Source organism: Athene noctua, chromosome 15 (genome assembly GCF_965140245.1).
Source record: "Athene noctua chromosome 15, bAthNoc1.hap1.1, whole genome shotgun sequence".
NCBI classification, from domain to species: Eukaryota; Metazoa; Chordata; class Aves; order Strigiformes; family Strigidae; genus Athene; species Athene noctua.
The window spans coordinates 2,387,867-2,621,606 of NC_134051.1; the positions used below are offsets into that span (position 1 = coordinate 2,387,867).

The following is a 233,740-nucleotide window of genomic DNA, read 5'->3' on the forward strand; positions in this document are numbered from 1 at the left end:
CTCTGAAAACCCACAAAGGAGCAGAGTGACACAGTGAGCAACGATGCATATGAGCTTGGAACACCAATCATGCCATTAACGCATGAATAGCAGGTGGCTTTTCCAAGACTCATTTATCAAGAAATGAAAGTTGTTGGTACAAGGAGTCTCATGCATATCTTTTCCTTTGCATGCAATTTGACTATGAGGTGACCACTTTATTCCATAAGTATGACAGCCTAAGTGAGCCTTCCTTGAGCCCTCCCTGCTATGCTAGTGACCTCCCGTGAGCTGGGACGCCTCTCAAGGTTGTTCCTCAAAGCAGAGAGACCTTTTACCAACAACAGATCTTTGGTAAGTGACCGATATCGTGCATAACCTTGTAGCATGGTGACTCTGATTTGTGCCTTGGTAGTTCTGAATCATTGTTCAAATGATTGTGCCATTCAGCAATAAAGTGACCCTTGCCACCAAATTTTGTTAAGTCACACTTTGACAACATCATACTAAAACCACTTTCACTAATAGCTTTGATGGTGATTCTTTAAGCAATCTAAATCACCCATTTGTGACACCCCTTCCTGGCACCTCGGCCATTAGGGTGCTGAGGATCTGTGTAAACTATCTTGAAAACACGGGGTGGGGGGTTAAATAAAAAGATATACATTGAATGTCTCCTATCAGCAAGATATGAGAGAGGAGATGTATGTATATGAGAGATATCCAGAGGAGAAAGTCGAGTCGCTGTAAGACGCTTCGGCTCTGTGCTACCACAGACAGTGCTTGTCTGGCAGCTAAAGCACTGCTTTCTTTGCCTGTGTTGTGCAACTGTTTTTCCCACTGGCCCACTCCAGGTACCTCCCTCCTTCATAAGTGTGTTTTCTTAAGAAGTGATATTTTTCAAGTGTTTAAAATGCAAGAGTTTAAAGGGAAAGAGCTATTGTTTGGAAGAGGCTGGTGAAGTTCCTTGTTTTCTGCCGAGCAGGTGATTAAGTTTCCACTTGAATGGTGTGGGAGTAAAAGATGCCCCCCTGAGAGCCCCTGAAGCGAGGCCCTGCAATCACTCAGAGGATGGGAAAGGCAGAGGCTGACAGACAGCCTGTCCCCTGGAACCTCTGGAGATGCTACACTGCTCCACGGCCTTTCCCGGGGCTGCCTGCGCTGGGTCTGACCTGATATCACAGGAGGGGGTGGTTACTGGACCTTGGCTGAGCCCGTGCACTTGTTTCACACACAGCACCTCAGGACACAAAGCTGTCAGGTCCCATGAGACACGAGCATCACTCCTCATGCTCCCTTTCCCGTGGGTTTGCTGCAGCATGACTGTGCCTTTCCACCCCGAGTGCCCCCCCACGCTCATCGCTGCCCAGAGTCTCTGACTGTGCAGAGTGTGGCCCCTGGCCCCTGCAGCACTGTCAGGAGCCCACCCAGGTCACCCACCGCTTCCTACGCGCGGCGGTGGGCTTCAGCCCGTCACGCAACCTGTCCTCTCAGAACCAGGACCTCGCACGATCCAGCACACGTCTGACAGCTGATGCACTGCGTCAGCTGCTCGTTTCAGCTTGTGCACTGGGACTTCAGAGGTAGAAGGCAGACAGCACCGCCAGAATCGACAGCCCCCTTTTCAGGAAAATGACACTCACTACAGGCCTCTTCTGCCAAGTCATTTGCTGCTAAAAGCTGTGTTGACTCTTCCTCTGCCTTGGTGGAGGTGGATCAGGGGTTTGGAAAGCATTGCATTAACCTACTTCGTGCAGATAGCCTGATTCATGTTCATTTACTCTCATGGAGCAGTACTACTCGTGGAAGGCATGTTCGCAGTATAAAGGTGATGTGTAAAATGTAGAGCTCTGCTTCTAAAATATCAGAGCACTTCTGCACTGAGATGTCCTCAGAATTAGAAAAAAAAAAAAAAAAAAACAAAACCAAAAACCCAACAGCTGAAGGTTTGATGCCCCATCACACGGGTTTGATGCCACCTCGTGGTAGTTTCATGTCCTGATTTGTAAGGGAAGGTTTTCACTCCTGGGATGTTTCCCAAGCGTGTTCCTTATGCAAGAGAAACACAGTTTGGAGAAAGGATGAAGACATTACAGATGTCCCGCTCAGCCTTTGCCCTTCACTGCTAATTTGCAGCACTGCCTCCAAACAGCAGTGTTAATAAATGTTAGTATGAACTTAAAACGCAGGGATTACAATTTATACTCAGTAACATCATGCGGAAATACCTACAGGATAGGGATGTGGCCATTGGAGAATATGATGAGATATCCTGACATAAAATTTTAGCCACAGTTGCCTCATCATTTAAGCACCTCAGGCAAATATTCCACCCAATTTGCAGTTAGATTTGCTGCTTTGGAGAAGCTCTTTACTCCCCGGGAGAGCAACTTCCTTCTCCAGCCCAGTAGTTATTAAATTGCGCTGAGAGTGTAATAAAGAGCAGAGTTACATCACCCTTTTGAAAAAGGGACAGAAGTTACAAAGACTGGTACCACTATTTCAAATGAGGATTGGATCTTTCAAGAGAAAATTGTCTCTCCTACCCTCTCAGTAATTTAGCCTTATGACAGCAGAGAATTATTTGACAGGAAAATTCAGAGCATTTCAGCCTTTCATCCAGTAAATGGCCTATATTGCTTTTGTTTGCCCTTTGAACTGTGGAAAAGATACCATTTTACAACTGACTGAACACATTCTTCAGACATTATAATATAAAACTAGCATGTTTATTGATTGAATAATCATGGACTATGTAAAAATTGTACCAAAATTACTCCCTGTTGCACGTTTTTTTCCTAGCCTCAAGGCATCCTTGTATTCAAAATGGTATCACATCAGACCCTGTAGAAATGTTAGATCCTGAAAGCAGTATAGCTGGGATGTTGCTGCAACTGAGCTAATTACTTTTGGGTTTCAGCTTGGCTAATTAACTTCCATGTAGCCCTATAATATCACAGTAATTTTGTTTTCAATTCTGGAACTATCTTGGACAGTGCTAGTCTGGGAAGAAAGAACTTCTGCAAATCACACAGCTCCATCATGCAGTGTAGACATATGGTTGTTTTACTGTAATCTAAATGAAATTGCTTTTGCAATGGCATGTAATGCAGCCTTTAGTGCTTGTCTGCAACTTGTTCACCAGACTGAACACATTCTGAATGTCTAAATTAAGCTGTTTGTTAACCTGTTCACTAGCTGAAGACCTTAGACTGGACGCTATATTCATATTTGTTTATATCGCTTTCTGTTAAGTCCTCTTTGACTGAAATTCTTCATCTTTGCTCTTTCCTTAAAATCTTCACTTTTGAATCTGATCACCATCCATCTACAAATTAGGGTGAAAAATAGGCTAGCTCTAAAAACACTGTCACAAGTCCCCATCTGAAAAGCTGTTGAGACAGTGAGTGATAATCTGTGCAGCAATTAATCCTTTTTCTCTCACAATTGGACCTGAAAAAGTACAAGCTGATATTCACCTGATTAAAATGTATTTTCAGCAAATTTTCAGTTTTGCCAAGAGAATGTTGCTGTTGACTGTGTACATACTGTTTATATTCCATAGCCTCAGGCCCTTGAATCCCTTGACTGAAACTTGAGCTAGTGTAGCAGTATCTCTTGCCGCCAGAAGAATCACAGGTTTGGCAGTATGATGAGTAAGCATTACACCTTTGCTAAATTTTGTTTAAATCACAGCAATTGAGGTGAACAAATGACCTTTGTTGTATTTACCCTCACTTCTACAGCCAACAGATGTGAAGGGAGCAAAGAGGTGTTCTGATTAGGAGAAACACAACCCTCTGCCTGTTCTTCAGTGGAGAAAGAGTCGCAATAAATAAGGGAAATCCAACTCCGGAGCTGGCAACAGCGATTAAAACATGCACAATCATCCTTGTCCTCTGTAGGGACCGAGCCTTAACTGTGTAATGCCTTTCTGAGGAGGTGTGGAAGTGTTTAGGATGGTGTATCAGACCTGGCTGCCCGTTGGAGAGGGTGCAGGTCCCATTCCTGTCCCATCTGCCCACTCTGGGCAAGGGCTGCAGACACCACAGGCTTTTGAAGATCTTGCCAGAGGGCCATGTTTAGGCAACACAAATCCCACCACACACTGGCCAGCCTCTGATCTGGTTCTATGATCTAACTGGATGTTCTGCCATCTGATTCCAGGGAGGACAAAACAGGCCAAAGTTTACTGCTTCTGGAAATCTCAGCTCCCACCTCCCTGCACCCACCCAGGTTTTGGCTATGGTTTGTCCTTCAAACATAACCTTTCCTATGCCCAGCCTTCCTCTGCTGCTGCAGCGTCTGGGAAGAATGGGATCTACCTGAGGGGACTCTGCACCGCAGATCACCTATGACTCAAGGAGCATCTCCTGTTGGTAATTCAGCTCTCTGTGAGGAGCTGATTATTCATGTTCTGTTTGCTGGTTCAACTTATTTTTGGTTAACAGAAACAGCTGTGACAGGGAGAAGAAATAAGGAACAAAAGCCAACAGCATGATTAACTTTTTAACTCGAAACGCTTCTCGGTTAAAAGAAGCTAAATATTCCCTGCGTTCCTGGTACTGTTTTTCCACATCAGCAGCTGCCGTACTCCCCAGGAACACTACGCAGTTTTATGGATGGAGCTAGAGGTAGATCTGGATGGGAGAAAGCCTGTCCAGAGCAGCTCATCCCCCATGGTCACTGCACAGGACTGTGGGTCAACGCGAGGGGCTGCCAGTCCCAGCACGGCCAGCGCTGTGGTGTGAGATGCTGAGAAGCCATCTAGCCACCCAAGCTCAGCCTCCCCGACCATAAAATGAGATCAGTGGTGAGATTTCAAAGCTATCCCAACCCCCCGCAGGGGTGGATGCGCAGAGAAGTATCCAGAAGTTCACATTCTACCAATGAAAAGTGCTTGTGCAATCTAGGGTTGTCCTTAAACAAAATTCATACGCACGCTACCAGGAAAAAACCTCGACTGCGCTGGGATTGTCAATGTTTATTCAAGGCACGCAAAGTTGGGATAGTTTCCAGCCACCACAAACTGTGACACAGTCATTTTATGTCCCACAAAACGACAGCTCCTCTTGCTGCTCTTTTCTAAAAGACTCGCAAAAGTCTTCAGGTGAGCTGAAGCAATAACTGATTCCTGATGTTGCTTTGTTTGCCTGCTAGCCTTTTGGATGCATCTCTTTATCACTCTCTGCTCTTTGCCTTCTGAGGATCAGAGCTTTCTTCTGAATCCTCGACTCGGGTTTGAACTTTGACTCCTAATTGTCTTTCTAATTCCCCCTCACCCTCACGCAAGGCCACGAAGGGGCAGGAGCAGGGCTCTGCGCTGTGGAGGTAGAGAGCGATGCTGCAGCTCAGGACATCGGAAATGGACTCCGGGCAGCGCTGCAACTTCCTCCAGCAGGCGCGTCCTCCCTGCTGCTCTCGCTCCAGCACTTGACGCCCTTCGGCACCGGATACTCAGGGTGGAAATAAGTTCCCTCGGCGGGTGTCTGGTGCGGCTCCCTTGGCAGGGCAAGCCTCGGTGCCAGAGCGGGTGGCAGCGGGTAGGCAGGGGAGGCTGCGGCCGGCTGGGGCCTAGCGCGCAGAAGGGAATCACAGCCCGCGGGGGAGCCCGGGCCGCCGCTGTGCCCTGGCCGCACGCCCCCACGGGCCCCGGGGTGACCGGGCGGCGGGAACATGGCCCCGGGCCCGAGGGGAATGGCCCCGCATCGGCGCCGGTTGTCAAGGCAACGCCCCCCACCGGGGGTGGTCCTTGGCGCGTACGCATGCGCCGCTGCCGCCGTGTCCGCGAGCTGCTCGAACCGCCAACTGCCCCAATTCGAATTCGCATCCTCGGCGTCCAATCAGAGCCTGCGAGGCGGGGCAGGAACCGCCTCTCGTTGGCCTTCCGGCCAATCAGGAAGCCTGCTGTGTTTAAAAAAAAAGTGCGCGCGGCGGGTAGGCGTCGCTGGGCAGCGGCGGGCCTATGACGGGCGGGAGGAGCGCCGGCCGCCCCGGGGGCGTGGCCTGGGCGGGGCTCGCCGCCTGGGCCTTCCCTGACCCTCGCTGAGCGGGAGGGGGCGTGGTCAGGGTGGGGGCGTGTCCTCCGGCTGCAAGCCCCGCCTCCCAGCCGGGCGGTTCGGTCCCACCTCCTCGCGCTGCCCCTCACTCGGAGCCGGTCTGGGCGCGGCGGCCGGCGGTGGCCTCTCGGTCCCCGGGGACGCGCCGCGATGAAGGCGGGCGGTGAGTGCGGGCCTGGCTGCGGGCTCGGCTGCGGCGGTGCCGCGTCCTCCCTCCCCATCAGCTCTGAGGGGCGCCGGCGGCTGCGCGGCGGCTGCGCGGCGGCCTCTCCCCCCCCCCCCCCCCCCCCCGCGCCGGGCGCCTCCTGAGGGGGCTGCGGAGGAGGCGGGGGAGGGATGCGCCCTGCCCCAGCGGCCCTGCCCGGGCTCCGCCGCGGCTCTCGCCGGTGCCCGAGGGGCCGCCGGTGCTAGAGAGGGCTGCGGGGGCCGCCGGCGGCCGCGCGCGCCGGAATTCTAACGGCAGCGGCGGCGGCGGGGGGCGGTGCGGGCCGCGGCCCGGCCGGGGACTCGGGGGCTCCGCCTGGGGGGGGCACGGTCAGTCCCCGCTGCGGCCCCCCGGGGCTTCCCTCTTCGGAAACGGCTCTGCCGGCAGGAGCGGCCCGCGGAGCGCTGCCTGCCCCCCCGCCGGCCTGTCGGTGCCTCGGCGCCGCACCTGAGGCCGCTCTCCGCCCGCTCTTTCGCTGGAGGAGCCGTGGCCATAGCTGGCGGATGTCTGGGCACTCCTGTGCTTCCCACTGCGAAGTCGTTAACGCCTAAGAAGGCGTTGAGAAATGTCGGTTGTGCGCAGAATAACGTACGATGTCTTTGAATTTGTTGGGTGCAAATTGATAAGTGGAAAACCCCGTTCAAACATAAGAAAAAGCAGGTTTTGCTCTGAGGGTGACTGAGCGGTGGCCCGGCTTGCCCAGAGCGGTTGTGGAGTCTCTCTGTCCTCGGAGACTTTCAAACCCAGCTGGACGTGGTCCTTCACAGCCTGCTGTAGCTGACCCTGCTTGGGCAGGGCAGTTGGACTGGTCCAGAGGTCTCTTCCAGCCTAAACCACTCTGATTTTGTGAAGCAACAAGTCCAAGATTTCCCTTTGCAACTTCCTGGCTTTTGAAATCAAATTTTCCTCTTCCCTGAGCTGCTCAAGTACCCCATGTTCCCCAGGCATCCAGATGTTCATACAGGTTTAATTGGCACACCAGTACAGAAGTCCATTTCTTTTTCATGGCAAAAATACTGGCGAAGTTTTCTTCAGAGAGGGGGGAAGAGGATGAGAAGGATACCGTTATTCTACCCAATGCACGTTAAAAAGTTTTTATAACAGCGTTTTAATCAAAGCTAGGTAACAGGTAAGGTGTGTGCTACGGGTGAAACCCTGGATGCTATTTTGTATCAGGCTGGTGGTTCACTTCATTAAACCTGAAGTGCAGAGGATGTTAATAGCATATATGAACAGAAGAAGATTGTTAGCCATGACTTATGGACCCCTTAGGAATCTGCAGGCTCCTCTTAAGGGTCCTGCTGAAAACCCAGATAACCTTCCCTTTGCAAACTGGAAAACCTGTATTAAGTAACTTGAGTTCGATGCAGCAGCTTTGCAGTGAACAAATTGTCCGTAATCGTCGCATTGGCTGTGCAGTCTGTAAGTCTGGACACGTCCCGGTTCTGTGGGCTGGCATGCTCAGAGGGAGATGAGGGTGTAACTGCCCAGTGCATAAATTTTTTCCATTCACTGCAGCTGGTAAGAGCTGTTGCTCTTATCTTCTCGAAGAGAAATGCAATGTGTTGCTTCTCCAGTGTCTCGCTGAAGTTCTGTGTGAAGGAGTGGAGGTCAGTATGAGATCAGGAGGCTTCTGGTGTGTTACATGGTAACCAGGAGGTGTTAAATACCCAAAGTAGAAGAGCAGACCAAAGGGGAAAAAGTATTAATGGAGAAGAATATTTGTCTCATTAAAATTCTCTATCTTCACCTTGACTTTTCAGCCAACTTCTACTTTCATCATAAAAATAGAGCTTGAGAGTCACATCATTCTCTCAATTTATGTCTTTGACCCTATAATCTAGTGAGACTACACAGTTCTAACCTGGTTTACTTCATAGATAATATGGGGTGGTTTGGTACACGTGTTGTACTACTACTATTACTCTACTGTTTTCATTTACATCAAAAAATATTCAAGCTAATAATGAACTTGTGCAAATAGGGTAAGCAGTGCTAGCATGTGCATGTTGCACAGCACTGAGGTCTCTAGTAGAGTCTGTGTCTTTTATTAAGATTTTTTAGGAAAAAAATAAATAAATTTACAAAGAGATTATACTTGGGAAGAGACTTAAACCAGATTTGAAGAATACAACCAAGAAATCCTCTGCAATAAAGACAAAGGCCCTTACATTGCCTTTTAATTTGTGGGACTCAAGCTTTAACTTCAGAATTTCTTTTTTTTGAGCCTTCACGCCTGCAAAGAAAATGTTCAGCCTTTTTTTTTTCTCAAAAATGGGCCTCTGTTGCTTGTATGGACTACTCCTGAGAGCTATGAGAGCTGACGTGGAAAGAAGCAGTGTTGGCATCTCCACTGCTGCACAGCAGGGCCCTGAAAGGTGCAGCGTGAACCAGGATTGATTGGGGTCCTCCTCCCCAAGTGCTGCTCCTTGAGGGTGGTCCTTCACTGCCACTTCCCTTCCTAGCACTGTTCACTGATCTGAATTTCTGCCGTTTGCTGTGGGTGGTGGGGCTCGGGAGTGCAGCGTGTGCCTGCAGCACAGTGCTACCCTCAGGAGATGGACAAGGGATTGGGCTTTCTACCGTGGGGTAGGAGTCCCCACCAGCAAGCGGTACTCTTGTGCTCTTCTTGGGTTTGCTTTGTCTGTTACATCATTTTCTCCTCTTGATGAATGCAGTGAAGGCAAAATCTATCTTAACGAGGAACGGAGAATGTAGGCGATGCCTTAGTCGGTGAATGCTACAAGGTGCTGAAACTTCAGAAAAGTTGGTTCTTGGGGATCCTCCATGAGCACCCATGGCAGCAAGTGGCTTTTTAGAGAGATGGGCTTCTGGCTTGAGCTGGTTTGGTGGGTCTTAACTTCCTAATCTCTCTGGTCACATTCCAAGGACTGCTATCAATTGAGAAGAAAAAGTTGGGGTGTGGGGGGAGGTAATAAAGTTGCAGCAGTGACAATTTAACTAAGCATAGTGGAATGATAGAGTTATTGCACGGAGGGGTTCTCCTCGATGAAGAGGACTTGTGCGTGAGCCATCTCTTCTGAGCCACTTACCTTACTTGACTAAATTGAACAAGTCACTTCCTACTTTGTGGCTTAGTCTGACAGCGTTACGTGACACATGCTAAGTTTCTCTGATTAATATGTTTGAAGAAGTGTCCTGTGCCACAGTAAATAAGTACTCGAGTAAATACGTTTATGTATGTGTATGATATGCCTTTTTTCCTTGTACCGTTCCATTGCTAACTGAGGTGTCCTATGTTTTTGTTTTCCAGTGGTTCACTGCAGATGTTCCAGGTGTTTTTCTTTCCCTTCAAAGCGAAGGATAAGAAAAAGGCCTCGAGTCCTGACGTTGTTAAGTCTGCCTGAAGATGTTCTGTTCCATGTTCTGAAAGGCCTTCCTGCTGAGGATATCCTCTCAGTCAGAGCTGTGAGTCTGCCACTGCTTCCCCTCTGTCACACACCACGACTTATCTCTGCCTTTAGGAGCCAGAACCGCACATGGAAAAGGCTGGCTTCTGGTGTCAGGCTAAACCTGAAGAAAACTAAAGAATACATGCAGTAATTAGATTTTTGCTATCCCAGCAGCAGTTTTATTTCTCAGTACTCAAGCTTAAGAAGATTAGTATTTGAGTGCTCTGTGTAAATTTTCTGTGAGAGTTGTCCTGCTAGATCACTGTGGCTGAACAAATTAGTTTTCTGTGGCATCTCTTGCCTTAATGGTGATTAGGCAGGTAATGACTTATGATTTACTTGTGATTAATTAGTTACCTATCTAAAATTAGATTGCAAAGAACTATTTTTCTGTTGGTCCCTTTATTTTAGTAATTAACATTTTACACTTCCCCCGTGCAGGTGCACTCTCATCTTAAATACCTTGTGGATAACCATGCTAGTGTTTGGGCATGTGCAAATTTCCAAGAAATATGGCCTTCTCCAAACAATCTGAAGATGTTTGAAAGGTAAGCTTAAGAATCAAATTTGTCTGACATTATAGAAGAGGATATATTGAAGGTAGATACACAATTTTAATCTGTCCTTAGTGTAAATATAGGATCTGACTTTCCCTTTTTGTAGAAGTCTTTGCTTAGTGTGATGACAAATTGTTGATTTCATGTCTAAGCTGCAGCTTATAACTGCTGTCTCTAACTGGAGCAGCACCTGTTGCATATACCAAAGTTATTTCTCTTTAAGGGCATTAATAATCCGTATTAGAACATAGCATATTAACTGAAATCTGTTACTGGTGTTTTCATATGAGTGTGCAAGTTAGATCAGAGGCTCAAGAGCATAACCATATTTATAAGCCTGAGTTGGCTTGGTCACTTCTTGTGCAAGTCAGTGTATTGAAAAATAAGTAAAGCTCAGTATTAAAAAGAATGAAGTTTGAGAGGGTAATGATAAATTTGCTTAAAAAGGTCAGAGAACATCTTTTTATCCATCTTATTTGAAGGGAATCCATCAGTTTAAATGTCATGAAATTTGTTTCTGACTGTTTGTTATTTGATTAATGTATTATGTTCTTTCTGAAGATTACTTTGGGCACATCAGTTTGGAAGGGAGGAGCACAAGGGCTTGGTGCCTGTCCTTGAGGGTACAGGTACCAAAATGTGTTATTGAATTCTGGTGTTGGGAACAAGAAAGAGTTCCTATGAATTGTCAAATTTTCCCAGGCATCAGCATACAAAAGGATTGCAGCAAGAAAAGCCTCAGCATAACTTATGTTTGTAACTTCTGTACTAAAAGCATGTGTGCTTATGGTTGGTGATCACCAAACTCACAGCCTGGCCTCCACTGAAGTAACTTGTTTGAGGATGTGGGCCTGGAAGCACCTACTGATTTCAACCACAAGTATCTTCTGTTTCCCATTCAGGGCTGCTGAAAGGGGTAACTTTGAAGCTGCTGTGAAGCTGGGGATAGCGTACCTGTACAATGAAGGCTGTAAGTGTGGAAGCTTGTACTCGGGTCTTTGGGAAAGATGGCATGACAGAAGGAAATGTAGATGAGTTAAAAGCTTATTTAAAGATACAGATCAGACTAACTGTTCATCATAAAGTTGGCACTTTTACTGGCTGGTTACAAAGCTATTTTTCCTGTATCTCAAGCACTGATGCTTTTGTACCCAGGTTCTAGAGCAGGGTAGTGCAGAGCCAGTTTGCTGGCTTTGGTGAGTGGTTTGGTCTCATTTACTATGATGCCTCTTCAGTTTTACCTTTCAGTGCAGCTTAAGCACTGGGCACTAAACTGCTAGGTGTTAAATGATGGCATAGTGCACAGCTCTGTTCTAAAAGAAGTCAATGTATCGCTTATGAATTCATGTTTAGAAATTATCCTTTGTAAACTTCTGATCAAGCTTAGTTGCTTACCTAGTGTGATAAATGCAGTGAAAGAGACTGTACTGGCAAGGCAGGTGACTTGCATACCAATTTGTCTGTACACTGAGAGGAATTAACATTGCTTTGAGTGGTGGTATTTGCAGAATGCCCCCCCCTACCCAACTTAGGGTTCTATGTGTCTAAAGACTGACTGTAGTAAGATTTTTCTTCTTTTGCTATCTCCATGATTTTTAAGGCTCTAAAGGGAAGATACTGTTCAATCTTTTCCTGATTGTATCTTATTGTCTGTCTTGGTCTGACTAAATGCTAAGCACGTGCCTTGAAGAAACTAAATGATTTCTGGCTTTTTTTTTTTTTTTTTTGTTCAGTGTCTATCTCCGACGAGGGTCGTGCAGAAGTGAATGGATTAAAGGCATCTCATTTCTTCAGTCTGGCGGAGCGTTTGAATGTGTGTGCAGCCCCATTTATCTGGCTTTTTATCCGCCCACCCTGGTCCTTGAGTGGAAGCTGTTGTAAAGCTGTGGTCTATGAGAGTCTCAAAGCAGAGTGTCAGCTGGAGAAAGTAAGATTTCTTTCTGCCCTTGTCTTTAACACAGGCTAGTAGATGCATGTAGTTATTTTTGAAGAAATATTTTTGTTTCCACAAGGAGCTCATATGCTTTTGTTGCTTAAATGACTGTGGATCAATCATTTTAATGAATTTATTGTCAAACTACGCTTGGTATTTCATGAGTGCCAGAGGCCTGTACTGTCTCAAAAATAACAAAACCCTGAGAAAAACAGGGGTGAGGAATGATTGAAAGGCAAACAAAATTGTAGTCTGGAATTACTAGCAAAAATTGCTATTGTTCTTTGTTTATCTTTAACAATGCTTTATCTTAATGCTTTCTTCAGGCTCAGAAAGGATCTATTCTCCACTGCTTGGCTAAGGTCTTGAGTCTCTTTGAGGTGAGTGGTGTTTCTGGTTTGTTTGGGTACTTTTTTTGATGATGCTGATGCTGTTACCTTGATTTAAAAAAAAAAAAAAGCCAGCCAAATGCTCACATATTCCTCAAGTGTCCTAGGAATTTCTGCTCTCATGAGTTTAATTTATTGGTTGTTTAAAGGAACATTATCAACTTCGTTTATTGAATTTTACAAATGGTGAAATTAATTTTGGCTTGATCATGGGCTTGCAGTGTGTTCAGGTCTCAAAGGAAGCTTTCCAGTCATAATGCATATTAAAAAAAAATCCTTCAGTGGCAAGCAAGCCAAAAAGCTTTTGTCTAGCTGAGGAAAACCACTAACTGCTTCCTGAGCCTGAATCTCCATGTGGCAGCACTGAGTGGATGTGGGAGCACCCTTCATAGCCTGAAGGGGACTCACAACTGGTTGATTCTGCTCTGTAGCTCTCAGTACAGAGCTCTTCTGTACTGAAGCTTCTGAAGTGAGATCTGGCATCCACTTGGCTGGACAGCAAAAATATCATTATGCCTTTTGTTCTTAGGATGAAGAAAAAAGGAAAGAATCCCTTGAAATGTTTGAAGAATCTTCAAAGCAGGGTTGTTTAAAGAGCTCCTACCTCCTTTGGGAAAGTAATAGAAAGGCAGCTGTAAGTAGGGGGTTTTTTGTCTCAAAACAACTTTTTCATTGTAACTTCTGGAGCTCTGTTATGTGCAATGAACATACACAGAAAGAAATTGCTGTTTCTCAGAGCTTACCTTCTTCATGAAGAGGGAGAGCACTAAGAGCTCTCAAATGAGCTTTGGTGTCTGCCTTGGTGTTTAAAGTGAGTCAGTCTACGAGCAGTTGTAGCCAAGGTGCAAGCAGAAGTTCCTCTGCATAGGCGCTGCTGGCTAGTGATCATATGGCTCGCTCCTGAACGGGAGGGGGGAGGCTGCCTGCATTGTCACTAATAAATCTGCCACAGCTCTCATGTCAGAATCCTGAGTGACCTTTCTCATTTCCTGTGAGACCTTGGGCAAGAATTGAAGAAAGTTTCTTAAAAACAATGTTGTCATGATGAGAAACAGACTGGTTGCTGAAGTAATAGACGTGCCCACAGGCAGTGTTATTTCTCTGGATATTAGTACTACAGTCCTTCTGTTCACTGTGTAAAGGTAATGGGGTTTGAAATCTGTTTATGTTCCCTGCTGTAGATGTCAGATCCTGGCAGATACCTCCAAAGTCTCAGGAAGCTACGAGACTATGCAGCAAAGGGCTGCTGGGAAGCACAGGTAAGACTGACTTTTCCCAGGAAAACAGTCTATTTGGTCTTTTCTATGCTGTATTGTAGGTTCAGACTCCTCCCTTTAGAAGCAGAGTCAAAACTGCTGAATAATATCTGTATATGCATGTGTGTATTTACTCTGTAGGTTCCCCTCTTTTGGAAATACTGCATGGTTGTGGTACGATCTGAGTAAAGATGCCTATTTTGATGGCCTGAAAAGCCTGCCCCCAAATAATTTGTGCAGTTTAAGCCAAACTAAGAACTACTGATTCAATTAGTTTGTCACGTTCACTCTCTTTTTTCAGGAGGAAAATTACCGAACCATGTTGTGCTGCTTTATCTTGCATTTGGTAAAAAAAATACTTTCTTTTGTGTTTTCTGTACTACAGATAGCTTTAGCCAAAGCTTGTGGGAATGGAAACCAACTAGGATTAGAAGCAAAATCTTCCAGTGAAATGGTGTCTCAAATCTTTCAAGCTTCCCTTCCTATCAGCAAGCAAAGTATCTTCACTGTGCAGAAAGGAATGAATGAAACAATGAGGTAAAAACTCAGATCCAGGAGTCAGGACACACAGCAGAAACCGTTGCCTATTTCCCTCTACATCTGTAGAGGGAAACAAATATAGAATGAGGTCTGTTCGAAGACGGAATCTTTTGCTTTACGCTTCTGTGATGCATTATGTTCAATCAGAGAAACACATGACATTTCGCAGAGGAAGTATCAGAGCCCTTATTTCAAGCCCCAATGAAGAACTGCAATGAGGTGTGTGAGGGTTTTTCTGAACTGTAAGGTCTTGGGTTTGTCAAGACAAGCTCTTCAAGGACCAGAGGCACTGTTTGACCTCTTGAAGCTATAGTTACTCTGGTTATCTTAGGTGGCCTTTAGCCTCCTAATTGATATGCCCTACACTTTCCTTGTGCAAGTGCATATTATAGGATAGTTTCTAATTCCATTTCACAGACAACTTGAAACTGTTGACCCTTCAGAAAATAACAGACCTCTGGTTGCAAATCCTTATCTCGGTGCAACATGTCATTTTTCTGAAAATTCTTTTAGTGAAATTTTTTGGCTTGAAACTTTTGAGTGGAGAAGGGACTCTAACTAGGTGTGGGGAGGGTGTTCAGCATGGGTTTAAATGGCTTCTAACTGCACAGGTTATGTCTCTGTCCTTCTTGTCTAGGTACATCCTGGTTGACTGGCTGGTAGAAGTGGCTACCATGAAAGACTTTTCTAGCCTGTGCCTTCACATGACAGTGGGATGTGTGGATCGCTATTTGAAGCTGAGACCTGTACCTCGGGCTCAGCTCCAGCTTTTGGGAATAGCCTGCATGGTCATTTGCACACGGTAGGGGTTCTGACTAGTGAACAGAAGTGGTTATTGTGATCATTCAAATTCATTTCTGCAGCTCAAGTTGGTTTTTTCTTTTCCTCTCCTTGCTAATAATAATACTGGAAAAAATCTTTGGCTACCCTCTGCATTGACTGCTGCTTGAACTGTGTTCACATACAAACACAGTCTCTGCAAATGAGACACAAAATGGTAAATCCTTGAACATGTTTTTAAATACAAAAAAACTCCATAGTGGTGGATTGGTCTAAATGCATTCCATCAGCAACTAAGTATGTCATGCCCTATCAGCATGAGTAACCCTCTGAGGAACAACTGCAGCAGTGTTGTTACATAGTTTAGTTTGTTATCCTCAGGTGAACCACTGGCACAATGGAAAACTGCTCTCTGTGTTTCCTTAATATCTTGCACCTTAACCTAGGAGAGGTTTCATAAATAAGGAATTAGGAATGTTCTAGTAGGTGGTTCCAGCTTAAAGGTGAAATAAACTTCTTTCCTGGTCTGTACCTGAGAAAGTAACTTATAAAGTTGTTTAACTCTCTGGTCATCTTGGGTGCATTTATCTGCCACAAAACCATTAGGGCATAGGTGCACAAATTCCCTTTCTTCTGGGGCTGACTGTTAATATTTAATATTGCAGTTTCATCAGCAAAGAGATCTTGACAATACGGGAAGCTGTGTGGCTAACAGACAACACATACAAATATGAAGACCTGGTCAGAATGATGGGTGAGATCATTTCTGCCCTAGAAGGAAAGATAAGGGTGAGTTTGGAAAGTGGATGGAATATTTCACCCCTTGGGCTGCTGTTGAAGTCAGGCTGTTGCAATCAGCACTTCTTGTTATCTAAGATGTTGTGTTTTTATGTGAGTGTTCTCAATCAGCTGTGCAGATCATGCATATTTCACAGCATGCAAATACAAAAGCCTCTGCCTTTCTGTAGAGATTAAAACTTGAGTTTTAAAACAGCATCTCCTGGAAACAACTGTTCTAAATATTTGGTGCTCATCTTGTATTGCCAACCTCTGTTCTCCTTTCTGCACTAGATACCTACCATTGTGGACTACAAAGAAGTATTGTCAAACATAGTCTCACTGGAGAGAAGAACTCTTCACCTTTACAGCTTCATCTGTGAACTGTCACTCTTAAACACAAGCCTTTGCGTGTATTCCCCAGCTCGGCTGGCTGCTGCAGCACTGCTGCTGGCTAAGATACTCCACAGGCAAGGTAAGGAACGTTACCTTAAGTGGAGCTCCAGCATGGTATGTCAGCCTGCCTTTGCCTTTTTAGGGACCCTTTGGGGCTTTTTTGGTGTAACTTTGTCTTTAAGCAAGATGTCCCAGTCGCTTGGCTGGGGGAGGTGGGGGAAGAGGGGGACAAGATATAAGACTGCAAAATGAAGAGTTGGGTTCTATTTTGCCTCTTAACAGCTATGACAAACAAGAGAATTAGCATCAGACTATGCAAGCTTTGTGTTTAAATGAGATTTCGATACTTAGGTTTACCTGCCAAACTGAAGTTATATCTATCCTCGAAGCTAATTGTGAACTGAATGAACTATGTACAGACATAAGCTTGTAAAGACTGTGATCTTTATTCTGTAAAAATAAAATCTGTCTGATTACAGAACTGCCAAGCTTCATGAAATGGTAACATGTATTTTCTTTTCCAGCACGCCCCTGGACCAGCCAGCTGTCTGAGTGCACCGGTTTTTCTCTTGAAGACCTGTTGCCCTGTGTGCTAAGCCTCTACCAAAAGTGGTAATAGTTTTGGAACTCTTCTGGGAGGGCACATGAGTACTTGGATTCCAGTTGTTGCAGCCATGCTGCATCGATAGAGTCAGCCTAGTGAAGGAGGTGGCTGTGGGAAACTGCCTTGCTCTCCCCACCACAAGGCCCTGAGGCCTGGGGGCCAGCTCAGGGACAGCTATTCTATTGCTCTCAACTGGTAGGGGTAGGGGGCCACAGAAAATGTGATGTTCCGTAAGGCTTAACAGGTTTCAGCTTGACAAATTCAGAAGATGGCAAATGGCTTATTGGTGAGCTTCAGAAGGAGTTCCAGTAGCAATGTAGCTCACTTCTGAAAGAGTGCAAGGCAAATATCTTGTTTACCTCAAAGAACAGGAAAGGAGTTAGATGCACCAATTGCCCTGGCTGGCTGCTTAGCAGTTCTGCTGACACACCAACTTCCCTAGCACAGAGCTGAGATGGACAGAGGGAAAGTATTTAAACTGGCATGTTTTGTTAACACTGTTTCATGTAATCCATTCTAAGATTAGGGCTTTAATCGTTCTTTCCAGTTTCCATGATGATGTCCCAAAGGATTATAGGCAGGTGTCCTTAACTGCAGTGAAACAACGATTTGAAGATGAGCGTTATGAAGAAATAGGCAAAGAAAAGGTGGGTGAGCTCTTTGTCTTCAATTGCTGCTGTCTGACACCCAGAGCAAAACTAGCATATGGCGGGATGTGTAAGCTTCAAATATGGGAAGTGGGTTCTAACCTTAGACTTTTAGAGGAGAAAATATGTAAATAAAGTGGTAGTTTTAAATTTGATAGGCAGGGAGTATAACTGCTCTGTTTGAGTACATGTGGGAAGAACTCACTGGGATAGATTTCTCCTAGAAAATAAAGACAAATAGCCTCCTTCTGACTGTTTATTCCTTCTGGGAAATTCATGGTCTCATTCTTACTGGCTCTTTGATTTTTATTTTTATTTTTTTTTTTTAGATGATGAGTTACAGCCAGCTCTGTTCATTGTTGGGTGTGAAACAGGGGGACCCAGAGCCCAGTCTCTTGCACACGAACATGGTGGAAATTCAGACTTTCCTTAACTCTCCTGCTGGAAAAAGAACTAAAAGGCTAGTATAACTCATCACTGTAAATGTCTCTGAAGATTAGCGTGAGCCTTTCTTCCTCTCTGGTATCCTGAGGTTTCATTTTTAATCTTAAATATGATCAGTTTTTCTGTAATTACCTTGACATACCTATTAAAAGAGCAGGAAAAGAAGACTTGGCTTTTAATGTGCAACTTGTGGATTTTCTTGCTACAGGAGGAGGGAAGACAGCATTCAGGATGACAGAGGCAGCTTTGTGACTACACCCACAGCAGAGCTATCCACCCAGGAAGAAAGTCTTCTAGATAACTTCCTAGACTGGAGTTTAGATTCCTGCTCTGGTTATGAAGGTGATCAGGAAAGTGAAGGCGAGAGAGATGGAGATGGTGAGGGTTTTATTCTCCTTATAAAAAGACAAGATAATTACACCTGTCTCTTTCATCTTTGTTTAAAACTGTTCCTCAGGCACCAGAAGCCTGAACTTTTCAGCTGAAGACCAGTTGGAAAAACTCTCTCCCTTCCCCAGTGGTTATAATTGTTACACTATTTTAGAGGTATATATCTGTTCTCTTTGTATATACTGCTTCAGAATACGATGAAGGGTTTTGTAGCTGCTTAGCATTTCAAAGTGAGACTGCTTTCAGGTACCGCTGGTAGTGGACCAAATGCGATGAATGCCTCCCTGTGTTAGAAACAGTTTTATCTGTTTGTTTCACTAACTCTGGGACTGGCTGTTCAGTTTCTAAACAGCTCTTAGTATCCATCCTAACAGTCTAAGGGGGGAAAAGTTATTGTTTTAAATGAGGGTTAACTTAGTGCTCTACCCTCCCCTCCATAAGTAGACACGAGGTTTACGCTCTTGTTTTTTTCTGCTTGATTCCATGCTGAACTTGGTTGCTGAAATCAAAACTGACCTTTTCTGTTATTGTTCCTCAGTGACAGGTCCCAGTGGGATCCTGGACATGACGGTGGTTTACATGGACCCTGCGGAGCACTGCTGCCAGGACTCCAGCGATGAAGACACCCTGACTGTGGCGTGGGTTGGGCACGCGCTACCACTGAGGGACCCAGATGATGCTCGCAGGCTGTCGGCGTATCTCAGCCCAAGAAATTCTAACCTGGAAGGGAGCTCAGGCTACTCTTCTGTCAACAGTGCCAGTCCTACATCTTCTGTCGAAGGCAGCCTTGGAGCATCCCTCAAACCTACCTCAGCACTGTCCCCCGGCAGTGCCATGAACAACGAGCTGTGCCTGCCTCACTACCTGGAGTCATGTTTCCAAGCAGTCTGTGCTAGGCCTAGTGATGGCAAGTGTGACAGAAGGCAAGTCAAGCGAAAAAATGTGGCAGAACACAGTGAAGAAAGGGTCAGCTTGGGCTTCTTCAGCCTCTGATTTCTTCATGCTCTTTCCCTTTCCTGGAAACAGTATTTCTGTTGTAGTCACGCAGGGATAATAGTGAATAATTGTCAATACCTCCAGAAAGAGCCCTTCCCCTCAACTTTGCCTATGTCTGTCTTGTAGTTCTGTAGCTCACTTCTGGACCATTTCTTTCCTTGATAGCTGCCTTTTTAAAGTATCCCCTATTGTCTGATTCTCTGCAAATTAAGATTCTTTTCCACATTAAATTTTATAGCTTGTTATTTGTTATACCTCACCAGTTATCCCTTGGTGATAAAAAAAACTTGTCATGTTCCTTGCTTTGCTGTGAGGCTTGGCATTATAAAAGAAAGGAATTTACTTTGGTTCTTAAGTTACTGGATGTAACACTATGCTTGAATTCTTCCACTTGAAAGACCTTTTTTGAGGTTGTGCTGCCTCTTCCTTCTGGCCAGGTACTGCCTCACTCAGCTGGTGTTTCCCACTTCTATGTATATACCATTTGCTGCACTGATACAGGGTTTTTATGGATATAATCTAGAGGTAAATGAAGGCTCACTGCAGGTCTGAGCTGCTTTTCTACCTACCTCTCAGATGGTTTTCATCCCCATTTACCTCTGGCTGTCTTTGCCACATTTTCCTCATCTGAAAAATCCTTCTGTGCCTTAATGCCTCACTGCCCAGTACTACAGTAATGTGATCTCTGCAAGCTGTCTCTGCTGAACACTGTGGCTGAACTGCCACCTCCAGCCCGGGGCTTAATTTCATTTCCTGTCTCGCAGTCTTCCTTGCTATTTCCATTAATGTGTCCTCAAGGAAAGCACACATCACTTGAACACTAGAAACAGGCAGTAGGGACAGTTAGTTTTGTCTTTCTGGCCCCTAATTTGCAAGGGCAGCATATCCTTACCAAAAATGAAATCTGTGCTGCTTTGGTAACAGTTTGAAGAAACCACCTGCACTGACCTCAGCCTAGCAAGCCTAGGTTAAAGCTGCTTCAGCCTGTGAAGAGTAGAACAGCCTTCTCCTTACAGACTGGCAGTGAGCATTGAAATACCAAGGTCCAAGACTTCCAGGAGATGTCACCAAATTGAACACTGGAACTGAACTCCATGACTCTCTGGTTAGAAGTTACTGTGGCAGATGGCAACAATTCATATACATACAGTGTAGTGACTCTTTATAAAATGTTTTTTTTAATATAGATGTCTCACTGTTTTTTTCAATGACCTGTTTTATTGACCTGGGGCTTGGAGAACTGATGGGATGTTTGGGGATGAAGTCACTAGCTCTGAGCCAAGTTCTTGTGATGAAGTTGCAGCTGAGCCTGAGTGTAGGCTACTGACAGCATGAGCAGCTGGGAGAACACCCTGCCCCCAGAGCACAGGGCTCAAACCACCCTCACAACCCCTCAGCAGCCCCAGAAAGGCCTTAAACATGACAAATAACCAACAGAGAGCAGCTTTGGGTGCTTGTCCACAAAGTTTATTACAAAACTATGTAATACCAGTGTAGTTAAAAACAAAAAGTCCCTGATTTAGTTTTCCTGTTCCAGCCTTCACCCCTCTCCTGCTGGCTACAGTGCAGGTCTTCAGCTACTGCATATAATGACTTGCCATGCAGGAGTGTCTTCACATTCACTTGTTACAGCAGCAGCTTAAAAGTTGGCATTAGGTCACATTAAAATGGGAAGAAAAGATTTATAAAAACCTCTCTCAGTTCTAAAACAAGTAGGTAACAGTTAAATATCTGCAGGAAAGGCCTCACGCTGCAGAAAGATTTGAACTCCTTTCCTGTACAAGTTCTCTTGATCTGAAAGAAAAGGCACAAAACAATTCAATTCCTTCCCAGGAAGAGTAAATTAGGTGATGAGGAGCTAGCTCTGTGTTCCAAGGACTTGCTGCTTAATCCAGGGGCCCAGGCTGATGCAGCACTGGACTAAAATTAGATCTTTGTCTGTATCAAGCCTCAATTTTTGAGGTGCCTCAGGAATAAACTAGAGCACCTGGGCCTAGAGAGCCACTACTTACTGCTGGAAGCAACACCCCCAGAACTACAAGCTACTTTCTGAAAAGGCAAAGCAAGAGATACAGCCCAGAGCCTCAGAGTTTTTTAAAAATTGAAAAAAGGAGCAGATTGCATCAGTCTGCATTTTGTTAACACCTCCACCCCACTGCAGACTATTCACCCTTTGCTTTATTAACCCTTGTATTCCTCCAAGGATAAGTATTTCCAGAAAAAGAGTTACATGCTGTAACTCAGGCTAAGCCTGGCTTGGCACTGGCCTGGTCTCAACAGGGACTGCTGAAGGGCCAGTGCTCCCTCTGCACATCAGGAGCAGCCAGGGCTCGCCTGGAGAGGTTTTGGAGACCAGTCCACCCTGTCCTCAGCTCCTGGAGTGCTGCACGTCAGTGGCACTGCGCTGCTCCTGTGCTCACAGGGGGACAAGTGCTCTCTGCTGCTGCAATCCAGACTACTGGCACTTACTCAGGGCACCATTTTGATATCCACAGAGTCATAAGCTGAAGCTTTCATCTTTTCCAGTGCCTTCTTGAAGAGCTGCCGCAGGGCCTCATAGTCAGGCTTCTCCTCGTACTCTAGTGCCAGTACTTGCCGCAGGTAGCTCTGCAGGGCATCTGCAAAGCAAGGAACATCACTGCGTGGAGCAGCACAGCAGTCCCAGTTGTCTTTACAAAGCTGCCAACCTCAGACCTACCCTGGCCAGCTGCAGAGAGGGGAAACAAAACCAAAAGCTAATACTAAGCTCAAAGACAGGATGGGAAAATGACCTCTAGCCCCAAATATTCCATTTTTAAAGCCACCAGAACACCTGCATCTCCAGCAAGGCTCATGAATACAGGTAATGGGTAGCAGCCCTCCTTGTTTTGCTGTAAAGAAAACAAGGGATTTGCTCACAGGAGGAGCCTGTCAACCAGTCCATGCAATGCCTGCTCACCCTCGCCAGGGGAAGCCACCCCGGACTAGCACCCCAGCACAGAGAAGGTGCTACCTTCAAGTGCAGTAAGTCCTCCCTCCTCAAATCCCACTGTCACGGATAGCAAGCCCATACCTGGAATGGATCTCTGCCTGAAGCACAGTTGGAGAAGGCATTTCACATCCCCTTTGTACCTGGAATAATCAGTGCAGAGCACCGTCACATGAGAAGCAACAGAGCAGACACACTGTCTGTGGCAATAGGGACAAAAAATAAAAAAGGCTGAATTCAGACAGCCACGTTCTGAATGGAGCAGAAATCAGGGTTCGCCAAACACCCTATGGCTAGGCTCAGCCTTTACAGTGGGATTTACCCACATCCCAGCAGCGTACTATGACTGAGTGATTTCAGTCACAAAACCTCCCTCACTGCTTCTGCTGAGCATTTCCCAAGAGAGTAGATGATTTCTCCTACTTTTCCTTCTTCTCCACCACTGTTTCTACTTTGTCCAGTTCATCAGACCAAGGCAAGAAGCCAGAGAGCCATTTCAGAAGACAGTAGCCCAACGATTCCAGGTCACTCCGTCGAGATGGTCCTGATGGGAAGAGAGATTCACATGTGAAAAAACAGTTTGGGAACCATCCCAGATGAGGCCCTGGCTAGCACCTCTCTTCCAAAGGTAAGGACTCCAGCACTCACTGCACAACCTTGGAAGTCTCTATTTGAGGTGCCCCTTCTGTAAAACAGGCAGCTTCATGAAGGGACAAAAGTCTAAAGAGCAGAAGTAACGGAATGCAAGAGCTTCATTAAGATGTGCTCTACAATACCAATACTCCTGGGAGCCTAATTCACACAGTTGAAGAATCACCACACAGCCTCTGGAGGAAGATTGCCCAATCTGAACACTGGGAGAGAACATTCACATCCCAACCAGGACAGGAACTGGCTAATTTAAATGCCTTTCCAGCTCTCACTGCTTCAAGGTCAGAGCAGAGCCTGCTGCAAATCTGTTTTGGGCAGGGATCCAGTGTGGCTTGAAACAGATCCCTGCTAAGCCAGCACCAAGCAGCTGTTTTCTATTCCTCACAAGCCTGCAGTAGCCAAGGCTCCAGATGGAGGAGGAAGATCCCTGCACCTCTTGCTGCAGTCACTGAGAGACCTGGCAAGTCTCAAAAAAGCAGCCCAGAGAGAGGCAAGAGAAAACAACCCAGAGGAACTTGGGTGCGGGCAAACGCCTGGAAAGCAGCAGTAACAGAAATGCCAGCAAGGAGCCCTAGCTCCAGAGAGCACTGCCGCAGTAACAGCTCTAGCTGAGCTTTGCTGGCGTGTTGTCAGAAACCAAGACTCACCTGCTCCCTTGTGGCTGTCCAGGCTGATAAACTCTACTGTGCCTTCATGAGGGGTCCTGCTGCCCACACGCTGAGCCACGTGCTTCCCTCCTGGGCAGTAACGGAATGCATAGCAATAGCCTGCTAGGGTCACCTAGAAGACATCAAGAAGTACACACCTGAGTGTGTGTGTGGTGTGAATTCTGCTTACAGCATTGCCCACAATCCTCCCCCAGAGCAGCTGCTTGGACTGCCCTGCTCCCTGCCCAGCAGCAGGGACTGGCCGGCACTCCATCCCTCACCACGAGCCCGCCCTCACTGCCGCTCCCTACCTGTGTGAGGTCTGCGGGGTTCAAATAGATGTTCTCAGCTGTGATGTCCCCATGCACATACTCGTTTTCATGAATGTACTCCAGGCAGTCTAGCTAGGAGTAAACAGAAGAGGCAAGCACATCAGAACCACCCAGACTCCTTGGGCTGCTGACACTCCCCACAGCCGCGTGAAATAGCGCAAAAAGTACCACATCTCACAGCCTCTAATCTTCAAATGTCAGGTGTCTCTCATTCTCCTTACCCCAAACTCCCTCAAGATGACACACTGCTCAAAAGATGCTACCCAAGTTTACAACAGGCTTGAGAGATACAACTTAGACCCCAGCCAACCCCCTGGATCAGCTTGAAAACACCTCTGAAAGATCTGGAAGAAAGTTATAGGCCTTTTCTGAAGAAGTGTTTTAGACAGCATTGGTTCTCTACATACCAGCCGGACTACAATCTGAAAAGCTGCCTTCTCTCTCAGTAGGTGTAAGCCATCATTCAGGACAGACTGAAGAGTTCGCCCTAGGTCAGAGAACACCAGAAACCTACAAGAGACAAGGGCTTAGCACATAGCAGTACCTACCTGACTTGGAAACCTCACAAGAGACACTCATCAAGTGATCCACCTGGATTAGATCCGCCCCCATTCAACTCCAGGTTGACCTGGGCAAACGTTTCCTCAACTTTTCATAACAGAAAAGTTCTTGAAAAGGATAGACATGCAGATATACAGCCTGAGCCTCCCCTTCATGTTAAGCTTAAAAGGTAGGAATAAGGTGTCCCCTGGCCTGAGGGACAGAAAGAGCAAAAGCAGTGACCACCATCAACACAATGACTGAAGGAAGCAGGGTAATGAGAGGGGCAAACCATCTGTTATAATAAATGAGGTAGGAGCAGTGCATAAGGTTAGGAGCCCAGGGGACAATGAGAGAAGGAACAGCAGACAGCAAGGAGGGAAGAAGGAAAGCCCAAGATGGCAGCTGTGGACAGAAGAGCTCAGCTGTGCCCTTTGCAGAGTCACCTCACCTGTAGCTATCCGCATGCAGTCCAAAGCCAACGCAATGGGGGATTCCCAGCAACGGCACGGAGTGGCACTTCTTCCACTTCTGCACTAGAAGGGGAGAGAAGAGGACAGAGTGCAGCAGATGCTGCTAAGGAGCTCCAGAAGGAGGGAGCTCAGTCAGGGATGCCCTTTTTCCAAAGGCCTGCTCTGCCCTGGGCAGCACACAGCTGAAAGCCTCTCTCACACCGATTCTGTCCCAGAAACACCAGCCTAACGTGCTGCCAACACACACAGCACTGCAGAGCAAGAGTAAGACAGAAAATATGCTGGGAATACCAGAGCAGGCTAAGGCATGGGGCTGCTATAGGGCGAGGTAAAACAAGAAGGAGGGGGAGAGAGATGGAGATTTTTACAGTCCTCCCAAATGCACAGGTTTGACATGAATTCCTCCATCGCCCCTGCCCATGTTCTCTGGTCAGCTTTACTCTCGCTCATGTTTTTGGATCAATAGAGTAAATATCAGACAGCAGCTGACAGAAACACCCGTGGAAGGGGCACAGAAGAGAGAGGGAGACAAAGCAGGTCAGGCTGCAGGGCTGAACAGCTACCAGTGAGATCAAGACAAAGCAGAACAAGAAAGCTTCAAAATGCCAGTACTGTGGTGTCCTAAGGTACACAGAGGCTCCTGGGAGAGCAGGCTCCTGACAAAACTTCTCAGCACTCTGGCACTATCCAAGCAGTGAATTATTCTACCCTGGCCTGCCAAGAGACTCACATAACTGAGGAGAGAGCAATGCCAGTTTTCCTAGTCCTTGCCCTTCCAGTAAGCACCAACCTGTGCTTGCCTTTGCAGCTCGCTGGAAGAAATTCTGTTCATTGTAGATCTTGCCATCTTTGACATCCTAAAGGGAACAGGAAGGAGGAGTGTTTCTTCAGCCTGGGCAAGATTGTTACAAAGCCTTCACTACTCATTTTAAATAAAGCCACACTACCCCCAACCCCCCCAAAAATATCAAATACTAGATCAGGAACACAGCTCTGGTCTTTTGGTTTGCTATTTAATGCTGCGCCTAACAACCATATGAACTGTGAGCACCAATACAGAACGAGGGAGTGGCTGTCTCAAGCTAGACATTTCAAACACTACCATTTACAACTGTCTGAGGCTTTAAAACCGCTGGACAATGCAGACCACCCCGTAACCCAGAGCGAGCTCTGGCCCCGAAGCTGCTGTTAAAAGGAGACAGAGATGACCTCCTTATCCACAGTACAGATGAGGTTATTTCTGCAAACAGGCAAGTCTCAACAAAGAGCTGTAACATTTTATTCTAGCCATCAGAAAGTGACACAAGTACGAAAGCCTGTCTTTGTGATATTTAAGTGTCTGGGTAGTGTGCTGACATATTACAATCCATATTTTTAAATCAGCACTTTTACTACTGCTGTTATCGAGAGACCTGGAATGCACATAGTTTACAGTCAATACGTGTTTGTCTACGCATGTACATATTCAACATACTGCAGCCTAACTTGGGACAGATGCTCATGTGCATGGGAGGAAGCAGCAGTTTTATATTCTATCTGCTTTGATACCAAAGGCTCTGCCCACAACTGGCCAAGTCAGCTAGAGGATCAGCAGGCTGCAGACAACACAAATGACCACATTCCAGATCTTTCATTCTGCACCTTGCCTGGTGAGCCAATCTGAGCCACCAAACCCAGGAGCCAAAATGCTCTCATGTGCCATATCATACTCCACAGCCCTCTGCAAAGGCATGGGCTGGGCTGTCAGATGATTAACAACCAAAACACCAGAAGATGTCAAAGGTGCAAAACAGAGGAGCTGGGAGTGTTGTGTACAGAGTGATTACAGTTTCCCACCTACTGGTTATAGTTTTGTGGCACTTAGCTGTCTTTTCTTATTAACACTGTTTCTCCATCCTCTTAAATGTCTCTTCTGACAAAAAGGAGAGATTTTTCAAGTGCCCACGAGAGTGGGCACCACCAGGTCCCCCCCAGAGCCATGAGTCAGCACTGGTCTTCCCACAGACAAGCAACCTCCAAGAGCAACAGCAGACAGGAAAAAAAATCTTTTTGCTCTGATTTGTGAGTCACTGGAAACCAATCAACCAAATTTCCATTGCAGAACAGCTATTATTGGAACTAGTTTGTTTCTGGAGAACTCAAGTTACTGGCAAGTGCCTAGAAAGCTGGCTTGGAACTCCAACGATAATTGTGTTTGATCTTAAAATGTGTTCTAGCCTTACAGAGCCTCTCAGTGCTGGTTCATCACACTACCTCAGCACAGCCACCAAGTTCTAACCTCTCCAGTTTCCCCAGACTTCAGCATGGTATGCACATACTTGCCATCCAAGAAAAACAACAAAACACAAGTCTAACATTAATGAATCTAAATCTCTATCTTACACCACCAGATTCAGTTTTGGAGATTACTGATCTTGGTGGATTGAAGAGCTGGGATGAAGGCTTTTTCCTGTTTTCAATCCTCATACCTATTTTCTTCACACTTTCAGTGGAAAAGCCAACTTCTACTGGGACCCAAACATGACTCTCAGGAAATCTAAGCTGGAAGAGGCCTCTGGGACCACTTTCTCTGAATTCCTCTGACACTTTTAGTCATACAGGCCAAATGGGTCAGGCCCTGGACACAGTACACCATGCACTATTCCTTACCCAAACAGATCAAAACTCACAAGTTTGAGGGAGTATCTTTGCTTTTGAGGGCAGGTTCCAGATGCTGACTGTGCTGTGGAAGGATGAAACAGATGTGGTTACAGGAGCAAAGAGGTACGTGCAGCGTCAGCTGCATCACTAAACACAGCCTGTGCAACTGGCTTTTACTTAACCTCTCCTTTCACTTGATCTTTGCAAAAGTATCCTCTGTGCCAGCATCTTCCTAGATTGCTACAAAATAATTCTTACCTTGCTCCAGAAGCACAGCACCCCTGACATGCTTTGAGTGCAGTTCTGCTTAAGTCACAGAAGCATCTAGGCATGGCTACAGTAGTGGGGTGCTTTGAAGGTGGCATGTAAAGAACAAATCATTAGTAGAATCTCAAAGGCACCCCCAAATTCATGGGCTGAGCATTCCCTCCAGCTCACTTCATAGTTTGTCAAGTGTGTAAGAGATGCCAGAGTCCCTTCTGCTCTGCATGGATGTAAGAATTGTATGTGGCCTTCCCTCTCCAAAAAGATTTGCACCGTTACTTGGCCTTAGGGTAGCTCCTCTTCTACTCTTAGACCAAGTGCTGTACACAGGTCATCTGCTGCTCATCACCCAAAGGGTGTTTCTAGAAAAGCACTCTGCACTATAATAACAACATTGATTTTCTCTTTTTCCAACATCACATCTTTTTAATGACATAGGTGGATGCTCAGACCTTTTTATGCAACAGCATAAGTAATTAAAGAGAAACTAAAGTCAAATAACAGGAAAATCTTACTAATAGAGAAAATTCCTCCTCAGCAGTGTTTCCAAGTTAGTAATGGAGAATAAGATTAAAACCTTTTCTTTGAAGTTTACATCCAAACTGGAAAAAAAGATCAGCAGTCACTAAACAGCTGAGAAGCAGCCTAGATGATTTAGCTGTTTTCTTTTGGCCCCCAAACCACGTTGAGAATCCCAAATTGACACATAGTCAATACTGTCACCACCTACAACACTGGAACTCGGGTACGGTGCTGGCAGCATTTAGGTTTTGAACTTAACCAGAAAGAGCAAGCGTGGCCCCTAACGATTTGCGTTTCAAGTAACAGAGGTCCAGCCTCCTCTCGATCTTACGCCAGTGCTGAGCTCCGCACTGGCAGGGCCGCTACAGGGCCGAAGACCACCGTGGGAACGCCAGACCCCGCAGCCCAGCCGGCCGCTGCCGTCCCGGAGAGCACCGCAGCCTGCCATCCCCTCCGCACCGCGCCGCCTGCTCACGGCGGGTTCTGGCCGTTCAGGGACGCCCGACAGCCCCCGCCTAACACCGACAGCGGCTGCGGGCCCCTGCGAGGCGCCCAGCCGGGGCCAGGCAGTGCCCGCAGCGGGGCCTGCGCCCGCCCGCCCCTCTCCCCCGCCGCCTCCCGGGAAGGCCGGGCCCGCCCCCGGGACCCCCGCCCGCCCCAGGCCCCACAGCACCTTCGTACATCAGCCCGCAGCCGCCCTCCTCCAGGAGCCGGACCAGCCTCCACCGCCCGCTGCCCTGGTCCGTGAGGACCGTCTCCGCCGGGAGCGGCACCGCCGGGCCAGGCCGCGCCTTGCGGGGCGAGCGGGAGCTGGGCCGAGCTGGGCCCGAGGGCCGGGCCGGGGAAGGCGGCGGGGAGGCCGCAGGGGTCCGGGCCTGCTGCGGCGGCGGGGCCGGCGGTGTCTGCGGCGGGCGCTCCTCCTGCGGCGGCGCGGGCAGCCTCTGGCCGCAGGCCGGGCAGAAGCGGTAGGCGGGCTCCACGCCGCGCCCGCACTGCGGGCAGAACCGGCTCACCCTGCGGGCACAGCGAGAACAGCCGTCAGCGGCCCGCCCCGGCCCGCTCCCCGCTCCCCCCTCCGCCGCCACCACCACCTCGGCGAGGCACCGGCCGCCTCCGACTCCGACTCCGGCTGCTCCGGCGCCACTCCCGCCGCCCGCCGCCGCCGCCCGCGGCCCGACATGGCCCCGGCGGCTCCGCTCACACCGCGCATGCGCCGGGGCCGCCCGCCACCGCCTCCACCGGGGCGGCGCCGTCTGCGCATGCGCGCGAGCCACCCTGCGCGGCCGTGGCGGGAAGCGGCGCCTGAGGGGCGGGGGCGCCGCCGCGGGTTCCCCTCAGGCAGCGGCGGGCGGTGACCCCAGCGCTGCCCTCTGGGGTCCCGCTCTTCGTTTGTTACTTAAGAAACGCCATCAGCAAGCTGCTGGAAAACGTCTTCGGGCCTGCGGAGCAGGTTCTGGGAAGTTACTGAGTACTTCTCGGTCCCGCAAGGCCGGAGGAGGAGCTGCCACTCAGCGTATGTGGGTACATGTGCCACCCTTTGTGTACGCCGCACAGCCCGACAGTTCCCCCTTTTTGTATTTGTGCTGAAAATACTGCATGAACGCTTTTCTGCAGGGCTCTTTTGCAGGGCCCATCAATAACACAACCACAACTGTCAAGATAATTAGTCCTGATATAGAAATATTGAGAAATTAAGCACATGATTAGTAAGATGACTAGCAATATTAGGTTTAAGAATTGTCTGTTCAAGGAATGTTAAGCTCTGGGAACAAAGACGCAGGCCCACAAAGACAGAGGCCCAAGGCCAGAGGAGGTGAAACCATGGCAACAGAAGATAACAGGTGTTTTTTTGACCCAACTGACTGAGCCGAGGCTGAAGGACCTTCAACATTTCCTAGATATGGGGGCCAACAAGCAGGACAGCCAGAAGAAACTGGTTGTGAGTCTTGGCACTGTCGAAACTGGGGAAAAGGTGACGAGGAAGACTACCGGCCTTCCTTCTGAAGACCCCTGAAGATGACCACCAGGAGGCAATAGGCAGACACAACGATGACATAAACATTCCAGAACTGCTGGCACAGGCCTTTTGAGCTAAACCCCACCCCAGTTATGTATATGGATGTTTGTACTGTGCAATGCTATGAATATGTATAAGGTACCTGCATTTAAGATGTAACCTAAGGGGCTTGGGTGTGCACATTAGGTGGAAAAATCCCCCGTGCACACAATGCTGCGATAAAGAATCCCTGCTTTCTAATACTCTGATTCTGAGTCTTAGAGAGTTCTTCCTCAGCCAGCTTTTTTGGTATCAGTCCCACAGTCTTGACCAAAGATGTTAACCACCCGGATAGTCCCCAACCTTTGAACATTTTTGTGAACCAATCTAGATTATCATCCACATGTAAATGTTCTACTCCTTCTTTTAGCTGCTATATGCTTTTATGGATCAACTCGGAATGATCTGATAAATTCATACCACATATTCCTTCAAAATCTTCGCACCAATGTCCTTGTGCTAAAACCAAAAAAGATCTGTGGCAGCTCTATTCTGCAAAGTAGCATGCCTAACGCTATCTACATCAGTTAGTAACCCACCAAGTGCCAGTGATGTAGCCCTGCCCTGCCTACTCAGCCAACACCCCAAATTACTCCATTTCTTTAGTGCAGCTGCAGCAGCGACTCCTGGTGCAAAAAAGGAGGATGCGATAATTTGACCTGGATTCCAAAAATGTTACTTTGTCATCACAGTTCTCAGCAAATTGATGTGTATCCCTTTTATGTTGCATTTTTTTTGTGTATCACTGTAATACTAGATGTTAGCAAAGTAAGATGACCAAGGCTACATGGGCCACCATTAAGTTCTGAGGGCAGTCCTCCCCATGCTCTATCCCCACATGTCAAGAATATTCCAGAGGGTAGAGCAATGGGAGCACCAAATGACTGAGATACCTCCGGAGTGGTACGGGCACACCAAGCCGTTGCATTGCGATAAATCATAAAGTGGCATTTACATTCTGTCCTTTACATTTTGTACTACTTGTATAATTAAAAAACAGGCAGGCGTCCATGATTGCTGATCCTAGTAGTTCCAGTTCTTATGGTTCCTGTATCAACTTGAGGTAAGGGAGCATACACCAAATCCCAGCTGTCTGTACAGCTCTTTGGAAAGTTGCAGAGATCCACGTTGTGCAGTGGGTTTGGCCATGTGTCTACTGGCAATCTCACCAAGCACATGGAGAATGGATTTTCAGGGCTTGCAGTAGAGTTTCCTGATGTGTCATGTTTGCCAGAGTTGCCCAGACATTCTGCTGGGGTTGTGGAACTACCCATCTTCACACAGATGTAGGTTCCAGCACAGGCCAAACACACCGAGCAGGAGCCCAGCGAGGGCTGGCATCTGCAGAGAGTACTGAGATATAATAGTTATGTCAGCTCCTGTGTCCAGAAGTCCCGTAAGTTTTACTGCTGTGGGCACGTGCCCTCTGCTGGATAGTATACAGGCCATCTATGGTCTTTGTGATGGGACAGTCTGTGACCAGAAGACCTGTGGGGGTCCTGTTGTGTTTAGGGTAAGAGATAAATTTGGTAAGAGATAAATCCCCTCACGTTCTAGACGGTCCTCAGAGATCAGAGGGGCAAAGGGTGGCTGGACTTATCCCTTAACAGGTTTGCCAATTGACACCGTGACTATAAGTCTGACCCAGTCCCAACAGCCCGGACACTGTAAGTCTGGTTGCATTCAAGAGAAGCCGTCAGATTCACAAATAGTATGGTTTATTTTTCATGCAACATTTACAGATTCTTTACAATTGCCTATGATAAATGCACAAATTGCAGGTTGGCTCTATAGCACTACACCAAAAAAAGGGATTGCAATCACACACACACAGTTCCCGGGGTACACTTGGTGTATCCGAGGAAGTCTTACCAAAAGGCATCCTGCTGGGGGGGGGTGAGAGCACAAACCCGTCTAACTGTCCCTCCCTTTTGGTGTCGGATTATCGTCCCTCCAAGTTAGGTACAAACTTGGGGTACTATTTATTGTAGTAGGTATGATGAGCGGGTGGGACTGTAGTCAAATCATTATTCTATCATTAATACACAATGAGTTTCATGGTGCCAAGGGGTACAGCTGGTTTTTTGGGGAAAAAAGATGGAGGATGGGAAGCAAGGTTGACATAGTATAAGTGCAGCTGGATTGTGTAGGAAGGAAAGGAGGATGAGGCACAGAGTTGGCAGGTTCCTGCAAAAAATCATATTTCAAGGGAAGCAAGCAGAACAGGAGATAAGTCTGTTCTTGAAGGGAAAGAATGGGACCGTGCAGCCTGCACCCCACCTCGCATTCTTCCTTGGAGTCACATCAAACCCAAATCACTGGACCTCTGTCTGGTGCTGTGTTTATTCTGGGCACTCGGTGTCAAGGAAAATGTATGCTTCACAGATTTCTCACTGGTTTGCTCTTTTGCCTTCCTCACACCTCTGACACCCAATTTTACAATAGCTAACTTCCAATACCTAACAGGTCCTGTGGACCCAAATCCTCCGTCATGTCACTCCTGACGTTCTGTTTTGGGAACACAGCTCAAAAATGGTGCAAGCTGAGCAATTCGAGTTCCTTTGGGAATGGTTACAGGCGGATAAGGAGTAGAAATCATAGCACCAATTTGCCCAGTATAACCAGCATCGATAATTCCCACGTACACAACCCATTTAAAGTATGGCTAGACCTTCCGATCAATGGGGCACTCAACCCTCACCCTATAGGTCCTTTTGCCTCTTGACGGTACTTTAACGATGTCTTTGGCCGAAATGGTTACTGTGTCGGCAGTAGACACATCCAGTCCTGCTGATCCATGGTTTTCCCTAAGAGACGGTTGCATAAGGGCACCTCACCTGGGTGGCTCTCAGGAAGGGGTTGCTGGAGGGAAGTGGTGATCCTGGGTGCCCTATCGCACTCTTCTTGTTGTTTCCCTGAAGAGATTGTCCGCTGACATGAAATCTGGACCAACATTGTTTGGCAAAGTGCCCTATTTTTCCACAGCAGCTGCAGGTTAGTCCTGCGGAATTGCTGGCAGATTTTCTTGGATTTTTTTGTTTAGCAGGGCAATTTGCTTTAACGTGTCCCTCCTGCCCACATCCAAAGCACTCGAGAGCTGATTTAGCCTTCATGGCCGTAGCTAGTGCAGTGTCCTGGGTTGCCGTGTATTTTATTACCATCCTCATGAGCTGTTGAAATCAGGTGGGGCAGTGTTTCCTTGCCTCCTCCCCCCGCCAGACTATCTTTCTGCTCTTGGCCCATCAATGCAGTGCAGCATGACTCCTTATCCCGTTGTGAGATGCTCCACCCAGAGGGAGAAAACCAGCATTCCATCCTGGATATAACCTGAGATTCTGAATACCAGAGACGCTCTCTTTTCCACCGGACTTCCAGAGGACAGGAGCTACTTAGCCACCACTGGACTTTTCTGAGGAAGAGCAGATCTTCTTTCTACAGGATCACCGCTTCGGGGGGACTGCAGCCACCATTCTACCAGACTGCTACCACCGCCCTGATTAACAGGGTGTCAGGTTGTATCCTGACTCTGTTAGTTTAACGCAGTGTTATCTGCCTTTATATTTTTTTTTTTTAATTTTTATTTTCCTTTTTTGTTTATTTCCCTATAAAATTGTTATTCTGACTTGGTGTCTCCCACTAGTTTGTTTTCAAACTAGCACATGCAGCCACTTTATGCTCCACAGTGTAATAAACTATTGTAACTAATTTGCTAAGTTAAGCAAGGCGGGTACGATAGGTTTGAATGATCTGTAAATGTTAAACCCTACTGTCTAAAGTATTGTAAAAATAGAATATGGTGCCCTGTGTGGGTTTTGAAACGATTTGCAATTACTATAACCTATATTACAATGGATGTTTGAATATATATGGATAAAATATAAAGTATGCCATTCGGTTGGAAAAATGTAACTACTTCTCGGAAACCTCATCACCTAGAGCTGATAGGTAAACCGCTTCTCGGAAACCTCATCACCTAGAGATAACATGTAACTGCTGCTTGAAGAAAAGCCTGCCAAAAGATGTGATCATGAGGCTTTTAAAAGATCCAGTAGGAGAAAAACGCACCAAGAGACCAAGACTTCGAGACTATTCAAAGGATCCAATGGAGAAAGAGCAGGACAATCGTCTGACAAGAGAGGATTGGTTAAGACAGTGGTACAGGAGTATAAAAGATGCTGCTTTTTAGAACTTGGTGTGTGTCTTGGTGGAGCGGAGACTCCCGGCACACCCAGCGCTGCTTTGTCTATTGTTTCTCACCCTAAATCAATTGAACTCTATTAAAAATATATTTATATTTAAAACTGTCTCATTTGATTATAACAACAGTGCCAACTTTAGGGCAGGCAGCAACCATATCAGGTACAGAGGGATCTCCAGGCAGAGCTTCAATAATTTTTTGCCAGTCCTCATTAGCATTATCTTTTGCCAGTTGCTTACACAATATCTGCCACAGTCTGTCATCGTCTACTTGTTTTTCTAAAGCAGCAGAAATTTTTTCCACTAATTGTAAGGATGGCTCCTTCGGCCCCTGTCTAATGGTAACATTTGTGGTTTGGTGCTCCTAATTCTATTGTCTTTATTAATGCTGACATTCCAAGTCACTGGGACTGCTCCAGCAACATTGGGTGCCACTGTGCTTGTACTTGTGGATTTGAGAAAACACCGCCTGTGCCTGTAAGAATATCTACCCCAGTCCCTTGCCTTGGGTCTCCTTGTGGTAACTGCATATTCTCTATAGCGGACTTCCAGCTAATTGTCTCTAAGTTGACTGAAACACCATGAATTGTATTGGTTGAAATAAAATCTGGGCGAGATGAGTAATATCGTAGGGGCACAACATATCTGTATTTATTTATCTGTATCAATTGCATGACTTCGGGGGAGTTAATGCCAAATTTTTGCAGACTCCATTTGTAAATCTTGCAAAACCTTCCAGGAAAATGGGTTATGATCATCCCTTTGCCCCGGACCAGGTATAGCTTTGAACACGGGATACGCTATTGATTCACACAGCCCCAAGTTGGAGCCACTCTCATGGAGGAGATCAAATTTTTCAACTAGATCCCAATTCCTACTTCAGCTGCCTTTTTCCTGACCTGTGCCCAGAACTGAGTTGGATGTTGTGGTGTAACAGTCACAGTGGCGGGGGGCAAAGTCCAGGGTAGTGCCATCTTTTTCTGAGGGTTTGGGCAGCAATCAGGACCTCCTGATTGCCTCATTATTTGGGAGGTTACTATCTCCTCTTCCTCATCACTGTCCTCAACGTTTGGCAAAGGAGCACGCGTAGGAGTGAGGTAACTGGAACTCCTCTTCTCCCACAGGGGGGGCACTGGGTACAGTAGGTTTGCCTTTATTAGCAAATTCTTCTAGCTGCTGAGCAGTTTTACAGTTGAATCAATTGGAATAGTCTTTTGGTGAGTTCCAGGTGTTCACAACTTTCATCTGATCAGCAGATGATAGGTAACTGGGGGATTTGTTTTGTTTCTTATTTAGATCTTTAGTTGAAGAATTAGACAAATTAGGCTCCACAGGGAGCTGTAACGCTCCCATTTTCTCTGTTACAGCTTCTATGTCGTGGTCTTTATCAGAGCATTTTTTCTTTCTCTCAACAGCTGCTGCCTCAAGTTCCCTTTCCTTACCGTCCCGCTCTGCTTTCTATTCTTTTAGAGGCTCACTCAGCAGCTGCCAAGCAGTAGCCAATTCTGATGCATTGACCCATTAGAGATTGCATCCCATAATTTTTGCCATACTTCTCACCACGCTGATACACTAAATGCTGTGGCAGCTGTGGCTTCAAATCCGTGCATTTTACTCCAAATGAGCCTTCGCCTTAGCCCGTATTTACTAGCCTTAACACCTTTACGGCTATGTAATGCTTTCCACGTGGACAGGATTGTTTCCTCTTTCATTAAGTGCTGGCCCGTGGCTCTAGTCCTGTTCCCGGTGGCTCATCTTATCAGGTGTCAAAGTTCAGGTCCGGAGCAGGCAGATTCCCACCGCTCTCAGCTTCACCGGGCTCCGGCTCTGCTGCACATCATCCTGCAGCCCAGCTCACCTTTGCTAAGTCCCGAATCCCAAATCTGGTCCTTGCCAAACCGTGATCTCGGCCTTGTTGCACCGTTGTGGCACGTCGGGGTCACCAGATGTCGCCGTAGAGATGGACAAAGTGACACACACACACATTCACATGGGTGAACAAACGGCTGATTTTTATTACTAAAACCATGCATTTTTATATATTTCAGGTGCCAGAGTGTTACAGTATAATTGGCCAAAAAGTTGTTTTTAACATTCTCATTGGATAACCTTTATCAGTTTCCTTCCTGCTTGCTTCATCCTGCTGTGTAGTCTGCAGCTCCTTGAAAGTTATTTGCTTTAAGCAAAGCTTCCCTATCTCAAGGGTACACCTGAATCTTGTCAGGTCAAACTCTTCTTCAATCGATTTGTCAGCAGGGCAGCTGCCTTCCCCAACAATAAACCTCAGCCATGCACCAATACATGATCCTAAAGAAGCATAGCGGGGCTTGGACCTTTCCCTTCCGGAGGACTGAGACCGAGGTTTGCCTGGGGAGGTGCCCAGCACACGAGGCCCTGCGGCTCAGGGGTTGAAGGGGTAGGCTAGGCATGTGCCTGGGGACATGGAGTTCCTTGTCCCAGAGAATGTCTCATGGGTAATGATGGAGTTTTTTAAGTCCCAGTGAGCCACCCAAACACCACAGAATCCCAGAATCATCAGCTGGAAAAGACCTTGAAGCTCCTCCAGTCCAACCATGAACCTCACCCTAACCACTCCCAACTCCACCAGATCCCTCAGCGCTGGATCAACTGACTCTTCAACCCCTCCAGGGATGGGGACTCCCCCCCTGCCCTGGGCAGCCCATTCCAACGCCCAACAGCCCCTTCTGCACAGAAATCCTTCCTCAGAGCCAGCCTGACCCTGCCCTGGGCAGCTTGAGGCCATTCCCTCTTGTCCTGGCACTTGTTCCTTGGCTCCAGAGACTCATCCCCCCTCTCTGCACCCTCCTGTCAGGGAGTTGCAGAGGGCCAGGAGGTCTCCCCTCAGCCTCCTCTTCTCCAGACTAAACCCCCCCAGTTCCCCCAGCCACTCCCCAGCAGACCTGTGCTCCAGACCCTGCCCCAGCTCCGTTGCCCTTCTCTGGACACGCTCGAGTCATTCAATGGCCTTTTTGGGGTGAGGGGCCCAGAACTGAACCCACTCACCGAGGGGCGGCCTCATCAGTGCCAAGTACAGGGGTAAGATCCCTTCCCTGTCCCTGCTGGCCACGCTATTGCTGATACAAGCCAGGATGCCATTGGCCTTCTTGGCCCCCTGGGCACACTGCTGGCTTATTATCAATCCCCCCCAGGTCCCTCTCTGACTGGCAGCTCTCCAGCCACTCCTCCCCAAGCCTGTAGCGCTGCTGGGGGTTGCTGTGGCCCAAGTGCAGAACTCAGCATTTGATTCTGGGAACACCACAACTGTGGGGTGTGAACAGGAGCAAAGGGGAACTGGAAAGTGACAGTTCATGCGATGAAGAACCAAGTGGCAGGAGCTGCTCTCACAAAAGCCTAGTGGGGAATGAGCTTGGTGTACGGCTGGTGAGGAGAGCAGGGGTGAAAGGTAGAATAAAATAATACACGGGATATCAGCCTCGTGTGTGAGCCCAGCATAGAGCTCTGGGGCTTGGAAGAGGTGCCTCCAGACAAGGGATTCTGTACAGACCTCATCCTGCCGTGGGCTGGTCGCTCCTTCCCAATCTCTCCAAATGCAAAATGTTAGATCAGAGCCTGTTTCTAACATTCACTAAGCACATGGAAGAGTCCCGGCAAAGCCAAAACTGCAGAATGACAATGGGAGGCTTGACACATGTTCAGTTTGGTTTCTGCAGCCTGTTGCTGGGATTTTTCTTTGAAGCATGTGATGCTGTCAGAAGAGACAGGGCAGGTTGGCCAGGTTCTCACATTCCTCCCTGCCACATTCATCAGGACACCACACTCTACGATCACTTTTTCATTTTTCCCTGGCAGTGTAGGCAGTGGCAGGGATGTGCTGAACTAAGCTTACCTTAACTCACTCCTCACTGCACAACCACCTTTTCAGGTCTACCAGCACCCCATACAGGTGTAGATGGCAGTTTCTTTGTTAACAAAAGCATCCCCTCAGATTTTGACAGAAAAGAAGCCATCCTTCTTCATGAAATTGGTTTGAATTTACCTTTACAGACTGATGTGTGGTATTTTTTCTTCCCCTAGATATTGAGTCAAGATCAATGATCATTTTACTAAAGCCCTCCATGGTGACAGCACCACTGTGAATGCCTTGTTTCAGCAATGATTTATTAAGCTTTGCAGTTACCATTTTCGGGTGGTTTTTTAAACTTTTTGAAACAGTGTTAATTCATGATCATAGCTCTATAATTTCGTTGGTGGTTGCCAAGGGAACAATGATCATGACCTGATTACATTCAATTTGGGCAGAGACTAATCCATTCAGTAAACAAAAATGCGCTTTAAAGAGTCAAACCCCATAAAGACAAGAAAAACTCTGAGAAAAAATGGGAAAAGGCAGACAGAAAATTGTGGAAAAAGACAATTTTTAAAGATTTATTTCTAAGAGCCACCGAGCTAGCATCACAGAAGAGAAACTCCCACCCTGCTTCAGTGGTGTATTGAAAGTAATAATTAGCAATAAAAAGGAAAGCCATAATAAATGGATGAAAGGGGAAAGAGATAGCAATTTTCTCCACCTCATAACTGGTAATTTGCAGCAGAAGTGCATCAGGGCGAGCTGGGTGCCTGCAGTTACACTGTAGAAGATTGTGTCTGTGGGCATCACACCTTCCGCCTAGTCCCACTTCAGCAGGAATTTGCTCCCTCTTTCCTGCCTCAAACCTTGAAAACCAGTCTGGATTTGGGGCTACAGAGGGGGAACAGCTCCTGGAGAACCCCTAGAGAACAGGACAGAGCAAGTCCTGAGGTCAGGCTTTGCTGCTTTGAACTTTTAGGCTCTCAGGTTCCACAAGTGAGCATGGAAGCTCTTGACCCAGAGCTGCTCAGGCACTGCTGGTGTCCCAAAGGGCTGCCAGGGCACACAGGAGGGGAGTGAGGAATTGGGGAGCACCTGTGACTGGTCCTGGGGCAGGTACCAGGCTCTGGACACTGGGAAGTGCCACCAGGCTGGGGTGCCCAGCTCAGATGCAGTGGGGTAAGGCCGGGGTGGGAAGATGTGAGACTGTTCAGAGGCTGAGAGAGCAAGCAACAGGGATCTTGTCCTTGTCCTCATCACCCAGGAGTGGCCTGGGAGCATCTTGGACTTGCTGCAGTCCCAGCAAACCAATCCTCTGAGCACTCTCCTGTTCCCTTTTGAATCCATTTGCACTCTTGCTCTCCGCAGCAGAGGCAGCCTCCCACAACGCAGCAATGCAGGGTTTGAAAGGTGCTTCCCGTTGTTTTAAACGAGATCCATCCCTGTGCTGTTCCTTGAAGCTCTGCTCTAGGAAATGAAAATATTCTCTCTTTTTTCCCCTCTTAGTGACCACTTACCAGGTCCCTTCCCCGTGGCCCTGCCAGGCTGCAGCGTGCACTGAGGCTCTTCCCCCGTGGGAGCTGCTCCGCGGCCCTGCCCAGCTGCTTCCCTGCCTCACTGCCCTGGCTCTGCCCGCCGCCCTAGCCGTGCTTGCACATCACCGCAACCCCAGCAATTCCTTCCTAACCCCTTTTCCCTTGGTTACCAAAGCAGAGCGTGCAGGCCAAGCACCCACAAGTATTCTGGTGTCTCTTTCCTGAACAACAAAGCGCATTTAGAGCCCATCACTGCATACACACGCTTATAAAGTATGTAAGAGGTTACTTTTACTTTTGAGTAAAAGGTTACTTTTACATTGCCTTGAATTTGATTATACTGAATTGCATTTGATGTCTGTCTGCTCAGCCACTTGACATCATGCAATCCCTTTCCAGCTCTTTACTGTACAGCATCAGCAAGATCTGCTCTCTTTTATGCGTGTATTGACTAGCACGGGTCTGGCACAGATCCTCTCCATTTATTCCTACTCTTGTCTCCTAACTTTTAAGCAGTTCATCTACAAGCAAAACCTCACTGTTAATCCACCTGAACATCCTGAGGAGCTTTTGCAGACATATTTTTGTAAAAGTTTTGCAAAAATTGTTGTTTATATATCATCTGATTCACCATTATTTACACCTTCCATGCAATTCTAGCAAGACTTCCCTTCTCAAACCCATGCCAGACACACATAGCGTGTTTATCCACACTTTCTAATGCCATTTTTTCTTCCGTCTTTCAGAAAATTTTCCTGGTACCAAAGCCAGGTTTAAAGTCACAGAGTTTTCTAGATCCCTGTGGGCCCTTTTCTAAAAATTAGCTTGGCTTTGCCACCTCCTCCCCAGTGCTGAGGAGGTTGGGAACCTTCTGCCTCCATCCTGCTGCGGGTGCAGGCTCTGCCCGAGCATGTGCCAGCCCTGTTCCCCGCCAGCTGCAGTGGGTTTCCAGCAGGCTTCAAGCTTCTGATGGCCTTGCAAAAATACACTGGTGAGAATTTTTACGTGGTAAGCAAATAATGCTCAAAATATATTTTCATCTGTGTGAATGTGTTTTTTAACTTGTGGGGGTTTTTGCTTCTTGCTGTTTTCTTGCTTTGAAAATGGAAATGCTAGGTTTTGAACAATTTTTATTTTCTGTCATTTTATTAATTTTAATTTTACTACTCATTTGTATTTTGGCTAGCTCGCTTTGCTGTTAAACCATCCTCCCGCGGGTTCACCGTGGTATTGCATTACAACCTCTTTAGCTAGGAGCCACACGCCCACACCAGCTAGACGGTGTTGCCCTATTGTTTGCAAGTACTTTCCTCTGTATTTGATTTTCACTTCTTCCACTCAATTTCTTTATTTTATGTAGTACCTTCTGGCAAGGATAGACAAGCCTGCAGTGTTTTTTCACCCATTTTATGGCACGGCAGCCCCTGAGGGGGACGCTGAGTTTGCCTAAGTGATGGTCGCTGGCAGACTGGTGCTCCCTCAGACTGTGAGCGTGGGTCTGCTTGTTGCTGAGATCTAAATCAAGAGTTGTTCAAGCACAAGCCCGGCCATACCAGGTCACACTAAGGCTCCATCTAGCCCAGGATCCTGCCGTCAGCCAATGCCTGGGAAAGAGTGTAGAGGCTGGGGGAGAGCACTCAGTGACACTTCACGGAGTATTTTCCCAGTTTATGGCCCTGGGGTTTCACTGATGCCTTATCTTTATCTAAACCAGGCTGCTCTCCCATCCCCACCAGGACCACAGCCATCTCAGAGCATTTGATCTGGTCCTAGCAGCCTGCTTTTTTAATGTCCCTTTTTTCTGGCTTTGTCATGCCTTTACTGAAGGGACAGAGTTATGAATTTAACTCTGGATGGTTCCCTGCCCCACTGCCACTCATCTCACCCACTGTCCTCGATTTAAAGCCCCTCCTATGATGGTTTTCATTTTAAGTGCTAGCACCCCAACTCTGTTTTCTTTTAGCCAGAGCTCATCTTTCCTGGAGATGCTCCCTCTATCCCAAAAGGTTCTCTAGGTTTTTTTCCAAGTCAAAATCCAACTCATGTAGCCAGCAACCTGCCCACCCTCGCTAAGCCAGCAGCACTGCCAGCCCTGGATCCAGCTTCCTCTAAAGCAGTGTTTTAGGTGAATTTTTAATTGTCCATTGGTCTTGGAAGAGGAAAATGTCTAACTTTTAGAGCAAGACCCATCTCCTTCTGGCCTTTGTGTGCTGAGGATGGTCCATGCTGCTGTGCCCACTGGGAACGTGCAAGCAGCAGGGGTGGCAACAGAAATATTGCTATCTCCTCTGGGGGTTCCCTTGGTGTCAGCTCATCTGTTTCTCCCTTCTCTCACCCCTGGCTTCCCAACATGGCCACCAGCAGCCCAAGCCTGTGACTTACTGTATTTATCTGCTGGCAGAGATCTACAAGCTTGACAGAGTGCCCAAAGCTGCCAGTTCTTAAGTTGCTTTTAATGAAAGGAGGCTATTCCTTTGCATTTACACACCTCTTTGATCCTGAAGTGAAGTGATGCTGCTTGCACAGTGGTGTTAACAGTCCCAGGAGGGCCCTTGGGAGCTTTCAGCTCCAAACCACTAGTTCCAATCCAGCAAGACCCTGGAGGGCTGCCTGCACACCCGCGAGAAGTGGCCATGGGGACACTGGCTGCCTCTCTGGGGTGAAGGGACAACTGGCCTGCCCTCGGGCAGCAGCTGGGCAGTGCAGACAGAGCCTGTCTGTGCGGGTCCTGGGCTGTGCTGCCTCCCGAGCTCTGTCTGTCACCTCTCTGATCTCAGCGGGATGCTTACCCAGGCACGGAGGAGCAGTGGTAGCAGATGCTTCCAGCCATGTCTCCTCCCTGCTGGTGGTGACTGGGGCCTATCAAGGGCGTTGTAACCCCCAGCGGGGACACGGGGACAGAGCAGGGACACTGCAGGAGGCTGGTGTGGTCAGAGACTGCACCAACTCCCTGCAGAGCCCTGCCAGGGGAATCGCACTTCGAGGAGGGCAGGGATTGGGAAGAGCAGCAGGGGATCCTGGAAAGCTTCCTGCTGTGCCAAACTTCCCAACCCATGGAAATCTTCCTGTGTCTGAGCACTGCAAGAGGAATCCGTCTTCCCTGCACATCTCCCCAGAACTTCCAGAGCAGAGGGACACACCGGGAGACTCCAGTCTGGCAGCCAAGGCTGTGGGGCTTCGAGCCGGCGTGCCCTGGGGGGCAAGGGAAGAGGGAATCCACCCCCAGAGAAAAGGAGCCCGAGGGATCTAGTCCTTGCCCCAACAAGCATCTGCACCCGGGGCAAGGCAGCAAGGTGGCTTCATTGTCGCCGGGCATGGGGGAACAGCCTCTCCTCCCCAAGCCCCGCGGTGGTCTCGCAGGCAGGACAAGCCGCACCTCTTCACCACCGCGCTGGTGCTGCAGGTGCCCGGGAGGACGAGCTGCGGCAGCCCTCTGGGTCTTGCCTGGGAAGCAACAAGCACACATCTTTCCCTAGAATAAGACCAGCTGGGAACCTCATCCCTTCTGCTTTTATGCAGCCGGCGTTCTCAAGAAAAATGGTTGTTCCGAGCCCGTCTGGCTGATCCCTCTGCACATGGCCGGTGAGGGCTGGAGCATTTGTGTGCACACACACACTCCCAGTCTGCAGCAATGAACCCTTGGCATTGCACTGCTGATAACGCCCAGGAGGAGGGCAGGGGGTTGTGTGGCTGTGTGTGCTACTGGCGCTGGGAGTAGGCAGGAGCAGGGCTCTTCTGGTGAGTCTGGGGGAGCAGAAGGTGCTGGATCTGCTCCCCCACTTTCATGGGAACCATCATCCTGGTGTTTGTTTCACTCCTGGGTGGTGGCTCTTGAGGGTAAAAAATGCCAGTCCCAGGATTGCACCACCCAGCACTGCAGTGAGTGGGAAGAAACTAGGGCAAGACAGGGAATGCTCTCAGCACAAGGTGGTGTGTTTGTCCCTGGCCCAGTGGCTCATGGGGTGGGGTGTCCAGGGGAGCCCTCACTGCATGTCCCCAAGCCACCGGCTGCCCCAGAGGAAGGTGCTGCTGGGCATTACGGGGTGTCTGCACTGCTCACGCTCCCTCCTGCGCTGGCAGGGAGCAGCAGGGCAGCAGGGGCGTGGGATGGAGAGCAGGGAGCCACGCAGAGGTGGTGGCACAAAGGCAGTGGTGGTGGTGAACACCGGCCAAAGTCCTTGCCCAGATACTCCTCCCACACTGGGGCAGGAGGGCTGTTGGGAAAGCAGAGGAACTGAAGGAGAAATTATTAGCAATGTTCCTCCTCCCAACATCTGCATTCTGCTGCTGGCTACAGGAGGTGAGGTGAGGAGTCCAGGCCCTGTGTCTGAGCTGGCATGGCAGCCCTGGGGACTCACTGGCATGTCCCCCCTGCAGCACCTCTGCCAACCTGGCCTGCATTTTGGATGTTGTTTGAATGGTGAAGGGGAGTCGTTGCCTCAGTGGGTAGATAAGTTGGTTTCCTGATGCCAGCAGCATCTTTAAAACAGGTTTAACCCTGAAAACAGGTGTGGGGCGGGCAGGGCTGGGGTTTCTGAACCAGGTAGATGGTCTGAAACCGTGTGATGGGCATCCCTGCTGCTGGTGATGGGTGGCCCCAGCACCCTGGGAATAACTCCCTGGGACACGGAGGTAACAACAGCCAGCAAGGGAAGGTGGTGGGGTACGGCTACAGCCAGTCATCTCGGGGACACCCAAACCACCAGCAGGTAGCAGGAATGGGGCTGGCAGGCTCGGCCCGCCAGCACAGGGGCTGATTGCTCCTTTCAGATGCTGATAAGAGAGTGATGGGAGATCTCAAGAGAGGGCCATCCCCCAGGCAAGCACTCCTGAGCTGCCTGATACCGGCTGCCCTTTTCTGGCAGCGTCCTGTGGGTTTCTCCTGTGTCCCTGCTCAGTCCCCCCCACCCCTCCTCCATGGTGCCTGTCCCAGGTGCAAGCTGAGTCACCGAGATGCCACTGTGACTCGTTGCAACATCCCCCATCTTCTGTTCTAGGAGCCACGAGAAGCCTGTAAATACTTTCTTTGGCAAGACTTTTGTTTTGATCTGATCGCTTAGCTTCCTTCAAAGGCAGACACGGAGAGGAACTGCATGAGGCAACAGGGAAGGTCACAGGGAGAACAGAGGCGGCTGTAATTGCGGAGGATCAAACCGGGGCTCAGGCAGGGGTGTGGATGGGTGGCTCAGCCCGGGGCTGACATGAGGCTCTGGCGAGTCACCGCAGGCACCGACTGTCCCAGATCCTCCCCAGGACCATGGCCACCTATGACTGTGCTGCTGGCTGCAGGCATCGTCCGAGACGGGCCCCGGGCCCCCACGCTGTGGCCAGCGCCGGGGCGCAGAGCCAGGGCGAGGCTTCCGTCACACCATTCCCACCGCGGAGGCAGCAGGACGCTGTGCAACATGGTGACAAGCAGTGGGACAAGGCAAACGTAGCGATGACGAGCCGTCCGCCAGACTACTCTGGGTGGGAAGGCACGTGCCATCCCCACGCCCCGCCAACCTGCATTATTCACATTTCAAAGCGCACGTGTGGCTCTGCTGAGGGGTGGCAACGCACTGAGCTGGTCTGGCTCCTTCCTGCCCCTTAGCCCTGGAACGCGAGGGGGAAAGCTTTGCTGTGGTCTGGCGGCAGCTTGGCTGCCCCTGGCAGATGGGCTTCAGCTCTGCTGGTGTCTGTGGAACGAGCGGAGGCCGGACGGGGACACAGCTCCGGGCTATGGCTCTGCAGGTGACGGCCGGGTCTGTGCATCTCCCAGTGCAGCCCAGTGGGAGGGGGGACCCGCGCACAGGCCAAACAGTGGGGACGCTCCTTCTGTGGCCACCCCGTCCAGCGCAGCACCAGCACGCTCCAGGCAGAGTGCGGCCAGCGGGGAGAAACCCGATGGGCGACTGTTACGGGGCCAGACCCATGGTTGTGACTTGCTCTGGGTGCCCCAGGGAAGCCAAACCTCAGCTTTTGCTGGTGACAGGAGCGAAGTCACCGAGGCGGTGATGGCTCCTGGCAGTGCAATCATGGGGTGTCACTCTCTGTTTGTAGGGGGCTATTTTTAAAGCTGATCCAGCTGCTTCCCTCCCTCCTTTGCTGAGACAGCTTCACCCTTGCCCCGGTTCTGTTTCTTAGCTTATTTTCTCCTTCCCCAGGGGCCAGCCAGGGCACGGTGGGTGACTATGAAAGCCCACGCCAACAAAGATGAAAAGATGGTAGGAGAAGATGGTCTCCAAAGCGGTCAGACTCAAAGCCATCACTGCAGCATTCATCTAAATGGAGACCCCCCCAAAAATTGCTTTGCTTTCTTATGTAGAGAAAGGCAACGGCTCGAGCCTCCCCTGTTCCCCTGCCTGCCAAGGCCTCGAGGGGGTGAGGGTCACCATGGCACCCCAAAGGCCCCCAGACACTTCATAGCACCAGGCAGCTGCCCAAGGGGGACCCCACGCCCCTTGTTGTGTCTTTGTCCCCGTCCCCTCTCCCCACCCTTCTCTTCCTCCTCCCTCTCCCGTAACATGCCCACAGCAAACTTCCCCCCCTTTGGTGTTCCCGGCATCCGCAGCCGGGCTTGTTCCTCCAGCCCCTTCACCTGCCAGCTTGGCAGCCAGCCGCGGGCGCGGGCAGGGCTGGCGGGGCCAGGCGGGGCTGCCAGCCTCCGGCCAACGAGCCCCCTCACTGCCGGCACTTTCATCCTTATCTGGAAGGTGCCACTCGGCAGCCAAGTGGCCCCAGAGCGCGGCGTTCCCACGCACGCTGCCCAGCCGCCCGGGGCCGCAGCTGGCCCGTGTTCCCAAACACCGGGGCAGGGCACGGTGTGGAGTGCTGCCGGCCGGGATCGGGACGGACGGAGGGACACAGCGGCACAGACCGTGCGTCGGGAACCAGAGAGGGCCCAGAGACCCGTGCACGGCCCCGACAGAGCGCGTGAGCCTGTGTCACGGACACGCGCAGCCCCTTGCACACGCACAGTCCCCTGCACACGCACACGCGTGGGCCCCTGGCACACCCACACCCCCTGGCACACTCTACAGGCAGCGGGGTTCCCGCAGGCACTCCTGGGCAGCTCTGCCCTGGGACACGTGCTCACATGCATGTGTGTGCACATGCGAACATGTGTGTGCGCACACGCTCCCCCAGCCATGCACACACACACAGTGCCTCGTGCATGCACACACAGCTCTGCCGTGCCCTGCACTCATGCACCACCCCCGTGCACATGCACGGTCACACCCGTGTGTACGTGCCCTGTGCACACACACCCCTCAGTGCACACATACACACACTGCTGTGCATCAGAGTATATGTGTATGTGCAGAGTAACACACAGGCAGTGATGCACACACAGTGGCATGCACACGCATACATGCACACATGGGCACACACAGTGGCATACATACATGGAATCACATGTGCACACACACAGTGGCACACATAGTGATACACAAGCACACAGGGTGACACGCACACAGAGTGACACCACACACAGAGTCACACACACACAGGGTGATGCACACACACACACGTGTGAGCACAGACACAGACACACTGACACACAGAGTCACACACACACACAGGGTGATGCACACACACTGTAAAACACACATGTGTGCGAGTACACAGACACACCGACACACACAGAGTGACACACACACAGGGTGATGCACACACAGAGGGTCACACACACACACGGTGAAACACACACACGTCCACACACAGACACACCGACACACACACACAGGGTGATGCACACACACAGTGAAACACACACATGTGCGGGTACAGACACACCCCCCCACACACACGGAGTCACACACACACGGTGAAACACACACACGTGTGCACAGACACACCGACACACACACACACACAGGGTCTGTCTGTCTGTCTCACTCACTCACTCACTCACTCACTCACTCACTCACTCACTCACTCACTCACTCACTCACTCACTCACTCACACTCACACTCACACTCGATGACGCACACCCCCCTCCCGCCCTGGCCCCGCCCGCCGGTGCGGCGCGTGCGCGGGGCGGGGCGGGGCGGGGCCGGTCCCGGCGGTCGGGGCGGGCGGGGCCGCGGGCCGGAGCCGCAGCCGGAGCCGGAGCCGCCCGGGCCGGTGAGTGAATGCGGGCGTGCCGGCGGGGGGACGCCGCGGCCGGGGGGAGGCCGGCGGGCGCCGGCCCGGCGGGGCGGGTGCGCGGGGGCAGCGCGGCCTTTCCGCGGCCGGTCGGCGGGGCGGCCCCGCCCGCGGCTGCGGCAGCCTCCGAGGGCCCTCGGCCCGGCTCCGCCCGCCGCAGCCGCCGGGGCAGCGCCGGGGAGCGGCTCCGCGCTCCAGCCCGGTCCCGGTGGGTGCCGCCCCGCGGCGTGGGGCCGGGGCCCGCCTGGTCCCGGGGCGAAGCCGGCCCGGCGCGGGCAGCCCCCGGTGGTCAGAGCTGGCCGTGCCCAATGCGGATCGCGGCGTGTCCCCCCCCCACCCCGCGAACAGCCCGGGGAGCGGCGGGGATGCTGGGCCGGGGGCGGGATGGAGGAGGCGGCGGCCATGTGCCCGGCTCCCTCGCAGGCAGTGCCCGCCCCTGCCAGACTCCGCCGGGGGGGCGCGGACGGGCCCGCGTCGCTGCCGCCGCCCGGGAGAAAGGCTGCGCCCTGCCGGTGACCTGGGCGGCAACTTGCAGCCGTGGCTGGCGCAGGGGGGTGCCCTGGGTCACCCCTCCCCGCTGCACCCTGGGGTGGGCCACCGGCTCCTGCAGGGTGTCAGTGCCCGAGCGAGCCCCCGCTGGCACCCGGCTGCGCCCCGGCGCCTCTGGCCAGGCAGGGGCCGCCGGTAGCCGCGGCTTCCTGAGAGGGCAAACAGGCCGCGGCTCGGGTCTCCAGGGTTCGGGTGTGTGGTAGCACCGCTTCGCCGGCTATTTCTGTGTCTGCTCTTAGCCCACGGCAAGCACAGCCCAAGCCCAGGTAGCCCCCGAGGGGAGGGAGCTCACCTGGGCGTTGTTTGACGTGGGCTTGCAGCGTGCCCGGGTGGCAACTGAGAGGCAGAGGATGGTTTGTACGAGGGCTCACAAGAAAACCCCCATCGAGCTCCAGACCTTGTTCCTTTACCAAATCCATGAGGCTGCTGTATCTGCAGAGAGTTTGGCTGTTTACGTGTAACTGTGCAAGGATATTTTTAAAGCAAAGGGTATGACCAGCTCTGATGCAGCAGCTTCTTCCCTCCTCCTGCTGCCGCCTGAGCACAGGGGCTTGTGGACATGATTCAGTCACCCAGGAGCCTGCCAGGGTCCCCGGGCCCACCGGCCTCTTCCTTGCCTCGCACTGGGCCACTGGCCAGGCCCAAAACTGAGGCCACGGTTCTGCCAGTGGGTCCTGGCACTGGTGCTGTTTGTGTTTACTTCTATATTTTAAAGTCTGAAGTTCCCATCTGGGGAAAAAACAGCTCTGCAGGGGACTCAGTGGAGGGCTGGTTTTGCAGAGGGCTGCGAGACTCCTGGGTCCTGTGCACTTGGTGGTGGCACTGGGTCAGTGGCCCCTTGCACCCCGCCAGGTTTGCAACCTCCTAGAAAGTTTTATTGCTCTGTTTGCAGAACCTCTCATGCTGCGGTAGGTGGGGTTTTTATGGTCTGGCTATGTTGTGACTCTTGCATCTCTGTGAACGGTGAGAGGGAGAAGCAGTGAGAGCTGTGTGCTGCTGAGCTCCTGTGGCCAGGCTTGTGGCCACCAGCCCTGGTTGCTTTTTTGCAAGACCCCGCTGTAGGAGACGGGACTTTCTGGACATGCAGGCGTCAGAAATCACACACTCTTCCTGAAAACATTGGCTAAAAAAAAAAAAATCCTTCTCCTCGCCATGGGTACTCGTGCTTTTAATTTCCAGTATGGGTGCTACGCGGAACAGAGGCATTTCCTGCTCCAGCAGCAGCGTGAGAAGCCCCTGGTTACCGACAGCACTTGCTGGGTATATAATGCCACCACCCCGGTCACTGTGCAGTCCCTGGCACAGCCACGGGGATGGAGATGCCCGACAGGATCTGCAGCTCATCTTCTAGGGATGACATGGTGCTTCTGCAAGTCAGTGGGGAGAAACGTTGATTTTATAAAAAAAAAAAAAGGCAACGTCTGCCATTTCCAGGCCTCGTTTCTATGGGAACAGGACATCAGAAGAGCAGAAATGCGGCGAGTGCTCTAAAATAACTGCCAGCTCCCAGGAGCACGTGGCCTTTGCTCGGTTCGCCCAGCCCTTTCCGCTGAGACGGTGGCTGGGGATGTCCGGCTCTTGGCGACGAGGAGTGTGGAAGTGGGTCAGGAGGTGGGATGCTGTGGCCTTGATCCCTGCCGATCCTCAGCCTGTCCTCATCTAAATCCACCAGCAGGAGAGCGCTGGGCTGGCAGCTGGCACTGCTGCCACATTACCCGGCATGGCTCCGTCCTGTGCTCGGTGGGATGGTGGTGCTGGCCCGGCAGCGAGGACCTGCCTGGCTTCCACCCGTCTGGGCTGCGGGTAGGCAGGCAGGCAGGAGGGTCTCCTTCCTCGCTGACCTCCCTGAGGATGGCCAGGTGAATCTGTGCTCACTTATTTAGGAGGTTCTTTCTCCCACCGCAGCCAGCGGTGGAGAGCAGGGTATTTCCAGCGAGGTGAAGAGGAACTGGGTTGTTCTCCCAGTAGCTGGTGGTGATCTGTCTCCCTCTTCGCCCAGATCTTTGTAACTCTTACTGGGAAAGTCATTCCTCCCATGCAGCACGCAGTGCAGACAGGAGAGCATCTCCGGAGGGGAGAACCTGGCCTGTCGCCACACAAGTAGGCAAGTGCATCGTGGGGTGTCCTGAAAGGTACAAGCAGTGTCTCTGAGCTCATCTTGAACCAGCTGTGCGCAGCCCTCCTTTCCTACATGTCCCGACATGGACAGAGGGTGCCGGGGACGCTGCCTGAACTGCCTGTGGTCACGGGCATCTCGGGGCTGATCCAGGCAGCACCTTCCAAAAAAGGGTTTTCCCTTTTGGGTTGTAAAAAATCATTTCTGTGGATGCCCAAAGCCTGGAAAACCATTTTTATTCTCGAATCGGAATAGCCCTGTTGTAGCTGAGCTTCTTCCTTCTCTCACCTTCCAACAAGTGAAAGGTCCAGTACAGGTTTTCTTGGAACACTCAAAAGCTTGGAAAAAGTTTATTGACAATAATGAGGTTTTCTGACTTTGTGTAGTGTTTGTGTTGCCCAAGAGCTGCTTGACATTTTCTTAGGGACGTACCAGCCCCATGGCAACTGTAAGATCCGGGGAAGGGGGCGGGGGTCAGGTTGTGTTTGAGGGTGCGGTGGGGCGAGCGTCCAGGAGGGATGCAGGAGCAGGAGGTGGGATCTCTGCAAGGGCAGCAGCCTTCTCCAGTCTGACCTTTCGTGTTTGTCGTCTTTAAAACAAGTGAGAAGTTTGATTCCCTTGATTTGCTCTGGATTCCTTTCAAGTGAGTGTGTGAGGAAGGTTTCTGCTCCTAGGGGGGCTCATTTGGAGATGTGTCAGATCCTGCCATGGTATGTGGGTCTGTGGGGCTGGGGGACCTGCTGTGGGGTCATGTGGCAGCCTGGTGGCACTTCTGCCACGGCATGTGTGGACCAGAGGCCAGCTGGAGACATGCCACTTTGTGATGAGCTTGGAGGTGTTTAAGCTGAAATCTAGCAGCAGCCACCGTTGGAAAGTCACCTTTGCTGTTCCTTCCCTGCTTGCTGCCCAGGGGGGTGTCCGACAGGCTTTTCTGGGCTGCAGGGGTGGACCACCCCTGGGTTTTTTTCTGCCCAGAGAAGGGTCCTTGAGCACAGATGTCCCTTGCTGTGGCAGGAATCTGATTTCTGTGCATGAAGTGACAAAGAGGGGTTTTTTTTTTACTCTGAGAATAAACCTGGGATTTGGTTTGGGGATGGGAAGGTGCGTGTCAAGACAGGAGGATGCTTCTGGAGGGCTCAAGGTAGTTGCGTAGGGCAGATCATGGATGGATAGTTGTTGCTTTCTCTGCAGACAGATGTGGATTTCTGCTTGCTCTTGCTGCAGCTCAGTTGCTCCCAGATGTCAGTGCTCTGCTCACAATGTGCATTTACCAGTCACCCATCCAGGAGTGAGGGTTGGGCAGGCTGGGTTGCCAACCTTCTCTCGTTGTGGCACCCTAAACTCCGGGCTGAGGTTGGTGGGTGCTGGCTGGATCCAAGGAGCTGATACCATCCTGACTGGGGCTGGAAAATGTGCTGCTGAGCATCTCCTGGAGCGTTGCTGGTCGGCAGCATGTCTGTCCTGGTCTCTGCGGAGGCTTTCGGTGCTGCCAGGCTTTGGAGTACAGGCTCTCGGAGATGAACCTGGCAGCTGCCTGCTCATGGAGGGTGCAGTGGGTCTGGTGGGTGCTGCTGTGATGCAGGTCGGCCCCATCGCTGTGGGAAGAGGGGGTTTGCCGTGATCAAGGGCTGAGGGGCTGCTCAGCTGGGGGCTGCCCCGTGTCCGGCAGCGTGGGCAGGCAGCTCTGCTTGTGCCAGGGCTGCCCCTTCTCTCTGCCATGCTGCTGGGTGACTCGCGGCAAGCATGTAATCACAGCCTGTGTCCTGGTGGGACAGCAGTGCTTGGTCAGGAAACACCACTGCAAATGAAGACGAAAACAGCTTGGAGGGATGGCAGATGCTTCCCAGGATGGAGAGGACGTGGGTGTATGATCCTCAAGCATCGACTTTCCCTTCTGCTTCCCTGCCTTTTTCTTATCCTTCCCTCTTCCAGGAGAGTTTCTGATGGGAGGGCACTGTTAGTGATACAAAATGTTGTGGGAAGTGGAGGCACAACTTGAAATCTTCACCAGTCCTAAAATAATGGGCTGCAAGGAGTTTGGTGGCCTTAGGCTAGTGTTTGCAGTTCTGTGACCCTGTGCTCCCACTGCTTAAGGAAAGCTGCTCCCTGCCTGCGCAAAGGACCCCTGATGCTGGCAGCCTGGGTTTCTGAACAGCAACCTCCCTCTCTTGCAGCTTGGTTCATGCCAACAACCGGGAACAGATTGTGCCAGAAACAAGCTCTGGCTTTTATGGGTCAGTAATGACCCTTGGAGAGGGAGCACGACAGTTACTTTCCCCTGTTTGGGGCCAAGCCAGCTGTTGCGACATCAGGCTGGAAACAGAGAGCTGCCCTTGTGTTTCTGGCTGGGTGGGATGCGGGATGCTGCCCTCCTGCTGCCTGGGTCCACAAGCGCTTGGCCTTCACAGCTCTCTCCTCTCTTTCAGGGTCCTGCGGAGCGGCGACAGCAGTCCCCTTCTGATGGAAGGATGGTTGTTCTCAGGCAGTTTGGACTGCTGCTCTGGAAGAATTATATCCTGCAGGTAGGCTGATGCCGTGCTCTCAGGGAGCTGCCTCTGTGACCACTAAGTGTGGGGACATCAGAGCCTGCCCATGGGTCTTGCTTCTCCAGCAAACCTTCACCACGGGCCCAGAGCATCTCCTGGAGGAAAACTAGGGGGGGTGTTTGTGGGTGTGGTGTTGTCCTGCTTTTGTGCTGGTGAGTTGCAGGCAGGGCTGCGTGCTCAGTTGTCCCTGTCCCCTCAAGTGCACGCTGTGCCATTCCCCTCCTGCAGTTCGGCCGGGAGTTCAGCTCCCCCTTCTCGCGGGGCCAGCTAACTCGCACACACAGTGGGTTTCTTGAGCTATCTTGTTACACAGCCACCTCTGGAGGTGCTGATTGCTCCACAGTGCCTCTAAACCTCCTGGGACCCAGGCTTCTTTTCCTCCGTTACTTTCTACAGCCCTCAGAAGCAGCTTCTGAGGGTCTTAAAAATATTAAACAACCATGCTCCTGGCATCTGCTCCCAGCCCAGGTCTCTGTGTGGCAGCTGGCTAATGTTGAGAGATTTCGGGACTCGGGGCCTCTCTGCCCTGCTGACTGGCAGCGTCTCGCCCGCCACTGGACGAGGCTGCAGCGCCTTTAAGCAGCGTGCGGATGCTGCGGCTCCGCTGGGACCCGGAGCCAGGCCTGGCAGAGGGCGGCGGAAGAGGAGGGAGCAGAGATCGCCGCAGCCTGGCTTTACACTTTCAGTTACCCTTCTGTGGATCAGCACGATGTTGCTTTAAAAATAAACAAAAGGGAGAGGGAAGGGCTGGCTGGGCGGCCTGCGCCTGGCCTTCCGGCAGGGCAGGGAGCAGGCAGCAGGGCTAGGGTGTGACCAAAGGGACCGGCAGCAGGTCTGATTTGCAGGCAGGAGCATGCTCTGTGGGTGTGCAAGCTGGCCAGTCCTGTGAATCCCCCTTGTACACCCCAGGACAATCCCCCGGATCCCCTCTGTGGGGAAATTGCATCATTTTCTGGGTGTGCTCTGGGGCAGGGGCACCTCTTGTTGTTTTACAAGGCCACGGGCTGACATAGATCTGCTATGCCAGAATACAACCTGGAGTGTTTGCTCCTCTCAAGTCTCCACCAAAAAGTCTGCTCCTGATGACAATGCCAAGCACCCAAGCCATCATCACCCCAGTGTGAATATGGATGCTGGGACATGTGGCTCGCTCAAAGCCGGGGCAGCCCTGGCCAGGAGGAGGTGGTGATTGTGGATGAATGTCCCCGTCACCTCAAATACAGCAGCTTAAATGACTTGTGCAGCAGTGAAAGCCTGCCCTGGTAAATGAATGTCAGCCTGCGAGTGTGGGGAGCCAGGCAACTGCTCTGGAGACAACCCAGGAGACTGAGAGGGGGTTAATACGGTAGTAAATCAGTGGGAGGCAGCTGGTCTGCTAGAGCTGCATTATAAGACCATCAGACATTTGCTTTTATGAGCATGGCCTTTGCAAAGGCTCCTTTTTCCCCTGGGGCTGGCTGCAGCAGCGACTGGTCCCTGCCTGTGGTCCGGCAGCTCTTCCCAGGGGAAGCCCAACGAGGGGTTTTTGGCTTTGGCAGTGGGTGCTGAGCGCCGGGGCGATGCTGCATGGCCCCTCCTGACAAACTGGCCAGAGCCAATTCACCCCAGCTGCTGCCCTTCCTGGGGATCTGGGCTGGTCTGTGCTCAGGGCTCTGTTCCTGCCCCACCAGAGACCGTGCCCACCTTAACCTGCCCTACTTGTTGCTGCTTTCCACCCTCATTTGAAAAATAAACCCTTTTTTTGTTCTGCAGAGGGTTGGGAGGTATAACTCCACTGAGCACAGCTCAATGCTTGGTGTTTGCAGAGCTGAAGGAGCTTTTGTGGCAGTGGGGGTGCTGCCTCCAGCACGCGGTCAGTGCAGGCAGGAGAGGAGCCCTGACAGCTGTGCCCTGCCTGCAGCATGCTCGCCCCGTACGCTTGGTCACGAGTGGTGTTCCGCAGGGCTGGGTTTTGGGGCCACTCCTGTTTAACATCTTTATTGATGATCTAGATGAGGGGATCGAGGGCACCCTCAGTCAGTTTGCAGACGACACCCAGTTGGGTGGGAGTGTTGATCTGCTCGAGGGTAGGGAGGCTTTGCAGAGAGACCTGGACAGGCTGGAGCCATGGGCTGAGCCCAACTGGGGGAGTTTCACTGAGGGCAAATGCCGGGGGCTGCCCTTGGGCCACAACAACCCCCAGCAGCGCTACAGGCTTGGGGAGGAGTGGCTGGAGAGCTGCCGGTCAGAGAGGGACCTGGGGGGGATTGATAATAAGCCAGCAGTGTGCCCAGGTGGCCAAGAAGGCCAATGGCATCCTGGCTTGTGTCAGCAATAGCGTGGCCAGCAGGGACAGGGAAGGGATCTGACCCCTGTACTCGGCCCTGGTGAGGCCGCCCCTCAATGAATGGGTTCAGTTTTGGGCCCCTCACCCCAAAAAGGCCATTGAATGACTCGAGCGTGGCCAGAGAAGGGCAACGGAGCTGGGGCAGGGTCTGGAGCACAGGTCTGCTGGGGAGTGGCTGGGGGAACTGGGGGGGTTCAGTCTGGAGAAGAGGAGGCTGAGGGGAGACCTCCTGGCCCTCTGCAACTCCCTGACAGGAGGGTGCAGAGAGGGGGGATGAGTCTTTTGAACCAAGGAACAAGAGCCAGGCCCAGAGGGAATGGCCTCAAGCTGCCCAGGGCAGGGTCAGGCTGGCTCTGAGGAAGGATTTCTGTGCAGAAGGGGCTGTTGGGTGTTGGAATGGGCTGCCCAGGGCAGGGGGGGAGTCCCCATCCCTGGAGGGGTTGAAGAGTCGGGTTGACCCAGTGCTGAGGGATCTGGTGGAGTTGGGAGCAGTCAGGGTGAAGGTTCATGGTTGGACTGGAGGAGCTTCAAGGTCTTTTCCAACTGAAATGATTCTGGGATTCTGGGTACCTGGCGTGTTTGTGGTGGCACGGCAAAGCCCTGCTGCAGCCCAGGCTGGGGCACGGCTGTGCAGGCAGCCGTGGTGCCAGACAGGAGGTGAGTTAACAAGGCAGGGAGAGGCTGCGCTGCCAGAGAAAAAACAATTGCTGAGGCAGCAAAGTTGTGAGAATAAACCTCTTGGTGCTCTTCTTGCCTGTTGTGGCTCCTCTTTTCAACCTGCCTGAGTGGGAGGGTGGAAAACCCCCTGTGTCTTGTAAAGCCCATCTTAGCCAGAGCCTGCAGGGGAGGTTAATGCTGCTGCTTCTGCTGTGAGTGCATGCCCCAAGTGAGCAGCCCTGAGTCCCTGCTCCCAGAGCCGCTCCCTGCTGCTGCCGGGACGTCTCGTGAGCTGTCGCTGCGGTGAGGTTTGGCATGTGCTGTGCTGCTCTTGTGCCTGGGCTGGGCTTGGGTGAAGGCAGCTCAGTTTGCAGGAGGAAGTAAGGCATCTAGGTCCAGATTTCACCTCTCCTACCCAAACCTGCCTGACTGCTGCCCCTGCAGCAGGCACGGGGCTGAGCCCTGCCCTCCGACCCGCGGTGGGATGTGGTGTGCCCAGCCAAGCTCCGGGCCCTTCTTCCCTCTCCCATCCCCACCCCAGCTGGGTGATGCAGCAGTGGGAGCAGCCTGGTGCTCACTGCTCCCTTCCTTGGAGGCAAGTGCCGCCTTTGCAGGGATCTTACAAAGCATAAATCCATCGGTCAGCAGCATGTGCTGGCACCTGCAGGAAAACAGCCCAGGTGGGTTGGACTGCAGGCACGTGGGTGTGCATGGGGCTGGTCAGGACTGCTGCTCCCCCTGCCCCTGCGGTTAGGGATGACCCCAGTTCCCCTGGCATGAGCAGTTTTAACTGCTAATTAACTTGGCTTGGGTGTTAATTAGCCTGGGTTTGTGGCGGGTCTTAGCTGGTGGGAAGTTTGCAGCAGAGGCAGCCCTGGGGGAAACCACTGGAGGGTCGTGCTCTGACTTGGTTGCCTGAGTGCGTTCACTGGACTCGAGTTCATTGTCTGGTTGCTCGAACCTCAGTTAAAAAAATAAATAAGCCACAGTGTTTAGTGCAGGCAGGCCTTGGGGTGGAGGCTGAGCTCGTGGGTATGTTCTTGGTGCTGTGCAGGGACACCGATGCCTTTAGCCAGAGGCTCTGTGAGGTCCCACCCTGGGCTGGGATGTGTCCTGTCCTAAGCTTCAGCAGCAAAGACATTACTGGCTGCAGTAGCTTTGCTGCTCTCTGCTTTACCTCCCCACTGCTTACTCGTCACAGCCTTTCATTTAATTACAGTAGTTTCAGCTCCCAACTTAAAGTGTTGGGTAAGGTGGTTCTGCTCTGGCAGAAGTTGTTCCCTTTGTTCTCCCAGCAGCGACTGGTCCCCGTGGCACGGACCCTCCTTGCAGGAGGTACATTGCTGCGATTGCCTGCAGGAGTAGTTTAGGCAAGCACGGAGTGCTGCCTGCTCCTGGGCAGAGCCCCATTGCCCAGGGAAAGTGCAAACGACCAGCTCAGCTCATTCAAACCCAGCAGCATGGTGGGGAAGGCTCTAAAGGGAGGGTAGTTTGAGACAGAGCGGTGTTTAGGGTAGGGAACACCTTGGCTGTAAAGTCTTGAAGGATGTGGGAACCAGCACAGTGTTGTTCCTGGGCTCTGGAAAAACCCAGGTTGTAAAACCTTGTGAAATGCAGGAATGCTTCTGCCACGTGGCATTTGCATGCCCTGAACCCTGTTGCTGTGTTTGATCTACCTTCAGTGTTTACATCTTATTTTTTTTATATCTTTTTTCCTGCAGAAACGGCAGATCTTGGTGACAGTCATAGAAATCTGCTTGCCACTGCTCTTCGCCGCCATCCTGATAGCCCTGCGGCACCGGGTACACTCCATCAGCCACCCCAATGCCACCATCTACCCCCCTGAGTCTGTGGATGACCTGCCAGGCTTCTTCTACCGCCGGCACCCCAGCAACCCCTGGGAGCTGGCTTACGTCCCCTCCAACAGCAGCGCCGTCAGGAGCATTGCCGAGGCGGTGGAGAGAGCTTTACCCATCAGCATCAGAGGTGAGCAGGGGCCGGGGGCTGCAGTTTCCACACCAGAAATTGGTACCAATTTCTGCTCTGATACATCCTGATGCTCTGTTCCTGAGATGCATCTTTTTTTTCAGAACTTCAAGGCAATGGTTTTATTTTTGTTTCACTAAAACTACAGGATTTTGGTTTTGATTTTTGGTTGCATTTTGTTGCAGTTTCCATCTAGAAAAATATTGCCCTAAAATAGTTAAAGAAAGTGACTGTCACTTCCCTGAGAAAAAGTATTTTTGGAAATGTTACTGCACAGAAAATTTTAGCGCTTCATGTTCCAAGCTGAAGATAACGCTAGGATTTTCTCTGAAAGGAGAGCTGTCTCCTCTCGAGGAGGAGGAATCATCTGCATGTGTGATGGGTACAGCAGTGTCCCATATAAACACCCCGTGTCTGACAGCTGCGGTGTTTCCCAGCTCTGGCTGAAGCGCATCCCTCCTGTCCTGGACCAAAATCATCTTTTTGGTGGTGGTTGAGCTGATGCCCACGAGGAGTTGCGGTGCTCTGTGTCTGCATCTCTTTTTTTCCTCCCTCTGCAGCTCAGGGCTTTGCCTCAGAGCGGGACTTTGAGGAGTATGTCAAGTCAGACAACCGCTCGGGCAGCGTGCTGGCCGCCGTCGTGTTCAAGCACCGCTTCCAGCAGAGCTCGGCCCCGCTGCCCCTCCAGGTGAGCGGAGCCGGGGCTCCTCCTGCCCTCTGTGTTCCCGGCTTGGCTTCTTCACGTCCTGCCTGCAACCCCCTCTGTGTGCTCCTTCCAGGTCAGCTATGAGCTGCGCTTCAAGTACAGCCCGAGGAACGCGCCACGGAGCGAACAGACGGGGCTGAACCCCAACCTGGACCGGGACTGGCACACCAGCTACCTCTTCCCACTCTTCCAGCTGCCCGGGCCCCGGGAGGCCAAGTTTGCTGATGGGGGGACACCAGGTGAGGGCCACTTCTCCTCTGCCACGGGCTATTTCACGAGCAAAGAGATAGGTGTCGTTTTCTGTACAGCAGCTCAGCTCGTTAGAGAGATTCAATGAGGATCTGAGATGGAGTTATATTTTAAAAATAAATTAATTTTGAATTATTAATCAATTATGATTATAATTGGAATTATTTATTAAATTATTTATAGTATTTATTTACATTTTATGCTGTGACTTCTTGAGCACTGCTGGCCTCTGTGTACCTCTGCCGAGCAGAGTTGGATAAGAATAAATTTTACTTATGTGAATTATTTTTTTTCTTTTTATACTTTTAATGGAAAATTTTTTTCAGGGCCCCAGCTGCTCAGTGTTTATCATGCTGCTTAAATACTTTAAAAGTAAATAGAGCAATTCTGTGGTTTGAGCATAGGTATTTAAGGAAAGCCAAACCACTGCCCGAGCAGGAGGCAGTGGGGACATTGCCAGAGCTGGCGTTGGCTTAGCACTTGCTTTTTTGGGAACTTCCTCTGCGGCTGCAAAGGGAATATTTCCCTCAGTTGGCTTCCTCCTTCCATCATTCAATAGCAATATCAAGGAAAAGATTGAGAGGCTGAGAAAGCGGGTGAACAGGTTTTGCTCACACCGTGTAAATAAACCCGAGCCCGAGAGCACCGTGTCTGCTGGTTCAAATGTTCTGCAGGACGGGGTGACCAGGAGCTTGGATCAATTCCCTCGCTACAGTGTTTCTTTAGTAAATTAGTTAATATAAAACATTGTTCACGATCTCTTATTCTTACTCTTTTCCTTCTCTGTCTAGGTCATTTTAAGCAGCTAACTTTCAAAATGCTCATTTGGGGCTTTGTCAGCAGAATTTGAGTTTCCATTCAAGTAACATGTGGCAGAGATCCCACCTAAAAATAAACTAGTTGAAAATTAAAAATCTTTCACTGTTTTCTAATGCACAAAAATTTAAGCCAAGTGTGTGAGTTATGGGATATATTCTTCCTCAACAAAACCTGCAGAGTATCACACATTCTCTTGGTTTACAAAAAAAGGGACCACATACAAACTCGGTGACATTGGTGGTGGTTAATGATGATGGAGAATCTCCTCTCTTACAAAAATAAAGCTGTGCCTGCAGAAAGGCGACTGCAGTTTAAATTGAGTTTTCCTACCAGCTGCTCTTAAATGATGATTATGAAAGGTTTAAATTGCTGTGATTTAAGTCCTTCTTGAGCCCCTCCGCAGGAGTGTGTCAACAGTGATGTTTATTTTGCTTTTCCTACAAGCTCTTTTTTTGTTCCTTGTTGTTCTTCCCAAGCAATCCCTCCTGCAAAGGCAGTTTCTCTCCTCCTGTCAATGCCTCTGTCAAAACCTGCACGCGTCTCTATTCCTCCATGTTGTTTTTGCCATGCAGGCTACATCCGAGAAGGTTTCCTGGCAGTGCAGCATGCGGTGGACAGAGCCATCATGCAGTACCACGCCAACGCCAGCTCCACCAGCCTGCTGGAGAACATCACGGTGGTGGTGCAGCGCTTCCCCTACCCGGCATACGTCAACGACCTCTTCCTCCTCGCCATCCAGAACCAGCTGCCCTTGCTGCTCATGCTCAGCTTCACCTACACCTCACTCAACATAGTCCGGGCTGTCGTGCACGAGAAGGAGAAGAAGCTAAAGGTAACGTGAGCAGTGGGACATCTGGGTGCTCCCCTCCCTCTGTAGCGTTTGCCAGCCGGTGCTGCCTTTAAATGAGGAACAAAATCCCTGTTGGGTGTGGAGCCAGCCAGCAGGAGCTGGGGATGGCAGCAGATTAGCAAACCCCAAGGAGGAATGTCGCTAATCCTGCCACCGAGATGAGGCTCGGCTCTCCTTGCTGTGCAGCCAAGGCTGCTGGACTGAAGGGCTGGTGTTTCTCTTGGGCTAGAAGGTGGCTTGCAGAGAGGGCAACACTTGTGGATTCAAGAGTTCAGTGTGTGGGAAGCAAGATTTTTGTCTTTTGAATGTAGAAACCCACGTGTCTGAGTTGTGTTGTGGGGGCGGTTGGAGCTCAGCTGATGCCGAGGTTGCGACAGCAGGACTAAGTGTGCAGGGCTTGGCTTCCCCCGGGCATGGGGCTGTCCTGCCCGCTGCCAGGTGGCCATGCTGGCCCTGCTGGACTCAGTTACTGTGGTTTGGGGCTCAGGTCAGCTCTCTGGAGAGATGTTCTCCTGTGGCAGTGGCAGCCCCTGTCCAGGGAGGTGGGGGACACCATGCGATGCTGAAGACTGCTCAGGACCACTTTGGTGGGACCTGGGGCTGCCACCTCCCTCGCCAGTGCTGCAGGGCAAAGCCACCACCACCCTGAGCAGGGCTTCCCCCTGGCTGTGCCCGGGAAGTGTGGGTGCAGCCCTGGGTGATGGCCTGACCTCCCTGCAGGAGTACATGCACATGATGGGGCTCAGCAACTGGTTGCACTGGAGCGCCTGGTTCCTCATGTTCTTCCTCTTCCTCCTGGTGTCCGTGTTTTTCGTCACTGTGCTCTTCTGTGTCAAGGTGAGTGTCTTTCCCCAGGCCAGAAGCTCTGTGCTGGCCAGGCACAGGGATGACAGAGCTCCTCTGGGCTGGACTGTTTTGGTGTCTCAGGACTCCATGTGTGTAACGGGAGGCTGGAGTTGAGTTGGCCTTTTCCAGAGCTGGGTGGACAGTGCTGCCCCCCACAGCTGTTTTTCATGGTAGGGGTGACCTCTCTGGGAGGGAGCTGGGGGTTGAGAACCCCATGGGCACCGGAGAGGCCCAGGCACTCCATGCAGAGCAGGACCATCCTGCTCCGACAGCCCTGTGCACCCTTGGAGGGACTCGAACTCTCCTCTGCCTGTACCCACACCATGAGAAGCAGGAGGTGGCTGCCTGGATGCTGAGCAAGGCTTCCCCTGCCTCTTAGACCCCACATCATGCCCCACATGAGGGCAGCTTGTATTTCCTCCCTCTGGTGTGGTCTAGGAGGGCCTGGGCATTCTCACCCATCTCTCAGTTTGTCTTTAACCCATGGAGAACGTCAGGTCTCAGCTGCCCACACATGCCTGCAGCCATGGCTGGCTCCAGCAGCTCTGGCGTGACCAGATTCTCTCGGCAGGTGAGCGAACAGGGAGCAGTGCTCACCAACAGCGATCCCACGCTGGTGTTCACCTTCCTTGCCGTCTTCTCCATCTCCTCTATCTCCTTCAACTTCATGGTGAGCACCTTCTTCTCGAGAGGTGAGTCCCTCCCCAGCTGCCTCCTTGCATTGTTGATCTGTGGGGCTGGAGAGGCATTATGGGCCTTGTGCTGTAAAATCTGTGGTTAATTTTGGTTGGGAGGCAGCTCTGGAGGTTATCGGTCCATCCTGCTCAGAGCAGGCCCAGCTCCAGAGTTACATGAGGTTGCACAGGGCTCTATTTTGGATAACTTGCTTTGACATGTGGAGGGGGGGCCTTTTTTCCCTTTTTGGCTTCATTTTCCCCCCGGGAAAGGGATGTGTGTACTGTCGCTTCCCGAACCAGACAAGCTCATGCATCAGGGCTTCATCTGACTGGCTTGACCCCAGGATGGGATGGCCCCAGGATGGGTTGTCAGGGTGCTTCTGCAGTTGCCCACCACAGGGTTGGGGTCCGGTGCTGCTCCTGCCTTGCCACGGGACATGGGCACATTCTCTTCCTGCCCCCCTGTAACCATGCTTTGTGCGAAAGGCTTGACTCTCCTTGGATGGAAAGCTGGTGAGAAATAGTCAATGGCATCACCATATTATTGACATCTTGTCTTTTGCTTTTCTCTGTGCTGGCAGCAAATGTTGCAGCTGCCGCTGGCGGCTTCCTCTACTTTTTCTCCTACATCCCTTACTTCTTTATCTCGCCCCGCTACGACCTGATGTCCCACAGCCAGAAGCTGGCGTCCTGCCTCATCTCCAATGTGGCCATGGCCATGGGGGCACAGCTTATAGGCATGTTTGAAGGAAAAGGTGAGCAAGTGCCTCCTGTTCCTCGGGAGAGGGGCTGCCCTTTTCTTGTGGTGTTTTTTTTGGTTGGGACTGGCTTGCCTGTGGTATGAAGGGTGGAAAAGTGTCAGGGAGAAGCACTTCCCTTCTCCTAACGAGAGCAGAAGGGCTAATTGCTGGTTGCTCCCGGAGGTTGTATCAGCACTAGGGCTCTGCCCCTCCAAACCTGTGCCCCTGGCAGTCTGGGCTGTGCACAATGCCATCATCACTTTACCAAACGAATTCTGGTTTAACAGATGGGAATCCACTGCCTGTCCTCCTGCCCAATCTGTGTCTTTAATTTCTAAGTTAATAAGAATTTGCTGTTGATTCCAGCAGAGGCCATGCTTTTGTGAAGTGATGGTGGTAAAATGTGGCTGCAGTGACAAGAGGGGCAATGGCTGGAGCAGAGATTGCTTCTTCCCCGAGCAGTTGTGGAGAACGTGATGGAAGAAACATGACGGGGTGGGCAGCCTGGAGGTGTCAGTGTGGTTTCTGCTGCCTGTCTGTGGAAGGGATTGTAGAGCCATGCATGTGCTCCTTGTTCCCAAGCGGTGAACGAGGACAGGGGATGCTGACTGACAGTCTTGGAGAACGCTTTGTCCTGGGGATGCAGAGGTAGGTAGTGCCCCGTGTGCATTGCAGGGACTGGCATTCAGTGGAGGGACCTGATGAAGCCCGTCAGTGTAGATGACAACTTCACCTTAGCCCAAGTGCTGGGGATGCTGCTCCTGGACTCGGCGCTGTACGGCGTGGTGGCCTGGTACGTGGAGGCCGTCTTTCCAGGGGAGTACGGCGTGCCTCAGCCGTGGTACTTCTTCTTGACGGTGAGCACTGCTTACACACCCCTTCCAGCAGCCTTGATGGGCCTCGCTCGGGGATGGTCCCCGCTTCTGTGCTATGCAGTGGGCTAGGCTAATAGACATCTGGCCTCCAAAATCAAGGGGTCTGCAACATGTCCTCAGTAAAGGCTGATGCAACTGTATTTTTTTACTGAATATGAAGGTCTTGGTTTTAGATCTTTGTCCCGACACTTCTTGGCATGCAGACTGTTGTTAAATATCTCCATGCCTGGGTGAAGGCATCGGAGAGAAGCCCCAGGTGTGAGCAACCAGATCCAGTCATTTGAAACTCCCCGAGCGCTGCCATCTGGGACCTGGGTGATCTGTGTCCTGCTGCCAGCCCCCACGTGCTGGTGTCAGGGGACGAGTGGTGACTGTCACCCTGTCAGCTGAGCTGCCCTCGCTCTGCCAAGTCAAATGCTTGGCATCATTTTCAGTGGCTGTAGCTGAGGTGGTTACTGCAGCTCAGCTGGCTCATTAAGCCACAATGACACAATCAATTTTGATCCTGTGGATGTATTCCTTGTTATTTGATCGGAAGGTTTTTCCACCTCCCCTCTAAATTCCTTATTGCAGCATGGTTTCACTCCAGCATCTCGCTCCTTCTCGCAGCTAGACTAGTGTAGTGGAGATACTGTCAGCCAAAAGCCACAGCAGGCTGCTGATTTTGCATCCAGGAGTTGTTGAATTGTTATTTCCACAGGCATTTAAGGTCCTGAACACTTCTTTTCATTCCTAGACAGCCAGGTCAAAAAAACGCTGTAATTGCAGCAGCTGGACCCCAATCTTTTTGTTTTTAGCTTACGTTAGGGTTTTTGGAGGGGTTGAGCATCCATTGCCCGGGCTTTCCTGTTCACGATGCTTCTGCCTGAGCTGTTTTGCTTCTCATCAAAGTACTGACCTTTTCCATGGAAATGAAGATGGAGAAAAGCTGCCTGTGTAATCACAGGTGATCCTGCTCTAAGGGAGAACCAGGGGAAAGGCAGCAGAGCAGGAGAAGCAGCTGTATCCTCTGTCTGACCTGCCTGCCGAAGACATGCTAGTTGGCAATTCGCAGGCCAAAGGAGCATGGTCTTGGAGATCCCTGGAAGGCATCTCCATGGAGGAGGAGGGTGGCCAAAGCTGGGGAGAAGAGGTGGTGTCTGCCTGTGCCTGAGATTTTCTCTCTCTCCTTTCTTCCATCAGCCCTCGTACTGGTGCGGACGCCCCAGGACTGTCGTTGGAAAAGAGAAGGAGGAGGAGGAGGACCCTGAGAAAGCTCTGAAGAGCCAGTACATTGAGGAGGAACCAGCCGACCTCGTGTCAGGAATCAAAATAAAGCACCTTTCCAAGGTACCAACTGCACAGCACAGCACAAACACATCATAATGTTGTTTTTGTAAAACCTGCTGCCTGCAGGCAGCTGCCTTATAATTTCGCTGCCTTTGTGGCCTAGGGCTGTGCTGCTTGGCTGCTGTAAGGCAGGTGAGGCTCTTCCCCAGAGCCAGCTGCATTTTGTTGTGGTCTGAAGTGTTAGGTACTTACAGGTGTGGTGACATCTGTGTTTAACCTGTTGACATCTGAATTTAATGTGAATTAAACCTGTTGTCTAATGCCAGCACCATGTGAGCATTGTGGGCTTTGACTGCCGGGTGGAGCAGAGGGGGCAGATCTGAGCACTTGCCTCGAGTGCAGCATCAACCGTCAACTTGTTAATGTGATCTCCGCAGGTCTTCAAAGTGGGAAACAAGATGAAAGAGGCAGTCAAGGACTTAACGGTGAACATGTATGAAGGGCAGATCACAGTCCTCTTGGGACACAACGGTGCTGGGAAGACCACCACTCTGTCAATGCTCACAGGTGGGAGCTGCATCCTGCTGTGGGGCTGGCATGGGCTGTGGGCTTGACTTGCAGATTTGCTGAACCCCATCTCTGAGGTTGGGAAGGGTTTTTCTCTTCTGTGGAACACCTTTGGTTCACTGAGCTGTTGGCCGGGAATGCCAGGATAGCGAGAGGCACATCACTGCCTGGGGAGATGGAGGGAGGGTGGGGGTCTGTGCTCAGCCCTCCACGAGAGGGATCAGCCAGTGGGGGAAATGACAGCCCGTCTGTGTTGGAGAGCCCTGAGAACAGAAAGGATCTGCTGTAGGATGAGTCTCTGTAGGCTTTGTCATGATAAGGCAGAGAGGGCATGGGCCAAGAACTGATCTTCATCATTCTTGAGTTGCTGAGCTCTGGGCAGCCAGTTCTGGCATGGTGGACATGGTGACCTTTGATGGTCCTTCCCTGTTCTCTGTCACCCTGTGCTGTTCCTGCCAGCCCAGGCTGCTCACGGGACTTTCCCTGGGCTTGCCTGGACCTCTGCCAGGCTGAGACCCAGGCTTGCCTGCCTGCTCTGGCAGCACTGCCAGGTCCACCTCCCACCTACGGATGCCATGCAGCCCACCCTGTGGGCAGGAGGAGAAATCTGCCGTGCCCCTTGAGCAAGAGGCTGGCTTACTCCAGCTTTTGACAGAGAGCTGCGTGTGGGGGGGTGCTTGGCAGGACCCCCACCTTTCTGTCAGCTCTCTGCCGCTCAGGGTTATCCTCAGCCCTGAGCCGAGGCCACTGCATCTCGCTCCTCCCAGGTCTGCACTCTCCAACGAGCGGGCAGGCGTACATCAACGGCTACGAGATCTCCCAGGACATGGTCCTGATCCGCCGCAGCCTGGGCCTGTGTCCCCAGCACGACGTCCTCTTCGACAACATGACAGTGGAAGAGCACCTCCACTTCTATGCAGGGGTGAGCATGGGGCATGGGGGGAGCGCTGCTGGGCTCCCCAAGAGCCAGCCCTGGGGGAGGCACCCTGCAGCCATCCTATGCCTTCCTAAGGCTGGGAAAGCTTGGTGAGATCCATCAAGTGGGTCCGGAGGAGGGTCACAAAAGTGATCAGAGGGTGGAACATGTCTCCTGTGAGAACAGGCTGAGGGAGTTGGGGTTGTTTAGCCTGGAGAAGAGAAAGCTGCAGGGAGACCTCGCTGCAGTCTTTCAATACTTAAAAGGGGGCTTATAAGAAAGGTGGGGACAGACTGTTTAGCAGGGCCTGTAGTGACAGAACAAGGCCCAATGGTTTTAAACTAAAAGAGGGTAAATTCAGACAATATATACGGAAGATATTTTTTACAGTGAGGGTGGTGAGGTGCTGGAGCAGGTTGCCCAGAGAGGTGGTAGATGCCCCATCCCTGGAAGCATTCAAGGCCAGGTTGGATGGGGCTCTGAGTGACCTGATCTCGCTGAAGATGTCCCTGCCCACTGCAGGGGAGGGACTGGACTAGACCTTTCAAGGTCCCTTCCAACCCCATCTGTGATTCTGTGATAAGCAGAAGAAGCCCTTGCCTCCTCTGTCCACTTCATTTGCAGGCAGGAGCTCCCTGCTTGGTTGATGGGGGAGTAGAGGGTCGCAGGCAGCCTGGCTCTGCAGGAACCCCCCCACCAGGTGTGGCAGCTCCTTTAGGGTTGGGCAGGGCTCCATCTCATGCTTCCCTGCTTTCCTGTCTGGGTGTGGGAGAGGGAGTGTGGTGTGCTTTAGCAGCCAGTGGCTGATGTGGTGGGAAGAGTCTTTGCCAGATTCACTTACTCTTCCCTTCCCCCTGTCTGGCAGCTGAAGGGGTACCCACCCTCCAAGTGCCCCGAGGAGATCAACCACATCCTGAGGATCCTCAACCTGGAGGACAAGCGCCGCTCTCTGACCAAGGCGCTCTCCGGGGGCATGAAGCGCAAGCTCTCCATTGGCATCGCCCTCATTGGGGACTCCAAGGCAAGTGTCTTCAGCGGGGCTCACCTCGAACCTTTCTCCCTGGGCCCAGTGTGGGTCATTCTAGTGTCTCTGAAGTTGTTCCTCACCTGTGGTGAGCCAGTGGGAGACACAAGGACAGTGACAAGGGGGCAGGAGCACCCCCACAAAATGGAACAACTCTGAGGACAATGCCCTGAGGCTGCAGTGCAGCTCTGCTGCCTGGTAACTGCTCCCCCATGCAAAAGATCATCGCCTGCGAGGTCAAGACTCCTTCTGGGCCCTGGGGTTGCCCCCTCTTGCACTGCTGTGCCTCTACCAACCCTTTTTGACCAACACCCATCTCTCGTGTGCAGGTGGTGATGCTGGATGAGCCGACATCAGGGATGGACCCAGCCTCTCGTAGGGCCACGTGGGACCTCCTGCAGCAGCAGAGAAGCAACCGCACCATCCTGCTGACCACCCACTTCATGGATGAGGCTGATCTGCTGGGGGACCGCATAGCCATCATGGCCAAGGGCGAGCTGCAGTGCTGCGGCTCCTCGCTCTTTCTCAAGCGTAAATATGGTAAGGCAGGAGCAGGCAGGCCATGCTTGATGTCTCCTACTTGCCAGGGAGGAGCAAGAGTGGGATATAGAGCAAGGAAGGGAACCCATTGCTCCTTGTCTGATGGGTGCTTGCTCCCTGTTGTGCTGTTCTGCCTCTTCTGAGGCCCATCCCCACACTTGCTCCTGCACTGTGTCCATAGCCCAGGCAAAGCCATCAATGTTCTGCAGTGTCTTAGCATCCCTTTCTGCTCCAGCACCCCAGGGCCAGGCTGGGCTACAATTTACCCTCCTCTCCCTCTCTTGTGGCTCTACCCAGGGGCAGGATATCACATGGTGATGGTGAAGGAGCCCTACTGTAACCTGGGGGAGATCTCCCGCCTCATCTGTCACTATGTGCCCAATGCCACCATGGAGAGCAACGCCGGGGCCGAGCTTTCCTTCATCCTGCCCAAGGAGAGCACACACAGGTAACAGCATCATCCTCTGCTTGCCCTCCCCAGGTGGATTCCCTCATCTGCACACACCAGGGCACACACTATTCTCACGGGCTTGCTGGAAAGGGAACCTGCTCTGCATCAGCATTGGTCTTAGAAAACGGGGTTTGGTTCCTCCCTTCGCTGCCGTCCTGCCCTACGTCTGCTGGTGCATTGCTCTTGTGCCCCTGTGCCCACCATGTCACTGCCTGTGCAGCAGCTGCATGGGACAGCACTGGTTGCTGGTGATGGCTGCAGTGTGGAGGGTGGCACAAATGAGGCAGGCTGGTCTGGCTCCAAAACCAAATATTTGATATTGGCTGAGGCTGCCTGTGGCAAGAAAGAGCAAAAGATGGAGCCCAAAAGCTGCTTCTGGGGAGAGGAGGGTGCCTAGTGCTTCAGGCAGCCCCAGAGCTGGCTGCAGGACCCAAAACAGCTGCAGGACTGATGCCCAGGTGGTCTTAACCTCTGAGTACCCCCTGTCCTGAGGGTCAGTGTCTAACGCATCGCTTCCCCCTTCAGGTTTGAAGCCCTGTTCACGGAGCTGGAGCAGAAGCGGGAGGAGCTGGGCATCGCCAGCTACGGCGCCTCGGTCACCACCATGGAGGAAGTCTTCCTGAGGTAGGTGGGGGGATGGCTGCCCCCGCTGGGGTGTCATCTGCAGATGACCAGTCCCCGTGTGCTTTGGTGACAGTGGTGTCCTGCACAGCTCTCTGGCCACGTGCTGGGTTTTGTTTCTTGGGTTTGGCTTCCCCAGCTCAGAACAGCTTGATCCTGTCTGGGTCTGTATTTCATCACCCCATCCTGGCACAGGGTTGGGAAGCTGGTGGACTCCAGCATGGATATCCAGGCCATCCAGCTGCCTGCTCTCCAGTACCAGCACGAGAGACGCTCCAACGACTGGGCCATGGATGACTCCAGCAGCCTGAGCGGGATGACGGATATGACGGACGACAGCGGGGCACTCATTACGGAGGACTGCTCCAGCATCAAGCTCAACACCGGGGTGAGTGCTGGGGGCGTTGGTGCAGCAGGAGCAGGGAGAGAGCATGTGAAGGGGGTTTTTGGAGCAGGGTTACCAGGTGGAGCCTCCCCTATGGTTGGTCTTGTTGTGTGTGGTTTGGAAGATCAAACTGGAATCTGCATCTTAAGAGCAAATTATTTTTAGGGTTGCTGGGGTTGGTCAGTGCCATCCTCTTCGTGTTAATCTTGGGTCTACAGAGGTACTTTTGAAGGTGTCCTAGGTGATCTAAAGTGGTTTTCACCTGCCCTTGCTACATCACTTGGAATTTCCAGCAAGGAGATGAGAAAAAACATCTTCCTTCCTTTGCTAGGCTTGTGTTTCAGATCGCTGGCAGCCCTTCATGGCCTGCTGCCTATGAGCCTGTGATGAATTTCCCTGTGCTTCTCAAGGGCATGTCGCAAAGGCAGAAGAGGAGGAAGATGTTTATGGGTTGAAAAATCAAAGGTGCTTGCAGAGACAGGGCTGGGAGCTCCCAGGCCTCTCAGCCCAGTCGCTTTGGCAGGCAGTTGTGTTGCAGTAATCCTGTTTGGGAACCTCAAATGCAGAGAGGTGGGGGAAGGTAAAGGTTATGGCTATAGCTGCTTTTAACATCTGAGATCCCAAAGGGACTGCGTCCCGTTGGGAAAGTCGTGGAGTTTGATGGCCTGACCTGCTGTGCTGGAGTCAAGCAGCTGCCCTTCTAATCCCTTTACAGGCTTGGCTGGAGAGTAGGCTCTGCTGCGGGCTCACGGGCTATGTGCAGGCTGGGGAGGTGGTTGTGGGGTTGTTCCCCGTGTAAGCTGTGTGGGGTGATGTGGCAGCAGGGCTGTCTGCAGCTGGCAGGGCTTGCACTGACCCGACTTCTCCCCTCCCAGTTCTACCTGTGCTGCCAGCAGTTCTACGCCATGTTCATGAAGCGAGCCATGTACAGCTGGCGCAACTGGAAGATGGTGGCAGCGCAGTTCCTCGTGCCTCTGATCTTCACTGCCTTTGCCCTCATCGTGGCCAAGACCTTCCCGGGACCCAGGGACTCCTCCCTGCTGAGGCTGACGCTGGAGCCCTATGGCCAGACCGTCGTACCTTTCTGCGTCTCGGCTGCCTCAGGCCTGTCGCAGAGGCTGGCAGAGCAGTACGTGGAGCTGCTGGATGCCCAGCGTCAGTCACCGCTGGAGGTGCTGGGTGAGGGTTCATGGAGCACCCGTGGAGAGGGCGATGGCTGGCAGTGTATGCAGGAGCCACGGGCTTCTCTTGCCAGGGCCCTGGGTGTGGGTGGCTCAGGTCCCAGCTGCGGCGTATCTGAAGTGTCCCCTTGTATCCTCCCCTGCATGGGAGAGTCCTGCAGTTGGCAGGACCCCTCCTCACCTAAGCAGAGCTGTGTTCTCCATAATCCTGCATTTACGGCCATCATCGGGGCTAGGCTGGGCCACCAAGGCTGGGGCTGCTTGGGGTCTCATCCAGTTGGCCCCAGTTAGCTTTTCTGTGATGGAGCCTGCTCATAACAGCTGTGGTGTTTGGCAGGTGGCCTGGAGGAGTACCTCATCTCAAGAGCCTCCAAGGAAGGAGGAGCCTTCAACGAGCACTACATTGCAGCTGCCTCCTTCGAAGGAGCTAGGAACCACACGGTGGTCACTGCGCTCTTCAACAACCAGGCCTATCACTCCCCGGCCACAGCCCTTATGCTGGCTGACAACGCTGTCTTCAGGGTACTGGCGGGCCCCAATGCCTCCATCACCGTCACCAACTACCCTCAGCCCCGCAACATCACCGAGAAGGCCAAAGACCAGCTCATGGAGTACGTCTGATGGCACAGGCCCTTGCTTTCCTGCTAGGGCTCGTGACTTCCATGGGTGCAGATTGGCTTGGTTATACTGGCATCAGTGGAGGAGCCAGGCTGGAGCTTCTCAGAACCAAACATGGCTGTGATTGTACTCGGGAGGTCAGGAGAGCAAAGCTGTGTAAATGACTTACCTTCCTGAGCCTGGCAGCCACATCACCCCATGCACATACCTCAGTGGTTGAGTATTCCCCTCTAGATGCTGGCTGGGGTTGGTTTTCCTCAGGCGCTCAGAGCAGAGGGGGCTGTATGGCCATACACTTCATGAAATCCTGCATCCAGGGTCTCTGAATCTCACCTGTACCAGAGGGGACATGCATGGGACCTTGCAAAGGCAGGGTGGAGGTCTGTGGTGTGCTAGGTGAGCTGTGCATGGGAGATGCTCATCTTACTGAGGTATGCTTTTATTGGGAGGTGTTTCTCCTGCATGCTGGCTTGCTGGGTGAGCATAGCCTCCACAAGAAGCACGGTGTGGGTGTGATGTCTCCACGTAGCCTCTGCATTGGTTTGTCAAGCTGTCCCTGTCCTAACCTGCCCCACTGCTCTCCCCGCAGAGGCCAGACGGGGTTTGCCATTGCCATCAACTTGCTGTACGGCATGGCCTCGCTCGCCAGCACCTTCGCTCTGCTGCTGGTCAGCGAGCGGGCCATCAAAGCCAAGCATGTCCAGTTTGTCAGTGGCGTCTACGTGGTCAACTTCTGGCTGTCTGCCCTCCTCTGGGACATCATCAACTTCCTCATCCCTTGTGCTCTGATGCTGGTGAGTCACCCCTAGTACCGTGATACCCTTCAGTCCTCCCCTTGGGTAGGAGCTCTTGGTGCTGCTCCTGGGGGAGAGCTGGGATGTGTGTGAGTGCAGGATGAGGCTACTGGCATTGTCCCAGTTAATAGAAAGGACCAGCAAGAAAGCTGTCCCGTGGTCCTGCTGGGAGCTGGGCCATAACCAACCAGCTGGGTCAGTTGACTGCAGCCTCTGGCACCTGAACACTTGGGTATGGGCACTAGAAAATCTCAAAGACATGGGAGCATGGAGGAGGATTCCCCAGATCTGCCCTTCTGCATCCCAGTCTGCAGAAGGAGGGCTTCCCTCACGGACAGGCGTGGGCTGCTGGTAGGAACCATCTGTGAGGGGCAATCTGGGTCAGTGTGATGCTGCTATTACCTTGCTGCCTGGGCTGTTGAGACAAGGAGACATCGCTTGAGGTCAAGACAAACGTGCCTTCTCCTCACATTGCTGTGCCCCAGGTGATATTCCAAGCCTTTGATGTGCAAGCCTTCACCCAAGACAGCCACCTCGTTGATGTGATGCTGATCTTCCTCCTTTATGGCTGGGCCATCATCCCCCTCATGTACCTCCTCAGCTTCTTCTTCTCAGTGGCAGCCACAGCCTACACCCGTCTCACCATCTTCAATATCCTCTCAGGCACTGCCACCTTCCTCGCGGTCACCATCATGAGCATCCCAGGTGGGTCGCTGCCCTCTGGGCCTGCCCGGCCCTCTGCCCGGCCCTGCACCCTGCTGGCACCAGAAGGTCCAGCCCCCGTGGGGACTTTTTCACCACAGGGCTGTCCTACACTAGCAAAAAAACCCTAGGACGGTCCATTAAATGTGTCAAAATTTGTTAGTTTTCTTTCTGAACATGAAAAGTATCAAGCACTTTCTCTAAAACCACCTAACTTCAATCTCTTGATCCTCTTGTGCTCCTCTTTCAGAGCTGGGCTTGGTGGACCTCTCCAAAACCCTGGATAAAGTCTTTCTTGTCTTACCCAATTACTGCTTGGGCCAATGCATCAGTGACTTCTACCAGAACTATGAGTTTATTCAGTTTTGTACCTCCTCTGTTGAAGCCATCTTCATCTGCAAGGCATTCAGTGAGTCGCTGTGGTGGTCCTCACCTGCCCACCCTGGCCATCCCACTGTAGCCACACCCCAGATCTCTGTGGGGCGGGTGGTGGAGCTGGGTCCTTTAACTCAACCTAGCCATAGCTCCAGGTACCATTTTAAAGCAAAAACTGGGTAGTGTTTGACACAGAGGTGATCGAGGAATCTTTTCCTTACCAATGATTTGGAGGAAAATCTGGGCTAGAGAAAGTTTCCTAGACAATCCCAGTTCCAAAGAGTGACTTGATTTCCTCTGCATGCCTCCCCTGGGCATTTTCTGCCAGATCCCCTCCAGACCTGAATCCTCTTGTGGGAAGCGTTGGAAAGAGCTGTGGGCAGGGAGCCCAGTGTGGGCTGGGATGGTGATGAGCGTTGGAAAGAGCTGTTGGGCACAGAGCCAGCGTGGGCTGGGATGGAGACAAGCCTGGCAAAGCTTTGGGCTCACAGCTTTCTCTGGAGCTTATCTGCTCCTCCCCAGTGTGTGGATTAATCCAAGTCTTGATTTTTGTTCCGTCTCTGCTCAGATATCAGTTATCAGATGAACTACTTTTCCTGGGAGACGCCGGGGATTGGACGATACCTGACTTCCTTGGCCGTCCAGGGTTTCTCCTTCCTCTTCCTCCTTTTCCTCATTGAGACAAACCTTCTCTGGAGACTGAGAACTTTGGTCTGTGGCATCTGCAGGCGGCGAAAATGGGTGAGCTGAAGCATGTGGGAGGGAAAAGTAAGGTGCCCTCCAAGTCAAGCCCAGGAGTCCCTTGAGCTAGAGACAGGCCCTCTTCACCTAAATCATCTTCCTAGGGAGCATCCCTGGAGCAGGTTGCTTGGAGGGGCCGATCCTGTTGAGTGTATGGGTTGGCAAAGGGAGTGAGGTGTCCCCAGGATCAAGGGGATGGATCCTGCCCGGGTTGGGGATGCTGGAGGCACCAATTTGTCCCACAGCAGCCAGGTGGCAAAGAGTATTTTTTTCTCCCCCATGTTTAGGTGGCGTTGCTGAACAGGGTGTCAGTGCTGCCAGAGGACCGGGATGTGGCAGATGAGAGGAAGAAGGTTTTGGAGTCACCACCAGAACTGCTGTCATCGCTCAGTAGCCCTCTGGTCATTAAGGAGCTCACCAAGGTGAGGAGAGCATGGCCCTTCCTGAGCATCCTGCTGCCAGCTGAGCCATGGTCCTCACGGGGCTGGTAAAGCCACGCTTGCCTTGCTGTGCCATCGGGCAGTGACACGTGGCTTGTGTGGGTCCACCAGGTCTATGACAGCCGGGAATCCCTGCTGGCGGTGGACAGGATCTCCTTGGCAGTCAGCAAAGGGGAATGCTTTGGTCTTCTTGGCTTCAATGGAGCGGGAAAAACCACCACCTTCAAGATGCTGACTGGTGATGAGAGCATCACATCGGGGGATGCCTTTGTGGATGGCCACAGCATTCTGGCCAACATCAAAAAGGTACCGAGGGCTGTGGGGGCGGAGGATAGCATGACAGTCCTGCATCCACCTTGCAAGTGCCTCCAAGGAGGACACAGTTGCAGTTGCCAGGGGTTGAGGTAATATCCTTTTCTGGTCCAGCTTTCTGTTACCTGGCCACGTGGAAGCAGTCCCCTCTCCGCTGGGATGTGAAACAAATGGAAGCTAAACCTTGCACGGGTGGCAAACCCTTCATCAAGGGGTTTAGCTCCATAGTTGGAAATGTGAAAAGTGTGAGTTAGTGATCACAGTTAGATGATGGTCTCTCTAAAACAAATGGATCAAACCTTTCCAGAGCCCTGCTAGAGGTCTCCTTCCTGAGAATTGCCCACTCCCTTTGGAAAAGCAATAGATGAACAGGGTTCAGGCTTTCAGTTCAATTCCTGGATACCTCTACCACTGTCAACCCCAGACAATGTCAGGCAAAGAGCATATGGGGAGGGTCTTCCCTGAAAGCATGGCCCTGCTTGCTTCCTCCCCTGGCGCTTTGCCTTCTGGTGGGCTCTTGTCCCCAGAGGAGACGGATATGGGAAAGGTACAGACCCTCCAGCACTTTCCTTCTCCTGAGAGCCTGGGCCACCTAAAATGGCCCCTCACAATGAGGAACCAGCTTGGGAAACGCAGCGTGAGGCCATGCAGTTGCCATCCCAAGGTGCGGTGCCTCTGTCCATCCCTGCCTGACCGACTGCTCCAGAAGTCAGGGAATTTCCCTCTTGTTTCACCTGCAGTTTCGGAGCAGCACCTCAGTCCCCATTTCTTTGAGCAAAAACCTCTCAGAGGTGCAACAAAGCCCTGTGGGTGCCAAGGCACCTTCTGGCTTGGACACCTCCTTGCAGAGACCTGCCTCTGAGCTAATCCCCATTGGGTTCCTCTTGCCCCAAGGTCCAGCAGCGGATCGGCTACTGCCCACAGTTTGATGCCCTCCTGGACCACATGACGGGCCGTGAGACCCTGAGCATGTACGCCCGGCTGCGGGGCATCCCCGAGCGCTACATCGGCAGCTGTGTGGAGAACATGCTGAGAGGGCTGCTCCTGGAGCCCCACGCCGACAAGCTTGTGAGGACCTACAGGTGAGAGGAAACATGGAGACACCCCATGCACTCTGCCCCTTGTCTCATGGGGCTCTCGCTTTGCTCATATCGGGTCTCTGTCCCCATCTCCTCCTGCAGCGGCGGTAACAAGCGGAAGCTGAGCGCTGGCATTGCCCTCATTGGTGGTCCCCCCGTCATCTTCCTGGATGAGCCCTCCACTGGCATGGACCCTGTGGCCCGGCGTTTGCTCTGGGACGCAGTGACACGGACACGGGAGTGTGGCAAATCCATCATCTTCACCTCCCACAGGTAACACTTGTCCGGGCAGGACTTGGCATGAGAGATCGAGGAGTGGCCAGGAGGGTGATGGGGTTCAAGGGGTGGGACCCACCTCCAAAGCCTGGTGGTTGGGCATTGCCTGCGGCCAGCAGTGGCTGGCTTTACCCAAACCTCCCTCCTCCGAAGCCCAGAGGAGGGAATCCACGTGCAGTCCCTTCCCAGAAGCTTCTGCTGTTCTGCCTCGGTGCTCCTGCCCTGCTGAACAAGCCCTCTTCTGTCCTGCAGCATGGAGGAGTGCGAGGCCCTGTGCACGCGGCTGGCCATCATGGTGAACGGGCAGTTCAAGTGCCTGGGCAGCCCCCAGCACCTGAAAAGCAAGTTTGGCAGTGGCTACACCTTGCTGGCCAAAACACGGAGTGAAGAGGAGGGTGAGCTGCAGGCCTTCAAGGCCTTCGTGGAGAAGACTTTCCCAGGTACTGTGAGCTGCTGGGGCGGATGCCCTTCAGGGGAGGGCAGGATGCTGCTCCTCGGCTTCAGCGAGTTTCTTAACTCTGAGCCTCTCCTTGCTTGTCTCTCCCAGGTAGTGTCCTGAAACACGAGCACCAGGGCATGGTACACTATCACTTGACCAGCAAGAACCTCAGCTGGGCACAGGTAAGGGGGTGCTGGAGCCTGTCCCACCCCTCTGCAGGAGGAGGCTGGAGGGACAGCACCATTCCTGCTCCTTCACATGTTCTTGATGCTTTGCTTTCACACTCAGCTCATCCTTTTCTTCCAGAGCCACTCTTTGTCCCAAATCCAGGTGATTTATAAAAAAAATAATTATCAAGTGTGTTTTCTCCCTGGCCCTTTCCCACCTCCTAGTGCAAACAGGTCAGCAGCATGTATGGTCAGTGTGCCAGCACCCAGGACACACTGTGTGTGCTGAGCTGGGACTGCTCCCTTCCACCCCCAAACTGGCTGCCCCTGACTGCAACCCTGCAGAGAGAAAGGGGGGTCTCCCTGGGGAGCACGAGCTCATTTTATGTCTCAGAATATTTCATGAAGTCTCTGGAGAGTGCTGGAAGTTTGGTGTTTGGTAGTCACACCCTTCCTACCCCCCCATCTCCCTGCTGGGGACATGGCACTGGGGGACACAGCATCGACCCAGCAGCACCCCTGCTCCCCGCTGCTGCGCCTTGGCCTGAGGAACCGCCTCGCACCCCGGCTCCTGCTCCTGCCCACCGCGGGCTACGGGCATCGGCTTCACCGAGACACAGACCCTCTTGGATTCCAGCCCAGGGATACATACACAAAAACACAGAGAGAGTATATAACTAGCTGTATATACTATATATATAACTATGTATACTCTATACAGATAGTTACGTACTCTATATACTATCTGTATAGAGTATACTATATACACACTGTATTTTTTTGATATACTATATATATAACTATACTGTATACAGGTAGTTATATACTGTCTATATATAAATATATGTATAGTATACAGAAATACCTATGTATATACAGATAATTTTTCTATACAGTATATAAGTATATGTAGGGGTTTATATCTGTATACTATATACTCTAGTGTATATTAAAAACTGTATCTGTATACTATATATTCTATGCTCTGTATAGAGTATAGTGTATAGTATGCAGTATAGAGTGTATATACTATATAGTGTACATAGTGTACAGATTATTTAAAAACTATAGTATATAACTATATGTGAAAACAATCTGTGGACTATATACAGATATGTATAGTATGTATATATAGTATATAGTATACTATATTTTTTTTTATATATAGTGTATTGAGCAGATACCTTGGGTGGGGATTCCAGCCTGGGGAGATATATATATATAAAACCCCATAGACCTGTGTATATGTATGTATCATATAGATGATATATATACACAAACCCATGTATTTTTAAATAGGGTCAGGTACTCTGCTAAATGATCCATCTCCTGGCTTCCCACCGCCCTCCTGCCAGGGAAGATTCTGCTTCCCCCAGGTCTCCCTGGAGCCAAAAGCTTCCCCTACTTTCCGAGTCACAGCCTGGGGTTCTCCCACAGCCAGGGTGCTCTGCAGTGACAGCCACATGTCCCTTGCAGGTCTTTGGGGCCTTGGAGAAAGCCAAAGAGAAGTATCGCTTGGAAGACTATTCGGTGAGCCAGATCTCCCTGGAGCAAGTCTTCATGAGCTTCACTCGCTTCCAGCACTACACAGAGGACAGAGGGAAATGAGCAGAAGCCCCCACTGGTGCCCTTCATCATGGACTGGCCCTGCTGCCTATACATAGTATATATAGAGACAGTAATTTATATATTGGCGTGTCTTAAATAATGTATAAATGTAAGAAACTTTTCACCGGGGAGGGGGGAGAAGATGGCATTGTACCTTCTGCCATCGGGAGCGCCAGGGGTGCGTGTGCATTGCGTGCTGCCGCAGTGCCGGTCTGCGTGTGAGTGTGCGTGTGTGCATGTGACACTTCCACCCTCCAGCCTTCATCCCCATCTTTACAGAAAAAAAAAAAAAAAAAAAAAAAAAGGCCCAAAAAGAAGGGGGAAGCCTGGAGGGGTGGAGAGGGGTGGTGGGGAGAAGGCTGTCAGAGGAGGAGCGGGATGCTGTTCCCAGATGGCACAGCACTCCCCCCGCCCTTGCCCTTTTCGCTGCCCAACGCTCACACCCATCAGGACGCTGCTTCGTGGTCTTGGCCCGCATGTTGATGTGTATTGTTAGATGGTTTGCTCGTGGTTTAACAGGAGGCTGTCACATAGCTTAGATCCGAGCTGTTTGCTGGGTTAATCGGGATGTGCTGCCTTCAGAAGCACTCGGTGAATAGTGGAGAGGACAAGGCACGCCTCCCGGCCGGCCCCTCCATGGCATGGAGGAGGCTCTGTCTCCTTTAACCTCTTAGAAAACTGTCCCCTCCTGCCTGCTGGCCCAGGGGTGGAGGCAAGCCGAGGGGCTGGCGCGGGGCCGAGCGCTGGCAGGATGTGTTAATGGAGAAGTGCCCAGAGCTCGGTCCCTCGGCACAGCACGTGCTGGGTACGGCTGCAGTGCCTGAGCGAGGGCTGAGGTGTCACAGGGGGCCTGGGGACGCTGCGGGGCTCACTTACTGCAGCCACAAAAAGGCTGAAGCAGCAGCGCTGCCCTCAGCGTGCTGGGCACCCGCAGGACCAGATTTGAAGGCCAGCGATGCTCTTGCTGTGCCCCTGTCCTGCTGTGCTCTCCCCTTACACCCCACACAGCCTGACCAGAGCACACCTGTCCCATATATGTCCCCCCCCCCCCACTGTCCCTGTCCCCTCTGCACCATGCCAGGCTGCTCCGGAGGGGCCAAGGCACTGTCCTGCCCTTGCCCAGCTGTGGGGGATGCTGCTGGGCACTGTGCATCAGGCACCAGCACTGCCCAGCCTGGCCTGTGCCCAGTCAGAGGCAACAACTGGGATTTTTTTTTTTTTTTTTGCATTTCCCAGCAGTTGGGTTGCTTTTTTTGTTTGTTTGTTTTAAATCCATGTTGATTCTTGTCTGTCCTTAACTAGTCCCTGTGTCACCTGGGGGCAGTCCCCTTTGGGCCAGCTGCTCCGTGATCAATGCAGAGCTATTTGCACTATAGTAATACACACAATTGCACATAACGAAATGAATTAATATTTATGGCAAGGGGTGCTGATTCCCTTCTAGTGATTGCATTGTCAGGGGTTGGGTTATATTTTTGGGTTGGGTTTTTGTTTTGTTTCTGTAACTGACTCATTCTTTCCTGTTCCATTTTTTCCCTTTGCCTAATGTTGTTGTTCAAAACGATGGTGCATCATGTTACTAAGAATTTCCCTGGATCTTAATGACGTGTGTTTTTATTAGTAAGCAGCCAGCAGGTGAATGGCATCCCTGGAACACCTCGGAGCCCTTCAGAGCTGCTGACAAGGAGGGTTTGCTCCTTAGGAGCATCTCTGCCAGCAGCAGAGCCAGCTACTGCCAGGGGCACTGTGCAGTGGGAAAACCCCAGCACCAGCGCCTTTCCTGGGGGCAGCACCTGTGCAAGAAAAGGGGGGGGGTGTGTGGTGTGCTTTCTGATGGGAGGGGACCTGAGGCCACCAGGAAAGTGCTGGGGCTCCCAGTAACTGCTTTTTTTTGGAAGGGGAGGCAAAGCAGGATGCAGCAGAGCCTCTGGGGCTTTGCCTGGGATGGGGGAAGCAGTGGGAAAATGAGGGCTTGCAGGAGCAGGAGATGTTAATTGCCACAGGCTGGCAGCACCCTGAGCACAGCAGCAACAGGCAGCACAACCAAGCCCCCCCCATGTCCATCTGGTGACTCCCCTGCAAGGCTTGGTCCTGGGGCACAGAGGCAGCATAACGCCCCCCCCCAGTGCCTGCAGATGCCACAGCAGAGCCAGTGGTAGAGGAGTCAGGGGCAAGGATGGCATCTCCTGGCACCAGCCCACCACCACCAGGATCATCCTGGCCTAAAACAAAGTCTTAACAAAGCAGCATTTCTTGGTGTCACAGTGCTATAACAACCCTTCCCTCTTGCCAGAGCGGAGCTGCTGGCTCTGTGTGGTGCTGCTCAGTGTTCCAGTTACAACTGCAGTGCCCAGTTACCCCAGCCCAGGGCCAGAAGGTGGGACAGGGGATGGCTCAACCAGGCAGGTCAGCCAGGTTTTGTGCTGGCAGGGTCACAGCTGCTGTTGGCAACACTCTGGCCTCCCAGGCAGCAGCAGCCGCCATGTGTGGTGGGAGAAGCATCACAGGTCCCAGGTGTTGCTGCTCCCTTCTGGCTGCAGTGTGGTTGTTATTCATCATAGGGATAATTTTTTTTTTTCCCAGTGGATGTTTCCTGGCCTCCTCTGGAGTCAGAGAACAGCTCCAGCCCCCCTGGGCTTGGGCTGCTCTGCTCAGGCTGTGCTGTTCTTCTCTCAGCCTTGCAGGGGAGGACATGGGGGAATTGGGGTGTGCTCCAGAACCTGACCTGGAAGGGCCCAGTCCAGCCTGGGAAAGTGCATGGGCTAAGGGATTTTTGTGGGCCAAATGCCTGTGGGAGCATAAGTTGAGGTCCCCATCCCTTCCACCACAGGCAGCCACAACCACTCTCTCTTAGTCCCTCACTGCACCCCAACAGCCATGGGCAAGGGGGAGACCTTGAGGCTCAAAATAGCCATTAGAACAATGTAAAGGGCCTCCATGGCAGTAAGGGGACTGGCCCCAGCACCCTCATTCCTGCAGCCTGGCTCTGAACCACAGCCAGGGAGCTTGGCCCCCTTCCCCTGTCACTTGCTGATGCCCAAATGTCCCCCTGCCCCCTCCCAACACACACCCAAGGCAGCACCAGGCCCTGGCTGAGCACAGGGAGATGAAGCAGCACCCAGGCAAGGATGCAGCTCCAAGGAAGCCAGGGGAACACTCCAAGCCCTCCTCCAGAGCAGCACAGCACCCAACAACTCAGCCACAAGCATCCCCCCCTCAACGGGGATGCCCTGCTCCACACCAGCCCAGGGCACAACACTGCACCCCAGCTGCTTCACCACCTCCTGCAAACACATCCTCCCCCTCCTGCAAGTGTCTCTCCACGGGCAGTTTCAGCGCTTTATTGTCTGGCAGTCCTGCTACAGCACCCCACTGTCCTCCCCGTGGCTCCCGCTGTGGCAGGGGATCCGCTCCCTCATCCCCAGCACGGCACCGCAGTGTCCCTGGGAGCTGGAAGCTGCAGCGGTCCAAAAACTGGCACTTAAGGAATCCTGGCTGGGGCCGCAGGCTGCTCCTCCACGCCGGGCGCAGGGAAGGGGCATGTGGCCAGGCATGGCTGTGGTCCGGTCCTGCTGGCCTCACTGGGCTGGCAGCATGGGTCACTTGATTTCGGTCATCGTTTTAAAAATGTGGTTCTCTAAAATGCCACTGATTCTGGGTTCTGACCAGATGCTCTCACCTTTGTTTCTCTTTAAAAAAAAAAACAAACAACCCAAACCTTTCTTCCCTTTTATGAGCAGTTTTCAATTTTGGCCAGAAATTGCTGTGCCCACCACTCCTCCAGGTCAATGGGAACAAAGTCTGAAAAAGAGGGGAGGGAGAGAGGAGAGCATAGCAGAGCAGCTGGAGAGCAAGCAGAGCTCCAAGTGTCGTCCCCCCCCATGTGCCACCAGGAAAATGAGACCCCAAAACTTCTCTCAACCCCCATGCCCTGTCCCCAAAAAGCCAGGCTGAGTTTACAGGGACCTTCTCTTCTTGGGGAGGTCTCAGCTGCTGCAAGAGCCCCCAGGCTGCGTTCACAGCCCTTGCTCCAGCTGCTATCAGAGAAGCACTTTGATCCCGTCCCCACTGCGCTCCGGCTGGGTCCTGCTTGGCCGCAGGAGAGGCAGGTGCCCATGGCAGGACCCGGGGGATCTTCTCGAGCATGGTGTTGAGCCCACCTCTGTGGCTGGATTTCCAAAAAAGTCATCAGCAGGGCGTCCTGCTTTCTTGGACTCTTCTGATGGGGCACAGTGGGACATCCCTGCCACAGTGCCAGGGGCCAGCTGTCCCCTAGCACCCCCGAGCAGCCTCAGCACCAGCAGAACAGACCCAACCCAGCCCCCCGGCACATCCAGCACCAGGATACTCCTCCTCCTCCCATTGCAGCCCTGCTCAGGCACCTGGCTGAGCCCACACCAGCTCATTGCACCCCTGAGCCTGATGATACACCCGAGTGCCACGACTGCTTCCCACTTACTTTTCAGTCCGGGGTTGGGGGTTTTCTCTACGTACTGCACAGGGCCGCAGGCGCTCTCCCCACTCCGGCTGCCGTCCAGCTGCTGCTCTACCTGCTGCCAGGCTGGGGCGGGGGGAACAGGCAGTGGATGATTTTGGGATGGGGATTTCCCAGCCCAGGGGGGCTGCGGGAGAGGAGCAGGAGGTGGTGCAAAGGAGGGCAGGTACCCAGGCCGGGGACCCCATCCCTGCCACCAGGGTCCCCAGCACAATGTGGCTGCCTCAGGAGGGACCCCACATGCTCCAGCCTCCCTGAGATGCGACAGCGAGCAGGTGCCCACCCCCAGGGACCCTCTGCCCTCACCTTCATAGACAAAGCGGACGTTCTCCTCGTGGGCCAGTGTGTAGCATTCGTCAGGGGCCGAGACCTGCTGCGGCAGCACCTGCGGTCTCTTGCCGTTCACTCTGTTGAAGACGAGTTTCTGGGCTGGGCTGTCGAGGGAAGCAAGGCAGGGGTGAGGGGGGCAGGCAGTTCTTCCCACCACGGTTTGGAGCAAGGACAGGGTTGTCCAGCCACTCCCAGGTTGCTCCACAGCCTGAACGCTCACCCACAGCCCCAGCAATGCCAGGGGCACAGCTGCAGCCAGCCAGTACTGCTCAGCCCTATCCCAAGGGAAGGGACAGAAAAGGGACCCAGCCCTCAGGGAGAGGGGGTTCCTACACAGGGAGGGGTGAAAGCAAGGGGAGTTGCCCAGGGAAAAGCACAAGCTGCCTGTCTCCCACCCATCCTCCAGCCCTGGCACAACATGCAGTCCCTAAAATAAAAAAATCTGCCACCAAAACTGCTGAAATATCAGGAAAATGGAAGTGAAATGCGGTTAGGTACCAAGCAGGGGCACGCACCGTGGTGCCAACCTCCTCAGACCAAGTACCCACGTTTGCTGGAGCAGCCCCAGCCCCCAGCACATCCCCAAGGTGCCCCAGGACTGGGATGAAACCCTCTGCCAACTGGAAGCAGCAGGTCTGAGTTGGGATCCCCAGCCTGGGAACAAAACCAGGCAGATCAGAAGCAAAAGGTTTGGGATGAGATTTATGGGCATGTTCAGTGCAAAACATGACTATTTTGGCTTTTCTGCCTAGTTTCAGGGCAGGACACGTCTGCAACGGCCACGTTTCTCACAGGACAAAGTCTAAGGGGCCCTGGGAGTGCAGATGGGTTACAGTTTGCAGGGCAGGTGAGACCAAGAACAGGCAGCCCCTGCCTGCTCCTCCCCTGCTGCCTCTACAGGCAGAGCCTGGGGCAGGGTAGTGTACCCCAAAGCACGCACGGCTGGGGGCACCGGGCAGGCATCCCTGCCTGCTGCAGGCAGGGCAGCAGCCAGGAACGTGCCCAACCAACCTGCCTGAAGGAGGGGAAGCATGGTACCAGCAACACCAGTTTAGTCAGTGAAAGATCCCAGGAAGGAGGGGAGCTGGAGGGGAGTCTTTTCTCATCCGTTTCTCGAAGCTGGAGGGAACGGACGGAGTCGTACGTGCCCCACAGCCCTGCCCCGCTGAGCGGAGCTGCCTGCTCTGCCAGGCTGGGCTTTGCCCCCAGCTCTCCAGCCCGGAAAGTGTCGTCTTAGGAGGAGCCATCGTCCCTCCAGCTGCTCACCCCCCCCCCCCCCCCAACAGCTCCAGTTATTTCTGTTAGAAGCTGAGAGTTTCACCCAAGAGCTGTTTCCATGCCACCCCGACGGCCCTTTAGGGACAATCTCCAAACTCCAGCGGGGGCCACCACGGGGCCTCCCTGGGCCTGGGGCTGCAGCGGGACCTGCCAGGGACCACGCCGGTCCCCGGCGCCGGTTCGCCCGCCGGGTTTAGGCAATCGGTGCCTCCCCCGGGACATGCCGGGGGGGTGTGGGGTGTGTTGCACAACCCCGGTGTCCGGCTCTGCCCCGACAGACGGGCAGCAGCTCCCCGCGCAGCGGGACGCGCCCCCGGGCCTGCTCCTCGGGGCTGGCGGCGCACTGCCGCCTGCCCTTTACCCGCTCCTCCCGGCACAAACCCCGAACCGCCCCGGAGGGGGGCGGGCACCAACTCCGGTTCCCCCGTGTGTCCCCCGTCCCCGAGGGCGGCCCCCAGCGCGGCTCTCCGTGGGAAGCGGGCTGCGACCCCCGGCACGTCCCGGCATGCGGGCACCGAGCGACACCCCCCACGCCCCCCCCGCCGCCTCCCCGCCCGCGGCCCCTCCCCCGGCGGCGCGGCGCGGCCCGGCCGCCCCGGTAACCTTTCCCCAAGGTCACGGCCGCCGGCGCGGGGCTCACCTGGCAGCGGGCCAGGCGCCGGGCTGCAGCCGGCCCCGCAGCTCGCCCAGTTTGCTGCTCTCCACCGCCTGCTGCGTCGGACCTGCGGGCGGCGGCGGAGCGTCAGAGCGGACCGGGAAGGGGGGGCGGGGGGGTGGAAGGGGGGAGCGGAGCGGGACGGTGCCCACCCCCCCCCCATCCTCCCAAACTCCCCGCGCGTCCCGTCCCCGCGGCCCCCGGTACCTGTGCGGCGCTGCGTGGCCAGCTTGCTGGGGCCGCGCGTCAGCGTGTACATCCTGCGGCGCCCCCGGCCCGCACCGGCCCCGCACCGGCCCCGCCGCCCCCGCCGAGTGCGGCGCGCGCCCCTCGCCGGGCCTTTAACGGGCCGGGCCGGGCCGGGCGGCGACACGCCCCCGCCCTTAAAGGGACCGCGCGGGACGGGGCGGGGGGGCGGCGGGGCCGGAGCCACCGGCAGGGCCGGGCGGGAGGTGTCGGAGCCAGAGGGGCGGCGGGTGGGAGACGTTGGGGGGGTGTGGGGGACGCGTAGGGGACAGACGCGGGATGGGGGGGGGGGCGTAGGACACACGTGGGACACGCAGGGGGCGCACGTGGGATGGGGGGACATGCAGGGGACACGCGCGGGACGCACGGGGGCACGGGGGGATGTGTGCGGGGACGTGCGGGGCACACGTGGGACATGTAGAGGGTACACGTGGGAGACACGGGACACGCACGGGACACGTAAGGTGCATAGAAGGGACCCGGGGACACACAGGGGCCAAGCAGGAGAAAGGGCACGGGAGACACGTGGGACAAGATGGCACAGGCGTGCAGGGGACGTGGGGCCATGGGGAACACACGTGCACGGGGACGCTCAGGAGACAGGGGACACACGGGGGACGCGTAGGAGTCACTCCCGGGACACACAGGGCCCAGGCAGGGGCCCTGCTGAGGTGCCACCACCGTGGGGACAGCACGGGGACAGCCCTTGTCCCGCGGCCCATGGCTGCCCGGGAGCCACGGGCCACCCCACAGTGCGGGAAGCCGGGGGGGCGGTGGCCGCGTCCCAGCTGCCTCGGTGACTTTTGGAGAGGGGAAGGGGCGCCGAGGCCGCCCCCCGCGACCGGAGGGGCAGCCCCGGCAGGTGACCCTGAGCCAGCCCCGCATCGCCCGTGGCTGGGCGGCACCCAGGGCCCTGGGGACAGGCCGCGTGACAAACCCACTGGGGACCTGGGGATGCTCCAGCCTTGCTCCGGGGGCGGCAGAGCCACCCCCCAAGGGTGACCTTGGCCTTTCCCCCCCATCGGCTGCGCGGCCACGGTGGCACAGCCCAGCTGGGATGGGAGGCCGTGCAGGGCCCGATCCTGCGGGGCGCCAGGCACCCGTGGGTGGCTCGCAGGGGGACACCCCGCTGCCCCCAGCCCCCGCGTCACTCCTCCCAGCCCTGCAGGACGCGCTTAAACGCGACTGCGACCCAGGGGAGGGACCCCACCGCCGGCTCGTCACCGTCCCTGTCACCCACGGGGGTGGTGCCTCAGTTTCCCCACCAGAGACTCGCCCGGGGTCTACAGGGGCGCTCGTGGGCACACGGGTGTGGCCCCGCCGGCGGGGTGGGCGGGGGTTTCACGGCGGCTCACGCCGCAGGTCACCCGCGCATCCCCGACGTCCCGGCCCCGCGGGCGGCCCCGCGCTGGCGGCGGCCCGAGTGCCGGCGGGGCGGGGGGACGCGCGGCGGCGCCGCTGGTGTAGTGGTATCATGCAAGATTCCCATTCTTGCGACCCGGGTTCGATTCCCGGGCGGCGCAGGGCACTCCTCGTTCCATTTTTTTTTTTTTTTTTCTTTTCTTTCTTTCTGTCTTCTTCTCCAACCCGGCCGCGGGAGGCTCCACCCGCCGCGCGTGGGGCGTGTCGCCGGGGGCGCCGGGAGCTGTAGTCCCCGCGCCGCGGCCGCCGCCCGCTCCAGCCATGCAAGCGCCGGCGGCGGCGGAGCGCAACAAGGGCCCGATCCTGGCGGTGCTGCGGGAGTACGCGGGGGCCGGCACCCACGCGAGACCCGGCGTCCTGAGGGTGCTGGAGGTGGGGGCGGGCGCGGGGCTCCACGCCGCGCACTTCGCCCGGGCGCTGCCGCAGACCCGCTGGCAGCCCTCCGACATCGACCCCCGGGCGCTGCGCAGGTGAGCGGGGGCACGGGGTGGGGGGGCCCGGGGGGGCACAGCCGGCAGCCCCCTCCCCTCCCGGAGACCCACGGCCGGCGTGCCCGAGCTCCCCAGCTCGGTGCCGTGTTTTATTCCAGGAAAGACCCAACATCGAACTCTCCAGCAGCCCAGCCTCCCTCTCTCGGTGCTTTATTTTTTCCAGGAAAAACCCAATATCCAGCTCGCAGATCACCCAGACTCCCCAGCTTGGTGCTTATTATCTTCCAGAAAAGACCCAATACTGCACTCTCAGACAGCCCAGGCTCCCCTGCTTGATGCTTTATTTTTTCCAGGAAAACCCACAATATTCAACTCTCGGACAGCCCAGGCTCGCTAAGTCAATGCTTGCTATATTTTTTTCCAGAAAAGCCCCAATATCCGACTCCCAAACAGCCCAGGCCCCCCAGCTCAGTACTTTATTTTTCCCAGAAAAGCCCCAGTAATCAACTCTCGGCCAGCCCACCCCACTACAGAGCGATTCCTGCCTGCGAAGCGCCCGACCACGCGTTGCGGAGCAGCGGCCGCTCTCCCGTCACCCACACGCGGCCGCGATGCTCCGTGGCGGTGCCGGGCCCCGTGCCCAGCTCACCAGGCTGCCGGCAGCGGCTCCCGCTCGCGCGGTGGGTGGCTCACACCCCGCTCCCGGCATCGTGCTGCCCCGGCGAGTCGCGGAGGCCTCTGTTTATTTGCTCTGTGTCGGTGTGCGTGGGGCTGGCCGTGGCCAAATGCCTCTTCCAGGCATCGCAGCGCCAGGCTCGGAGGGTTCGGTTTCCCTTCAGGAAACAAAAATAAACCCCAGCTCTGCAGCACAGCGAGGAATTCCGCCCCCCTCCCCCTCCCCCGCCAAAAAAACCCCAAAAAACCAAAACCAAAACCCAAACAATAAAGTTGGTGGGGAGGTGCCGAAATTGGCACCTGTCCAGGGCCGGTTGCCACCGGCATCCTTCCCACCGGTCACATCGCCGGCAGCAGCACCCAGCACACGCCGCCCTGGTTAAAAATAATCCCCAGGCTGCGGTTCCCTGCTCCGCTGCCTCGGGAACCGAGGCCTGGCTGGTGAATGTGTCAAAAAGGGTATAAATCACACCAAAAATCACACGGTGCTGGTGCGGCGGCACCGGCGGTGTGCAGGCAGCCCTGACGCAGGGGTGCAGGCAGCGCTGCGGGCAGCCCGGGCACGTGGGTGCAGGCAGCGCTGCAGGCAGGGGGGCGTGTAGGCGCGGGCAGCCCGGGCATGTTGGCAGTGCTGCAGGCAGCGTGCAGGCAGCGCGTGGGCAGCCTGAGCACGTGGGTGCAGGCAGCGACGCAGGCAGCTGGGAGGGCAGCGTGCTCCGGCCGCCCTGCTGAGAACAAGTGAATTCGGAATTTTTCAGGCACGGGGGGTCTCCCAGTCCGTGTGCTGCCCGTTGTCCAGCTGCTGCCAGCTCTCCTGCTGGCTGTTGCAAAGCAAAGAGCTTGGTGATACCAGACCCCTTGCACTGTGTGGAGCCCCCCCAGGCTGTTTTATAAGCACAACCTTATTATTAGACATCAGAGACCCCAGCGGGGAGGTGCTGCTGGCAGGCAGCATGGGCAGGTTTCGGGTCTGCCTGCAGCGGGTGCTGGGGGGGGGGGCTGCACGGAGGGGGCAGGTGATGCCCTGACTGGGGTTGATGTGGGGTTTGGTGCCCGCAGCATCGCTGCCTATGCGGAGGCCATGCAGTTGCCCAACATGCTGCCCCCCATCCTGCTGGACGTCTCGCGGGGCTGGGAGACGTGGGGGGGCACCCAACCCGCCACCCTCGACCTCCTCGTCAGCATCAACATGATGCACATCGCGGAGCTGCGGTGCACCGAGGTGAGCAGGGCAGGGCTGCAGCCACGCAGGGTCCCTGTCCCCTGGCCTGGGGGTCCCAGGGCCAAATGGGGGGGGATCCTTGGGGGTGTCCCCAGCCCCCTGACATGGTCTCCACCTCTCTCTTTCCCCAGGGACTGTTCAAGGGTGCTGGGGTGCTGCTGAAGCCCGGAGGCGTGCTCTTCACCTACGGGGTGGGTGCTGTTGGCTGAGCACCCGTCTTGGTGCGGGAGCATCCTGCTGGGCACGGGGTGTCCCTGAGGATGCTGGGGGGGGGGGGGGGGGCAGATGGGCGAGCAGCTCCAGGCATGGGGGTGGGGATGCGTTGGGAAAGGGGGTGGGGCTCAGGTTTGGGGGTCCCAGCCTTTTGGGGCACATCCCCCCGGATGGAACGGCTTTGGTGGTTCACTCGCGGGAGAGAGGGATCCTGTCCTCCCTTGCCCCATCCAGAGCAGGGTCTGGGGGGCCCCCAGGGTGTGACGGACCCACAGTGGGTGGTGGGACCCCTGGTCCCTCTCGGGGGCCATGTCCCTTCTTGCTTGGCTTCTGAGCATGGCAGGGACAGCAGCCCGTGGGCTGGGGGGGAGCTTGCGGGGGGGACACGCGGTGGCTGGTGCCGGCAGCTGCAGCTCCGTGTCCTGGCAGCCCTACGCCGTGGACGGCCGCATCAGCCCCCAGAGCAACGTGGACTTCGACCGCAGCCTGAGGCAGAGGTAAGGAGGGGGTTGGGGGGCCCAGGGCTTGTCCTGCCCGTGCTGCCCGTGCTGCCCGTGCTGCCTGCAGCTGCAGGGAGCTCCCTCCCAGTGTGGTCCTTCAAGATAAGACCTAAAGCAGCAGCGGAGGGGAGTCCCCCCCCGTCCTGGGGGCCCCCCCAGGAGATGGGGATGATTCAGGGAGCGCAGGGCTGTGATGTCCGTCTGTCTGACCCACGGCTCCCTCCCTGGCAGCAATCCTGCGTGGGGCCTTCGGGACACGGCACTGCTGCGGCAGCTGGCCGAGGCCAACGGGCTGCGCCTGGAGAGGATGGTAGGTGCTGGGGTCTGTGGGGAGCAGATGGCTCCTGCTGCACTGGGGACCCCCTGACCCCCAGCTCTGTGCTTCCAGGTGGACATGCCAGCCAACAACAAGAGCCTCATCTTCCGCAAGCAGTGACATGCCCCAGCAGCACCTCTCGGCACCCTCCCGGCATCTCCCAGCACGGTCACTCCCCCCCATTGCTGCCTCCTCAAGGGCCCACAGTGTCCCCGTGCTGGGGACGGCAGCGCTGGGATGGGGCCGCGGTGCCCCCAGCTGGGGCTGGGCTTGGCTGGGGGGCTGGGGAGGGTCTGTCTCCCCCCGCCTCTTCGGGGCTCCCTTTGCAATGCAGTGCCCCAGCCTGACCCACAGAAGCCGCCGCAGCTGTCATGAGGGGCATAGGCATGGGGAGGGGGGGGGGGCACAGAACCCCTGGGCATGGGGGACACTTCTTGCTTGGTGGCAGTGTCCCCAGAGGATGCTGTGCCAATGGCATGAGGACCCATCCCCCTTTCCCCTCCAAGACAGTGCTGCTGCTCCCCCCAATAAACTCTGGGGCTTTGCCCCCCCTCCCTGCAGCTCCCTGATGCTTTCAGCACTGGTGCTGGGTTGGGGGGCCATCCCCACGCACCCCCCCCCCAGCGCCCACAGTGGGGGCAGATCCTGCACTGGGAGCAGCTAGGGGTGCTACACTGGGCCCGGAGGCTTCGGTGTGGTGGGAAGGTTTTTATGGGTGGGGGGCTCCTGGCAGACCTCCCATCCCTCTGCAACCCACCCCAGTCCTTTATTGCTGTTGGCCAGGCTGGGGGGGTACATCAGTGGGGGGCATGTGGCAGATAAATTACAGGGGAGGTGGGAGCTGGGCTGGGGCTCAGCGTGGGGTTGGGGGGGGGAACTATATGACGGTGGTATTCCCTAGATACAAGCGCTGGTGCAGGGGCTCCCCCAGGCTGCCCCCACCTCCACGGCAGGTCTGCGGCCCCCGTATCGGCATGTCCCGGCTCTCCCCTAGTCCTGGAAGCGGTTCAGGAGGTCGCAGGTTTTCTTTTCCATCAGCTCGTAGATCTTTTTCACCCGCTTGTCGTTGGCCGCCCGGACGTAGCTGCTGGGGTCCAGCGTGGCCATGCCGTCGTGCACCTCGCCCATGATGATGAGCGGCCCGTCCTCCGCCGTCATGTTGGGGCAGGGGCAGCTCCAGTCCATGTCGGTCAAGGTCACCTCCAGATACTTGATGTTGAAGAACTTGAGGCCCATCTTCTCGTCCTTGAGGACATCCTCGAGGGCAAAGCGAGCAATGCCGGAGTCCTGGTCTTCCACGATCTCCATCAGCCGGCCCACGATGGCGAAGTCACTGCGGCAGAGGCTCAGCACCATCTTACTCTTCAGGCGGCAAGCCTTGCACTGCAGGCTCTTGGGAAAGGGGCAGACGTCCTCACAGGTCTCCTTGCTCTCAAAGTTGTTGGTGTTGCCCTCACAGCCGCCGTAGACAAAGGAGTGGCACTGCTTCAGGAGGTGGTTGTACGCCCAGCGGGGCTCCCAGTTCTGGCAGGGACCCTGCACCATGGGCAGCAGACAGGTGGGGCGGGCACTGCCCAAGCAGGCAGCCCGGCACTCCTCGTAGGTCTCAAAATGGTTCCTGTTGGCCCCACAGCCCCCGTAGTGGAAGGTGAGGCAGGAGCCCTGCTTGGCGTCGAAGTGCCAGCGCACCTCCAAGGCCTCGCACCGCCGCCGGTCCGGCTCCTTCAGGCACTCAGCGCTGGGGAAGGGCTGGGGGCTGCCAGCCCGCGGGGTCCCTCCCGGCTCCCGCCTGACCACTGACAGCGGGAAGTCGGCTCGGAGCAGCCCAGCAGCGTTCCTGGCCGTGCAGGTGTAGATGCCGGCATCCTCGTGGCGGGCGTTGTAGATGACCAGCTGGCCAATGTTGGTGACCACCACGTTGCCGTACATCTGGTCTGGCCGCATGATGAAGTTCTCCTCCTGCTCCGTCTGCTTCTCCCAGGTGATGTCAGGCCGCGGGCGCCCGCTGACGTCGCAGCGGAAGCTGACGGTGCCCCCGGCGCGGACCGACTGGTGGAAGGGGTTGCTGTAGAGGGCGGGGGGCACCGGCACCTCGGGGCCGGCTCCCGGCGTGGGGCGTGCCGTCGTCTCCTGCGGCACGGGGCTGGTGTCGGGCCAGGTGAAGATGTGCTTGCAGGGGACAGTGGTGAGGCGGGTGCCGCGCAGGCACGCCTCGGCGTCCATGTAGCACTTGTTGTAGTAGGTGAGGCCGTCGGAGGCGCAGGTGAAGTTGGGCTCCTTCTCGCAGCGGTCCTTGCACTTGCAGACGGGCTGCCCGTCCCAGATGTCGCAGTCGGAGCCCTGCTGCGTGCACACGAAGCTCTCGCAGGAGGCCGCGGGTGCCAGCGCCAGTGCCGGCAGGCTGCCGTCGGCGAAGCGGGCGGCCACGCAGCTCCGCAGCCCGCACACGTTGGTGCAGCATTTCTCGAAGCCTTCGCAGTCCTGGCCGGGGAGGAGGGAGGGAGAGGAGATTGGGGTGGGGACAACATGGTGGTCACTGCTGTGCTGTGGGTGCTGCTCCCACACCCTGTGGGGTTTTCGGGTGGGTGGGTGTCCCCTGCGCAGCCCTGTGCACCCTCAGCATCACCGGGCTCTGGGTAAGAGCCAGATCTCCCTGGCACAGCTGCATTGGCCCCAGCCAGACCCCAGACCCCCCCAGGATGCTGAGGGGTGCACTGCAGAGATGATGGCCCCTTCCCCTCCCCCCCGCAGAGAGCATCTCACCTCTCTCAGCTTTTGCTGGCTGAGGGGAGGCAGAGCTCATTGCACAGATGAATTGCAAAGGAGTTTCCCCTTGGATCCAGGCAGCCCTAGCTGGGGTGGAGGTGCTGGTGCCTCTGCTCACTGCTGTGGAGCTCGGAGTTGGGGGTCTCTGGGACAGGCAGCCTGGTCCATGGGCAAGCTCCTGCCCTTGGGGAAAAGTGGATGGGGGGGGGGGGCTGGGGGAGACTGACCGCTGCCTGATGGGGGGTCTCTGTCCCAGCACACCCACTGCCCTCATCCCGGCCCCTCAGCTGGGTAGAAGCATCCTGGGGGTGCATGGAGGGGGTATCCTGGGAATGGGATGTGGCCCAAGGGGGGGACATGGGGGGCAACAAGCAGTTTCTTTGCCTGTTAGGGGGTCTGGGGAATGTCCCCAGGACAGGGAGGGGTCAGCTGGGGAAACTGCAGCTGGGCTGAGCTCTTGCACTGAAACAACCAAAACAGCTGCACCGCCGGGCACAGGACCCACACCCCAAAGCATCTCCCTCGGGGACATGGGGATGCGCCCCCCCCTCCCCGGCTCCCTCACTCACCTGGTCGGCCTGGCACTCCCTCTCGCAGGTGCTCTGCGCGTCCACCCACAGGTTGGGGTTCAGCTGGTTGGGGCAGACCCCCAGGTGCCGCATCCTGCCCGGCTGCAGGCTCAGCCCGGCCGCCGCCGCCACCAAAGGCAGGAGGAGCACGACGCCCATGGGGACACGCTGCTGCCCGCCCGCCTGCCCGCCCCGGCCCGGGCGGCCAAAATTCCCGCAAGGAGGCATCTGGCCACCCCGCACCGCCGGCCTGGCTTGCTGGTGAGGGCTCGGGATAAATCACATTCAGGATGGAGGGGATGAGGGAGAAGGCGGGCGGGCGGGGGGACAAAGAGGAGGAGGAGAAGGAGAGGACCAAACCGCTGCCCTTCAGCACGCCCAGCACCCGCCGGACCACCGGCGATGCTGCCCGCTGCCTCCATCCATCGCCGCTGCTCGGCTCCCGGGGCGCTGGGGACACGGTGGCAGCAGCGTCCCTCGGCGAGAGGGGCTCAGTTCATCCCTGGCTCCCTGCCGGCACGGCGAGCGGGCGAGTGGGGTGGAAGGGGAGGACGGGAAGGTTGTAATCTGAATCCCCTCCCTTCCCACTGATGTTTCTGGGTGTTTGGAATGGGAAAGGCGCTGACCTCAGCCTCTAACCCCGGCGAGCCCAGCGATCGGCTGGGCAAACACGGGGGGAGATCAAAGGCAGGCAGAATGCAGAAAGTCTCCAAAGAGGGAGAGTGAAAGGAGGAGGGAGGGGGGGACACAAAAAACCCCCCGCCCGGCCCGCGGAGCTGAATTCCTGCAGGATGAGAAAACAGCCAGAGCCTGTGGTCCACTAGGACAGGGCCACAGGCAGGGAGACACGCGGAGCCCACGCTGCGGGGCTGCTGGGGAGCAGGGCTGGCCTGGGAGACCCTCACCCCGCACCTCGCCTCTTGGCGCCCACTGGCACCGCAGCAGAGGCAGCCCTGTGCCCAGGAGCGGGGTGCTGGCACTGGCGCGTGTCCCCCATGCTCAGCCCCGCTCGCCAGCCATGTCCTGTGTGTGCCACCCGGCGAGGGGACCCCAGCTCGCCTGGCGGGGGGTGCTCACCCAGCCCCCCTGGAGGGGCTCCCCCAGCCTGGCAGCCGCTCCCAGCCCTCCCTCCCGCTGATTTACGGCCAGGCTGTCTTTTTTCTGAGCTGGAAGGCAGCGCCTGGCCGTGCCAGACCCCGGCAGGACTGCTCCGGCACGCTGTGCCTGGGCTTCAATCCCGCCGCTGCCTCCCCGAGCACGTCCCGCAGCCGGCCCTGAGCTGGCAGGAGCCGGCCCTGGCTCCTCGGCCAGATTTCCCTAATCCCTGGTGGAGACTGACCTGCAGCAGGAACATTTCATGGCATTGAGGGAGCATTAACTCTTCCGGCACTGGCGAGAGCCGTGACCCACCCGAGGGGGATCTGCAGCTCCTGGGAAGCAGCAAACCCACCCGAGGGCGTTGTGCCCTGGGGGGCAGCTCAGCACCTCCAGCCTGCAGGGCTGCAAATTTGGGGGGCGGGTGGTGGAGGGGACAGAAAAGAGGGGAGAGCCTTTTATTGACATTTCCGTGGGGAAAAACCAATCCACCCGCACCCCAGAGGTATCTTTGCATGTCATGGTTTGGTGCTCCCGCCGTCTGTGGCTCCCGGGGGAAGCCCTGTTGCACCGGACCAGGTGCTGTTTTGGTGCCACGCTGGTGCGAGGGGGACGCAGCCGCCGTGCCCTGGCACGCTGACCTCCAGCCGGTGCCACTGACACAGCGCCACGACCTGTAACCGGCCGCTGCTTCCCTGCCCGAGCAGCTCCAGGGCCAGCAAACGGCTGTGCCGGCAAACGGCGGTGCTGCCGGCGGCTCAGTGCTGCCCATGGCGCTGCCGGGGCTCCCCGCGGCCTGAAATCCCAAAGCACTGTCAGGCCTGATGTCAGCTTGCCATGGCCACGCGTGGGGGGCTGCAGCACGTCCCATGGCTGTGCCAGGTCCCCGCTTTCATGGCCAAGCAGCCGCCCAAGGGTCCGGCCAGCCCCGGACGCGAGAGGGGAGGTTACACTGCCCCAGGACGCTCATGGGGAGGCTGATGAGATGTTTTGCAAACAGGGAATTGCATCAGGATGGCCTGGCCCGGGAGCTGCAGGGGGCTGCACCCTGCCTGCCCCGGCAGCCTGGAGTTCCCGGGGCCCACCCAGCCAACCCCAGACGCCAGCTGCCTGCAGCAGCTTTAAGATCCTCGACCCCCAAACCCACGTCGCTCCGGCTGGGAGCAGCATGGCAGGCTGCCATGGCACCTCGCTCCCAGGGATGCAGCTGGGGGGCATGGAGCCACGTGGGGTGTCCCAGGGTGCTTCCAAGGGAGCTGGTGCAGGAGGGAAGGGCTCCATGGGGTCCCAGCAACACGGTCTACGATGCTGGCACTGGGGTTTGGGCTGGCTCCTGCCCTGGCAGCCCCTCTCCAGAGCCAGGGGAGCAGCCCAAGTTTCACACTAGAGCCCAAGATGCCTCATCCCCGTGTCACCAAGGTCAAAAGCAGCGAGGTTGGGACAAGCACCTGCTGGGAACTTCTGCCTCGGTGGCACGAGGGGGGCCAGAGGGACGCTGGATGCCACGTGGTTGGAAATGTAGCTCCCGACTCGAGACCCTTACCCATGCCTGGGGACCCCCACCCAGCCTCTTCTAGTGCTTCTTCAGCAGAAGATGAAAGAAAAAGCAACTCTCCCCACCCTGGAGCAAGCCCACAATACACTTTCACGATGCTCACTTCAGTCTCTTCCAAACTGTCCACCTCCATGTGCCCAAGCACCTGCCACACCCCAAAACAGGGATTTTTTGGGGTCACTCTCAAAGATCCCAGACATGGATGCAAGTTTTATGGCTCGTCTTCTCCCTTCAAAACAAGGGAGTGCAGGAAGCGGCTCAGCACCCCGTCCTGGAGAGAAGGGCACAGCACCATGTGCCCCCTCTGCTCACACCCTGTACCCAGGGAGGGTTCCAGCCCCACCAACACACCCACAGGGAGATACATCCTCATTTTCAAGCATCTGGGGCACAGTCAGATGAAGGTCACCGTTTCTTCACAGCCTGCATGGTACAACCCCGCAGGGGACAGCGGGACCAACCCAAGACACCCTCAAACTGGGAAGGTGGGTTTGGAGAAACACACTCACCTAGGAAAGACCTGAACCAGCCCAGCGCAACCTGCTCCCTCCTTTCTCCAAGGAACAGGGACCCCTAAAGCTCTTCTGGCCTTTCCCCCAACATCCTGGCTGCGCAGTGTGTTTGCTTGCCCTGCTCCCCCCAAGCAGAGACAGCTGGAGGGAAGGCAGCCCCTGCTGCTCCAGCATAATGGGCTCCGGCTGTCCACACCCCACCTGAAACCACACACAGCCTTTGTTTCGGCTCTGCTGCCGAGAGGGAACAGACACTTCCAGAACCCCCCTGAAAAGGAGAAAAAAAAAAGAAGTCTCCATGACTCTTCCCTGACCAGGCTTTCACCTTAGCTCCAGGGTTTTCCAGGCTGCAGACACTATCTCATTTCCCCCCCTGCCCCCTCCCAGCCCTGGCAATTACGACTTAAGCTGTTAAAACAAGCGTGGCCAGTCTGGTACGAAGTGGAAAATCTGATCCTAGGGAAGCGAGAGGCAGGGGAAAAGGGAGGTCAAGGGGAGGTGGGCTGGGAGCGAGAGAGAAAAGGATCAAGAAAGAAGTCCCCCTCCACCCCAGGAGCAAACCCCCCTTCTTTGGGGCTCCCAGCTCCCTCTGAACACCAACCCCAGCGACAGCCCAATGTGACAGGGGTGCTCTGAGCTCCCTTGCAGCACCTTCTCCATTTCAAAGTCACATTTATCCCAGGCTGACTTTCAGCTTGTTGCAGCCTGGGCAGGATGGGTGAATACAGCTGCAGCACTCGGTCCTCGCTCCCCAGGGTCGCCCGGACCCAAAGAGGCGATTTAAGGCTTTGACTGTACTTGCAAAACCCATCCCCGTGTACCAGGGACTGCACACAAGCCCACGCAAGGCGCTGGGGAGCCTGGCTTCCTACAGCCACCTACGATGCTAGATGTGTTGCAGACTAGGCTGTGTTTTCTTAGAGCTTCCCTACCCAAAAATCAGCAATTCTGTGAGAATCAAGACTTAAGTAAGAACAGATTTAGCTTCTGCATGTATTTAGTAGGGCAAAAATCCACCAGGGCTAGGAATCCTGACTTTTAAGACTCTCTAGAAAATGCTATATGACTTATTTTGTGGATGATCTGGAAGCGGCAATACACACCTGCACCAAAAGCAGCCCCAAAGCCCCAGTTTTAGGCCGAAGTACCACCTTTTCCCTTCAACCTCTCGCCAGTCCACAGGAAAACTGATACAACTTCTCCACCTTTCAATTAGAAGTTCAAAACAAAACCAAAAAAGACTTTAATTTATACAAAACAAAACCATGTATAATCAGTTGAACAACATTGACTGTACAAAGGAATAAAAAAATAAAAGGATAGTCCAAAAAAACAACTCAGGAATGGTACAAGTGTTGGAGAGCAGCTACACACTAGTGTTGACATCAGATGCAAGAATCTTTTCCTTTTAAATAAAAAAAACAAACCTGAAGTTTTTTGCTGAGCAATCACTCCAGATAAATCTTTCATCCTCACTACAGAAAAGATCTGTTGAGACCTTATACAGTGGAAAAAAAAACCAAAAACAACCGCAGGGAAAAAAGGCGCAGGGAGGTGTCACATGTGGCAAAGCCAAACCAAGCAGAGGTACATCAAGTTTTTCTAGACATGCAGCAGCTTTGTGATTTTTAAGAAGGAAACCTTCGTCCCTCTCCAGCCCATACACCGGTGCCCGGGAGCAGGCTGGCGAGGGGCCCTGCGGTGCCTGGATGGTGTTTTCTGGGAGAAGCAGCCTTTTGCGGTGCCGATCACCTGTTGGCCGTATATCCCCGGGCTGCTGAGCCAGCGATTGTCTTCTGCTGCGTGTTAAGTGATGGGAAACAGGTGCCAGCCATCCCAGACAGGTTCTCGAAATCCCCCGGCCTTCGTGCCACCGCGCCGAGCTCGGCTGCAGCTTTGCTCTTGAGCCAAACCACCACTACAAAGGATTCTTCTCCCTGCTCCATCTGCCTGGGGTTTAATTCTCTCCTCGCTCATTTGAGCTGGGCAATAAAGCACGCTAGAGACAAGCCAAGAGACCTGCCCTTGTATTGTAGTTTGTTCTACAGAGAGGGGAGGGGGACGGCTCCTTCACCTCCCAGGTCGGCTCAGAAGCAAGGGGAAGGAGATGTCCTCCGCAGAGTGACGCGCCCCTGAGTGCTGCCTGAGCAAAGCGGGTCCGTCGGCCGCGCAGGAGCTGCTGCGGCTTCATTCTGCCCATGCGATGCAACAAGCTGCTTGGGGGGGAGGAGAGAGCAAGGCCAGGCCTCGAGGAGTTGCTAACACCAGGAGGAAGATGGCAGCACTATACCGTCTGGTCTCCTTGCTGAGGAGATGACCCGACCAGCACAAGGAAAAGCAATTCACTTTCTACCAGGCTACTCACAATCTACATGTCCTGGCCACCTATGCGAATCTGTGAATATAGCTTAGTCCCACTGCCAAGCCCCGCTCAGGTTTTGCAGTAAGGGCTAGGTGTGATTTCTAAGTTTCCAGGTGAATTTCCAGCACAGATCAGCCACGGGACGAAGCCAAAGAAGCACGCGCCCTTGCTTGGCACAGGACCTTCTCCCACAGCATGAATGCATCCCAAGCTCTTGCCAATGAGCACACATTCCCTCTAAGATCCAGGTGTGGTCCTACAGAGCAAAGCAGTTTGCTTTCCAATTTCCTGGTACTGCCACAAAAGCCAAGCGCATTCGCCGTGACTGGGCCTGGGGCCTGCTGTTTCCCCCCACAAATCTCTTTTCACCTTCCCAGTCCACAGCTCCTTCACACTCCAGTGGGAAAAGCTGCTTCTGTCCTTTCCCCACTTTCATCCAGGAGAAGCCGCAGTGACGCTAGCTCGGGCAGAACGTCTTTGGAAAAGCAAAGCAAGAAGCAGCCAGGATTCAGGAGCTGTCCCGCAGGGTGCTGTCGTGGATGGAGGGCTCTGGGAACAACGGCTGAGGTTTTGCAGCAATAAGGGACAAAATTCAGCATTTTTCCTCTGCTTTAGGCGTGATGCTTCTAACCTCTGCTCCTCAGTTCCCAACCAGCTGTGCATCAGAAGGTGCAAAGTAAGCAAGGCATCACCTGATCTCAGAGCTGCTCCTTCCTCCTGCCTTCCAAAAACAAACCCCGAGACCCCGGCCTCTCCCCTCTGCCCCTCGATCCATTTGCAGCCCACCCTGCCTTCGGCACAAGTTTTAGGGAATGATTGGAATAAAGCAGCTTGGGGTATGTTACACACTGACTGTTCTTTCCTTCTGCATACGTAGTATTTAAAAAAACCCAGCACAAGCCCAGGTGGTGATTGAAAGTCTCTTAAAGCATTTGTATATTTTCATCAGAAAATCCTCCACTTCTCCCCATTTGCTGACACTGGGAAAGTTAACCCAGTGCTTGTATTTACATGGCTGCATAAAATTTTCCCTGACTGCTTCTTAAAAAAACCTTAAAAAACAAGTGATATATATATATATGTATAATATTTACATAAATAAATGAAGAAGGCAAGCAGACTGCTTCCTTCCCCTTTCTAATTGGCCAATTCTTGCCTTGTCTTTTTTTTTTTTTTTTTTTTTTTGGCAACAGCAGGTTAACAGCCTGGTGAAAACTGTTATTAGTCCCCTGTCCCCATTTCTTTTTTTTTTCCTACATCCAACGATCACTATTGCACCAGCAATCTGTTCAGGAGTCCAAGAGTTAAAGTTGCAGCACAGACTCTCCTTGCCTACTCCCTTAAGCCTCTCAATCTTCCATTAAATCCATTTCTCCATTGAGACTGGATGAGCTTTTTTCCCCTTCCCCCCTCCCCAACCCAGCAGCTGCTGAATTTTCCACCCCAAGCCAAGAGGCAAAGCCCAAAGCATTCTTGGAGGGTCACTTGGCAGAGTCCTCTCCCCGCCAGTGCTGCGAGATCCAGCCGGCACCACGCTTCCCATGTGAAGCCAAAACGTGAGCACATTCCTAACGCTTGTGTGTGCCATCGGAATAGCAACCATGGCCCATCCGAAAGGATCCAGTCGAAAAGGGTTAAGTGTGCAAACAGCTGTACATCGGTGGGTGGGTGTGGATACGTTAGAAGCTCACGGCGTCCATCCTGCTAAGAGATCTTGCAGTTGTTGCGTGAGCAGTTCTGTGGGGGGCTCTGGGGTGGACGAATTGATTTGGATCTCTTCAAGCTGTTACCTTTGCTGCTGCTCCCACCCCCACTGCTGGCCAAGGAATACGACCGGCCGTGCATCATCACTGCATTCATCCCGTTGGCCATCGAGAAGGATTTCAGGTGACTCTTGATGGTGACGGGCAATGGCAGTTTGTCGATGAGGTGGACTGGGGTGCAGGAAACAATGGCTCGGCAGCACAGGTCCTGTAAGCTGAACACTGGTGGGAGAAAGGACGAGATAGTCAAGGGCCAAGGGACTTCAAGGGATGCCATCTGCCCACAACTATTCCTTATGCCGTGCAGTTCCTGCTCCTTTGGGGAGAGATGATAATGACTGCACAGGAGCCTTGAATAAGGAGCAGATTAGTTAGGACAAAAGCCTGGTAAACTCAAGGTAAGCTCTGCTGTTGGAGGTTAGTGCTCTGTGAGACACCAGCTTTGGTGTCAACACAGGGCTTAGACACCACCACCCCTCCTCTCTGAACGGTGCCCAGGGCAGGCAGTGCCCTGCTCACATTTCTGCCAGACACTTGGCTTCTCATGGCATCGTTTGGCAACCAGAAGGACGTGCCTGGGGAGGGGCAAGCAACAGGGTCAGCAAGGCCCAAAGCAGGACAGTCTCACTTGGGGCCTCCTCAGGGAGCAGCAGCCACGGGGCTGGCTCTCTGCAGCGTGCCTGCAGCAAGAGATCCCACCAAGCCAGAAGACTCCTCTGCCCTTTCAGGCTTCCCAGCACCCTCTCAGCTCAGCGCCCATCATGTGAGCCTGCTTTGGAAAGTCTGTTTGGAGGGGATTTCCCAGCAAGCGGCCACACGAGGGCACGCTTCCACCTCCAGTCTGTCCTGAAAGCCACGCTGCGGCTCCCAGGCAGGCAGACAGGCAGCCCCTTAACCCCCCTCCCCGTCCCCGGGCAGGCAGGCAGCCCCTAGCCTCCCCGCCTCGGGCAGGCAGCAGTTACAAGTCCTGCCTCTGGAAGAGGTTCAGGAGATGTCTGCAAGTGCAGATCCCGCTCCCCGTCCCTCTGTGAGCTGGAGACGGGGGCATGGCAGTCAGGTCTGGGACAGGAGCCCAGGCAGACAATTTGGTGACTGGGGCTGGCTGGCAAACAGGGTTTTTCCCTTCCTCGTGAGCAGGAGCTGAGGATCCATATGAAGGTAGGTCACCAGGAGTGCAGCTCCCCTGCTGCTCAGACTGCCAGTGGGGCACACTGCTACCTCCAGCCAGGAATGTGGCACCTAAGACTATTTTGCTTCAAACACAACAGGCTGATACATAACATGGAGCCTCCTCACGGTCAGCCACACTGCAGCACACGTGCCTGGATACATGGAATACAGCAGGGATGTGATTTGGTTCCTTTCAGCTCCTTGGGCTCACTCTGCTTCCATGCCCCTCCAAAACAGGAGGCACAGGCTCAGGCAAGGGTAAGGACAGAAATGCTTAAGCGTGGATTCATCCCACACAGCCTTTTGATTGAAGTACTTTCAAGTTGTGAGCTTAATTGCCCTCGGCCTCAAACAGAAAAAGTGGAGAGGTGTAGGATGCCCCTGAGCAATTCAGATCCTAGACACGCTGAACTGCCCTCTGGAGCTGCCATCCCTCACCGCTGCCTGCCGGCTGCCCGCACTAGCACAGGCAGCTTGTTGTGGCTCAGCTTCAGCTTGTCTGGCCTGAAGCATTTCTGCCTGTCAGGTGCTTTCAGATCCCACAGTTACTAATAAACACATCTCCCACCTAGACAGTCAGTCCTACCCCTCCATTTCAGCCCCAACAGCTCTCATGCCTTCCCCACATGGAGCACCTTCCTCATCACTCACCTCTGTTGGGCCTCCAGATCTTCTCCATGCCGTGCCGCATGAGGACGATACGGGACAGCTCCGTGAAGGACTCTATGACATTGAAGTTGCACAGGGGGCTGACCTCAAAAAACGTCATGCAGTTCTTCTCTGCGTAAGCCCGGGCCTGCTCTGTTGGCACCTGCCTCTTGAAGGCAAGGTGAAGCCTGTTTCCCACCAGGATCCGAGGGACACCTGGGGCATGCTTAGAAAAGGAAAGAAGTGGAGAAATCATGGCTTGTCCTTAGCAAGGGCAGCCTACACCCAGCATTCTGCTTAGCTGCAATAGCAGTGAAGGGCAAAGAAGTAGAAACTGCTCTGTGACCGAGAGGGACTGCCAAGCAGTACTACAACATGACAAAGAAGACTAATTTATCCCCTCCCACAGTCCATTTTAGAGGGAACCTTCCTATCTTGCTAGACCATTCCCAAGCCCTTTCCTACCACTCTGGATTTATAAAGAGGTGGGGGGCAGACACTTATCCCCCTGCTTTGCTGATCAGCAGACTGCCATCATTTCCTCTCCAAAGCAGAGCCATTGTTGTCCCTGTATCAGAAGTGGCACCTCAGGTGACACCTCCTCAAATTTTTGCTAAAGGTCACTGCATGTGTTCTTCCATTCAACTTACCTCATCTATTTCCTTTATCCATCGGTCTATTCCATCAAAGGACCAGCGATTAGTGATGTCGTACACCAAGAGAATTCCCTGGTGGAAGAAAATCAGAAGCAGTCAGGAAGTTTCACAGCAGACAAAATGAAAGGGAGACACACCTGAGAGACCACCTCCATATGCAGAAACCAAAAGGTTAAGGGACAGAACATTACTCCAGCTGCATTATTTGTGTGCCTGCTAGAGCAAAAATTGAGACAACAGGTCTGTACTAACAGTTCTAGATTATTAGGGAAAGTTTTACTCCGGTTTTGGCTTGAACATCCCCCAGGTAATTTCCAAAGCAGCAGTCTCTACTAAAGGAGGAGGAACTGCCTTGATAACTGGATCTGAAGGAACAAAACACACCTTCCTCCTGTCACAAATCTGATACCAACTCACCGAGGCAGAAACAGTCTTTTTCTTTTCCCCTTATGCAGAACAGCTGCATTCAGTGGTAGGATGGTAGCAGAACATGAAGTTAATAAAGCACACCCATGTTCCACATGTTTTCCCTCTCCAGAACGTGCCTCATTCTATCATCCCTTTGCTGGCAAGGAAAAAGGTGAGTGATGCCAATAAGCAACACAGCGTCTCTGCAGGACTGAGACCTCACGACCAGGATCCACTCTGGGCTTTGCCGAAGGCAGCCGGTGTTCCTGTCACTGCCCCACGGGCAGAGAGTGAACGAAGTACATGATACTGGCAACCCCCAGAGGGACAGATCAAAGGTCTCGCTGTAGGACCTTCCCCCCGGCTTTCTTCTGGAAAGAGAGGTACCTACAGCATCCTCAGGCCCAGAGCCATCTTCCCTGAACACCACCCACATCCACAACTCGCTTCCCAGTCACCTCTCGAGGTGCAGCACAATGATGCTAGCCACCAGGACAGGCAAAACTCAAGGCAGAGCTGTTCTGGTGTGCCTGCAGCCATGACGACATGAAGCAGTGCCTTGCAGAGCCTCCACCCGTGCGACAAGCCCAGCTAGCAGGACTTGGGGCCACAACCAGAGTGCTGGCCACCACTCAGGTCCACAGCAACTCCTGCCAAGCGAGCTTTTCTTGAATCAAAGTATTTCTGAGGACAGACACAAGGGAAGTAGGCTATGCACAGCCCTGCAGGCACACAAGTCAACACATCAGGAGCTGCCTCTCAGTACCAGTTGGGTACATAAAGCATTTAGAGAATTGTCTTAAGCAGCAGCCTTTCTGCAACTCTCCCCTTATTTTTCTGACTTCTTGTCACTCTCTTCTTTGCAATCAAGGACATTTCAAGTGACAACAGGCACTTCAAGGTTACTTCGCAGAATCGCAGTTAAAGATGCCCTGAAATGGGAACTAAGGAAGAACAGATGATTTCGCACTGTGGGAGGAGGAACCCCAGTGGGGAACACAGCAACGGATGAAAGGTAACCCAGCAGCAGGAAGACTAAGCTAAGGGCAAAACAAACCTGCCTGTGCTAGCCTCCAGGATAATAGATCATTTAGCAACAAGCTCAGCAGAACCAGTCTTCTCTGATTCAAGGGTACCCTCCAGAAACAGCCGTCCCTACAGCAAGTCCCCAGTGCAAGCAAAAGAGATCTTAAGTTGGCAAAGGAAAGTCTCAGCTGGCAGCCTCCTCCTCCCTAAGAGATACCTAGATACAGCACAGTGAAGGAGCAAGCTGAAAAACTGCATAGCATCTGTCCTGGTAAAAGTCAGAGACCATCAAGCCCTCTCACATACCTGTGGAATTGCTCCTTTATGCATTGAAATGGAAGATCCACTACACAGATGGCAAACGCAAACTGCCCAGCCCTCCTGGAACACAGCTTTACAATATTTGCTTCTGTCAAAGCCTGTGATGAACTGGGGGAAGCCTGTACAGAAGGCATGTACATGGTACACCTCAAGTTTATGAAAAAGTAATCATTTGCATGAGATCTGGAGCACACGGGAATGACAAATGCCGGGGCATCTGAGCCACAAAGGCACTTGAATCCTCATAATAAAGACACTGAGCTGGCACTTGAAGTGTTCCCCCAACTTGGAAAAGCTGAGTATGCTGGGTGTGCCTCAACACTGTTTGCCTTTCTCTCACAGCTCTGTCAGAATAAGTAGCTCTCACAAAGCCCGCCCAGTTTTATAATTTTTAAAAGTCTTGGTCAGAACAATTCTGATTCTTGAGCTTTATCCCCAACCTCACTGCACAGCTCTTCCACCCCAGGCAGTCATTCTCCACACAAAGATTTGCTGTCCTTGCTGGCCCTCCAACATCTATGCATCTGCATTTGTACCATTTTCCAAAAGGCTCAAATGTACAAAAACAGAAGGGGAGAGGCTACAAAAGGCAAGTTATGCTCAGTGGGTTGGTCTTCGTGTTTGATAGCCCAATGTGAAGAGTAAGCCCTTCAAAGTCTGGGTTTGAGGTTGTTCTGAGGGACCTGATGATGAGCTTTCATAACTGCAGAAGTATTTGTGGGGTGGGGAAAGAAGATGCATCTTCATCTTTCTCAAAGGAAAGTCTGGAGCTCATGACTAGTCCGTCATTTTTTGCAGTGTCATTTCTAGAACAGACAAAAAACTTTGTATTCAAAAAACAATTGGAGGTTGTTTTTGTTTTGGATGAAAAGAGAATTGGTTTCTCCTAGGTTTAGACAGGAAAAAATAAGAAGTAATTATTTTCCATAGTTAAAAAACCCACAAAAGCAAAGATACTGCTTTCAAAAACCCAATCAAGAAATACCTATTACCAGGATACATCACATTTTAAGTGCATTTTGGAAAAAAAAAAAAAAGAAAAAAAGACTCTGAGCTTATTTCATTTTTGTTATATTTGTTTTGACTTCTAACTTCCAAGGCTGCACATGTGAATGAATGAGAGTCAGGAAATAACAAAGCAAAAAGTTTGATGACCCCCTTCCAAGACAAACTGCCAGTAAGTTAAATAAAGTCTACTTACTTTATTTCTGGATTGACAAGTTCCTTTAGCCAAGAGAAACAGACCCAAGACCTAGTTTGTGAAGACTGCTTCTGCCAGAAATATGCTCTAGGAGGAGAGAGTTTTTAAGCTTGCTGGCAGCTGCAGCCTGGATCTTCTTTAAATAGGAATAAGGATAAAACATCAGCAAAAATGCAGCCCCAAGTTCTCAGGAGCAGGGTGGAAGGTCAAGACCATGATTTCTAAATGCAAGAAACAACACACTCTGCCAGCATACCCTCCAAGTCATAACACAGCTCCATGACATTTAGAGTTAAGGAAAGGAAAGCTTCCCAAAGGTCAGAAGACACCAAGGCCAAGTTGTCTAATGCCTTTCTTCTGTCCTCATCCTCCCCAGCCTGGGTATTAAGATCAGCTTTACTGTAACTCAGCTGAAGATGGAGGTAGAAGTCTTAAAAACCTCTGGCCAGCTCCTGGTGCTGCCAGATAACCTCATATTTCTTCCAAGTAGCGCTGGCATGCTCCAGACACCACATTTCTAGAGCACACATCCCAAATACACTTTGTCATTACCATTTTCTCCCTTAGAGAGAACAGTACGCAGCCATGCATGCAGACAGGGAGCTGGCTCTAGCTCTGCAGACAGTTCCAAATAAGAGCTGTCTTTTTTTTCAGTCTTTTTTAAAAAGTCTCCTTTGGACTAATGTGCACAGAATTTTAATTTACTCAACTAGACAAATGAGCAGTTTCCCATTTGCAGCCTAAATTGTTCTCTAAGTGCCTAGATGGTTGTCAACACCATAGTAGCTCCATACCTCTCAATTTTTAGTTTCACAAAGCACCTTTGTAAGCACTATGTACCCCATGTTCCCACAGCATGGAGTGAAAAGCTGCACTCCCAGGTTCTCAGATCAAGAGTATTCTGGACCCCCACCAACCCTCCAACAGCCTTTCTTCGTCTCCTTAGCCTGCCTACAGGCTTCTGTGTGAGGTGGAAGATGATTGGACTCATCCCCAGACCTATCTTGGGTCTTTTCACAACTGATTTTCAAAGTTCATTTCCACTGTTTTTGTTTCACACTGCTGGGATTGGCATGATCCTAAGCATACCATTGTCAGAAATTTCCACATGAGTACATCGTGTAGTAAACAAGGAACATGGACAGATAATCCGTTATTGTATCTAGCAGCACACGTGGACACTTACTCTGCCAAAACCCAAACTTGTTTTCAACAGGAGTTTACACAAAGATCTGTTCACATAACCAAGGGGATGTGGGGGGGGAAGTATCAGCTCTGTCTCCTTGCTGCAGGTTTCAACCAAGCTTATAAGCAGTAAGCTTTCAAAGGTGAGAGAGAAGCAGCATGCTCACACATCAGTGCAAAGCAGACTTCTGTGACAAAGTTTCTCAGATGCTTTAGGAGCTGGATGTCCAGCTGCTCGTACAAGCAGGCAAGAACACTGCTGGGAGGAAGCAAGCGCTCGCACAACTGCAAAAGGCTCAGGTCAGTGCAGGCAGGTGACAGAGTGGCCAGGAAAGTGTCACTCGCTGTCATTCTCCATCCATCCTGTTACTGAAGAAGCCTGGAAGACCCCCCACCCCCAGACTAGATTTCTCTGGCTCACAGGACAAAGTAAACCATAAAGATCCAGTTGACACTTTTCAGAACACCTTGTCTTTCCTGCCTGCTCTTTCCAAGCTACGTTTGGTCATGCCTCTCCACCTAGCACCTTGGACCTTGGCTCACGGGCAACTACATCCTGCTGCCAAACCATTTCCCAACAGCATAACACATCGTGGGGGTTTATTTATCACTGAGCTTTTGATAAACATTTTGGCAGGCAGAGGGAACTTCTCCAGCAGCTGGACAACCCCATCAAAATGATCCGGAGCAGGTAAGGTATTTGCTGCAAAAAAGAAAGCCATAAGGTAGAGCAGAGTCTACATCTCAGAGTCTGCTGAGCTGCCAAAAAAGCTACCACCTCCCTGCATATTAAGAAGCCCTGAACAGGATAAACAGCAGCTACCCAAATCACCTGCCTAAGCAGAACTCAACAATATTCATTATTCTGTTAGGGCTGCAGCTTTGCAGTAAGATGGGAGCATTTTTCAACAATTCTTGTAGATAGCCTGAAGTCATGAAGGACCTTCTGTTATCACACTGTCTGGGAAGAGTTGGCAAGCCACATTTTCAGAAACAGTTTAAATCACTGGCACATGAGGACATCAGGAATGATACTAGCACTGCTTCTTCCCTGCTAGATCAGAAAGCACCACCACAACTCTCTTTCTCCCCTCCGTGATGACTCTTGGAACAGCTTGCATTTGCTCACAGCAGCCAGAAGAGCCACGCCTGCACACAACAGTTGAAATCAGTATGTCAGCTCTGCTGTCAGTATGATTGAGACCTTAAAGCCAAGCAGAAAAAGCCAAAGAGCAGAAGTCCAAGAGCAAAATGAAAGCTTTCTGAAGCACCTTTAAGCATCACTAAATACCTTTCACCATGCACTACACTGTGACAATATAAAAATGCTTCTGCAACACAGCAAGTTCCAGACTCCTCGAGTTTCTTCTGCAGGTTGCAACACTCCTGGGTTTCCATCCCTCCCCTCCCCTGGCCCTGCAGTCACCATGACAGGGCCTGCACACTCTCCCTGCCCTACCAGTGCCTAGAGGCCAGTGCTCTGCTATCCCAGACACAACTGCTCCTCTTTTGCCCCAAAGCAAGACCCTGAAGCAACATGGTCAGGACATGCTGGCCCAGCAGACCCTAAGAGGGAAGGGATGATGGAAGCAGCTGTGATAAGAAAGCAGAAACTCAAACCCCAGCAAAGCACTAAGAAAAAAGGAGGGGGGTCCCAGGCACACCAGTATGCCACAAGCCTCTACCTTGAACCAAATTGCTCATTATAACCCTAATGAGATCAGATCAGCTATGCAGGGCAAAATGGCAAAACAGATCTGTGATCCTCACAGCAAATCCTGAGGCAAACACAGCTGGTCTGCCTTGGCTGAAAGAAGGGACTGATCCTCATTTGAAGCCAGCTCATCAAGGACAGTGAAGCTATTTGACTTTAGATGTTTTCCAGAGAAAGAAGTTCCTGCTGAGCATGAAAGCCACATGGATATGTAGCCAGGCAAGTGGTGCAGAGCCTAAATTGGGGAAGGCATCAAGGTACTCAAGGAGAGTCCTTTCACCGGGGAGGGACTAGCCTGAAGTCCAGACTGAGCAATGCATGAGCCTGTGCTGTGGGGGAAAGGAAAATTCCTGAGAAGGTCTGCTCCCTCTTCGGAGACTGTTTTTTCACTTTCCAACCTCTCCAGGGTTTACCTCAGAAGATTCAATTCTTATCACTACACTTGAGAAACAATAAGGGGGGGGGGGGGGGGAAGTAAGGTGTGCTTCCCCCACTTGAAGGCACTTTTCATACCGAGTACTCTCTTAAGTGCTGGCTATTCAGATAGACCCACCCCACTCTCAGTCACCCCTGGAAGGGCTGCCAGGTTGCTGAGGCCAGCCTCCTGCTCCCGCAGCTAATCTGTCAAAGTCCTCTTTGGAAACTCATTTTTCAGGCTCCCCTTGTGCTCCTTACAGGAAGCTCAGCTCCTTACGGGAAGCTCAGCTCAGTCTCAGTCCTCTATTCAGTGAAAGCCTTCTGCTAATCTTTAGCGCGAAGGTGCTCGTGGCCAGTTTATACCAAGCTGTTCTTCTACAAATACCACACTGCACTTTAAATAGAACTTTTCCCACCACCTCTCTTCTCTGTTGTATTTATTCTTCCTGAGCTTTTGGCTTGTTAGGTTAAAAAAGCTGCTTCTCTTTCCTCCAATTGGATTTGCATCAGGCTTCCTACAGCAGAAGTCTTGAAGTCTGATGATACCAAGAGAGGAAAGCAGACAGCGAAAGCAAAGAAGTCAGTACAGCATGCAGCATTAAATACATCTTGAAAAAATAAAGAGAACTCAAGAACACTTTTTCTCTTTTCTCCCTCAAGGGTTAAGTTGTCTTTATGCTAATGCTATGCAAGAAGTTAGCTTCTGCATACTGAAAATAACTGGGGGTGTTGAAGTCCATTCCTGCAGTCATACAGGCATTTGTTATTCAACACAGTCCTCTTGCTTTGGTTAACCATTAGGAGTTTAAGTTAAGAAGCTTCCACTTCCATTGAAAGTTGTGGTGAGTTAAATTTGAGAGACATTATCAGTATTCCTGTTTATACAGGAATATTGTTGTATTGCCACATGGGAGCCAATCACTTGATGCTGAAACCAATCTAAGTTTTACTCCAAGCCACCTGAAGGTCTCCAGGTACAAGGACTCCAGTCATCAGTCTTCAAGAGGCACCCTCTTTTCACTGTGCTCATCTCATGAACACTTTCAGAGGGCAGTGGAGATATTTCACTTGGGAATTACCCCTCCTCCTACCAGGCAGGATTGCTGTTTAGGGCTGTTTTGTGGTTTTTAAAGGTAAAGCTTGACTATTTTGGCAGATCAGGATTCAGTCATCACAACAGTACTGTGGAAAAGGCATTCGCTGTACAAGCAGAATGCAGGCCTTGAGGAAAAGGCGTAAGCTACACCTTGCTGTGCAATCACCATACCCCAGCATTCAGCAATAAAGCATTCACATTAAAGGTCCCTCTCCCTGGCTGATGAGGTTTATTGTGAACATCTCTCAGAGTCCTTGGGAGGGCTAAGCAGATAAGACGGATGAGGCAAGCCTTGCAGATGTTCGGGTGTGAGTTCCTAAAGCAATACTGATAAATACAGCAGAAGGGCAAGGTGTTGCCTCCAAAGCAAAGAAGGTCAAGAACTTTATTTTGAGGAACGAAGACAAAAGCAATCCGTTTCAAGCTTAAAGTCAGCCTTATGACACCTTACGGCATCCAGTGTCAAACGTAGTGCCAGGGAAAACAGGGGGCAGGAACCCTTCTAGACAGATGTGTACCTGTCTCTCCATCCTGTTCAAGTATTCTCATCACTACTTGTTTTACCTTTCCTGCCTGCCCCAGTTCACTGTGTGGTGGCAGCAGCTACAAGTTTGGCACGTGGGTGCAGGCTCTGCTGCGTGCAGCCCTGTGGAGACAGAGCACTTGTTCTGAGGAGCTCACAGTCTACATGAAGGGGAGAAAGTCTTCTGTACAACAGTTTGGAAAAGCAGGTCATGCTGCAGACAGGGATAAAAGCTCTGGAAAGCCTGTTGCAGTCTATTCCCCGTTTGGTCTGGACACCTGACACAGCAAGGTCTCAGAAAAAGACTGACCAAAACTAAGTTATGTGGTCATCAGAAAACCACACTGACTGATTCTGTTCATTTATAACTGGTAAGGGAAGTGACATGGTCTCAAGCCCACAGGTTATATTAGGATTGGATCTCTAGATTTTTCTGAAGTGTAGTAAAGGCAGAGGGAAACAAACTCACACATGGGACTGAGCATGTGAATGGGAGATCCCGTACTCTCCCACTGCAGAAGGCACAGTCGAACACTCCTTGCCTTGCACTTCTGCAAGCACCTGGAAATTGGCCTCAGCTTCAAAGGAACTGCCTCAAAGCATCCACAACCCCAGAGATGTGCACAAACAAGAATAAATGAGACACTGGAGGAGATATCAACAGCACATCCCAGGCAAAGTGCTCTCATGTCTACAGCACAACCGAATTTGCAGGAAGTTTTAGAGAAAGAGAGCATGATAGATTTTGCCAGTTAGCAAAGCAAAGGTCTACAGCTACAAGGAGCAAAAAGCCAAGAGCTTGAATAAAAGTGGCAAAGTTCCCCAAAGGCTGTGAAGCTGCCAGGATACTGGCACAGTCAGGAGGTTGGTATAGAGTTTCCGACTCTTAGTGTCTAAGTGAGGGAATTTTCTCCAAGATTTTCCAATTTGGAAACAAAAGGAAAAAAACAGTAGTTCATTTAACTTAGGGAGACTTTATCCTGGAAGGACCCTGTCATGTTACTAAAAGGATGACTGTAAAGCTGTAAGAAAGCACTATTAACTAACAGCAATTTTTCAGAGGACCACAAGTTTTCTGCTGTTCAGAATCTAGATGCTATTCTGGAGTAGGTCCCAAAGAAGAAATTCAAGATGTAATGCTCCATCTTATGTTTTAAGGAACATACTTTACGATCCAATTGAGCTGCTCTAGTTTCAAGTCTGCATCAAACATACAAAAGTAGGAGCCACCCTATTTTTGGAACTGACTTGAAGGCAACACAGACTGGAAGAACTCCATTGGGAAAGCCAGTGTCATATTTTAACAAATTTAACAAATCTCAAAAAGTATGAGCTCCCACATTAAAGCTTAGGCAGAGCTAGAATTGCCTTGTCCTCTACAACCCCATCTTCTCAGCCCTTCTCTAGAAGCTAATTCTGAATGTAGTCTGCAATAGACCTTTTCTGCAGGACTCGAGAAAAGTCTGTCATTGACTCCATACCAAGCAGCAAGACGACATGCAGCACCTTTTAGCATTTACACAAATCCCACCCTTTTGGTGCTTGATGTGTTCCTCTTCAGAGCTCTTTACTACAGCATGAAAGATTTTTACAGCCTAAAGGAAAAGCAAGTGTGTCCCCTCAAAGCACTGAGATCAGCACTTACCTGGGCTCCTCTAGAATACGATCTGAAAATGGTGCAAAATCTTCCTTGCCCTGATGTGTCCCTGCAACAAAGAAAAGTTAAAGCTATGAAATTTGAAGAATCGAATCCCATACTGCACATCGCTTACTGGACCTAAAAAAAAAATAAATTTTTACAATGAGTGATAATCTCGTCAGATCTTTAGAACATGCATGGTACCCAAACTGCTCTGCACAGTGGTTTTGGAGAAGATCAGTGGGTGCCTCACCACCTTTGGTTACAGACACACTCCAGAGCTCCTTGCTGTCATCGTGCTTCCCATGGAGAAGGTACAAACAAAAAACACTCAGCTTCAGGACTACCTTGTGATGTATGAGGATGTAAGTCATTTTACTCCCTTGGGCAAAGGATTTTCTCCCTAGTTCCCTACAGTCTATGGGAGTTCAAAGTCAGAGTGAGACTGCACACCTCTCCTAGTCATGGAGAGTAGCTGATCTATTGTATAATGAACATAACCACTCAATATAGGAGAAATTGTCTTGCACTGTAAATTTCACTTATTTTTCCAAGCATGTTTTAACCAAAAATGAAAGGAAGTATCTTTATACCCAGATCTCTGACACACCTGGTTGATCACACCCTACAGAGAGCTCAGGAACAGGACTAGGGAACAGCATCTCCAGCCCACTGCAACAATAAGTGGCTATTCAGTCACTATTATTTGTCCTGACTGCAACTCTTGATGGGGTATAAATAAGTTTGACTACATTGTGAGCACCTCTCAGTGCGTGCGGGAACATCTGGGACAGTAAGCCAGGGCCCAGCACACTGATTTTATCAGGATACACTGAAATGTGTCAGGGTAATTAGACATGTTATGATGTTTGTCATACCCATTCACAGGGCCAGGATAAAAGACACATTAATGACCACTGAGAAGCCCGATGAATCTCTCAGCCCCAGATTTGCACCAGCTATACAAAAAAGGCAATGACCTCACATTCAGGACAGTCATTCTTTCAGATCTAAAGCTTTCAAGGATCATATTATTGGTTCTGGATAGCAATCCAACAGTCTGTGCTTACATCTCTTCCTCCCCCAACAACCAAATATGGAGTTGCATAAGAAAAGTAATGGTAAAAGATTACACTAAGGTATCATAAACCAATGCTACCAGCTTTTCCGGTCCTGTGCTGGTTCTTCAGCTCAAGAATTACAGTATAAAAAGAAGAGAGTTTCAAGAGGTAAGCAATAAGTAACTACACACTTGAGACTGAAATGTTAAAATAGACATCTTACAAGAGAAAGAATATAAGTGGCATATATAAACATATAAGCTAGAAGAGATACATTAGCTGCTTCTGTTCTTTTGTAAGAAAAATGAGGACATTCAGCTTCAGAGAGCAGGGTTCTAATTAAACCACAAAACTATACACTGCTAGAGTCAGTCACTGGGGCTGAGAACATGGTGTTCATTCCTATTTAACAATCCACAGAGATTACCAATATTGCCGTTACTTGACACAAGCACTGGTAAAGGGACTGTTTAACTTCATGTTTTAGGGCCTGTGTCATTCCCTACTAGATCTGAGTGAAACCCAGAACAGGGGCAGGCTACCTATCCTTCCTCTTTCATCTACAGGATTGCTGTGTCAGCTTCTCAGCAGGTTAAACCTCAGGCAAACCTCAGCCAGAAGGACGCCAGAACTCCCTTTGGTGCTGACAGATAAGGCAGGAGTCACCCCTCCCATGCAGCGTCTCCCATCTCCATCCCAGTGTCAGGTCACTCCAGTAAGTCCTGCTCTCCAGGGGTTTACCATTCTCTGACACTAACTGTGAGGACCATTCACTACTCTTGTTTTCATTTTCTACTCAAGTCATTGAGAAATATCCAGCTTCTGTGGGGCCTTGCCCATTTTTTTCTCTTCCTTTCCTATTCTCTTGTCTGTATTTCTCATCCTAGGATTTCAGGAAAATCTAGTATTGCTTCCAAAATAGTTCTGTCCCCTCACTGATTGAGAGCTGTATGGGAACATGGTCAGGTATGACAGAGAAAGACTGAAATGGGACTATTCCAGTGAAGAACAGCAGGCTGTTTGTGCTACTTGATCAACAAACAGAGAGACGTCTGGTTTGTTAGGGTAACTCACTGGTTAAGAACAGCTAGTGAGCCTCACTGCAGCCTGGGGATGCTCTGTGCTCTCTGCAGCTTGGTACAGCACCCCACTAGCAGCACCACAGCTCCTGCTCACCGGTCCTGTGCTCACAGCCAAAGTGGCCCAGAAACACTCACCAGAGTTCCAGCTTGACCCTTCTGCCATCCAACAAGATAGTAGTGGTCTTGTAGTCAATTCCTGAAAGGAAACCAATAAAAGCTGAGCAAACACTGAGCAGATCTTCAGAGACAGACAAGAAATCTGCTCTGCCCACCCAGATCTATCATTCAATGTTTACAGAAAGTGATGTTTTCTCCCTCTTGCTCTATTACATGTTTGTGGAGGGCTAGAGACTTGATAGAAATAGACCCCTGCTTCAAGGCAAAGACTACTCTTGTGGAGCTCTATCCCTCCTCCCTAAAAAATAGTTAACCCCTAGACTGCTTCTTACTTCTCTTAATTGGATAAAACCTGTTATGACTCAAGCTGTAGGAGATTCAGTGGTCTGTAGCATTATCCCAAGTGACAGTGTTAAATTACAGACTTTTGGGGGGTGAGCCAGAGAGACAAACAATTTAGAAGCATCTCTGCTAAGTCAGCCTGTAGATCCACCATCTCTCAACAAACATCACTGCCTGAAAAAGTCAAAGGATATTTTGGGAGGCGGGTGATACTGAAAGCTTGTCCATAGAATGCAGTTTCTTTTTCTGAGCACATCTTGTGTATCATACAGGGCCAGATAAGTCTAAAAGCACTCCCCCTTTATCAAGAGCTGAGAATGCAGCACAGACAATTGCTTTTCTTAGAGCCATAGTACCAGAAGACCCTCTAAACCACACCACCAAGCTGTGCTGAGAAGTGACTCATTCATACAAGGGGTGCCCAACACCTTCAGATACACAGAGTTTGTTAAAAACTGAGAGCTGTCTCACATTCAGACAGAGAGGTTTAAAGTAACATGTTCAAACTGAGGCAAACACACCGCTCCCCCCCAGGCACAGGAGGGAAGAGGCAGGACTGCACCTCCCACCTCCTTCCCCAAAGCCTAGGCTTGGGAATGGCCAAGGGGCACCAGGTGCCCAGGAAAAGCAACTTCTCTACAAGCTCCAGTTAATAAGCTTCAAGTGTACTGAAGTTGCTTAAACAAAACACCGTGCACCATTACTGCACACCCACTAAAGCATAAACTAATATACAATCATCTTCAATAAGGCAGAGTCACTTTGCTCCAATTAGATCAACTTTATTTTTAGCTCTTACCAATAGATATTGAACTTTGAATCCATATTAAAAACCCACCATTGTGTTAGGACCTGTATTTCCCTTCTCCTGCAAGGAGAATACTGCCCTGATAACCAAACAGACAAGTTTGTCAATAAGGCAAATGGATTTTTCTGAGTCATCAGCTGGAGCTCCCTGTTAGTGAAAAACAAATTAGATTTCAGCCTTCACAGGGTGCTATAAAAAGCGATAAAGATAATTATCTTAAATTCCAACTATTTCCAGTGCTTTATCAAAGAAAATAGACAGTTTACATTTTATCTTCCTCCAGAGATGAGTGAATGATCTGTATTTATTTTCAGGCGGATAATACATCTCCTTCATCCCCAGGGATGACAAGCAGCAGCGTGAGCAAGTCTGCTCTGCAACCAGGAGGGATCATCCACACAATTCCCCCCTAGTTCCTCAACCAGGATCATCCCCCAGCACAGGCTTACATGCCATTAGGGAAGGGGCTAATTAAGCCCACTGCCCTGTTTCTGATGCAAAATCCCCAGAGACTCTGCTGTATTCAGAACTGCCCCATTTCTGGTTAGGCACAAGAGCTTCTTGCAAGGAGTAAAGTCCTCAGCATCCTCCATGTTAGCAGCCCAGGCACATGGATGGAGCAGTCGCATGAAAGCACCAAGGAGGGGGAAATAGAGACAGTTTTCAGGGCACATGCTACCAAAATTGCTACCACTGAGGTGAAAGGAATTGCTCGACTATCAGCTTTTAAAAGTGAGAGAGGTTCGGCTTGACTAGAAAGAGAAGAAAACTGATTAATGGAAACACCAAATACACAAACCCAAAAATGCCTTTGTTAGGCTCCATGCTCACCAACTGCCCAGCCTACATCCCCAACATGGGGAACGTGGGTTCCCTGTCCCAAATTTACATAACTCAGGTATCAGTTACCAGAGCAATGTTTTTACATACCCACTCTCTCTGTGCCCATCTGAAACTACACCACATACTTCAAACCAGCAATGTTGGTCTTTGGGTAGAACAATATGGCCATGACCAAAGTGGGCAACCAGGAGAAAACAGCACTGGAAAATTTCCTGAGCTCCTGCTGCAACTGCTCCTTGCTCCAAAGCTGCTCAGGGACAATAAAAAGGCAAAGTAGAAGTCCTTCATGTTCTTCACAGTGATGCCTGTGCTCAGAAGAGAAGGTATGAGAGATGAAGGGAGGAAGCATGAGGTGCATGGTTGTACCTGCCCCTGCAGATCCCTTCCCAGAGGACAGGCAGGGACAGCAGCCCATCGTTTGTGTGGGAAATTAATAGAGCTCACCATGGCACGTGCTGCCCACCACACCTGACGTCAAATGCCAAAGCACAGAGAAAGGAAAGTACCAAATCTCTCACTTTACGTTTCCAGACAGCTGCCAGTCAACCGGTTTTGCTGACTGGCCTCAGGGCAGTCTGTGTCTTTGTGCAGAACTTCTCACCTTGTGCTGGAGGTGAAGGGTAAAGGATCCTGAGGACTGCACCCCTGCAGCACTGCTATGGAACTGTCCTGAGGAATTCACATACTCTTGAGTTAAAAGCAAAGCTGTTTTGACCTGTCATTCTAAGTTACAGTCAGCATTTAAGCAGTATCTGGTAACACAGGTTGGAGAAAAGTGATGCACTTTTTAACTTGCATAGACCCAAACTGGGACTAGGGACTAAATTTACAACAGGTTTTTAAGCAAACTCTACCTACAAGCTCACTGATAAGGACCAAAACTGCAAGTACAACATTTTAGAGAAATTTCATCTTCTCTCTTCCATAAACATTCAGTGGATCAGGACAGCTCAAAGGGATTCCCTTTAAAGCTTGCACGCAACGTAATTTTTCCTTTTGGTCTGTTTTTTTCCGCTGGTTAGCACTCTGAGCAGGACACAGCTCACAAGCACAGCTCTCCTGTAGCTGTTCAGGACAGCCACGGATCACTGGTGCTAGAAATCTTGCATCCCTCAGAGATGCCCTTAAAATCACAGGACTCACCACAGCAGCTAACATGGCTACTGGCCACCTCACAGCTGGTACCTTGCTATGTTAGTCCCAATAACACATGGCAGTTTCCTGAGCTGTAGCCCAATACTCCTCCCATTTACAGTTGACAAGGAAGCCAAGCAGCCCAGCTCGCTTTCCTAGGCCTAGCCTGAAGCTCAAGCTCAGCCTTGGCTTCCCCCCCATCCCAAGGACCCAGGCACAGAGGTTGCTAGCCCCAGCCCTACCACGCCAGGGCTGCTCATCTGCCTTGTCAGTTCAGAGGCCAGTAAGTTAAGGGAAGTTTTTAAAATTTGATTTCTGTAGTTGACAGGGTTTCCCCCACCTGAGCATCACCTATGCTCGCAGCCAAGTACAGCTCATTTTGAGACTGACATTTATTCTCCGTCAGAACATGCTTTCATCCCCCGGAAGGGATGCGCTGCTACAAACCCCACGCGATGCTCCTGCGGCACAGGCAGCACCACCAAACCAGCCGACTCGCTGCCAGCAGCTGCCTCCGCAACCCTGCCCGGCCCTCGGGGCACGCAGCACTGGGGGAAAAGAAAACAGCCTTGTTTAAAGCTTATTTTATATCAACTGATCTCTTTCTTGACCAATATCTAGCATGATGCAACAAAATGAATGAGGCTTGGAAAACAAGTCTGGGCTGTTCTCTCTAATTTAGCATTCAGGCCGACTCCTCTGCTATTTTTCCAGTCCTGCTTTAGACTCCTACTTACGCTGACGCCATCTCAACCCCTCTTCTTGAGCAGCGAGCCGACCTGGCACAGGGCACTCCGCAAAGTGATCTGCTGTCACCAAGCCTGATGCCAGACACCCGATTCCTCTCCACAGAGCCAGGTTTCACACTCCTGGGCAAGACTCCAGGGAATTCCAAACCTTTATTTCTTTTGCCAACTGGTATAAGGAAAACCTAAGAAAGCAAGCCATTTTCCCATGGGAATACACAGGATGTGCTATAAGAAACTCTGACCTCTTCCACATTACTCATGCAGAGCACAGCACACTTTGCATCAATATGACCTGAAAAAACCCCCACCCCAACCTTAGCTTAGTTAAAACTTTCACCCAAAAGATTATACCTGATACTAATAGGAAAAGTAAAACCCCACCAAGAGAAATGAAAATTTTCTTCCAGCACTTGATACTACTTTGTATCAGGCTATCAGTCCCCCTTGCTTTTGGGAATTCATGGCTGGAGAAAGGCATCCCTCAGCTCCGCCAAGTCCCTGAACTGCATCTGCATGTGCTGCAGCACACCAAAGGAGGACGCAGCAGATACATGGAACTAGAAGTTGCATTGGAAAAGGTAGAAAGACAAGGGAGGCAAACATTTCATGCTACTTTTGGGCTCTCCCTTTAAATAGATTAGTATCTCAGGAAAATTGCTTTCAATAGCACAAGTGAGCAAGGCTCTATAAATATTTACTACTGTAAGCACATTAGTTTCTTGGCTTTGTGTAGGTCTTTGTTTTAGAGAAAGAGAAAATCTTGCAGTTGCACACTCTCCAGATGACTCTGTCCTAACCCCTGGGCTGGGGACCAGAAGGGTTGCCTCCCCTTAAGAAGGCAGATTTGAGCAAAACCTTACAGTAGTAAGAGCAGCATGTGCTTTTTTCCCCCTTTAGCTTTCCAAGGTGATCCCCACTTAGTGCTGGGGTGAGAGCAGTGCCAGCTCTCAGTGTGATGTTAGAGCCAATACTGCATTTTAGATTATTGGTCCAAATTAAATGTCTTCCTCCAGAGATGCTCTAATGATCCAACCCCCAACTAACAGCTTCACTGCACCCAGACAACTATCGAAAAGGTACAGCCGGGACTCACTCCGCAACAGGGGGATGAAGAGGCTTGGCCCACATTAAAGCAAGCCATCAGGTTTTCCTGTGACCTTCCTTGAAGGCTGGGCTGCAGGAGGCTGGCAGCAACATCGCCAGTTTGCATCTGCAGTGTCTTTAAGAACATAATTTATTCACAAATCTGGGGCAGAAGACAATCCAGGTGACGATCAAAAATCTCTTCCCAGTGGAAAATAAAATTAAAAAAAAAAAACCAATGCACTCAAGTGAAACATTGATATAGTTTTAAGACAAGCTTGCTTTCCTTCCAAGAGATACTCTATTTATCACTTAAAGTCATTTACAGTTTGCATGAAACAGATTGGCCAAAGATGCTTTTGCCACCTCATTTCTTAAATGAATTGTCTTCTGCTTGTGGGAGCTTGGAATCCACCACCTCACTTTCTGTTAGTCCACCCACAACAAAAACCAACGCATGTTATTTGAACTTTATTAAAAATACAATCAGTTCCTCTAGCTTATAGACATGTGCTGTATAACACTACCTCAGCTTTTTTCTTTCCTTTTAAAAAAAAAATTAAACTGGGTTTCATTTATTTATAATTCAAAGGAAGTCAACCAATTCATTTACAAAGTGATATGTAAGGTTAATAGGCAAACCTTGAGGTGTACAATGATGATGTGCCAAGGCCAATCCTTCACTGAATGCATTATATAAATAAGAAAATAAGATAAATTGAGTAGACTCTGTTTATCTATCTGACTAATGCTGCTTTTTGGCAGATTGTTATTTCATCTATAGACATAATTAAGCCAGAGTGGCTTCTGCAACTCTTCTAATAACCACAGCATTTGAGTCCTCAGAGGAGGACTGAAGAGCGAGATGTGCCTGATCTGTCAGCACCCCTAGAGAAACTCTGCTCCACTGGGAAATTTTAACACTGGCTCACGAGCCACCAGAAACTCCTCGTGCCACTGCAGCACCTCGCCCAGCAAGCCTGGTGACAGACCCTCATTTCTGACTGTCACTAGTACAGCCTAAGCCACCATGCCAAAACCTGAAAATGCTGGACTTTCCCTCAAAGCACCCCCAGACTCTTCTGTTTTCCTATAGGTCATCAGCTTTGCTGAGTTCAGAAAAAGTTCTAGAACTTCTTAAAAGGTTGTTTTAAAGTTTTTTAGGTTTAATGTCGTACTGACCGGTGACTGCTGGGAAGAGGGGAAAGCACAAGGCTAGAATAAAAAAAAAAAAAAAAAGGAGAATACACATCAAATATTTAACTTGCTGAGATTTCACAGTAAAATTGAGTAACCAGCTATGAAGGGCTGGTTGTGCTGCATGGCATTTGAGAAGATCCTTGGGAGAAAGTGATGTAGGTTCCTGTGAGAAGCTGGCAAATAAATACCTGAAACATTTAAAGGCATGCTGTGATTATAAACCAGGCAAACACTGTCAAGAGCATCAAGCAAACTCTGCTTCTTCTAGGGCAGCACTGTGAATACCTCCCAATCAGCGTGGTGGACTTTACAGACAAATTGAGGTGAATTTGTGAGCCAAGTGTTGTGGGAATCCTTACTTAATACACAAGGAAGGATCAGAAGCCGTAATCACCCAGTATGCAACTGGTCTTAAATGACTGTTTTTACTGCCGCAGAAGTAGATAAACACCTAGAAACACTTTAGAGTGGGTCAATGGATTTTCTTCCCTTTTACGAAAGGAAAACATTAAGAGCAAATCTGGAGTGAAGCTTCTAGCAGCAAGAACTCTAAGAGCTGTGGCTAAGCAGAGATGGGTAAATTTAATTTAAAACCTTTATGACCAGTTCAGACAATGCTGTGGATGCCAGGAAGAACACCACAGCCAACTGTGAATTTTCAGGTGAATGTTAATTACGCACAAGAGCCCCATCCCCTCCCTGGTGGTCCCTTACTGGCCAGACTCACGGGCAGCTGGGGTGTCCGGGACAGCCCCAGGAGGGGTCTGGGCAGGGTGCCCCCTCCTCTGAGACCCACTTGCAGGGCTGGCAGAGCCTGGCTGGGTATCTCTGGGGCTCCCCAGCCTGCCACAGTCCCTCAGTGTACTTCTGGGGATGCGCAGGCAAGCTTTTTATCACGTAAGCTAGCAGTCGTCTGTCTTGTGCGTGTGTGTAAAATGCGAGCTGCTGAAAGGTCCCTCCCTCTCCCTCCAGAGGGCTCATGCCAATCTTCCAGCTGGAATAAAAGAGGAAAAACCAATTAATCTGTGTAAAACCCAGTACAGTGACCATGCCTTTGCCTGTGCAACAGATTTCATAACTGGAGCCCTTCTGTGCTCCAGTAAGTTCAGCCTAAAGCCATTAGTGCAGAAATTAATTTATGCCAAATGCCAGCAATAACCAAGCAGTGCCCAAAAGATGACTGTTTATTCTACCAAGTGGCTGTGTGTCACAGATGTTACCTCGACTTTTCTAAGCCATGACTGACATGGCTGGGTTTTAAAATGGAAAGCCTTGCCCCTGTGTGTGCAGGCACCGCGCGAGGCTGCCCAGCTACTTCAGAAAGCGGAGTGACTGCGGCGTGCCACGCACACGGGGAGAGCAGCCAGCAACAGCACCGGCCAGCAAACTGACCCTGGACAAGATTTTCATAGGGGCAAGTTAATGATGAAAAGCAGTAATTGTTTCCTACGAGGCAGCAGTACTGCTGCATACCTGATAACAGAGAGGCCAAGGGGATGGTGTGCCACATTTCCCCAAAACCAAACGAGTGGGGATGCCCCCAGCCCTGCCGAGTGCAGAGAAGAGGCAGAAGCAGCAACAACCAGCCAAGTCCTGACCTCACCTACAAGCCGGCAAGAACAAAGGAGGGAAGTGCTGGGAGGTCACAAAATTGAGGCCAAAAGGTGGGTGCAGTAGCTCAAGGTCTGTGTGGGACACAACAGCAGACCAGCTCCAGAATAAGAGCATCATTCCCACTTCCAGGCTTCAGCATGTAAAAACCCCACAGACCACTACAATCACCCCCATAACCAAACTGCACTCCCTTGGGAAGCTGATGGCAGGAATTTGGACAGCATGGACACTGGCACAGCAGCTCCCAACACTGCCTCAACCACGACCCTCCCCGTCAGGTGATTTCAGGGTGAAATAACGCCCCACCCACAGGGTATTATTCCCAAGTAGCGGTCCCATCAGCCGCCCTCTCCAGTGGCTGGTTTTGGGGGTGTACCGGGAGCTCTACACCGCGCCAGGCTAAGAGGGACAGTGCTCTTCCCAAACAACTTCACAGCCCATTCCTGCAACACAGCCAGCACTGTACAAACTTACCAGCTTCTCCACAGACTCTTTGCTTGAATCAAAGTGGACAGAGGTCTCTCAGGACTCATTTTCTGGCAGAATCATATCCCGCAAGAAGACAACGGTTATTAAGCCCCCATCGCCATGTTCACACACTCCCTCTCATTGCATCCCACATCCTGCACCTTTTCATTTAAGAACGGTTTATGGTGAGATGTCATTAAATGTCAACCTACAGCTACTGACTCAGGCAGACAAGTTGCTCCAAGAATCAAAATATGAAGCCAGGATATATTATGAGTATAGTTCAAAATGCCTTGGTGGTTTTTTTTTTTTTTTTTTTTTTTTTTGTGTGCCTTCACCAGCTTAAGAGTAAAGCAGCAGTCAGGGCTGAAGACTCATTTCAGAATTGTTCACTTGTGGGCAAAAGCTGATATAGAAAGACTTGTTATTTCATTTCTAGTCAAACAAGGCAGATGGGTACAGAAATTACAGCTGGCCAGGAGTTGCCAGCTGTTGAATGCACATTCAAAGCAAACAGGTTTTGCACTGCAGCTTGCAAAAACTAAACATATTAGTCCAACACTCAAGTCCACTCCTAGGCAGAGGGCAGCTGCCTGGGCCAGCACGCAAGTAATGTGTGAACCAAAAGACACGGGTATTGAGACCTCAGATTTAAATAATTTTAAAAACAGGCAGTAGCATCTATATGTAGAAGACATCACCAGTGCATTATCTTCCACTGCAGCTCCTACTATTAACTTACAGGAGTACTTATTTTCTCTGTCATTTGTAAGTCATGCTAAATTGTTCAGAAAAAAATGTGGTATGAGCACATAAACACTTGCTGATGAAAAAACTGAATTCAAGCTATTCAAATAACAACTGATGAAGTCATCCGATCTTAAAAAGTGTGTACAACAGCACATTAACAGCAGCAATTTAGCTAGTCAGCTCAGAGTTGTAAGCCACAGAAAAAATCCCTTCCAAACAACACATGAGCTCATCAGTTTGAGTCATGCATTCAATTACCTACTCTTTAGATTGACAAACAACAAATTACTTCCATCAATAACAGGGGTCAACAAAACATATGCTTTAAAACAAAGGTGGATTCATCCCAGGTCTGTGTCTTTTGGTGCTAGCATTTACCTCAGCAGTATTACTTCTTTGTTTTAAGCAAGGTGATAAAAGTTCCTGAACAATATCACTGCAAAACCTGCCCAGCTCCTGCCTGCAGAGCTGGAGTTGAGGGTCACAAAGCACATGCTTTTACTGCTGCACTCCTGTCCTGCATTGTAGCTGTGCAGCCGTCTTGGGAACAGGATCAAGAGGCCTCAGTTCTAACTGGGCATGCAGGAGACTGGTGCTGCTCCCGCGAGGTGCTGGCTGGGGTACAGGGGTAGATAGAAGCCATCTGCTCAAGCCTTCGTCATCTCCTGCTCACACAGCAAATACAAAATCCACTCTTGCTGCACAACTCCACGGGAGGTAACAGGGAGCTTCCGATTATTTAACTGTGCAGCAGATGAGTTTGAGCTGTTCCGAGCCGAGGAGTTGAGCCCCACGCGCACGGCCAGGACCCCACGTCCCCGAACAAAGCTCAGCACGCCACGCCAGCTCCTGCCAACTCAAGGGAGCTGCTGCGCCGCTTGGCAGCTCCGCGCGATGCAGCCGACAAGCTGCCAAGCACCTCGTACAGAGGCACACATAGAAACAGAGAGAGAACAAACACCTTTCAATTGTTTGAAGTTATCCAAATTTGTAGAGTATCTCCCGAAAAACATACTCCATCTTTCACTCGCATCCACCTCATTTCAGACTGGAAGCTTTCAACAAAAAGGCTGCTTGTGTCAGTTTGTTCCCAGGCATCTTCAGCTACAGCTAAGGACTCGTAGCTGAGGATCTTGACCAAATAACTGCTTGTTTGGGTTTGTAACCAGTCAAAAGCAAAACACTCATTTGGGGACCTCTAGGAAGCCCAGATTTGCAGAAGACTTAATTTGTCCACTGCCTGCTCCACAGCCCAGCAGCATTTCAGCAGCTACGTGGTCCTCACACAGAGGAACTCTGTTCTGGGCTCATTTAAAGATGACAACTGCGTCTGAAAACGGCATCTGGAGCCAGAAGCAAATCTGTTCCTACAGCTCGAACAATTTCAGTGGATACCCGGGAAACCACAGAAACAGTCAAAAGTCAGTCCAGAATTGGGGATGTTAAGTGGATTTGTGCTTTAGAAGAAAATCAAGAATGATTTTATGCACAGAAGTGACAACAAACAAAAGAGTTTCTTCATGCTTTGCAGTTCAGATCTCCATAAAAACTATACAGCTGCACACAGAAACAAAGACAGCCTATGAGGAAAATCAGAGGGCACCATAACGATCTTTATTGTTGATGGATTACCATACAAACACCAAGATACACTTGGAGACAAAAAACCCGACAACCCACAGCACTCAAAAAACCCCAATTATTTGTCCAAAATACCTTCGATATCCCAGCCTTGCAGAGGTTAACCCTCCACATTTATGCTTCTGAGCATTGTGTAGGTTAATACATAGGCAATGTTGTTGTACAGCATCAGACCTCCACGGCATGACCACCAGGCTGAGGTGCTCACCACGTGCATCAGATGCCAGGCTCCCTCCTAGGGCTGCACACCTGCTCGGGGATCCCGTACGTGGATCCAGACGTACATGGCCACAGTTTCCGATCGGCGGGACATACAACCACAGCCCCTCCTGCCACCTCCCTACCCCCTGCTGCTCAATGCCAGTTGGCATCTCCAGGTTTTGTCATTTAAAGGGTCACGTTGCAACAGGCAATGGAGGCCAACAGCAATGTTGCAGCCATCTCCAGATGGATGCTGTACACCCAAACGCTCAGAAAGAAGGCTACAGCATTTCAGCTGGGCACAGACGGGTTAAGCACCACATGCCTGCTGAGCGTGTGTACTTAAACAGCTCCCACAGCAGCTACAGGGAGACCACTTACCAAGAATTTCACTGGATCTTCAGTCTTGCTGCACTGGCCACGAGCCCCATGCTGGAAAGGGACCACTCCACGCTGGAGGCACCAGGACAGCTGCTAACACTGGTTTCACATTTTGGTGTACTGTTTCCAGCGATAACAACTCTCCTGGGACCTGACCTACAATACATTGCTGCGTGCACTCCAGAGTGCCTCCCTGCCCTTAAAGGATCAGCTGGCCCCGCTAGCAGAGCGGGCGCCCCTCTACACACCCGTATGAAGCATGTCACATCACAGCGCCTCCACAGCAGTTCTCAACAGCCTGAAATCAGGTTTTCGAACCCTTCACACCAGCTCAAATTGGAGCCTCCCAAGTCCTCTCCTCCTCCTGAACTACAGCTGTTGCAGGACAAAGATCTCACCCCAGCTACCCTGGCAGAAACTCGGAAGCACAAGTTTTGCTGCTACCAGGTGAAAGCCAGCATTTTGCATTTTTAAAATAGGGAGGAAGTATTGAATTTTAACCTTGTAATACAGATGACACCTACAAGAACACAAGCATGTCTCAACCTAAGGAGGCATTTCTCAGCAAACACATACTTGCTAGCATGGTGAGCAGCACAGATAAGGCTCTCAGATTAGGTAAAATCAACTCCACAGTTTCATCTCCTCATGCCATAGCACAGATATGTGAACTGTCTCCTGTATGGATTTTACCATCAAGTTACTTAAACATCTTGACAATGTAAGAAAAAGAATTTCTTGTCCCAAGAGCTGTTATTTAAGTTGGCAAAATAGTGGTGGTGGGTTTTTTTGGTGTTTTTTTTTGTTTTGTTTTGTTTTTTTTTGTTTGGTGGGGTTTTTTGTTTGGCAGGGCTTTTTTCATCTAGTTATGTCTCCTGTCCACTCAGCCTCCAGAACTACAGGCAAAAGGGACTATGGCCTGCTGCTGTCAAAACTGGTACAGAAGAAAACAGAAGACAGAGTAATTTCTGCGTACATGACTGCGGGTATGTGAAGAGAGCAGTCATTTGCAAAGGCAGGACAGTGGTATGACAAAACCCCAAATGGGCCAGGGAACTCAGAAGCTGGGCTGGAAAACAAGTTAAAATGGCATCTCTAAAAAGAAATTCTTCTAAAATCTGCATTTTCTTTACAAGGAGATTATTCCAAAGATGCACAGCACCTTCTATTAAACTGCCAGTTAAGTACAGCCTTTCAGTGTTTGTTTGAATCTCATGAGGCTTTTTGTCCAAATTCAATGCCTGATATTGAAATGGCTGCAGCACTGCACAGCACATACAGGACATTAATCACTTCAGGGGTTATATTTATAGAACAGGTGTCGGTAGTTTTAAAATGATATAATATTGTCTGGTTTCTCAATAGAGTGATAGAAATGAGACAGAGATAGAAAAGAGGAAGAAAATCTAAAAAGCTATGGCTACGTAGAAATGCTCTCAGCAAACAGAAGCCCTATAGGAACAAACAATCTCTGAGCTGATGTTGCAACCTTAAGATAACTACAACTTTTACAGGAACAAAAAGACGTTTTCGATGGGGGACCTTAGCCCTGAGCCACAACCCTCTACAGTCCAGGAGAATTTTCTTTCGGGTGAGTCCCAGCTCACAGCATTTAGCAAAACAGAGCCGAAGATTTTCATACTGGAGCTTCCTTCCTCCTCCTCTGCCTGCAATCAGATAGCGACTGGTATGACATAATGCTTCTGTATCACTCTCTGTTTTGTGCCAAGCCTGGGCTGCCAGAGGAAGGTGAAAGGTAAAGGGAAAGAAAAAGAGATTTTAAAAAGCAAGGTTATAAAACCTCAGCTCCAAAACTTAACTTCATAGCAGAGCTATTTTCAAGTGCAAGGGAAAGATGCTCTGCTCTTCCGAGAGAGGGAGGCTGCTGGAGGAAAACATGCCAGGGAACAGCTGGAAATAAAAGCTGAAGGAGACGGGGCGGAGGAGGAGGAGACATTTTCCGTGGGTTTTCCTATGCGGCTTATATACCAAAACAACCAAGCAAAAACACACCAAGAGAAGTGGGCAATGCCATCGCAGGATCTCAATAGAGCAAAACCTACTCGCTTTTTAAAAATAACAGAGAAACTTTTAATCCCATTTATTAGAAGAACATTCCACCCATTTCAGATTTATATTGCTCAGTTCACATCACCTTTGTGTACTCAGGGCTCAGAAACACATTAACAGCCATGTAAAAGCAAAGCTTTTATACAGGGGATTAGAGATGGCAAGAACTGCCCAGTGCAACTGAGAACTTTGCAGAATAACTCCCCAGCTTTAGAAAAACACAACAAAAATCAACCCTCCTAGGGTGCTATGCATCCTTAACTGTGACTTGAGAGGGAGCTAAAGATATCAAAACCTGCTAGGCACTCAGTTTGGTGTCTGTTTTTTTTCTTTTGATGGGGTTTTTTGTTTGCTTTGTTTTAAGTTTAAGCTACAGCTAGCTAGTCCCACAACAATCAGAGATGGAGGTTCAACACTTTATATTTGGAAACATCTTTCACACAAAGTAGTAAAAGACAGAGAAGTAAGAGATGCTGGAGTTGTTTCTCCACCAAAGCTTGCTCTGATGAGATCAGTTTTGTGTCCCTGATGACAGGGAAGTGAACATCCCTGAAGGACACTGATGCAAGTGCTGGCAGACGTGGGGAATTGCTACAACAACCACTCTCCACTCTGTAAGCCGTCAGAAGAGATTTCTAGCAGCATGACTGGTGTGGGCCAGCTGAAGCATTCCCTGCAGATCAATTCTGCAGCCACTACAGGGACGTGATGGCAAGGCTGCACTTAGAACAACATTTTGCCTCAATCTCCCTTACATCAGAGTTCTAAACCCTCAAAATAAAACATTACTCCAATTAATACAGTCGTGCCAGAAAACAAACAGCAGTTTCCACTGGCGTGCAGCATCTGAACCAGCAGGCCAGCCCAGCTGGACGGCTCGTGTCTACCACCGACAGGGACAACGCTGCTCCAGCAGACAGCAGGAACGCGCCCGGCAGCACGTGGCCAGGCGGGGAGGAGGAGGCAGCAGCAAAGCAGCACCTGGATCAATGTTTCCCTCCCTGCTGATGCCAAAGAGAGCCCTGACACACAGCAGCAAAGCTGGGATGAGCACTCAGCCGCAAGCTCAAGCCCATGCTCAACTTCTGTATCTCTCGTATCTATGCACAGAAGGTGCCACCACATCAGTGCTGTCCCTGCCTGAGGCTTTACGGCACACATGTACACCCAGAAACTGTCTCTTGTATGCTCAGGAGGAGAAGGTTAGATGCTGTCAGGTATTGAGAGGGGTCCTTCTACAGAAGCTGCAGAGGTTTAAAGCAGAACTGCTCAGCTACATGCTTCATTAAGGCTTTGGAAAAGCAAACCAGCAGTGGCAAACACTGCAGCAGTGCAGCAGGACCTCCAGCCAAACACGACAGCAAACACAGAGGCTGAAGATCAGAAGCAAGTGGCCATCTCCCTGGTCAGTCTTGGAAACATGACAGGCGAGGAGCAGAAGCATCAAGAAACATCCCCTTGCATGCCTTCGGTGGCAATGAGGAAGACAAGGCAAAGAAAGCGTCCCCTTTCCTCCATCCCTGCGTATGTCGGCTGTGGTACTTGCCAACCATGAGATCATCTGTAACTAACTTGAAGACTGCTACAAAGCAAAGCAGAGCAGTTTTACAGGTGACGTTTCTGCATGCATGCTGGTGCCCGAGGGGTCACAGGACATACAGAAAGGGTAATTGCTGTAAAGAAAGACTTGAAAGGGACAGCTTAGGGACCTCCAAATTTAGACAGCTGTACAAAAACAACCAGACGGAAAAGACATCCAAAGATGTGCGTCACTCAAATAACCTGGTAATTAAACAGCAGTTATGAGGTCCCCAGGCAAACAGCACTGACAGGGAGGATCCAGACCACCTCCAAGGGCTGAGCAGTGTCTTCAGCTGCTCTTCGCTAATGCTGCTTCTCCCTGCCCCCTCGGCCAGGGAAAGGGCATGAAGCCACACGGCCCCAGACCTTGCTCCTTGCACAGACACCGAGCTGCAGTGCAGTCACCACCCCTGCCCCAAAGCTGAATTCCCTGCACTTCTGCTACAGGGGAAATGCTCTTGGGAAAGATACAGTTTTTATCTGAACCATAAAACCCGTCAGTAGCTATTGCAATTGAGCACTTAAGTTGTCTTTTTCCTAACATGTCTTTGGAATGCAGTGGGTAACAGAGCACCTAAGGATGCTGCTCGAATAAAGGCACTAAGCCCCAGCTAAGGGATGGGGTTGAGACAAGGCATTGGGGCTCACTGCATTAGGGCTGGTCACAGCACCAACCCTGCAGCAGGACTTTCATTTTAGCTTTCACACGCTCTTTGAAAGGAGATCAGAGCATGGACATAAAGCCTCATCCTCATCACTTTCTTAATACAAGCTGAGGACAGAGAAAAAAAATAAAAATCCATCCCCCTTCCAATCAAAGCCATCTGCTCAGAAACACGCTCCACTCTTCCCCTAACACACGCTTCTCCTTTCCTATGGGAACAGCAGCAGGTGAGGGGGAAGGCTGCCACAGAAAAAGCCCTTCATCACGTGAGGATGGAGCACATCACATTCATGTCTGCGTGGTGAGACCAGCCCCGGCCCTATTTCTGGTGCACACGGGGCACCGTCTCATACAGCAGCAATGGCACTCGTGCCTGCCGAGCGCTCCCGCGCAAGGAGTCCTCCCCTGACTCACCCGGTGTTGATGCAGCCTGAGCAGGGCTGGCTTCTCAAGCAAGCTAACAAACCAGCTCTGCAAGATCATTTCAGCACAAGCACACGAATAACTAGATATTTGAGAGCAGATGTATAACATAGTAGTGACAAGGCCATGGGTCCTTCAGGTGAGGAATAGCCTTGTCTTCCTTTCGCAGGACACGTACACCGCCCCTACTTTTACACGCAGCTCCACCACATCTCATTGTTCAAAACCACCTTGCAACCAGAGATATTTCTGCCCTGCTTCACTATTTGGGGAAGGATAAGGACAGACCCCAAGTGGGCTATTTAAGCACTGAAGTGGCAAGTGATCTGTATAGTTGACCTGGAGCTGCAAGTAAGGCCATGCCATGCAGCACAGGGTCCAGAGCAGCCCTCCCCCTGTACCTCGGGAAAATGAGCGAGTGCTGAGAGGAGAGGGCATCTGGGGAAAAGACAGGATTTTCAGTTCTTGGGTGAGGTGCTCCAGGTGTTAAGAGTAGCAATGGGGCTCTGAGAATGGCACCCTACCTCCACCACTGCAGATCTGGTGAGTGGGGTGGGTGAAAGTTGGGAAGGAGAACAATGCTGGAAGTCCTGAAGAACGAACCATAAAGTTCTCCCAAAAGCCCACATTTTTGCCAAAATATTAGTAATATAAGTCCAACTCAGTTACAAACCCTCCTGGAATGGGAGGTGACAGTATCCAGTCACAGGACACAACTCCCTGCTCTGCACAGGGAGTGCTGGGTGTGGTGCTCCCGCAGACCAACATGCTCAGTAACTTCAGCATGAACCTACTAAGAAACACACAGGTGACAACTGGACCTCAAATTCCTCCTCAAAATGCTGGTTTTGATGTCACCAGAAGCTCTGTATCCAGTGCTCTTGCAGCTTGGGTGCAGCAATGGTCAGGGGCACCATTCGTCTCTTACTGCAAAGGCCAAGAGCATCCAGGGAGTAACAACCACCTCCACTTATATGGACCAGATGAATTTCTAACAGCAACTTAAAGGACATTGCTAAGGTCTTGCTATACACAATAGGAACTGCAGTGTCTAATTTAAGACGTGCTTGATTTAGTGCGAGGTGCCAAGCTATACGGCTGTGTTGAGAAGCAATGCTTCCGCTTGGGGATCCTGACCAAGGACAGACAGAAGCAACTATGAGGCTTTAAAAAAGACACAGCTCTGACTGCACTCAGGGCTCTCAGATACTGGACACAAGCAAGCAGAGGCTGCCCGCTGCTTACATCTCACAAAAGCAATGCTGAGAGAAAAAGGGCTTTTTCATCTCTTGGTTGCCCACTGTTCCAACACCCAGGTGCCCACAAAGAAGGCAGGAATCCCTCATACCCTTTTCTAGAAGCCACATGTACAGCAGAAGAGCAGCAGTAACACTACAGAGCGTCATTTTTAAAGGTACAACCTTCCCAGAGCTGAAAGGACAATATACTTTACACCGCATTTCAAAAACCCGTGTCAAAACAGCTGCAATTGGCCAACCATGTAAGAGCAGCAGACCTCAACGGGACAAGAGAGCACAGGCATCACAGCTTTACCCCTCCCCACTGGAGGTTAGGGATCTGAGCTCGACATGAGATGTCCCAATCACAAGATCAACTAAGGCATACCGCATTTCACACCGATAACACCAAGTTCTGTTTTCTGGATAGATCAAACAAGTAGTAGATGATAGAATATTTGTTTCAAATTGGAACGTGGGGTCTGGGAGAGGAGGAGGAGGAGGATGCACTTACAAATAGACGATTTACAAACAGACCTTCTACATATGCCACTGTCGCAGTTTTGGGACAGCATCAGGCACGTGTCAAAAAGAAGGTCAGGCACTAGCTGTTCACAAAAAATCTTAAGTGCCTTCACATCAGGGGATGGTCTCTGTCAGGGCAGAGCGAAAGCACACCAGTGGAGAAGTGTGCCCTGTCAGTATGCACATCCCAACTGCGCCGGAGACAGAGCAAGTTTGATTGCCAAGGCTGTCAGGAATATCAGCAGTATCAAATTCACTCAGATCTCAATGCTACTCCCCCTGATTATCCAAAAGGCATGTAGCTTCACAGAAGCAACAGAAGCAGAGGCTATCAGAGTGTGTATTACTGCGAAAAAACAGGATGTGACCTAATTCTCTAATTAGGAATGGGTCCAGTTGCCCACAGAAGACGAGAAGGTTCCGAAAATATTAGTTCACTGAGATTTCTTTTTCCAGAAGATAGATGGTGGCATTTTGTTCTTATAGTGAGTACAGAGACAAGGCTTTTATAGCAATAGCCAAAGTCACCGTTCTTTGGGTTTTTTCTATATATCAAAGAACCTACCGCACACTCATTTTGCAATTGTACTTATTACTCCTGCATTGCCTGCTTCAAATAGCAGCCAAAACCATTTCTATCAAAAGACAATCCTGACTTTAACAGTTCACTTAAAACAACAACTCCGTTACACTCTTCATCCTTTTCTGCTTAGTAAACACCAACCCCAAGGAGCAGCTCTACAGCTCCCAGATGAGACAGGTTCTTCACAGACACAAACTCTCTTCAGGGAAGCTTAAAAGTGCCAAGCATCTCCTCGAAGGCAAACCACACCAGCTCATCCAGACACCCAAGGAGATGAATGATACCACAGCCTTCTAGTTCCAGAATTTGCTGCTCTCATTTCACAAGCAGCCTGACTTCTGAGTCACCACCTCTCCGTAAATCTCTGCGGAGCAGGTGTGCCCTTGCATCAGCTTCTATGAAGCTGGTAGTAGCTCCGAGGACTAAGCACGCAGCTAGGAGCCAAGCCACACCGCTCCTTTATACTCTAAATTCAGCCATCTTCAACATAGAGCATCGAGAAGCACCCGATGCCCTCTGACTCCTGCTTACAGGCAAAACTAAGCACCACCTGCTCCAGCCCTGGGGTTGGCTGCAGTGATGATGCAGGACATGAATGGGATCACTTCTGTCGAGCCCCTGGGGACATTATTTTGCACGGAGTCTGGGGGGATGGATGACAGATTGAAAACCACCCCAGGACTCGCACCCTGCCAGGTCGTGTTACGCTTTAGCTGCAGCGAGGGGACGCAGGAAATAGCACAGCGCCACTCCTTGGCTCTTAATTATGGTCTTGTGACACTGTAGTTAATGGTCTGTCATGGGCTCCATTAGAAACCTTGATGTTTGCAGGAGGCGGACCAAGCTGCGCTCACAGTAGCCAGCTACCAAGTGAGAGCAGCTCTGGCCTGGAAATAAGGCTCCTGGTTACAGACCCTGCTTCCTCTGGCTGCAGCCCGGTCCTGGCGTTAACCCCGGCAGCTCGGCCCTCGGAGCAGGAGCAGGGCGCCGAGGCAGAGCTCTGCTTGGGAAGGGTCCAGCCGCGCTGCGGGACTTGTACATCCAGGGATTGATTACATCAGACACCGACCTCTCTGACGTCTCTCTGGCCAAATTCTCCTGCAGATCTTCACGATTTTAAGCAAGAACTGTGGCCTTGCTGCTACCAGCCACGCAACCCCTGATAAACCACACTATGCTTCCAGTTCATGGGGGGGAAAAAAAAAAAAAAAAAAAAAAAAAGGCAAAACAACCCCTCCCTCCGCAGTGCCGGTCTCCCCACGGGCAGGGACCCCTCGCACGGGTCCCTGCTGCTGCTGCCCGCTGCATAGGGGCCACTGCTGCGGCTCGGGCTCCCCCGGCGAGGCCGCGGGCCGGACGCTGCCCCCCGGCCCCCCCTTACCGTTGCTGTAGGCGTAGGGAGACTCGGAGGCGCCGTCCTGCAGGCTCTCCAGGATCTCTCCCTTCCCCACGTCGCTGTCCCCCACCAGCAGGAACTTGAGGAGGTAATCGTAGCTCTTCACCGGGCTGCCCTGGGTTCCCATCCTCCCTCTCATCGGCGAGGAGGCCCGATCCGCATCCTCCGCCGCCCGCCGGCCTGAGGGGGGGCTCCGGCCCCGCTCCGGGGACACCACCGGGCCTCTCCCCCCGCCGCAGCTCACAGCCGGCCCACCGCCTCGCCTCGCATCTTCCGCCGAGGGACGCGCTGGGGACCTGCGGCGGGAGGAGGAGAAGGAGGAGGAGGATGGTGGAAGCAGCCCGGCCCCGCCGGCTCCTCAGCGCCCCCCGCCGCTGACAAAGCCCCCGCGCCCGCCCGCACAATGCGCCGCCGCCCCGCCAGGCCCCGCCGCCCCAACCCGCCCCGCCGGGCCCCAGCGCTGGGCTGGGCCGCCCCGCACACCCACTCGCACACCCACCTCACCGCCGGGCGCCCGGGGCCGGGCCGGGCCGCGCCGCCGCCACCACGGCCGCAGCCTCCGCCTGCCGCCGCCGCGCAGCGCCCGCCCAGGCCGAGGGAGAGGCGGCGGCAGGGCCCGCCCCGCGCCCCGGTAACGCCGCTTCCATAGGCTCAGCGACGCGCCCGTCAAAGCCGGCCCCGCCCCGACTCTCCCCTCCGGGCCCTGGGAGGGCGGGGCTGAGGGGCGGGGCCGGCGGCGGGACGGGCGGGGTAAGATGGCGACTACAGGCCCCGGCGTGCCTTGCGGGAGGCGGCCGCGGCAGCGCGGGGCGCGGCGGCGCAGAGCATGATGGGACAGCGAGTCCGGAGCGGGGCGCGGCGGGGCGCGGCGGGGGACTGGCCAGACGGAGCGTGGGGCATCCAGGGGTGGGGTGGGAGCATCCAGGTATGGGGGGGCATCCCCAGATTGGCGGCTATCCAGGTCGGTGGACATGGGGGGGCCATCCATTTATGGGGTCATGCCGGTGTGGGGTGGGCATCCAGGGACGCGGGGAGGAGGGGCTGAAGTACCGGCGTGTGCCCAGGTATGGGGGGCACCCAGCCGGTACCCGCCGGTGCTGAGGCCGGACGGATGACGCCCAGTGAATCCCCGGGGGACAGGGACGGCCATGGGGCCTCGACGAGCTGCGGCACCAATACCCGCCCCAGCGGCACCTCCCCGGGACCGGCCACCCTCGGCATCGGCCCGGCACTGCCCTCCGGGAGTCCCGGCTCCACGAGGCGCCGCTCCCGCAGGAGCCCCGTGGGAATGTGCCCGTGCCCTCCCTGCCGGCATCGCTGACAAATCCTGTGCCGAACAAAGCATCCTGCCTAATCTTTTTAGAGCCAAGCAGGTCATTAGGTTCCCGACCTGTCTGCCTCCAATTAGCCCCATTTAAAACGATATGAGTCCTCCCAGGAGTGAGGGGCCCCAGCCCAGCGAGCGCCGGGGATGCTCATCCGCACGCAGGGATGCTGCGGCTCCTCCGGCTCCTTCCCAGCGGCTGCGAGTGCCGGAGAGCTCCGGACAGGTCTGAGGCGTTACAGGCTGCCAGGAGCCTCTTCCCACCTACCGGTGTGCCCCCGCCTGCACACGGGCACCCCGCTCCCCCTGCCCTGCCCGAGGGGTTTAGCTCCAGGGAGGGGTCCACGGACCCCACCTCACCCAGGTTGGTGTCACTCGTGGCTGGAGAGGGAGACGGGATGGGTGGAGGGGGGATGCTCTTCCCCTTGGCCTCGCTGCCAAACCGCCCTGGATGTGGCTCCCCTGGGGCAGAGGAGGTCCCACAGGAGGACTGAAGATGGTTGTGTCCCACCATAGGGTGGTGGGTCCCTCCCAGCGTCACCAAGACACTGCTGGGGCACGAGCCTCTGCTCTGCAGAAAACAGCTTTTTGCTGTAAATGCAAATCGGTGGCATGGCAGGTCCCAGGGCAGGGGCGTGCCCGGGATGTGCAGGGACCTCACAGATGCCGGCAAATGGTTCAGCTCCATTGCGATGGGCCAGCGCAGCGTGAAAGTGGTGATGGGGGGACAGGATGGCACCCACCACCCAGCCCCACCACGCTCCAGCACTTGTGAGCTTTGTTCCTCTTCCAGCTTTCAGACTGCAGCCCCCAGCCCCAGGCCTGGGCATGGTCCCACCTCCCTCCGCCCTGCCTCCTCTCTGCTCCTGTCCCAGTTCTGAATCCCTTCCCGATTGCCTCGTGCTGGGAGGTCACCAGCATCCATCTCATCCTTCCCTGCTACAGAGATACCCCAGTACAGCAGCCCCAGTGCCCTAGGTCCCTCTGCTCCTCCTGCCTTGCCCCCCTGATCCCCTGCCCTTCTGCCTCCCCCATTTCTATGAGCCTGAGACCCCCCCAGCGTTTGTGCAACTGGTGCTGCAGCTCGTCAGCGCAGGAGCAGGGGGTCTTGCCTTGCCCAGTGGCATGGAAGCATGGCAGCCCTCCCTTGGGCTAGTGAGTCAGCTCCTCTGCTCTGCTTTCCTCCAGCCTCCACTCCTCCTCCTCCTCTTGCTCTGCTCCCTGCCCCACGCTCCTCAAGTTGCAGCAGCAGCAAGACTTCTTGCTTTTATAAAATATTAATTGCTGCCCAAACCTGTCTTTTACTGCATGGCTGATTCACCTTCCTCCCTTGGGGACTGCTTTGCCATCAAGCAAAGGGCCAGGACAGCTGCGGCCACGGGTGTGTGGATAACCCCCATCACTGACTCCTCTGCCAAAAATCTCCCAAAAGTGGGGCTGGCAAAGGGGAATCCGTAAAATGGGCTGAAGTGGGGTGGACCAAAACCAGGTAAATGGCAGCTGGCAAAGGCCAAGCAGCTCCACCACGCTGGCTGGGCAGCCAAGGGGATTTTCCACCCTCGGAGGTGATGGACTGGGAATGTGCAGTGCTGGGGACCAGGCAGTGATGAATGCATCAGTCCTCAGCCAGCTGAGACACAAGCTCTCAGCACTGAGATGCCGCATCTGAGCGCCCCATGGGGCAGCAGGACGCCCCTGTCCTGCTGCTCTGGGGACAAGGGACCCCTCTGCGCTCCAGTGAGTTCATACTGAGGATGATGCTCTGACCCTGCCCAGCCTGGGGAAGGCAGATGGTAGAGCTCTTCCCTCCATGCTCATAGCGGGAGGGGAGATGGCAGAGCTCTGGGGTGAGGGGCTGCCCCCTGCCTGGTCTCAGCCTGGCTCCCTCTCCTCTCCTGGGGCCCGAGCTTATTTGCTGCCTTGGAGCCAAGCAGTGTACACTCCTTTGGGGGGGCCTGTTTCGATGAGGGGTTTGTATCCCCATGGGGAGAGGGTGTCCTCCCGCTCAGCACTGCTCAGTTTGGTTTGTCTGCACGGCAGGGGCCAAACACAGCCCCCTTCTGCCTCCCCACCCCTGCCTCCCAAAAAGCCGAGCTCATCCAGCCTCTGCAAAAGCAAAATGAAATAGCAGATAAAAGCAAAATGAAATAGCAGATAAAAGCAAAATGAAATAGCAGACGTCCTGCTGACTCTATCTGGAGCTGCTGCTGCCCCCAGCCACTGTCGATGGCATTCCCTGGGGAGCAGGGGGAGAGCTCAGAGGGTAAAGCCTGTGGAGGGTAAGGCCTGCAGAAAAACTCTCGCCCTGATGTGGAGCAGGGGAAGTGGAGAGGGGAGATTTGTGTGTGCCCGCGTTCCCTGGGAGGGGAGAAAAGCCATTCCTGTCATTTCTGTCCACCAGTCCATTGTATCCAAAGTGGCAGGGAGATGGCAAGAGGAGGATGATGGGCAGGAATTTCGATTTTGTTTCTCTTTTCTTAGCCTCTGGTTCTCAGTCCTGCCACTACTCCAGGGCCAACCCCAGAGCCCTGGTTTATGGCTCATTCAAGTGATTTCTCACCTCCTTGGTGGGGTGGTGGAAACCAAACTAGAGCCCAGAGCAACGGGAATCATCACGAGAGAAGCAGCACGGAGAAGGCGGTGGGGTTGTTTCAGGAGCTGATGGAAGGACACTGCAGGAAGCAGCAGCCTCAGCATGAGGCAGATGTAGGGGGTGATCCTGGCAGAGGCTTGCTGTGGCATGGGGACGTTGTCACAGCCGTGCATCCAGCTGCTGTGCTTGACACTCAGCTGGCCTGGGGCAACACCGCTTCACCGCCACGCTCCCGCAGGACAGCACATGGCATCTGCGAGGGAGCCCAGGTGCCAGCCTGAGCGCCTGGGGAAGCTGGTCCGTCTCAGTCTGCTGACTGCTGAGGAACAGCCCTCCAGGTCTCTGCCGGCAACAGCACTCCAGCTGTGGTCACACCCCGGCTCTGCATGGCCTCAGACCACCAGCAACCAGTGGTGCTCTGGGCCTGCCTGGACAGTCCACGCTGCAGAAGGCAGGTGGGCTGCATGCTGCTATATGGGTGCAAACTGCTGAGGAAGAGGAATAAAAAGGAGAAGGAGAAAGGAAGGGAAGGGAACAAGGATGAATTCAAGGGTGTAATGGCTCTGATGTTAGGAGTGGCCACAAGGCACCCATCATTCCCAGGCACAGCCTGTGCTCCTGCTCAGACTGCATGGTGTAAGTGCTGCAGCGTTAAGTGCTGCTGAGATTTGTCCCCTCCACCCTGCCCCTCACACTGAACAGCAACAACTCGCATGGGCAGGCTTACGTAAAACAAAGGAGCCCCTCACTGAATCATAGGAAAAAAACCAAGCTGGAGGAACATCACCTCAACTGCCTCCCAGGCCTGAGGCAGGATCTGCCAGATCAGTGCTCATCCTTGCAAGGGTTTCATGGTCTGGCCTTAATAGAACACTCTCAGCTGGAGGAGTGGTGAAACACCTTCTGTGTGTGGAGAGCAGAGGTCAAGCCCAGCCAGGCCTCAGGACTGGGATGAGCCACCTGCTCAGCCAAGCTGAGCCGAGCCTCCAGCAGCCACCCTGCCCAGTCCCCGTGGTGGTGGCAGCCACAGAGGTGGCAAGATAAACAAGAGTTGGAAAAGCTCAATTTTCCTCCTGAGCTCTTTATTCTAGTGTGATCAAAATCCATTTAGGTTCTGATTAGAAGGTTTAATTAACCAAAAAATCCACACCTGTCAGCAGAACAAAGATCTCCATCCCTTAACTCTCAAACACAAGCACCTGCAACTGGTAGATGCAGAGCCCCTCTGGTCTCAGCTGCGCGTGGACCTGCTGACAGCAGCCCTGCTGGCATCGCCATGGCTCTGTCAGCACTCCTCTCCGCAGAAACCGTACTGCCGTGAGCACCCAGCAAGTCTGTTTACACTCCTGGGAGTGTAAGTCAACATATGGATTGTACACATGTGCAACACTCTTTCAGTGGGCCTGATGGTATATTCACACGTGCCAGCAGAAAAAGGCACGGTCCAGCTGCAGGATCGGGGCAAACTCCCAAAACCATAACCAGGGCCTTCAGTGCAGTGTAATTACTGAGATTTTCTTTCAGCATCGTCACATGCTATTCTGGTTAGGAAAGGAAAGTATTTCTCAAAGGCAGAATTTCTATCTAGGATGGAGCTTTGTACGCTGTGAATCATGTTTTCCTTCACAAAAAACATGCCTATGTAAAGATGCACATCGAGTGTTGTGCCAGCACTGGGAACCATAAGGTGGAAGAAATAATAATAAGGAAATGTAGTATTAAAAGAAGTCTGCAAGATAACAGTCTTTGAATGATGGTTGGCAAAGACTGCTTGTTGCCTGCTATAAGGGTTGTGTGGTAGGAATCAGAGAAGATTTGAAATCTTTTAACTACTTCTCATCCAAGGACTGATATGGATAATATGGATCTGAGGATAAATTAGAGCCACAAACTTACCAGCAGTCTCTTCCCTGAAGAAATGCCAGCACTAGGCCTGTCTGTGCTGCTGTGGAAGATGATGCTGATCCCAACTTCTAATTAGAAAGATGACATAAGGTCAAATGTTCCTGAGCAGGATGTCTGCTAAGTTGTTGTAATGTCTCTGCGCAGAATCGGAAAAGGGTGGGGGAAGACTATTTCACAGCAGTGACTGGAAAGGAAGAGGAGAGACATGGCAAATATCCAGCAGAAGAAACTCACAGGCTCAGATACCATCAGGGACAAGGAGAATGACAAGTATGAGAAACAGTAAGAAACCTCAGGCACCAGTTGTGTGTGACACAGGAGAACTACACCCACAAGGGGCTGTAATTTCTCAGCTGTGCTACTCAAGGTCCTCTGTATTCAAAGAAGATTCAGGCTCTTGGGTTGGAGGAAGAGCTTTTTCTCAGTTTGATATTTCACCAGCCCTGGAGTCAGTATTAGCCTTTGGTAAACAGACGTTCCAACACTGCAACATCTAATATCTTTGGCAGGTTCCCAATAGGAAGGACACATTCGCTGGTTTTCATGTCTCTGTCCTGTCTCTGGGGCTTTCAGGTCACTTGATCCCAAAGGACAGCCACAATTAGGACTGTTGTGAGCTGTCTGGTCTCATGGAAAGATTTCAAAAGCTAGGATATTAGGAATATTATTTTCACAAGACCAGAAATAATAAAGTTTCTCACAGCAGTTAGTATACCAAACTATGCAGGCGTGGGAGGAAGCAGAGGGAATATCATTTAGTAGCTCCAGTGGAAACATGAGAGGGACGTAAAGCGTAAATCTGCTCTGCTGAGTGCCAGGTAAGGATGGGTCTCCATGATTCTGACTTAAGCTGAAGTGAGAAACATTACTCAGACCATTCATCCACTACATGAATCACAACCTGGAGTTAGTCACACCTGGAGAGAAATACCTGGGCATCGATATTGCAAGAGAAGAAGTTACTGTATTTGTACATGAGTTTTAAGCAGTGATCGTTAAAGAAGAACAAAGGTCTCTCCAGTTTCTGCAGTCAGCGATGTCCCACCTAGAGCCTGCAGTGGCACAGTGGTGGGAGGGCTTTGCCACACTGCCTTTCTTCAATGTGTCCCCTTCCCCTGGATCAAGGTAACAGGGCATCCTCTTTGGGTAGCAGTGCCTATGTAATACTGCCTCCCTTCATGAAGTCCTTAAGAAAACTGTAAGACCTTGGCAGCTCCTGTGTCTGCCTGCTAAGGAATGTCTGGACCAAGTGCCTGCCTACAGAGCTTCATTTTCTCCTGATCAAGCTATGACTGAAGAGGCAGTGGCTGCACCATGAGAGGCTTTGAGCAGCTCCAGACAAACGAAATATATCTGGCCAGGGATGTCTTAAAGCAGCGGGTCCATAACCCCCTCTCTTCTGTGGCAGCTTCAAGTACATGGATGAGACATGGGGCTGGAGTTGGAAACACTTACCCTGCCAGTGGAAGGGCTGACTGAAGGCTACTAAAGCCCAGGGCACCTTGGCTCCACCTGCTCCCACTGGAATACACAGGCAGCCCTGCAGAGAAGAGCTGGGTGCGGCAGCCATAACACATCCTCCTCTTCTTCCTCCATCCTCGCTTCCTTGGACAGACAGAGGAAAAGGGCAGGATCCACAGCTCTCACCTGCCAGTTAATGCAGTCACTTCAGGCACGCAGAGTGGCAGCAGGGTACAGTGATACTATATCGTTTCAGCTGGGGCAAGAGGAGCTAGCAGACCTGGAGAAAGTGTACTTTGGGTAATGATTGTATGTAAATGTCTACATTTACAAAGTACCCAGTGGGACATCACACTCTTGTGCACAGAGGCACTTTCCCCAAGAGAGGGAATAGAAGGCTCACATCAAAATGAGCACACCATCAGACTGGGACATTGAAAAGCCAAGCACTGCTGCACTGTGGAGGCAGTATCCAAAGCAGGAAAACTCTCCCAAGAGAAATGGGTCTATAGTTTCAGGGAAAGAAGTGGCTTTAAATGCCTCGTATCCAAGATAACTTCCTTGACTATCAGAAACTGCAAAAGATGAGGCACTACATGGTGAGGCTCTCACCTGGGCCCTGAGAAACAGGGAGACACAGTCCACGCTTCCCTGAGCTGGTTGAGCTGTGTAACAAGCTGGGCTGCTGCAGCCCTCTGGCAGACACACCAGCCAGAGCTGGACTCAGCAAAGCTGCGTTTGCCTTACACTGCGACTAAGTGAAGAAGCCCTGAGCCTTGGCAGAGCCCTGAGCTCTCAGCTACCATGGCTTGTTGCCACGTAAACCTGAGCAGTCTGGGGTCTGAGGCTGTGTGCTCTGCTCTTCCATTCTGGTGTCAGCTCAGGGCTCAGCTCTCCCCAAAACACTATTTGCTGTTGAAAAAATGTAGATGAGATCATATAGGCACAAACGTACAGCAGTCTGTGTTTCTGGGCCTCCAGCCCCGCTGTTTCTATGCTTAGCACTGCCTGGTGCTGCAGTGGAGGTGAATCCAAGCCAACCCAAGAGGAAAAGAATAAATATCCCACGAACCCAGATAACCCTGCTGTACAGTTTTCAGTGTATGGCTCTACAAGCTGATCCTCCATGTTGGTTTTGATCAGTCGGCTTGAAGGCTGAAGCATAAAAGGTCCAAAATACCCTTTGGCAGAATGCACCTCAGCATTGTGGCTTTGAATGACCCAAAGGCCTTGTTTAATATGGCCCTGGCGAGCTGACATGGAAGGAACATCATCAAACCATTCAGGAGGTACTTCCTTGATCACACTAAATGCTGGTTTCATGAGGCACTGACGGGTTTAACCTTTTGCTTCAAAAATAATCATTAGCATATTACACAAACACAGTGTACGGGAAGAGGAAAGTTGAAAAATAATGTTTAAAAATACTTGCCTTTAAAAATGCAGCCCCTCCCATGTTACCAAAATCTAATTAATTAAAGGGATCTAGCAGTTGCTGGCTCCAAGATGCCTTTGGTCCAAAAGCATTAGGATTCAATGTATTTTTCTGACCAAGTCTCTCAAGCTCTTTTGCTGTCTTTAGTCTTGCTTCTCTCCTTTGTGTTTCCAAGGATATATTAGCTCTCCAAGGAACAGCTTCTTGCAGAGAGATGTCCAGGTATCCTTCGGGTAACAGCTGTAGGTTGGCAGCCTGTATGTCTGTACCACACTGCCGTAGGATAGAGGGTTGATCTATGAGGAGAAGAAAGAGGGATAGCAGCAATGAAAATGTTGCAGTAAGAACATCACAGGTAGCTGAGGAGGACAAGTCTAACTTTTGCTTAGCACTGTCCTTTCTTAAAACATCAGTACTGGTACTCACAAAGCACAAGAATCCCTCTTTGGCTAACTAAAGCTGTTTAGTCTTCTACAACATCCCAAAACATTAACAAATCAAGCTTGGCAAGGAGCATTATTAGAATCATTTCCAAGCAGAGAAGCAGACACAAGCACCAGCAAGATTTGAGTGATGCTCATTACACAAGGGTGTGGGACTGTTGCCTTGTTGCGTTTGGAGGCTGCAGAGGCTGAAGAGATGGGGGCCTCCCACCACAGACAGCAATACTCCATTGGGGGTGCAACTCCTCTATAACGTGCCAGTTAGGCCACATCTTTTACGGGCCTACTGCTTTAATGTGCTAAGCCCTCAGCCCACAGCTGTGCTTTAAGCTAAACCTGGTATCACCTGATACCCACCCAGTGGAATCTCCTAGCAGAACAGGATGCATACCACACAGTGGCATGCAGGGCTGCTCATTACCATTTTAAATTAAGTCTCCTTGGCTGAGTTAATCTTTTTTAATTAGATTTCAATCACCATGTCAAGAATGACCACGTCTGGAGTCTCTGCCTACGGAAGCTCATGGCCTCTGATTATGATCTCAAAGTTGCTGTGCTGACCTTTTGAAAGATGGGGGAGGCAGACAGACATGTTAGCTGGAAAAGGGGTGACAGAAGCACATTAGACCTTGGAAAAATCTCATTTCAGTGAAGCACTTCAGGATAGAGAGATAGGTGAAGTCCAGAGGACTGATCCAGTCTGGCCAAGATCTGATGCATGAGAAGGATGCATGGCAATAGTCTCCAAAAGACTAAACAGATTACATAGAAATGGTGGATCTCAGAAAACAGACCATGAGAGATGCCAAGGTGAGGAGACTTACAGAGCTAGAGGAAGCTTGTACAGTGGGGAGAAATGGAAGGACATCCTCCTCCAGCAAGAGTCCAGCTATGCTGGAACCAACCAAGCAGCTGAGTGAAAGGAGACTATAATTCACAGTAGAAAATCCAGCCACAAAAAGGAAAGACACAGCAAAAGCCACACAGACAGTCACTACTTCATCAAAAGCTGAATATTTCTTTTGTCCAGTGAGGAGCAACCACTTTTCTGAGAGCCTGCCTGTACCACCAGTTTGCTTCAGCTCTCTGGTGCTCATGGAGAGGGGGAGGATGAACTCAGAGTGCCTACAAAGATGGAGCTCTGGGAAAGGGTGATTAAGCAAACAGTTCATTAGAATTAAACCTGGAGACCTTTGTCAAATTAGTTTCAAAGTACAACACTGTTGAAGCAGGAGGAGAAAATGCCTGTACACAGAAGCATCCCCATGAAGTATAAGAAAAAGGCCAGGGCAGCAGCTCGCACAGGCTGAGGGAAGCCAAAGCACAGCCAGACCCAGCATGGTCTGGCTGTGGGACACCGACTCATTAGCAGATATTAAATGGGTCCCAAACAGATGCACAGAAAGCTAGTTCTGAATGCAACCAAAGTGAATATTTGTACCCGAAACGGAAGAGCGGAGCTCATACCACCTGAGGTATGTCTAACCCAAACTCATGCAGCTCATATTTCAAACACATTCTACAGCCTAAAGGCCAAGGATCAACCACAGCATTTATGGGGCATTCTGCATAACTATAACCAACCTCATCACACTGCGGTCATAGACAGTCAGCTAAAAAAAAAACCAAACCTAAAAAAGACCAAAGAAACCTGCCCCCAAAACAAACAACAGTAAAACCTGAGTAACTATTTCTGCATATTTCCTCAGCTGTAGGCAAACCAGTATGTTTTAAGTGAAAACATGCTGGCGGAGGATAGAAACTGCTGCTATACCAGAGAGATACACAGTGTATGTTCCTTTGACTATTAGCTATGTGGGCTGTAAGGTTTGGACACAACATTTCTCGTTGAAAATCATCCCTAGGCAGAGTGGTGATACCAAGCAGTAACACTTGCCTACTGAGAAATAACAAGAGATGGTTTTACGCCCAGTGCAATATATGCATCTGTCTCTCCTATTATAAATGGAAACAAACAAGCAAAACAAAAGCAACTGTTTATTAGGAAAGTGGCAATGTGTTCCTTTTATGCAATTTCTGTAGTCCAAAGCTATAATCTACTCTGATATAATATACATCCTTTGTTTCATAATGGAGATGTTCCCTTTTCCCTTCCTCTTTTGCTTAACCCTTTTCAAAGCAATTGCTGTGAAATATGACACTACTAGCAGAAGGTATACAGATGAATCAAACTCATCATGTTTTCTCACTGGGCTATCAGTTCAGTTGAGCCACACTGCCAGAAATATTCCTTCCTGCGCACTAGAATAAATTATTTTAAACACTAATGAAAATACTGAACAATGTAAGACCTCCTGGAGAAAATGAAGTAGCATTTGGAATGAAAATATCATCCCCCACCGAAAATATCATCCGCCACCCTGCACTTCTCTGTGTCTGGACTTTGCATTCCAGAGACACTATCTTAAAAATAAAAAATAATCAGTCAGCTGAACCACAAGCTCAATGTGAATGCTCAAAACCAGCATTATTGACTTCTAATCCATTACCAGTGCCCCAAAGGACAGCTATGAATGTATCAGTCACCTATAGCTTAAATTATGTTGGGCATAGTTACATGCATACAGCCTTACTTTCATCAAGTTTGGCTCCAGAGGGCTACCCTACAGGGAGGGGACAAAGCCACTAAAAAATTTCTAGAAAGGAGCATCATCATGTACCATAAGAATTTTAGCATGTCACTTAAAAATAGGCTTTTTAGATTGTCCTCTCAAAAGACCTATCAGAAAGTGGTATATTCTGCAGGATTCCTGACACAAGCCCATATTTCATTTCTAACAGCACAGAGAGAGCAAAAAAGTGCCTTTACTGACTCTCTGATCATTATTATTTGAACAGAAGGCCAAGAGAGACATCCACTAAAGCACTTCTACCTCTTGATATGATGACTTATGCTATACTCTAGATAGCAAAAGGATCCTTCTGCAGTGGTCCAGGGAAAATTCTACATATTCATATGACTCACTGCCTCTGCTCTCCAAGTCGTGACCTTTTTCCTCTGGAGAAGCTATCCACCTCATCTCACAAACACAATGATGCCAAATTCTCTGCTCAGCAGCTCCTGTGCCTCATCTTTGGTGTCTGGTTTCCTTTTTATGGAGTCTTCTGATCACGGACAATGACAGATTTTGGTTCTTACACCACTACCCTGCTGAAAGACAGGAACTGGGAAGACAGCATGCATAAGAAATGCTAGTTTTGCCCTAGAAGACATTTGTTGAAGGGATTCCCTTTTGAATTGCTGCTAGCTGGTGTGCTGGTTCCATGCTAATCTGACCTCGGCTGAAATAGCGCTGGACTGGTGATGGCAAAAGCAAAAAGAATTGTGAAGCTGCAGTTAGTTCCTTCCCACACACTCCCTCAGCGTCCAAGTGTTTTTTATAAATTCTATACGCTACTTGCAGACTCTCCTCCTAGGATGCAAAGAGCAAGAAAAGTGACTCTGTGATATGGCAGCAAAGTCAGGAAATGGAAACTTCACAATCACTCCTGAAAACGTAATGAGAACTTCACTGCTACTATCACATCATTTCTCTTCAGAAAAATATTTCCTTTAGTATCTCTGATGACAGAGCATGGAAATGCGAGGTTACAAAAGCACAGGTAAGCTTTTCCTGTACACCTTGCCAGAGCGACTCAGGAGAATAACAGGAGGCCCTTCCCTCTCTTGTCTTGCCCACACACTCATCCTGCTGTCATCACGGAGCAGCTAAGGCTTTTCAGCACATCTGAAGGGGAAGACCTTTTACTGATCTTTCATTCTGAATGGCTTAGCCACCTTTCTTTTTCTTCTCTCAGTGTTCAGCAATTATTTAAGTGAAGCTACATAGAGCCAGGAAGCGAGGTGATAACAATGTGAAGTGTTAATTCCAGAATTAATAGAGCTCCATATTTATCATATCTTTCACATTTCATTCCACACCACACAGGACATTTTCTTTAAACCAAGGACTCAAGCAGGGTATTAAAGAGAAAGCAGCAGCCAGTCACTGCAATGTGAAATATACTTCCTATGTTTCAGCATTTCCCAGTCAAAATTTTTTAAGTGGGGCCTTTCAGTAGGACCAGTTTCAGAACTGCTACAGGAGAGAGCAGGACCTCGGGGTCAGTCTGCGGGGAAGCCTGAAGCAGAAAATGTCACAGAAGGCACTAGCGACTTACCTGCATAAGGAGTCGAAGAGGTTTTCCATCCTGCTGCTCAAGGACTCTGAACTTCACACCAGCTGAAAAGAAACAAACCAAGGAAACCAAATTAATACTTAGAGAAAATACCGTGCCATTTGCTGCTCAGCTCTGTTGGCTGAGCACTGATTTCCTAGAAACGGAGTCTTCAACCCTTCTTGATTTGTGAACCCTTACATATTTTCAACAGGAAGCACAGATTCTATAGCAGTTTTAAGCATAATGACAAACAATGTGTTTCTTCATTAAAAGCAGCCCTCTTGACTTCCCGCTTGAAAACACAGTCCTAAGACAAGCACAAAGCCTAGAAATGAGACAGTCAGACCTGATGATGACAAAGGGACTGGAAAAGTCTTTCTCTTTTCCCAAACTTCCATCAGAATGGGAACTCCATGTTAGCAGCAGGCAAAGAACTCACGTTCAATTTGTGCTCATGTGGATACAGTACATGTGCAAATCTCTCCCTCTTTCAGACTAAGGGAAGAAAGTGGCTGGCCTAGAGGCATTAAAAACATTTCAAAGCAATCACTGCCTATTAATCCCAACATTCATATGTTTTTAACATGCTACTAAGCCCATCAAACCTGCCACTTTTATATTTCTTTCTGGATTTGCTATATTCCCAATACTGTAAAGACTAATGGGAAAGATTTTGGATTCCAAAAGTGACATAGTGCACATCAACATTTAATGCAATGTTTCAAACAAAGGTAACAACTAGGACTAGAGAGGCTTTTTTCTTTGAAAGATCTTGAATCACTTCACAGAAATAAAACCAATCCATCTTCTGCAAACCTGCACCGGCCAAGTGTGCCCTTATTATTCCTTTCTACAGGTCAGAAGATGAGGCAAGAGTAATGAAGTGATCTGGCACAGACCAAAGAGTGACTCAGGAGTATAAATAGAAATAAAATTCTTTATCTGTGTAAGTCCCATCCCTATAGCATCTGTGTGACTCTTGCACATTTAAAAACCAAAACATTTTCTCTTTTCCCTCAAGCTCTGAATTAATTAAAATTATACAGTTTACTCCTGGGAAAGAATACTCTTGTCTAGCAGAGAGCTTTGGTTTAAACTCTCTCATCAAATCATAGAGCCTTTTCTGTACAGGACAGGAAGGTTTTAGCTGCATTTTGCTGAATTGTATTGAAACGTGGGCTCCCCCAGTGCCTTCAGAAAGATGTTTGAGTACCCTGGGTCTCAGTAAGCAAATGTGCTGGATGACAAAAAGTGTTCAACATGATTCATTGAGTTTTGGCTAAGAGGAAGTGTCTAAGCCATTCCAGAACTACTTTGCAGGCAGGTAATTTGTCAGAGAGACAGAAACAAGTGGGCACTGAAGTTGTAGGGATGAGGTCGAGCACTCTGAAACCTTATCCTAGGAACAGCCCATTAGACCAGAAAATGCTGTTTCTGAAGGTCATGGCCACACACTTCCCTTCTACAGCTGCAAGCCAACAATCTCTTATTTAGGTTATTTAATTGTTCAAGAGTCTTAAACTTCTAAGAAAATACATGCACAAAAAGACTATAAATTTATTTTAGAATGACCTACAGATTACTACAAAGGTCAGAGGAGTCCGAGCAATTCACTTCACCGAAAAAGTAGGAAGGCTCGGTCTACTGCAGATCACTCTAGCAGAGAACACTACACTATTCTGTGATCGCCAGCCAACTCCAGAGCTCAGGGTTCTGCTTTTTCTATATACAGGCATCATCGATGGCACAAGATCGGTCAGGACATGAACCCATTTGCTTTGTTTCATGACAGCACACTAAAGCAAGCTCCCTTCTTGTTTGTATTTCAGTAATCATGGAGACACCACCATGACAGGTCCTACAGAACCATGACAAAACTTGCCCCAAAGTTTGGGCTGTGAATATTGAGAAAGGTGGAAATCGAAATACAGAGACAATGAACTGACCTGTTCATGATCAAAAGCTATGTTGGTAACTTGTGTGTGGGCAGAGTTTGAGACCCCTGAACCTCACTGCTATGCCTTACTTCACACTCTAAATCGACACCACAGTGTACTCATCCCAACCAAGGTGGCATCCCTTGAGCTGACACTGGGTGGACATAACTCTTGCACAGAGGACATCAGCTTTGATATATGTGAAAAAGGCTTTTAAAAGTCCAAAGTATTTCACTTCAGATGTGTGGAAAGAAAATATGGATTTTGTTTCTAGTGTGTGGATGGATCATTCACCTATCCTGGCCCAGGCTTCATCAATGTAATATTTTGTCAATTCAGAAACTGAGTCAAAGAACTTGGAGGCCAGATGCCACGACTGAACTGAGTTGAACTTAAACACTGCACTAACCCCTTGCTGACAGGAAAAGCTATCCATTCATGTTGGTAGAACCATCTTGATGGTGCCTGTAAAACCAGCTGCCGTAACATATGCCAGAGGATGTCTTATCCAAGTTCTGAGTCTGAAAAGGGAGATAAAACCTAAGCAGTGAGGACATCAAGTGATGTGTACTCTCTAAAGTCCTTTGAATTCGATTCAACTGCTCCATCTGTTATGACTGCAATGACATGTTTTTGCACTGGGGCAGGAACACAGGCTGCAGAAATTCTCAGAAATGCTTCTTCATCTAGCAGACAGCATGGCACTGCAAGTTCTCTTTCTTAAAATGTTTAAGAGGATCAAACAAACAGCCAACAAAGAAACCACATCAGGTAACAAACTCAACTGAGAAGACAATCCTCTGCCTGGGTGGAGGCTTGCTACCCTGCAGTAGGTAGCTGGCTGAGCAAAACAGAGAAGTAATCTGAGACTGGTGGCCTTACATCTCCCAGTGGTAACAAGATTTCCTTCTGCCCTATGACCTGCCGTTTACTGGGTCAGTTTTCTTCAGCAGCTTCTCCTGTTCTCCAAAGAGAGCCCTGAAGGGTTGAGAAGCTTCTGCCAGGAAATTCATAGGAACACATGGAAAAGCAACAGAGTTGGTAACATGGCTCAGCTATACCTTCCCAAAATCAAGCCTGGCACTGCTCCAACAGACAAAGCTGGTATCGGTTGCCTCAAGCTTCCATTGCATTTGATGACTAGCTTTGGTTTAATGATGATCAAGCTCTTTCTTGTATTTTAAATTCCTTCTGCATGCTCTTTAAATGGATGAGAGATAATAATTCAGACATGCTTGATTTTAACTAGATTAACCATAGCTATCGACAGTTAAACCCATTCCAAAATGACCCTTTACTCTGGTGCCAACCATGGCTGATGGTTACCAAAAGTGGAAAAACAATGAATAGTTTACAACAGTGACAGATTAGTCTCAAGACGAGAATGATTATCTGAAATCCGCCCAGAGCTCTGAAGTAAATCCAAACACCTCAGCTCAGGACTTCAGTTAGTCAAGTCAGCACAAAACTGAAGCAGTTCCATTGATTCACAGCCACTGTAGATCCAGCCCTCTGAAGCAGCAGATTTTCCAAGTATTTTTGTAATTTGGCTCATTTCAGAGCCCATACCCCCAAGGTTAACAGCTTGTTTAACTCTCAGAAGTTTTACTTAACCTAGTACTTTAGAACTGGAAACAAAAGATGAACTCACTTATACAGTGCTTGTTTGGATGTCACTTTTAGTTGCCACAGGCTTTGTAAAGGTGCTCCTGATTCTGGCTCAGCATCAGATTTCTTTCCATTGATATCCTCATCCTGCTCCTTGCAGGAACTGATTAACAGTATGAACAACTGCACGACCTGAGCCTTGGGTTCTCTCCTGCCCCCCTGCATCTTTCTATTCAGAAACTACCCATTGCAACAAATTGAAATGCATAATGCAAAATCCTTGAACTTCTGCCTGTGCAGTGCTGAAGGACTTACCTGCAAGTCTGTAGGATCTGCAGAGACGAAGGATGATTGAATAAAAAGGCAGAGAGTCAATCAGGTCAACTAGCAAATGTATCAGGCCTTGCACAATCACCACCAGCAAACGGAGCTACAAAGAAGTTTAACAAGAAGATCTCATAGAAACAGGAGATGCAACACTTGTAAATTCATGAGCTGATCTGCAATCTGACATTGTTGTGTGCTAAGCTAAAGCCTCCCAAAGGGGGTTTGACGTCCAGAAGTGCTGGGCATCCAGACCCTCTGTGAGGTTCCTTGACAATCTTAGCTTAAGGGTGTAACTGAAATGAAGCTCCCATGGTTGTAGAGGCTGTGACTTGCAAGGACATGAGAGCTACTCTGCTTTCAACAGTCATAGTCTAAAGGGTAGAATTCAGGCTTCTATTTCTAGTAAACTCCATCACTGTGTGTCAGTGCATGTAAATTTTTCTCTCTCCAACAGTGAACTGAAGTAGCTTATTTCTGCCTGAAGAAACTCCATGTAGAGCATCTAAGCAAGAGCAAAGCAGTCAGAAATGAGCTTCCTGCTCAGTGTTTTCTGTCCCCTGATTAAAGCACCTCCTTTTGTCAGACTGCATTTATTTTTGCTGCCAAGCTCATCTGAAAAGAGAGGGTTTCAACATCTTTTTTGAGCCATGTGATGGCCACTGTCTGTGGAAAATTTTGCTCCAGCAGGCCTTAGAGTGGACTAGTCATATTGGGGGAAGAAAATTAAAAAAGAAGTCCAACCTTCTGAGCAAAGACTGGCTGAAAGCATTTAACACGGCAAGCTAATTTCATGGGAAAAAAAAGTTCTGGATCAAACTAGAGGGGCTGTCACCCCAGATGTGGGATGGAAAGATAAAAAAAAATTACTTCTGAGTGAAAGGGAGGGGAACAGCTTGTCCTGCTGTCCAGGATTTGCTGGGAATTCCCTCTGGAGAAACAAAAAAACGTATCCTGAATTCCATTTGCTTGGTCTACATGGGCTGTGTAAGAACCCTTCCTGGGACACCCAGACAAATTTGTATTTTCTCTGTGGATGACAGTAAATGATTAGGAAACCTTTTTTTAATATCTCAGAAGACAGTACATGACTAGCTTCAAGAGTTAAACCTTACCAGGGTAAACACCAAATAATACAGTGCAGTTGTAGGCAGGAGGAACAGCAGGATTGTAAATAGCAAAGTGCCAATAAATAACTAGGGAAAAAAAGAAACACAAGTAATTATTAGCAAAGCAATGGCTAAATAAAAATAAAAGAATAGGAAACTGAGACAAGGAAAGATTGCAAGACTCATTAATGTGTTTTTTTTACTCCCTATGCAAATAATGCTGTTAGCTTGAATATTCCCAGTACTTCTCTCACTAGAGACTTTTTAGAAGACTCCCTATTATAGGACTATGTTTGGAAAGACAAATAAGTTGGATCCTGACAGCATTTTTTCCTTTCTAGACAATACTCAAGATTTCCTATCTCAGGTCAGCTTCCTTAGGAAACAAGACTTACATGCTAATGCCATTTTTCCACTCCCTATCCCCATTAAGTTTTAGAGCCATTGGTCAGTTTTTACCAGAAAAATGTGAAAGAGTACAAAGAAGTAGAAATTTGGCAGGGAATTTTTTAGAGAGAATTGAGAAGTATTTTTGTTCTTCTTTGGTTTAGCAGAAGGGGCACCTGGTGAAAAGCTGACAAACTCTGGTTGATAAACACTCCCAGCAGCAGCAGCTGGCTGGTCAGTCCAGCCACAGGACTTCTGCCTCTTGCTCAGGGGGAAACTGGGAGAGAGAAAGAAGCTGGAGTTACTGGGGTGGGGGGAGCGATATGCAGAGGACGAAGGAGAAAAATCCATAGGAAAGCAGGTGTCATTAGCTCCACTGCCCACAGAAAAAGTTATTTTTATTCTGGGCCAGCCCAGTTGGTGTAAATCTAACAAATTTCAACTGGAGAAATGCAGATTTAAGACGAACAGGGATCTGACTCTTCAATTTTCAGTCACTACTTTCAGAACAGAGAGGCCACAGGAACACAGGGCACTGTCATCTCTGCAAAAAGAGATCATGGCCGTGGTATATTATGAAAGAAAATAACCCAGACAGCCGTGTCAGAGGCGGAACAACACCCAGCTTTATGCACATAACCAGAAATAGATCATAACCCAAATCCATTCTCTTCACAGCAGTTGTTTCTCCCCTCCTCTGTCACACCACTGCAGTTGCTTAACATCTTTGAAAGTCTTTTAAGGTCTGCTTTGAACATCTCTTCCCACCCAGGCCAGCGACATAATTCCCACTGGTCTCCAGAACATCAGGATGAGGCCTGAAGTGCCAAATCAGCTCTCCTCAAAGTACACAGGGACCGAGCGCTGATGCAAACTGTCTTCCTGGCACAGAAGCTTTCAATCACCAAAGAAACAGAAAAATGGCTCCTCCATGGCTCCTCCACTGTGGTGTAAGAAGCTCAAGGTTATCTGTTGCAATGGAGAGACAGGTGCTGGCCCTGGAAGTTACCAAATATTATTGTATTATTTTAGTGATGTTTGCAACTGCTGGCATGGAGTGGTTCAGGCTCTGATGAACTTTTGCATGGCATTTCAGAAATTAAAAAGAGCTTACAGCATTTGACAAAAAACTGCCTCTGCTGCTTGAGTGAGAATGTGTGGGCCAGGCTCCAGCACAACGTGAATGAAACGGGGCCTTTTAATAGAAACGCTGGCATGTCTGTTACTGTGGCAACACTGCTGGGCACCACTTTTTAAACTGCCTCCCTCCCCCATACCCACTCCCATGCTCCAGGAGCTGTGAGCATCTGCAGCACCCACTGCAGTTCATCAGGGTGCCTTGCAGGTGCTCAGCACTTGCCAGAATTAGGCCCCCTGAAGATGCAGAGAAGTGAAGGGGTGCTGCGGAGCAGCAGAGTCCAAGCATTTGGTTGAAAAGACACAGATGCAGAGAGCTGGAGCATGCACTTGTTCTGGGAACTACAAAGCCCTCCGTGGCTTCTGTCTCAGTTTAGCCAAAGCAGGATAGGATCGCCCTGCCGTGGGCAGCAGCCCGCAGTGAGCCCCTGGTGCTGCAGCACTACCTGGTCCAAGTCATAGGAGCAGGAATCCACTCGCTGCCGGAGAACGTTCCACTTCTTCCCACGGAACAAGCGCCAGAGAGATGACAGGCCGTAAATCTTCAGGCAGTAGAGCCTGAGCAAAGAGAAGATGCTGTGCATCAGAGCTGCGAGTTCCTGAGCTTCAACACAAAACAGCTGTCATCATTACACCCCTGCACCCACTCACTGACGCCGCAGAACTCAAGGAGGCAAAAGAAATCAGCCCGAGAATGACGCAGATAAAATACTAATTGCTCAGTCAACCATATTTGGGCTCACCCCTGGCACAGGCAGAGCAGGCCACTGCAGACAGCTCTGGACCACTGGAGGGCAACAGCCATGCCGTGTCCCAGGGCTGTGGCAAGGCTCTCGATTTCTGCTCCTCTTGATGAAGAGGTTGGCATATGGCAAGTGGCAACTGCTGCTGGAGGGTGGCCCCTATGAGCAGCAGCAATCTCCATGCAACCACCTTCCCGGCAGCAAAAGAAGCAGCAAGCTCATTCCCTCCAGCTCACCTCAGTCTCTCCAGTTCAGAACTGCCCTGTTGCCCTTGCTTCACAACCCTTCCACAGCAGGAATGGCCAAGGTCTTACCCCTCACACTAGAGTCAATGCAATTCAATTTTGTCCCCACAGCACTGAGAGACAAAGGAGAGGACTGGAGTCCCTGCACCTTCTTTACTATAGCACAGCTTCAAACATCCTTAAGAGTGGAAAGAGACCACCTAAATGGCCCCTATCACATCCTTTCCTTAGGTTTTCCTAACTTGGTGCTATGACACTTTGAGCTACTTCTCTCCCAGAAAAATGGCAATGGTGAGAGAAGATTGGGGTGATAAGGGGTGGGAAAGAGATACCCCTATGGAATATCAAGGAAGAAAGAGCCCCTGCCATGGAGAAGAGGCACAATGAGCCCTAGGCAGCAGCGTCCAATGTACAGGGATGTAAAGGAAGGGGACACAGCCAATCTGTGGGGCAGAATGGAGCCTGAGAAAGCTTGAGCTACAAAAGCCAGATTGGTTAACCCGCCTAGTTAAGGTGTGGAGGCTGCTCAGATTTCAAGGCAGCATTGTGAAAGCAGAGGCAAGGAGTCTTATCCAAGAGAAAAATCTGGTTAGAGGAACACCAACTGCTTCAAGGAATTGGCAGGGTGCCCCCAGACTGGCAGGCACAGCTCTGCGCACTAATCCCTAGGCAGGAGGGTGCCCAGGACAGCTCCTCCAGGTTGCTGGTACACACCTGCCCTGTGACTCTGACTAAGGCCACCCACTCCCCCGTGCACCCCAACATGACACCAAGCGGGTGTTCCTGCTGTAGCACCTGCCCCACCTTCCCTGGCTGTCTGCACACACATGCCTGCTCTTGTTTCACTCTGTGGTTTGTTTCAGAAGGGGATCTCAGGCTTCAACAGCACCTGAAACCAGCAAATTCTTCCGCCAGCTGCAGGAATGCAAGGTGTTGTGGTGGCCGTGTTGACGTGGGTGACTGCTATTCCTTCCTGACTCTCCACGGGGGGCACCTGGCACAGCAGGGGCCGTTCGGTGCCAGCAGCAAGATAACATACTCTACACTTCTAACAAACAGCCGAGGTGGGTAGACTGGCTCCCTGCAGCTTGCAAGGGAAAAGCAATCAGCTGAGAAAATGCTTTTCCTATTTCCACTCTCTGCACAATTAGGAGGAGCAAGGCCACTCCTCACTGACCAAAACAGAAATTCCAGTAATTAGAGGTGCTAGGAAGAGACTCCCCATTACTGACATTACTGATTTTGGATGTAAGCCCTATGCTCACAACAGACCTGATTCATAAATCATATCTCAGTATTTCTAACCATTCCCTAAACTATCCATAACTAAAGTTCTACTATTTCTTCTGTTGTTTGCAATGTAAAGCCCCCCGTTCACAACCTGGTGAGGAACGATGACCATTCTGTAGTTTATAAGTCAAAAGTTCCTTTATTAATTATATTCTCTCTCACCTGTTTGGCAAGAGCAGCTATCCTCCAGTGGCCTGTGTGACTCCTTGCTGCAGCATGTGTTCATGGGAGGCAGAAAAGAGCACATTGGTGGGCACTGTCTGCACAGTAACTCGGACATGCCCCAGACGTGCCCCAAAGCCCCCTGCACTCCCACACGCTCCCTCAGGGCCTCTGCCCAGCTCTCAGCTCATGGGCCCTCCAGTAGGTCCAGACAACGACACCACGATGGTGTCACAGCCATGCTGTAACCCCAAACCTGCCATCTGTGCTCCACGATGCAGACAAGAACTACGGAAGCAGGGCAGAGGCAGGGACTCTGGGGCTTCTCCAGAAGGACAAGGGTTCCCCTTACATCCTCCTCTCCTCCAGTTCCCTTCAAATTTACTGGGTAGGGTGCAACTGAAAAGAGTACTATAAGGTTGAATCAACTGCTTTCTTGTCCTCTGCCTGTCATGTGGTTTTATTTTTCCAGGTCACTACCACAACAAATAAATATTTAAAACACAGGAGAACTGAAAGATAGGTTGCTTGTACTACTGTGGTCATCATTTCTACATGCATAAAAGAATGCAATAAATTAATTGCTGGCTGAACTGCGAATTAAAGAGAACTAAACCAGAATTGAATGCGCCACAAATTAAAGACATGGTCCTTCTCACCAAACATACCCAAGACACAGCCAAGAGAGATCAACTCACCTGGCTCCATAGACATAGAAGCAGTAGATGTGGAAGGTCAGAAGCGCAATGATGTCGGAGAGGATGCAGAGAGCCATGGTCAGGCCCAGACAAGCTGACAGACCAACGTACCAGAGGATCATTTCAATGAATGGGGACATCAGGTGAATGTAGCCTAGTGGGCATTGAAGAGTGTCAGTATTTGAATGAAACATCTCCCTGTTGACACTCTCAAAAGACTGATTCCTCCCGCCCTAGAACATTGCTCCAGAAATCATAGCCACAAAAAAAACAGAAGAAAAACTGGGAAACTCCTTTAGATGCCATCTTCTGTTTAGGAGGGACAACAAAAGCTCTCTTTCCCCCAGAGTTTCTGTCCAGGTGTGCCACCTCTGTGAGGAAGGGGAGGACATGCTTAGCTGGAACAGAGCAGTTGCCTTGCTCCACATGCAATTTGCTTTCCTAGATTTGTGTCCAAGTTGCTCAGTACATTTTTAACTGCACACATCAACCTTTCCTACAACCATTCCCATTTTCTTGCTACTCCCACAAAAGCCACCATGTGGCTTTTGCAAAATAAACCAGTGTGGAGGCATACAGTCTCTTTCATCACTGAAGTGGAGCAAAGTCACAGTAACAAGACCATACTTGATTGGTGAGCAAAGTAAATCAGTCTGGTAACCAAGGAGTTCATGTCCATCATGACTGTACTCCTTTATCAAGACACTTATCAAGGATAGCAGGGGTCTGCTATTTCAAGTAGGGACTTGAAATAATAAAGTTGCATTAAGCTGAAGTCTCTGGTAGGACTGGGTTGTCATTTGCATCCCGAGAGCACATTCCTCATCCCTATCTTATCAGCTGCCTCTTACATGACAAAGACTACAAAAGCCTCATAAGACCTAAAGCCCTTCCTTGGACACTCACCACTAATGGCATCAAGTAAGTAAGCTGCATGCATTGCTTTGTGCAAAGCATCAATACAAGCACTTTATTTAATATGCATGACTTCCTTCTGTGGGAATCCAACTTTGGCTTGAGTTCCCACAGCAGGAAGACTCACAGACAAGTTTTTACTTGCAGTAATGCATCTTGATTCATTGTTCACCTCTAGGCAAACATTAAACACTCAGGAGGAAAGAGATGAAAAGGGAGGCTGGAAAGTTAAACAATTGCACTTACTAATCCAAAGATGGATGTGGTAAAGGAAGAAGCGGCCCAAAACCTGATCCAAAGCTCGGTTCATTTTCAGTCCAGCTGGTGCTCCCATTAGCCACTGGAGCAGGTCCTGTAGCTCTTCAGCTACATGCTACAAACACATGGAAGTAAATCACCTGAGATAAAAGACTGCCACCACACTGAGCCCGTCCAGTGCACTGTACATACTGCCCCCTCCCCAGCATTCTTACCGCACCTTCAAACCAATGGAAAAAAAAATCCAAACAACCACTTAACAGACAACTAGTTAAATCAGGAATGCACCTTTATTGACTCTTTACTGAATTCAAACATAACAGCAGAGAGGAAGCTGAACTGCTTAAAAGGTATCAGTGCCGGAAACATGAATCTAGTGTTTGTTTATGGCCACCTCTGGTAGACTTGCACAGTATGAGTTCTTGCTGTAAGGAAAGTTCTTAAAATAGATGGCAAATGCTGGTACCCAAATTGACTTCTTTGGACAGTCAACTGAAAAGTCACAACTGAGCAAGTAAGCTTACTATGGGGAAGGCTGTCAGGATTTTAAAAGGGGGAAAGATGGCGGTGCACTCATGGGCAAAAGAAGTGCATTTTTACAAACAGATAACCTGTATGTATTTACAGCATGGTAGAAAACACAATTATATAAATGTATTTCATACATAAACAAATTTTCTTGATACTCTGTAGTGTACCAGGCAAGATTAACCATGCTGTATAGCACTGATCTTGCCCATCACTATCGTGTCTCTGTGCAAGGCTTCATGGAGAGGTACCCATGGCATCCCAGTAAAAAAGAAGTCCTCTGAATCATTGAGAAAAAAGCCTAATGGAGCTCATCCCCAAACCACTGATGGCTTTGACTCACAATTTCTGGTGATTTAATTCCAGGCTGATATTATTTACTGATTTTCTCTTTCTACTCCACTACTCTGCCAGAGGTTCCCCTTGCAGTTGACAGGGCAGAAGATGAGGTGGCTCTGCTCCTCAGTAGTTTGCACCTGACCTACTCACCTAAGCTGAAACCAGCGGTGAAGTCCATTTACCAGGCTGTGAACTGAGGTAGCTGAGAGTGTAACCTCCAGCAAACAGGTGGAGAACATACCTGGAAGAAGTGACCTCTCACACTGTCCCGCATGAACACAGATTGGGAGTAAAAGCCCACTTAAGAGTCAAGTCCATGCAAGTGAATTGCACTGCAAATGGTGCATGTGTAGAAGAATCAAGACTGCTACTTAAAGCTGATGATGCACTGCAGCCTACTTTCCCCATCACTCATATGGATAATTTCCCTAAGGGGAAATTATTTCCAAGGAATGATTTCATGTTATTTACTAACCAACAGGATCCTTGCAAAATGAGTTTGTAAACATTTACTTTTAGTGTAGTGGCAAAATTAAGGGCTCCATCTTCAACTTACCCAAAAGGATTGCCTTTTTATTTCATTCATTTTCCCTCTGTCTCACTGCAAGTCAGAACTGACTTGAACCCATGGATCTTACCTCTGTGGCTGAGATGTGTTAGCTACTTTATAAATAGACTGTTTTTAATATTTAAAGTGTTGGATTGGTAACTTAGAAAAAGCATTTGGGGATTTTAATGAAATATTTAAATGCTTGAAAGCAGTCCTTCAGCAAGGCTGTTTTTCAGCACTGAATACTTCTGGAGGCTGCCAGTCCCAGAGGTGCTACTAAATTCTGACAGGGGCATGTAGCTCTGGGAAGGTGCCCTAGCTTGCCATTATTTAGCTGGGCGTAGCATTTCAAAACATAGTCCTAGGGTGTAACCTTTCAGGTTGTTTTCCAACCAGATATTTTAGGACTGATCAATAGCAAGCAGCATCAGAGAAGGTGACTGAGAGTCCAATTCTCCTGTTGCAGTCATGAATACTGAATGTGTGCAGTATTAATAAGACAGAGTGAATTGGAAGTGTTTCATAAAGGGGTGTAGGGACATTACCAACTAGAGACTAAAGCTAACATGGTTTAGATGAGATCACTGTGGAAATACTTCCTTTACTGTCATGCTCTTCTTTCTAGTCTCCATATGCAGAGGGTGTAATGGTGATGTGACATGGATGGAGAAGGACACACAGAGCACTGTGAGTGGGCACTGTGGGCACCAGGAAGCACAGGGCAAACTTCCTGAGCAGAGCATCTAGTGCAAGCCAGAGCAAGCAGAGCCAAAGCACTCCCTACCAGAGAGATGTGCCCTGCATCTGTTGGAGGCATTTGGGGCTCTAAGTTATACTAATTTACCAATTATGTATATTGAATATTATCTAAGAATATTTTCCAGGAAGTGTCCTCTCTGCTGGTTTTGTTTACAGATTAGCAGAACATGAGTGAATAGGAACTTATATCCAATTATCTCTGAGCCCCAGTAACATTTTTGGAGGCACTATCTATGATAAATATTTCACGGTTTCAAAGAGATTACAGCTTAAGGAAAAAGAGACATCAACAAGGATGAAAGAGGTGAAGGAGAAAAAAAAAAAAAGATGGTTTATAAGCAGTTCTTCTTAAAACAGACAAATGCAGCCCTTCAAATAAGGCTAAGCAGAGACCTCATCACTCTCTGCAGCTCCCTGAAAGGACATTGCAGAGAGGTTGGTGCTGCTCTCTTCTCACAGGGAATTAGCAATAGAACAACAGGGAACAGCTTTAAACTCCAACAGGGGAGGTTCAGACTGGACATGAGGGAAAAATGTTTCACAGAAAGAGTGGTCAGAGAGTGGAATAGGCTGCCCAGGGAGGGGGGAGTCCCCATCCCTAGATGTGTTTAAGGGTTTTTTGGATGAGATGTTGGGGGATATGGTGTAGGGGAGAACTTTGTAGAGTGGGGCTGATGGTTGGACTCGATGATCCCAAGGGTCTTTTCCCACCTGAATGATTCTGTGAATTGGGTATTTTTGAAAGGAGGCTGTTGTGGAAGGCAAAAACAAGGACAACCATTGGGAAGCCTGGTGGGAGCATGAGGATGGAGGAGGGTAGGAGTTGTGAGGGCACCTACAGAGAGAAGATTATTCACATTTTCCATTCTTGGATTTGAAAGCTTGCTCCAAAAATCAGTCCTTCGTATTGCATACAACTACTTGCCAGTTACTCCCTAGGTGTCTCTGAATCACATCTGCCTCATTTACTGACAAAAGCAACTTGTTATTACAGTCAGCACAGCGCAGCTCATCAGGCTGTGAAAGTGGGAGCTGCAGTCAATGATGTCTTGTGCATCATCAACAATGCTAGCTAAGTGCTGATTTGAGAACCATTATATCTAGGGATGACGAATGATGGCTAGGGAACACGGCTTGATCCTCACGTCAGCAGGCTGAGCTTATGACCCTGGCAGTTGTTGAGAGCCAAAATAACCTACCTGCATCTGCCTCCCAGAGAGATGTTTGCTAGGAAGAAAAATGAGCACTGTATCCAGTCCCCACACAGCTACAATTCTGTCAATATTAAAATCAATCAAACCAATAAGGTTATAGGCTATATAAGGTTATCAATAAGGTTAAAATAAGGTTAAGTATATAACCTTATTATATATAATAAATTATATAATGTTCTATTTACTAACAGATACAGAGATGTAAGGTCAATGCCATTGTCAGATCTGGGGCACATATCAAAAGCAGAATAGCAAGGAGCACTAGGGAAGGAAAACTAACTCACTCTGCAAATGGGAAAGTTTGTGTTACTGAACTTGGCAACATGTAAGCACTTGAGAAAGCCCAAGTGATGGGAATAATGTGTACCAGATGGACACTCAGCAGTGAAGAGGAAACCTACTGCTGAATGGCTAAGGGGAGATTTTGCTGTCATACTGGAAAAGAAGTGGTGCTGGCTTGCACACCACATGCTGAAGTCATTGGTATATTTTGGGATCACTCAGATCTGCATTTTTTAAGGCCTGCACATAATGCATATAAATCAATGCCCACTGAAGGCAGTAAAAGGACTCCAAATGATTTTATGTCCACTATCTAATATGCTTGAAAGAAGAAAGTAAGACTGGAAAGTAAGAAGAGTTGTAAGTGGCCTGAACTGACAAGGTTGGAGAATCAGAGAAGAAAGGCACTGACTACCAGGCTACCTACACAAGGAGGAGTTAGCACTTCCAGGAGGTAAGTAAACAGCTCTTGGTGATAGCAAGGTAATGAAGTCCTCACATGTAGGAGACATGGTGAAAATAACTGACACTATGATGCATAAGTTGAGTGACAGATGAGCTAAACTACTGAAAGAGGAATGAACGAACAACTATCACAAGCAAGCCTACCCAGGACAGGTGCTGAGATTGGATACACCTTGAGCACGGAGAGCGTCCATCTGCCAAAGACACTGGGCAGATGGAACCCCTCCTGGAGCCACCTGTGCAAACAGGAATGCAGCCAAAAGCCACTTCCTTGCAGACATGTTAAGGAATCAGCTTTATGAGAGCTGGACATCTACAGTAATCCCATAGGGAAAGCTCTAGAGAACTTAAAACTTCTCCAGTTGAAATATATGTAAAGAATAAGACTCAGAAAAATATTTCTATTGTATAGCTCAAACAGAAAAGCAAGTGCATTGCAAGAACTGGGGTCCTTTCCACCCCACCACTGCTGCTGAATTGTGTCTGCAGCCATCCTTAAAACATGCAATCCTTAAAAGTCTGATGATGAAAGATAACAAAAATATCAATAATCATGATCTACAGCTGTGCTGGACACTCCATACACACTTTCTGAAAGCACAGCATGTACAAGAATCATCAGAGACCTATGGCTTGTAACAATTAAAAGGTTAGACATAGACCAAGCAGATTATCATCAAGAGAAGTGTGAGCTCTTCCCAAGAAAGACAGCATAAGTAGGAAAAATAAATTGCTGCTGGAATTCTCTAATCAGAATAAAATTCCTCCCAACCAAGAATCTGGAGAAAGAGCAAAGAGAGGACATTCTCCAGCAGCTAGAAGGAAATCAATGGAAATATCCACCTTCTCTTCCAGAAATGAAAGGAAAGTGAGCAGAGAAAGGATTAGACTGTGCAGCTGCGTGACAGTGCTCAACATTGGCTGCACATGTATTTCCAAAACAAGGAGCTCTTAAAATGGAGCTAACTTCAGATGGCTGGTCTGGTCTCCAGCCTCTGAACTACATTATATGTTCCTTACTGCCACTAAACAGATAGACTGGAGTACTGCACCTAAAATGAGCCACCGAAAAGCAGGACAGTATGAGTCATACTTCTTCTTCATTAATTTATGCTGATGCAGAGGGTTCTCAGTGGGCAAGAGGAGTATGTTTGAGAAAATCACAGGACACAGCAAGTTTTCCTAGGTTATCATCTGTACACCAGAGCTCTTAGACAAGATTTCAGGTGTTCGTATCCTGACTAGCTAATGCCTTTGGATTTCCCCATGAAATTCCTCTTCACAAGCACAGCTGCACTGCTTACCAAGTTTGACTTTTCAGCAGTTTATCAGATTCAACTCAGGTTACAGGCTTTTTTTTTTTTTTTTTCCCCCAAATGCCCCATATAGCAACAACCTGAGGACACTTCTTGTCAACTCCAGAATAAAAGTATTCTGGCTCAACAACCACTCAACCTGCAGCTGCAGAGCTCTGTCCAAGCCACAATTGTTACTTTAGGAGCCCTCCAGTAAACGTCTAATTACTACTCACTGCACACACAAATCAGAGCTGTGCTCCCTTTGAGCAGCTCCAACAGGTTTGATTTGAAGATTTCACTGTTCTAGAGGAGATCTAAAACAGGTCTGTCTCTGAAAATCTTGTAAGGCGTTGCCTCCTTACAGCTACCCCAGGCATCAAGAGCTGGTCAGTACCCACAGCAGGTGAAAGAGAAACTGCTTTGGCCACACTTACATCAGCCACAGGAATGAGAGTATCAGCAAGGTGACCAATTCGGTTCTTTCTGTACAGCCAGGACATCAGCAGTATCCCCAGAGCCACATCAACCAGCAGAGAGACAAAGATGTTGGCTTTCCTGCATGCAGGATAAAGAGAAACAGTGTTAGAGAAAAAGGAAGGACAGTGTTTAATGTTTCAATGACAGTTGTCGGCTTCACTTTACACAGCATCCTTAATGTCCCAGGGACACCAGGATAATTTACTGAAGAGGCACGGTGTAGAGATCTTTTGACTTTCACTGGTCTGCTGCTACTTCTGTGGCCAAACATGGAGCCACTCAGAGCCTGCCACACTACAAAACCTTTTTTAGTAAAGGGAGTGAAGAGAGGGAACTGAAGTTACAGAGAGGAATGTTAAACAATTGTGTATATACATACTAAGGGAGGGATTTACCAATACTAAGGGCACCAGCACTTGGGAGTATCCACGTTGAGATCAGATGGCTTTCCAAGAGGTATACTTCAGTTGAACTTCAGTCAATGTGATAAATAGCATTTCTGGGTACACAGACATACCCAGAAGGGCTGCCGAACTGTCCCTTCACTGCTAGACTTTCTGAACAAAATTTCATGACATGAGTTATTCGGGAAATCAGATTAAACAATCCCAGTTACTTTTGGCCTTCAAATCTGCTAATCTATTTTAGATGTTCCCTGGGAGTCTATTACTGCAGGATCAGAGAACCACACGGAACAAAACGGGCTGTGTAGTGGCCATAGGGCATTCAGTATCCATCTCAGATCTCTCGTCTCTCCCTGCTGCACGTTTGCTTTTTCTGTTACACTGATTTTGTTACTGCTGTTGGAGTCTCTGGTCAGCAGTTAATGCAAGAAAGATTCCCCAAAGAGTGGATGAAAGAGGGGATCATTTAAACCTTTCTGCTTGTATGGAAAGTGTCAGTGAATATTGACTGCACTTTTTGGTTAACAGCAGCATATGTGAAAGTAATCAGCTTGTGGGAGTAGTGATAGCAAAGCACTACACACATGGGCACAGCGCAAGCCTTCTGTGGGCAATATCCTGGTTGCCTTTCTCAGGCTAGGGAAAAAGGCATATAAACAGAGTGCAGGGTAAAGATCTGCAAAGTAGCAGGGAGAAGAGCAAGCAAGGCAACATGACACGGTACAGTGAGGACCCCACAGCGCTGTGCGGGCACAGGATCCATGGTTTGGGTTCCCCAGAGGAGACAGGGCTAGAGCAAAGACATGCATGACTGTGTACTCCATACCTCATTAGCTGAGTGTGGTTTTGAGCCTTCTTATTGCTGCTGATGACCTGGAGGTGCTGCAGGCGATGTCCCAGCTGCTCACAAGTTGAGAGTTTGCTCCATAAGAAAGACAAAGGCCAAAACTTCAGCACCCTGTGGAAACACCATGGGAATGTCCCCTTTTGCTTTTGCCATATAGCAGGCTGTCCAGCATACAAACTCCATGCAAAACATGCAGTGCAAGGTTAAGGTTGTGCAACCAGAGATGGTGTCAACATATTAGCATTAAAGAATATTAGATGTTAACTACTCTCTTAAAGGTTAACAGAATTAAGGCAGCCTTTCCAGACCAAGCCATTGAAAGCAGACAACCCAACCTCTCATTTCCATTCTGTACAACCACATGTCTTGCTCCTCCAAGGAACCAGATGGAAATCCTGATTCCACCCTGTGCTTTGGGATTCAGCTGGGGTTGCACACTGCTCTGAGTCTCCAGGAGAGTGGAGTCGAGGCAGTTATGTCTACAGTGCAACAACACAACATGGTGTAACTGCTTCACAAATCCCAATATTACTAATCACAAGTCTCTATCTAGTGTGGGCTTGGTATAACAAACAGCTGTGTTCTCCCTGCAATTTCTGTCCTTTACCCTGTTTCTTTTTCTTTCACTTGATCCTTTTCTTCTTTTTTTCTTTATGACTTCCAAATTCCTTTCTCAGGATCTTCATTTCTATCTTCTTTCCACTGCCTTGCCAAGGGTGACCAGCATTACGTAGATAACATGACATTTATAATTTAATGAGATTCCAAAGTTAACATAGGCTTGTAGGGGAGGAAATACACAGTTCTTTTTTTTATGACTCAGAAGAAAAGTACTAAATGATGCTCGATTATTTTGGGGAGTTACTTTTATTACCACACAACCTATAAAGAAAGGAATGATGGCAATTTGTGTAGTCTAAAATGACACCACTGGATGCAGGCCGGTCAAAGAATGCACAGTAGCTGTACACCAACACAAAGCACCATATTTGTTGTGGGGAATAAATTCTGATGTAGATAAAATTTGGATCACTTCTTTCCTGTACACAATGGTTGTTTCACTACTTTCACAGTGTTACACTGCTTCTTATTAAGGGTCCAGGAATCTATGTTTACTTTTAGTCACTTCCTTCACCTACTCTTACTGCTTCGGCATGTTCCTTTAGTTTACATTCATTCCAAATGTTAAAATTATTCCCAGTATTCTGCTTTGCTTTTGAAATCGTACAGCTGTTTGGATCATTAGTGAGCGTGGCCTGGAGATATCCCTGCAACGTGTGCATGCTTCCCCCAGATTTCATCTGGAGGACTTCAGCCTGTCGGCCAGCGGCAGAGTGTCTTCAGGACTGGCCAGGATAAAGCACAGGATGGGCAGATACAAATCACAAGGGCATGGCTCGTTCAAAGTCCTTCTCAGTACACTGTGGTTACTATCTCATTCCTCCCCCAATCCTCCTGAGCCCTTTCAACCATCCTTTGTGCAAGGCTTGTCAGCTTAAAAAACAGAGTGCTGAAGTGCCCCCTTCCTCCTCCCCATTCAAATTTCAGACACTGAAATTTTTTTTTACTGTGAATCATTCTTCTTAATTTGAGGCCTCCAAGTTACTCAGCAATCCGTTACAGCCTCCCACCTTAGAGACACATGAAATCACTGTTCTTCAGCTGACTTGTCAGGAGGTGATATCTAAAGTGGCGGAGGAAAGAGCACCATGCAGGGGAGGGAGACATGGGGGGCGACTGCACTGGCCACTGATCTCAAAGACCTGTGTTCACAGATTCACCAAGGCACAATTGCAGATGAGTTTTCTCTTCTAATCATACCGCAGCTCAGTGGTTACAAATTCTGGTGTGGCAACCTTTAGCTAGAGCAGAGAATTGCACTTGAAATGCAAAGAAGGGGTAAGGAGAAACGGTCTACCTGTGTAGTTATGTACAGATGGCTGAAGGTGAAAAATTACTGATCAAACCAACAGCTGCCAGACCATCTCAGTTCAAGTAGAAAGCAACAGCTCTGGGGCCTTGTGTGAAATATTCACAGGGCTGATAGTCTCCTCATCCTCTCCCAGCAACGTGTGTTTCTTACCATTCACTGCCGCACCATAACTCCCCAGACTTGAGGCCGCTAGCGTGTGGGTCACCCACCGACCAGGCACCCCTGCTCAAAGGAAAGGACAGGCTGCTGCTCTCTTCTGCCTGAGGAATGTCTTGCACAAGCAAGAATGATTTCCAAAGCAGCCTCATAGCCAGGAACACCCCCAACATGTGCACCCACTGTAGGTTGCAATGGGTAAGTGCATCTCCTCGATTAACAGGATGGGCCCGAAAGACACGTCAGAGGTCTGTGCTTGTCTGTGCTGACCGACTCTCCTTATATTTATCATCAGGACAACCTCTATTCCACTTACATAGCTTCTCTGGGAACTAAATACATACTGATTTAAATAAAAATACAAACATACTGCAAAAAGCTCAATATAATAGTTGCAAGATGGGCTACGGTAACTCTCATCTCTCTAGGAGTACTGAGGAAGAAAGCCAAAAATATTTCTTGCGTGGTCTTCTACCCCTATGCATATGGACTATGCATTGCTATAAATGCTCCCACTTGTTTACTGCACAGTATATAGAAGGATTTTCAGTGGAAAACCAATCAAATAAAACAAAACAAAAAACCAGTGATGTTGTGTCATTGCATTATTTAAGCAGCAGGAGATCTTTGGGGTACTTCTAAATATAAGGAATTTTAGCAATAACATAACATAGCCAGCATGAGTAAATCTTGATTTTCCAATTCAATTTTTTTTTCCAAGAGTGAGAGTGGATTTCTCAGACATCAGATGAAAAGCAATCTTTCCAAATCTGTATCACATGCAAATATTACAGTTCCATTAACCAGAACCCTGGCTGTTTTTCTGCTCCTTGCTAGAAACTGCAGGAATAGTGTCTCCCTTCTGGATGAGGAATCAGAGGTCAGGGTGTTTATAAACGGACTTTTTTTTAAAAGGAGCATACAGGGTTTATTGCCTCAATACTAAATCATTCTGCTGGGTTTCCAGCAGAAATGGGCAAATCTAGAAGACTTTAGGCCCTTTATGAGCAGGGACTAAGCATACTGGTAGGACAGTTCTGTTAAAATTAGCAGCAGTGAAACAGTTGACTGTGATGACATTTAAAATGTCAACTTTCAAACAGTAGATTTCAAACAGTCTATTGAAATAAATGAAGCAGGATGCACAACCAGTCACAACAGCACACGAGAGAGTTTCAGCGGTAATGGAAATCCTGCACAGAGGTCACTCTGAAGACAGAATTGCAATGGCCACCCCTTAGCACAAGGTGGTGCTGAAGAAATGTCTTAATTTGAGATGTACAGGACTTGGGAGCGCTCAGTAAGCTTGCATGTATGTCATTGCCCGCTTTCTGAGATCTCTAACGCTGCTGCCTTGCTTCCCCAGTACAAATACGTAAAACTGGCATATCCAAAAAAGCCCCAAGCCTCTGCAGCCTGACAGGACATCACTGATCTCTTTCTTTAGCTTTTCAAAGCTGACTAATCCTTAATGTCATAAAAAACAGGGCAAGAAAGAAGTCCTGTGACCAGAAGGAGCAAAAACCTAGTAGATACTATTTTATAGGATGTCCTGTCCCAGCACAGGGAGGAAGGGACTGGAAGGACACCTGCATGTGACATCTTGAACCCTCCCTGCCTTCTGTATGTTGGCACAAAGGAAGCTGTACCACATGTCACGTGCTAAATTGAATCAAATGACATTAAGTGACTTAGAAGGTCAAGCAGGAGGTTTGTTATAAAGCCAGGTACCATCTGTGTTGTCCACGACTGATGTTTTAAAACACCTGTAAGATAGGTAAATATAATGTTGATACTGTGGGTGAATAGAACAAAACAGAAAGAAACCTGTGTCTACTTTCCAAGGTTAAGAACAAGTTCAACCTAGGTTTATGCACAGCAAGCCTGCACTCTGCCTGCTGGTATGTACAGCTGGCTGCTAGTCTGGCCACTGCTCTGGCTCAAAATGTCTGTACTGGGTTTAGGAAAAGCTGAAATCAGAATAGCTCCTGATAAGCTGGGTAGCATCTATCTGTGCGAACCTGCCAGACAGAGCTTGAGCTCCCGAGTTATGCTTAGACTATGGCCTTCTGGAGACCTGTGAGCCTTGGGCTTAACCTGACTTTAAGCCTGATCTGAGACCCAGCACCGATCAAGGTGGGCAAGTCTGACCTTGAGACCAAGTGCCTATGCAGGAAAGGATCATCCTGTTTGATGGTAATCGCACACAGTCCAAGAACAGCCAGAAAAAAGACCTTCAGAGCTGACTCCCAATCTTCCACCCAAACACAAAGTTCTGACTTAGTTACTCTTAAGAACCATTAATGCTTAGTCAGTGTCTACAGAGCAGTCCCAGGAACCAGTGGTCCCCCATTATACCAGGTTTGGGTTTGACCCTAAATCTCTTCCAATTGAGTAGTCCAAACCCAGACAGTTTTCCTTTTGTGTACCAAAATGTATAACCCAACTGTTCAGAACATCTTTCCATATGGAGAGTTTCACTGTAATTCTTTTATGACAGTTATCATACAACTGGAAACCTGTTAAAAGACTCAATTCCCCACACCTTGAGGCTGTACTTGAGAAGATTTATCCATGAATACAGTAGTAGCCGTTATCCAAATTTCATCAATTGAAGCGTCCCCTTGCAGCTTGGAACCTGAACTCCACTCCCCTCTCTGGAACAACCTCTCTAGGCAGGTTCTCCCCTTCAAATCTGCTCAGAATTCCTCTTTAGTGCAAGCACTTGCCACACATTACATTCAAGTATCCTATTTAGTTTCACGGTTGTGACAACGGGATTGCACCAAGGATTCATGTAGACTAGCATTCCTTGTAACCTGCCATGAAGTGCCAACCGTTGCAGCACCACCGTCTGTTAGATGATGGATTTAGACACACTGTTTGCTGATGTTTCACACCGTGGAGGGATTCATAGCAAATGGAGTAGGGAGTCCCAGCTATCAAGCCGTTAAGGAGATCCTCATGTCATTCTGTCAGCCATGGAATAGCTGGAAACCCACTCTTTTAGCTGTGATGAAACTGAAGTGGGGCTGAGCTACCCCTGCTGCAAATGGGAAGATCAGTGCCTCCCCCAAAAAGCTCCTAGCTCCTTGAAGAGTTCTACTGTATTTGAGGGAGCCTTTAGCCTTGTGTTTTCAAAGAAGCTCCCCAAACTTTAACAGCAGCTCTGCAGCAGCCTGTTTCCAACAGAATGATTTTGCATCAACGTATTTCTCACTGGGGTTGAGCAGGAACCCTGCAAATGCCTAAACATGAATTACATTTCCACCCAAAACATAAGCAGGCTGATGTCTCACCACTTACCTGCTCCTGCAGATCCCAGAGATAAGTGAAAGCAGGAATGTCAGCAGCATGCATGCAGGCACAGAGGCCTGTTTCATCAGCTCCACGATGATACTAGCTTCAACTCCATCAGACTGCCAGTGGGTCAACTTGATGGGCCCGTCGTCATATCTGTCCGTCATGAACAGTATCTTACTCTTTGCCACTGTGTCAAAGATGGCAGCGAGCTTTGAAGCATCGTCTGCCTTGTGGTCAGTGAAGGCAGCTGTGTCCAAAGGGGGATGTAAATGGGAAAGCATGACTTTGCGCTGGTCATAGTATACCAAGATTATTTCTTCCTCCTTAGGGTTGTTAGAGTGTTTCTGAAGGGTAGAACAGCTCCAGAAGTTGCTGTCTCCCTCTTTGCTTATCTGAATCCAAGGCTCATGAGAGAATATGGTCCCAAGGTCTTCCAAGAACTCACTTAGACTCTCTTCTTTCTCCTGTTTGCTGTTGCTCCATGAGCCAAGCACAGCGACACTGACTTTAGTCACCCGTTGGACTTCACTCAGATACTGCTTCACCTGGGCAGGAATAAAAGGGAAATGGACCACAGCAAGTATAACAGCAGAGTTCTGTTCGGAGATCCAGCGGCCGATCAAAATGCCACTTTCTGCTGAAGAGCAGCATGATGGAAAGAAGACCTTAAGTACCATGGCAGCAATCCTGGAAGAATGGTACACCTGCAATAAACACAGAAATAAAACTTGAGAATGCAAGAAAAATTTGAGCTGATCAAAGTCACTGGTGAGGAGGCCCAGTCAAGTTTTAAAATACTAAGTCCAACCACTCTGCACTGAAACTAGATAATGACAGTAGTGACAGCCAACAGGGATTTCAAATCAGAGAAGTATTTCAAGATTCCTGATAGTCTTTGAAGTGAGGCATGTCGAGCCTGGAGTTTCTCAGCAAAGCCCTTTTTCCAGTGCTGGAGCAGTGTTTCATGATGGTACACAGAACGGCACAGCCTGTCAGACTGGCCCAGATCAGGAATCCATCCTGCCTCCAATCTTAGATCTGACACTGGATGTGCCTGAGCACTTCCTAGAGAAGGGACTACACTGTAGCACAGAGAGATGCCTCTGAGGAATATTTCCTCCTATTACTGACAATCAAATATTGGCTTATGCCATAAAACCAGATAATTCCAGAGCCTCCTTTATCATTTAGGAACCCACAGCTGTGTTCTGCAACAAACTCACTGAACAACCTTGGTCAGACCACTCATCTCCTCTTGTCTCACTCCCCTCATCTGGAAACAGAGATGATAATTTTGTCAGAAGGGACTATAGTGATTAACTGATTGAAGTTTACATAGTGGTTTTAATTCATCAGATACAAGATCCTAAAAAAGGAGAAGCATCTCTGCTTTATCAGTGTTCTTTATCTACAATATTTTTCTTCATGTCATTAAGAAAACAACTCAATGGCTTTGTAAGACTTTTACAAAAATGAGCTTTGAGGCAGTTGACAATGTCTCTTTAAATAAGGTGGAGGTTTCTAACAGAAATATAATTGCAGTAAGGAGGGCGCTGGCGCAGAACAGTCGGCATCCGGTGCCCGTTGTCCTTTCTCGTCCTTCAGTGCTTTGTTAGAGATGTGAAAACTCCGCAGGCCCCCGAGGCTGGCTCCTCTGCGAGGGACCCAGTCAATCGGAAAGAGGAACACAGAGGGTATTTATAACAAGTAGAGAGGACGCGCAACGTGGAGGTCCCTGGTGCTTTTGGTTTTCTCTCTTTTTAATACAGGACAATTCATCTAGTAAATCTCAGCATCTGGCAATTTGATACAGCATGGAGGAGGCAATAGGGAAGCAGCAAAGGCAAGTGATTAATCTACTCCCAGCCCCACAGCCCTGCTAAGTGCAGCAGTAGGCAATGTCTGCTCATGGATAAGCTGTCAGCTCCTTGAGGCAACAAGGTGAAGTTTCCTTGGTGCATAGCTCGCTCCTCCCATGGAAAAAGCACCACAGTTGCTGCATTTGCAAAGAGTAATGGGGTTTTTTCCTGGGACTGAATTCTCCCTTTTACTGCAAAACTGCAAAGCACACCCCAAAACTTCCCCTCAAACAGGCATAAGGGTGCTCGTGAGGGTTTTTGTTCGCAGCATGCTGCTGGCAGCGCAGTGTTCACAGGTGCTGAGGGCACCGAGCACCATCCCTTGCTGCCCCAAAGACCGAGATTTGGAGGCCACAGAGAGACCTCCATCTCTGCCTCTTCGACCAGAGGGATAACCTCGGAGACATGGAGTCTGTGAGGAAGCAGGATCTCAGAAGAACCTTAAATATGTGTTTTTGCAAAGGATTGCAAGTTTCCAGAAGGGGAATGGAAGCAGCAAGATGCATCAAAGGAAGGGCAGAAAAATGGCAGATGTGACACCCTGAGACTGTAAGGGTACAGGACACAAGGGGTGGGAAAGACTAAAACCACCTGCAGTACAACTGAAAAACATCACCTTTCACCAGATAAAGTTTAATGACTATTAGACCCAAATGGACTGAAGAACAAGGCATCCCAGCTTATTTTTCACTTCTATTTAAATAGGTATGACTCAGGTATTTTTTGGTGTTATTTTTCCTGGAAGACCATGAAGACATCAAAGGACACCTAAAAGAGTTGCTCCTGACACACAGAGGAAACTTCGGTGAAAATCATCTAACAGACACAATTAATCAGTCCTTTAAAAAGTTTGAAATAAAATTTGTCCCTACATTTTGCCTTTCTTTCTTTTAGAAAGACTGCCGTTTGTCCAAGGATACTGGCCAAAATAGTGTTCCCTTCACCACCTCTCCTACTTCCTTACTTAACTCAGGTTGTTAAAGAAATGTTATCAGGTGAGATGAGATTTGCATCACAATTTAGCTTTAGGTTTGGAAAAGAATTTCCATTCTTTTTCCCTAAGACCCACAAGACATATTCCCAGGAAAAAGGAAATAAATTATATAAACACAGGGGCTCTGAAAGGCAAAATAACAGATTGAACATGTCGGGAATGTACATACACACATATGCTCAGAAATTATTTAAAATAAAATAAATTTAGCTAGAGTGATAACATTCTAGATATATCACAAGTACCAAAACCTTACAAGTGAAGTTTAACAATAACTCAATACTGTAAAAACTGAAATCGAGCTCAGTATTTTAAAGAACCCAGAAAAAAAATCAAGAAAATAAGTACTTGAATGGAGTTTTTCAGTATTTTTAATTATCAAGACAGTAATATTGGACAAATAACTGTTTTAAGTTAATTTTTTATTCTTCTTTTTCTTCAAGAGATGTCACAGTTTTTTGAGAGTATTGCTACTTCAATATCGAGACTCCAGTGTCTCTGAATGGCTGTCCTTCTTAAAGATCTCTCCATTCATTGGACATTTCAGAGAAGAATTATCAACAGACTTTTAATTCAAACATTTGGGTTTCACTGAGATTTTTTTTTAAAGACAGCCACAGTCATCTGGGAAAACTCATGGAAGAGAAACACTTCTCATCCTTATCTTCTCTAGTTTGTGAGTTCCTTTTCTTACACATTCCCCAACCTTTTATATTAACTTAGGTTTATGCAGCCATACCTCAGGTTAAATAATACCCAAGCACATCATCTGCCCTTTGGTTGCTGCAGATATGGCAGAGAAGACTCTGATAAAATTTTCCAGGCTGCACAAAACATCTCGGCAGTTGAAAGCCAGCTGATCAACTATTCATATGTTAATGTAGCCTAAGGTAGTAACCAGGGAGCAGGTCTGGGAACTCAGGGCAGAGCCCGTATTCCCAAATCCATGACTGGTTGTGCATCCTACTTCATTTATTTCAATAGACTGCTTGAAATCTACTGTTTGAAAGTTGACATATTAAATGTCATCACAGTCAACTGTTTCACTGCTGCTAATTTTAACAGAACTATCCTACCAGTATGCTTAGTCCCTGCTCATAAAGGGCCTAAAGTCTTCTAGATCTGCCCACTTCTGCTGGAAACCCCCAGTTTTTCCCTGAGATGCCACAGAGCAACAACACAACGACCTTGGTCACAGCAAAAGCAACAACGGACACCGCCTAAAATGCATTAATGCAACCAACAAATGCAGAAAAGATCCCAGAACTAATTAATTCCAGAATTTCAGACAGAAAAGCAAAAGAGAACAGCAGGACGTGGCCCTGGTCTCAGCACACGGGCCGTCACATTGCCACCAGCCATGCCAAGGCGTGCCAAGCCCTTGGCAAAGCCACACCTGAGCATCCCCAGGTCTTTCCGCGGGGTTTAGGGCCAGCGGGGGTACAGAAGCCCGGAGAAGCAGCAGGAGCAGGGCTGACTCCTGCGAAGCCCACTGACTTCTTGCTCCTCCAGAATTTCTGGGGTTTTAAAGGTGATCTTAGCGCACGGGTGGGCTGAGGGACAACGGCAATGCCCGGCCTCCTTCCCGACACCTAAGTCCAAGCCCAAGTCTGAGGCAGATTTAACCACCAGCCCCTGGCCCTCGGGCTGCCCCTACAACTCCTACGGCACCCGGCGCCGCCGCCCCCCGCCCAGGCTGCCCCCGGGCTGAGGCAGCCGGGAAGGGCTGACAGCCCCGCCAGGCCTCGGCGCGGAGGGAGCCCCGGGGCCGGGCCGCTGAGGGCGGGCGGGTCCCCGGGCCGGGCAGGCCTGCGCGCCCCGCTCCCCCCCGCCGCCCCGGCCCTGCCGCCGCCGCCTACCGCCCGCTCCGCCGCGCCGGCCGCTTCCGGGCGCCGGTTGCTCGGAGACGCCGCTGGCGCCGGGCTGTGCACCGCGGCGGGCCCGGCCAGCGCCGGGAACCGGCGTCCCGCGTTCCGCCCTTGCTGCGGGGCAGCCCGGGGCCGCTGCCCCTCTCCCGCCGGCCGCGCTCCCCTCTCCCCGTGGTCTTTAAGGCCGCTTCGCCCAGCAGCCCGGGGGGCGGCGGGCCGCGGCGGCCGGGGTCTGTGCCGGCTTACCCGGCAGCGCTGCTCGCCCGCCGCTCGCCCCAACGGCTTCCCGCGGGGCCGGGGCGAGGCGGCGGGGCCGCGGCTGAGCCGGCCGATAAGGAGCGCCAGCTCGCCCAGCCCCCAGACGTGCCATCACCCGCGCCTGGGGCGAGGCCAGGGACTCGCCTTTCCCCACGGGACCCCGTTGTCCCCATCCCCGCTGTCTCAGCAGGCCCCCGGCCTGGCAGAGGCCCCTGGGTGCAGATGCCGGTGCCTGGAGCTTTCCCGCCTGTGACCCGGCAGCGAGTCGGGGCCGTGAGGGTGCCAGCGAGCAAACTGGGCAACTTGAGGGGTCCCACACAGAAAGGGAGAGCAAGTGCAGAGGTGGGGGTGCAGGTCACACAGGGGTGGGCCAGAGTAAAGGTTTAGGATTTGTTTGATTGGGTGCCACAGAATTGGAAATAAGGTGGGAGAAGATTGGTTTTCACAAGTGATAGGACAAGAGGGAATGGCCTCAAGCTGCCCAGGGCAGGGTCAGGCTGGCTCTGAGGAAGGATTTCGTTGCAGAAGGGGCTGTTGGGCATTGGAATGGGCTGCCCAGGGCAGGGGGGGAGTCCCCGGGATCCCTGGAGGGGTTGAAGAGTCGGGTTGACCCAGTGCTGAGGGATCTGGTGGAGTTGGGAATGGTCAGGGTGAGGGTCATGGTTGGACTGGAGGAGCTTCAAGGTCTTTTCCAACCTTGATGATTCTGTGATTCTGTTTTCTAGGAGCTCAGGTGAAGGGTGGGGACGAGACAGGCTTAACCTTGTTCCTGAAGACGACACAGGCTCCCTCCCCCCAGCTTGCTCCCAGGCTGCCTGGCTCTGCAGGGAGAAGGGCTCTGGGAGAGCTCCATCGACTTTAGCGCTTGTCCCAGGGCCAGAAAGGAGAAAGGGTCCTCTCTGGAGTTCGTTTGGGGTGAGAGGTGGTGACTGGACTCAGGTCTCGCACACCGGCAGAGGCTGGGGAGCCCTGCAGCTACGTGCCCGCACCGAGGACTGGAGCAGGGAGAGGAAAACGCCCTTCCCTCTGCCACCACACCCCGCCCGTTCCCCCTGGCCTCTGCTGATAAAGGCAGCGGCTGTGGCCCCCTGAGCCCTCTCCACGGGGAGAACAGGATGGCCGGGCAGGCTCAGCCCCAGGACGTGGGTTGGTCTGAGCAATTCTACGTGCCTACATTCAATCTACTTCGTGCAGTAGCTGTTGCTTCCCTGCAGAGGTCAGGAATGCTGCAGAGAATGAGTTACCTTCATTTTCCCATTCTCCTGAAGCCTGCTGCAAACCCAGCGTTCCAGACAGGCCAGGCTGCCAGCTCCCGCCTGGCCTTACCCCCCCCAGTCATCCTCTGGCATCAGGAAGGTGGAACCATGGCCACATAAAAACGATGTGTGGAAGACAAATATTTATATTATCTCTGCAAAAAATGCAAGAGCCTGGTGATAACAAATTTGATAAGGCACCAACGTGTGGCCTGTTCTGAGTCCTCCTTTAACGACTTATATGGGTCCAAAAGATGGTCTAGTCCTTGCTTCTGCCATCTGGAGAAGCTGGAGGGCAATAAGGCAGTCAAGTACAGGGACAGTGCCCAGCTATGGGAGCAGTGGAACCCACAGCTCACCATCAGACCCAAAGCTCAGGGGAGCTGCTGTGGAACCAACCCCACTCCCCACCTGGGTGTTAGGCTGAGGTCACCACACGGTGCCCCAGGGTTGGTGTGGCTGTAAGGGGGCCTCACGCAGTACTTGAAGACTTTGACACAGTTCTCCCCTGTGTCTGCCACAAAGAGGTGTCCAAAAGAGGAGCAAGCCACGCCAGTGGGCCTCCGCAGCCCCGCGGACACCAGGCAGATGGGAGTCCCATGCTCTGGGAACAAGTGGACTGTACGGCGCTGCTCATCTGCCACCAGGATGCTGCCATCCGCGTCAACGCAGACCCCAGCTGGGTTGCCAAACTGGTGTCCGTATTTGCTGCTGAGGGAGCAGAGGAGCTTACGGCTGCTCATGAAGACCTTGACGTCTCCGCACTCCTCACTTACCACGAAACCTCCATTGGGTGCTGGACTGACGTAGCGAGGTCCCTGCAGGTTGGCAACCGAGTGGATATTGAGCATCTTGAAGGCATGGTCCAGAGCAAAGCTGTGGACTTGGCCTTGTGCATAGTCTGCTACCAAGATCTTGCCCATGGAGTCTACTCCAATACCCCTGGGGGAACCAACCTTTCTGATCTTTATCCATTCTCCCTTGGAGAGGCTGGTGTGAGGGTTGAAGATCCAAATGGCTCCATTCATCATGTCAGCTACAGCCACCATTCCTGTCCGAGTCACAGTCACATCTTCTGGCAAGAAAGTGCCGCCTTCCAACCCTGTTTGCTGGCAGGGCAGGGACCGCAGAATTTGGCCTGTGGTGCTGAGGCCGTGGACCCAGGGAGCACTCTCAGCTGTCACATAGATGGAGCCATCCAGGGAGCAATGGATTCCACTTACTCCCCCATAGCGGCTGCCGGTGGGGTTGGGAATCTGCTGGACCAGGTTGTCCTGGCAATAGTGGAGGAGGTTCTTAATGTTGTCCAGATCTCTGCACAGGCTTTTGGCCTTATCTGCCAGCTGGTGGACTTGGTGCTGTGTCACCATGCCCATGCCACGCTGGCTGCTCAGCAGCGGGCTGGCTGTCTGGAGCATGGCAATGGACTTCAGCTGGAGGGTATAGATGGTTTTTAGAAGCTTCTCCTTTTGCTGGCTGGCCTCCAGAGTGTAGTCCATGTCAAATCTCTTGTCCCTGTTTGGGGGAAGCAGTAGGACCATTACTGTCCCTGTCTGGTGCCATCTCTGGGGACATGCTCTGAGCTCGGGTGCTTGCCATCTACCTGGGGTAAGGTGTTGATGATATTCTGGATTCACTCCAATGCGACGGAGCCCAGATCATAGCTTTTCCAGCTAATTATGTGCTCAGGATATAAAGACAAACGGGGACCATGGCACAAAAATGAAAGAGTCAGTAAGCTGGATCTGCAGCAGGAGGAAGCAGCCGAAAAGGTCCATCAGCTTCAACGACAGCTTGGCTGGTGTTAGATCTGTCCTGAGGATTTATGTGTAAAGGAGAGCCCTGTGTGTGAGCACACTGAATGGGATTTCCACCTCACCAGTTTCTGGCTTCTCTCGGGCCTTTTAACACTTAGTAACCCTATTTTCTGTAAGCCCCATCTCTCCAAACCATGCTCAGTCCATGCTAACACTTGAGACCCTGAGGATGACTGTTCCTTCACTCACACATGGGTCAGATGTCACACTTGGTCAGTGTGTGTCTTTGCTAAGGGCAGCCCCCTCCCCATCCAGATAAGTTACTCCTGAAACAGCCAACAACTTGTCAGGAAGAAGGGAGGTACTGCTCTGAAGTACACATTCAACCTACACAGTTTTTTTCAGACACAAGAGCTGCCATGAAAACCGCAAGTTTTGTTTTAGCCCACTCTCCCTCTCTTTTAAAACCATGATGAATGAGTCCCCCAAAAGGCAGGAATGACAGCCTGGCTCTGCTGTCTGCTCTCCAGGGCCTGACTGGAGCACAGCTCACAGCACACAGCCAGGAGCTGGTAAGAGAAATGTTAAGAGAAATGTGGCCTCATTAAAGTTCCTGGAGAGGCAGAAGTTAACTTTAAATGGGATTGTAATTAATATCATAATGGACACACTTGGCTGTTCTGAGTTGTTTGTGAGCCACCACTCCACCTTTTATCGCTTCATGTCCCATGATTGCCTGGTATCATGTGCTCCATGCTGCCTGCAAAAGTAACGCTTCCCCAAACCACAGCTGGAGATAAGCTGTGCTGGGCTAAGGCATACCGGGTGAAAATTGTCCTTCCTTCATGCAAGTACCACAGTTGTCTAAAAATCAACCCCTGAATACTTGTAGAGCTATCAAATGCAAATACGTGACGGTGGGGATGAGCATGAATATGGAGAGAATTCATTTTCTTCTGGTTTTGGGGTCTAGGAACAGCTTTGCCACTTTCTTCCCCAAAGTGGTTGTGTTTGTGTCTCTGGCAGCAGAGACCTGCTCTGTGGCAGCAAGCCCCCTGCTGCCCCCCTGTGACTGCTTGTCAGGTCCCTCCTTCAGAGCTGGATAGAGTTCAAAATCCAAGAAATCGGATTTTACAGATGGGGAAACTGAGTCAGCACCAGGGAGCCGACGTGCCAGCTGCCTCACACCCAGCACCATCAGCGTGCACCTCGCCTCCCGGGCACTGGACACCCAAAGCTGCCATCAGACCCTTGATGGTGTGTCCTGAGCCAAGCTCGAGCTTCTCATTCATGGGTCTAAGCCCAGAAAGAGGGTCCTGATACTGTCCCCAGCACAGCTCAGGCCAACGACCACGTGTATGACCACAAGCCCAGCTCAACGGATCCTGTACCTCTGTCCTGATGTCCTGGGGGCTGCCCGTCCTTCCCTGGCAGTGCTGCCCTCCCACCGGCTCCGTCCTGCTGCCTCACCAGGCTCCGTGCAGCGGGGCCGAGGGATATTATGTTGTTAGTGACGGGCGATTGCCCTTGAGTCTGGGTAAACACAAAAGCTCCTTGTGCTGCTGACAACCAGAAGCAACGAGACAAGGGCTGATACGCACGGTTTTTATTCCCTGCTGGTCTCATGCCCAGAGAGAAGGTGCCTTTCTTCCAAGATCAGTCTATGTCCTATCTACCTGCTCCTGCCAGAGGAAGGAGAAGCCCCAAGGTGCCCAGCTGCGGCAACGATTTGGGGCTTTTTATGTAGAGGCAAAGGGGCCAGTTTGCTGCACCTCACTCCTAGCGTGGGACGCAGCTGCTGGGGTGGGACAGGGACATTCTCACACCTTGAATCAGGACTCCTGCCTTGTCTCACTGCTTCTTCACTGCCTCCCCATGGGCTCCCAGCCCAGGCATTGTGGGGTTGCCTGCCTCAGTCTCCCCACTTACAAAAAGGAGACGGGTGATTTTTGCCATGTCAGTCTTTCAGGTCCAGCAATGGAGAAGCTCTAGGAAGAGGCAGGTCAGCTGGGACTCCTGGGCACAGTCCCCTCTCCATCTCCATGCTGGGCAAGACCATGTGTGGAGTTGACAATGGTGTCAGCTCAAACAGAGAGGGTCAGGAGTGAAAGCAGAGTCATCTGGGAACAGCCTGGAAGGGGCTGGTCAGAGCCTGCCCTCCTTCCCTGGCAGTGCTTGCTGACAGTGCTCGGTCCACCCTTGCCTGCAGCGAGCTCAAAGCATCCGCCTTAAGCCTGGCCAAAGTGTGAAGAAGTTTGTGTCACTACATTACTCAGGTGGGCCAAAGGTAGATGAAGTAGATGAAGACTCCCCCCACCTTTTGGGATGCTTGGAGGGGCTGTGTGTGCCTGACCCTTCCAACAAAGGAAGCAGATTGGGGTCTGGCTGGCTGCAGGAGCTGAAGGATGGGGATCTGCCTCCAAAGCCCCAGGGCTGGCTGCTTCTCTTTTGGTATGTTTAGGGCCCTTCTGGTCCTGTATCAGTGTACCCCTGAAGCTCACAGCGTCTGGGAGGCTGCTTCAGACCTATTACCAGCCAAAATTACAAAAATAACTTGACATGACAAGCGCTGGGGCCAGTCCGTCCAAGCCCCAGCAGGACGGTAGGCAGCTTCAAAAACCATCTCCCAGGGCAACAGGGTCTGACCTTTTGTTTCGCTGTTGTGTGCTCCATCACCAGGATAAACAAACACAGCCTGGCCCTGGGGCTCCTGTTCACCTTTCCAGGACTGTGGCTCTGTCACAACCTGTTTGAAAGCCACCCCCGGACCCCAGGAGACACCTGTTTCATGGCAGGGCCCTGGCACAGCCCCTGCCCACGCCAGCACCAGGAGCTGTAGGGTTCAGGGATGAGGGCATGGTCAGGCTGCTGGCGCTGGAGATGGACTGAGGGGAAATGAGTTTGGGTCCACTTCAGGCTTTCCTGAAGCACATTACTTCCTGGCATTAGTGATGAACTTCACTCCTTGAGACTTTTCCTCCCCTGGTCCAAGGACAGTAGTCCACAAGGAATGTGCAAGCCTTGGGTCTCTGCCAGTCCCTCTGCCCAAGGAGGCAGGCACTGCACCTACCTAGTACATGGGTGCTGGCAGCCAGCAGGAGATCCCATGGGATGAGCTGATGTTGTTGGTACTTAGTCACAGACTTGAGGAAAAAAACCCAAACTCATCCTTAAAGAGTATTTCCCCATCTAGAACACACCTCCATGTCTGGGGAGAGGGTCAGGGGGACACGGATGGCCACAGTGTCAGTGGAGTGTTAATTATTGTGGTGTGACAAAATCCTGCTGTAGCTCAGGTCCACACTGGATGCCGGAGTGCTCCAGCCCTGAGGTCCCAGCAGTCCCCAGCCTGCTCCAGACCACCATCAGCACAGGGAGGTTTTGGCCGAGTGCCGTGACTGTTTGCTGGGAGCAGAAGTGGGCAGTAGTGAGATGAAGCAGAGTGGTGGGAGGGTGTCCACTGGATGGGGCTGGACATGGGTTTGTAGTTGCTTTGCACAGATGTGAGGTGGCTCCATCTATCCAAACAACCCAGAGGATGATTGGCACTAATTATCAAACAGATGCAGTGCACTGTGTGTGCATGTGCATGTGTGTGTGTGCAACAGCCAGTGGTGTCCCAGGACTGTGTAAGAGCTTTTGGTGGGAAGCTGGAGCATCCGCTGCACAAGCACATGCAGAAAACATGATCTCCAGCCCCTGTCCCAGCTGCAATCCCCGACTGTCCCTCAAGTGCCCACAGTGCCCAGCTGGAGACAAACAGAGGCTTGTGGGGACACTGGGGGACAGTGCTCTTGGAGCCTGATCCCCCACAGAATCTGTGACTGGGGCTTCCTAAACCCAGTTACGTGGAGGTGAGAGCACGAATTCAGCTCCTCTTCAGGTGTCAGAAAAATCCCTCCAGGAAGCAAAGCTGTAACTACTCTGGCCCCTAAAACTGCCCTGGCATGGTCCCCTGGCTGGCTGGTCCCCCCAGAATCCCCGCTGCCAGTTAGCTAACCCATAGAGAAGTTTCTCTAGGGTCTGATAAGGGCTGAACTGGCGCCTCGGCTTCTCCCTTGCTGTGTTCCTCCTCCGCAGCCTCCTGCTTTCACAAGGCTCACAAGAGGATTAGGAAATTAATCCTCTTTGAGACATCAATCTCCTTGTTGAGCCTGACCAAAAGGGCCAGAAGCTGTGAAGCACAGCAGGGCACTGGCACAAAGCCCCTTCCCTGCCAGGAGCCGCCCCATGGGTGAGCCCCAGCTGGCCCTGGTGGCAGCTTCCCCATTGCCACCCCCTTCCCCAGCCTGTCCCTGCAGCCATGGAAGTTGGGCAGTGGTCCCACTGGGCTGGCTTCCTCCATCCTGCCCTGGCCTGGCTCCTGCAGCCTCTCCACACTGGCTTCAGGGGGGGTGGTGGGAGGAAAGTGAAACATCCTCACGTCGTGGCAGGGGACAGCATCCTGAGGCTGTATGGCAAGTGGGAGATGAACAGGAGCTTTCTGCAAACACAGCCCCATACTCAGCCTGGTGGGGAGGGCTCTGCAGTTCCAGGGGCACTGGTGAACCCCGGGGCCACGGGTATTACTGGAGCAAAGCTGTGTGCCAGAAACATCCTCCTATGGACAGTACTGGGCCATTTGATCTTCCAGGGAGGTTTGTTCCAGCTCCTGGCGAGGAAGTGTGCAGGCTGGCATGTTGGTGTGCTGCAGGCTGATGGGCACTGGCTACAGACAGGCATGGAAGAAACACTACTTTCTGCTCTCCCTTCCCACCCAAAACACAAACTGTCTACATCCTTGGGTACCCCACACCTAAAACTAGGGAGGAAATAACGGTTGGCTATGAGGGTTTGCCCCCCTCCTGCCCCACATCTGGGAAAATGATGTGGGCATTTTGGCTTTGCAGCGGCCACTGACTGGGATGGGGGATCCAGGGCTACCCAAGCACCGTACCTGGCACTGCAGGTGCTCCTGGGTCTTCAGGTACCTTTTGTCTGGCAGGAACATTTCCTCCTTCCCTCTCAACCCTTTGACTCTCAGCATCTTCCCCTACACCCCAAAGGTGGAGCAGCAGGCAGCACCCAACCCTGGTGCCCCAGCGCTACTTGGCATCTCCTGCATTGTCTCCGTCCCAGCAAACGTGGGCCCCCTTGCATGAACCCTCCAGGCAGGGGAGTGGGCAGGCAAGGCAGGAGCTGATCAAACATCCTCAGACGGGATCCCACCCTGCCTTAGCCTGGTGCCCAAGGGAAACCCTCTCCCTTCTCAGTTTGGCTGCCTTTGGGGAGCATCAGCCCTGGTGAGAGCCAGAGCACTGTTCTTGCCTGCCCCAGCTCTTTTAAGTACTTAAACCCTCAGTGCTTCCCTCTGTGGGCCCCTGAGGCAACTCCAAAGGCAGAATGGTTCTGCCCTCAACAAATACCCAGGAAAACGATCTGATGCATTCAGAGGCATCCAGAGTCAGGGAAAGGAAACCTCCAACTGCAATAACAGATGGGCAGGGGGAAAAGACAGCAGGAAAATTTTGTAGCTTTTTGTACTCTTTTTCCACACTTAAAGCTGAGGAGAGGGGATAGCTGGTCCTCTGTGCTCGCCTACGCTGGCTGCACACAGTGGGAGGATGGAAAATACAACTTGTACTGCACTCTCCTGGGGCCGCCCTGCAGGTCAGTGTTCCTGGCTGCTGGGGGTTGAAGTGTTTGTGGTAGACTCGAAACACTGCAGCAGCGTCGCAGAAGAGCCAGGGGACAGTCACCAGGGCACAGCGAGATGGTTGGAGGCAGCAACACCACCACGGTGGTTGTGGTGGCAAGAGCAGTGAGGAGCGGCAGTTCTGCTGCCACAAACAGCCAGGACCAGAAGATCCAAGATGAGCCATAGGCAATGCGTGGGGTGATGCCTTCTGGCTGCCTGAGCTCTGCTCCTCTTCCTCCCACAGAGAGAATCACAGGAGGATGAAGAGGACTTGTGGTTTCTGCACAAGAGCTGCAGTTCTAGTGAGAGCAGGCGGTGTCTCAGGCTGGGCTGCATTGCCCTTGCATATCAGCCCCCTCCACGTCAGGTGTCAGCACATTGCTGCTTCCCCGGAGTGCCACCAGCCCTGGGGATGACATTTCTGCCTCCAGGGGAGTCTGCATTCTCCCACCTTGATCGTAGTATGCAGGATCCACGGGAGGGACAAGGCTGAGAAGAGGACTGAGGAAGAGGCAGAGAGAATGGTGGCACTGCTAGTACTTTCTAGGAGGCTTTGCTTGGAGCTTCAGAAAACACCACCACTCCTTAACACCATGGGGAAACTCCCCCTGTGGTGCAGTCTTTTGGCAGAAAGAAAACCTTGCATGCATGCCTTTCCCTGGGTGGGAAGTGCAAGGTGGGTTGGGACAGGCTCCCCAGGATGATGAGGACCCTTTGGGGAGAACTCCCAATTTGTCTTCCCAGCTCCAGGTTCCTCCCAGCCTGGAATCTCCACCTGCCCTTGGCTGACAGTGAAAGAGGGCATGCTGCACTCAGCCCTGCCACCACTGGTTCACTACCTCCCTCCTGCTCAAGACACAGCAATTCTGCTCCAGGTTGTCTTTGCAGCTTCACATGTCTGCTCAGAAATCTCCTGGCCGACCTTGGCCCTTCTTTAGTCCACGTTTGGTAACTTTCCACTGCTCCGAGCTCTGGCCTGCCCACGTTGGGGTAAGAGAAAACTGGTTGTGCTGGGCAGGAACCACTTCTTGTCCCCAGCTGGTTCCATCTGGTAGCCCACTGTTACGAGTGAGTGCCCAGCTCCCCGGCCCTGCTGCAGGTGGGACGCGGGATGCACCGTCGTGGCCGGCCGGGCAAGACGCAGCAGACAGGGCATCTCAGCACTTGCCTTCCCCCAGTTATTTCAGCCACGGCCTCTGGATTCTCATGATCCCATATCATTTGGATATCCCCCACGCAACTGCCTATCAGTGTGTGCAAGGAGTTAACTCTCCCTGGCATCAAATATGTCCCAGTTTCTTGGTGCCACAGCAAGCACCCTGCCAGCGTGTGGCAGCACTCTCTTCCCCTGAACACGGGGTTGGGTCTACCCCATCTTTATTTGTGGGCAAACCCCCAAGGGTGTTTGCAGCTTTGTCACCTTGGGGTGCACTGGGAGGAGGCAATGCCCACCGCAGTCCCTGCTGTCCTCTGTGCAGCCCGGGGACTGTGCCTCCGCAGTGACCGTCCTGTTCCAGCATGGGATCCATCCCAAAAATTTGCCCCTGGCCCTTTTCCACCAAGCCAGGGAAATCAGAGGACACGGTGGTTTTGTGGGGTGTGGAATGTTCCCACCTCATGCTTGGGGCTGCCCTGCTCCTGAGAAGCAGCCTGACGTGATGTCCTGCCACCCTTCCCCACAAACTGTGGTCCCATCCCTGTGTCCCAGGGTGCCTGGGTTGCCCCTACACTGTCTCCCCTTGCTGTTAACCCTAGCAGAGGACTGAGGCAGAGCTCACAGCTGCACCATCACGGCTGCAAAATTGGTTGTGAACGCAACAAACCCACCCTCAGTGTCCTCTGCTGGACCCTGGGGCCACATCCTTGTGCTGATGGGATGGGGAGAGCAACGACCTCCTCTTTTACAAGGAACCTTGAAAACTTTTTCCTTCCACTGCCTTGCCCAAGATAAGCCTTCCCTGAGGGTTTGTTTATTAGGAAACTTCCCCCCCTCCCAATCCCTGAGCTCTCCTTTGCTCTTGAACCTGGAGGAGAAGGAGCAGCTGTACCCACCTGGGGTTAGAAACCCATAAAAGTTGTGCAGCTTCATTGACCAGGAGCTGCTGAGCTCCGAGCTGTTCTGGGGACCTGCTGTGACCCCGCGCCCCCTCAGCCCCAGGAGAAGGGGGGCTGCTGGCCTGCGCAGGGCGGGGGAGGGATTTGGCTGGGTCCTCCAGCTGTCGATTGGGACTGGTCTTGGCCCAAGTCGGGGGGGAGACATGCAAGTAGGGGGACTTTGGTCAACCATGACCAAGAAAGATGGCTATCGAGTGGGCCTGCTGTAAAGGACAGGTAATGGCTCACTATCAGATGCCTTTAGGGTGACCAAATAGCCGTGTAATGGGCCCTGTGCTGGAGTGGGCTGAGGGCCCTGGGGGTGCAGATTGAAGACTGGATAAGCCACCCCAGTAGTTCAACTCCCATCCATTATTTAAATGCAAAGGTAATTGCTTTCATCTTTTCACCTGGAATGGTGCCACTAACTCAGCCATCTCCTGAAAGTCCTATCCTGGTGGCCTGAAGGCAGGAGTCCCTGAGCCAGGGACTGCCCTGGAGACCCATGGCAGGGCAGAGAGGGGAGCCATCCCCTCTGCAGGGGTGCCACCAGTACCCCTGGGGACAAGGGGCAAAAGCTGAGCGGCAGGGTGGCACTGGGAACATGGGTCTTGACCCCGCACCCTCCTCTCTGCTCTTCCCTGCACCAGGACCCAGGCTGTGGTGCTGCAGCCCCATGGCCCAGCCGTGGCAGCTTGTCAAGGAAGCTGAACTGTGTCTATCTGAAGGAAAAGGCTGTGTGTGTGTGTGTTCAGGATGTTCTGCAGAAGAAATCAGGACCCTCATGGCTCCTGTGAGGGCAGTTCTCCTCGTGATGACTGCCTTCAGACATAATGAACTGCCCCTCTCCCCAACACGGGACAAGCCAGTGGGGTCCCAGTGCTGATCCAGCAGAAGAAGACAGTCAAAGCCCACCTCCTAAATACTGACCACGTGCAGCTAGTGTCAACATCCAGCCACATCCTGCTGATGGCTAATCCTGAGCCTCCAAAACCCAGGGAGTGCATGGCTCCATGACGGAGAGCTGTGGCACGGGGCTGCTACAGGATCTGGCCAGAACAGACAGGGGTCTCGGGAGAAGAGAACAAAGCAGACAGCAGCAACTCCCATTCGGAAGTTTTCCCTTTAATGGTTTGGTTTTTGTTTTGTACATTCGTAAAATTGTGAACAATAAATACTGTGTGATCGGCCTCCACCTCCCACTTGTCCCCTGGCTTTCTGTGGAGTGACATGGTGAGGGCTTCTGGCACCGGCTCTGCTCGCAGATCTGCTTGGCTCGCAGCGTGGGCACTGTCCCAGCTCGGGGTGGCAGGATGGAGTCAGGGACTGGGGAAGGAGAGGTGACTTGTGTACAGGCAATATCTCAGCTAGAAAGGGGTGAAAGGCAGCACTGCCTGGTGGTCTGGGCACAGCTCTCCTGCCGAAGACCAGGGCTGCTGGTTGCAGAGCTCAACTGCCCCTCTGGTGTCTTGGACCTCCAAGATGTCCAAGTCCAGATGGGGATCTGCTACAAAAAAAAGCGTGATGCTTGGGGCTGGCAGGAGATGTGACTCCTGGGTGGGCAGAGGGACCTACACGTTTTGTTCCTCAGAAGAGGTAAAGGCCGGATGGGCAGGGAAGGTTGTCACAGGAAAATGGTGCTCCAGCTTCTTGGCTGTGCCTATGAGTGCCCTGCTGTGTGCTGGATGAGGGTCCTGGGATAAAAGATGCACAGAGAAACTGGTGTAGGGGAGAGTAGGGAGCCCTGAGGTGTGCGAATGGGGAGGTGCTGACATGGGGGACAGCAGCTGCCAGGGCTGTGTGAGCAAGGGAGCTGGGAAGGGGTGGGTGACGGAGGGGCATGGGGTGGCAGAAGAGGCTGGAGGCTGTTGGGAGCGGGTAATGTGAGCAAGGTTATGGTATACACTTGGTATGGAGTGGCCTGCTGTGCTGACGGTGTTATGGCATCCAAAGATGACAGCACTATTCCAACCCAAAAAGAAGTGCCCAACGCCACCTCCCCTGGGCTCTGGGATTGAGGATCCTGCACCCTAATTCTGGGGTCTGTTCTGGTGGGGTTTCATGATTTCTGCTTGGGCCTTGGGGGGCAGGGACATGCTGGGAAGCAGCAGGGCATGGTCCATCGGGAAGATCTGGAGCTGGCTCAAAAGGGTCATGGTGCTGAGCTCAGCACCTCTCCATTTGAATGCCCCCCCACTCCACACTTTTATCCAGAGAGAAGAGATCAGTAACTCCACAGGTTTATGTGCCCTAAACAAAGTCCTTGAGTGAGAATTAAACCCCTCTGATGAAGTGGAAACTTTGTCCAGAGAGCAATCAGGTAAGAAAAGTCAACTCTTCCTGTTGTCTGGGTCCATCAAAGTACTTGGGAGTCCCAGGTTCCATGTGCAGGCTTGCCTTCTTCAGCTACCCACAGTAGGATTGTCCGCTTTGTGCCCAGAGAAGAGCCAGCATCTGAAGCTCCCTTGCTGTGCTGTGTATGTCCCTCATTTGTGGCTTTGCTTGCTGTCCTCTTTGTCCTGCCCTCCCGTCCCCTATCCCAGCTCTTCTTGTTGCAAAGAACAAGCCACAAATTAAAAGCCACAGAACAAGACACAAAGAACAAGTTGATGAAGACCCTGGGTGCTAACAGGAGACCCCAACATCTCCTGAACAGGGAGTGTAGATGGGAGACGAAAGGGTGTCTGGTTTTTCCAAGCTGAGGAGAGCACATTATATCTGCCACAGGGGGGGGGGAGTCCAGGAAAGAAATCCTGGCCCAAGCTTGGGGACACCCTGAGCCAGCGCAGATGCTGCTCAGCAAGGTGGCAGGGGACAGGGAGATGTGACTGCCCTGCAGTGGGTACCAGCCTGCCCAGCAGAAGCAAGAGCCCCCAGCAAGCACAGGGAGAAGGTGGCCTTTCGGGAAGGCCAGTTCTCATCCCGCAAGCAGCAGGCACCTGCCTGGGTGGTTGGCTTTCTGGTGCCCTGGCTGAGCGGTGGACACTCAGCGTCGTTCCAGCTTGGGGTAAGCCAAGTTTGTCCCTTCACAGTTGTTTTTAGGGTCTTTGCCCCTTGAGCAGTGGGGTTTGTGGCAACATCATCTCACCCATTTTGCTGTCCCATGTGTCATCATTTGGGGGACTAGGACTAGTGGGCAGGAGCTTGGGGGAGCTGTACTCTACAGGATTGGGGCCTTTGTGAGGAACATGCATCATGTCTGCATGGGGAGAGGCCATTGGAGCAGAGGAAGGGAAGATCTTTTTTGTGTAAAGGCAAAAGAAGGAGCCAGACACTGGAGGACTGATAGGCAGGAACAAATCCCCACAGCCCAGCAGTCCCCACACATGGCAAATGCCCTTGGCAGGAGAGCTCAGGACCCAGATGTGGAGCTGTGGCAAGGTGGCTCCCGTGTCATCTTGTCATTGTGGCTGGGAGGATGTTCTTGTCTCCAGAGTGCATAAAGTACTTGACCTCTGGATCAGTCCAGCTGGGCATATGATTCCCTTCTGTGACCCTCAAGACACCATGGGGCAAAGCCATCGTGTCTTTGCTCTGTACAACGTGACAGCCACAGTCTGTTTGAGCACAACCGTGGCCTTGCAGATACCCTGTCTGTGGTTCCTCCCCTGTCCACAGATCATGGGAGCTGGGTTGCAAAAGTCCCTGAGTGTCTCTGATGAGAGGGCTGGATGAGCCTTCTGTTGAAAGCTTGGTGCTTTTAGCAGTTTTGGTTTTTTGCCTGCTAGTGAATTCCCTTTTGAAGGGAGCTCCAGGACCAGGGAGCTGAGGCTGTGGAGCATGCAGAGCCCAAGGGCACTGTCCTTGACACTGGGGTAGGATAGGGACTGGTTTTTTACACCTTGTGGAGTCAGCCAGGGGACCCCCTTCAACATGGCCCCAGCCAGGCAGTGGTTAAACTTTTATTCATGGGGAAGAGGGGGAGTGGAGAGATGGGACACAAGGAAGGTGAAGCATGAGGTGGTCAGTGAGATCCAGGAGCTATCGAGCACGGTGGACTTAGGGGTCAGCATGCAGAGGGCTGTGGACACACACTGTGTCTGTCTCGCTGGGAAGGCTGCAGGACAGGGAGCGCTGCATGGCCCGGCAGCCCAGGGGCCCGTCCTCAGTTGTGACTGAGAGCTGAGGGCCCTGGGTGGTACTGGATCTGCCATCGGAGCAGAGCAGGACACTGGAGTCTGCCTCGCACTTGGTGGTACGGCTGTAGTAGGGCTCCATCACGTGCCGGAGTTCCAGTGGCATGGTGAGTGGCAGGACCTCGGCCTTGATTACAGCACCCAGGTGGGTCTCAGAGGAGGATGCCCGGAGGCTCTCAGAGCGGCTCATCTTGATCAGCAGGTCGATGGTCTTGTTCTCAGCCTCCAGGAGGCAGTTTGGGAGACACTCCCCATCTCCAGCCTCCCCAGTGGCTGTACATTTGTTGAGGGCCCCTTGGTCTTTGCTGTGGAGCTTCTCACTTCCCAGGCTCGTGTTGCAGGGCTCCTTCTTGGCCTGCTGGATCTTCTCTGTACCTTCAGAGGATCTCTTCACCGAGAGGTCCAGAGGCCCCTCGTGGGGTTTGGTGGCTTTCTCCAGCGCCTGGTGGATGTGGTAGAGCTCCCTTCGGATTTTGACCAGCTGGTCCCTCAGCTCTTTCTGCCCAGGGGTGTCCTCCTTTGCCAGATCAGACAGTTTCTTCTCCACCTCTTGATATTCCTCTAAGGTTTTGGACAGGTCCCCGATAAGCACAGTTGTAGCCTCAGAGTCTGTCATGGTGGCAGAAGCCTCTTGGGGTCTGCTCTGCTTGCAGAGGCCATGGTCCAGGCCAGCACCCACAGAGGGAAGAACTTCAGTGTCATTGCCCCTCTCCAGTTCCTCAGGCCGGCCTGCGAGGACTTCTGTGTGCCACTGGTCCAGGGCTTTGGGGATGTGACCAGGGTTGGCCCTTGAACCACTGCAGAGAAGAAGTGGATACAATCAGTAGGGAAAGAGATAGGAAAATCCTTGGGCATATCTCCAGGGCCAGCATTGCCCGATTCATCCAGAGTTCCTCCACTGCCTGCTGCCAGCATGAGGCCCTTCCAGGAAGGGCTTTGGTCTGAGCATGCAGAGCCCTGGCTGGACCTGCTCTTGGCATTGTTCTCCCAGGAGGTGGATGGACCCTGACACAGGCTATTTCGTGACACCCACCAACAGAGACACTAGTCTGGAGAGATGGTGCTGATAAGTGATGCCACCTCAGCTAGTCAAACCTGGATTCTCCTTCTTCATGGAGCACTGAAGAATGTTGATGGAAATGACCATTCCACAGTCCTGAAGGCCCAGTTGGAAGGGATCTCTCCAGCCAGCCTGAGAGCAGGGAAGAGGCAGGTGGAGATAGAAAACCATGGAGAGCCTCTCCAGAGAAAGCTCCTCCAGGTGCCAAAAGCAGTGAGTTTTACAGTGACATTTTTCTTGGAGCCACAGCTGGACTTGCACAACCAGGGGAGGAACTGAAATTTTCTTAAAAGGAACTGTGCACATTTCTAGCCCCAGGTAAAAGGAAATGTTTGGAAATGTGACCCTCCCTCTGGACTTTGAAGCCAGAAGGCAAATCAAAGGAATGCAAATGTGTATGTTTAAAAATAGGCAATGATTGTTCCAGCAAGCCTGGAATATCTAGGGACCCAAGAGGAGATTTCCTGGTGCATGGGGAGCACAGGTCCACACTGCACAGACATCACATCACTTCTGGCTCTGTATAAAACAGGGGAAAGGAAGGGACAGCAAATGATGACATAGCCCAGGTGCCGGGATGCACCTGAATGCTGCTCAGGTCCTTTGCTCCTGGAGAGCAGAAAGCCCTGCTCTGAGTGGGCATTGGTGTGGACCACCAGCCTGGAGTGTGCTCAGCCCTTGGAGACTCATATCTCACGATTTAGAGGCAAGTGGGGGGATCAGTAATATGATGGGATATGAAGATGATGTTTAGGGCCAACCAAAGGTGAGGAAGAGGCAGAGACATCAGAGGCACCTTACCTGCTCTGGTAGCTGAGTTTTCCAGGCATCAGCCTTTCAGGTCCTATCAAATCAAGCCCACTGGCAGTGAACTTCCTCTTCAGGGAGTTGCCTGGAGGACTGCTGGTCTCCAAACAGGTCACCACTGGTAACTCTGTCTTCCGGATGCTGCTGGGGGCAAAAGCACCATCTTTCATCCCCACCATGGTTTGGTAGATGTCAGTGGCTGGCTTTTTGCGTAGGTTGCTGAGGCCTAAAGTTGCGTTGCTTTCCTTCTCTTGGGACAGCCATTTCTCCTCTTCTTCTTGCCCCAGCGTGGCAGGATGGTTGAGCTCAGAGGCTGGTTCCTCTCTGACACTTTTGGACCAAGGAAAACCTGTCTTCAGAACTGGTACCTTCAGCAGCCCTGGTTTGGTTGGCTCACTGGGAGGTTTGGCTTGTGGTGGTGTGGGCATGACAGAACCCACCAGTTGCTGGGCTTCTGGCTTGCTGGAGGACATCTTGCTTTCAGTGGAGCCGAAGGTGTGGTCGAAGAGCAAGGGGTAGTAGAAGCGGGGAAGGAAGGCTGACCGCTCGGGGCTCTGCAGAGGCTGGAAGTGGGACGCATGTGGGTGCATCAGCTGGGCTGTGGAGGCCAGGAAGGGCAGCTGAGCCAAGTGTGGGTGTGTTGTAGCACTGTTGGCCATAGTGGGGCTCAGGTAGGAGAAGAGACTGGGGTTTAATGGGTAGTTAATACCCAGCAGTGAGAGGTTGAGGCCCTGAGGTTCGTGGTAGTCACTGTAGGCTGGAGGAGGGTAGCATGGGATGATGTTGCTGTCAGTACAAGGTGGGGAGACCTCAGGTGTGTTTCTCCTTTGCCCATTTGCCACCAGCTTCCACTGCTCCATGAGGATCCCGCTGCTGGCCAGGCATTTCTTTGGCACTTTGCAATGCTTTGGCTTAGCATCTAGGTCTGGGGAGGCCATTTCCCTGCTTTTCATGACGTGGTTCTTGAGAGAGAAGACATCTGTGATGATGAAGTCGGGCTCCACCTCCTTGCAAGGCTTATCCCTCTTGTTCTTGAAACCAAAGACCAAAGTGTTCACTTCTGGTTCAGCTGGGTCACCTTGGCAACCTGTCTCTTCATTTTTCTCTTTCTTCTCCCCTGCATCCATCTCCCTCAACAGGCCAGCAACATCCTCTTCCTCCTCTTGGAACGGGCTACCTTCTTCACCAGCCCCTTCAGCAGGCAGGATCTCCACCCCTGACATTGGCTTGTCCTCATGGCCGTCCCTGCCAGAGGCCTGCTTGGTCCTAACTGACCCTCCCAACATGGCTGAGGAGTCACAGGTCTCCTGCTCGTCCCGCCGCCCGCGCAGGCGGGAGGACTCCGTTGCGTGCAGGAGCCGCAGCTCCGGGTGGAGCAGATTGCCCTTCTTGTAGGGCCAGTCGGACTCAATGAGGAGGGAGAGGGAGTTCTTGCACAGGCTGTACTTCATGTGGTTGTAGAGGTGGGACTTCTCCATGCAGGTGAAGGGGCACTGGAAACATTTGTAGTTGTACGGCTTGCCCCATGGCCGTGGGATGTAGTGAGGCTTTTTTGGCTTCCTCTCCTTGTGCTTGTAGACCGAGGTCAGCTTGCAGCCCAGGTCGTCCTTGGACATGGTAGCGGGTATCTGGAGATGACTTCTTGTGGGAATGGAGGGGCACGATGTGTGAATCTTCCCACGTCTCTCCAGGAACCACTGTGTGCTCTGGAAGAAGGACAGCATGAACTGGTGAGCTGTGTCTGCAGCTCCCCTGGGGAGATGGCTCTGCTCCATGGGCACCTCCTGGCTGCAGGGAGCGAAGCTGCTGGGGCCTTGGTCTGCAGCTCTCATGTTTGGGATTTAAACCCAGGCCAGAGATGGAATTTTTTCCCAAACCCCATTGTGTGCCTGTACATGCTGCCCATATTATTAACCCTCTTCTGTCAAGCCACTCCAGACAAAAAGGAAAACAAACACTATTAAAGGTGTTGAAACTAAACCACCTCAAGTGGTGCCCAGGCAATTTACACGCCAATCCAGAGCCTCCCTGGGGCAGCCTGTGCCCAGCCCAGAGATGATTTCCCTGCTGAGAGCAAGGAACTGAAAGAGAAACCTGCCCACAGTCCCGAACGCTGTGCTGAGTTTTGCTGTCTCCTGGGGTGCTGCAGTGCTGGAGCCGACTGAGATACTCCAAAGCTCATGCACCAAAGCTGATGCAGAGCTGGGCTAAATGCAGATACCTGCAACCCTACTACACATGAACATGCAATCACGGTGCGAAGAGGTGGGATGGACAGGCAACAGGGAGAGGCTGAGGACTGACTACCTTTAACCTGGAGTGGCTGTTGGAAGGGCAGTTCTGCCTCCCTGGCTGTGTGGGGTTGACCCTGTCCTGTGTCCCCACCCTGTGCCAGGACAGGGGTAATCTGGTCTGGAAAACCAATCCAGGCTAAAACACACCTCCCCACTTCCAGATGTCTTTCCCAAGACTGAAATGTCTGGGAAACGTCCCCTGATGCCCCCCGATGCAGGGCTGGCCCTTGTGTGCTTCTCATTGCAGCCTCCCTGGGGATGGTGGAGTCATGCCTGTCCCACAGCCCATCCCCTCGCCTGCCCTGGGAGCAGGCAGGGGGGCAGAGCACCCCGACTCCTCATCTCCCAGAGGAGCTGGATCTGCAGAGGCTCCACACTCACAAAATTGGGCTCCTCTGCAGATGGCCAAGCAGCAATCTCTTGCAGTTGCAGGGCACCCAACACCAACACACATGCCTGTGTCACCCCTCCAGACGCTGCTTTGCCCTGGAGGGACTTGCTGGCTTCCTCCCCATCAGACTAAAAACCTGCATTTCTTCTGGGGAGGGCAGTGAATTTGAGGGCTCAATCTGGGTGGGTGGGGCTCATTTCTCAAGGGCCAAATCCTTCCCCCCGCCCCACAGCAGGTCCTGGGGCAGAGCTCTACCCCAGGAGACCGGGCGGCCAGGCTGGTGTGGGGAGCGCAGCCCGGGAAGGAGAAGGGGGCAGCAGCACCTCCAGATCGCCCTGATGTAGCAGCTGGAGCCATTCGGGGAAACAATCTGCTCCCTGGCTTTTGGGGAGAAGCAGATGAGTTCTGCAGGATAGGAAGGGAAAGAGCACATCTCTGTGCACTGGGGCCACTGTGGCTTTGGGCAGCCAGGACCAGGAGCTGCCCGGGGGCAGGTCCAGGCAGTGGCTCAAGGCCCTGCATTGGGCATTGCTCCTCACCAGACCGGAGCGTGCTCATAGCCTGCATCCCTCTGCACGTGGCTTGGGGGGCTTTCCCGTGGAGCTGGGGGGAGCATTGCAGCTCCCAGGGAGGATGGGCACAGAAGGGCTGAAAATCTGGGATCAGGGTGGGATGGGCCTGGAAGGGGCTTATGTGGCAGCAGCACCACGCCGGGAGGTGGGTTGCCATGTGGCCGCGCTGTGCTCTCCACCTCCTGGGGCTGGGTTCACGCTTGCTGCAGACGGCTGCCCTCGGTGAGCCCAGCTCCTTGGGGCTGGCTGCTCGCCCCACAGCCCCCTGCTTCCTCCCTTGAGCATCCCGCCCTGGGTACACATCGCTGCTCTGGCCACAGCCGGGAACACCGCGTGTCCTGCAGGAGCGGTGGCCCTGGGGACAGTCCCACCAGCCCCATACCTGTGGCTGTGCTGGCTGAGGGATGCTCCATGCTCTGCTACCCAGGCTCCTCACCCCCGGCACTGAGGAACACCACCTTCCCTTGGGAGCACGGTGAGAGCATTTGCATGAGGGGAGAGGTCATTACCTGCATAGGACCCTTTCCACTTTCTTCCTGGGGACAGGGAACAAGATGTACTGTGGCTTCCTCAGCGCAGCGTAGGAGCCTGCAGGATAGGCTGAGGGGCAGGCAGGGTTTGGGCAGAGCCCTCTGCATGCCCACATGTCAGTTGAGCTCATAGCTGACCCTGCTACTAAGATCTGGTCTTGCAGAAAATAGGAAAAAACGTCCCCTTGTAATGAACCTGTGTCCCCTGGGATTTTGGGGGGCGCTCCAAAGGAGCAGACCTGGCCTGCAGCATCCAAGGCTGATTTCTCCCATCGCAGTGGGATGTGCAGGCAGAGCTCAGGGCCTCCTGCCTGCAGGTTCACCGCAGTGAGCGACAGCCTGCCCGCCTGCCCGGAGGGACATGCTTGTCCTTGAGCCCTCAGACACTTTCTGTGTGCATCACGCCTGTGAGCCGTGAGAGCTCTGCACACCCGCTGCGATGCTCACGGGAGCAGAAGGGATGCAGCAGCAGCTATGCAGGATGAGGTCCCTCTGAGCATCACGCCCTGGCTCCAGCCACTAAGCCTGGGGTGCCCCAAGTACCCTGGATGTGGCTGTGTCCTGGTCCCCTGCCCCATCTCCCCGTACATCTGCCCTGCTAGAGGGCAAGAAAGAAAGAGCGGCTGAGCGGGGAGCCGGGCGCCTCGGCCCCTCTGCGATGCATGCCGCCTGTTTGCAGGTCAGTTGAACAAACATTTGCTGTTTATATGCCAGAGGCAGATTAAATCTTTGCTGGGAGACTGGAACTGGTTGTTCCATTCCTGCACACCTGATCCTCCTCCTCCAACACTGCTGTGAAAGCTGTTGGTTCACCTCCTGTGCCCGGTGACGCAGGGGATGGCAGGGAGCAGTCCCACACGGGACAGGCACCTTCCATCTCCCTAATGCTACAGAGAAGAACAGCAAGGGAGTAGAAGAGGAAAGAGCAAAGAAAAAGAAGGGGAGAGGGTGGGAAAGTGCCCCGTGTGTGAGCCAGGCAGGCTCCAGCAGAGCGGAGGCATCCCCAGAGCCGGATCAGACCCTGCGGAGCTGGGAGACAGGCGTTGTGGCTCCTGGTTGCTGAGCAGTTCCCGCACCAGCAGATCTTCGTGGTCTGCTGAGTCTCTCTCTGCCACAACACATTATTTCCAGTGGGCTGTCAGCTGTGGCGGTGGGGGCCGTGCCTGGGGGCAGCGCGCGGCGGGGACCAAGCACCTGTGCCTGGGAATTGCAGCATCCCTGCTCTCCTCCTCAGGACTGCTGAGGGGAGGGGGGCCACGGTCAGATGGAGAGAGTGGAGCGGCAAGGGGAGAAGAAAGGGAGGGAGAGACAAAGGGAAGGAAGAAGGGAGAGATGCCCAGGAATGAGATCTGCAGTCCCCAGTGCTCCAGTATGGAAAAAATCCCAGCTCCAGCCTGAGCTCCAGACACAGGGATGCAGGGAAGTACATGCAGCCGTCGCGGCAGCTGAACTGGATCACATCGAAAGTCCATCTAGCTCGTGTCCCTAACAGTCAAAAGCGGGTGCCCAGGATGTAGGGCAAGCATCTACAGGACTGCTCCAATTTTCCTAAACCCTCAGTCATCACAGCGCATCCCTCCAGCAGACCTGCAGCAGACAGCAGTGGTCCTCCCCACCATGAATCTGCATGGGTTCCTCTTGAGCTGTGGAAATGTTCAGCCCCCAAAAGCATCCTGCAGCGGGGAGTTCCTAGCACACCACACAGAGCTTCATCCTTAAGCTTGTTGGTCCCCACAAGTTTCCTTTGATGCCCCCCAACTCTTTGTCTGGAGGAAGCAGCAACCATGGTCCCTGTCCATCCTCCTGCCACATGCTTCACCATCACACCCCTGCTTCACCATCACACCCCTGCTTCACCATGTCCTTTCCAGACTGAAGCTGGACATAGGGCCAAACCCTTCTAGACCTCTTCCCCTTTCCTGAGCCTCCTCCAGGACTGCAGTAGCCATTTGCAGGAAAAGGCTCCTTCCGGCAGGCTTCCTGTACCAATACAAACCAGCACTGCAGCCATCTCCACCTATAGATAGGCATACCCACACCCATCACTCAGGAGGGGGAGAGACAAAAAGACTCTTCTGAAGTGCAGAAGTCTGGTTCAAAGACGGGTCTTCTGCAGCATGTGTGTCCATCGCAGAAGCTCTACCACTGTGAACTTGTCCTGATCTGCTTTTGCAGACCTCCAAGGGTTTTTCTGGCTGGAACAAAGACCCCATCTCACAAACCGATGTCCTTCCTTCTTTGCCACTGTCCTCTGAGTTCTCCAGTGCTGTGTATATGCTGCCAGGGAGCTGCAACACTCCCATAGAAATTGGCTGCCCTCAACCTTTCCCAGATGGCTGTAGGACGTGGCATGGAGGAAGGGCCTCAAGAAAGGTGCTGAAATTCTTGTCTACTCACTGATGCTGGGATGAACCTTCTGCCTCACACCCCATCCTGCAGCTGCAGGCTCCTGTGGTCTTTCATGAGCTGGTCCTACCCTGCATAGGTGGGAATTAATTTGCGGTCCCCTACATGCCCAGCACCAGCTGCAGGGACAACTCTTCCCTGCACTTACATCCACCCAGCTGCTTCCTTCTGGGCTGCCAGGTTGCTCATGCTCCCGGGGCTCAGCATCACGCCACTCTGTGGTCTCATATGGCTATTTGTTGGCAGCAATTGCCACCCCAGGGCTGATAACTGTGCTAGACAAGTGCTACACTGAGGATCAGGGGGAGCGAGACTTTTCTATGGGATCTCACACTAACTCACAAACCATCGCTTTCCTGCCATTATCCAGACTCTCCCATTCCAGTTCTTCCCATGGGGTATTACCGCTTTTTCACCAGTGCCAAGGCTGGAGCAGGCAGACAGGCATCGCGGGGAGGGGAGCTGGTGGCAGCGGAGAGCTACCGATCAATGCAAAACACTTTCCCTACGCTACATGCTTTTGCCGCAAGGGCTGCTTGGCTATTAGTGGATATTGGGTCCCTTTTTGTTTTCGTAGCCTGGGGTTGTGTGATTTGAGCTTTTAAGCTTTATTGGAAGCTTGGATGAGAGCAGTTGGCCATGGCAAAGCAGCAGGAATTTGGCAAGAGGAGGGAAGCTTGGCTGGTGGGGCCTGAGAGCTCTGCAGCTCCCAAACCTCACCCCATACGGTGGCTGTGTGCTGAACTGCTCTTGTAAAGTGACTGTGTGAGGCCATCCTGCTACCTCTGCCTTCGGGGGTCCCTACATCAGCAGCTATGACACTATTCCCACCTTGAGATGTGCCTTCCTCTGGCTTGCTCTCAATTGTTGCACCAAAATCTCTTCTCTTCCCAGAAGGGCCTGGGGTTTCCCATCTGCCCCAAATTGCCAATCTTTCCATGTCTGCCCACCCACCACGTCTTTGTGTGCAAGTCCCAGAGGCTGTGACCCATGTCCCATAGCTCAGTGTGGCTCTGCTGCCAGGAGGGTTCTTCATGGCCAGCTGCATGTCTCCATGTGTGGAACAAACCATGTGCTTCACACCCTGGGGACAAACCAAAATCAGAGTCATGGTCTAAAAATCTGATAGCGTTTGGATTCCCAACCTTTAGTTTCCCAACCTTCGGAGGAATCTGGAGTTTCTGGTTGGAAAAGCTCGTGTTCCCTTCACAGGCAGCTTTTGTTGAGGGCCACCTGCAGACCCAAAGCCAGTCTGTAACCGTTCCCAAACACCAGCCCAGACATGAGGTGGCTCCATCTTTGTAAGCACTGCTACCTTTTGATGTGCAGGGTGTCCAGGACCACCTGCCCAGCCTTGGAGTTTACGTCAGGCCACATGATGAACTCACTCCCTGCCGTGTGCCAGAGCCACGGTACCTTCACGCATGCAAGTCTTCCCTAATTTGGGGTCAAAATTTGCTCCCTTCTTCTGTGTGCTTTTTCAAGAGGTGTTTCTATGTCTCTCACCTCTCTTGCGCTTCTCTGCTTCTGGACTCCATCCCCAAAAAGCAGCTGTCTCTCCCTGGATCTTAGTTAGCCTGAAGACTCCCCGGAGCAACCCCAGCATCCTATGAAAGGTACGCGTGGTGGCAAGTGTTCAGCCAAGTGACAATGGGTCGGAGTCATTGTCTTCTGCCTGTGACACACACAGCACAACTCACAGGCTCCTTGAGAGATGAGATCAGGCCATCACAGCCTCCAGGCTACTCTCCAGAGATACGAGGGTCCTCCACCGCAAAACGCTTTCCTACCACAGCCTTTCCTGCTGCAAGCCCTTCAGGGTAAGAGATGTACACCTCCTCGTGAGGAGATGTAAGACTGTCTCACCACATTATATCAACCACCCGCACAAGCTTGTGCCTGAGCTCCACTACAAGCGTTTTCTACATCTTCCTCCACCTCCACTTCTACATGCTAATGGAGCCTCCACAGGCTCCCAGACATGGAGTCAGTGGCTCAATGGCAATCAGACCTCCAAATCTGTGAAGACAACATCAGTCTCCAAATGGAAATGTGCAGCTGGGTAGAGGGGCAAGTGGCTGTGTGCAAAGCAGGGGGGTCAGCAGCATGGCTGGCACTCTAAAAGGTATGCAGAGGAGATGGCGTGGCATGGTGAGCAGGGGAAGAAGATGACTATCTGGAGAGAAATGGGACGTGCCTGAGAAGTGCGTGTAGCTGGAATAGGAAGGCACAGTCCAGCTCTCCTGCGTGGTAAAGTCTGTGTCATGCCTGTGATGTGCAGGGCTCCTGGAGGTCCAAATGGTTCCACAGTGCTACCTTCTCAGTGTTCCCAGGGGCTGGAAGAGTGTTTGATGGAGCTGGACATATAATATGTTGCATATGAAACATTTCCATAACTTCTTCCAGTTTCTGTGACCCCTGAAGTTGCTTTCCCTTACAGTTTTCTCCTTCTGTTGCTGGCCTGACAGCCCAGGACGGTGTCCCACTGCCTGTGACCACTGCCCTGGGAGGTGCCCTCTCAGCCTCCCTCGGGGCAGACCTTTGGGGATGGTGGTGCATCTCCAGAAGCCCCTTCCTCCTGGTCACCTGGGCCCATCCCCTCCCGTGTGCTGGGGCACACAGACAGCAGTCTGAGCAGGGCAATGTGGGGCTCAGCTCTGCTGATTCCCAAAATCCATCTCTTCCTCCCACCACAGACCAAACCATGTGAGGGTCCTCAGTGTGGACACGGACATTAGATCATCTCTTCTGCCTCATCACAAGCACAGGTCCCAGGCTGGATATGGACACAGTGCACCCTGCCACCTCCCCTGAAAGAAATGAGCTCTGTCACACAAGATGCATTTTGTCATCCCTTGTCCCAGGGCTCCATGATCTTCCCAAACCTCTTCAGTCAAGTTTCTCTGCACCAGTACTTAGAAACATTATCCTCCTTTTCCCTTTCCATTTATTCTTGGACAGTTCACACTCCTTAAATGTGCTGGGCATGGGAATGATAAGACAGGAAGGAGATCTCCTCGGCTTTGGTTTTGCTGGCCTAGCAGAGCCCAGCTCTCATCGTGTCTCCTAAGACACACCAAAGGTGGCCAAAGGTTTCCATCTTGACATAACCTTTCTCACATCCCGAGCTCTCTTCCACAATATACCTGCTGTGGTTGTACTAGCTTCCTAGGTGTCCTGCTCCACTGAATCAGTCTCTATCTTTCAACCAGAAAATTCACCTTATTCCAACTCAAATCCACCCAGTTTCCTCTGAGGATGGGGACAGAGCCTTCACTTCTACTCTGGCTGCCCACCTCCTCCCTTGCAGTCCAACACTATGTGTCAGTTGCTGTATCCTCACTTGCCTTGTTGCCTTTGCTACAGAAAAGGATCTGCACACATGGACATCACAACCACTTGCCTCAGCCTTTCCCATCCATGTCTTCATGTCCTCATTCAATGCTTCCTGCTTTCTTCAGGGTCTCCTCCATCCTCTCCTCTCTTGGTCCAGCTCCTGGCAGACAAAGTTCTGGCTCTGCTCATGTGATGGACGTGGCTCCTTTCCTGCAAAGCTGCTTTTCAGCCAGTTGACCCTGAACGTGTCCTGCTTCACAGAGTTGCTCCATCCCAGATGCAGGACTTCATACTTCTCTTTGCTGAGCTCCAGCAGGTCATTGCCAGACCATTTCTCCAGCCAGGTGCTGCACTTTGCATTGCTCAGCACAATCCCTTGAGCCTGGCAGTCCAGCAAGTTGTCCTTATGTTTCCAATTTGTCCATGAGGATACTGCAGGAGACCATGTCAGGGGCCCTGCTAAGGTCACATAAACAACATCCCTTTCTCTCCCCTTATCTAGGCAGCCAGTTGCCTCCTTGAAGAAGGCAGTCATGCGGTTCTGGCATGATTTGCCCCTGGTAAATTCACCCTGGCTCCTTCTCGTCATTCACGAGACTGGAAAGGACTTTGAAGAGGACTTGCTTCAGAGCCTACCCAGGATGAGCCTGGCCCACGCTGGGTGCTCCCTGATGGGTCTGAGCCACTTGTGCCACAGAGCGTCTTGAGCCAGGGGCCATTGCGTCCCTGCAGGGACCTCTGCACACCTCAGCAGAGTGTGGGATGGAGCAAGCAGTGCCTAGGGGATTGCTTGGCTGTCCCACAGCTGACCTTGGGATTTTCTGAGATGGGTCAGTGTCCCTGCGGGCTTCCCAAGCAGAGTCCTGCTGGTGGCAGCCTCATTTGGGATCACCCCATGCAGCCAAAGAGCCTTCCTCAGTGCATTCTTGGGACATTGACCCACCAACAGACACACTCATTTGCTCCCTCTCTCCTGCTGGACCCTCCTGCCTGTGGGGAGAGCAGGGGTGGGCAGGGGAGGGCAGGAGAGGGGACCACAGGGAGTGGGGGACAGACCTTGGCACAAACAGAGTACACCTCTCCTTATTCTTGTCTGGAATCCTGGCTGTCCCAGAGCAATCCCCAAAAGATCCCCCCTCTTCTAGGTTAGAGGGCAGGTCTCCTTTTAGCCAAAACATGGCCAATATGGGACAGCGATTTCAATCACCCCTAGAAAAGTGGGGGCTGTTGCAATGCTGTGCCCAAATCCAAGAGAATGTCGCTCTCAGTCTGCCAACTCCTGGCACTGACAACTGGCAATTTTAGGATGCAGCCAGCAAGGGAAATGTTCACATCCTGAGAAGGTCTAACCAGCCACCAAGGAACTGCCACCTACAAAGGACTGAGTATATTTAAGGTAAAAGCTGATAAACTAAACTGGTGGGGGTGCTGATGCACCGGTCTGGCAGCGGTGTGTGCAGTACGGACTGAGGCACCGGTGCAGTTTGGTGATCACATCCATTAAATCCAGCCTGTTGTAAAACCCATTTCAAAACGGCCCCAATTAAGAACCTCCCCTGCTTCTGCCTCCCTACCCTTAGGTGAGCACAAGCAACTCCAGCAGCTAAATAAAAAGCTGAAGGGGAAACGGTTTACCGCTGATTGGGAGAGCCTGGGAACAGAGGGGAAATTGCAGAGAGGAACAGGCAGTTGGGATCAACTCCAGTGAAGGTGCAGGAGCTGAACCAGGCAGAAGCCCTCTCGCAGGGATGAGACCACCCTGGCTCTGGGCCAGCAGGCAGGGGGACCTGCAAAGTCTGCAGGAGAGAAACTCTGATTTTTCCTGGGGGTTAACACGCTCCCAGCAGAGAGGAGGGAAGCAGGAGGGACATGGCCCCGGGAGGAGGCTGACCAGCAGGCACCCCGAGCGCACCAGGCAGAGCTCCTCTTTGCAGCCACTTTTCAGGTAGATTCCCCCCCTCCCCAAACACACACTTAGTCTCTTAAGTCACATTTGTGGCGCTGTGGGCTCACCTGCAGGCAGCGGCCGCCTCTCTGCCTTCTGCCTGTTCCTTGATAAGGGTGTTTGGTTGGATTTTTTTTAACACAGATGAAGGTGGCCCCCAGGGTGATGCTGCCTGGTGGTCCCTGTGTTCCCAGCTCCTCCCCCCAAAAAAGAAGGGCAGAGCAGCTCAGACCCTGTCCCCGCACCACGGGCAGCATTTGGGCTGCAGCACAGGGATGTCACTGAAGGCAGGGGCTGAAGTGCTGAGCGGGCAGGTAACGGCCACAAATTCACCCAGCAAGGTCTGTACTGGCCAAGGAATGACCAGGAGGAGTAATAACGGCCTGAGGCGAAGCCACCGGGACTTTACTCAGGGATGTTATTAGCTGGTGCATGAAGCGGGGAAGGCAGCTCATTAACCTGTGCTGTGCCGCGGGACCACGGGAAGCGGCTGTGCAGCCGCCTTTCTGCGGTCCCCGGCCGCCCGGCACCGCGTGTCGGCAGCACCGGAGGGTTCTGGGCCAATGATGTCAGAAACAGCCGCTGTGAAAGTCCTGAAGATGCCTGTGTGGGAAGGGGGGTGACTTTCTGCCTCCCGCCTTCAAACCTAAACTGCCTCTGGATTGGGCAGGACTCTGAAATGCCTGGGGGCTCCAGAAAAGAATGAGAAGACCCAAGGGGATGACACATCCACAACCCCCCATCATGGATTTTCACAGAGGGGAGCCCAAATCCTCCTCGTGGAGGTGGTTGAGCAGGATGGGGTGAGAGCGGGGTGACCCCATGCAGCCGTGCAGGCAGAACCCGACACATACCCAACATCTCTCCCCATCCTAGTCCCAGGATTTGCCACAACTATGATACACATCTGGGACTTGCTGGCCTGATTTCCTTGTCCTTTTTTTTTTTTTTTTAAAAAAAGCTTTGATTGCTGAGAACTGTTCCTCATTATATGACCTCTTGATTTAATTGCTAAAATTTCTGTAAACACACATTCTCTGGTGTGAGAAAGTATATTCCTAGTCAACACCATTAAACATTTCAGTAATTAACCTCCTCCAACAGTTCAGCCGCTCAGTTTAGTTTTCCCTTTGATTAAGAAGGATTTAGAGGAAAAAAAATACAGAAGAAATGGATAATATTGTCTTACTGCTAATTTTTACCCTTCCCCTCTGTTTGTATTTCTTGTTCATAATTGCAAATACTTATCACGTCTCCAAGCCTGCAGAAAAGAATTGCTCTTCTTGATTATTATACAAACACAAATACGTTAAAATTAATCTGCACCCTGTGCCTGCCCAGGCTGGTTTCCAACACATTGCTTCATTTTTCAGTAGGAAGAAAAGTCAGACCTCTGCAACGCACCACACGGTCACGGGGAAACCATCCAAAATCCACCAGAAACTTTCTATTGTCAGAGACTCGCGTGAGCAAATTCCCAGCGAAGGCAATCGGACATGTCATTAGGAGAGCAACCCAAGCAGAAAGGCCCCATATGACCTCCCCGGTGCCGAGCGCCTTTAATAAGAAGGAGTTACGAGGCTTGCAAAGAGACTGGCGGGTTGAATCAAAGAGCATCACTTGGAAATGATCGCGTCCCTGCATCCAGTGGTTTCTCTGCCCGTTCCCACAGTTTGCACGTGCCCTGTCCGGGTACTGGCTGCTGCCCCCCGGCCGAGCCCCTGGCTGTGGCACAGCACCCGGCTTCCCCAGGCACCACGGGACAGCTGGGCTGTTTTTTGGGAGAGTACAAAACTGATGGGAGAAGGCAGCTTTTAACAGACAGAATGTTTCCCCCTCCAGGTCATTGGGGGGGGCAGGTTTCTTCCCATGGCCAGACCCGCAGTGAGACCCTCGGCCACCCCCAGTGCCTTCCACCCCCTACCCACTCCACCCAGACCCGAAACAGATTCAAATGTCAGGACTTACAGCTCGGCCCCCTTTCCTGTCCCAGCTGGGTCCCTGCTGGGGGCTGGGGGGCTGCGGGGCGGCTGGGGAAGCAGGGCGAGCGTTGTCCCCCCCAGCTGGGACCCAGCATTCCCAAGCCCCACTGAGGCAGGGGCAGGTGACTTCCAAAGCAGCTCCTGAGCATTTACAGGCTTGTTTGCAGGGAACATCAAACTCGGGAACAGAAGCGCCAACCCAGGAGTCATTCCCCCCCCCCCCTCGCCGTCCCTCCCCACCCTCTTGCTTGGTCTCATTTGTACCGATTTGCCCCGCAGGCTTCTCGCTGATTTGCCATGTCCCTGGCAGGGCTTCGACCGGGGAGGGGGAGCGGGAGCCAGACGGGGAGCGGATGGGGGGGAGCCAGCCATGAGGAGGGCGGTGGGGAGAGGAATAGGCCAACAGGAGCCTGGCTTGCCAAAAGCAGTTCAGACCTAGAAAAAGCTTTAATGTGCACAGACGGAGCAGGCTGGGAGCAAAACCAGCTGGGCTGGAGGAGAACGTGCTCAGCGAGAGGCTGGTTTGGGGCAGGGTGCGTGTGCGGCTCGGGGCTGGCTCCTTGCTCCAGCCCTCTGGCCCCGGGGGGAGGCAGAGGTGGGAGGGGAAGATTAGGCTTGAAAATTCCCCTCCTAAAGTCAACTTTCCCTATCGACGAGTGATGGGCAGGATGCCAGCCTGGTTTTCTCCGGCATTAATCATTTACCTGCTCCAGCCGCCACCCTTGCCCAGACAGCTCCTGCGCCACATCTCCAGTGCGAGACGCCCCACTTTGCATGGCATGATGGGTGTCCTCAAGCTGGGACAGCCCTACCATCATCCTCACCCTGTGCCCACCCTGGAGCTCGGGCCCTGGAATCCCTGTGTGGGGCTGAGCACCATCACTAGTGGAGAGAGAGACAGAAGCCACCCATGGGGGTGATTCAGACCTTGGGTGCCCCTCTTCTCCCTTGCAGGTCTCTTTCTCCTTCAATAGTGAGCCCCAGGCCACCCAGTTTTGGTGGCTGGTACCTACGTAAGTGTTGGCCCTGTCTAGGAGGACCAGGGGCAGCTGCAGCCTGAGGAACTCCCTGCAAGATGCTGGATCTAGCCCAGACATCCGCGTCGGGATGACCCCACATTGCACTGTTTAATGCAATTCCTTAAAATCGGACCCTCCCAAAATGGCCACGTGGGGGGCTCTGGCTTTGCTGTTGTCCCCGAGCCGTGGCCCTTCCCAGTCGCGTTGCAGGCAGCCGGCCCCAATCTGCTGTGGCACAGGGCCACCTGTGCTGGCTGCCCATGCCATCTGTGAGGGGGGAGGTTGGGGGGAGCCGGCTGCCGTCCCCCCCGCCCGGGTCAGCGAGCAGGGAGACAGCCGGGGGGTGCACGGCTGACTCGCTCCATCCCAGGGTGCTGGCACTGCCACCCGCACCTGGCAGGAGGAAGAGGAGGGGATGGCAGCAGCCCCCACTCAGGTTTCTCCTGGGGTCTGCTGCCGTGGGGCTGGGGGGGTTTCTGAGCCCTTTGGTGGGGTGCCCCGTTAGGGACCGGCTACACCCCGCTCCCCCTGGAAGGCTACAGCACCACACTCCCTGCTGCCTCTGGGTGTCCCCTTGTGCAGGGGAGCAGAGGTAGACCCCAGTCGAGGTGTGTCTTTGGGGGTCTCTCAGATCCAGAACCCCTGTGCTCAGCCGTGGTCACAGCACCGGCGCTGGCACAGGGGTGTCCCAAGGCGAGCAGCCCCAAGTAGCCCCAAGAGCCTGTTAGCAGGTGGGGGAGCTGGAGATGGCTCTGATCTGCCCTCCTGCTCATGACATCCCCTCGTCCCTCCCTGCTCAGCTCTGGGAACATCCCGCGAGCTTCTGGCTGTGGCCAGAGCCCACCGTACATCTGGGGCTGTGCAACCACCGGAGCCGGGCACCAGCAGGTTCATTCCAGGAATCCCCACGGGCGCTGCGGCAATCGCTGTCCTGCTCACGGGGGACGTTGTCCTTTGATGAGATGATAACGGAGCCTGCCCTGCGCCTTTCTACAGGTAGCCAGAAAGTTTTATTCATCACCAGCTGCTGGAAAGGTCACAGTGTCCTCCTCCCCCTTCTATTTCTGGCCTGTGCCCTTTCGCCACCAGAGCGGGGAAGCGCTCCCATCCGCTGGACCCCGGACATGCCGTCTCGGTGCGGCCGCATCCCTGACACCTTGGACCCAGAGGCGTCTGGGAGGGCTGCGGGGAGGATGCTTCCCGACTGCCCGCGCACTGCCCACGCCGGCTGGGCTCTTTATGGACCAGAAAAACTGCTGCGGGGAGATGAGAGCTGTGTGCAGGCTTGGTGCTGTCAGCTTCGGCCCCAGCACAGGGAAATAATGGGAATTTTGGGATGCAGGCAGCATGCCGGATATTGCTGGAGTGTCCTTGCTGCAAAACCTGCGGGAGAGGGGTCTGGTCCCGGGTGTCACAGGCACAGACGTGCTCCCAAGGTAATGGGGCTGAAGCAGCCCATGCTGTCCTGATGTGGGGTGATAGGGGTGCAGTGGGGACCATGGGTCTGGAGACACCCTGGGAAGCACTGAGCCCTTGCCCAGGGGATTGGTCCTTCAGCACACACACAGGTGGTCAGGCAGGCAGCTGCCAGGGGCTCTCAGCATCCCTGGGCTGGGCTGGTGCCAGTGATGAGAGGGAGAGTCACAGGAGCACTGGCAAGGCATGGGCTGTGGGATGCTCCTGGGTCTCACTGGTGCCACCCAAAAATGGGGAGCAAAAAGGGAACACTCCTCACACACAACTGGAAACAGAAGAGGCTTTGCCTTGAAAATTGCCCTTTGCCCAAACACTGCAGGCTTTTTCCTAATTCTGGGAAATACCCAAATCTTCATCTGAGCTCTTCTGTCCTGGGGGGCCAGGCAGGACCAGCCCATGGATCCACTGGTCTTCCTGGCCCCAGTTGCCTGGGATCACCCCAGACCCAGCTCTGTGCATGCAGATCAACTTGCAGCTGTGTGAGGAGCCCCAGAGACCTTTCGTACCTTGGGGAGGGCAGCTGCAGAACCCCATTGCTACCCACTTCATCCCGGCACATCTTGGAAGGGGTGTGAACCCAAGAAGAGCTGCAGAGGAGCCTAGCTCCCATTTACAGCCTCCTCGGCTTGCCCAGACAATGTTGTCCCATTAGATCTGACCTTGCTGTACAGAGCCCACCCTTTTCCAGCTCTGGGCCAGCCTGAAGAGGCTTAAGAAAAACCCCGGGGAGCTTTTTCATGCCTCTTTGTTCACGGAGCAAAGATATTCCCAGCCCTGAATCTATAGATTGGCCCTTAAACTAAAACAACCTCCGGGGACTAGAGAAACAAAAGTAGATTTTGGTTGTGGTTTGTTGTGTTTTGTATTTTTTTCTTTTTCTTTTCCTGCATAGACAGCCTTTGCCCAGGAGGGGTTAGCATGAAAAATGCATGTGGGGATTGGGGGAATGGGGGAGTGTTAGGAAGAAGCTATCGATCAAGTATCTCTGAAAGCCACACAGCTGTGCCAGCCCCGCTGCCTCTGCCAGCCCTTCCTGGTGCTCTCAGTGCCGGGCTCAGTGCCCACCCTGGGTTGGGGCTGGGGTGGCTGATGTCATGCCCAGGAAACCACCCTGCATCCCGGAGATGAGCCCATGCTGGAGAGCAATCAGATGCCTCTGCAATTCCTGCCCTGCCTGCGGCTCCCTCCAGCCAGGCTTGCAGCTCGCTCGCTGTGATATGGCACGTCGGGAATGGGGTTGTTCCCTTTTCTCCTCAGATCTGAAGGATGCTTCTCCCAGGCTCTGCAGAACCATTATAAGGATCTATGGAACAGCAATGGCTTTGCCCTCTGTGCCCATCAACCCACTCACCAGCCCCACGCCTCTGTACTGCTCTGCTCCAGCAGATCGGAAATAATAATAATTGCAAATATTAATGAGCCCAAGCCTGATGCAAAAACAAACGGCAGCCCAAGCACCAAGGTGGGTGACAAAATCTACCTCCTGGCATGAATAGAGCAAGCCAGGGGCATCTCTGTGTCCAGCAAGTGCTGGTGCTGGCAGGAGAGCAGGGACACAGGTCCTGCTCCCAGCTCTGGAGCTGCACGTGTGCTGGTGGTCCCAGACGGGCTCTGCCCTCACAGCTGCCTGGGGGCTGTAGGTGCCACTGAGAAACCCGAGGTACGAACCCTGGAGTAGGGCAAGGCACTGCAGGGGTAAAACCTTCTCCAGATGGTGTTCATCAAGAGCAGGAACAACAAGGGATGGCGCTGGAGTGGATGCTTTGTGCTGTCCATGTCCCTGCCACCAAAAACAACACTGCTAGCCAAAACTGGAGTCTGGGAGAAGGGTCAGGGCTGACTTTAGGCTTCAGCTTAGCTTAAAGTGCCCTGAAATTTGTTCCAAAGTTGAAATTTGGGAAGGGTGGGAGAGAAGAAAAGTGGCAAGGACAAAAACGGCAGGAGATGGGGACGATCTGATCCCATGAGGGGAAAAGAAACCCTGACATCTTTGCTTCTCCCTCTGGCTGGGCACTAGTGTACAATGCTGGGCACCTCCTGCTTTGCCAGAGGGCACCGGGACAGGGGCTCCCGGCGGGACTTACTTAACCAACCCTTCACCTGATTTTTTTCCCCCTCTGTGACATGTGCAGCTCCCAGCACGGGGGGGGGGGGGGGTACAGCTCGGTGCCTGGCTCGCAGCCAGGATATTGCAGTGGGGAAGCTGAGCACAACTGGCTCAGCAGGGGAGAGGAGGAGGCTTAAAAAAGCTGTGGGGAGTTTGCACTGCCATCATTTCAGTAGGGCAAATCTGAAACCATTTGCCACCAGAAAGGGTTTTCAAAGGTCCATCAGCCATCCACTTCCCGGAGCCAAGGTGACACAGCCACCAGCCGCCACTGGCCGGTGTCGTCTCCTCTTCCAGGGATGTGGTCCAGGCCATGGGCAGGGGACTCCCTGAGCCCCTGCCAGCTCTGCCTGTGCTGCCTGTTCCTGGTGACACTGAGCTATTGAGAGCAATCAGATTTTCCCCCCTCACCCAGGAAAAGCTCATGGCAGCAGAGAGAGTTTGGTCCAAATCATTGACCGCATGGCAGGATGCCTGGCACAGACCCCTGGCTCCCTGCCCATCACTGCCAGCCCCCTGGGCACGTCCCTGGCCCCCTGTGTCAGGGGGGCATCAGACCTTGGGTCCATAACTCAACTTGGTCACATGCAATTGCCTTCGGTAACGGCAGCTCCAGCTGTGCCCAGAGACCCAGTGCCCACAAGCAGGGTGCAGGGTGCTGCCTGGGCGTCCCCCCATCGCGGTCTGGCGTGGTGGGGATGCGGCCATACCTCTCCCACCCGTGCCACCCCACAGAGCTGGCTCTGCTCGCAGAGGTGCCTCTGACTTAACATTGCAGGTTCTCTGAGTCCCCTCACCTAATTACAATCTTAATTACAATCTGTGGCTACATTCTGATGTCCCTGTAAAAAGCTGCTCCCCTGAGCTGACCCCTTTGTATGTGCCCAGGGGGACAGCAGCGAATGTTACGGCTGCACAGGGCTGATGGGCAGGACCGGGGGCAGGTAAAGTGCACAGACAGGGAAACTGAGGCACAGAACAGGGGAACATCCTCAGCCTGGCTTCTCCCTTGAACACACAGAGCACTTTTATCACCTGTGCACTCACTGGGGGTGTATAAGCAGAAATGCCCCAAACACTTATTTTAATGATTTTGTCCCTCTTTAACCCGCTTACAATTATGGTTATCCGTTTTGCCTGGGTCCTCAGGGGTTTGCTCAAGTCTGGAAGTTCACGGAGGTTCCCAGCCCCAAACACAGCCGGGGCTCCTCAGTCCCCAATTCACCATTAAACACAGTTGATACCCCAAAGAATACCAGAAAAAAAACCCAAATGCTATAAACTCTGCATGGCCACAGCAAGCACGTAGCTGTTGCTAGGATTATTTTCCATTCAGCAGGACACAAACTATCTCAAGCACGAAGTCTGTTCCCCACCATGAGGATGGGTATATGGTATAGGGAAAGCCACAGCAGGTGGGCTGTATAGACCCCTCCATACATACACACACGCACACACAGACACACACACACACACACAGACACTCGCCCCGCGCTTTGTTTTACATTTTGCCACTGCGTTGCCTTCAGCCCATGTCTCCCGGGGGTCAGCCCCGGCAGGGAACAGTTTTGCTTTGCAAAGGAAATTCCAGCACAGGAAGGTGAAGGCAGCCAGGCAGGCACTGAAGGCAGCAGGCTGAGCAAAAGTGCTTTTTAAAGTTCTTTGGTAATTCTTTTTACTCCTTTGTAAAAGCCAAGGGGAGCCCCAATGCGGCCGGGTGGGATGGGAAGGTGCCCGGGTGGGAGATGTCTCGGAGCAGCCAGGCAGGAGCCGTGGGCTGCCCACAGCCCAGGCAGACGTCGACAGCAAGAAATATGAGCAAAGGAACCGCGGCTGGTTCGGGATGCTCTCCAGCTCACGGCGTCAGTGTTTGCCGGGAGAGAGGCTGAGGCTGGGCTCTGCCAGACCCAATTTCCCCCACACTGACCGCCGTCCTGAACTCCAACTTACACAGCCACTGTCAGCACCAAAAAGGGTTAAAAACCCCTCACTAATAACACAAATAACTGCCCCATCCTGCCTGCCTGTACAACAGCCAGGCGCCGAGCGGGTCCCTCGCACCTTCCCCCTCCCCAGGACAGCCTCCTGGGGACAGACGGCGAGGACTTACCTGCACGCAGGGCTCCCCTTCCCTCGCCGCAGCTCCGCTCTGCCTGATGTTCACTCTGTGAAAGTGGGAAGCGTTTTAGATCATGCAGTAGGTTATATATTGTCTGCAAGTCTGGCCCTAGGGCGTCCATCAGTTGGTCTTGCTTTGCTCCTGCCCCTATATGGAAGATGCATCACATGCTCCGCAGCTCCCAGCTATCAGCCTGGCGAAAGGGGAAAAGAAGAAGGAGAGGAGAAAGGGGGAAGAAAAAAATTAAAAGGATCTTCATCATCATGAAAGAGGCAGAGAGAATTTCTCAGTGGAAAACCCACCAGCCAGAAATCCCTGCCTGACCCGAACTTTCCTCGCTCTGCTTTTGTTATCCCTGGCTCCCAGTGGCCCCCTTTCATCTGCTGTTCAAGGCCAGTGAGATGTGAAGGCGCCTTTGCCTTGATGCCGCGCCTGCCTCACCGCCGAGCAGGTGAGGGGCTACGGCTTCGCTTCCACCTGCAGTTAGAGCTCTGAGTGCAAAATATTTATCCCTCCCCAGTAATGCCCCAGGCTGGTCAGGGATGGGGTGCTTCCAGGGCTTTCCAACCATCCTTCCCTGAGCACACCATGTCCTGGGGCATCACGGCCACCACACTGGTGCAAAGCTGCTGAGATGGCATCTCCTGGAGTGGGGAGCTGGCCAGGATGAACTATGTGCGGTGCTGGGACCAGGAAGGACAAGGACAACCCCTTCACCCCTCCAAGGGAAAGGGGTGTAGGTGGGGAGCTGCTGGCGCACCGTCAGACGTGCACGGATGTCCCAGCCACCGCCACAGCGGGGACAGTAAGGACAGGAAGGACGCTGCTGCACCTACTGTCCTGCCACACGTCCCCGACTGTTTGAGGACATTTTTCTAGCAGGAGAAGAGATTTCCCCCCTTTTCTCTGTATCCAGCCTCCCCAGCAGCTGGGTTGCACAACAAGTTGTGTGGAGCGGGGGCTGTAGATTGTGGGCAGAAATTCCCATTTTATCGCCTTCTCCATCAAATTTTACCCCATGGCTCTTGGTACGGCGGTCGCCACCCCACCAGCTCCCCACAGCAAAGTGCCAGTCCTGCTCCTCTGCTCACCTTCTGTGCCTCTCGGCTGGGAACCGAGGGGGGCACATCGGTCTCTGTTTTGGGTGGGGCATTGGCAGCTGGAGCTCCTCTGGGAATGCACACCCCGAGTGACGTCTTTGGGTCAACACAGGAATCGCCTCCCCAGAACTGTGGCTTGGCGGTCCCAGCAGCCCTGCGGGTGACTTGGCCTCCCTGCTGAGCAAGCCTGTCCTCGGAAAGGGGACACCAAGGCAATGATGTCCCTCCCAAACCCAGAGTCTTCCTTGGGGCATGCTGTCTGCTGGTTGACTTGGTCACGTACAGCACAGATGAATCGTTTGTCTATAAGTAAAGTTTCCTGATTTTCTTATAAATATGGTGTTTCCTTCTTCAAATGTTTTCCTTTTTATTTGTATTTTGTTAGGGTTCAAAACCTAAGAATTTTTCATTAAAATCTTGTTTTATTCCCTTCCCAAAACATCCCATCTTGGATTGGCTGGGCTGACAATGTGCTCACAAGGTCCAAGACCCTGCCCGCAAACCTGTACCTTTTTCTGACCTACATTTCCATCTCTTCAAAATTATTTGAAAAAAAACCCCAGCATTGTGCTACACTTCTTAATTGAAACAATTCTGGAACCTCGGGTACATCACAGCTGAACATGGGAGAGGGACCCTCCATCTCCAGCTGACACAAACATGGGGATTTTTACTTTGAGGTGGCATCTAATAGGACCATCTAATTACATGGCATCTGGCACTGAGCCTCATGAGGTCATAAGCAAGATTTTTTTATAACCATCTTGGGAGCTGAAGGGCCAAGGCTGGTAATGTGTCTGCACAGAAAGGTCTGTCTGGGCAGAAGGCATCTAGCAGGGGTTGCATCTACTGCCTTTGGTTCATCAGAGCTGGGCTGAGTTGAGGTCTCCTACCCTGGAGTTCATGCATCATCCTGCTAAAGCTCTTCCTTAGGCAACGCAGCTTCACCAATTCCCATCTTTCTGAGGATCTTAGAGGAGAAGTCCTGGAGAGGCCAATTCCTGGTCTGACCATGCTTTGTACAGATGGACCATGATTTACCCAGAGATCCACATTCTCACAGCATAATTGCTTCTCATGTCCCTGCATGTTCTGGAGCCTTGTAGTGCTACTGTAGAGGGGCCCACGGCAATGCCAAAACGTCTGGTCTTCCCACCCTCCTTTAAAATAGCTGTGCCAGAGTAAAGGCTGTGACCCTGGACCACTGGTCTCCAGGGACTCGTTGCCATGTGGTAGGCTGAGGGTACCAGATAAGACCAGAACCTCCTGAGACTTTGTAAGAGCATATAGTTCTTTCTCTGCATTAGAGGAGAACAGTCCCCTCTCAGGATCCTTCTCACAACCACTGCTGCTGGCGTATGACTGGGGAGGTCCCATCTTCTAGGGTCAGACAGCCCGATTTAGAGATGGCTTGATGGAAAGGTACAGGTGAATTATTCCAGAGGCAGAGGAGGTCTTTGCCTTTCTGGGGTGCTCTCATCAAGAGGCAAATGGCACTGCTCTTTTCTTCTTAGTTTCAACTGCACTTGAGTCCATTTCAGCCTCTTGAGGTTTTCAGTGACTCTTTCAGCAGTCTGGAACTTGCACTCCTGATGATGGAGTTTCCTGCTGGATCCATGCTTTTGCCACACACAGAGATGCTTTGCCAGCTTTGAAACTGCGCAAGTGCCCCATCTTCCTTCCCAGGATCACCATCCTATCTGAATAGAAACCTTCATCTCATGCTGCTGGCATGACCTCCCACCAAACTGGAGGTGTCCTTGCCCAGATAACAGAGCTTCATTCAACCCTAAAGCTCAAAGGCAGCACACCTGCAGCACAAACCCTCTGTGCCTGCAGTATGCTGACCACTTTGAACCACCACACAGCCTTCATGACTAGCTTGATGGGAGACACCGTTCTTGTTGCTGAAGGACCCAGGAAAGTGGAGTCCTGGGGCAAACTCACACTTTCTCTGTGTCTTGCTGAGCAGTCTCCTACTGACCAGACTCGTCCTGCTCTGAGGGGCTGGGAACAGGAGTCAGGGGATCAAAGCAACCAGGGAAACTAACGTCCTTGTAGTTCTGTAAATCTTCCTGCATTCATGAATGGCTCATAAAGGCTTTGAAGGGGATGGGTGAGCAGACCTAGCCAGGGGCTGCTGGGATGGGAACTCCACCATACACAGAAATCATGCCTGGTTCATAAAGTCCCTCAGCTATGACTGGTCAAAAGCTTGGAGAGCATCCAAGAGAAGTCTCCTATAAGTTTGCTCTGCCCTTTCCCCTGGGTTTCTACTCTTGAGCACCACCCAGAGACTTACTAGAAGGACTTCTGGCACGGCCTTACACAGCTACCAGGTTGTTGTGTAATGTGGGATAGAGCTCAGACACTGAACAAGATGGGGAAGTCTCAGGTCAGTTCCAGAGGGGCACAGATGACTTTCTCTGGATCTAGTTCAGACTCTCTGTTTCCCTTTTGGGAAGAACTATACCTTTGACCACAACCTTCTGCAAGTCAGGTGGACAGTTAACAGCTGTGTATATCTGGCTTTTCAAAGGAAGTTTTTTTTTCTCTGAGGACCAAAGGCAGGACCAGTTCCCATTCCCATGGAGTTTAGCATCTGGAAGATTTTGTTCTTCTGCCCAGAGCTAAAGACTGTTTCCTCTGTTTTGTTCTTTCTGTCCAGCTGAAAGTCCCACCAGAATAGTTTTGTTGAAGGCCTCAAACTTGAATGCTTAGGTGTCTGCATGTCAGTGATTAGGACAGCTGTGGGTGGTTGGGACCTGAAACTACGAGGCTTATCCTGGCTAAGGGCAGAGCCTTTGTTCTCAAAGGGAACAGCCTTGCCGAAGTCAGCCTTATCTTTGCAACTGGCCTCAGGCTGGGGAGAGGAACCTCCATAGGAAATATCAGAGTCCAGGGCAGCTTGCCCCACTGCAGTGTGCAATGCTGGGGTGGAGAGGTGGGGGGAAACCCCCTGCCAAGAGGGGAAATTTCCATTTGCTGTGTGTGTCATAGGTGATGGAGGCCGTCGTAGGTGATGGAAACCGTTGCTGGTGATGGAAGCCACCATAAGTGATGGAGAAGACAGAGAGGCCTGAAGGGGCTGTTGCTGCGAAGTCTGTCAGCTTCTGCTGTGACAGAGGAACTCCAGAGGCTGGAGGCAGATGCTCTGACAGAATGAAACTGGAGCCCATATCCCTCCTTCCTGCAATTAAAAAGGCAGAAAAGGGGAAAAGAGCAGCTTCGCTGGTGACCTTTCCTTCTTGCAAATCTCAACCTGCCTCACTTCATACACCAGCATCAGGAGCAAACAGCCGGGCTGGGACCTGGCAGACCAGTAGTGGCACAGCACTACCCAAGGAGGTTGGCGGGGTGTGTGTGTGTGTGTGTGTGTGTGCACACCAGAGTGCTTGCTTTCTTCCAGCCTGCAGGCTGCTTCGGGGAGGGGGAGTGGGAAGGGTTTGCTTGCCAGCTTCTCCCGAGGTCCACTGAGAGGTGTCTGTAGGGCTCATCTCGAAGAATGTCAGAGTGCATGTGCTCCGCGAGATGGCCTTTCAGAAGGCATCAGTCCCGCTGTCACGCAGTGGACCACAAATCGGGAGTGACAGCTGTCTCCGTGTGCACCATCCATCTGTGGCAAATGTGTCAGCTAGCTGAACACTCCCGAGGAAACTGCTACAGAGCTGGGAGAGGAGGAGGAGAGAGAAAGGGGGAGTGAGAGAGGGGGAAAAAAGCAGCAGCAACAGGGGCGAAGACCAGCAACATGTTAACTCAGCAAGGCCAAGGGTCCTAAACAGGACCTTGTGTAGTGGGCTCCACTGCACTGTGGAGATGCCCACTAAATAACAGCCCTTTGCTCTCCCAATCCAAGAACCAAAAAACTCTCCATAAACATTAATGATGCCATAAATCTGTTCCAAAAGGTGGTATTATCAGTAATGGTACCACAGTGGAGGGAGGAGGACAAAAGGACTTATCCAAGACCATAGTTGAAGGTGCAGTAGACCTGGGAAGAGGATGCAGTGGTCCCAGCGCCACCCCAGCTGCTTTCTGCTGCTCAGGGCCAAGGAATGGGCATAACTGTTCCCTGTCTCCTCCTATGGATAACATCTTCCCCTTTTCTCCTCTTCCCTCTTGTCCTTTCCGCCAGACTAAATTCTTAATCCTGGGTTAATTTGGTACTGATGGAATATCATAGCCATGGGGACTGCTATTGTTTTACCATTCTTCTGAAGCAGGTACCATATGGTTAACAGACAGAAGTCACCACTTGAGTTGATTTTCTCCACTTATCCCATTCAGTTGTGCTTGAAGAGGCGGTTTCTTGGGCTGGAAGAAACTTGGTACTTATAGACCACTCACTCACTCACTCACTCTTTAGCTAATGCTAAGAATGTTAGTTCACCTCACTTGGCATGCATTTTCGATGCTTTTCCAATAATACCTATGGAGATCCTCCATCACAAATTTACCATGGGCACAAAACAACCGTGGGATAGTTGTACCAACTTTGGGGAGCTACCTACTAAATTATGCATGAAGTGGAGCCTTCCTAATGGAAAGCTCCTTCAAGTACTACCCATGTAACCCCAGCAACCACGGAACTGGAAACCCCAGGCCACCAGCTGCAGCTACTCTGGCAGAGACACCTGTCTCAGCATCAGCTTGCCCTTCAGAATCAGCAACAAACTGATTATTTCTGCAGTTGAAAGCTCAGTCTTCACTTTTGGACAAAACCTATGTGTAGGCATCTTCAGGAGTGGTTGGAAGGGGGCAGAAGACCTACCTCTTTCCAGTGGAGGTACGAGGACACAATTAGAAGAAGGGTGAAATCAAGTTATGGGTCTTTCTCTGTAGATTTCTCTATATTATGGTCTCACCTATGGATTCCAAATTTCAGCTGACAATGGTAACTGGGTTGTTTCTGGTCATGGATGGGAGCACAGGAACAATTTAATTTCCAGTCTGAATTTTTCCAGCCTGACATACATGCTGCAGAGAAGAAACTTTGTCAACACCAGGGTTGTGTAATGATAAAAATATGAGTTTCCCACCCCAGGTCCCAAACGTGGGCCAGATATCTCCTCAAACCTGGGGGTATTTCTTGGCCCTGGCTGCTGTCACAATGACTGTAAAACACTTTGACCATTCTCTAGAATAGAATAGAATAGAATAGAATATAGAATATAGAATATAGAATATAGAATATAGAATATAGAATATAGAATATAGAATATTTCAGTTGGAAGGGAATGACAACAACCATCTAGTCCAACTGCAGTCCTTTCAAATGTCCAACATCAGGAGCTGGGTACTACAGCAAGCCAAAGCTCCTTTTTCCTCTGAATTCACCAGAGTGTCAAGGAAAACTTTCCAACAAAGGAGGCATGAAATCCCTGGAATCAGTTAGGGCAAGCTGGACATCTCTCTCACCACTGCAGCACTGATGAGGAAGCCCCCAAAGCGTAGGCTGTGACATTTTCATGTTGGCAGCCCCATGCAGTGGGCTGGGGATGCTCACAGGAGTGGAGGAGTGCAGCTGATGGGGCAGCAAGGAAGGTGCTGGGGAAAGGGAGTGCTGTGACGAGGACTGGTGATCTCAACAGTTTATGCAAGGTCATGAGAGATGCTAAAAAAGTGCAATTTGAGCTGATTACAGCTAGTTACAGTTCAATCTAAATGCCAGAACAAGCAACATAACACTCCTCCTGCTGGATTTGAACAATAATCCCTCTAGTAGTGCTTATTTATAACACTGCTTAACACCAAACCAAGCAGTAAATGTAGCTATAACCACTTAGGAGACAAGAACCTGCCAACCAACAAAACTAGTGAAAGGCATTTCCATAGGGAAAACACAGCAAAGACACTCAGGTAATTTCCAGCTGGTTTCCAACACCCAGGGTTGTTGGAGGGAGAGCTACACATGAAGATAAATCAGTAAGTTCAGTGACTGAGCTACCAAAAGCCACCTTTTTCTGACAGAGGTGAGTCTCTACTTAAGAACAGAGGGGACAAAAAACATTGAAAAACCAAAACAGTTTATTGAAGGGTTAATGCTGTATTTCTTAGTCAACTAAGGACAGTTGGAAATCAGGGCAGATCAGTTAAAGAAAGCTGTGGAATAAAAATTATCCAAGGAAACGTGGGAAGGTGAGAGCAGAAGCAAATATAGTCCCAGCTTAAGCTGTCATGGGTAATAGAGCATCATGAATCAGGCTCTAAATGAGTGACTTCTTCCATATCATTAAAATTGCAGCTTCTCTGATTACCTTGCTGGCATTCAGATGGTGGAGTGCTTCATCCCCACCCTGTATTCATTCTGGACATGTACAAATGATCGTGTTAGGGACAAAACACAGGAGAGTCAGGCTGGATCAGATCAGTGTGATGCTCCTCACTCTTTAGTTGACTCCCAAAGATGTTTCAGAGAATAGATATGCAGATCTTTGAGGGACTTCCAAAACAGCAGCGAGTGGCATCTTAATTTGGGTATGGAAACCTGAAGAACAGAGTGGAAGAACGAGGACAGTGTAGTAGCATTCAAGAGGAAAGTGTGCCATTAATTCAATAAAGTAAGAACTGCTCTAATAAAAGATGTCTGAGACACCAAATTGAGCAAAGGTGGCATAGCTAATGATCTGACTAATAAAAATTTGAAAGCTGAAATCTTCATTCTGTTCATGTGAAGCTGCTCTATCTTGTATCTGTATCAAACACATAACCAGAGTTATCTCATAATAAAATCTGGGCAGCCCGGACCACCGGAGAATATGTACTTGCCCAGAAAGCACATTAACAGCATGGGTGCAGACATGCTCAGCGACTCAGAGAGAGGAAATGTTGGTTTTGCTTTTCTGTTCAGGGGCTGGGTCTCTTCAAACCCCTCCAGGAGTACAGGTGCTGTGAGAGGCTCTGCACAAGACCCAGTCTGCACCTTCCCAGCTCACATGGTTGCATCATTTGTACCACATATTCCAAAAGATGAGGATGGACAGAGACATCTGAAACATTTTTACCCATCTGATCTTCTGTTTCATCTCTGTTAAATGTTTTCACAGATGTCCTGGTTGCCACAGGTCTTTGGCTGGCAGGGTTTCATGGGGGCATGTGACTTGCATATCAATAACGCTCCTCTTGGCAGGTCTTCTAACTGCTTGCTCTTCCCTTCTCGAAACTCTCCCATGCCTGAGCTTTGGTCTGTGTTTGGTGGCCTGGCCATTTTCTTGGCAGCTGGGAGAGATGGAGCTGCCATTCTGCAGGACTCTCTCTGCAGACAGAGCTGATCCTGTGTCTGCCTGTTGGGATGCTCCCACCACTTGTGCCGAAGCACGGCCTTCACAGGCGCACCCCTGCCTTTGGGATCTTGCCACACTTGCTCTTTGGGAAGGTGCTTTTCACTAGCCCAGTAAATACCTAGTCTCCTTTCAAAGCTGAGTGCGTGGCAGGGCACTTCTCCTTCACTCTGCCTTCCCTCTCTGAGTGTATGTATTTCACGGAGTCTGATCTTCTAATGAGGGACCAAGCTGGGGTCTCACCTCCCTTTCTTGCAAAGAAATATCCTTACTGGGGTTTATCCCTGGCTGGATCCTAGAGTCACACAGCAGGGACTTATTCCATGTGCTTATTTCCAGCCCCTTCTTCCAGGGGTCTCCTTGTCAGTCCCAAAGTCGCAAGAGGAACAAAACAAGGGTTTGCACTTCTGCATCCCCTTCCAGAGCCGCTTCCCTCCAGCCTAGTTGGGAAGCTCTGCAACATGTCCTGTCAGCTGCAGGCTCACGTGTGTGTCCCTTGCTCCTGTCTTCTGCCCCACAGTTTTCTGGGGACTTGCCAAATACAGGATCCCCAGCCAAAACCCAACATCCCAACCAAAAGCACAGCAGATGGGTCCCTGGCCAACAGCAAGGCAGAAACAAAGCTCCGAGCCCTGGGCACCCACCACAGACCCCATCCTCCCCAGCTTACCTGCTGCCACGGACAGCCTCGGTCACTGGGATGGACCCTTGCGATGCCTCGCAGTGACAGCAACAAAGCTGACCCTGCACGCAGGCGGGTCCTGCCCAGGGGCGAGGGTGTCCGCTTGATGCACAGGTTACTCTGCGCTGCCTTATGGAGTCAGGCTGCCTTCAAGAGCCATTAACACCAATGCAGGGAGAAGTAACAACAAAAGGCTCTGAAGCTGTCCCTTTCGTGCCTGGGAAAGTCCTCCCTGGGCTGGGGGTGCCCAAGCCTGGAGAGGCAAGGCTCTGGGCAAGACTGAGACTCTCACAGCTGAAAAATAAGAACAAAAAGAAAAAAAAAAAAAAAAAGTCAGAAGCAGAAAAATAGCAAGAGCCCCTACAACCTGCTTGGGACAGTTTTACTACCCAAGTAAGAAGAAGAAACCAGGCTTAGAGCCCAGCAAAGGTGGTTACAAAGGACAGAAAAATCTGTGATGTGAGCAGCTGCAGCCAGGCAGCTGCTCTCCTGCATTCCCATCCCACTCTCTTCCCACCTCACTTTCACTCCCCACAATCTGTCCCCCAGGACACATTCCTGTCCCCCAGTGCCATTCACCCCACCTCCCTTACCTCTCAGTGGGACTTTACCATCCCTATCCCCTGTTGTATCCTCTGCCTGTGTGACCTGCGGCAGCACCTCCTGGGACACTGGTGCTAGTTAGATGGCCATGCACACATTGGTTGGCCTGGTGGTGGCTCTAGAAGATACTGGTGACTTCATGCAGCAGCATTTCTTTGGAAATATGGGGCAGCACTTTGGGTGTTTCCCTTGGATTAAGCCAAGAATCTTCACAAAATCTTTTACCACTTTTAAGATGTTGACTATTTTATCCAGTTTGGTTGAAATGGGACCAAGCAACTGGGAAGTTGAAGGCTGAAACAGCCAGAGTGACTATGTAAACCTTAACCCTTTATGGCATCAAGCTAAAACAATGGCACTACAATTAAACTGGAAGAGGGGCCAGTGGATAAGCAGGAGCTGGGAGCAGGGAACAGGGGTGAACTGGCAGGAACTGCCGGGTTGCTCATCGGACATCATCACCTGGCAAACTCAAGGATTGCTGGAGCCATACAATGAGGAATTAGAGAAAAATCCATGTTAGTTGACACAACCTGCAGAGAAGAGGTTCCTTTGAGAAGGAAAAACCTTGAGGTTCCTTCAACTCATCTGACAAATTTTTGGAGAGGCTGAAGTTTGGCCAATGATGAGAATAGCTCTGGGGTGAGCTGCTTTGGAAGTGCCTGGTCTGGTAAGATGCAATGTATTGATTTAGAAAAGAGGGAAAAATAAGAATAACATGCTACACATTGAACAAGCCAGACCCTGGCTTGGGAACCTCTCCTGTGGCAGGGAGTTAGCTCTGGCAAGTTGTGTCTGGGTTATCATCTTCTTCTGCTCCACCACTCACCTGCTCTTTAAACTGAACATGGAAATCAACTGCAAAATGGCAGAGTTGGAGGCAAATGTGAAGATGTGAGAGCAGCAGCAAGGGAAGAGGGCAGGTCCCACTCACAGGGTGCTGCAAGTTGCCCAAGATGGACAGCAGGGAAGGAGCCCCCTTGGGAGGGGAAGGTCTGGGTGAGGGTCTGGAGGAGCCCGCACCCGCTCACCTGGGCTGCTCTCAGCGCTCAGCAGGGCCGATGGAGGCACCAACAGTGTCTGCAGGGTGCGGGGAGAGAAGGGGAGAGCTGTCATCCTTCACTGTGACCCACCATGGGGGACAACATGCTGCACTGCATGTTGCTCACCTTGAGTGTTGAAGGCAGAGCCCAGACCCCCAGTAACTTCAAAGCAGCAAACATGTACAAGATAATGGCAAGAGCCACAGACCAGAGAGGAATGGGAGAGTGAGCATCCCTTCCAAGCAGCCAGGGAAGAAAAAAAAACAATCAAAAAAAGCACATTGGCTAGAAGGTGCTTTACAAAGTATTTATGAGGTGTGGTCTTTAAAAATGGATAAGCTGTGCAGTGAGACTGCGGATCTACTGCAAGCACCAGGGACGGGAAGCTTTGCTGCCCAAGGAAGGCCAGGGCGAGCGAGCCTATGCTTGGGAAAGCAGCGTGCACATCATGTCCTCACTTCTGTGCAGCCCCTGGCGGGCTGTGGGACCTGCGCTGCCCCCATTCTTCTGGATTACTCCCACTCAAGATCTGAATTGAAAGGGAAACTGTCTTACAGCTCCTTTCTCCAGGAGCTGGAGTAGCTCCTGACACCAAGCTCATGTCCCACCCATCTTCAGAGGCTACTGCATCAGGGTGAACCCACTGCTAGGTCTGCAAAGCTTCCTGCTCCCTGCAGGGGAGGGCCAGAGTGCAAAAAAAGTAGGCTTGGATGCAAAGAGCACTGGACACCCTGTGTCTTCAGCAGCAAGATGCTGCAGGCCAGAACTGGCCGTAGGCTGGATGAGCCAAGAATAGCAAAGAAAAGGTACAGTGTGCTTGGATGCAGCTTTGGAGGTAGAGGGGGGAGGCAGAGTTTTGCAGGGCACAGAAGAGGGTTGGCAGGCAGGCTGGGACCAGTGTGTTGGGCCAACACAGCGGCTGGGCGAGGGCTGCCATGCCGCACAGAGACCTGCCTGCTCCTGTCACCCCTTCTGCAGCACCTTCACACCTCAGGTCTCACAGCTGGATCCATCACTGCACTGGCTGTCCTCCCCGGGCACGTCCCCATCCTGCCGGGCTTTGCAGTTCCTGGTGCCACGTCGGCGGTACGAGTGCCACAGCCCATCGACGTGGGCAGCGTGACGCGATGTGATGCGGAACAGCTGCTCGGTGCAACGCAACCTCCCGCGGGGGTGTGGGGGGGTGGCATCGTACCCACGCAGGCTGGGTCCCCCCGCTCACAGCCAGCCAGCGGGGCGTGAGAAAAAGAGCAGCACTGTCAGGGTCCATCAGCTGTCCCGGCGCTGACGGCCACGGGGAAGCGGCAGCGCGGGGAGCCAGGATGGCAGGAGCATGTTCCGCAGTGGCAGGGCTGGAGGGGGACAGTCGTGGCTCCTCAACGTGTGTGTGTACAGGACAGGGTCCCTGAAGGCAGGGGACATGCCCCGGGTTTGTGTTTCCTGCAGCGTGCCACACTGGAGGCTCTTCTCACACTTGGATGTATGAAGCTCACAAGAGTTAAGACAAAAGTGGCCTTGTGAGGGAGGAGGAGGAGGGTGAGGGTCTGCCTGGGCACCCCACATCCATGAGGGTGTTGCCTGGCTGGGTGCTCCCATCCAACAGGACCTCGTAGCCTGGGTCTTTCCTAGAAAACTGGACTCCTTGGAAGTCTTTGAGAAAAAAATCTGCATATCTTCCCATTGCAGTGAGGCACAAACACACCATTGCTCTTTCTTTCTCATTCAAACAACTTGCTTTGTAGGGGGAAAGTTGCTCCAGAAGAGAAGATGCTTCCAGCTGTAAGAAAACATACATGCTGGTCAGCAAATTAGCTAAAAGCATGGCTCAGCCTCCTGGCAATCCAAGCAAAGAAAAGGAATAAAAACCCACACATCAGTGGGTGAGATGCTGCCCTCTTGCCCTCAGCTCCGTGAGGATGTTATGACAGTGCGAAGGAGTTTGTTTCAATAGCCACTGTAGCCAATGTCTGGAAAAAGCAACAGATGGGACCGTTTTTCTGCAGCTGCAAGCTGGTTTTCTGCAACTGGAGCTGAGCTGGGCTACCCCAAGCATCCCTGCAGTGTGACAGTTCCCCTGCTAAAAGCCACAGGAAAAATACCCGGAGGAACCAACACAGTGAAAGTGCAACCATGGAGCTGGGAGTAAGTGGGGGCAGTTGGAGCATCCTGTAGCTCTGCTGCAGGAACACTGTCACTCCCACTCGCCTGGGCAAAAGTCCTGTACTGGGGCACTGCTTTTTGTTCATATGCCAGTTGAAACAACCCCCAGAAAATGGGCTTTGCTGCTAGGACTTGCGTGGTGAGGAGTAAGAGGTGCTGCTCAGGGAGGCACTGAGTCAAGGGAAAGAAAGCCCACCCGTCCCACCCCATCTCTTCTACATAAAAGCATCTGCTTACCCCTTCCAACTGCCTCTCCCAGGGGTCTGCTGTCAGCATCACATGGGGATGGTTCCCAGGCAGGTCTGGTCAAAAATCCCAAGACACACTCCTGTCAGACAACACCCCAGAAGGCCTCCAAATCTTGTCTGAGGATTCTGGAGTCTTCATTGTGTCTTCACTCAGACAAATGTTCAACCCTTTTTGGCATCAGAGGAAATTTAGACGCCAAACAATGCCCCATGAATGTCACCTCTGTAAGAACAAACTAAATGTCACTCTGACTCCTGCTGCTTGCCTTCCTCAGAAAATAGTCCTAGTAATCCAGGGAAACAAGGTCCTGCTCCATGCAGGGAGAGCAGTCTGAGGACTTGCTCTCTGAGCCTCCTACCAGGGAAGCTCAGCACCTTGGGGACACCAGCTCAGAGGAGAAATATCTTCATTTACCTGGGGGAATCACTGTTGCTGTGGTTGCTGGATGGGCTGTGGGTTCTCATTGTGACTGGCCAAGCCCGGATAAAAATTATTTGTAGAGCCTACAGCCAAGCCCATGAGCAGCCTGTACAATCTCACTTGGGACCACAATTTCCAAGGAAAGGCTGGATGTTGAGGCTTCTCCATATCTTTCTCTTCTCACTCCATCTTTATCATGAATCTTTTCACCATCTTAAAGGGTGAAACCCTGTTGAGCTGGCCTGTGACAGTCCAACTTGTACCCAACTTGTAGAGATGGGTTTGATGATACAGAGACCTGAGTGACACAGAGACCCAGGCCCTTTTCCTGCAGGCCACTGAAGTGCCTTCAGGAGAGCAAGAACCTTCACTCATTAAAAAGGCTGGATTGAAACTAATTGCCCCAAAAGAGAAAGACTCCACATCCATCCGCAGACCCCCAGGCCTTTAGGATTTCCATAGGCAGCATGAAATTTGTAAATTGCTATTTGTGTGATTTCCTAGACCCTTGCCCATAGGACATTTTTATTCTGTCATGTAGTGTAAACTCCAGACTTTGGATGCTCAGAGAATCATAAGTAACTGGAAGAAGAAAGGCAAAATGTAACATGGTCCTTAGGAGAGCTACAGGCTCCCCAGAGCATCTCCAGGGACACGGCACTCACACGCATTGCTGAGACAACCACCTTGCTGCAGCACTGACCCTTCTTCATCCTTTCCTCCTGAGCACACCAGTTTCGCACCCCCCCCCCTCACACACACACTTGCTAGGAAAAAAAAGTCATGATTAACAGCCAAAATTCACTTTTTTTTTTTTTAAAAAAAAATTAGAACATACAGATGGATTTCATGGCAAAACAGGTCTCTGCAGATTCCAGTCCCCCGGTGTCCATTGGTCTGCTCTGGCCACGCGGATCAGCCTGGCACCATGTCCCTCCCCAGACCAGGATCACACTCAGCAGTTGGCACTGGTCCCTTTTCCAAGGAGTGAGCAGCTCGATCAGCCGGCTGGGGTCAGGCCCCCGTTACGCTTGGTGCTGTGCAGAGCTCCCCAGGTGACTGATCCAGCCCCAGAGCACTTGTGAGCTAAAAGTTGGTTGTGTAAGGGCGTGCCAAGGGGTCTGATTGCCTGCGTTTGGTGCTGGTGGTGCCTTTGTCAAGCACAGTACAGTGGGGTGTCACGGGCCAGCAGTGAGGTCTCTGCTGGAAGAGTGACAACATGATAGGAGAATGCCCATATGTGCTGGTGAAAAACCTATTTGCCCCTCTCCTATCCTTGCCTATCTATCTATCTATCTATCTATCTATCTATCTATCTATCTATCTTCTTTATTTCAAGGTCACCCCACTTGGGTACAATATGGGTATTTCTAGTACCTTGCTCTGGCCATAACCAAATTTAATGTTCTTTCTATGGGTACCAATAACAATTCATGCCAGTGAAACTGGGATGGATGACCATCATTGGAAACAGTCTCAAAAGCAACCCCAAGTGCAGGGATGCTCCTCACACTGGCCACAGATGGGGGAAATGCTGGCTACACACAGATCTCTGCACCTCCTTCCACCTTCAGACATGAGGCTGTCTTGTCCCTCAAGGAGCTCACCAGGTACATTCGTTCCAGCCAGTTCCCACCAGCGTTAGCAACAGGACACCATCTCATCCACATCACATCCACCCTCTGCACAAACAAGACCTGAGATGTGGAGCGCATGTGATCGGTGGAGTGCTGACATAGCATCATGTGTCCCTGCAGGACCACTTTCTCTTGACCGTGAGATACTGCTGGGGAAACCTTTTCAGAAAGCCTGAATGCCTTCACCTCTCCAGACACCTCTCCTTGACTTCATTTCAGAGCAATTCAAAACAAAAGCTAGAAACTCCCCTGCAGGTCCTCTCTCACCCGAGCGTGGCCGAAGGGACAAGCGGACCATGGCAGCCATTAACCATGATGTGTTCCTCCACTACTGGTATTTGCTCAGATGGTACAGACGTGGCAGGAGACACAAGTAACATCTCTTTTTCTCTCTGATATGGTGTTGTCAGAGAAAATGGAATAATGGATTGGACACATGGAGATGGAATAACTAATGTCTCCTAGGGTGTGGTTCATGAACTCTATGGTGTATTCAGTGAGGAAATCAGTATAAACTCAGCCCGCAGCAACAGAATACGCTCCATCTTTTCAGGTGTCTTATCTCTCCTCTGGAGGCTGAAGAGGTGGCAGCAGGTCAGGACCATGGTTTTGGGGACAAGGCTGTGGATAGGTGCTGCTGGGAAGGGCGGTCAAGGTGGCTGCTCTCCAGTGGGTGCTGGTATGGGTGGCCGATCTGCTGGCTGCTCTGCTGGGGCCGGTGTTAGAGGAAGTGTATTAGTGAAAGCCAGTCTGGGTGGGGGCACTGAGGGCCTGAGGGAGGTGAGAGTGATTGTCCCAGACCTTGGTGAGGAGCAGTTCTGGTGTTAGTGCATGTGCTTCAGTGTCCCTGGGCATCAGTTGCCTTTCTCCTGCCCTATGGACAGGGGACTCCCAACAGCACAGCCTCTGCTGATGCTCAAGGACTATCAGGAGATACTCAAGGGAAGGGAGGAAGGTGATGTCCTCTTATGAACTATTCTCCCAGGTCCAGCTTTGCATATAGGTGCATATTAAACACATACCTTCTGCCCTGGCTTCTAGTTCCTGAAGGCAAATAGAAAGGGGTTGCTAGATTAGCATCCCAGGCAGCCAGTGAGTGGGACGGTTCTCTAGCCAGACCAGAAAGATGCTGCTATATTTTCCCAGCAAGCATGAAAACAGCCTGATAAGAGACTCATCTCCTGACTTTCATGCAGCAGACTCCATCCCCGGTGCCCTCCCACTGCCACCCCCACCCTCCACCCCGTTTAGCCTGAAGGTGCCCGGAAAAAGGTAAGGAGCAGGGAGGAAGCCCTCTGGTTCATTGATCCCATCTCTCCAAGGTGCAGTAGGTGCCTTGGCACCATTAGAGTAGCTGGTTGTTATTGTCGTTGCTGATTTCTGTACTCTTCTGCCTCTTTCTCCCTGACTGGTTTGGTGGCCCTGTCATTACCAGGTTTCCCCAGCTGCCTGTCAGGGTCCTACTGGCCTCAGTGTTGCCTCAGGCTCTCGGATAACAAACAAGGCACAGAAGAGTTCTTGGGCTTCCACGGCCTTAATTAGCTGGTGTCATTTTAGGGACGTGTGTCCTGCTGGCTGCAAGGAGACAAAGACAGCTCAGGAGGCATCTTTAAATGCATCCAATTAGAGAGGGCTTTAGAGATGAGCAGTCAGTTCCCGAACGCGCGGGGGCCCTGCCATAAAGCCTCATGTCCTAACTGGAGACTGATGGTGAGTGCTTCTTCCCCTGGTAAACACCATCCTCCCTTCAGCGAGACCTGTCACTGCTCGTGCTCTGCTGGCATTCACGGCTGATTTTACACCAGCACAACTGATGGCAGAACCGTGAAACCTGCAAATGAGTCCTGGTGTACTCAAAGCTTGGATAGATGTTGATATAAAATCAGTCTGTGTTTTCCCTGGCACGTTTACACCAGTCCTGAATCTCCAAAGGAACTGCTCTAACTGCTGCCTGGTGTCTCTGGACACGGTGCAACTCTCCCGTCCCTGCTTCATTGGCAGGATTAGCCCGTGTGATGACAGGCTGATGTGCCAGCCTCTCAGCTGGCTTCTTCACGCTCACAGTCATCTGTTGCTGAGATGCAGCCCAAGGAGATACTTTCTTCCTAAGGCCCCATCACACATGAACATCCTCTGCAGGCACACTGTGGGTGTCCACCACAAGCACCTCCTCACCACTGCAACCTGCCCACACCAACTAGAAAGCACCTTATGGTCCCACTGAGTGTCGGTGGCTGGCTGATTTCACATGGGGAGCTCCACTGGCACTGCAAATGAGATGCCAGTGGTGGAGCAAAGGAGGGAGGTACAACCCACGAGGATTACAGGGTGGACTCTGAGATGTGTTTGTTCTTCAACAACTGTATGAAGCTGTTTGCAAAGCCCTTGGTGGGGAACTCTGTGTCCCAGTCAACCATGAACATCTCCAGCCAAACATGAATATGCTCAGACTGCCAGGGCCTTCCTGGTTACCAGGTGAGTTCATCCCTTTGACTTCCCATATCCTGGCTATGACAGGTCACTTCTGGAACCTGCCTACCGCTCAGGTATAAGGAGGTGCCTTGGAGGCACCCATCCTCCACCTCTGCCCCGAGCCCTCCCCTCACTGCTGCACCAGGTAGCAGCATCCCCCACCACCCCTGCAGCCTCCACCTCTCTCCTTCCCAGCCTCCTCAGCAGGAGGCAGCTGGGTCAATAGCCTCCCCCACGGCTGAAAACTGGCAATTAAAATCTCCTGGAAATGGGGTCACCATCCCAGCCCCAGTCCTGGGCATGGCGCTGGGGAGACCAGGCTCTGCTGTGGCCAGCCTCTGCGGCAGAGGCAGCCCAGCTCTGGCCTCTGGCTGGCCTCTCAAAGAGTTAACACCAAGCACCAGCCATTAATATTCTCACTGATAACCCCAAATACCAGCCCTGCACGGCTGTCGCTTTCATTAGTGCTGAGAAAATGAGCCCTTCAAAATAGGACAGGCAGCTGGGGGGGGCGTGGGGAGGAGGGCTCTGGGGCCAAACATGCGATTTTCCGTGCGATTGACGGATATTAAACCGCCTTCCAGTGACGTCAGGGGTCACTTGGGTGATGGCGAAGGATTCCCCAGCCCCCCTTGGTCCCCAGCCCCCCAGCCCTCCCTGAGTGGGTGCCCCCCACCCCTGCGCTGCCGAAAGCCCCGCTGCCACCCACGCCCGGCACCGGGGTGCTGCGCTGGCCGTCGCCCCGAGCGGCCGCGATCGGGGAGGTGTGCGGGGCGGCTGTCACATCACATCAGCATCCCGGCCCCGGCGCGGTGACTCGATTAAGGTCCTTCGCCGCAGAACCGGTTAAAGAGTCAGCGATTCACTCAACCGGCTGGGCAGAGCCAGGGGTGGTGCGGGCACCGCGGGGCACAGAGACCTCCCAGGGATGGGGCAGAGGGGGAAAGATGGGGTTTGGGGTTTTTTCCTTTTGAAACGCAGAAGGGAAAGCGAGATCCCTGCTCAGTGTTCAGGAAAGTTTATGTTCCAAATAACCCCTCGAGGTGGTGCTGAGCCTGCAGCACCCCAGATATCCTAAACTCTGCTTTACCATGTGTATGCCTTGTAAAGCCAAGCCCTCGGGGCAGGGCTGGGGAAGGATGGCTCAGCCAGGGGTCAGATCCATTCCTCTCTCCATCACAGCCTCTGAGGGGATCCTGGGGAAGTTGCCAGAGTCTGGATTATTTTTGTTCAGCTGTTGGATCTTTCAGTGTTTCAGCTGTAGTTGTGTCCTCTGCACCTCACCTCCCTGAACCTGCGGGATGCTCCTGAGGCTGGAAAAAGAGATCTGATGTGATGGGGAAACTGAGGCAGGGGCTAGATGCTTGAGCACTTTTGCTATCCAAAGTCATGATGGATGGGTTTTAGGACTCCAGTGAAGCCGTTGGCTTTGTTTGCACTAGAGGAGCCACAGAAGGAGCTGCTGTGCCAGTGGGGAGCACGGCTCATGGCTGGACACACACTGCTGTGACAGTCTGCAAGGACTACACCAGTTTGTAGCACTATGTCCCCATCCCACTCCCATGGGCCATAGTGAGGCGCAAATAGCACAAGACGCAGAGTGTGCACCAAGGCCCTTCTCCCACCTTGCACCTAGGAGGCTTGGCTGGTGAAGACTGCAGAAAGAGGGGCTGTTCTGGTGACCAACCATCCTCCTCACCACCAGCAACCATCTATACTGGGATCGCAGTTCACCTCTTGTACAAAGTAACACTGAGGCAAAGTGGCCATTGGGATCATTCTTCCCTTCCTAAATGAAGGGTCTGAAGAATCTTGTGTTCACGCCAGGCATAATCTGGGAAATGAGGATCCACTTTGATCCATGCGCTGGGAGGGAAACTCATGGGTTGACCAGCATGACATCGCTGAAGGTATTGAGAATCAGTCATGCTTCAAGCTTCCTGGTCTACACGGTCCTGGAGGACACAAGCATGGGGCCTTGTTATAGGGACATCACTGGTGAGGCACTGGGAGGCCTGAAGAATCACTGCTGTGTTTTGGAGGGGACTGTAGGATTGGACGGAGCAGAGCTCCATCCTATTTTGTATGGACCTTGTGGTCCTGGGGCTGTCCAGACACAGAGCTTCCCTCCTGCCAGCCCCTAGCCTGCTCCTGCCTTGGAGAACAGTGCCCTGGCCTGTGCCTTGCGCACACTGGGGTGACTTCAGGGTGTGGCGCGTCCTGGAGATGGTCTGGTCCAAGCTCCTGCTCAAAGCCTACCCCCTCCCTGATCTTTAGGGTACTCTGCAGAGTTTGTCTCCTAATCCGCCCAAGCAGCAGCTGGCCCTGGAGAGTGTCCTGGCAGCCAGGTGTGGGAGCTAGCATGGGACCTCCCTGGCAGCATCCTGCTAAGGGGGACAGGAATGCTCACACCCAGCTACAAGGCAGCTGGGGGATGACTGGTGGAGAAGTGGCACCACACCAAAGTCAGCAAGGTGACA

At 51.7% G+C, this 233,740-nt stretch overlaps 10 protein-coding genes and 1 non-coding gene across 17 annotated transcripts; 4 read left to right on the top strand and 7 right to left on the bottom strand.

The window, feature by feature from the left end:
- Positions 1-6,115: 6,115 nt before the first annotated feature.
- Positions 6,116-20,482, top strand: CCNF (cyclin F). Its single transcript, XM_074919121.1, has 17 exons — positions 6,116-6,201; positions 9,518-9,672; positions 10,098-10,204; positions 11,116-11,183; positions 11,947-12,140; positions 12,473-12,526; positions 13,065-13,169; positions 13,717-13,794; positions 14,177-14,328; positions 14,969-15,133; positions 15,777-15,900; positions 16,183-16,363; positions 16,809-16,896; positions 17,436-17,535; positions 17,865-17,995; positions 18,188-18,357; positions 18,908-20,482. The coding sequence occupies exons 1-17, from the start codon at positions 6,189-6,191 to the stop codon at positions 19,360-19,362; spliced, it is 2,340 nt and encodes a 779-aa protein (XP_074775222.1). The 5' UTR covers positions 6,116-6,188; the 3' UTR covers positions 19,363-20,482.
- A 334-nt stretch (positions 20,483-20,816) lies between these two features.
- VRK3 (VRK serine/threonine kinase 3) lies at positions 20,817-29,602 on the bottom strand. The gene is made up of 12 exons (XM_074919373.1): positions 29,491-29,602; positions 29,076-29,416; positions 27,646-27,698; positions 25,767-25,833; positions 24,955-25,039; positions 24,371-24,473; positions 23,943-24,035; positions 23,632-23,764; positions 22,757-22,877; positions 22,418-22,476; positions 21,835-21,983; positions 20,817-21,159 (listed from the first exon to the last, which is right to left on the bottom strand). Exons 1-11 carry the CDS (start codon positions 29,580-29,582, stop codon positions 21,835-21,837), a joined length of 1,296 nt encoding a protein of 431 aa, XP_074775474.1. The 5' UTR covers positions 29,583-29,602; the 3' UTR covers positions 20,817-21,159.
- An 18,467-nt stretch (positions 29,603-48,069) lies between these two features.
- On the top strand, positions 48,070-81,589 carry ABCA3 (ATP binding cassette subfamily A member 3). The gene is made up of 31 exons (XM_074919776.1): positions 48,070-48,129; positions 53,242-53,337; positions 58,066-58,330; positions 58,891-59,018; positions 59,110-59,275; positions 60,677-60,936; positions 61,675-61,791; positions 62,372-62,492; positions 63,059-63,232; positions 63,893-64,074; positions 65,275-65,421; positions 65,799-65,928; positions 66,696-66,850; positions 67,710-67,865; positions 68,198-68,408; positions 68,706-68,856; positions 69,385-69,483; positions 69,676-69,868; positions 70,741-71,044; positions 71,384-71,657; positions 72,254-72,458; positions 72,944-73,163; positions 73,411-73,569; positions 74,104-74,276; positions 74,564-74,698; positions 74,828-75,022; positions 75,923-76,110; positions 76,210-76,380; positions 76,636-76,823; positions 76,931-77,004; positions 78,466-81,589. Exons 2-31 carry the CDS (start codon positions 53,284-53,286, stop codon positions 78,595-78,597), a joined length of 5,127 nt encoding a protein of 1,708 aa, XP_074775877.1. The 5' UTR covers positions 48,070-48,129; positions 53,242-53,283; the 3' UTR covers positions 78,598-81,589.
- A 333-nt stretch (positions 81,590-81,922) lies between these two features.
- On the bottom strand, positions 81,923-85,720 carry MCRIP2 (MAPK regulated corepressor interacting protein 2). 3 transcript variants are annotated; one of them, XM_074919220.1, is made up of 5 exons: positions 85,563-85,720; positions 85,341-85,422; positions 83,399-83,526; positions 83,057-83,219; positions 81,923-82,398 (listed from the first exon to the last, which is right to left on the bottom strand). In XM_074919220.1, exons 1-5 carry the CDS (start codon positions 85,612-85,614, stop codon positions 82,383-82,385), a joined length of 441 nt encoding a protein of 146 aa, XP_074775321.1. In that variant the 5' UTR covers positions 85,615-85,720; the 3' UTR covers positions 81,923-82,382. The 3 variants fall into 3 exon arrangements, with proteins under 3 accessions (XP_074775321.1, XP_074775323.1, XP_074775324.1); XM_074919222.1 differs by having other exon boundaries at positions 83,057-83,158; positions 85,563-85,719; XM_074919223.1 differs by lacking the exons at positions 83,399-83,526; positions 85,341-85,422 and having other exon boundaries at positions 83,057-83,158; positions 85,563-85,629.
- A 1,333-nt stretch (positions 85,721-87,053) lies between these two features.
- TRNAG-CCC (transfer RNA glycine (anticodon CCC)) lies at positions 87,054-87,124 on the top strand. The gene has a single exon. It is a non-coding gene; the product is annotated as a tRNA-Gly (tRNA).
- A 59-nt stretch (positions 87,125-87,183) lies between these two features.
- Positions 87,184-90,926, top strand: METTL26 (methyltransferase like 26). Of its 2 annotated transcripts, XM_074919279.1 has the most exons (6): positions 87,187-87,493; positions 89,189-89,351; positions 89,483-89,542; positions 89,994-90,061; positions 90,296-90,374; positions 90,453-90,637. In XM_074919279.1, the coding sequence occupies exons 1-6, from the start codon at positions 87,285-87,287 to the stop codon at positions 90,498-90,500; spliced, it is 627 nt and encodes a 208-aa protein (XP_074775380.1). In that variant the 5' UTR covers positions 87,187-87,284; the 3' UTR covers positions 90,501-90,637. The 2 variants fall into 2 exon arrangements, with proteins under 2 accessions (XP_074775378.1, XP_074775380.1); XM_074919277.1 differs by lacking the exon at positions 89,994-90,061 and having other exon boundaries at positions 87,184-87,493; positions 90,453-90,926.
- Positions 90,927-91,123: 197 nt separating this feature from the next.
- WFIKKN1 (WAP, follistatin/kazal, immunoglobulin, kunitz and netrin domain containing 1) lies at positions 91,124-94,237 on the bottom strand. 2 transcript variants are annotated; one of them, XM_074919358.1, is made up of 3 exons: positions 94,076-94,237; positions 93,716-93,983; positions 91,124-92,861 (listed from the first exon to the last, which is right to left on the bottom strand). In XM_074919358.1, the coding sequence occupies exons 1-3, from the start codon at positions 94,135-94,137 to the stop codon at positions 91,371-91,373; spliced, it is 1,821 nt and encodes a 606-aa protein (XP_074775459.1). In that variant the 5' UTR covers positions 94,138-94,237; the 3' UTR covers positions 91,124-91,370. The 2 variants fall into 2 exon arrangements, with proteins under 2 accessions (XP_074775459.1, XP_074775461.1); XM_074919360.1 differs by lacking the exon at positions 94,076-94,237 and having other exon boundaries at positions 93,716-94,026.
- Positions 94,238-100,407: 6,170 nt separating this feature from the next.
- Positions 100,408-135,539, bottom strand: RAB40C (RAB40C, member RAS oncogene family). The gene is made up of 7 exons (XM_074919465.1): positions 135,460-135,539; positions 134,946-135,256; positions 115,285-115,345; positions 113,013-113,073; positions 103,471-103,548; positions 102,824-103,046; positions 100,408-101,224 (listed from the first exon to the last, which is right to left on the bottom strand). The coding sequence occupies exons 2-7, from the start codon at positions 135,097-135,099 to the stop codon at positions 100,944-100,946; spliced, it is 858 nt and encodes a 285-aa protein (XP_074775566.1). The 5' UTR covers positions 135,100-135,256; positions 135,460-135,539; the 3' UTR covers positions 100,408-100,943.
- Positions 135,540-139,956: 4,417 nt separating this feature from the next.
- Positions 139,957-176,669, bottom strand: PIGQ (phosphatidylinositol glycan anchor biosynthesis class Q). 3 transcript variants are annotated; one of them, XR_012634604.1, is made up of 12 exons: positions 176,384-176,478; positions 171,675-172,375; positions 166,259-166,390; positions 164,986-165,106; positions 159,105-159,231; positions 157,944-158,097; positions 155,252-155,363; positions 153,288-153,368; positions 152,164-152,278; positions 148,304-148,365; positions 142,238-143,974; positions 139,957-140,966 (listed from the first exon to the last, which is right to left on the bottom strand). XR_012634604.1 is itself a non-coding variant. In XM_074919522.1 (11 exons), the coding sequence occupies exons 2-11, from the start codon at positions 172,346-172,348 to the stop codon at positions 143,822-143,824; spliced, it is 1,731 nt and encodes a 576-aa protein (XP_074775623.1). In that variant the 5' UTR covers positions 172,349-172,375; positions 176,639-176,669; the 3' UTR covers positions 139,957-143,821. The 3 variants fall into 3 exon arrangements, 2 of the variants coding, with proteins under 2 accessions (XP_074775623.1, XP_074775624.1); XM_074919522.1 differs by lacking the exon at positions 176,384-176,478 and adding an exon at positions 176,639-176,669 and having other exon boundaries at positions 139,957-143,974; XM_074919523.1 differs by having other exon boundaries at positions 139,957-143,974; positions 176,384-176,520.
- Positions 176,670-178,190: 1,521 nt separating this feature from the next.
- Positions 178,191-181,136, bottom strand: NHLRC4 (NHL repeat containing 4). The gene is made up of 2 exons (XM_074919565.1): positions 181,055-181,136; positions 178,191-179,421 (listed from the first exon to the last, which is right to left on the bottom strand). Exon 2 carries the CDS (start codon positions 179,403-179,405, stop codon positions 178,281-178,283), a length of 1,125 nt encoding a protein of 374 aa, XP_074775666.1. The 5' UTR covers positions 179,406-179,421; positions 181,055-181,136; the 3' UTR covers positions 178,191-178,280.
- Positions 181,137-188,562: 7,426 nt separating this feature from the next.
- PRR35 (proline rich 35) lies at positions 188,563-213,908 on the bottom strand. The gene is made up of 3 exons (XM_074919732.1): positions 213,606-213,908; positions 193,432-195,143; positions 188,563-192,367 (listed from the first exon to the last, which is right to left on the bottom strand). The coding sequence occupies exons 2-3, from the start codon at positions 195,051-195,053 to the stop codon at positions 191,434-191,436; spliced, it is 2,556 nt and encodes an 851-aa protein (XP_074775833.1). The 5' UTR covers positions 195,054-195,143; positions 213,606-213,908; the 3' UTR covers positions 188,563-191,433.
- Between the last annotated feature and the right edge of the window lie 19,832 nt (positions 213,909-233,740).

Excerpts from the sequence above, each read along its gene's own strand:
- CCNF (XM_074919121.1), top strand. Across the intron at positions 13,170-13,716 it reads AAAGTAATAGAAAGGCAGCT|ATGTCAGATCCTGGCAGATA; the intron begins GTAAGTAGGGGG and ends TCCCTGCTGTAG. Across the intron at positions 17,536-17,864 it reads AAGAAATAGGCAAAGAAAAG|ATGATGAGTTACAGCCAGCT; the intron begins GTGGGTGAGCTC and ends TTTTTTTTTTAG.
- VRK3 (XM_074919373.1), bottom strand. The coding sequence starts at position 29,582 with ATGTCGGGCCGCGGGCGGCGGCGGCGGGCGGCGGGAGTGGCGCCGGAG. Across the intron at positions 23,765-23,942 it reads ACCCCGCAGACCTCACACAG|GTGACCCTAGCAGGCTATTG; the intron begins GTAGGGAGCGGC and ends GATGTCTTCTAG. Across the intron at positions 22,878-23,631 it reads GGACAGCCACAAGGGAGCAG|GACCATCTCGACGGAGTGAC; the intron begins GTGAGTCTTGGT and ends TCTTCCCATCAG.
- ABCA3 (XM_074919776.1), top strand. The coding sequence starts at position 53,284 with ATGGTTGTTCTCAGGCAGTTTGGACTGCTGCTCTGGAAGAATTATATC. Across the intron at positions 60,937-61,674 it reads AGAAGGAGAAGAAGCTAAAG|GAGTACATGCACATGATGGG; the intron begins GTAACGTGAGCA and ends ACCTCCCTGCAG. Across the intron at positions 75,023-75,922 it reads TTCTGGCCAACATCAAAAAG|GTCCAGCAGCGGATCGGCTA; the intron begins GTACCGAGGGCT and ends TCTTGCCCCAAG.
- MCRIP2 (XM_074919220.1), bottom strand. The coding sequence starts at position 85,614 with ATGTACACGCTGACGCGCGGCCCCAGCAAGCTGGCCACGCAGCGCCGC. Across the intron at positions 85,423-85,562 it reads GGCCACGCAGCGCCGCACAG|GTCCGACGCAGCAGGCGGTG; the intron begins GTACCGGGGGCC and ends CGCCGCCCGCAG. Across the intron at positions 83,220-83,398 it reads CGTCCGCTTTGTCTATGAAG|CCCCCCTGGGCTGGGAAATC; the intron begins GTGAGGGCAGAG and ends CCTCTCCCGCAG.
- METTL26 (XM_074919277.1), top strand. The coding sequence starts at position 87,285 with ATGCAAGCGCCGGCGGCGGCGGAGCGCAACAAGGGCCCGATCCTGGCG. Across the intron at positions 87,494-89,188 it reads GACCCCCGGGCGCTGCGCAG|CATCGCTGCCTATGCGGAGG; the intron begins GTGAGCGGGGGC and ends TGGTGCCCGCAG. Across the intron at positions 89,352-89,482 it reads CGGAGCTGCGGTGCACCGAG|GGACTGTTCAAGGGTGCTGG; the intron begins GTGAGCAGGGCA and ends CTCTTTCCCCAG.
- WFIKKN1 (XM_074919358.1), bottom strand. The coding sequence starts at position 94,137 with ATGGAGGCAGCGGGCAGCATCGCCGGTGGTCCGGCGGGTGCTGGGCGT. Across the intron at positions 93,984-94,075 it reads GGGCGTGCTGAAGGGCAGCG|CCCTCACCAGCAAGCCAGGC; the intron begins GTTTGGTCCTCT and ends ATTTATCCCGAG. Across the intron at positions 92,862-93,715 it reads GGGAGTGCCAGGCCGACCAG|GACTGCGAAGGCTTCGAGAA; the intron begins GTGAGTGAGGGA and ends CTCCCCGGCCAG.
- RAB40C (XM_074919465.1), bottom strand. The coding sequence starts at position 135,099 with ATGAGAGGGAGGATGGGAACCCAGGGCAGCCCGGTGAAGAGCTACGAT. Across the intron at positions 115,346-134,945 it reads TCCCTACGCCTACAGCAACG|GAATTGACTACAAGACCACT; the intron begins GTAAGGGGGGGC and ends GTTTCCTTTCAG. Across the intron at positions 101,225-102,823 it reads GATCTGGAGGCCCAACAGAG|TGTTCAGCTTACAGGACCTG; the intron begins GTGAGTGATGAG and ends TTCTCCCACCAG.
- PIGQ (XM_074919522.1), bottom strand. The coding sequence starts at position 172,348 with ATGGTACTTAAGGTCTTCTTTCCATCATGCTGCTCTTCAGCAGAAAGT. Across the intron at positions 165,107-166,258 it reads AACCACACTCAGCTAATGAG|GAAAGCCAACATCTTTGTCT; the intron begins GTATGGAGTACA and ends TCCTGCATGCAG. Across the intron at positions 152,279-153,287 it reads ATTATTTGGTGTTTACCCTG|CTCCGTTTGCTGGTGGTGAT; the intron begins GTAAGGTTTAAC and ends ACTTCTTTGTAG.
- NHLRC4 (XM_074919565.1), bottom strand. The coding sequence starts at position 179,405 with ATGGACTACACTCTGGAGGCCAGCCAGCAAAAGGAGAAGCTTCTAAAA.
- PRR35 (XM_074919732.1), bottom strand. The coding sequence starts at position 195,053 with ATGTCCAAGGACGACCTGGGCTGCAAGCTGACCTCGGTCTACAAGCAC. Across the intron at positions 192,368-193,431 it reads AAACTCAGCTACCAGAGCAG|TGGTTCAAGGGCCAACCCTG; the intron begins GTAAGGTGCCTC and ends TCTTCTCTGCAG.